Consider the following 288,358-nt stretch of genomic DNA (forward strand, 5'->3'; position numbering starts at 1 on the left):
CCTGCCTACAGAATTAGCATTTACTTGTGTGTCCTACATCATAAAGAAACATTCTGTGTCTGTCAGGGACTAATTCAATGAAGTTGCTACTGATGGCCTTTACATGAATCTTGCAGTAATAAATTTTCCCATTCAACAGGAATATCCTGTCTTAAAACTTTTACAAATGAAAAGGGCAGGATGAATTTAGCAACTTAAACCCAGTTGGAGAAAGGAGAAATGACCTCACAAAGTGGAAAAAAAAGGCAGGCAGGGACCAGAGGAATTGGCAGTAGACATTATGTGTGCCTGCATACGACTGTAAATGAAAGAAATTAAACTACATTTTAGCCATCAAAATATGTAGCTACATGGATTGTACATATAAAGACAGTAAAAGATCAAATTTTTGAAAAAGAGAATTATGTTTTCCATCATAATTCAAATAAAGTGAAATATATTTGTTCCAATATTCCATAATAACAACTGCTTTTCTGGAAACATAAGGGAAATAAAAAGCAGTAACATAATAGATATATTATTTTAAAGTTATGGTCAATAAACCAGGAGAAATCCTCCCCCACCAGTGGAGTAGAACCGAATACGACAAAACCATGGTGAATTATCTGATGTTCGAATTGAGGCTGTGGCGAATATCAGGTATATGGTCAATTACTTATTTTTCATGTGGTTTGTTGCATCTGATTGTCCGTAGTTATGAACTGAAAACCTGCTGTGTACCTCTTCTCTTAGTGAATATGTGTAAAAAGCTGAAATACAGGGAAATAGATGACCACATTACAAGGTCCTAGACCGTACTTAAGGCAAACATTTTCATTAGTATCTGATGTCCATTAAATTTTACAGCAATCAGCTTGCATTAATTTTAACCTGGACAGTTGCACTTGCTTTGGTCTTCTGAGACTGTCCAAGACCATGATAGTTTCTTCACTGTTATAACAGCAAGTACTTTTAATGACACGTTTTGGAGATGCTAATATTAAAACAAAAGTCTTCTTTATGAAGCACTGAAACTGTACTTTTTTATGAGGTGAAAATTTCCATTGATCTCAATTTTTAGAGACTACAGAGAAGATAATTTCACCACATGAAGACTCTCTGACAGACATGGACAAGGTTTAAAGTATAAAAAGGCCACAGTTTTGCCCTATATCATAAATCCTTCTGTAATCCATAGGCAGAGTATCAGCCATATCAGAAACCGAGTCTTACAAGCAGGGACACCAACAACATATGTTCACAGTGTACTCTTAGATGACCTTGTGTTTTAGTACTCCTCTTTTGATTCTTCATATATCATGAAGATTTCTCTATAAGTACATGTAACAGAGTATATTCTCATTAAAGGCCAATCCGGCCACATGCATAATAGCATTCTTCAATTAAAAAGAAGACTTAACAAACTAATTGACAGGACAAAGCTTTTAAAGCCTACATACAATCTCTTAGCACATTTAGGAAGATTATGGTTTAATGCACAACTCTTTGGCTTTTCTGACATATCTTCAGTGCCTTGCTGAAACCTTCCCCCCCCTCCCACCCTGCACCTGGATTGGAGCTCATTGTGCTTTAAGGAGGGTTATTTTGGCTTGAAGAGAAGAGGACTTTCATGACTTCAAACATGGACATTAGATCAAGTTTTTATCTTCTCACATAATCCTGTCTTTGATGTCACCAGGCTGAGGCCTCTCAGAATAGAAAGAGAAAGCTGTGAAAAGAGGCCCATTTAATTTATACATTTAAGTGATGCTGTTCTAATTCACGAGACTAGCATTTTCATTGTTTTCTGCTTTGCATCCTAAAGGCAGGCTTACACCAGGCAATTATGAATGGCTGTTCTGAACAAATAATTGGAATTCGCTAGTTGTGTGACATGGTTAAACAATGCCAGAATTGGAGATGAGAGGTCAAATATATTCCCATTGGCACCACTGAAGTTACAGGCTACTCTTTTCACTTGCCTTGAAGGAGGAGTATTTGTAATCATTTGTTTTAACACCAGTTAATCAGGTAAGCTGCATGATACAATGAACAAACACGAAAATAATATTTTGTATTTGCCTTCAATCCAGAACAATTGTCTTGAGTGAAAATAACAAAACCTGAGAAGGTGGTATGGAAGAATGCTTTGCAGCATCTCTCTATCTGATGAGAATTAAGCTGGTAAAGATACACAACATTTACAGAAACCTCCTCCTGAAACTCTGGTAAGGAGATAGCTGTAAAAACAGCAATTGATTCTATGTGCAAACACGACCGTTGAATAATTCCACCAAGTTATTGGTGGAGCAATGGCTCTGTAATTGAATATTTTTCCTTTACATAAAAAAGAAATTGAAACACCAGAGGGATTGATATATAATTTCAGCATTGTTTACCTTGTAAAGCCAATAATTTAGTCTTTCATGAAACAACTAGCCCCAAATTATCCACAAAGAAATTACCCACATTATTTTCTAGTGAATTTTGTTATGTAGGAATTTTGTGCCAAAGTTCATCAAAACAGTAGAATTTTGTACATATCCTAAGAAAATCAAAACTCCATGTGTGTGTGTGTGTGTGTGTGTGTGGGCATGTGGACAATGGAATTGTACTGCAGAAATAAAAATAATGAGATAAAACACTTTATCACGGTGAAAGTTGAATAGAAAAGTGTTTTTGTTTCAAGGATTCACTAAAGAAATGGACTGACTGGAAGAAAAACAGGATAATGCAGAAGTAAAATATCCCTACCTTCCCAATTCAGAGATATTTATGCATAGTGATCATTGCCATGAACCAAAACCAGAGCAATTTGTTTTTCCACTTTCACCAAAATACAATATACAGGATAAAATTTACATATTGTTTGTCACCTTACCTAAGGCATTGTGCCTGTTTCACAAAATACACTTGGTCCAAAGCAAAGTACTGCTAATTCAAGCCATTCAAAACTCAAAACTCTCGTGTCTGCCACAACCCCCAAATATTTTTATTTGCCTTTTGAAAGTATGAAGTCAAAACTCTCGTGTCTGCCACAACCCCCAAATATTTTTATTTGCCTTTTGAAAGTATGAAGTACCAAAGTTTAGTTCTTCTTTACAACAACAAAGCTAAAACTTATTTCTCTTTGAAACACAATCTGATATGGATCATATTTATAATCACATTAATTAGAGAGAATAGAGTTCATAAATGTACCTATTAAAATTATTGGAATTTTATACTACTGCTCCCATTACCACTTCTCACCACTGCAGTCCCCAAACTCTATTTTAATTACATGTTTAAACATCATGTAGACTTAAGCTATTACACATTATTCCCCATTTTACCATGCCTTTTATGATTATTAAAGTTTATTTCAAGAGATATGTCCTTTTTTTTCCTGCTTTCTAGTGTGAGGTTAACATGAGTTATACTCTAATTTATGTTTATTAGTGGGTTATAATCCTGACTGCGTCTCCATGAGAAACACTACATACTTCCACAACTACCTTCCTGATGATCATAAAATACTGAACAATGAGAAAAACCTAAAAAAAATCCGCACACCCCTGCAACCAAATAACAAAAACCCCAAAACAAAAAAAACCAACCAACCACCCAACCAACCAACCAACCAACCAACCAACCAACCAACCAACCAAACACCCCCCACCTCCACTCTAAAACTGAGGAATGGCTGTCTAAATACAACCTAGATTCTACACTGTGTCACTTTCTGTAATTTTTTTGCTGCTGTGGTTTGATATTGGAGCACTATCCCATCTGTGCCAGTCTAAGCCAGTGACTTTTGGAACAGAAGGTTAAAAATAATCCCTACAATAGTCAGAATAAATTAAGCTCTGGGCAAGGTAATGTCACATCTCTGCTGTTGTTACCATCAACATTAGTCCCAGTGACCTCACCTGGAGCTGGATCAGTCTCTTGTTTTGGTGAAAAACTGTAGACCTGCCAGTTCTATATGCAGAGTTGCTCATATGTTCTGCATTTCTGGAGCACAGTCACAATTGCCTACGGATTGACCATAGAACTATTCTTTCTCAGGAGGTACAGAAAAACATTAGCATCAGCATTATACTAGTTCATTAGACTATCCAACACAATGTTAAGAAAACAATATAAATATAGTATATAGTGATGTGGTTTATTTAATTGTAATTTATGTGATTTCATGAGAGAATTTGATCAGATATAGTAGAATCAGAATTTCTGCAGGTACCATAACACTACAATACCTTGTGCTACTAGTGACTGGAAACCACTTCACAGTGGTTTAAAGTCAGCACTCTGTCACACATGGATGGCAGTCCAGGGAATGGTAGAGTGGATGGCTGACAATTTCCTGTCTGCTGAATTTTCCTCTAAATAGAGCAGCAAAACTGGGAACTGCCAGTGCCTCCACAGACTGCCTCCTTTCCCTCCTAATGGGTAAAACTGCCACTTTTCTCTTGGCCTCAACAAGGTTGTTTGTTTCTGTCCCATACCCTGGCTGCTAGGAGATGTTGTTAACAATACAATCCAGTTTGGATATCTTTTGTCTAGTGGGGAAAAGGTTTTGGGCTGCAGTTTCTGTGCACAATAAAATAAGAGTCCTTAAAGATGGAAAGTGTTAGGACTGAGCACTTTGCCATGTCCCTTCATCTGGCTGGCTTAGCTCCTGGCCAACAGTATTTTAGTCACCTAGGGAACATCCACTGCCATATGTAGCAGGGGACAGCTAATTAATAGCATACGCCATGAAGAAGAGATATTTCACTCACCTTAAACAGGAATGAAACTATGTCTCATGCAGCCTGAGTGAATGCTGTATTATGGAGCCTCTGGAAACCACGATGCACAACCTTCTAGCCACAGAATAAAGAAATTGAGTTTGACACACAGTCAAACTGGCTATGTTAGGTATCTTACTGAAGGACTTTGATGTATCCCATTAAAAATCAAGTATTTTCTGTGGGAATTCCACATAGCTAAATCAGGAGCTCTGGATTCTGCCACCTGACCCAGGCATACACATTTTCCTGTGAAGCTAATCCTACCTATGTATATTTAAATAATACTGAAATACTAGTACCTTGTCATACTTCACTCCATGCTCTTTTTCTTTCAGCATACACAGAATTAAATAAAGAGATGTAGAGATAAGTCATAATATCAGTAAATACTTGAGCAGAAAATCAGTAGCCCTATTTGGGTCAGTATTGAAAAGTTAGGCTGCAGTTTTTCAGTATTTTTCATATTTTTCTCCCTTTGTGCTACTTATTTATGACATGAAAAATCATCGCCATCCAAGTCTAAGTATACCAGTGGAGCACAGAGGAATTATCACTTCCAACAGTTCTACCAATACAACAACGCTCACCTCTGCAGCTATAGCTGCTGGAATCTCCTTTTGGACTCATTTATTTTATTCTATTCTGTTACACAGCAGGTCCATACTAGGTCAGTAAGGGTACTCTAGACTTTTCACAACATTGATTCATGATCTTTTAAAGCCATTTATTTGAAAACAAAATATGGTACACAGTGTCAATTATGAAAATGAACACAGATCTTTACTTAGACGGCAGCTTATGCCTATCTTACACAGTTGTAAGTAGTTAAAGTAAATGTTGTCAGGGAAAATTTGAACCCAGGAAAATTATTTCTGACTTGCAATCATCCTTAGGATTGCATATCTTCTGAACTGCCCATGACTAACATTACAGTCAGCATTTTTTTAAATATAATTTATTACAAAGGAGAGATCAGGCATCTTAGAAACAAAATAAAGGTGCATGCACTAATGATATTTGTTTATCTGTTGAAAATGCTTCTTAGTGTAATGTTCATCATATTTCCATAAAAGCAGAGTGGTGATGATGTGATTAGATAGTTAAGTTATTTTGTCTTAGAAGAAAAAAGAAAGGAAAAGGAAGGAAAGAAAGAAAAAGAGAGATGGACACTGAAAATACTGTGATAGAGAATGACAAGAGTTAGACAAGATCTGGAAAGGAGTTTCAAAGCGAGCAAAACACAGAAATCATTGGTCAAACCGAGGTTGTCCTCATGGGTTTAACTGCTGGGACAGTCATAGCTATACAATCAAGCCTTCAGTAGACTTAGATCAGTACCCATTTTAAGACATCATAAATTTGATAGAGGGTGCTTTTCAAAAGGGCAGACTCATGAAGTCAGTAGTGGAGACTACTGAAAGACGTAATGTTCAGGTACATCACAAGCTCTTAAACATATGACCCCAAATACCTATGGGAAGTCATAATTAAAAATTTAATTATTATTATAATTATATTATAATTATGTAATCTTTCAAATTGTTCACTCATACAGACTACTTTGGCTTCACAGATTTATACATTGATGAGATACTCATGTTTCTAGTTATAGTAGGGATCAGAAGTGGAACAAGATAGTTTTCAAATGGCCCCTTTTAAAAGGGAAATTCTTCCCTTTTAGGAAAAAAAACAGAGCAGAGAATGATTCAAAGGACTTCAGAAGATTTTGGTCCCAAACACAGTTCAGACATGTTGAACTGAACTCACAACATTTTGGTGTTGAAGAGCGCATCACAAAACCAACAAAGCACAGCACAAATACTTGTGACTAAGAAAGTTTTCCCAATGTAGATAAATTTAGGTAATTTTCAATTGGATAGATCAAATCCCTATTTTCAAATACTGATATGAAAAGGACATTCAGTTAAAGAGAATGTACAGTATCAACTCACTGTTTAATGACATCTTAAGAATTATTAGAAGCTACATAAAAAAGAAGTTGCAGATCCCAATTCCCCTTAGTGTTAGAGTATGGGTCTTACAGAGGTTCTACAAGACCATGTTTTAATTTTCATATTGCTGTTGGCTTATATAAATACATTGGGGAAGTAGATGAAACTTTTTTGTTTTTTGTTTTCAAATCATCCCATATGTTGATTTTTATAGGAATAGCAAAACAATTTGTTTTGATACTCTACAGGAGAAAAGAAAGTTTTGTGTGAGCAATGGAAGCACTAAAGCTGGGACACTATAGATTTGCTTCCTACATTCTCTAGAGCCCATGACTCATATGTGTACTCAAACCATGCAGTTCTTTCAGTTTCGTGTTTAATGAAAGCCAAAGAAATTCATTTTTTTTTAGACTTATGATTCTCTGGAAAGGTAGAGGCTTGAAGGGAAGAGGAATTACAGATGTAGAGTCTGATTGCACAATTTTTTAAGGTATTTTATGAAGGAAATTAGAGAATAAAATGATAACATTAATGTAACCAGTACCATACAGCCAAAGACAGCATGGGAACTATTTTAGATTGAACTACTAGGTCATAAGTGGATGAGAATTTATTGATTCCATATATAGTTAAATACTGGAAATTGTGGACCAATTATTACTGACAGGCTCTTAGAAACACAAACTAATTAAAAAATACTCCCCATTCATCAATTCATGGACACACACATACAGAGAAAAAAACCCCACAGAACTGAGAGATTAAAACTTGATTACAGTTGAAGTACAATTTTCACTGATGTTTATGAGTTCTTTGGCTAAATAAAATCAATTTGAATTAGACAATCTAGTAAGTCTTACTTGGAGTAAATCTTAGAGACAAAGAGGAGATTATCTTTCTTTAAATTGATAACAAATAGTAGCTACTGAATTTGAGAAAAAAGAGCTGTTGAGACATTTAATCTTGAACGTAGGATCCTGCTTCTAAGAAGAACAAGAGATTGTATAACATACCATGAATAAATGCATTTTTAAAAACTGTTGAAAGATTGACAGTAGTTCTTATAAAAACTGATAAATATGAATGTGAAAATGAATAAAATATAAGGTCATCAGCAGCTTACCCTATTTTATGAACTTTGATCATGTAATAGGGTTCGCATTTGTTTCTCAGATCTGAATGGAGATGGAATTCAAGATAAGATATTAATCATAATTAAACTGACTATAACAGGTCTATGCCAGCAAATTCTTAACGACAACAAAGAATGCTTAGCCATAATGAACTGCTTCATTCATTAATTTCCTCATTAAGGAGGCCTACACTTAATAAGTTCAGTAAAAAGTTGATATAATATTGTATTTGTATTCTCTTTTTTATCAATTTCCACTTCGGTGGTTTATTATTTGTAAAATGAAATAAATAATTTAAAACATGTAATTGCTTGTATATATTCATATAGTAATTCCCTAAGCAATGCTGTGTTTATAAGTTGTCAGTGTGCATATTAATTTGTCATACCCACCAATCTCATGTTCATTTATTTACTACTATTCATTGAGAAACAGATTAAAAAGGACATGCTGCCCCTTCTTCGAAAGTTTTAATAAGGCCAAGTAGGCCAAACAGCATATTTCTATCGAATCCTGCTGGTTGCCAGGACTTGAAAATTACTCATTACTCTTCTCCATGATTTAATATGTTTGTATGCATGATTATTTATGAATATATATTAAGTGACAGATAAAATAACACTTTCTCATTTGGATATTAGAATGTATTAATTGTTCAGTATGTAGAGGCTCATAGAAACTTGTTGAATACCATTAACTAACTGAAATGTGTGTCATATTGATAAAAATTGGTGATAGCCCTGTGTAGAATAAGCAAAGAATGAACTTTTCCTTATTCTTCTCCTTTTCCTTATTCTTTTCCTCTTCCCCCCTTCCTACCACCAAACCAGGCCCTCATAAACACCTATATGACCACTACTCAGAGAATTCAGGAGCTAAGCTTCTGTTTTCCAGAAAAATAGCAGCACACAAACTGCACATAAGCAAGTGAAAAAGCATACTGTTCTCATCTCCACCAAAACCTAGCAGAATCAAAGAATCATTAAGGCAGAGAAGGACTTCTTAAGGTCATCTCTTGGAACCCACTGCTCAGCTAGCGCTACCAAACTGGGGTTTGAATATCTTCACTGAAGAAAATTCCACAGCCTCTCAGGGCAAACTCTGCTGGTGTTTGGCCATCCTCACAATATAAAAATATTTTTATGTTAGCAAAAATGTAATGGTTTTTTAATTTGTGCCTATAGTCTTTGTTTTGCATCACGCAGCAGTAAAAGGAGCCTATCTCCTTCTTTTTTCATTCTCTCTCATATGCCATTTATACACGTGTTTCAGATCTCCCTGAGCCAATATCTCCAGGGTGGTCATTTCTAGCTCTCTCACTCTCTCCTCACAAGACAGATGCTTCAGTCCCTTTATCACCTTCTGCACCAGGCTTACCCCAGTATGTTTGTATCTCTTTACCCAGAACTCCAGATGTACCTCACCAGTGCTTACCAGAGAGGAAGGGTGACTTCAGTCTGCTGACAACAATTGGCATATTGCAGCTCCAGGGGCTGTTTGATCATCTTCAACGCAGTGTCCACTGTCCCTCAAGTTGTTCTCTGCAACGACACTTTGCAGCTGAACAGCCCCCAGAATGTCCTGGTTCATCTTTCTCAAGAGACAAATCTGTCTCTTACCCCCTTTTGCACATTAGGAGATGATTCCCAGCCCAATTCTCCAGCATGGCAAAGTCCCTCTGATGTTTATGCTAATTGTCCCAGTTTTGCTTCCTCTGCAAACTTCCTGAAGGTGCACTCTGTCTCAATGTCCAGGCCACGGATGACATGTGAAACAGTACTGGCCCCAGTGTTTACCACTGTATAAACCACTAGAGATCACAATATTTTGGGCCTGGCCATTCACCCTGTTTCCAATCTGTTTCACTCTCCCTTCATTTACCAAGGTAGTCGCCTCATTGCAGAAGTATTACAGGTTTCACCAGACCTTGAAAGGGTAGCCAAGATGTGAGATAACTCTCTGCTTCTTTTACCACTAGCAGCAGGAAAAAAATGATAGCAAAAAAATGGTGTCATTGCAATCCTTGCATATGTCTTTTGTTTACAATTTCTCTGTCTAAGACTAGGGAAGAAGAATTGAGGATTTAGTTGCAAAATCGTGTAATTTAATAAGGCTAAGTATCAAAATATAAGATGTCATGCAACAGATTTTCTCTGACAATATGAAATCCTAGGCCTAAATCCATATGCTCACGGAAATATGATTCTAGTGTACAGTGGAATGTGAAGAAAACTGTCTCCTGGATCCATTCAAGACCTTCATGACTAGCTCTCATGCTGATGAACCATTAATAGTAAAAGATCTAACTGCATTTTCTTTCTTTGGCCAAAAGTCCTGCTGCTGGGAAGGATGCATTTCTGGGAACTGAAGAGGAAGATGGTGTATATCTAGGAGCTGCTTCAAAGTGGAAAATACTATAAAGCAGTGGACATTAAGTAGTTTATGCAGTTAAAAGAAAAATATATGGAACCGACATTTGAATCTGAAATGCCTTTAAACTTTTCAGTGCTTTATTATGTGCTTTATAACTATATAAATATATAGAAGTAATTATATGTTTAAATATTTTAATTTCATTTTCCAAATACTGTATCACTGAAATGGAAATTGATAAAAAAGAATTAAAAATACTATTAATTGCACTGTACTTTGAAAGAGCAAAGTGAAGGAGTTTCTACCCAGCACAGACTCTGATGAATCAACCTTAATGCAGCCAATTACTTTAATATTTTACCGAATTCAAGAATTGAGTTTCATGATAATTCTGTATGAAAGTCCTTTTGTCCTTATGTACTAAGCAACTGTTTCCTGCACTTCTTTTTTATAATAGGACATGAAACAAATAACAGTAACAATATTTATAAAGCAAGGTTTTCTATGAAGGGAAAACTGTCTCAAAACACAACCTTTGCAGAGATTAGTGGGTTTGTTGCCCTGAAGATAAATTAACAGTCTGAACTGCTTGTGAAAGAACATACTTGACTGGGATTCCTATTCAAATTCATAATTGCTTTCACATACCTGAAAGAGGAACCTAGCAAACTGATTCTACCATCTTTAACTGACAACTAGATAAAAAGTAACATCGTCCTGCAGTTACAAATAAAAACACACAGATTATAAATATTTTGTGGTTTTTCTCTAAATTGCAGGTCACTGCAAAAAGATGTTGAGATAATAAATCTACCGAATAAACATATTCTCCTGGCACTCAGCAGAGGCTGGCTTGGGCTCATTTGTCTCCAGTTCATTATCTTGTCTGCATTATTCAGTAGTCTGGTTCATGCTCAATGGGCTTCAAACAACTTTTAACAGCTAAAGTCTTCTTCAGTTTTGACTCACTCTTTCACTTTATAAAACAAATTTGAAAGTTGCTCAGATTGCTACGGTGAATTAATGTCATGAATGCTGTAACTGAATGTTACTTATTCACGTGGTATTGTGAATGTTCAACTTGGAATTAGCTAACATATGTGGCAAATTTCCAAAGTTTACATTTAAGCATTGTTACATTCAATTTCATATATGAATAGCAGTTGCTAATTCAAAAGACTTGCGCTGCATCCTTTATACATATATATATGACTATTATTGTTTTAAAAATATAAAATATATATTACCTTATTTTATAAATAATTATTTTATATACAAAGATCAACAACACATTGAAATAAAACTCTGAACAGCTAAATACTTATTTGCATATATTTATGATTTATTGACATGTAGCAGTACTAAATATCCCCAGAATTATGTATTCTCAAAATATGACTCGGACATATTTCAATTTTAGGGAGCAAAAGATATTTTTAATACTGTTTATTGGGTTTGCATGGCAAGGTTTTGATATCAGGGTGACAAAAGGCATGAGTGAAGGTGCTAGAATGTTCCTCCATTCTTCCATGTCTGACTGAGCCAATGCCAGCTACAATACCTGACACAAGCCAAGGCAGAGACAATCAATGATGGTGCTAGTGCCTTTGAAATTACTTATTTAAGAATTGAGAAAAAAAACCTGCTGCACAAAAGCAGCTGAAAGAGAGGAGTGAGAACATGTGAGAGAACAGCTCTGAAGACAACAAAGTCAGTGGAGAAGGAAGGGAAGGAGGAGCTGGGATTCTCCTGAAGCTTGTTATGAAAGCCAGGGTGAGGGATACTTGAAGAAGATACTTGAAGAAGATACAAAGAAAATGGAGGAAAATCTTGGGGAGCCAGTAGCTGTGTGAGGACGTGAATTTTTGTACAGTAAATGTAAATGACTGATGCTTTACAACAAAGCTTTGTTGGGATGTGGGCAACTGAAATGTATGCCAAATGAAAAGTACGTGTTATTAAACAGATGAAAAAAATAACACCAGGTTTTAACAAACATATGGGCTGCAGACTAGAGATTTTTTCTTGCAATTGAAAAAAGCACAAAAAAATGTACCTATAATGGTACTATTTATTAAAGTATACCTCTTCACTGAGATTAACTTTGTACCAAGAAAATACAGGACAGTTTTAATACTGGCCAAAATGGCCTTCTAGGTTTTTGGCACTTTATGCTCTGTGAAGACAAAAATCTATTATAGTCTTTTCCAGTAGGGCAGCTAGAGATGATAGATGTGCTTCAATGTCACCAGGATACATTTAATGGAACATCTGCACCTTAAAACATTTTTAAAATTTATTTTCAATGTATCATATCCTCAGGTGGTAAAACCTGTTTTCTGTGTAGATTTGAATAAGAGAAGCTGGGGTGCATTTGCTTATATCATTATTGCCCTACTGGTTAAGTAATCCAAAAAGCAATTGTCTTACCACAAAAGTGAATCACCCTCCAGAGGCTTTATATTCCACTGAGTACTAAGAAATTAATTTGGATGGGAATAGGAAAGACTGTGTAGGAGAGTAATAATGGAAATGATCGATAAGGTAAACCAAAAATAGAAGAGGCAGAACAATTAAACATTACTAGACATCAGAATTTATCATACATATAGTTAAAGAATCAAATGAGATGTCCTCATGCTTCACTGATTTGAATTAATTATTTGGTTAGGGTTTTTTTCTTATTAGAAAAAATATGCCTTCAAAATCAAGGTCTAACTTGTTTTAATTTCTGCAAATTTGTAGTTGCCCAGAAGCAAAACAGTGCTAGTATAGATGTGGTATTTGTTGAGTAATACATGTTCTTATTTTAAAGGTTTGTAGAGAGGGAGACCAGAAACCATATCAGCTGTAAAGGGACTAATGTAATCACACAAAGAGTTATCAACTTTATGAACTAGGAATCTTGACACTACTTGACACTCATTCTCAATTACCTATCTCTTATTCCACCAATTGATTGAACAGCACTAGAAAATATCTAAAGTAAATGAATGGATCCTACGAACCCAGCATGGCACAAGACGCATGGTTCAAGAAATTGACCCTTTTCACCACCAAGGTGCTCAGAGTCCCACCCAATCTGGCCTTGAACACTGCCAGGGATTCGGCATTCACAGCTTTTCTGCACTACCTGTTCCAGTGCCTCCCCATCCTCACAGAAAAAGAATTTCTTCCAATGTCTAACATAAACCTCCTTCATCCCAAAGCTTTTTTCTCTTGTCCTACTATTACATGCCCTTGTACAGAATCCCTCTCCTTCTTTCTTGCAGGCCCTCTTCAGGGACTGTAAGGCTGCTATAAAGTCTCCTTGGAGTCTTCTCTTTGCCAGACTGAACAACCCCAGCTCTCTCCGCTTGTGGTCATGGGAGAGGCGTTCCAGCCCTGAGATCAATTTAATCGTCCTCCCCTGGACTTGTTCCAGCAGATCCATGTCTTCCCCAAGCTGGAGGCCCCAGAGCTGGATGCAGCACTGCAGGTGGGGTCTCACCAGAGCAGAGCAGAGCAGAGCAGAGCAGAGCAGAGCAGAGCAGAGCAGAGCAAAGGGACAGACTCCACTCTTATCCTGCTGGCCACACTGCCTTTGATGCAGCCCAGGATACAATTTGCTTTCTGGGCTGTAGGCACACAATGAACTGCAAGTCCACAAACACCCCCAAGTTTTTCTTCTCAGAGGTGCCCTCAATCCATTTCTCACTCAGACTGTACTTATGCTTGGGATTGCACCAACTCTGCTGCAAGACCTTGCACTTTACTTTGTTGAACTTAATGAGATTCGCATGGGCCCATCTCTGAAGCCTGTCACAGTCCCTCTGGATGGCGTTCCTTCCCTCCAGCATGTCAACCATACCACACAGCTTGGTGCTGTTGACAAACTTGTTGAGGGTGCAATTCATCACCCTATCTGTGTTGCCAAGAACAGTGCTGGTCACAATATGTGTTATGAAAGAACATATTCTAAGACCTATTTATTTAATGGGGCCTGCATATTTAATGGGGATAGTGGATTTATTTTAGAATTGTTGTTACAGCATTGTTATATTAGGAAGTGAGAGAAGTTTCTCACAGTTTCACCAATCACACAGTGAACCAAAGAATCAAACTGACTAATTCAATTGACAAACCAATTAACTAGCGGAAAAAAAGTGTAATTACTTCCTGTCTAAATCTGATAACTTGTCTCTAAACCAGAAAGGTCTTGAAGGACCAAATAAAAAGGTTGTGGTACTTCCTCTACTGCATTTAATTTTGGAAATAAATCGTACCTACTTTACAGCATGACCTATCTTTTATATCAGATAGGTGTAATAACCTTTATTCTTTTTCAATCTTATAATATTGATGGGTGATACTGTCATTTAAGACATTTGAATATTTACATTTTTCAAACCACTATTTTTAAAATGTTTTTCTACCAGCTGGATGGGCATTCTGATCCATCAACAATTCTTGCTAACATTCCCCCATTCCCCTAACCAGTGCAACACAGAATCTTTTTTACAGACATCTGTCCAACAAATATGGTCTTTTTTTTTTTTTTTTATTCCTATAATTTTAGTATGGCCACTTAGTTTACCTTGGAGTTCACAAGTTTCATCCATTTTCCCCCCACTATTCTACTTACTCGACAAAGAAAAAATAAAAAAAGATTTCACAGCTGTTCTATTTAGAAGTGAAATTAATTCCTGAACATACTGATACTGCAATGTGCAAAAATACTACTTTTTTTCAGTTGAATTGCATTTTGCTTTTATTTCCTTCCCTCACTGTATGCCTGTTGGACTACCAGCAGACACAGAAAACCAAGTCAAATGTCATGATTTAATAGGAAAAGAATATCAGGCAGCATCACTAAGTCACTGAATAAACATCAATATCACTATTCACTCATGGCTCATGTGTATCTTGAACAGGAAAAGTGGAAAAACAAATTTAAGACATGGGCATAATCAAAGTTATGGGATGGTTTGTCTGAGGAGAAAATAGATGAAGATTCTTCACACTTAGGAAGGCCTAGATGAGACAAGATATGCAGCAGGTTTTTCAAACTGTAAGTGGCTTCCAGGTCACTCTTGATAGTACTTAAACCTTACATCAAAATAGTTACACGCAATTCATCAAATTTAAGCACTTTGAAGGATGCTTATATGACAGAACTACTGTTTAATTACCTGTGAGGTTCATAGTATTTCTCTCCCAACTCCTCTCTGATCCATGGTCATTTATATTAAGTCGGGAGCATTCTTCTCATCTGAACTTTACCAAGATCTGTTGAGCTATCTATCAAAGCTAGCCTTAACATGTGGTCCAGGAGATAATTTCCAGAAAGTATTTAAAATTATTCCATTGAGTTCTGATTAAACTGTGCAGAGGGTTCATGTTTCTTCCTACCTTTCCACAAACTAACATTATACAAAGTACTCAAAATCCAGAAAGAAAACATTAAACCTCCTGCATCTCTGTCTGCTGGTTCAATCCTATCTACCCTGCCAAATTAGAAACAGACTGATGCACTGAGAAGAATTAGACCTCAGAATCAGACCACCAAGATCCATGGAAGCACTTCCTTCATTCTGAGCTATCCTGAAATCAACATAAAAGGTTATCTTCCATCACCATGAATACTTTCAACCATTGATATGCCTGCCTATTCAGAAACGCATCTATCCTGAAAATGCATGCTGCAAAAAGCTCCAGAGATGGAAGTACTAATAGAAAAAGTCACTATACACGTGGGTTTGTATTCATGTGCTCAGCAATTATTGCCTAATTTCTTTGGCATGTGCACACTGATAGCCCCTCACAGTATTAGTCTTTTCAAATGGATAAATCTGTTTGAAATGGATTAGCCCTCTTACTTCCCTGTGCAAGAATAATGGTACTGATACAAATGTAAATTAGCTCTTTTCTGCTACACATCACATTCAAAGCAAATAATTGCATTACAAAGGATATTGATTTGCTCTGAAGGTGTGAAAAGTTTCAGTGGCACAAAATTCTGATCAACACTTGCTGCCATCTTCTGGTTTCCTAAAAACCCACAAAAAGTACTGCTCTTCAAACCCAAATACTTCTTTGGTACAAACACAAAATTAAATGCTACTAATCTACTTTGCAATTTCCTGAAAACATTCATATCTCACAGGTTCAATTCTACAAAAAACATACATTAAGTTTTGACAACAGCAACAAAAAAGGAATTAGGGAAAATACTGATAATGCATATTTTGCATATATGCATAGATGCAACAGATGTTGCATAGATGCAATGTTGCATAGACGTTAAAAAGAATACATTTGGTAAGCTTTCAGTAACAGATATGCTTTACTATATAATGCCATTTATGATACACATGTATAGTCTTTCTATATGTATGGGTAATTTAAATTTATATAAGTTATAAAAACCAGTATAAAAACTAGATTCAGCAACAAAACCACCAAAACAAAGTAAAACACACTTTGGGTTTAAGCACTTTTGATATGCAGAGCACAGCATACTTTTGGACACTGAAGGTCAACCTTAATGCAGTACTAGGACCAGTGGAAGGGGAAATTTGAAGAATTCTAAAGCAGCTTCCAAGGGCCAAATCAACTAGAATTGAGCAGGGGCATGAAATGGGAGACAAGGCCCTAAATTCTAAATGACAAGGCCCTAAATTGAGGTTCAAAACATCAGAAAACATGGCATGGGAGTACCAAACAATGACACAAGGGCCTACCAGCTAATTATAAATAAGTTAGACCTGCAAATAGACTAGGATCTTTATTTCTAGAAAACAGATTAATTAATGTGCATATACAACAAAGTTAGTGGTCTGGTAATCCAAAATGCATGCATGATAACATACCATTATTAATGAGCATATAATTTTCTTTAGCATTGTGACCCCTTAAAGCCTACCCTATTCAGTTTTAGAACAATGTTTTCAATAAATCACCTTTGTGATGGGATAGGAGTGTCGTATTGGATGGTTACAGGCAGGACAGAAGAGGCTGGGAGGTGGCATTCTACATAATGACAATAATAGAATCGATGAAGCTTACAGATGGCAAAGATGAGAGACATTAGGTAAGATCAAAGGATTAACAAATAATGTGGATGTCATTGTGGGTGTCTGCTACTGACTTCCCAGCCAGGACAATAATGCTGACAAATTATTCTTTGAGGAACTAAAGGACACTCTGAAGTCAACTGCCCTTGTCCTTATGGTGGACCTCAACTTACCAGAAATCAACTGGGAACATCACACAGATGGTACAATCCGGGACAGAAGATTCATAAAAAACCTGTGCGACAGCTTTACGAAAGAGGTTCTGAGCCACCTGACCCAGTATCAGAGAATCACAGAATCAGAGAATATGCTGGATTGGAAGGCACCCATCAGGATCATCAAGACCAGCTCCTAGCACAACACCCCAAGAATCACACCATGTGCCTGAGAGCTTAGTACAAACACTTCTTGACACAGAGAGGCTTGGTGCTGTGATCACTACACTGGGGAGCCTGCTCCAGTGCTCAAGCACCCTCTGGGTGGAGAGCCTTTTCCTAATATCCAACCTAAACTCCCCCAATTCAGCTTTGTGACGTTTCCTTGAGTCCTGTCATTAGTCATAGAGGGAAGAGATCTATGTCTGCACCTCCTCTTCCCCTCATGGGGCAGTTGCAGGCTACAATGAGGTCTGTCCTCAATCTCCTCTGGGCTGAACAGACCAAGTGACCTCAACCACTCCTCATACTGGCTCCCCCTCAAGGTCCTTCGCCATCTTTGGTCCTTCTTTGGATGCTCTCTAACAGTTTAACATCTTTCTTATATTGCAGTGCCAAACCAGTCCCCAGCACGGGAGGTGAGGCTGCCCCAGCTCAGAGCAGGGCAGGACAATCCCCTCCCTTGCCCAGCTGTGATGCTGTGCCTGATGCACCCCCAGACGGGGTTGTCCCTCCTGGCTGCCAGGGCACTGCTGACCCATGTTCAAATTTCTTTCAAATAGGACCCCCAGGTCCCTTACTGCAGGGCTGCTGTCTCATTCCCCACTCTCCTGTACATCCAGGGTTGCCCCATCCCAGATGCAGAATCTGTCCTTTTCCCTTGCTGAACTTCATATGGCTGGTGATCACCCAGCCCTCTAATTTGTCAAGGTCTCTCTGAAGGGCCATTGGCGTACAAGAGCCCATACAACCATTTTTTACGAAAAAGCTCATACAGAGGAACTACAGGACTGAGATTTGCCATTTGAGCCGAGCAGTCCAACTATCTTCATTTAGAACCATGGTCCACATTCAGATATTACTTTGAAGAATGGTTTTGCAAGGGCTTGTCTTCAGGGACTCTCCAGAGACTACAATATCCATGATTTTTGAAAAGGGGACACAAATGTGGCATTAGTCCCTAGGATGTCTAGAAATTATTTTTAGTATCTACATTGTGTTATGCTGTAGACAGAGATATACATGCAAGAATGTCTTTGCAGTAAGTTCTGTTTTCTCTTTTACATGTCGTACCTAAGAATAAACAACATGGGAAAATCATACAGTCTTTATCTAATTCCTTATAGATGACACCCATTCAATGCTAGATGATTGCTGTGCTGCTGAGGGTGCTTTCCAAGTACCAATTCCACTGCAACAATCCAAGGCCAACTCCAAATGCAACTACCTTTGTATTGTGAGAATTCACATTTTCCATGTGCACCTCATTTAAAAAGTGACATAATTTAAAATTATTAACTGTAACTCTTTTTGAACATAAACTATCATAAAATCCTTGAGCCTATCAATCCAACATTATGTGTGTGGAAAACAACACAGAAATCTGTGTACAGCCACCAGATGGTGCCATCTCCACTCCAAGTGTCCTTCACAGAACCAGTAAAATGAATAATTTGCTCTGTCTCCTGCAATCATTTTGTAAAAAACAAAATGCCAACTTCAAGATCCAGAGTCTCCATTATGGCTAAGACTTCTCACTAGCATTTAAGTTTTGCCACTCTCTTTTCTGCAAAACAGTCCCAGCAATGCACACTTCATAATAAAGAGTCATATTTCTGGTTTGGTGAGATGGTTTTGGCTGAGATAATTTTCTTCACAGTAGCTAGTGTAGGGTTATGTTTTAGATTTGTGCTGGAAACATTGTTGCTAACTCTGGGATGTTTACTGCCAAGCAGTGCTTACACAGTGTCAAGACCTTTTCTGCTCCTCATAGCAGACCAGGAGTGTGAGGGCTGGGGACGCAGAAGGATCTGGGAGAGGACACAGCCAGGACAACTAACCCAACAGAGCAAAGGGATATTCCAGACCATATGCTGTTGGGGAAGAAGGAAGAAGGGGGGACTTTCAGAGCGGTATCATTTGTCTTCCCATGCCACAGTTACATGTGATGGAGCCCTGCCTTCCTGGAGGTGGCTGAACACCTGCCTGTCCATGGGTAGTGATGAATTAATTCCTTGTTTCGCTTTGCTTGTGTGTGTGGTTTGTGCTTTACCTATTAAACTGTCTTTACCTCAGCTCATTAGTTTTCTCACCTGCGATTCTCTCCTTCATCCTGCGGCAGGGCAGTGACTGAGCAGGTGGGTGGTGCTTAATTGCCAACTGGGATTAAACCTTGATGTTTGGTCAACTGAAAGACATGAAAAATATTTAGCCATATGCTGGCCTTCAGATCTGACACCACACACCTCCTCTCTTGTTTCTCTTCCTATTTTCCCACATTAAGAATGCATTTAGCAGACTCAAGAGTGTTATAGATCAAAACTAGCATGCAGACTACTGGTTGACTACTGCTACCACCAACCCTGATCATCACCAGTGTGCAGCTGCATTAGCACAATGGTATCACCTAACTGAGGTTCAGTAGCACAACAGAAGTGGGAGTGCAGTATAGAAGCGCAGGCTTCATTGAAGAGCAGTGCTTAGTGTCTAATTAAAACACAAATGAGATGTTCAATAATTATATATCATGTATGAACAGAGGCAAAGTTCCACACGTTGAGCAGGATATGCAGCATGTTGTGGGTAATAATGCAGCATATTATGGGTATTTGTCTGTGTAGCACAACAGGAATGTACACTGGGGTTGAATACATGGAGCTGTATAAAAAAATAAGAAGATAAGGATGGCCAGTAAGCTCTACAAACTGATTTCTCAAAACTAAGGAAATAACATATACCTTCCCTTTGTGTCAAAAAGAGGTCTGTGTCATGCAAAATACCAAGTAGCATGTCCTGAGCAGTTCTGTCAATTGCATCTGTATCCTCTGAGTAATTTTATTTACACATCCTCTTGTGCAAATTTGTCATGTCAAATACAGATTACTTGTATTTTTAGTACTCAGAGTTGCCCTATTGGGGTCCTAATGCCATTTCTATTGGAATAAGTGGTAACATATCTGTTTACTTTGCTAATAAGGGGATCACTTGGAATGACACCTAATGCCACTCTTTCAAAAACAGACAATGCTGCAAAACTTGACTGTTTGGGAACTTCAGAGTATGTGTGATGGAGGTGCCAGGGAAGTGCCACTTTTAAGGTGAATTGCTAAAGCTGCTGCCTTCTTTTCTATGTTTCTTTTTTTCAATTGGAACTCTTTAGAGTTGTTCTTTCCCTATATTTTATCTACACTGGAAAAGTAAGAATCAGGATAGAGCTCTCAAAATCCTGTGAGAAACCAGTAGGAATAGGTTTGACATGGGTCTAACAATTCAAAGGATGAAAGGTCTCAACATTTCAAGTGCTCTAATACTGAAGCAATTGCTGTACTATGTGTGTTCAAACTGAGTAGTTGTTTCACTCATTCCCTTTTCACTGTCAACTCCAATTATTTTAAGAGTTAGGCTTCAGTGAAACTGCATACTTAAAAAGAGTAAAAGATGCTTTGATAGGCTTCAGTAATCAAAGATCTAGAAAAGTAGTGGAGCAAGAACTAAGGGTGGAGACATAATCTCTCAAATGATATAAAACAAAAAAGGGATCCTTTATCTGTGAATTTTTTTAGATAGAATAATGGTTTTCTTTACATATAAATATATAAAGCTGTAAATCCTTTTAAACCAATTTGATGGAAAAAATTAATGCTGTTACTAAAACAGCATCAAAAGTTTTTGTCTGTCTGAAACCATAATCCATAGATTTGGAATTGTACATCAGCATGGTTTTTTAATTAATGGAAAAAAACCAAAACAGTCCAACTGTATGTCTGCAGGACATCTCCATACTGTCTCTGTCTCCATTCAGATTTTTTTCTCCCTTTTGCAGGCTCTTAATTTACAACAATTCTACATAATTCTCTCAAACAAAAACATCTTTCCTTCCCTCACTTGCCTACTCTGAGAAGGATTGATAAACTGCAAAATCTATGAATACTGCTTATGTGGGAAGATGATGGGGTAAAAAGATAATGGTATGGAAAGTACAGGGGAAAATACAGTTGCTATTCCCAGGATGGAATGTGACCTCCCCCACACAACACAGTCTCAGGGGAACTAAAGGAAGGGTGGAGTGGGACACCATGACCAGGCTCTGTTGACACCCTTGCAGAGGAGGGAGGAACTTGGTGGTACTTTCTAGCTGATAAGCTGCTCAGCAGCTGAAAACTAAGTGAGATAAAGAAACATGTCCTGCTGTTGAATCAGCAACTGTGGTGAATTCACTCTCCTTGGACTGACACATGGTCCTTGTTCCAAGGTTATATCTTGTACTATACTGAGATATCTGCACCCGAGGTACAGCCTGTTTTGTCTACTGCCATGTTAGACTACAATGTTGAACAAAGCTTGATGATCAGGGTCTTCTCAGTGACAGTGTAAACAAGGCTACTGGACTTCTAGAGTTTCTATTTTACCAAATGACTGAATGCACTCCTTTGATGATGACAAGAAGAATATAATTACTCTCTAGTTTGTTCCTTGAACTGCAGAAACTGGCTTTAAAATTTGGCTAAAGTGTTTTATTGATAAGAAGACCCTGGAGGTTTTATTGCATAGCACGAGCAGGAAAAAAATTCTGGTTTTGTCTTTGGGTTTCAATTTAAGCAGTTCATGCTCAGTAAGACTGACTTACTAAGATTACTACATGCTTCAGCAGTAACTACATTGCTGCATGTGTAATTGAAGGATTGTACGACTTACACATTTCACCTTGTCTTGAGGAAAAGTTTGTGTAAGCAGAGCAAACATTCCATCATGATTCAGCTGATTCTGAAGGAGATTCAAAACCAGGTGACTCTGAAAGATTTAGGAAATAAGGCACCACTGTAGTGTGTGGTTTTGCTGCAGTTATATCTAAAATTCTCCAAGAAATAGCTCAAAAATTTTGAAAGCCCTGTAAGATTAGACTTTTGGGTTTTTGGGGACACAATAAGGAGGTTCACAGTTCCTCCTGCTCTATTCACTGCATTTTGTGCTTCTTTTAATTAAAATCATTTTGAAAGCATTATCTGCAACATGGAAGAAACAAGGATAAGAACACTTATATTTATGAACATGAAAATGCATAGAATCATGGCAGTATGCCCAAAATTATGTAACTTCATTAGATACTGGAAATGAGAAGGTTTTGAGGAGAGTAAAACCAAGGAGAAACATCTTTTACACTGGGTTCTATTTGTTTTTTTGTTGTTGTTTGTTTTTTTTTTTTGTTTTTTTTTTTTTTTTTTATTTTTTAATGAGCAAATCTACTTTCCTGAATTCTAATACGTGGCTGAGAAGGACGTTTGTGAGACTGTTCTGAAGCGAGAACAATATGTATTCTGAAGATGACCTGTTATCCTGGCAGACCTGTGAGGTTCTGAGTCACCTCAGTAGAAGTCTTAGCAGCCTTCACACAGAGGACAACAGAAAGCTGAGAAGGAATCCCTCACTGTCTAAGAGAGATCTGTGGCCACCAGACCCAGCTTGCAGAAACTCTGTGAGCAGGGAACCCAGAAACTTGGTTGCTAATATCTAGTCACATGTTAAACAGCTTTGTTACAGGTGTAAAGTGCCATCTAGCACTTCAGCAGCTTTGGTTACAAAAATGGGAAAAGCAGAGTGATTACAAATTGATTTCAATGGAAACTGTAGGAATTTACAGGATAAGAGTTCAAGTGGAAAAACTGCTGTCCAGGTGCCTCTGATTGACATGTTGGCTCTGATTGTGTCGTGTATGTAGACAGAGTTCCCAAATTTTGTGAAAATGCCAAAGTCAAACCCTGGCTCATGGGACTGGATGGATACTCCCCAGATGGCCCACTATTTGATGCATTCTGTTCCTTACTTCTCAGATGCTTCTCCAGCCTAGGCTTGAAATTACACTGCTCCTGCCAGTGCTAGTGAGGTGTGGGACATGAAGAGGAATGAAGGGGAAAAAGATGGAACCCTGTGCCTTGATGAGTCTGCAAATGTGAAGGATTTCAAAGTAGGTAAGAGTCAGCAGTAGTCACAAAATAAAGCCTTGTATTCACCCTTTTCTCTAGAGATAGCTTATAAGAAATATGTCTGGCTTTGTGTAAGAAATTTATAGAAAGTCAGGTAGAGATTCTATAGAGATTCTCATGTATGTGTATTAGTGCATAGAAACAGTTACATTTGGTGTGCACAAGCTGCTGATCACATTCTGGTCCAATTAATTATTCCAAGTAATCTCTTTTTAATGTAGTTGTGGGAGAATGTGTTTGCTGTTGTGTGTGTCTGTGAGGTTTTTTGTGTTTGTTTTTTTTATTTTTTTTTGGCATTACTGCTGTTTTTCAATATAAAAAGATACTAAACCCAAGAACTGGAAATGCTGGGATTGTAATTTTTCCAAACAATACAAACTAACTTCAGAGGAACCTAAACCTGAAGAAGACTGTGCATTTTACATTTTCTGTTATCAATCTTCAGTATCTCTCTTCCCCCTACCTTGTGTTAATAAAGAACAATATAATCCCTGATAAAAAAGTATTTCTTTATATCAGGATACTTCTTAACAAATTATTTTATTCTGCATATTGGGTGGATGCAAGGCATTGCTGACACGGCAGGTTGTGGTAAGCAGGCTTATTAATCCCATAGTGAAAGGAAAGGTCAGAAGTGCTAGGCAGTATTCTTTTATTTCTGTAAAAGAGAATGAAAAAGTGTATAATATCTGGCAGCTTTCTCATTCCTTTCCCTCAATGGTTTAATTTTTTATATTGAATACAAAGGTTCAGAAACACTGACAGAAGGTGTGTAAGAAGTCCAGCCGCTCACTTCAGTGAAGCCACCTGCTGTCAAGACCCTTCGGTCCTAGCAGCGAAAGTCTCTGGCATCGGGAGTGCGACTGTCAGGGAGTCTTGTGAATGGTCAGACAGGAGAGTTTCCTTAAAAAACCTTGTGACTGCAGGGTCCTCAGCACAGCCACTCAGGGCAAACATGGCCTGGTTATTTCCAGTCAATTCAGCTGACACCCACGCCAGAAAACCCCCTGGGAGTCAAGCTCTTTGCAGAGATAAATTCAATTCAGTTTGTTTTAGTCATTTTGCCAGTAATAGCTTAGCCATTTTTGAACAGCTCAAGACATGCAGTAATTTGTATACTTGCTTAGCCTGGGGAAGAGAAAAATACTCAAAAAACTCTTATGGCTATGCCACACTTAAATCCCTTGGATAAACTAATGGAGAGCATTAGTTTGCTCTCAGTGGAGAGCAAAAAGATGATTACGGGATCGAAGTACCTCTCTTAGGTTGAGGGAGTCGGGCCTGCTCAGCCTCGAGAAGAACTGAGAGGAGACCTTATCAAGGTCTGTGAGTATCTGAAGAAAGGGTGTCTAGAGGGCGGATCCAGACTCTGCTCAGCAGTGCCGAGCACTAGCACAAGAGTCAACATGCAGAAACGGATGTACAGGAGGCTCCACCCACATATGAGGAATAGCTCCTTTACTGTGCAGTGACCGAGCATTGAGCAGGTTCCCCAAAGAGGTTGTTGAGTCTCCCTAACTGGCGATATTCAAGAACAACCTGGTTGCAATCCTGTATCATTTGCTCTGGGGTGACCCTGCTTGAGCAGGCAGATTGGACCAGATGATCCCCTGCGGTCCCTTCCAACCTGACCCATTCCGTGACAACTCGTCCCTTTACGAGAGCGGGCAGACAGCGTGCGTAAGGAGCGGCCCAGGGAGGGGAAGGCCCGCGGCAGGCGAAGCTGCGCAGCCCCCGCCGGCTGCCGTAGCCTCGGACAAGCCGCGCCCCTTCCTCGCCGCTCCCGCAGCCGGGAGGGGCGGGGGGGCACGGCTGCACCGCCCCCTCGAGCCGCGGGGCGGGGCGGACCGGCGGGGAGCGGCCGGAGCCGGGGCGGCGGCGCTGCTGCCGTGCGGCGGCGGCCGGGGGGCAGGATGGTGTTCGAGTCCCTGGTCGTGGACGTCCTGAACCGTTTCCTTGGCGACTACGTGGTGAACCTGGACAGCTCCCAGCTGAAGCTGGGCATCTGGGGAGGTACGGGCCTGGCGCGCCGCGGGGGAGCCGCAAGCCTGCCCTCATGCCGCCGCGTGCCTTCCTGCCCGGCCGGCTCGCCCTGCCGCCCGCTCAAGGGAGGAGGCCGGGGCGGTGTCCCCTGGGCGCTGCTGGGCTGGACTGGGCCGGGCCGGGCCGGGCCAGGCCGCCTGCGCAGCCGACAACTCTGCCGCCTCTCCACCTGCCCGGCTGCTTAAAAATAGCCGCGGAGGTGGTCAGGCGGGCGGGCTGGGAGGTGGTGTCCGCGGAGCTGCCGGCTGCGGCAGCGGGGGGCGGCGGCAGCGGAGCGGGGGGAGCTGCAGAACGGGGGCAAGAGAAACCAAGCGAAGTGCTGGAGGCGAAGTGCAAAACCGACGCTTCTGTTTTGTTTTTCCATATGGAGCCGCCCGTGCTGTCTCCTAAACGGGGATGGACCTTGACTGGCCGCGGTGTCTGTGGTGCTTGCAGAAAGTTTGGGAGTTGGCGGGCGGGCAGGTTGGAGGCGGGAGCCTGACCTGGTTCTGGGAATGCGAAACTGAACTGGTTTATGGGCGTTTTCCACGCCCGGAAATAAACCGTGCATAAACGCCAAGGGCTCTGGCGGCGTTTTAGTGCTTGTGGGGGTGAGTGGCCTCTCCCCGAATGACAGTGGCATCCCTTGCGTTCTTGGCGCTGCCATCTGTAGGTCTGGAATACTTTTTATTTATAGCCTTAAAGAACCAGCAGTAGGTACTGCCTTAGGTGTTAGCAAAGGCAGTGCCTAGCTGTACTAGGCGGGGTAAGCAGTGGTCTGTAGAATTAAATGAACATGCTAGTTCTGAAAGCAGTGAAGTGTTCTGTTTGAATGCGCACTCCTGAGTTACCCTTAGTAAGGTACCTACAAGAAAGCTGCACCAAAGGTCTGTCAGGCGCAGACTATGGACGGATGCCTGTGATCAGTGCTGGCTCAGTTTTGCATGTGCATCCCAGGTGTCTGCAGCATCAGCAAAAGCAAACACAGAGGTTCAGGGTTTTTTTACAGGTGCATTCATACAGTAGGTGTGAAACATCCTCGAGGTATTTGCCTACCTGCAGTTCCATTCCTAGGTACTCATACACATTAACCAGATTTTGTTCTGGAGCTTCTCCTGGAGCTTTTTGCATCATTTTTGTTGCATTTTGCAACATTTTGTTTTTATCCTTGCTTTCTGTCCTTATTTAGTTTCCTCTTTGTGGTTATTTTCCTTTAGTTAGTCAAGGCGTTCATGCCATCTTTGTGAAGTTCAGTCTCTGTAAGGAGTCTTAACACAGCAACAGCACATGTAACTGCTGGAGACAATGTATTTGTCATTCATCTGTAGCAGTGAGGCTTAATATCGCATGTCTCTTACTGGTTAGGTGAGCCTTACTTGCAAGGTTTAACTAATTGCAGCTTTCTGCAGAACTGTGTCAAGCTAATTGCTTTATGTGTGTACTGAAGTTACCAAGTTTCTTCTTTCTGTTCAATGAAGACAGAACATTTAATGAAAAATATGAAACATTGTAAATGTTTTGGGCAATGTTTGTACATTGCAAAAAAGGTAAAGGCTTCTTTTTTCCAGTTCTCTAAGTTGCTGATGGTTAGTTATAGCAGCTTATGCCTCTGTGAAGCAACTATTAACAGATTAGATGCACATTGTCTCAATTAAAAAAAAACCCCAAACAAAACAATCCAACCCGAAAAGCAAACTAAAAAAACCTCCTCAATTTTACTATGAAGTTTTGATATTCAGCTGTCATATTTTTCTGTGGAACTTAATTTTATTTTTTATTACTTCATCTTCAAGAGGTTCTCATATTTTAGAGGCTTTAGTATATTTTTATTTAAACTGAATATCTCACTTCTCTAGTGCATATATATTAGAATAAAATTGTTTTTTCTCTACATGTTGACTTGTTTATAGTGTATACTGATACATGGAGCTACCAATGTCTTGCTATAAGAGGCTCAGAAATGCTGTGTTTTGTTGGTGAGGCATTACCTGTGGAGTTTTTTCCTGGTCTTCCACATGATGCTATTTTTTGACTTAAATTGTGTTTGATGGTCTGTACATCTGCAATATTTCTTTTAATTCAAATATCTCAAAGGACCTATATATTGCATTCAGCTATGTGAAAGGCAGCAACTATTAGTAGTAACTGCGGTAGAAAAAGTAGAATACGTTAATATGGAGGGCATCATTGATTAGCAGATCCCTAGACTCACAGTATACCTAAAGTCTATGGATAATCTTTTTAGCTTGCTAATTACTAAAATTTTGTAACTAAGGTATTTTTTAAAAAAGTACTATTTTGGCTTTCATATCTTGTGTAAACTTAATAGCTTTTCGTGCTTGTCTGTGTGCTCTGGAAGCATTTCCATTACAGCTATGTGTTTTCTTACAGTGTTTGCCTTTGTGTCTTGATAAGATTGCTAAATTTTACATAGTTCATGTACTATTGAAATTTATTTTAATATTATTTTTATTAATTTTAATCCATCAAATTAAAAGAAAGAAAGAAAAAAAAAAGGAAAGTTGTTTGGGTTTTTTTTCCCCTGTAACAAATCACCAGTGCTTTTTGGATGCTGGAGCATTGCGCAAACTATATATATATATATATATATATATATATAGTCTTTTATTTTAAAAGGCATGTTTTTTTTTTTTTTTGTCTCTGAATGATTAAAAACCAGAGTAGTTTATATTAAAAGGCTGTAGAGAGCAAATTGTGGCCTTGTGGTTTTTTATAGCTAGCCTGTTTGAATTAAGGCTAGTAACCTGTTCATAAATTGAATCTATGTATAAAACCCAATTTTACATCGTTTCAGCCTCGGTAAATTTGGAGCTTTATTATTGACTTTTAATGATCATGCTTAATATTAACCTTGGTTTTGATAAATGAGAGAATTCATCCTGCACTATTAAATCTATTCCATGTTCAATCTGTGTAGTAAAGTTGTTTGATGATGCTGCTCCAGTAAATACATGAACACATTGATAATTACAGTAATGATTTTATTTTTTTTTTCTTGTTAAAACCCCTTCAGATTGAAGGGTAAAAAAATGTAGACTATCCCAGTATTGGAAAAAGATGTTCTATCTGAAAACAATAATGGCTGAGAATGTTGCAAGAGCTGAATGACCTGAAATATAAAAGGCAGTGCAGAAAGTTTAAGGTAGCTCAGCCTACACAGGTATAAAAGCTAATTTGAACGTGTAAAGCCAATACTGTAAAGCCAAGGTTTGGAAGAAAGTGTAAAGGGAGAAAATCATATGCCTAAGGAACTCCATTAATATGAAGCAAGGTAAAAGACTACTGTGTTAGGCAGCCATCAGAGAAAGCTATTGGATAGCTGATAGTGGGAAGGACAGTGTTCTTGAACCTCTCTTTTTGATGTTCACTAAGAAAGATAGTTTCAATGAACTGTGCTAACGAGTGTGCACATACTAGGCTTAGATAAACACGTTGGATAAGTATTTAGGTGAGTTAGATATTTTTGAATGCTCTAGACCTGGTCAAGTTAAGATACTTGAAAAGATGCTTGCAGCAATGTGAGATGTATGCAGTTATCAGTTACCTTTGACAAGAAGTGAAATGCCAGTGACATATCCAGTACTGAAAGACCAGACAATTGTTTAATGACAGTTCATGATGCTATTTTTCAGTGTGTTGGTCAGATCCTCTGTACTGCCCTTTAAAAAACTTAAATCTTGGTTGACTTGGCACACTTGCGTGTTAGGTAATTTCTCAAGCATGTCTTACTTAACACAACTTATTATTTGAGTAGCTGGTGTCTCTTTTTGGGGTACCTGTGTTAGTAAGATGATATAGGCAGATAATTGGCATGTTTGTGAGCACACAGACACTTTGGGTTTTTTTGGCTACAACTATTATTACAGTGAAAGACTACTACTTTTTTTTTTTATTTTGCCCTGTCTCGGTAGAGCAGGCGCAACCTCCTCCCCTCCCCTTACATAACAGCAATTTGAATTCACTTGAGGGATACATAATGTCTAGTAGTTTTTACTGTCTTTCACGATCCATTTTACAATAGATGTCAATAGATGAGGTATTTGGCAGACCCTGATCCTCAAAGGCTTGCAGCTTGTCTCTAGAGGGTATGCTTAAACAGAAATAATTAACAGCACAAAGAAGTGGGAAATGACTAGCAAAAGCAGATGTTTGTGTTAAGTCATCAGAGATATTCACAAGCTGACAATGTTGTTGTAAAAAAGCAGAAATTTTGTTGAAATATTTGAACAGGAATGTTGGATACTGATCACATACTAGCTAAGGTATTTGCATTTTCTGTTCTTTCCTCTCTCTCTTGTCTGCTTTCCTTCCCCTGCCCTTTTATTTAAAGACAGCAGAGAGTGATCAATTAGGTAAAATCTCCAGGATTTTTATGTAGATTAACTTTCTTCCCCCCCTTTATCTTTTGTTTACAACCATAACAAAATTTCTGTTAGGCCTCTGGTAAAGTAGTTTACTCTTAGATCTCTTTTTGCAAGCTGAATTCTTGGTAGTAGATGTTAGTTCATGCATTTAAATTAATGAAGTTATTTTGAATATCTAAAATTAAAATGATAAAGCAATTTTTCTAGAATTTTGACAGCTGTTTTATTTTGTTGAATTACTCACATTGTCCAGAGATCAGTAAATCTAAAAGTTTGCTTTATAAAGTAGTCTAAATAAATTCTAGACTTTTCTGTAGATATTTATAACTGTTCTGGCTTTTATTATTGTTTTGGCTTGCAGCCTGCATGTTTAACCCTAGGTATTTATACAACTCCAACTACTTGTACATACAGTTTCTGAGGTTGCTTAGTTGGGTAATTTTTAATCATGCACTGGATGCATTTCTGACATCAAAACATTTAGTTGCTCCCAGCAGGGGGACATCAGCCCTGCCAAAAAAACCCATCCAACCATCACCAAAACTGATAATCAAATCTTGATGTATTTTCTGATTTTTACAATTAAAATCTACTGTCAATAATCCAAGGCTAATTCATTAACTGTTTTACATCCTGTGACTAGGGTTTATTCCCTGGTTTTCCTGCTTCTGTTTGTGGAGGCTTTTGGTTTTTTTGCCTCCAATCCCCAACAGAATGGTAAGGATTTATGGTAATGTACGTAGATGTACATTTCATTGCAAGAGAAATGGCTACATGTGGTAGAGACTAAATTTTGGTAATGAAGGAGAATACTGGCATGGTCAATAACTACATTTCAAATCCTGAGCATCAGAGTTGGTTGCAAGCTTTGCAAGTGTGGTGACTTTGGAAATATTTCCTATTTACTGCAGGAATATTTAGTCGGTGTCTTGGGCTCTCTCTCAAGTATAGGAAAAAGAAAGATTATATCAATACACAAAAGCTAGTGCCTCTTTAGTAGACTTTTGTATGCTTTGATACTCCATTTGCTGTGATCAGACCATAACAAGGTTCTTGTAAGCAAACTTATATTTTAGTGAACATGTTTCAGTAATTTTATATTGAAATTCAGATGCCTGGAGTTCTACTAATTTCTTATAGCAATTCTTAAGTAAAATATCAAACTTTTTGATTGTAAAACCAAGTGATTGTTTTAAAATTGTAAAATCATAAGCAAAACCAGTGAAGAATTATGTACCTCACTTCGAAATCCTAGCATTTAATGTAGAAATTTCAAAAGCTTCCTATTTGAAACATTATTGATTCTTTGTTTATTGTCTGCCATTATTATGTGCTCAAATAAAATGAGAAATAGTTCTGCCATCACAAAACATTGTTTGTAAATGTTTAAGATAATCCTTACTCACTTTGCAGTATTTTGTTTTTGGAAGCATCTGGGCGGCCAGATTATTGTAGCTTGAGTTATTGTGCCTCTGCGGAACTGTGGCATGTGTCGGACTCTGGATAGATGAGAGAGAATGTTTACACAGCCATCAGTGAAAATGAAGAAACTCAACCCACTTAAACTGTTTCATGTGCCATGTAACCTTACAGTTTCCTTCTGAATGTTTTAACGTGACGCAACTGACCTGAGGAAGTTGCACCTCATGCCTGGTAACTTGGTTACGAACCTGAACCTTTGCTCTGGATACCATTAGAATTACTTGCCATGAATACAATTACAATTAATGATATCTTCTTGAAGAAGCAATGTGGGGGTTTTTTGTGTGTTAAAATGGTCTCTGCAGAGTAAACTTTATCAGGGAATAAATTTAGAATGGAATTGAACCAATGGTATATAAAACTATCACCTTGTTATCGCTTTCAAAAACTATATAGTTCTAATTCCTAGAGTAGTTAACAGACTACTTTTGGAAATGCTCTCTTTGTTTTTTGGTTTTTTTTTTTCCCCTTTTCTGTTGTTCCTGGCAATGTGTGTGTGTTTTAAGGCTTAACAGCAGTGGCATCAGCTGTCAAAAGCCATCCTTCTGCATGTAGTATTTCTCTGGAGAGGGTGATGTTAGCACATGTCAGATGTATACACTTCTACTGGAAAGTGATTATAAATTACTGCAATGAATAAATTAAAACATTAAAACCTACATAGTATTTTGTGGGTGCTATGAGATGGATGGATTAGTTTACGTGATCAGCTCTTCCATATCAGTTCAACAACTTGAGCCAATTCTTCTAGTGTGTACGCTTTTGAGATTTGGGTCCAGTTTCCCAAAATTGGTGGTACTTTGAACAGTTGTTGATTGCCATTAGTGCTATATAACTGCAAGAATATTCTTGCAATTGGAGCTCCTATTTCCCCATACATTTTGCTGTTTCTAACATGCATCCCGAAAGAAAAGCATTTTTGGTCAATTCAATCTTTGTTTGCAGCCTCAAGTTGTATTCCTTTCCAGGCCTGTAATCTGCTTCTGGTTTCTGGAATCTCATTTCTGTCCCTGCTCAGCTGTATCAGATGTCTGTTCCATGTGCATGTGTTAATGCTATACAACTAGTTTGAACGTAACCATCACAGAAGCTCCATTCTTCTTGTAGATTTTGCAGAAGACATTTCATTGGACTGTGTGCATGTTTAAGTTATGAGTTTTCTGGTGCAAGTATTCCTTTTGTTCTGGCAAGTGTTTAATGTAAAGTATATTATAAAACTGATCTTGCAATTTAAATTTTCTGTGTTCACAGAATACTGAATTTCTCTCCTTAAAAATTAGATTACTGAAATACTCCCTGTGAATTTTTGTAGGCCTATAAATAAAACTGGCAAGAATAAGATCTTTTGTGGGCTAAAATTCCACTCACATTTACTGTTGCTAGATTTCTACAAGGATAGGAAACAGATGGTTGAGGAAAAAGAGGCTAACTTTAGATTTAAAAATGGGTTCTTACAAAATTGAGACAAGATTTTCCAGCATCTTTACTTTGAGTAATTTTAGTTTATTTTCATGGACATGCAAGTGCCATGAGACAATCTCGGATATTATTTTGTGGAATGATTAATCGTCTTTCATGGTCTTAATCATCTTTCATGGATATTTGATATGTAGGCTGTGAATCTCTCCACAGTAGAAGTTTTGGGAACCATAGGTCATGGACCACTGGGGTGCCCCACTGTGAAGGGGAAGGGAGCACCCAAAATTTGTAGATACCTGTGGTCAAAAAGGAACCCCAGAAGTTAGTGTGTCTGTAAAAACTTAAGAAGTTTTGCTAATAAATTATATACACAGTGTGGAAGTTGGTGTAAATTAGTCTCTTATAGTGTAAACACATGGTAGTAAGTCTTGGATAAGGGATGGGTGAAAGAGAGGAGAGACACACAGAGACTAAAGGGTGGTACAGAGAAAGAAAGGAAGGAACATCGGCAGTCCTGACTCCAGCATCATTGCAGTGGATGGAGTGTCCATGGTCGTGGGGCACATGTGTGTTCAGGTTTGATTCTGGGTACCTTTACACAGTTAAGATTTCTGTGCTATGGGGCTAATTTGCTTGTTTACTGTGCAAGTGAGTTATCACTTGCAGTTTGTTCTTCTAGACCTTTCTGGAAATGGGTCAGAGGTCTTCCCTCCATACTGGATTGACTTTAGGTTGACAGTCTATGCCTACTTCTTGACCTCATTCCTTGATTTATGCTCTATTTCAGGAGCCAGAACATAGACCTTTGTCCAAGAAAAGTTCTGGCTTATGTCTGTATGGCCACCTTTTCCTGCCACATCCTATTCTTTCTCATGACGTGTTCTTACCAACTGATCTTTGTTGACTCCACTGCTGTCCTCCATTTGTGTTTGAGACATTAGGCCCCTTGTCTTCTAGGCTTCTGTAACCCACTGATTCAGACTCTGGGACTTGCAGTGTCTACCAGTTGCTTATTGCTTATTTGCTTATTCCAGTTTTTCTTGTTGGCTTCTTTTCTTTTAGGAGCTGTAGCACTGAAAAATCTGGAAATAAAAGAAAATGCACTGGTAAGCTAGTGAAAATAACAATAATACTTGCAAAAATTATTCCTGAGCTATGTTTTATGTGTTTAATGGGCTTAATGGGTTTATTGTGCATTTTTTGATTCTTATTTTAGAACACACTTTCTTTTAAGTGGAAGCTTACTGACTTGCTTTCTCTGCACCTATATAGATTATTTGATTAATTTGAGATTAAATTTAAAGGGCAAAGTGTATACATTTTTTTCCCCCTAAGAGAGCTCTCAGCGATTACTAAAGGAATGTGCTTAGGCAAGAGCAGTATTGGAAGACCTTTTTTTTGCTATAGCTCATGAAGCTAAAACTTTGTTTTTGGGAATGTATTTAGCCTAACATAGCATAACAGTCTAAATTGGTAACCAAATGCTTGCCTATCCATTATACTGACTTCTTTTTTTCTGTGGTTGACAGGTAAGCTTGTTAAGGTTATCATGATACCTTTTCCTGCATTGGAACATATCACAGGTTGCTGAATTGAACTTAAATTTTCTAAACCTCTTTCTTTCAGAGTCAGTTGGATGTGCCATTTAAAGTTAAAGCAGGACATATTAGTAAGTTGCATTTTATCTTGTACACATACAGGAGTTTCTGTAAGTGCTACCTTTCCTTGCAAGTGGCTTTAGGCATCCTAAGCAAGTAATTTCCATATGTTTGTTGATTTGTATACTTTGTGAACTCTAAAGTTGTCTCTTCTGAAAAGAAACTTTGAGGAAACTCCTTTCAATAAAGTATACTGGAGTCTTGTTTAATCATCTCAATATTAATGAGAAAATAGCCCAACACTGCAAAGATGAGCAATTGGCAGGACTGGATCTTGTTCCTTGTCTTTACAAGACTCCACAACTGATTTTTACCTTTCACTTGCCTTTTCTTCTCCTTCCTTCCTTGTTTTTGTGAAAATAAAAAGTTTTCTTTTTGCAAGTTGATTGTCTTGTAAAAGTTTTTTCTTAAAGTAAACTAAGTCTAAAGCCATATACTTCCTTTAAATTGACCCTGGAATAATGTGTTTTCTGTGACTGATTTAGTATTTTATTAAGATTTGCACTTGGGAGGCACTTAACCTCAAGATCCCTGTGTTCACAAAACCTAGTATTTAGCTGACTGATGATGTGTGAGCTTCCCATGTGCTTTTCTTTCTCTGAAGATGCTGCAGTGGATTTTCAAGGAGGGAGACATTGCTGTTAAGAGGGAGGAATGTATTTCAAAGAAATAAAGAAAGACTGTAGACTTGATAGTTCTAATCATGGAAAAACATCTCATGTTGTCTGTGTATTGTGTAAGAAAATACAACTCAGCTGAGGCATCTTTTGCCTCAGGTGCACTGGGGTAATTTCTGTCCAGTATAATAATTGTTAAAGAGATTTTGTGTTTAATATCAATTATCTTTGCATTTCTTTTCCAGCCAGCTATTTAATTGTATACTTCAACCTTTTCTTTTGTGTTTGTAGGTCAGCTTAACCTACAGATTCCATGGCAAAACCTTTATACTCAACCTGTTGAGGCAGTCCTTGATGGAGTTTATTTGCTTATTGTGCCCACAGCCAGTAAGTTAATGTATAGGAAGAAGTGACTGTGGATTGGTGGGGTTTCAGAATTATCAGGAATGGATTGATACTGTTTTTGTGAGCTTTATTCTTAGTAGATACTTTTAGCAATTACAGTTAAATAATGGGGTGGAAGTCTTTCAGTAACTGAGGTTTCATCATCTAATTTTTTTGCTATGTAACTTGTTACAAAAACATAAAAATTACCGCTCTTGAAACAGTATCTTTAAAAAATATATAAGGCTTTTTGATATTATGCATTTTTGCTTTATGTGTTTAGCCATAAAATATGATGCTGAAAAAGAAGCCAAGCACTTCCTGGAAGCAAGACAAAGGGAATTGCAGAGAATAGAAGAAGCAAAGCAGAAGATAGCTGACCAAGGTAAAGGTGGGAAAAGCTAATGAAAGTGATGCTGCGTCTTTCTTTACTTTAATCCAGAAAGATGCAAATTTTGTCAATGTCTTCTACATTCTTGTTTTTTCCTTGTTACTTAAAAACCTATGAGTTATGATTTTTTAGGTATAATTGCCATCAGTATTGCAGAACCAGCATTCATTCTGAACATAAAAAGTTTTGAGCGTTGATGTGATCTGATATAAATTAGACTTTTGAAATACTGCTTTTTTTATCACATGTTATCTGACAGTTTCTTTCCTCTTTCATAAGAAAGAGTTTGTTTCCAGTGTCAAAGCATTTTTACCAGTATAGCTTTTTAAAGGTTTGTTACAATTTCTTCTTCATTACATGCGGATTGTAATCTTTTTAAATTCAACTTCTGGTACTTCCAAGAAGTATGATTTGCTCTCTTAGAGTATTGGTGGGTGCTGGTCATACTTTGGAACTATCTGATTCTTCACTCTGCAGGTAGTAAAGCTAGGAAACCTTCTAATCTGAGAGTGTAAATTTTGTGGATTATACAGAGCAAACATGTATCTATGCAACTGGAGTATAATGTAATAGAAAACACTTAAGCTAAATGTATTGTGTTATTGTTTTGTTTAATTAAGAAAATATTGGAATGTAAACAAAATATTAAGTTGTTTTCCTTTAACATAGATAAAGTAAAAGAAGAGAAACAAGACACTTTTGTAGAAAAGCTAGTTACTCAGGTCATCAAAAATCTTCAGCTGAAAATTTCCAACATCCATATTCGCTATGAAGACGATGTAAGTGCTTTTGTATATCTTACCGTAAGGGACTGTGCACTGTAACATAAAATTGGGAACCTGTCTGATTTTTTCTAGTTGCTTTTTATGCTGAGAGAATATTAGTAAAGTTGTGAACTTTTATTAATTTGATAAAAAAAACCCAAACAAACTGAAAAAAAGCTTGGACAAAAATGTAAAGATACTTAAATTCTTAGCCAAATATATGCTTGTAGAGTATGAAATAATTATTTTTTTGTCTTTTCCTGTGTTCTGTTAGATCACAAATCGTGATAACCCCTTGTCATTTGGGATTTCACTTCAGAATCTAAGTATGCAGGTAATTTTATTTCTCACTTTTTATCTGAAAAACTTGTTAATATATACCAATAGGTGAAGTTGTGCTTTTGTGTGTTGTGCTTTCTGGTAGCATACTGTCTAATGGAAAATACACCTGTAATTATCTGCAATGTACAATGGTATGGTTTCCAATACACTTTCCTATATTTAGGCTGTTCATTCTGAATATTTTACTGAAACTGACTTGAGCTCCAAAAAAAAATGTTACTGGCTGATAACAGGAAGTGGTGGGAATGGAAAAAGAAAAAAAAAAGATGACATTTTTTTCAACTGGAGCTAATTTTTTTTTTTGATCTGTGAACTGCACTTTAAGGTGCTTAGAGTAGTAATCACAAGATGGTCTGAAGTTTTTTTCTGGAAGACTATGTAGTAGGATCAGTATGTTGGTTGCTGAGTTGCACTGATTCAGTAGTTTTTGCTGTCTTAACTGCTGGTTTTATAGAAAATATGTCCTAAGTAAATGTTACTTTCTTGAATGAAATGGTGGTTTTGTGAATGCTTTTTCCTAGCACATTAAAGGGTCTTCTTTAGGCTCAAACTAAAATTGCTTGCTTCCAGAATTATAAATTAATTCTTTCCCTTGTTTATCTCTGTCCAAAGAGCCTGTCCAAAAATATTATTGGTGTAAAGGAAAACATTTTACAATAATGAAAGCAGAATCTTAGAGTACCTTTGGTTCTTATGTACAGCCTGTCAGAGTACATACATGTACATGTTTTTGGAGGAAGTAGCCTTTTCAAGCTTTCACTTAAAGTAATGCATTAATCATCTTAAATCAGAAGATTGTATTCCATTATTTTCCATGGCATTTAATTACAATGATGTAACTGTCATTTTCTGTAGTTTGTTTCAGTTATAACATGTTGGTGGATTATAGATACTGGAGTATTTTTGTTTAATTCTCATTTCAGACCTCAGATAAGAATTGGAATCCTTGTTTACATGATGAAACTGCCAAGTTGTTCCACAAGGTACAGTATAGCCAGTACGCTAAAGAGAGACTTGCTAATAAAACAAGCTGCATTAGAGTTTCAGAAAGTAAGATCAAGAAAACATGTAACTGTGTAGACTCTATAGCAAAAGTAACATTCTGAATATTTTTATTCATCAGACTTTGTGAAATCCAAATTATTAATGTAAAATTTGTGGATAACAATACATATGTTCTCTTGTATTTTCAGCTTGTGCGACTGGATAACCTTTTTGCTTATTGGAATGTGAAATCAGAAATGTTTTACCATGGTGGCTGGGATGAATCATTGGTAAGATAGTGTATCTAGTCTTCTAGTTGAAACTGGGAAGCAGAGAACATGCTTCACATTCAGGCCTGCTTCTTTTTATGTCAGTGTCCTGGGTAATTGTTTGTAACTAAAAGGTTTTTTTGGGAAAAAACAGTGTATGTTAAGGCTTTTATGTGATGAAAGTATAATTCTCATCTGAGAAAGTTAAAAAAATCAGTTTTGTGCCAGTAACAGAATTTAGACAATTGACGGTCATCTTACCACTGTTCAGTGATTTTTATTAGCTAAGTATAGACATACCATTCTGTTAAAAACATAGATGAGTATTTTGAATTTTACTTTGAGCCAGAGGGATTATCTGAGAGCTGTTTAAAAATGCTAACATTTTGTACTTTAAAAACTTTATCTGGAAATAGAAGTGCAACTTACTGTTCACTCCATTGCGTGTATAGGTTAACTTAAAACAGGGAGTTGCCAGCCACAACATGATTCCAGATGGTTATGATTTTGGTAAGTGTTATTTAATTGTAGTATTAATTTTTAATTGTAATTTTTACTTCATCTCAGTGGTTGTCACTTTGGCTGTTCCTCAAAGATTTTACTAAGGAGTGCAGTTTAAACCTGGAAGAGTAACTGTCTTTGTGACAGTGAATACTGTATTGTTTAGGTATATAAAAAAAGTCCTGATAAAAGTGAGTCTTGAGTCATGTATTATTCTAATGGAATGTTGTACATAGATTCTCATTGTTAACATCTTTTGATTAATTCCTTTATTTAAGAAGTTTAGCAACAACATACGCACTGTGTAAGTTTGGTGAATTCAGATTAGCTTGAGTATGTTTTTGAGGTCACCTGCTTTATGCAAACTATCTTTCTTCCATGAGAGGTAGAAATAGTAATCACACAACTTTGAAACATTAATTCCTTTTTTTTTTGGTGGAAATATTGCAAGTTATATTGCTTTGAGTATTACTTTCTAAGTCTGAAAATCAAAATCACATTGGCATCACTCAAATATGGTGATAGTTTGCTTTCCATTGCATGGAATCATGTGTATCTGTGTGACTGTTTAGAAAATGTTCACAAGTCTGAATGGCCTTGGGAGTGGCTTGTTCTCCAGCAGGAAAGTCCTCAGTTCTCTATAGCCGGGGTTAAAAAAGGCACTGTCAGTTTTATGCTGCTACCTTCCCCGAAAAGAGTCTCTATGTTGACTGACAGAGAACTATCTAGTAATTTCTTCTGATTCCTTACCTCTCTTTTTTGGTTGCTGGATTTGATTATTTTTGCAAGAAAACAAGTATTAAAACATTGTCAGTTGTTTAAGTCTTTATGTGGTAAGTTCAAAATGGGTGTATGTAAAGCTTAGGATTCAAGATTTACTCTCTTAAAATTCAGCAGTGCCATCAGAGATGCTAACTATGATAGTGTACTGTGGTAAATGAAAATTTGGTCCCATTTGAGACAAGTCTTTAAAAGTCTAAAACTTTGATAGGAAGGTAATAAGCATGAAGTCCAATTTTATCACTTAATGTAAATAAACAAATAATATACTTAAATAAACAAACAAACAAATATTATACTTATGTATAAGAATCATAAAAAAATGAACTTTAGGAAGCTAAATATAGGGAGAAAATTAATTGAAATGCTACTGTATAGAGGTGTAGCTAAAAGTTTCATGGTTTTTTCTTGCAAAACTGCATGTTTCCACTACTATGAACCTTTCAGAGAATTTGGAATATTGTATCTGTAGGTAACGTATCAGTATTTTTGCTGAGATGAAAGAAGTAATATTTGAAAAAAATGATTTACACGAATTCAGATAATATAAAAATTCTTACTGTTGGATCAATTGCTGAAACAGATGAAAATATTGAACTAAACAGGGCTTCAAAAGCCTGATATTTCCAAACTGGAACAGATAAAATAGTTCTGCTCTGGATCTTTTTTCTTGTGATATACCTCACTTTTATGTAGAATGCATATTGATTTTGTTCCATGCTTACTTGGGCTTGAAATTAGAAATATGAAGTGTTTGGTTTTAACCATTGTTGTGAGTATAATTTATCAAAGAGTAAAGCATTTGTAACAGCAACAACAACAACCAAATTTTAAGAAGTAAGAGTTCCTATAGTGAAATAAATGCTGTATTTGTAACTGTCTTGTATTATAAGTGTATCAGAACCAAAATGATCCCATTTGTTACAAATGTAAACTATTTATTGAAACATCTGTATGTAATTCAGTGTACAGGAAAGTTTGTGGTGGTGCTCTGCAAAATTTGGTAAATGTTGCCAGAGTGAAACTGAAAATTGAGATTGTGTTCTATTTTAAGTTGTGTTGGTGCAGTTCGTGTTTTTCAAGCCTAGCATTCTAAAACGAATAGTCTGGCATAATTTAAGATAAATATACGTGTAATTTATTGCAGTCTGAAATAATTTAATTGCACTTTTTATATCAACTTGTATTTTTTAGTATTCCGCCCCATTTCAGCTAAAGCCAAGCTCCTTATGAATCCTCGATCCGATGTTGACTTTTCATCACCGAAAATAGATCTAGATGTAAACTTACAGGATATAACTGTTGAATTCAATAAGCCACAGGTACCAGTTATTTTTCTGAAGTTATATGTAACATAGTAAAAAAGTTAGTTTGCAAGAATTAAGAAAGGTGGTCTGAAATTTTATAGTGTACATGTGGAATCCATTAACTTAGTCTTGGTTTTTTTTGAAACTGATTTTCACTTCAAAGAGAAGCTTGATAGCTGTTGTTCTCAGAAAGATAATAATGCTCAGTTTGAATTTGTTTGCCTAGTACTTCAGTGTTATGGAGCTTCTTGAGTCTATTGATATGATGACTCGAAATCTGCCATATAGGAAGTACAGACCTGATGTTCCAGTGCACAACAATGCCAAGACATGGTAGGTAACCTTAGACTTTGAAAATAATTTGTTAGTTATTAACCTGAAATAATTACCAAGGAATTGCTTCTTTCTTAAGGAGGTTAGAACTCATTTCATTCTGAAAGGAGGTATTTTGTTTTTACAATTCTTTTTAAGCTAGCATTGTAGGAGGTTGAGGAGGACCTCATCATACCAAACCTGTAGATACAGTATTTGAAAACCTGTGATTGCACTCTTAAAGACCATTATCAGGAACTTAAGTCTCAGAGTATTTTTGTGTCATAAATTTGTTTAAGTGAAATCCCCCCCTGTTACATGTTAAGTAGCTCTACAAGAACATAGCTATTGCCTAAAAACAGGCAAACCTTTGCAACACAGATGGCAAGGATTTGATTTCTTTTCAGAAGATTCCTTAAAAATATATTTTTATTACTCTCACATATGCATGCATAGATTTGACAGCAATCTGTCAACTTTGTATGGGGAAAAGAGAGTAAAATTCTTAGATTTCTCAGCTCAGAAGTATGCTATTAGTCTGGAGATTTCACTCTTGACAACTTGAATTTGTATTAAGTGAGAGTCTGAAAGCTATAGGAGTCTTTTCAATATATGAAAAGAAAGATAAGCTATACATTTGTGTTTGCTTTTAGGTGGAAATATGTTATTGATGGCATCCTTAAAGTAAATGTTCAACCTAAACTCCAAATGTGGTCATGGGAACATATTTCACATCATAGAAAGCAAGTGAAGAACTATAAAGAGTTGTATAAAACAAAGATAACATCAAAAAAACCTAATGAAGAAATCTTGAAGTTGTTGGAGGTTAGTAACTTTCTGTTGAAGGCTTAAATATTGTTCATCTTGATACTTGTTTAAACTTAAATGTTAAAATGTTCCTCAATCACTTCTAAGTTAAAATAAAATTTTCAGTGGTCATATTTGCAACTTGTCATTACCTTTCTTTGTTAGTAGTATTAACAAATATATGAGGTGTATCTTTAAATTAGAAACTGCAAGAAAAACAGCTTAAGCTGGTGTGCTGTTCTTTTCCAGGTTTGTTTTAAGTTTTCAGATTGAGTGAATTAACTTGGATTGCACAAATTGAAGTGCTTGCTGTTGTTTCCTGTAAACTGAGCTGTGGAATGTAACAATTGTTGAATTGTCAAAAATAATGTCTTATCTCTCTTCTAGGAATTTGAAAAGACCTTGGATATTTTTAACATCACTTTAGCAAGGCAGCAAGCAGAAGTTGAGGTAAAATTGCATCATTTGAATGAGTGTATGAATAACTGAAACATAAGGTTGTGGAGATTTTAGGCAGACGCCTTTGAGCTATGGTGATTGAATTGTGTACAATCCAGTCTTTCAATTTTCCTTGTTCATGGTTTTTTATTATAAGGCATAGTTAGTTTTTCAGCTTGTAATTAAACAAAAATTAAATAACTCCATATGCTCTTCCTTCAAAATGAACTGAGCTTGGATAAATCCCTTTCTATTTCTGGTGGGAAAGATCTGTGTGGAGAATGTGGCCAAAGGATAATGGAAGTTAAATGGAAACACACCCAAAGCAGTCCCTCGTCACAGCAGCCTAGACTATTAGTTTATTCCTTTTTTTCATGAAACTGTGTTACATTGAGCAATCACCTGTACTATGTTGACTCTTTGAGAGGAGATGCAGTGTTTCTCTTTGCAAATGTTACTCAGAGTACAGCAAATGCAGAATACATTTAAGAAGATTAGTGCAATTAGGCAAGATAATGTGACTTGTGTAGTTCAACTAATTTGTTAGCCTTGGTTTTCCTAGGTTAATGTACTGCTTAGTTATACATACAGTGTCTGAGTGTTTTTCTAGGTCACTGAAGTGACATATTTGTAGTTTTTCTGAAATCTGTGATATTTCTCCATTAATAATTAAGGCACCTAAAAGTAAGCAGAAGGTGTAGTTTACAATCTGAAAGAAAGCAGTCATTAATAAACTTTATAAAGCTCAGTTACTGCTTGTGGCAGTGCTTGAAAGCAATTTGATTTTTTTTGTTGTTGTTTTAGTATGTGAAGCATATTTAATATAGTATAAATGCAATTGCTTCAGTCACAGATATTGTGCTGCTAACCTAAAACTCTGAAGAGGAATCTGTAAATTTGATTTTTCCTTCTATTTGTCTGTATGTACACCCCCATTTGAACGCTTGTGTTCCCATTATTCAGGCTCTAACAGAACCAGAAGAAACATTCATGACTGTTCGCCTTCAGTTTATCCAAACTGGAGTGCTTTTCAAGGGGTGGTGGAAGGTTTTGTTCTGGTTTAGTTCTCATTTGATTTTGTAGTGTATAGTTTGTCTTGGTTTTATCTTTTTCCTTCAACTTCCTTCCTTCCCCTGGTGTGATCATGCTGCTTACAAAGGTAAGGTCATATTGCATTCCTGAGTACCTTCAAATCCTGAGTTTTAAGATACATGTCTGTGACATTTAGAAGTAGGTTGCAAGAAAATGAATTTTCAGTTGTTTGGGCTTTTAGTTTTGCATTTGAAAAATGTTAGAAGTACATCTTGAAAGACGTGCTGGCTGATTATCTGAATATATTTAATAGTATTGAAAATCAGGTCACAGTGATTTTAAGTTGTGTTCTGTCTCCATCTATCTGTCAGGTTGCATCTGTTTTGTTGTTATCAGGTCATACCTTTGAAAAAGATTCAAAGGATTTAGAAGAGAAAAATCTACTACTGCTTCGGTATCCTGACAGTTAGCCTTAGGTCTGCCAGGTATTTAAAGGACCACCCATTAGATGTGGGCTTAGTAAAGCCAGGCCAATGATCCTGCTGTTTGTGAAGCTTCTCTGTTTCTTAAAAGCATACCCTAAGAGTTGACTTTCAAGGGCTTACTTTATCTAGACCTTGAAATCAAGCTCCTCAGAAATCACTTTCGTGATCACAGTGCTGATTTTCGGACAACTTTGTAACCAGAACTTTATATTCCAAACCTCAGACCTCTTCTGGATTAGGATTTACTTCAGTGAGAACGCAGGATAGAGTCATGGCATCATTAGGTTGGAAATGACCTGGAAGACCAAGTTCAACTATTAACAGAAAATTGCTATGTCTACCAGTAAACCATGTTCCAGAGCACCACATCTACATGCCTTTTAAATACTTCCAGGGGTACAGACTCCTCCACATCCCTGGGCAGCTTGTTGCTTTGCTTGGCAACCTTTCAGTGAAGATCCTTTTCCTTTTCCTAACAGCCAATATAAACCTTCCCTGGCACAACTTGAGGCTATTTCTGCATGTTCAGTTTGCTTGTTACTTGAGAGAAGTAACAAGAGGCTGACCTACCTGGCTACACCCATTTTTCAGGTAGTTCTCTCTTCTAGTCAAAATAGTTACCTTGCTGATTAAGCTTTAAGTCTATGACTGCATTGGTTACTTAACCAATGTAAATGGAGGAGAGGGAAAGTTCAAGAAGATTCTTCAGCAAATCTTTGTAGTTCCTATACTACACAGATTATTTTTTTTTCTTCATCGTTGCAGAAGTGGCTTTTGTCTGCAGTCTCTCTTTGCCTGGGCTCTGGTGCCTGTTTCTGCCTCAGACATGTGAAAGAGTCATAGCTTTAAACATCACTTATTCTCCATGGCAGTTGTCCTTCAGCACCAACCCCTCAGTATCCCAGAAATCTGTGATCTCACAGATTTAACCTTATTTTTTCTAAGGCCTGTCCATTTTTTATTTGGGTCATTCACTTTGTAACATCTGCTTGCTGATATGGTAGCCTTTATAAAGGTTAACCTTTATAAGCTTATAACCTTTATAAAGAGGACTTTTGAGGACTTCTTCAAGCTTCTTGTAGCTTTGTGTTGTTAGACTGACATTCTGCATCATCTCTCTGAGGTGAATCAATAGTATAAATCCAGAAGCCTTTACATTTTTGTGGTGAGTTCTGCCTTCCTTTGTCCAATAGGTGTGTAGGTATGACAAGTCCCTACAGAGGAGTGATTTATAGTCAGCTGTTTTTTTTCCTAATTGTGTTGCAGAATGCTGAGAAGGGATTCCTGTCTCACTTCCACTACAGTATCTTTAAATGTAGGGCTTATTTGCAAATGATTGTATTTTTTTGGATTGTATTAGTCACAAAGAAAGTTAGTTTGTGTGGATCACTATAGTTCTGAGAGCAAATTTGTCTCTTGGACTCACTTGATGTTTGTTTGCCATCCCCACGACAGACTTTCAGTGATCAATTTTGGATGTAGTCTACAATTCATTTGAGGACCCAGTGTTGGAATCATCACTGGCATCAGATAGGGCATCCACTAGTTGTGGAAATAATGAATGTGGGAGGAGGGAGGGCTTCCTTGCTATTTTAACTATATGTATCACATGCAGGAATAGTTAGAGTAAATACTGTATTATGAGAATAAATACTTTTTAAATTGCTTTGGGTATCCATCTTGGAATGAAAAATACAGGGCTAATGTAAAATTTGGCCTGTGATGGCTATTTAATTGCTTATATATGTATTTTAAATTATTTATAAAACCATTGCATATAACTTTGTGGTATTTTTTGATGAAAGCTGGAGAGAAAATCTGCTATGTAAGAAATGTTTATTGACCTTTTATATGCTCTGTTCTTTCTTAAAGGTGGTTGTTATTATGCAAATTAAAATTGGCCCAATAATGCACTGTGTACTTGAAAAAGTGACTAGAAGGGAAACTAAATAGAAACATTTTGTCTTTTTAATGCTTGTCTAATGATCTTTTGATATGTTAGAGTTGCTCTGGGTCTATATTTTTCTTAGGAAAATGAATAAAAAAGCATTAAGAAAATTACTTACCTGAGTATTTTTTAAATTTAAGGCAGCCAAGGCTGGATTGAAAATCTACAGACCAGGAGTAAAACAGGATGATGAAAATTCTGGTGGCTGGTTTAGCTGGATATGGAGCTGGTCGGGTGGAAAAAAGGATGAAAAAAGCCAAGAAGTAAAGGGTTCAAGTATGATAATTTACTGGTACTCTTTTTGTTACTAGGAATCTATTAGAGTCCTAGGTACTAGCAGTGGAACTTGTAATCAATTTATTACTGTATGCATTTTCTCTTAGCCTTTTCTTTTGCTTATATACTTATTAATTGCATGTAACAGAGGTTATACAATTGTACAACTCCTTCATAGTTCCTTCTGAGCTGTGTTTAATACAGTGGAAATTAATGGAATGTAAACAATTTTACTTGCATTCATTTTAAAATTTGCGTATTTCGTGAAATGTATGTTTGATATATGAGGCACCTAGTAAAGATTATGGAACATAGAAAGTTAATCACAAAGGCTGCTTCTGTTGTTAGCAAGATAAGAAATAGAATAGGTAAGGAAAAAATTATAAGAGCATTTTAAAGCATGCTTTAGATTTGCAAGACTTGGCTTTAAACCCAAGGGTATTTTCTTTCGCTAATTCAGGACAGTAATGTTGACAGTATCTACTCTGTATTGTAGAGCTACCAAGCACAGAAAAGTGTAGAACACTATTTGCATTTTTCAGATCTCTATACTCAGTTTAACTAACCTCTTGAATTGTGACAGGTCTTGAACAGCTGATGACACAGGAAGAGAAGGCTAAACTTTATGCAGCAATTGGATATAGTGAAACAGCTGTGGATCCAACCCTTCCGAAATCAGTAAGTCATAGCTGGCTGTATGGTATAGCTTCATCTACTAAAAAAATCTCCAAAGATGATAGGAAATCACTTTTAAATTACTTGAAGCTTTGTCTCTATATTTGAATATTGTTCTGATACCTTTTAATGAAATTACTGCATGCCAGTTTTCTGCATCCTTAGATGCAGTTTTAATATAGTGGTTACAAAGCTTACTTTTGGATATTCTTAAATAGTAAAGAATGAATTTTTACTTGCTCTAACAAGAATAGGATAATAAATGTAGTGTATTGTAGTTTAAATATTGAAGTATATTAATATATCATCTTACAATATTCAAAAGCTTTTTAAGAAAATGCAGTAGGGAATCTTAATAAAGGATCAGGAAGTGCACTGTAATCTAAAATATGAGTGATAGTAGATGAGGTAGAATAAGTGATTATATATTATATAAAGAAAGAGATGATTCAAGGATTGTACTGGGAAAGAGGAACATTTTGAACCATTCGGAAATGGTCTGATAAATCTTCTTATTGTGTGATACCAAGGATGATATGATGAGCTGCTTTCTTCCTCTGCATCAGAGGGTCTTTTTCACAAAATTTGGTAAAGATATAAAAGACTCATATTTGTGAGGATACTCTGCCTCTTTGTAGACTTTTACACCAGCTATGATACGAGCTATGCGCGAAAGCAGTAGTTTCAAACTTAGTTGCAGCTTTCATCTCTTCATAAATTGTATCAAGATGGATATTAATGTATTTTATACTCCTATGTTGTTTTTTTTGGCATGTCTAGTATGAAGCCATGAAGTTCTCTGTGAACTTATTAAGCATGTCGATATCAATAAGAGAAAACACGCAAGCTCCTCAGCTAATAGAATTTGCATTAACTGACTTGAGTACGGTATTTACCCAACGACCAGGTGCACAAGCAATAAGGTGAGCTTTCTCTATCAAACTGGTTTCGCCTCTCATGAAATGATGGTGATGACAACTAGTAGGCATTTTAAGACTGTGTTATGATATTTAAGTGTCATTCCTTTTGCAGTCTGGAGTGAAGTTGTTCTGCGGCTGAGGGATAAATCATGGATACTCTTCCCATGATTGAATTCTCTGCATCTCCAGAGCTTTTGGTTCCAATATGGATATGCTCCTTTTTTTTTATTTTCAGTTTGTCATTGTTATGTGCAAACAATTCAGTTACAAACTTGTTATTTGCTTTGAAAAGTGACTGTTAAGTTTCCTTTTGAAACTTAACCTGAGCAGGGTGATCTTGTAACCACTTCTTTGTGGGCATTTAACATGATGGAAAAGTTCTTGTGTTCCCAGTTCACTTTTGGATTTGTGGAAGAAAGATGTAACTGATGATTTTTCCTTTGTTTTATGCTCTCAGTAGGTGAGTGAAAAGCATCTAGTGAAATATTTCCATTTTATTTCAAATGCACTTAAAAATTCTGGGAGAAGGTAACCCTCCTCTTTTAAACCTTGTTCCCTCTACTTTGAGATGAGTATAATATATGTATAATATTAAGATACTATTGATCTTGATTAGCTGTATGTTGAATTTTTTCTAAGGTTTTGCATCTGTGTTTTCTGCTGGTACTCTCGTGCATCTAAATGGCCCTGACAATCCTATTGTACTAAGAAAAAGAGAAAAAATAATACATTTTTTACAGTAAAATATTTTTCTTAGAGTGTTGGGAGATAAAAAAATCTTCAACTGAGAGCTCTTGCAGAGGCGGATAGCATTTTGGTGGAAAAAAAAAATCCAAGATCCAAAAATTACTCTTGGAGTAATTAGGCGATTTATCTTTGTTTTTTTCATTTCTCTGTGCCAGAACCATTTTGTCTCTTCTGTATGTCTGTCTCCCACTATAAATACACCTTCTAATTCCTGAAGTCACACTAAAGTATTCTCATTTGAATTTTGCAACTTTGCAGAATCTCTTACCTGCCCTGACACCTGCCCTCATGAAAAGTGTATGAAGGAAATAAGTTAGATGCCCTATTGTATTTAGACAGGGGCAGCTAATAGACACAAAAGATAATGAAATGGAAAACAGATAACACAGGGATGTATGTATTAAATCCTTAGAATAAGCTGTTTATAGTTAAGGTAGGGTAGAAACATATTGTACTGGTTTATGTTTTATTTTTTTTTCCATCTAATTTTTTATACTCTTTCCATGTAATTGTACTTAGCCAGATGGATATTGCATCTGAACAGTCTGCTTACATTTCTGTACAGGTTTGAAACAAAAATTGCCTCACTTGAAGTTACAGGCGTGTCTCAAGAAAAGTGTACACCCCGTCTCCTGTCTTCTCGAACAGCCTATTCAGATGACAATACCTCACTTTTAAGCATAATGTTTGAGACTAATCCTTTGGATGAGAAAGCAGATCAGAGGATTAGAATAGAATCACAACCACTGGAAATAGTATATGATGCAGTAAGTAAATATTTGAATAAGTTATAAATTGTCAAAAATCCTACTTAATAGTAAATTTACTTTATTTTTTTAACAGATGACAGTAAATAACTTAGTGGATTTCTTTAGACCTCCAAAAGATGTACATTTAGAGCAATTGACATCGGCAACTCTGATGAAGCTTGAAGAATTCAGGGAAAAAACATCAACAGGCAAGTGCTGCATGCTCTTCTCACAGCACACTCATACAAATTTTAGTTTGTAGGAGTGCTGAGTGTATCTTTCTCTATGGAGATGTGTGCATCCAAGTCATAGCTTTCTAACACCTAAATAAGGTGTTTACCACCTGCTCAGTTAGCACTATTTGCTATCATAATTTCATCTACATGATGCTTCTTTAAGGAGTGTCTATAGCGGTTCAGAAGAAATATGAAGAGCATATGTACTTAGCATATGTACTTTTAGCATATGTACCTTCCTAACACACCACCTAAATAGTTGAATTATTCTATCTTATTGCAGTATGTTTATTCTAGGTATTGGATAATTTAATGTTTATATCTCTTTTAACTTTAACTATTTTTACTTGTAAAAATATTTGTAAAATATGCTCCAAAGCCATAGATAATCTTTCAGTATTTTTCACTCCATACAGAGTTAAAAGAGTTTGTTACATCTTCTGTTTTGTTCGTCTGGTATGTAGAAGGCCTTAGTTATTTAATACTCCTGAAATACTGATTCTGAGATATTAATCTTCTAAGTTAACCTCTGAAACCTTTTCAGATTTCTTGTTTCTCAGGAAATTATGCCTTTGTATAGATATTTTTGATTTGCTGACTTCCTTGATGAATACTGGTTTTGATTTGGATTGACTCAGTTCAAGGTCTATAAACTGTATTTATCTGCTTTCCAGCTCATCAGTTTTATAGCCGTTACACTAGTTTTAATTTCATCCTGCTTATCTCTAGAGATCTTGTATTTTAAGACAGGAATGTAAGTCCTGAGTACTGTGAAGACTGACACTGAGATCTGTGGACTTAATTTGTTCCAGTAAGGATGTCTGAGGCTTTGTAAATCAGAGATGTATCCAGCACAGTGTCCTGTTTCTGTGGATGGGAGTGGATGCAGAGGGGAGATATTATATATAAATTATTTTTAAAAGGAAAAAACAAGCAATGGATGTTTTCTTAAACCTCTTATAATTTCATAACCTATTAATAATTAAATTGTAAATATAAAAAAATCTGCATACTGAAGTGGTAAAGATTTTAAGAAAACTCAAGCAAAAAGTTTATTTGATTACTTCTATCAGGCTAGTATTGGGAGGGAAATCAAGCATCAATAGTATTTTTATTCATTAGTTCTTCTTTGAGTGAACTGTTTAATTAAGGACTAATATCAGATTAACTAGAATTATCGGCTTCCTTGTCTTTTCTTTCAGAAATTTCTTGAGCAATATTGACTATATTGATACAACAGTTCATTGTTGATTTCCGAGATGAAATTTTAAATTTGTTTTATATATAATATGCTTGGTTCTCTGCTCATTATCAGCAAAAATAGTGGTGTTGATCATAATTAATATTTTGTGAAAATACGAAATTGTCCTCTGTGTTTATTCCAGTTGAGCATATCATTACTGTAGAAGTATATCCAATACTGTTTATACCCTCACAAGAATGCCATGTTGTCCAGAGTAACCTAAAACCTTGTTCCAGTCACAAATGAAAAATTTGATGATAATGTCTCAAAATATGCAGTACACTGCTTGTAAAATCTTGTCTGAGTTTCAGAGAATTTCCAGTGAAAAAAGATTTCATCTGCAGAATATTCTGATGCAGGAGACTATGCTAAGCTCAGAGGTAGAATAAGAAAAGTAGAAACATAGAAGTATAATTAATATGTTCAGACCTACAGTCCTCAAGAATGAGTTCTTAACACTTTTCTTTGAAGCAATAGAAGGTAGCTGGAAAATATAGGGGAACTGTGAACTGCAAAATTGAAGGAACTTGGCACACTGGATTTTCAGCATTAAAAACATTAAAAAAGCTTGGTTTGCCAGAGCTCAGTTTATGGATTCTACTACATTTTTTCCCAAATAAAAGAAACGAGAAAATATTCACTTGACCTTTCTACATTACTCAAATTCAGCTAGCCAGTGCAAACTGATAAAATCCTGCTCTTCTTGTTACTCCAAGTTGTTTTGTCTTGCAAATCCTGAAATGTAGTTGTCATCCAGTGTTTTACTGACTAGCCTAGCTCTCCTCTGACAGGGCAACCTTTGATAATGTAGCAGATTTAATTGTTTTCTTACCAGTGGATGTGTTTACTGTCATGTTGTTATCTTCATAATTCATTGTCTCTACTTCTGTGGTCATCAGCTTGTTGTAAACAGTAGATATTTAATGAGTTGTGGCTACATCATAAGGCAATTTCCAGATCTAACTTGGAGCAATACCATTCACTCTTCAGCTGAGCGAAAAAGCAGAATTTGATCACAAATCTTATGAATGTCTGATTTTCCTAACTATTTGTATGATTTTTGAACTTAATTTTTGTAAGATCATATATTTGCATATCTTTGGTGTCTCAAGGAGGAGATGTTTGTCAGCATTTAGTGTAAACCTGTGTATCTCAGTATCAAAAAACACTAACAGTTTGGTTAGTGTAGCTGGATACTCAAAAATAAGAAATTCTAGAGCAATTAGATTTCTGAATCTATGGAACATAGTGGGTTAATGCAGTAATTTCAAAGTTGCAGTTCACATTCCAGTTCTTCTCTGATTTCATCTCTGCTCAGTGGGAAGTACTTTTGAGTTTGCGTATGTCACGTTGTTGTCTATACTTGCCAGCACTATTTCCTATCATCGTTTCATCTACTTGATGCTTCTTTAAGCACTGTCTATAATGAATGAAAGAAGAAATATGAAGAGCATATGTACCTCAGTTATTTAGCATATAGAGTTTGTTTAAAATTAGATCTGATTTTCTTTTTGTCACTTTCTCTTAATCCTACAGGTTCTGTATGAATTTCTTTTGTTTGTTTGTATTTAATAATTGTACTGTTTTTTCAGGATTGTTGTATATTATTGAAACCCAGAAAATTCTTGACCTCAAAATAAACCTCATGGCTTCATACATCATTGTTCCACAAAAAGGATTCTATGACCATACATCAAATTTACTACTGCTGGATCTTGGTAGCTTTAAAGTATGTATTTACGTAATAACGTAATTTACTGTAAATAATAATAATTCAGCTTTTTACCTGATTTACAGTTTCTTAATTTGAGTTTCATGGTCATGAACAGTACCATAGTACTTACTCTTACTCTTACAAGAGTAAGAGCACCTCTTGCAGTGTATTTATTAAGTATTTATTTTAAAGTGCTTTGTAGTCAAGGCAAAAGTTACTGAACTCTTCTCAGTGGATTTGTTCAGCGCAAAAGAATTGCTAGAAAATACCCCTTCCCTAGCCAGAAACTACTGTTGATACTTTGGACTGTTATGTGCAAAATGTCTAGTAATTTTTTACATTGCCTTACAATATAAAATAGTGAACTTCTTTGTTACATGATTAAAGGGTATTCTTGTTTTTCATATTATTATTACTTACCCTTTAATCACTGAATTTACTTTAAAATGAGGAAAGTAAACATACTGGCAATTTTTAATAATTTGGATGAGATTGGGGGTGTGTTTGAGATAATGATTTATTTTTTTGACTTTTCCCTTGCATGAGGTATGTAAAATTATAATTTACCACTATAAAAAAGGAATAGACTTTGAAATAAAATAGAAGAGACTTTATTATTAGCGGTCTTCTTCTTACTCAGTGATGAAGTTGTGTACTTCAGGATAAGTGATCTTACATGCATATAGGCAATTTACTTTTTATTTACTTGTATTTTGGGTAAAATTGGTTCTGCCACTTAGTATGTGTTAAGATTGCTGTCTGCTTTTTAGCAAAAATTTATTTCAAATCCTAAGATCTTGCTAATGAGAATAAGTTTTCTATGTAATTTCCACATAATTACTTCTGAACGTGTGATTTCAGCTTGAATTATAGAACAGTTTGGCTTGGAAGAGACCTTTAAAGGTCATTGAGTTTAACCTCGCTGCAATGAGCAGAGACATCTTTAACTAGATCAGGTTCCTCAGCCACCTGTCCATCCTGACCTTGAATGTTCCTGGGGTGGGCGTACACCTCCTCTCTGGACAAGTCGTGCCAGTGTCATACCACTTTCATTTTAAGAAAATTCCTTATATCTAGTCTATATCTACTCTTAGTTTTAAGGTGTTACCCCTTGAATTGTCAGACCAAGTCCTGGTAAAGTCTGTTACCATCTTTCTTTTTGGCCCACTCTAAATACTGAAAGGCTGCTGAAAAGTCTCCCCAGAGCCTTCTCTTCTTCAGGCTGAACAGCAACAGCTCTCTCTGCCTTTTTCTTAGAGGAGATGTGTTCTGCTCCCTTGGCTACAGGACTTGTGCTCCAGATCCCTTCCTAGCCCTTTTGCCCTTCTCAGGACATATTCCAGCACCCTAATGTCTGTGTTGCTGTGCGGAACCCCAAATAAAGTATAGTATTCAAGCTGCAGCCTCACCAGTGCCAAGTACAGGGGAACGAACAATCCCTCCCCTTGTTCTGCTGGCCACACTATTGCTTTTGGCCACCTGGGTACTCACTGGCTCTCATTCAGATGGCTGTCAGTCAGCCTGACCTGCTGCTCTCCTCCCTGTGCTATGTCACTAAGCAGAGGGATTCTCTGCTTAGGCACACCTCCCACAGGTGTGCACACTGCTGCTGTCTGGTGTTGGCATAAGAGTCAGACACATCCTGCAGCCTGGCACCTGGGTGGCAGCATGTTCCCACCAGAGCTCTGATTAGGTGCATCAGTCGTGCTAATGATTTGGTAATGGGCTGCTGCAGTCCAACTGCGGGTCTGTGCAATAGGTCATGTTTAAATAGAATGTGTTGGATTGCTTCAGAAAGTAGAATTAGTGAAGAAGCTTACTCTGTGGATTCAGTGACAGATAATTTCACTAGCTCTTCTGAGTATTAGTCATTTGTAGGCAGTTTGTAGGGTTGGTGCTTTGTAGTTGTTTGTGTGCTTGAAACAGCCTCCTAATGGCCTACTTCCTTTCCACCCCATACAAGATTACTCTTGGAAGTGTTACATAGAAGAACACATTTCAAATGTAGACTTCAGTGTGTGTGGCATTTTTTTCCTGAAGTGGATGAAATTTTTGTAGTGAATGTGACTCCTAGGTTGGTTCCTCTGATTTAATAGAATTTAGAAATACCATGAGAAAATACCAGAGAAAATTTAGTTGCCTCTCAGGATATGATTAGTAGTTCTGTATTCACTTCTACTGACATATGCTTAAGTGAGAGGTAGGTCGTTTGTTGCATGAGAATGTTTAACACAAAACAAACAATCTTTTCCCTCAGTTGCATACTGGAAAAGATCAAGCCCCAGGAGGAAAAATGGCATGTAAAATTAAAACTGTGCCTCAGTAGATAAATAGGGTTATTAATTTAGTAATTCTGAATTTGCATCTCCAAGTTATTTTTAACGTAAAAGTTACAATGGACTTAGAGTCCAGCAGTACTGAAAAATAAATTCTGTGTCTTAGATGCTAGTTTTTCAACCTCTTTTAGTTCCTTTGAATATTGCCTGGGTTTGACAAAACCAAATATGAATACAAAATTATTAGACGTGTAAGGATGAGGACAGACACATTTCATCAGAGATGAACATCAGGGAGGATACATACAAATGTGAAATACCAGAGAAGTATGGGTGTCCCAGAGCTGAATCAAAGGACTATTGACTGATACTAAAGGAAAGACATTGATGATGAACAGTCCAAATCATCTTTTCCTCTCTAATGTGTCACAGCTGGATTCAACAGAGTTCAGAAATACCTTTCACGTGTCTGAGTTGCTTAATGCAGTAATATTTTATATATAAAAATTCTGAATGATTATTCTACTGATTAAAAAGGGTTTGAGATTTTATACTTTGGAGTATAAGTCACTTATTGAAGAAAATTATTCTGTACATAGTATATAATATATTTTAATTTGCTTTTTGTTCCTTTCTTTGTGGAAGAAATGGTGTTAATACTCTGATTTTTGTTTTGGTGCAGTCTAGAAATTTTAGATATTTGCTGTGCTGTGACAGTTGTAAGACTGTGGTCTACAGTGAGGACTGATTCATTTGTTATGGTAGGAACAAGTATTTGTAGAATTAGTGCCCTGAATATTTCTGAAATTGATTTATACTTTTTTTTTTACGTTTTTAAAGATGGCAAGCAAAAGTCGTTCTGATTTATCAAAAATCAAAGCAGGGAAAACCTCAATTGAAGATATAATGTCCAGAGCTTATGACAGTTTTGATGTCCAGCTCAGTAGCATGCAGTTACTGTACAGCAAACATGGTAAGTATTCATGAAAGTAATCTTGCTTTATATGACTGAATGTCATATAAATGTGATAGTGGTTGTGCCTCATATTTGTAGCTGAAGCAGTGGAGAATCTTTTGGAATGTACTTCTCCAAACGTAAGTGTTCTAAATTCAGTACTATCAACATACGATGAATTTCCAAAACATACCTTTAGGACTTCAGTTCCAATTTTAGCAAATTCATAATAAAATTCCTTTTGTTGAATACAGCTCATTTGATTTGTTGCATAGTGAGTGTAAGACTGTAATTACTTTGTTTATGGTATTTTCCTTCAGTGCCTTTGCTTTTCTCCAGACTTAAAGCAGAATCCACAAGTAGTTGTAGGTTTGATCATTGTTTTGAGGGTAAGGAAAGAATGTGAATTGAACTACTTCAATAAGGTATCAAAGGAAACTTTAGTATTTTGGGAACTAGCAACATAGAGTCAATCATAGACTTTTTAATAATTTAATTCCTAATCTTTTGGGTTTAATTCAATTTAATGATTTAACTCTCCAGGGTAGAATACAGAGCCTAAACTCCCAGTACTACACATGTTAAGAATTGGGTCCTGGGAAGTCTACCCCATGGATGCTGTAGCTGTGAAGATGAGAGTAGGAGAAATTATTAATTAGTCTTGTATGTCCGAAGTTCAGGTGTATAAATACATCTGTTGATAGAACTATAAAAGAGATCGTGGCACCTGAATTTTTAGGAATATGTACTAATATCAGATACTTGAATTCTGTGATGTGTACTGAGAAGGAATCTCTTTCAGTATTTAAAGTAGGTTTTCTCTGCTTTTGTAGATGAGAACTGGCGAGAAGCTCGGAAACTGAAAAACTCATCTCAGTGTATCTTGCAGCCCTTGGATGTAAACCTGGAATTTAGCAGGGCTATGGTTGTTACAGATGCAAGAATGCCCAGGTATGTATTTTCCAAATTTTGAAATTTTATGGTAAACTACTTTTATGAGGGGAAAAAGAGGAAAAAATAAGGATCTGGTTATACCTGTGCACTTTCGCATTGGCTGTATTTAAATATTGAAAGTAAAATACGTTTATCTAGAAAAATAGAAAATAAATTAAAATAAGTTTTCAGATACCAAAGAGGTGATAGAATATTGCAGTAGTATGCTTAAAATATTTAAAGATTTTTATTAAAGATAATTAAGATATTACTACCTCTTCTAATTCAGTCTTCCTAATAGCTGCATTTCAGTTCTCATTGAAAATACCAAGGAGCTAAAAATCTGAATTTAAAATCAGTTCTATAAATACCAAAAATATTTTGAAAAATAATGGGCTGTCATACTCCCTCTCTTGTAACTTGGCTTAGTGTTCTAGTTAGTTTACCTGCTGTGGAAACAGTTCTTAATGCCTTGCATTTCCACTTAGGGTTGTTTAGTGAAATCTTTTTAGTTATAGAAATTGTACCAATCAGAAGAAAATAATTAGTATTGTTTATAACGATCAGTGATTGCATGATATACTGCTGCCACCTTCTGGAAACCTGGGAGGCCAGATTTTGAATTTTGATGCTTACAAAACATCTTAATGTTTTCCCTCCTTACTTTTTCTCTGTTGAAGACAGTCAAATAAGGGGAATGCAATTCACAGGAATCTTCTTATGTTAGAAAATGAGATTTCATTTCTATGGTCATATAACAGAATGACATAATTTTAATGTAGGTTTGCAATTCACATCTCTCAAAAATTACACTGGTGTAACTTGGATTAAGGAGAGTCTTCTCTTAATGTGTACATGTCCTGCAGTATTGCAGTACTACCTGTCTGACTGTCTTGGCTACCTTATGTACTTTGGCAGTTCATGTGTCAAACAGATTCTGGAAAATTCCTGCGTAATTTTTCTCTATGTCACATTGGGCACAAATGATGAATGTTAAATGTAGCTTTTGTGTCAGCAAGAATCCCCTAAACTTTACTAAAAATTTTAGCATAGTTGAATAGGGTTAAGTATATAGTTTAGTTGAATATTATGCTCACATCAGTTACATATATATGTATATATAAAAATATATTTTGAATGTACATGTATCTGTTCCTTTATATTTCAGTTTTTATAAGCATACTGTCATGTAAACCCAATATTATATTTTTCCGGAGTTTTTAAATTAATATTTGGAACTGCCTGCATAGAACAGCATAGTTCTGTTGAGAAAAATGAGTGGAAAGATGTTGCTTTTACAGCAAAACCTTGCACCAGAATTGTTGTTTAACGTAGTAGATGTTTACAAATTAGTTCTTAGTTTGGAAGCCCCCTGCTTTATATTTAGTCATCTGAAAAGCAAATGATTGGGTGTCTCTATTTTTGATTCTTTGATTTTATGTCTTTCAATGACCATTAAACTCATTTGAATTCCTTGCAATTTTCTTGTTCAAAACAGTAATGAATTTACTAGGCTTTGTCCTGACTTTGTTTAGAAAGGCACATTTCTATATTGCTGCCTTGAGGAGAATACTAATTTAGGTAATTTTGGTAATGACTGCTGTATCAAAGGACTTTCGATGTTCATCTCTGTTATCATCTACTTATACTTCCTAATCATTAAAATAGACTTTCATTCTGGTTGGATGTGAATATCTGCATTTGTTTCATTTCTGGTAATAGGATGCTCCTTATTAAATATCTAGACTACTGCTGTAGTGGGCTTAACTATACATGAGTTCTAGGAAGTATTCTGTATTCTTTTTTTGATCTTTTGAGCCCTAAACATTCACATGCAAAAAACATCTCCGCCTTCTCTGTTCTGTAAAAGCTCAGTTATGTGATTTATTGTAAGTAATTAAATTAAATGCATGAACATGAGGGGGCAATTTCTGATTGTAAGGAAACTGTGCTTTACGTAACCAAACTGGAAGTGGTTAACAGTAGTATTTGTAGTCCTGATCCACAAGACTTTGTAGCAAATGGAATATCAATGACACTACTAAGTGGATAGTTGCTGATTAAGTAACTTTTCTGTGTGCAACAGAAGAGTTGCATATATATATATATATATATATATATATATATATATATATATAAAAATATATCTATGTATAAACACATAATACATGCAATGGTTAGATGAAGAATTTTTGGACCCAGAGGACTTCAGTGTTTTTCAGAAGAAAAATAATGTGAAGTTTGATTGAAATAATTTTAAGATTAATTAACTGTGAAACTTTTGATGTTGTTCTTCAAAAAATAGGTTCAAACTGTCAGGACAGTTGCCTTTACTGTCTATCCAAATATCAGACCAGAAGGTGACAAGTATCTTGGAGCTAATTGATAGCATTCCTAAGCCAGAAAGTGTGCCTGCTACCAGTTCTCCTCCAAAAATGACTGAGGTAAGATTTTTAAGAGATTTCATTAAAAACTATCAGAAAACTGTAAAAAAAAAAAAAAACCAGAAAAAAACCTTCTTGATATTAGCATTCCAGTTTTGAAAGGTTCACAAAAAAGTGATGAACAAATGTTGACTTCATGCCTCTTGAAAAATTTAGCTTTTTCTCTAAAGCTGTAGAAAATTTTCTTGCTGTTGAGTTAGTTTATTGTCAGAGTTTTACTATTATGGGAATTAATTAGTAGTTCATAATAATCTTGACTAATAAGCATACTCAGTTTTGTTGAGGATTCGTTTAATTGTACCTTCAAATGTATCATAATGCTGCAGAATTTAGATTCAGCTATTTTGTTTAGTGAAGAAAACATTAAAATGCTGGAATTTTTGAAGTTCAAGTATTATGTCATGTTATATGAGAGTTTCAAAAGCCAAACAATAAATACTCACTATCTGTTTTATAAACAATGCATGCCTGGTAAAAGTAGTAGTTTTTTTTCAGCTGATCTCAATGCTTTTCCCGTTTCAAGTCCTTTACACAGTATAGCTCAGGGGTGGAAGTTTTCCCTTGCACTTGTATCAGTTAGGAGTTTGGAGAGTGGTTCTTGCTCTTTCGCCACCCCCTTTCCTTGGTGAAAATGGTTTGGCTCACTGTTTTATAAATTCTTCTAAACAGAAGTTTGTCCCCTTCTTATTTTTCCTGAAAAATATATTTCACCTTTTGAGCTGTTCTTAACAAAACTAGGAGATTAACTCATAGTTACTAATTTTTGACATGACTAGTCTTTGTGATCTGGCTATGTTTAATGTATGTGTAATGCAGTCCTATTATTAGAATGTATGTAAACTCTTTTAAAAGTCAAAACCAAAATTTTCCTCTCTGTTTTTCTGTCATTTGTAAATACTTCTAACAATGTTATTTAGTACCTCATGAACTTGATCCTACAGAAATAGTGGTCATCTTCGTATTTGGGTTTTTTTTTTAGATTATTTGATAATTATCTTTCCATCTTTGTACAAATTATTCTGCACTGTTCTGGAAGGCTGTTACTGCAGTTTGGTATTTTCTGTGGGCTATATTAGCGTAATATTTATTAACAGTTAATGCAGCAATTTGACATGCATACCTATTGAAAGTATGTATACAGTGAAGAGCACTTTTCTTCATGTGGTTCTTGCCATCTCTTTAGTGATGCCATTTAAATTTTAGCTAATTCTGACTTAATGGTATACTAATAGTATACCCAGCCAAAGCCACCTTAGTCTCTGTTGTTTTGTGCAACAAATCACAAACTAACTTTTTTTGAGGGTAGATATTGGGACTTTACTTTTACAAGAATAGAATTTGCATGTATAAGATGCACATTGTCCTCTGCTTTATAGCACTGACTATACTTGAATTTAATTATAGAATTTAACTGTTAAGTCTCAAGTATTTTAAGTGACCTCGAAGTAATTAGTATTGCCTGTATATTAGTTGTGATATACAGTAGATGAGGTGAGGAAAGACTGTGGACCAAGTATAAATATGTTTGTGTTATATGTGAATCCAGATCAAAACTTAGGCTTAGACCTGTTTGCTCAAGCTTCTATTTACTTCAGAACATGACAGACTTTAATTGCTGGTAATTCAGTTAATTTGAGTGGATTTTGGGCTTTGATGGTGGCAGATATACTGCCATGCTTTCATCCTTACAACTGTAATTCTTCTGGACTTTGTTAACATCCCATAATTTCTGAACTGAAAATAACGTGAAATCCTTTGTCAGAGGGCTGTTTTCTTTGTTACATTCTGAGTTAGTGGTGGAAGTGATCTTGAGCTGTGAAAACAGAAGACATTTTGGAACAGATCCTTCTACATTTTTGCACTCAGCATTTTAGTCCAAGAATACACTTCAGTGTATAAGTTCATTTTTCAAGATTTGTACTATGAAGTCAAATTTCATTTCTTTGTCCTTGTTTTCATAGAATGTGGAAGTGTTACGGATGAGACATTTTCACGTATTTCTTAAATACTTAGTCTATTTATTACATGTATATCTCCAGCTGGGGGTTTATGTGCAAATCGCAAACAGGACGGGACTGCTGAGGAACGTGCCTTGAGCTGTTTTGTTTTTCAGCATCAGTCTCATTACATGGTTATGACAATGGGAAGATGCCATCAGCTCACATCCCAGGCAACAGACCAAGAACTTAATTTACAACATACTTCATAAGTTTTTTGACCAATCACTCAAAGCAAAAGCACATTGACAGTAGTTCTATCCAACCACTGTAAGCACACGTACCTTTGGTTAAATCAATGCCTGCTTGTTTTGAATACAATACCTGCTTGTAAGGCTTAAAACACAATGCAAGAGCTCCATTATTAAGCTTAAAACTTCCTAATATCTTGCTAGATAAACTTTTCTGTAGCTTAGGGAGTTATTCTAGACAGGGGTTAATGCACAGACCATTGTTCTATTTGTCTTTGCTTTTCTACTTTGTAAATAATTTTTCTGCTGATCTATCTCATGGCTACTGCTTAGCTCCAGTCACATTTCTGCTGTCTCTGAGGCCTGCCTTTTGCAGCTTTCCCCAAACCCTCTGATTTTGTGGATTTCCACACTTGTAGACATGAATATATTCAAAAAAATCAGATTATATAGGCTGGAGACAGAGATGTGGGAATGTTGAGCGTGAAATGAAAAATGTAGCCTTGGAAACAATATTCAAGATGTTTCTTGTTGCCATAATGTATCGATTTGATACTGTGGTGTTGTGAATAATTGTCTGAGCCTGAACTTTGAAAATTGCAGTAACAAGGGAGAGGAGAAGATGTGGTGGTGCAGGGAAAGACCTGTTTTAAACTGTGCAGTCCAGAGCCAAAGGCACTCAAGAAGAAAGGGCACACAGTGCACAGTGCTCTTACTTTGATACTCTGTGCAAGGCACATCTATAATACATGTGCATGCGGAACTTGCAGGTGAGAATTCCTTACAAACTCAGATTGCTGAGATTGCTTTCTGAGACTTGATGATAACTAAATCATTTGGATATTTTTACTAAGAGCATTTAATTCTATCATATATGAAACCACGTAGAGTGGAAGATTCCTGTTCTAGAGTGCACTCTAGTGGCATTTCACATATTTTCAGTTACTACTCTGAGTTGTGCCTAACTGCATTTCACAGTTGAAGACTCAGAATCATAGATTATCCTGATGTGGAAAGGACCCACAAGGATCGTCGAAGTCTGATTCCTGGCCCTGCACAGGACCATCCCTAGGACTCAACACCATATACTGCAGAGCATTGTCTAAACACTTTTTGAACTCTGTCCAGCTGGTGCTGTGACCACTTCCCTGAGGAGCTGTTCCAGTGCTCAACCACTTTCTTGGAAAGAGACCTTTTCGTAGTGTAAACCTCCCTGACACCGCTTCATGCTGTTCCCTCGAGTCCTGTCACTGGTTCCCAGAGGGAAGGGATCAGTTTCAGCCCCTCTGCTTCCTCTTGTCAGAAAGTTGAAGAGTACTGTGAGGCCTCCTCTCAGTATTTTACTGGTTGTTTTTTTCCCCTTATGTCTGAAGCAGTGCAATTCAATGAGGCGAAGTGCTAGATTCCACACTTGGGTCACAACAACCCCAAGCAGTGCTACAGGCTGGGGACGGAGTTCCTGGAAAGCTGTCCAGCAGATAAGGAGCTGGGGGTGCTGGTTGACTGGCAGCTGAACGTGAGGCAGTGTGTGCCCAGGTGGCCAATAATGCCAAGGACATCCTGGCCTGTACCAGCAATATTGTGGCCAGCAGGACCAAGGCAGTGATTATCCCCCTGTCCCTTGACACTGGTGGGCCCTCACCTTGAATCCTGTGCTCAGTTTTGGGCTCCTCATGAGCCTCCTCATGAGAAAGGCTGAGGTGCTGGTCTTTTCTCCCAAGCAGAAAGTGCCAGGATAAGAGTAAATGGCCTCAGATTGCTTCAGAGGAGGTTTAGATAGGATATTAGGAAAATTTTTTCACCAAAATGATTGTCAATCATTGGAACAGGCTGCCCGGTGGATGAGTCACCATCCCTGCAGCTATTTAAAAGGCTTGTAGATGTGGCTTGCCACAAAACTACATCTCTTGCAGTGCTAGGTTTATAGTTGGACTTGGTGATCTGAAGGGTCTTTTCTAACCAAAATGTTTCTATGTTTCTGTGAAATAGAAAGCAGTCCTGTCTGCTCTAATGTTTTGTGTATCTCTTTTTTCCCCACCCAGCACTTGTGTTAGTTTTGTAAAGAGCTGTTGATCTTTATTGTTCTCTGAAGTTGCTGTATTGTAGTCCTTTGAGGGACTAGGTTTTGTCTTTTATAATTTTTCATATCATGTGCCATTTCTAACCATCTTTTGGTCTGTGAAGTTGAATGTTTGAACCTCCTGTGTTTTGTAGTGTGTTCTCTCTAGTTAGATGGAAGTGCAAAAGTTGCTGCTTCTACCTATTTTAGGCCTCGTTTCTCCTCATCCTTATAATTTTAGTAATGTGTTTAATTTTATTGAATTGCACTTAAGCTAAGTTGTAAATTGCACTTTCCCTAAGTTGTAAAACTTGGATGCAGTATATATGCATGCAGTAACATGACCAATAAATACAAGACAAATTTTTAAATCTCCTGTTTCAGGCTACACTGTCCCCTGTGCTTCCAGCACCACATTCGTCTCAAGGCGTGTATTCTGTTTTGGATCTTCATTCATTTCCTGAGTCAGGTAGTATAATCTGTTTTAAGGTCTTGCTTAAGAAGTGGGTCAAGCCAAGAAGTTTTTGAGTTCTTTGAATTAATTTATTATTCTTACTGTAAGCAAGGATATGGGGCTTTGTTTCAAGTTCTTGAGGACTGAGTAGTGTTATATTCTGTTTAGCTTATAATTGATGCTGTACAAACTACTTGTAGCAATGTACTACATATAGCAATATATATGTATATACTGCTATATACAGCAGTAAAATTCTGTATTCTTGTTTTTGTCATTCCCTTCCTGAGGGTATAGCAAGAAAATTTTGTTTGGTATGGTGGGTTTATTTTTGTCGGCATAAGTTATTATTGCAAATCTGTATTCAGGGCATTTGAAGTAATATGAACTTTTTAGCTTTAGCATGTACTTAGTCCTCTGATGATGGTTTTAGTTATTTTCTTGTGGTGAAGGATTTCTCTCTTATTTAGGTGGATTTGTTTAAATTACAAGGTAGGGAAATGATAACCATTAGAAACTGCTTTGTTTTTATAAACAAACATTTTGGTTTGTATTGGATAAAGCAGAAGATTGGCTGTGGGAGAACCAGTTGTGTTCAACACTTCCTTGCTGTTCAAAACAGCTTAGCTAGATCCTAATATTTCACCTAGTAGTTACATTAGAAAAATAATCAAACATATCAGTATTATTTCAGTATCAGTTATGTTTGTGATGCCAAAACACTCAACTGGAGAAACAGACGACTACTACTTTCTCAAGTTAATGTTTTTTGTGGTTAGCAAACACTAGCAAAATTATCGGCGAAGTTACTATGTCTGTTTCATAGCTTTAAATTCAGTGTGTATGCAGTATGTGTAAAAATATGTGTTTGTGCATCTTCATCTGTTTTAATATAAACTCCTTTAAGAGTCATGTCTTTCAGTTCTTAAAAACTAGGCTGAAGTGAGAATGCATGCTGGTAACAAGTAATTTGAGAAAGTAATAGCTAGATTAAATTGGAATCAAGTCTGATTTTTAATCGAGTCCATACTATACATACAGTTATACAGTCCTTTTAAGTGATTTATGTTAATTCTCTATCTTTACTCTCTAAAATCTCAGAGCTGTTTTTAAGCTTTACAAAATACTTCATGTTATTTGTTGAGTTTTTTTAGAAGGATATTTCTTCCACAATTAACTTATACTTGAGTGTTTATGTTTTTAGATGAAGACGACCTTCACAAGACAGTGTAATCTATTTATCCTGGTTATATTTCTGCACTAATGTAAAGTGAATTAAAAGCTTGATAGTTCTTAGGAGTCTCTCTGAAATGGGAGATCTACAGCAGCAAGAAATCCCAAGTAGTGTGGCTGATACTGAGGCCATGGCTCCTGTACTGTCAACAGCAGTCTGATCAGCAGATGAGTTAAGCTGTTAGGTCACACCAAGGCAAGACAAAGCATCGATTGTGCTGTCTTTTGCAAAGCCAGAAGTAAGAGAATGCTGAAAGGAATTAGCTAATGAGATCTGAAGTTTATGATGACATAATGGAGGCAGCTGTAGGTTTGGTGTAAAGTTGTGGAGGCTGGAATACGGATGGTTATGGAAACAGATTTTATTGCTAGTTGTCAGCTAGTTACTTGTATATTTAAGCTTTTATGGATGTAGATGTAAAAACTCTAGGTTACAATACTGTAAAATATTGGTTGTGTAAACTGCATATGTAATGATGTTGTGAATTAATCCTTAGAATCAGAAGAAGAATTTTATGATGCACTAAGCAGTCCTGTGGAAGATGTGCCATTTTTTGAAGTCTCATCTAGCCCCCTCAAGCAGACTGTCAGTACAAGGCGAAAAAATCTACACAAACAAGAATCTCTGAAAAATATGACAGATTTCCAACTAAAGTTTGAAGTAGCTCAGGTAAAATTACTTTTAAAAATTTCCCTGAAGCACAGCAGGACTGTATTTTTTTTCCATGTCTGTTGTGTTTATAATTTCCTATGCACAGAGATACTCATTCCCCATTTTTCCCTAAAACTATTATGCAGAGTTTTTTCCAGAAAAACTCTGGATATGGAATAATTGTGCTTCTGTATTCTTGTCATCACTGAAGTGCTTTGGTTTATCCACTTGATTTCCCAACTCACTTTGTCACTGAATTTTCTTTACCTATGTTTCAGAAATCACATTACATCTTTGTTTTAGCTAAATAGGCGCTTGTGGCTTTTTTTTCCAGATACTGCTGTGGTCAATGGGAAAACTTCATTAATGTTTTATGTTGTAACAAGCACCTTATTTTTCTGTCCTAGTTTTTCCCAGATGCTGTTGTCCACACATGTAAATCTATAACACTTTCATTATGAAGAGTTTTCTGTATTCTTGCTGTTTCAGGCTTAGGGGGGAAAAAAGAGTACTTTATCCAAATGCAAGAATCCCTGCTAACTGTATCAGTTCTAGTAAAAGAGGTGACTTATTAACACTATCATTAACTTTGTCATTAGATGATCATGGCTATGGGACTGTTATTCTTGAAACTCAGTGTATTTTACTTTACATTTATTTTAAAAATAAATCATACCAATCCAGTTAACTTTACAAATTTTGTTTTATGCTAGGGCTTACAGAATGTCTTCAACACCCCACAGCTAGCTTTTAGCATACTGTATATTACACCTTTACTTCTAATAAAGCTGAAATGTAGTGTTTACATGATGACATGACCTTATTTAGAACTGCTAGTATAAAACAAGGATGCTATGTTTTACCTTATTTAATAATAACAACTAAGTTACAATCTTTAAGAAAAATTAATTTGGGACTCTATTAGAAATCACTTCTGTTGTCCTCAAAGTTTAAAATCGCTTACTGGATTTTGTTTTGATTTTCCTTATTTGTAGTCAGCATTCCATGGAAAGGAAGAATACATATATTTGTTTGGTTGTCAAAATCAGATCCAACAGCCCAGCTACATATTTATTTAACAACACTATTGTCATGCATTGGTGAAAATGTAGTAAATCCTCTTGCCAGACATTCAGCTTGGGAATCTAACTCTTAAAAGAATTCAGAGAAATTCCAGTGAAAGTCGCACTTTGTGTTGACCGAAAATCTAGTTTTGACTGTATTGAATATTGCTGAGTGCTGTACAGATTTTTTTTTAATAATAGTTTTTGTGACTGTTACTTTGGTATTACATACATGCATGTTTGAAGTTTTTGTTACAATAGCAGCAACCGGTACTACTTGTTGAATTGTTTATTTCTATTCAAGGCATTTGCTGTATAGAGTTTAATTATCAATATAGAAATAGACATTAACCAATAAAATGTAAGTAAATATATTATATCCTGTATAAAAAACGAAGCAGTTATTATGCTTCTTATAATCCCTTAATGGTTTTGGGTGTGTGTTTTGGTTTTTTCTTTAGGTCTTAATTAAATTATGCCGTCTTACTGGTGATACTGAGATGCCTGTGCTTCAGCTTGATATTTTGGGCTTAGGCACTGAACTGAAAGTGAGAACATTTGACATGACTGGGAGTGCTTTCCTTCGTGAAGTTTGTCTTCTGTGCCCAGAGTATATTGGTAAGTATTTATAATCTGGTCAAGGAATTTTTCACAAATAACACTGTGAATTTGTCTTCAAAAGCTCGGTAGGACTTTTGTCAAATAAGGAAGATTTGCTTCCTAACTTAAATGTAGGGCTGAGGGCAAGTAAATCAGGAGCTCATCCACTCATTAGTGCTTTGGTAAATATGTTCTGGTGGTGATGATTGTAGAAATTGTAGATTGTGGACAGTTAATTACTTTACGTCTTCAAAAGAGGGTTTTTGATTAAGCAGCAATGACAGCTATAAGCCTACCTGGCAGTTTATAGATGAAGAAGATTTTAATTTTTTTTTTTCTTTTAAGTAATTTTCTGTATTCTTTTTTGGTTTTTTTTAGATGATAATGACAAGCCAGTTTACATAATTACTACATTGGATAATGTAGAAGATGATCTTCTCACTCTGGAATATACAAAGGTTAGGAAAGAGTAGGCTTTGCTTTTCAATTGTAAGCCCGTCATAAGCACCACATTAATATGCATCAGATGTTGAATGTTTTTTCCTTACTTATTGACATTTTTAACATCTTGATTGTCACGTGCAAGGTCTGTCTGCTCTTTCAGCAGAAAAACTTAAGTTGTAGTGGATTTGAAAATAAGTTTTTTTAATGGAATTTACAAACTTCTGATTTGTTTGTTTTATGTGCATTTTTGGTGGAATAGACTGATATTAAGGGACCAGAACTGAAAACTGTCTGTCAGAATGTTCTACAGAAAATAAAGGTATGATAATTTTTTTTTACATAATTTTCTCAATTTGAGAGGAGAGGCATACTGGATAAACAAAAATTTTTCTTTTAGGTGAACTTTTCTTCTCTAGATGTTCATTTGCATACTGAAGCTCTGCTGAATGCAATGAACTATCTGAGTAATCTTCTGCCTAAACAAGAAACTAAAGTTGTGGAAGAACCAGTCTATGAAAAAACAGAAGAGAAGAAGGATGTTCTAAAAAAATTTAGTAAGTTTCTTTATTATTTTTTCCTCCTTTCATTCCTTTCACTTAAGTAAGAAATAAAATGAAGGTACTTTCTATTTTTGTAAGCCTGTTAATGATGTTTGATAGGAGAAATTTTGCTTCAAATTATATGTATTTATATGGTATGCTTAGCCATGTGCAGTTTTCTGACACACAGATCAAGATTTACATTTGCTATGTATTGGAGGCACTAAGTGAATGTAAATAGAAAAGCCATAATTTTTTGTCAGGTTTTTATTGTTTTTTTCTTGGTATAAATCAAGGCCTTATGGCTGTTACCTTATACCTGAGGAGCATCAACCTCTTACTTGCTGTGCAGTTTAAAGAGATACTAAAACAGTACATGTCCTCATTGAAGAATGGTAACTTTTGTTATTTTTTTGTTTCTTATAGCATCAAAAAAATCAAAATATGAAGATATTATTGACCTCATTATCTGTGCAGATTTATCATGTTTGCGTATTTTTATCGGAGAGGAAAACCGTAGAATAGCTGAAATTCACATTGAAGGTAGGAACAAAACTTTATTCACAAAAGCACAAAACTTTGGAGGCACTATAGTGTATGGATTTTGTATGTCTTGTTTTTGAGGTCTGGATAGCCAAGTGATCATGAAGAAAGCAGCAACTGATGTGACTGCAAAATTGAAGAACATCACTATTGTGGATTCTGATGAGAAAGCACTGTATAAAAAGGTAGGCGTATGCATGTATTGTTGATTTTGTTTTTGAATGGATGCTAAATTAAACTTACTTTTTAGACTCCACTCTCTACTGTGACTTTTTTCAGTCATGTTTTATGTACTTGCTAGGAGTAGTATTCTCTATATGACAGAATAATTTTGCACTTACAACCAGTGTTTATTGGACTGACATTAATTTGTGTAACTATGATATTTAGCTGCTCATAGCCTCTTACTGTGTTGACTTTTGTGAAGAGAATTATTCAAGCTGAATGTCAACTTAATAGTTTCAGCTATTTCAATGGATTTTAAAAATTTGATTTTTTTTTCATACATTGTTGAGATTCTTGGAGTTTAAATGTCTTAGTGGTGTGAGGTGCTACATTTTGTTTTGAAGTTAAGTTTCTCCAATATGTAAGTTTTTACAGTTAAGATAATATTTTTTTTTCTTCTTAAGGCTCTTTACATCACAGAAAAAGAAGTCTTCAACTTCAGAATGGTATCATATGTGAATGCTACGGATGGCATTGCATATACAAATATGGATGTTGTTGACAATCGTATTTACCTAACTGTTGGGTGTATTCAAGTAGTTTTTGTCAACAAGTTTGTTACATCTGTTTTGGTAAGTTAAATTTTCCAGATACTGTTTCTTATCATCCAGGTGAAGTTGTCAGAGCAAGAAAGGGATAAGATGTTCCATATGGGGTGGTGTCCATTTGTATAAGAGCTTTTATATACTATTGTAAAAGAGTTTGCTGGGATTGGTGGTTGGGCTTGATGGCTTATTTTTCTTATATATATGTTTGTTACTGTGGAGCAGATGAGTTAGCAAAAATGTTTACTATTCTTAATAATAATGTTTGTCTTAAAACGTTTGTAACAGCTCTTAAATATACATACCTTTCATTATTTAGAACACTGAAATATAAGTAAGAAACCATGAAAATTAATGCCCTTTCCATAAATGCTGCTCATAAATTAATCTTCTGCTGCTCATATGATTAGATAAAAATATAGTTCCTACAAGTCATGTTACAAGGTCATTGCTCTTACCATCTAATTTTCCAAATATTTAGTATAGAAATTTTTTTTTTTATATGCATAATTTATCATACTTGAGGAAAGATTATCCTATTAAAGAATTTGGACAAAATGTATAGCAAAAATAACATTTTAGGATGGTTTGCTGTTTAAATAACTATCATTTACAGCATTTTTGAAGTACTGTAATTCTTAATAATTAATTCCTGATGTCTGTATTTCTTTCCTAGGCTTTTATAAATAACTTTCAAGCTGCCAAGGAAGCTTTTACTGAGGCAACTGTTCGAACAGCAGAGAAAGCAGCTACAGGTGTAAAAGGGTTAGCAGAGCGTAGTTCCCGTTTAGCGCTGGATATCAATATCAAGGCACCTGTTGTGATAATTCCACAGTCTGCAATGTCTGCAAATGTCCTGGTGGCTGATCTTGGTCTAATCACTGTGAAGAACCAGTTCTTTATTGCTAAAACAAAAATACGATGTACTCTTCCACCTGTTATTGACTCTATGACAGTGAAATTGAGTGAACTGAAGTTGTATAGGTAATGTAATGTCAATATTTTAGAGTTTATTTAATCCTTTTGGGATTCTTCAGGTAGAGAGCTTCAAGGAGTAGTTAAATAAGTAGTTAATGGTTGGTGAGTGACAGACTATTATCTTGGAATATAACAACAAATTAATATTTTTTTAAAGCAGTGAAAATGTATGGTTTAGGAAAAGGACCAATCTGCTCATCTTTAAATAGAAGCAAGTCATTGTTCAGAATAAATTGTGTAGTACTGTAGGGTTATGCATTATTCATTAATTTGGGACAGGCTATACCTATTTGTATTAGACTGTTTTGATGGGATTTTCAAGCTGTGCATAGCAGCAAAGATTCTCAGTTAGACAGCCATTAAGAACTGTTTAAAAATGGTCCTTGGTGCAGGGGGTTCATGGAGGGAATGGGAATGGAGGGGACTTTTCAAACACAGTTGGAGAGTACAGAAGAAAGAAGGAATTGCTCTCTACTGGAGAGCAGGTAAGAGGTCCTGACTTGCAAGAGTTTGTGTGTTGCATGCCCAGTATGTGCCTGATACCTCCTCCCTACAAAGGAAGGAGGTGCACTTCGTGGAGTAAGGCTTCAACTAGAGCTACTTGGAGTAATATAAAGGCAGTTTTATAGTATTATTTGAAAGGATGAGGGAGGAAAAGACAGAAATGTGTTTTTTAGAATGTGGAATATGTGAAAGTTGGGAGCATTTTGCTTCTTTTCACAGATCTTACTATGAGCAAGGTTCTTTGCAAACTGAAGTACAGTTGCTGCAGCCAATCAATCTGGAAGTAGCTGTTGAACGAAATTTAGCTGCTGCATGGTATCACGAAGTTCCCGATATTGAAATATCTGGCCGACTCAAGCCTATGAATGTAAGCACTTGTTTCTGAAAGCAACTGTTAAAATATTTCTGGGAAACAGATTCATTTTTCTCTATAAAAGTCCAAGCTCAGTAGTTAAAGTATTGTTTGATTTCAAGACATAGAGATAGAACAGCTTTTGTTGTTTCATAGGTGAAAAGGAAATGAATAGATTTTGGTTCTAATTTAAGGTCTGTATTTCATCTGTGATACTCCAGGCAGACTTAGTACTATAAATTACTGTTGCTAGTTAAAAATGCTTATTCTTTTATCTATCAGTGTCTTCCAGTGAAGTGTTGGAAAAGTTGGGGGTTATTGGTTTGTTCAAAAGCAGTGCTGAATTTGTACCTGTGACAAACCTGAAGAGTTATTAATGACCTGCTGTACCACATAGGCACTCACAGATCTGTGGGGCCAAATGGGATTCATCCTAGCATGATTTAATTTAGCATAAAAGAAAAATGAATTGAAATTTAAACAGAACACAGTTTAAATTTAACATTAAAAATAGAAAGGTTGTAGTGGGTGTGAGGAAAACCAATTTGCCAGATGTTGAAATAGAACTCATAAGTATTACTGTAAAGTAAGTATTACTGTAAAGTAAGTATTACTATAACGTGCCTTGTGACTAATTGCAGGTAAAAATTTTGGTCAACTGTAAGTCAATCTGTATGTGTACGTGTTCTTACATTCCAGTTTCTAAATTGTAACTTGGTAGGTAAAGTTTGTAGATGAAAACAAAATAATGTGTGACTGATTTCTAGAAATTACTGTAAGGAGTTGTGTGAATTTGAGAAAAATGTTCAGTGTCCTAAACAGAGACTCAGATGAGATTAATTTGATTTATCTGTTTACTTGTAAGCCCAGATTTTAGTTACCAAAAATTATGTGAACAAAGTTGTTCTGATGTCTGTTCCAATTTTTTTAAAGCTCATTCTCAGTCAGGAAGATATTACCACAATACTGAGGACACTAAATGAAAATGCAGGTGAAAGCTCTGGTGCATCAACAGCTTTGCCTGAATCAAAAGCATCAGCTAGTCGTTCTAGTGAAATGCACGGTACTTCTCAGCAGTCTGCAGGTAATATTTTCTAAAATTACATCATCTGGCATTTTTAGGTATTATTGTTAATATATAGCTTCTGTTGGAATTACATTTAAAAATGGATGCCAGATTCATCTGTGTGTACCAATACTGTAGAATCACAAAATAATAAAGGCTGCAGAAGACCTCCAAGACCATCAAATTCAACTTTTGACCAAATACCGCCATATCAGCTGAACCATAGCACTATGTGCCACGTCCAGGTCTTCTTGAATACTTCCAGGGATGGTCACTCCACCACCTTCCTGAGCAGAAACTCTTCCTGATGTCCAGTCTGAACCTCCCCTGTCTCATCTTGAGGCTGTATCATCTTACCCTGTCACTGACTAGGTGTCTGTGAAAATAGACCAGCTGCCCATCTTGCTACAACCTCCTTTTAAGTAGTTGTGGGGACCAATAGGGCTCTTCTGAGCTTCCTTTTCTCTAGCCTGAGCACCTCCATCTCCTTCAGCCAATCCTCATATAACTTGTGTTGCAGACTGTTCGGCAGTTCCATTGTCCTTCCCTGGACATGTTTCAGGACCTCAATGTCTTTGTTTTGTGAGGGGCCCAGAACTGGAAGCAGGATTCAAAGTGTGGCTTCACTTTCAGTATGGGCTGAGTAGGGGTGGGCAATTGCTGTCCTGGTCCTGCTGCCCACACTTGCTGATACAGGCCAGGATGACATTGGCCATCTGGGCACAGCTGGCTCATGTTCAGACACTACTGAGTAGCTCTCTCAGGTCCTTTTCCCCTGAGCAGCTTTCCAGACATTCTGTCCTCAGCCTGTAGCATTGCCAGGGGTTGTTGTGATCCAAGAGCAGGACTTGGCACTTCAACTCATACTATTGCCCTCAGCCCATTATCCAGCCTGTCCAGATTCCTCTGCAGAGCCTTCCAACCCTCCAGCATATCGAAACTCCTGCCCAACTTGGTATCATCTGTGAACTGACTGAAAGCTGCTTGGTCCCCTTATCCAAATCCCTAAAATTAAGTTGTTAAACAGAAGTGGTTCCAATATTGAGCTCTGGAGAACACCACTGGTGACTGTCTGCCAATTGGATATAATTCCATTCACTACCACTCTCTAGGTCCAGCCATCCAGCCAGTTTTTAACCTAGCGAAGAGTTTACTTGTCCAAGCTCTGGCCTGCCAGCTTCTCCAGGAATATCCTCAGGAGCTGTGGAGGGTCACCCTTTCCTTCTACATGCCCTGCCCACAGGAACTGCTGCAGCAAGTGCTGTGCCACATCCTTCTGATGTGCCATGTCCTGTTTGCCCGCATTTTCGCTGTGCTCCTACTTTTTATGCTCCCTGGAGTCGTTTAAATCTCCCTTGGTTGCTCTGGCAAGGCCCTCACCATGTAGGCCTCACTTAGGAGAGCTCCTGGGTCCTGCCAGGTCTCCCATCTCAGGTTTCCCTGACTCTGGGAGCCCCCTGCCAGGCTTTTTGATGTATTTTGCCCTGCCAGCTGTAGCCGCTGATGCTACTCTTGTTGCTGCTGTCACTAAATGCCTCCTTAGCTGATGAGGTTGGTTGACTTCTAGTGGACCTATTATCTTGACATTGTGGTTTGAGCACTATCTGACAGTAATAATAGTGAATAGGAGCAAGTGAGCCACTGAAGTAGGCTTTGGGGCGTGACATGTAATGTCAAGGTCTTGTTATCCTGGCCATAATGCAAGGCAGTACTTAAAAGTCTCTTGATTGCATTTTTTAACATCCCAACTTTGGAAAGCTACCATTTTACTCTTTTTCCTTTATATGGTGGTTTCCTTGCTGTCCAGATTTAGATCTGTTTGTCTGTTGTAATGATGGCACCCCTGAAAGTTGTTCTTATTTGATACATGTCACTGCCCATTGACTCAGCACACAGTAGAAGGAAAAGCGAGTAAAGAAAGCCGTCTTTTGTTGAACTCCTTTATTACACATGAAAACCAGCAACAATGTGGCAGATGAACAAATGAGGAGCAAAGTAAATTTGTATTTTTGTAGCACTCTTGCACACTGTAGTGTTAACCTGAAGTTGTACATTTGAGTTTTAAAGATGGTAAAAATCTCATGTTGAATATGTGATGGGCGAATATAAATTTTATATTCTTAAATGTGTGATTTTGCCAAAAGTAGTTACATAAAGTATGATAAACATATGCTAAGTGTGGGTGGATTTACATGTGGAGAAAAAGCTTAGTTGTTGTCTTTATGGTTGTAAGTGAGGATATTTTGTTTTGTTTTTTTTCCTTATTTGCAGTCAGGTAATTTTTTAAATATTAACCATTTTTTTTGATTCCTGAAAGGTGTAACTGTTGTGACATCAGCTGTGGTGGAATTGCATTCACCTATGAAAATAAAAACAACACTAAAACTGGACTTCAGATTTGACTCTCTGACTTTAGTGTTGTATAGTCCAAATTCAAAACAGGTAAGTATAATTTTGGTTACAAAGAGTAATCAGCAGCTCTAAGATTGCCTAGAGTCCTCGAAATTCGGAACAAGAATAGCTTAATTTATGACAGAGAAAGTGTGTTCTAGCAATAATAACGAATGTGATGGAAATGAGAGAACAGCTATTTTATCTAAATTGCTTGGCAGATACTACAGGAAATAGAATAGGCAGTGGTAGCACATAATACATGGCATCTTCTGTCATCTGACAAAAAATCTGATGAAAATTTCTATTAATTTAAAATACCGTTTGGGAAGAAAAATATGCAGAGGAATGAAATATATTAATTAATTACATGTAGAGATGGGTACATGGACACACACAAAATGGTGGAGAACAATTCTTAAATTTGTCAATAGGAATACATTTATATTCATCTTGGTTTAAACTTACAAAACCTGTCACTAGATTTCTGACTAAAAGTTTTTAAGTTATTGTAAACTTAGGTCTCTCACTTATGTTAACTTGCTTTAGAAAGATGGTAGAAGGACAAAGCTTTGCATTTTGAAAATTTTGTCTTGTATGTGGTTGTGGTTGTTTGTGGTTATCAAGCTAAAGATCCCAACATTTTGAATTATTAGTGGGTTTATTTAATTTATTATTTTTGAAAATATCATCAGTTAGAGTAAAACTGTATATCACACCTTTTTATTATTTTTGCTACCCATAATGAAATCTACAAATGTTTCATTTAAACAGGTTAACAGTTTGGATCAGAGAGATGACCTTTTGAAGCTTGCAGAGTTTAAATTAGTTCTCATGTCAGCTGCTCTAAAAATGTTATCAGATGGTTCCATGAATGCTTCAGTCAAACTCGCAAACTGTACATTAGATGATAAGAGACAGTCCATCCAGAAGGCTACACCAAGGTCTGTAATTTTACATAATTTACTGTTTATTGGAGTTAGACAAAGAGTTCATAATGTTTACATTTCATTAGTATTCTGTTAAAACCGCAATTGTTTTAGTGTAGGAGTTCTTAAAGTACTTATTTCTGTGCATGCATATGTTTCACATGCCTTTTGTTCCACGTCTTTGTGAGAGACCAGTGCTACATACAAAAAATGAAATAAACTGAACTTTAAATATAAATTTAACAAATGTGCATAGAAAACAATTTCACTTTCCACTTTAATGAAGTTTTAAGTAAGACTGAGATGATGTCTCATGAATAGTAACAAACTTCAGTAAAATGTAGTGCTTTTGATATGTAAACCTACATACATACATACATACTTACATACATACTTTTGATATGTAAAGGAAATATGATGGTTTGTCTTGTTAAATTATTAACGTCGTAAGTTACCAGTATGGGATTCCAGTTAGTTTTAAAGTTACAAAAATTTAGTGCTGCTGTTTTTATTAGTCATGTTCCAAAATTATTTGCACTGCTTTTTAAATTCAGTCTTCTTAATGTATTGCATCTGGAATGGGTATCTTGAGTGTTTTTCAGTATTTGTGGCTGGCTTTTTTTTGTTTCCTTAAATGCCTCCTTAATTGTGTTTCAGAATGGTGGAAATGAAACGTGGATTTGAAAAAAAAGTTATGGTGGATGTAAACTACAAACAGGGGAGAGATGGCACTGCTCTTGATGTTATTGTTCAAGAGATCTACCTTTGTGCAAGCATGGAGTTTCTACTTACTGTAGCAGATATATTTCTAAAGGCTAATGCAGAAAGTGCTGCACAAAGAAATCTCAAACAGCAGTCATTACCTGTAAAGGACCAAGGTATATACCAGTATACACCTTGAAATAGTTTAAAATCTGCATTTGAATATCAGCTCAGTTTTGATATTGTTATATGTAAAAAATACAGTACTCCTTTTATGCTATTTCCTATGTTTATTTGTATAGAATGGCTTGTAATCATTGATGTTTCTTTCTTTGCATCATGGAGATAGATTAATGACGTTTAGTATTTCTTTCCAAATGAAGTCTTGTCTTACTAGAGAAAGAGGATACCTAAAATGTATGTTTAAAATAAAATGGGATTAATAGAGGAGCATATTATATATATTGTGCTTACATGTGGAATTGGCCTGCCTGATATTGCTGCCTAGAAATGTCATTTCAGTTGTCCACTGATGTGCATTTCTTCCTACATCAGAAAACAGATTTTTAGCTTGAGTACCTGACAACAAAAATTGGTCCATTAGAGCATCAGAGCAGGAAATACTCTTTTTATGCTTCCAGGCCTCAGATAGTAGTCATCAGAGACCAAAGCAAGTCCCTGGTTTTTTGGTGGTGTTTTCCTGTTCTCTAAATATTGTAGTTGTGTTGCTGTCAGCTAGGCCTTTTGTGATTATTTGCAGATGCTCAAAGTCTGAACAGAAAGGAAGTCTTATATGAAAGTGTATTTTAATTGCAAATGTTTACATTAGTCATCAGTAATGCTGCATTATTCTCCCGTGGAAAAATGAGCTACTCCAGAGAGCAGAAAATGTGCCCAGCATTTTTGTAAAACTCTTATCAGAGTTGGCAGATGTAGGGTATGGAGTGAAGCTGATATATTTGTTAATGTCAGAGATAATAACAGTGGTGATACTTGTCATTTTCATTCAACAGTGGTTATCCTTTTCATTTTGACAGAGAAACTTTGTGGAGTCTTCTGTTGTATCTAAGAGTAATTAGATGTTAAGTGGTTTTGTGTCTGCAATGAAGAGGCTAGAAATGGCAGTTGCCCTGAATAGTCAGTGCCTCCCTATAAGTTACAAGAATTATATCATTATTGTAATTATTGTTATTAATTATAAAATTAATTATATTAATAATTAAATCAACAAGAAAATAATTGAGATTTAATCTTTGAACGAGTAAACTAATGTTATTTATATTTCTGAAGCATCTGTGCAGCCTGTATCTACAATGGAAATGAACATTGTTGTTAAAAATCCAGAGATTGTGTTTGTGGCTGATTTAACAAGAAGTGATGCTCCTGCATTGGTGGTTACAACACAGTGTGAGGTCTTCATTAAAAATAGCCCTGAAAGATACAACATGACAGCTGCTGTTAGAGAAATACAGATGAAAGCATGCCCATTTCTTCCGGAAGAAAGGAAAGGGAGCATTACTACGGTGAGTTTGCAACCATGCTGTGTGTTTAAAAGGTGCCATGTAACTTAAAAGGTGCTGTGTAACTAAAATACAGATAATTTCTGCAATGTTCATCGTTAAAATGTATACTACAATATAGTACTATAGATTTACAGTATGAGTAAAATTTTGTGGCTAACATTTTGTTGATTTTATTCTCTTTTGTCTGATACACACCTAAAGCGTTGTCTTGATCTATGGCATTGGGGTTTGCTTTGTATGACAAGCTACAATGCAGAGTCCCAAGGAGTATAATGTTATCTTTCATTTCATATGTAGGCCCAATAAATAGAAATTTGTAAACATATGCTATGTCAAATGCCATATAATAAATTTGGAGTCTAAAACTTTGTATTAAAGAGAATATCTAAGAGAATAACAGTGTCAGGAAAAAACCAGGGAAGTGCATATTCAGAATCCTGTACTTACTGTATGCTGTTCATAAATTCCTTTATGTTTAGGTCTATAGATCTGTTGTAGTAAAGCTGCCTATTTATATTTGGCAACAGAATAAGACTTGTTAGTTACTGACCAGGTGAAAGTCGCACTGACTCCTGGAGCTTCTTGCAGCTTTCCTGACTCTACAGCAGACTGTTCCTCAATTAACTCTGTGATGATATCATTGCATTAAAGAAAAAATTGAAATTGGCCGTATATACAACAGTTACCCGTGTTCTCAGACCACAGAGGAATTTTGAAGAGCAAAACTTTTCAGCTCTCTGTATTGCCTGCTTACTTATGGAGTGATGTAGGAAAGACCAAAGCTGTAAGCAGAAAGAACTGGATCTTCCTTTTCATCTGAGTTTCAGGTAGAATTCATAGCACCTCAGTTTACTCCTTGGGTTTACCCAGTCTTTAATTCCACTAAAATGCTGATGTAGTCATTTTGGAAGTGATGCACTAGCATTGATAGCCACAATGCAAAATTGTTCGACTTCTGGTTTTGTGGCAGGCAAATGTGGCATAAATGTTACTTTCTTTGTAGAAAGCTATTGGGCATGAAATTTTCCCTCTTACAGGAATATCTTCTGATAGAATCTCTTATCTCAGACTGTAGAAACAGGGAAAATGATCTGAATCTGACAGAATGCTTGTGTTATAGATAGGGAAAAATACTTCAGAGGACACTAGTTTCAGTGCTTAATACCTTCCTTGAAAGATTAAGAACGTTTTTGAGAAAAATCAAAAAAAAACACCCAAAAAAACCTAGGTAGGAGCATAACTGCTCGTTTTGAAAGTGTGTGTAAGCAAACCTCTGAACCCAGGCTTTTCTGTAAACAATCTAATTTTACTCTGGGAAAGTACACTAGTACACTGGAAGCAAACCACCGGGAGATCCTAAGTCAGAAATACAATTTAATAGGAGAATTAAAATACATTTAATAATGCAGAAACACTGATGGAGACAGAATATAACCTGACACCTGTTAGTCAGGGTATTGGTAGCAGTCTGATTAATTGGTGACTGCAATCCTGTTGATGTGTCACATGTGGTTCTGTTGAAGGCAGTGATCCTGTAGAAGGGTTTGATCTTCCTCTGAAGGTCCTGTGGTGGCTATGGAGCTCTTGGCCTCTGAGAATCCAGTAGCCATTTGTGATGTTCAAACCTCAGATTGCATCCAGGTAGAAATGCTTGGCTTCTCTCCCTGGGGACAGCATCTCGCAATGGGATGATGTAATTTTATCAGTCGTGCAATGAGGCTTGATGGCCCATTAGGAGAAGATATCTCTCTCCCCCTGTCCTCCACCCCAGAGAGATGAGTCGTGGAGGAGATAAAGAACACTGTCCCACCTGGTTTTAACAGCTTATGAAGATGGTGATAGAGTACATACTTTTGGATACATCTTACATTGTAACCTAAGACAGAAAGTAATTAGGTTGGATGAATTCATCCTTTTGATGACAAAATCATCAAAACTGAAAGAGACCTTCAGGATCATTTGATGGAGCTCTCAACCCAGCACTACCATAGTCACCTCCAAACCATATCCCTAAGTGTCATGTCTAAATGCCAAATAGGGAAACTAACCTCTAGATTTAAAATACCATGAATGATGAGGGTTTTTTTGTGTATTTCTCATATGTGTGTTGGTCTAAAGAGAAATCTGTTATTTTTCATGCCTGAATGTAATACAGAGAAAGAAAAAAAGGTAATTCGAGCAATAGGGTAAAAACAATATTATGGACAAAAACTTCTGTTAGATCAAACTTATTTGGGAAAAGTGTGGTTAGACTAATTCAGGGTATATCTATGCCTCCAGCATCTGATTCAGATATGGACAGAGATGTCAGAAAAGATTGCTGCATCAATATGGTTTGAAATTATAGTTTTTGAAAGACTGACCATCTCAGATGGGGATTTGAGAGCAAATTTTCCTGTCTGCACAGTGTCAGTATAGTCTAATTGCCTCTGCGTCCTCTATTAATAACATTGCATTGGTTTTGTTTATAGCATACCTCTAATTTGGTAAACTTTGGCAAGTGAAAATGTTCAGGGACTGATTGCAAAACAAAGTTGGAACTGAGTGATTGTGTTTCAAATGTCTGTATTGTTATTCAGGAAAGCTGTAACTGTGTCATTGCTGCATTGCAATTGAAAAATGGGTTTTCCTCAGAAGTCAGAGACATGATGATGCAGGGCATTGAAGGTATCAGAAGATTTTACCCTAAGAATGGGTTTACTGAAGTGTAATATATTTTATTGTAGTTGATGTTTCAGACTTTAATGATTGAGAATGTCTGAGGTGATGCTTCTGGATACTTGTTTTTTCTTTCATCATGTTACTAACGTTCAGATTTCTCTTAATTTTGAAAAACCAAATATGGGTAAGTTTTCTTTCAGTTAAAAGGAAGAAAATCTTTCATTAATATAAAAAACTTTTTTATGTGTATGATTTCAAAGCAAGTTTATAAAATATTTTTCTCTATATATGACATGTATTTTTACTTTATTGTATAGGTATTGCAGCCTTGTGACTTGTTCTTTGAAATGAAACAGTCAGGTACTAGTCCACAAACAGCTGATCTAACCATTAAATCTCTAACAATAGAAGTAAGTAGACTTGTGTTATGTTTTTAATTTTCTACTTCCCACTAAGCAGGCTATGAAGTTGCTTCAGGAATGACTGAAGTGGGGAATTGTTCCTGTACTTCATTGGGTCACTTACCTGTTGAGCATGTCAAAATGAATAAAATTGAAAATAAACAACTGTGTCACTATGCTTCAGTTTTGAATCAGTGTTTTATTAAATGCCTGGTGTGCAGAGATAAGTTTTGAAGTGTTCGGATAAATCATTGAATGAAGTAGTTTAGAAAGCCTCCATCTGGAAATAAGGCAGGGATAGCAAATGTGAAAAGATTGAACTATTGCTTGTGGAAGGGAAGTATGTTCAAATGAGAGCCCTGTAGAAAATGGAAGCGTTTTGTTATTGTAATTTACTTATATTTTTGTGTCTGAATCTAGCTATTTCTGTACTAGATTCTCATTTCCAGTTATTCCAATTTCTTATTTGCAGGTTTCACCAATAATCATAAACACAGTAATTACTATTACATCAGCCCTTTATCAAACTACGGAAACAACGAAAGAAGAGATTAGTCAAATTCCTCCTGACTTGTGGAATAAGAAAGATATAAAAAATCTGAAAATGTGGTTTCTTGAAGAGACTAATGAAAATGGAGATAAAAATCCTAAGACTGAACTAGTTCCCACAGGAGAGTCATTGAAACTTAATATAGAATCTGTTTTTATAACACTTGAAGCTGGGGTTGGGCACAGAACAGTGCCAATGCTTTTAGCCAAGTCCTCGTTTGCTGGAGAAGTCAAGAACTGGAGTACTCTAATCAACCTACATTCTCGCCTTGAGCTAGAGGTAAGGAATCCTACATAAAGAAACAGAAGTTTTCCTACGATGCTAAACCTTATTGTCTAAATCTTACATGCAATTTATTTAGACAATGAAAGAAAAATAACCCAAATATTTGGTGACTAAACTCCTGCAAATATGTGTTGTGGGAGCATGATGGGAATGAGGGGTTAAGATAGCTAAGTTAGAATGAAAATCTAATGCATTAGATGTAATGTTAATTAATGGCACAGTAATTGGTGTTATGCAGCCTCACATTTAGACTCCTTGCAAGTTCTTAAAGACCTGTTGCATCAGTGTTAAATGTTGGAATGGCAGTTGGCTAAAAGTCTCTAATAATCTTCGGTTAATGTTACAGTAGAATATATAATGTGTTGTTTCTGTAAAACGGTTTTGTTCATAAAACATCCAAATGGACTCATATTTGGAAATTAGTAACAAAATTCAGTGATTGTTTTAGGTAGATTCTTCCTTATTTGTAGTGTTTTTGAATTCCAGTGCACCTACCATTTAAGCCGAAATTGTATTTTAAGTGGCACAATTTTTATCACTTATTTGAAAGGACTTTGCAGTAGACACTTAGCTGTCTCATTTATTTTTCTAATGCATTTGTTTCATCTTAAGGTAGCTGCTGAAAGCGCAATCTGATTATGAATCTTTTAGATTACCAAAATAATTAATATACTGTAAATCAGAATTTTTTATTTAAGTTTTATGTAAATTCCTAACTGCTTTCTGGATTTTGATAGGTACATTATTTTAATGAGATGTTTGGTGTGTGGGAACCTTTGCTTGAACCACTAGAAGTTGAGAAGACTGACTTATTCAGGCCCTGGACTCTTGAAATCAAGGTATAGTTTACAGAGCTGAGCTCAGATATTGCATTATGATACCTTAAAAAAACCAAATCCTCTCCACCTTTCATTTCTGAGACTCATCTAACAATTTTATTCCTTGTTGGTTACTGGGAGTTTTTTCCCAAATAGTAAATGAAACCACTTCTTATATGAGGAAAGATCCAGACACTCAGATCTGTTAAATACTGTCTTTCAAGTGGCAAAATTTTATTCTAGTTGCATAAGGTAATCATAACAGCTTTATATCAGTTTTTCCTATTAGGCCATATGCTAACGATGCATTCAGTGATTTTGGAAAGACAAGCCACTGCTCTTGTTCCACAGTGGTAGTATAGCAAAATAGTATTGGAAAAACTGATAGCTGTTGATTAGCGCATAGAGTACTGTGGGAGTAGTGTTCTTACCACCTAATTTTCATCTTCCATAGAAACAGTCAAGATTCTGGTCTCAAACTAGATAAGGCTTTATCAAAGAATGGGAAGTACCTTTTATTTTCCTCCTTCTGTCTTAACTGTTTCATTTCATTGTTTCCTGAATTTTTCAAAATTGTTCAAGTATTTTTAACCTGAGAGGTTGCACAGAACTGAAGATCTACCCTTTTCCTAGGACTATCCTTATCAAAAACTTTCTACAGTGATAGCCTCAGAAGGATAATGACTATGGACTGAGATACTGCAGTTAAGAAACTGCTATTAGAAATACCCCCGACAATTTTCCAGAGAGGTACAAGACATAATACAGGAAAGAGGTAAAAGATAATGAGTCAAACCTCATGTCTTCTCACCTCACCCTGATATGAAATAAAACATTTGGAAATACATAATTTACAGAAGTGTTGAAGGCTAGAGAAACATATTCCATCAGAGCTTTTTATTTTTTCTTTCAATCAAATGAAAACAAATAGGTATTTGATTTACGGAAATACAAAAAGACTAAATTTGCAGACTGTTTTAACACTAGGAAGGCAATTATGTGTAACATTTTACACAGTGTTGCTCAAGAGGTTAAGATGAATGTTTTCAGTATTTACTGCATACATTAGTAGTTAGTATTATTTTCTTTACTTTGGAATAATCATAAATTTCGTTACTCTTACTTGAATTTCATTGACATCCTGAGTATATAATTTGTCTCTTGTCTTCTTCTCTCCCTCTTTGATTTTATTTGAGAATAAAAACATAAACAACGAAAAAGTAAAACTGTGGCAGGACATAGAAATGGGAAAGGAGACATAGAAAGTCTTGAGGTGAAACTTTCTTCTACAGAATGAGTGGTCAGATAAGAATTCTTTAAACATCTCCTTCCAGATGAAGAAGGCTAAAAAAGTGCTGTTTGAATCAGATGATGAAGAAGAAGAGAACTACAAAGTTCCAGAATATAAAACAGTAATAAATGTTTCCTCAAAAGACCAGCTCAACATTACACTGTCCAAGTTAGGACTGCAAATGTTGAGTAACTTGGGCACGGTAAGAAAGATTTCTTAACTATGTGGTGTTAGAGCTGCTAGATGAATACTTGCAGAGATCATCTTGGTGAAGTTTCACTCAGTGTGTTTATGTTTTGTATTGATTCTTTGCTTTCTAGGCATTTGCTGAAGCAGCCAGTCAAACTTCAGACGTCTTCAAAAAAGAACGAGCACCATTTGTAATAATAAATTCTTTAGGAGTTCCCATCACGGTCTTGCCTAGTGATTCCTTTAGTGTCCTTAATGTTGAATTTGGATCAAAAATATTTCATTTAGAAGACAAAGAGAGTTTAAATATGGATTTTGTCAGAAGTAGAAGTGAGAGTGACCAGTTCACAGCAATGACAACACTGAGTAGCAAGAGATTTTACATTCAGATATGTAAGTTCTAAAGTTCATACATTTTCTGTTTTTGTAAATGTTTATCATCCTTAATACAGTGTCTTGTACAGGTCAATAAATTTTGGAGGACAACATAACATGAAAGGAGTGTCTGTTTGAATTCTACATGCATGGCAGTATTTGAAATCCTGCTTTAGCCTTTACAGCTTAAAGTTATATATATAATCATACAAATTAATTTATGCAGGATAGGTTTTTTCTGCTGTGATAAATTATTTATGTAATAATATTTATTGAGTCAGATATTTGTTTGCATTTATATTTTATTGCAGGATTCCGCTGCTGAAAATAATTTTTGTTTTAAAATTGAGTTCTGTATATATGTGTGTTTATGGAAGTTACTCTTAAAATGGATGCTTTTAAAAAAAGATTGTTTTAAATAATTTTAAACACCCATTGCTAAAGCTAAAATTAAAATTCAGCTATTTTTAATGGTGAATTTGTTTAAAATTTAAATTGATTTATTGTAGCAATTGGCAATTTTTCAAACTTGACCATTTGATGAATTGTTTTTACAATATAATACCTGTACCTTTTTAATAAGCTATTACATCTTTTAAACATTTCCTGTGAGGCACTAATTTTATTTGCAGTAGCAAAACCCACTTAAATATTTGAGTGATGGACTCATTTACTCTTTTCCTAGTGGCAAGAAAAGAATCTTTGCTGTTTCCTTAGTAACACTGCAAGGGCAGTGTATTAAGAGTGCTGATTGTACTTTTTCATCAGGCAGGTGTTTTTTTTATTCTTTAGGTTGAATGACACAGAAAGTTCTATTGAATACACATTTTTGTCTTTCAGTTATTTCTTTATGCTCCTTTTGTGAATTTAATGTCTCTTCGTGGAAATTCTAGGTCCACATAATCATTCTGCTGTGGAAAAGATTCCATTGACTAAAGTGGGTCGATGTATTTACAAAGTGAGACACGAGGAATCAGGTGTTGAAAGGTCCATCGTCAGTCAAATTGACACTGTTGAAGGAAGCAAGATGATAACTATACGTTCCCCTATTCAGGTCATTATATATCCATCCATTTGATTTTTTAATGAATGAAAGGAATCCTGTAGTCAATAAAGAAACATTGAAAAGACATACTTTAAAACTTCTCTGAGTGGTCCATATAACTTTGCTTTTTGTTTGATTTTTCAAGAATAAAAACCATTTTTAAAGTGACAGATGGACTGGATGCAGGTAGACATCAATCAGACTTTGGATCAGGACATTAATTAATAATGTTAACTAATACTGACTGTAATTTTGGTCTTGAACTATTTGTTTTGTATGAACTAATCAAACTTCAAATTTCATCTCACCTTGGTTCCACAGGTTATCCTTCAGTCAGGTTATTTAATTTTCTTCATCCTGTACCATTGATATGGTATTTTCAAATTTAGTACAGTGTCAGTTGAAAAGTGAGATGAGACCTTTAGGTATATATGTCTTTAGATTGCATAGTAGTTTTTAAAGACATTATGTGGTTTATAGCTAGAGTGATAAATTAGATACTGCAGTTCTATAGAGATAGTGTACTTGTTACATTTCAGTTGCTTTTTTTCACTCAAAATGGTTCATGACTTGGTTAATAACAAAATTTACTATTATTTTCTAAATTATTTTTTTTCTAGGAGCTAATTAAATTAACCCTAAAATAAATAAAAATAAATAAATTGCAGGAAAGATAACTAAGTGTCCTAAGTGGAATGGACATTAAGGATTTAACCTGAAACTTCTAACTTCCCTTACACTTCCACTGTATGGATTTTTGAACCTTGTATCTATTATATTTTTAGGACACCACTGTTTGGAAAGTTACCATATAGCTGGGATTTACTTTCCTTTGGTTTTTCAGAGTCTTGTGTTTCTCCTTGAAAAGCTTTTTGCAGTTAACATATCTATTTAATAAATAAATATAGCATTGAACTGCACAGCCAGGTCATTTAAAAATATTTGCTGTTTTAGAGGCAGTTCTTCTGAAATACTGACCTTGAATGGTATATGGGTAAGATGAAAAACAAGACTTCCCAGACTTGCTTTGTTAAGCTCAAAATACTTTGTCTTTACAGTTTTTCCTAATGTGTGTTGCTGGATTTTTATTTTACACAGATAAGGAATCACTTTTCAATCCCTTTAAATGTTTTTGAAGAAGGAAGATGTTTAGGGACTGCTTCGCCAGCAAATGAATTCAACATACCCTTTTCTTCTTACAGGTATTTTATTGTATTTTTCTCTTATTGTAGAATATGTCTCTACATTTTTGATTATTGTATCTGTACAATTATGCTAAAAAATTTGTTTACCCTTGCTACCTAATACTGAAATAATACTGTGCTGTCATTGTTAGGTAGGATCTTTTCAGGGCATGTAGTATAAGTTAAACAGAGTACTATTTCATTGTTGAATCGGAAGGATTTTGAAATAAAATTTTATGAATAAGTTAAATTAGCTAAGCTACTTTAAAAATCTGAGCTCGTGTACTTTTGGAACACAGTGATTGCAGTCTTAGTGGGTGATGTTTGGTGATTAATGCAGCTTTTTTGTTTTTTTCTGAAAAGGCTTCTTTTAATTTTTTTGATATTTTCTTGATAATTCTTCTTCTTGATAATCTCTTACTCTGACGTAAGAGATTAAAAGCTATACATTTAGACTCTATCAAAGATGTAAAAAAGATACATCAACCTTAGAAAAACTTAGCATATAGCATAACTATGTTATTATCACAAGCTAATAACAAAATTGCAACGAGTTTGAATGTAAACTTTAGTTGAACTGTAACAAAGTTTTATGTAGGTAGGTTTGCTTTGATGGATTTTTTTTATGGTTGCAGAGACTTTTCCCTTCTGTTTTCTCCCAAACACTCTCCTTGTTTTTAATAGTGAAAGCTATATATCTCCTTTATTACTATGTTGTACTGTAGATTCATTAATTCTTTGATATTTCTAACCATCTGTATGAGATTTAGTGATGTTCTGATTCCTTGCAGAGATGAGTTCCACTAGGCAGTCAGGAAATGTGTTAAAACTGTTCAGAGCAGCTATATTAAATTAAAGCCATTGCCTTATAAAAGCCATGTGTGTAAATAATCCATGAACTAACTTGGTGCTTTATATGACTGAAAAGAAGGGCACTTTCTGTGCCTTGGTTTTAGGAGTAAGTTGTTGATCCAGGTCTTTAGCTTGGAACAGGAACAGAACAGCACCTGTAAGGAAATTCAGTAGTCTCTTCATAAGAATCTCCAATTACCCTTTCTTTGTAAGGGAAGCATGTGGAGGTATGGAACAAAAAACCCAACTGTTAAAATAATGTGAGATTTTGGGATCCAGTCCATCATTTGATTCCTCCTTTAATCAAGATAGAGGCAGGCAATGAACTACTGCTAGAAATCTTAAATACAAATAATACTAGAATGTCCCTGTTGCATAGTACTTTTTTATAATTGAAACATTCAGTCACATGTTAAGTGTTTAAAAATGTTTTCATTTACAGATCCGTACTGAGTTTGCAACCACTAGCCAATGAAAATGGAGTGGGTGCAGAATTTGATATGTGTGAAGGAATTACTTTTGATGAAATTATGAAAAATGTTGACAGTTTGTTACAAAGGAAATGCCAATCTGTGAAGTCAACTAACCACTCACTTATCATCAATATTGTTCCTGTAAAAGATGCATTGACCACTTCATTAGGTGCAGAAGATGAATGGGATTTTCCATATGTTGTTCATTTATGGCCTTCCGTTCTTCTCCGCAATCTTCTTCCTTACCAAATAACTTACTCTGTAGAGGTAATTGTATAATGCTTGAATTTTAGTGATGTTTCCCACTTAAAATGTGAAAGCTGTTTGAAATGGAGATTAGAACAAAGGGGTTCTGATGGAGTATTTTTTAAGCAAAATCTTATAAAGGCAAGACTTATATAGTCTAATAAAGTCTGTATTTCCAGAATTGAAATATCACAGAATGTGAAATGTGGTGTTATTAAGCCATACTTTAGATATATATGCAAAAGAAAACTTAACACTGTACAAGTTGAGCCCTGTGAGAGTCGCTCAAGTGCAACTTCAGCCTAATTAAATAGTGCAGCTTTTTCTGTGAAAAATGTCTTGGGTGAATCACCCTATGTTAGCATTTTATGTGCAGTCAGTGTTTCAGCAGTAGCATACTTTTCTCAGGCCTGCCTTTTTGCCAGGTTTTGGCTTGAACTGCAGCTTACTGCTGGACTTCAAATTGTTTCCAGGTGAAATTAAACAATTCGGTGCACTTAGACTGTTAATAGACATTCTTTCCAGTGCCAGATGAGAGACAGACAAACTTGACTAAAATACCTAAAACATGCAGTGTGCATGCATTCCTCAACAGTGTAGGTTTCATTGTATGGATCTGGATTGTGCCCCACTCCTTATTGATGTTGCTTAGGATAATGGAAATACAATTGGGAGACAGATTTTTTTTTTTTAGATGATCTTAATATTTAGTATTTGAACTCAAGTAGTAATGGTAAAACACTAATAGTAATACTTCACCACAAGTAAATAATAATTTAATTTAAAAAAAAAATTACTAGGACTGGAGCCTGTAGCTTATACCATATGTGTGGAAGTAGCAAGCTCTGTATGTCTTTTACAAATTTAAATTTACTGAAGAAAATACTGTGTTGAGGAAATTTGTCATGTAAGAATATTTGTGTGTTTGAATTTGATGACAGATGGGCTTTTTGATGTTGAATATTGATGACCATGCATTAAGGTTCTCTTTGCAAAGTACTGTTTTAAGGTAGATGTTCAGGAAAGTAGCATAGTTAAGTAGTGCAAAAGGTATTTAAAAATTGTGCCTAAATAGCTTGCATCCTAATTTTTAAAGCTAATTAAAAACTAAAAGTTTCTATTAATTTTGTGTATGATTCATGAAAATGTATCCTGTTTGGTATCTGATTGTCTTTTTAAGGGAAATGGGAACAAATATGACACTCTACAAGAAGGATGTTCTGCCCAGATTCATAATGCAGTCTTGGACCAAACAAAACTAGGTTTGCAGTTGCTTAACTATCTTGATCAAGACTGGAGAAGCGAGTATCTTATAAAAAGCAATCTACCTGATATCAGCTTCACAACATTTCAGTGTGTCACAGAGCTGGATAAGACTGAGCTGGATATTGCTGTTCACGTGACCTACACAACTGGGCAGATGGTAATAGAAATTCACAGTCCCTACTGGATGGTGAATAAAACTGGTCGAATGTTACAATACAAAGCGGATGGTATTCACCGCAAGCATCCTCCAGATTACAAAAAGCCCCTCCTTTTTTCTTTCCAGCCTAAAAACTTCCTTCAAAATAACAAGGTATTGTATTTTGCAAACTTGACAGCTGTATACTCCCTTATGTTGCTGTATGAAAGCATTTTTACACTTTAAAATGTGTTTACTCTATCCTGTGCTCTGTAAAAGGCATGAAACCTATAATATCTCTGTCTAAAAACAGTGTTCTAAATAAGCATGTAGTCAAATATGCTTGAGATAGGAAATTTGCATTATCAGAGGTATTGTTAAGGAAGAGATCCTCACTTTGAAAGAAGTAGTTCACAGAGAAGTTGTTTTCTAAATAAAACAAATTCCTTTTACATTTAAACTGCATCAATAAAGGTTCTTATTCCAAATAAGTCAGAGAAATTGTGTAGGAAATGTAAAGCTGCGGTACTGGAGCAATGAATGCTACGTGGAAAATTAATACTTGCAGTGGTGGTTGGTAGATTGGTTCTGGGTATGTAGAATGCTAAGGTTACGTTCACCATTTGAGTTTCCCTAATTTTTGAATCATGAATATTACTGATGGATGAATGATATGAAAGAGATTACAAGAGTGCATTGATTTTCCTTTGAAATTTTAATTATGATGATTTTTAAACAATCCTTATCTGATTACTTCCTCTGAATTGTATTATACTTAGAACACTTCTTCCACATGGGTTATAACTAAGCATGGTAGAAAATACATCTATGAGATGATACTGGCAGTTGTTATGTCTTGATTTTTTAATAGAAACACCAGTATTTCCATTTATCTTTATGCATAATTTATATATGTAATTTTAAATGTTGTCAGTGACTTGTAAACTGAAAATTAATTCAGGGTGCTTCTTCACAGGCGCAGCTTCGGGTAACTGACAGTGAACTGTCTGATCCATTTTCACTGGACACTGTTGGAAGTCATGGTTCTGTGAAATGCAAGAGTCATAAAAAGGAATATCAAGTGAGTTAAATTTATCTTCCAAATTAATGATTTTCAGGAGATACAAAGGGGGTTTAAAAAGTGTACTTAAAATAATGTCCTTCTGTTCACAGGTTGGTATCACCATAAACAATAGCAGTTTCAATATTACCAGAATTGTAACCTTCACTCCATTTTTTATGATTTCAAACAGAAGTAATTACACTTTGGAAGTAGCTGAAGAGGGCAAGGAAAAGTGGATTCCCATTGTTTTGCAACAGGTAAACTTATAATGGAACCTATTCCAAGTTGTTTCACTTAGGGGAAAAAGCTGGTTTGGACACTCTCTCTCTCTCTAATGGAAAATATGAGCCATATATAGTGTTCCATGACAATGCTTGACTATACCATACCTTTTCAATAAATTATCTGTATCCTTTACCATTTCTCAGTATTCAATTAGGACATACTGTAAAGCTGGTTTACCTTGTAATTGGAATTTTTTTATTCAGTCACTTTGTATCATAAATAGTCTGAGAAAAAGACCTCTGCTATATTATATTATTACTGTATTATCTCTCTGCAGTGGCACCGGAGCTTCTGTTCAGTTTAGCAGTGGTATGTGGTAGAATATTTTGGTTGACCTGGTATGCATGAAGCCACTTAGGTATGGGGAGAAATTCCCTCATGTGATTCAGTTCAGAGTGATCCAAATGGTTCTTCTGGGTTGAGTCTCACTTCTGCTACTAAGTGCTCAATGCATACTTCCTAGAAAGAGATCCCTGACCCTCAGGCCAGGTGGTGTGAAAATGGGTTTAGGGTTCTTGTCTGTGCTGCAGAGACTTTGCAGACTTCGTGTGCATCTTGGTGGTTTGCACTGCAGTATCACACAATTTGTTTTATGTGTTTTTGGGTCTTGGGGCCATCATGCCTTCCTGCAGGACTTGTAGGAAAAGCAGTGCTTGTTTGGGATAGTGTTGGACGTTTCTTAAAGCTGTAAGTGATCTGTAGTGCCTTCTGGGAAGAGTGAATCCTTCCCCTTCCCTAGAGCCTAATCTGAAACAGTTTAGCCTAAAAAATAGTGTGGTTGAAGGCCCAGTTAATTTCCTTTAGAATCCTAGAAGTACAGGATTGTTAGGCTTGGAAAAGATTTCTTAAGATAATGTATCAAGTCCACCCACAAACCTCGCACTACCATAAAAAAATCACCACAAAAATAAATCCCCAAATGCCACATCCACAATTTTTTTAACGCTTCCAGTAATGGTGATTCCACCACTTCCCTAGGCAGCCTATTCTAATGCCAGACTTTCCTTTTAGTGAAGAAATTTTTCCTTATAGTCACTTTAAATGTCCTCTGGTGCCATCTGAGGCTGTTTCCTTTGGTCCTGATGCTTGGAGATCAGCTCCCCCTTTGCCACATCCTCCTTTCAGGCTAGTTGTACAGCGTTATAAGGTGGCCTCTGAGCCTCCTTTTGTCCAGACAGAACAATCCCAGCTCCCTCAGCCACTCCTCCTAAGACTTGTGCTCTAGACCTTTCAGCAGCTCCATTGCCATTCTTTGGACACACTCCATCACCTCAATATCAGCATTGTAAATACTCCAAGTGGTTACTAAAATGCTTGCAAACCAAATTGCAAAAGTTAAAAAAATATGTTCAATGAGATTCCTAACCAAATCTTTCTGTTATTTTTTTGGTACCTTCAGTACATGCTCCTCAGCTGTGCATATTATCTTAAATGATACAGTCAATAAAGATGTGCCATTTAAATAGCATTATTTCAGTTAATGAAATTGATGTGTTGTTCCATTGTGATTTTTATTAAGTGTGCATAAAGGTTTAGCTCTTTATATGTTGAAGTCGCTTCAGCTTCCCATTATGCTTATCATTTTCAAAATAAGTTTCTTTGCTTTTACTCAACAATGGACTGTTTGTCATATGCCTGCCTGTTCGTTCTATTTCTTAATATTCTTATGTTCCTCTGAATCAAGGTTTTTTGCTTGGCCTTACATAGTTTTTGAGTTCTTTGTATGTATGATTCCTCCTCTAGTTTATTGATAAAGGTCTGAAATGACTGCATCACTATAGCATTGTATGTGTAGTAGTATGGGCAACTTCATATCTAATTTCTTACTCTTGGGAAATATAGTCAGATGGTATTACTTCTTGTTTTGTGGTTTATATTTGATATATCTTTGCTATTAGAATGAGCTAAAATATTTACAAAAAGTTCTGAAATTTCTGCAAAAACTACTCAAAGGTAGTAGTTTTGGTAGTTGAAATACCTTCTGCGTGTATCATCCCTAGGTTTCCATGTTGGCTGTTTTATTTGTATGCTTACAGGATTTTCTCGCTTGTCCCATAAATGTCAGTGTTTCTTAGGTGTTTCATAATTGTACTGATTAAATCTTAGTCTTCTTTCAGTAATAAAGTATCCAGGGAAGACTAAGATCCTGAGTGATCTTAGGATCACTCCTAAAAACTTCTGAAAAGTTAGATATGGCAGTTTACCAAATAGAGGTGTACGAGTCAACAGAAGAATTTGTATCCCCTTCTAAACCTGTTTTTGCATTGTGTCGATATTTTTCCCTTTGATAGGAGGTCTCTAAAAATCCATGTTGTGACAACCTTGGTCTGCCAGGGTTGTTCTTTTGTAATTCAGTTGCCTCATACAATATCCAATAGTTCATCTCTTCTAAATGTAGGTAGTATCAAGCCTCTGTTCGTCTGTCTTTAATCTGTCTCTGTTCTTAATCCAGAACAATTTCCAGGAGCAAGTTTACATCTGATGCTGTTGCTAAGATGGTTAGCTCTACTATTCTGATAGTCTAGATTTTTAAATTTATATTTAATTTATAATTTTTAATTATAATTTATAATATATTTTATATATATATATATATATAATATATTATAATTTAATAATAATTTTAATTTAATCTATAATTTTTGGAGTATTTCTCACATTACTCTCATACATTAGGTAAGAGGTCTTCAAAAATGAAGCAGCTTATTGAAATGTTAATGCATATTTTGGCTTGCTCCTTTCTCCCACTATTCTATTTTTTTGTCATTTTAAGTTGAGCAGAGACTTTCCTGCTGATTTTTTTAAAATTCACTCTTCTTTCTTAGTGATAGATAGCTTGTCTTTTCAGGAAAGAAAGCAGTTCTTAAGTAGAATTGATCTTCTCTGAGACGTCTTCCATGTCCCATCTTTCCCTGTGGAAAGTACTATATATATCAGAAACCTTAATCACTGTTTCTAGAAAAATGCATTGTTTGTCAGAGATTGCAATAGAGTTTATTGGACAGTGATTAGTGTGCAGTGGTTTGCTAAGGACAGTCCTTTGAATTATGTGTAGTGCAAGGCAGTTGATCAACAATTATCCTTATAGAAAGAAGACATTGCTGAAGACTGTTCATAAGACCAGTGCTAAATATAAAATAAAGATCCCACTGTGGAAGCAAAACTGTTGTATAAATATAACATCTGGTGAAGCACTTAACAAGTGTGTGGTAAAAGGCTTGAAAATTTCATCATTATGTGACACAATCTCTGGCTAAAGTCTACTACAAAAATTTTTCAGTTCTCATAGTTGATTCTGTAATGTCTTGTTTAGCCAGTCTTTTTTACTTACTTGGTTTGGATTTTAAAGTTCCATTTACTATTGACTGATTCTTCTTGAATTTCTTCTGGGCTCAGTTAATTCCATGTTGAGACTTACATGCTGAGTTTTATTATAGTTTACAGCTCAATTTAAATTTCCTTTGTCTGTGGGATACATGTTGATGTAAATTACGCCTTCAATCTTACCGTTTAACTATATTTTTTTCCCTTGTCTTCCTGCTTCCTGTGGTGTGAGAAACAATGGGAAAGGGAACTTAGTGGCATGGTAAGTTGGTGAACTAGTCTTTCACCACCGAAGAATTAATTCTAGGATTCAGATGCAGTTAAATATGGACATCTCATTTCTTAAACTATGTTAGAAAAAAATGGTTTTAAAATTTTGGATGCTGCATGTCAACAATTTGAAATATGGGAAAGATGGTCTATCTAAAAAGACTTTGACTCTTGATAGCTGAGAGTTACTATTAGTAATAGCTTGTTATTGTGGCAGGATTCATTTAAGAGACTTCATTTGTTACCATTAAAACTTTTGTCTTCTCTGTCTCCTGGTTGTTTCCATTTAGCAAGCAAACTATTGAAGAGAGATTGCCTTTGATATTTTTAAATCCACAATGGTTATTATTTCAGCTGTGAATATGAATAGCAGAAGGTGCTTTCTGATTTAGCTGCCTAATGCTTCATACTGTGTGTTTTATACTCATATGTTTATATGTACTTTTACATATGAAACACTTCTAGAAGGACTGGTAGTAGCTGACGTCCTGTGTACTCAAGTTACCCTGGGGTGGCATTTATGCTAATGTCCCATTTTGTTGTCATTCATCATCACTGTCAAATTGATTTGAAATTTATATTTTTTTTTGGAAAAGGTCTGCTAATAGAAGAAAATTTTAATCTTTTTCATTTTATCAGCTTGGCATTTTCAATGTTCTAGTTATTTTATACTCTGGATTTTATGAACTTTTTCCATTTTAAATGTACTTCTTGTTGTAAATATGAAGTCCTACTTTTTCCACTTTAGTTCCTTACTCCTTACTTTCTTCACTGTAGTCAAAATTATTTCTTGACTTCCTTTCAATGACTTCGTTTCAATTTACTGTATTCAGGTAAGTGATAACTTTCAGGGTTTTTAAATAGGGTTTCTGATCCTAATTGATACACTTTTTGATAGACTTCATTAGATGAATTTTGGGCTAATGTGAATGGCATTTAAAGCCTGGTTTGTATTTTGACTTTGAAATTTCTGATTTTTTTAGTGCATTCCTTTTTGGCCTGAAAGTGATGCCAACAAACTGCTTGTTAGAGTTGAAAATTCTGATCTCCCTCCAAAGAAGATAAATTTTGATCAGCAAGAAAACTGTCTTTTACTGCATTTGGACAATAAGGTAACATATTGCCTTCCATGTTTACATGTTAAGTAAAATAGGATAAATCACTTTTTAATTTTCATTCTCAAATTGTTTTCCCATGCTATCAATTATTGCAAAACCTTACCTGAAGAAAATATTACGTTTATGCAAATGCATTCTCATGCTCTCTCTTTTGTGTGTGTACAAACAGATGTACGTAGGTATTCTGTTTTAAGCGCTTCTCTGGAGAGCAGTTCTACAGGAGCTAAAATACAGATTGTTTTGCAAATATTCTTTGTGAGAAGTATTAATATTAGTTCTAAAGTAACACTGAATAACTTTGACTTCACTAAATTTACTTGTATGTTGCAGATAGTCTCTTCTAGGGGTAGTTTTTAAGTAGGTGAGTGGTGTTTGTAGTATAATGTTCTTGAGGCCATGAATGTGTAAGCTTGTAACAAGGAAGGTAACTCTACTACCAGTCTAACTTTTTACGGTACAGAACTCTCCTGCATAGTATTAATTACAAATTGTAATACCTGCTACCTAGTATTTAGATAAGGAAATATTTTGAAGGTATGATAAAACAGCTGGTTTTACTACATGATAGTTTTATCTTATGATGAGAAGTTCTTCAAAATATTACATTACATTTGCTTTGCATTTACATTGACTTCGGAAATCCATTCCACTGTTATTTACTTTAAAATTTTTACAACTGATAGCTTGGAGGAATTGCAGTGGATGTTAATCTGACTGAACATTCTACGGTGATTACCTTTTCTAATTACTATGCTGGTGCAGCTCCATTTCTGTTGATAAACCATACCAAAGAGGAAATTATTGAGTATGGACAAAGGTATGTATGAAGAGGTTTAGTGTGGATGTTTGTATGAGACATATGAACTGTATTGTATATTGTATATTATTGAACAGTTTTGTATATTGTAAGCATGCATTCTCTAAAGAAGCCTGTTTTGAGGAAATGGCTGTCAAATTTTGTCAGAGCACCCAGAAATCTTTTGCTTGGTAAATTGAAGGCAATGAATTGTTAGCAATGTTAAATACTGCTAGGCAGTTTTACGAGTGAGGTGTTTTGTGGTGTCTTTTTATATGAATTTTGTGGCCTTGTGACATCTACATTCCTGGTGGGGGGGCAAAGGATGTGCTTTTCTGCAGCTGTGCAGAATAAGTAGTGAAGAAAATTTAGCTGAAAGAATGGGTTCAAATTATGTGAGATAGGGGATGAGAAGTAGTTACATAAATTTTGCCAAGGCAGAACAAAACTAAGGTAATTGTAATGAATATTAGTCTTCTGCAGTGAGTGAATATTTACTTCTGCACCTGTACACAGTGACACTCTTCTCTACCAGTAATGTTTTTGTAATGCTTTGCCACTGTATGCAGATACTGAGCAATGCTGAGAAGTGTATACTTGCATCATTCTTGAATTATTTATTTCTAAAAGCGAAACAGCCTATTGTTTTCTCCATTCAGTCAGTCAGAGCAGTGTTGTTTAAAGATTTTTACTTGGAAGGCAGAAGAGTTGTTAGTCAAATCCTGTTTGCTTCCTTTTTGCCTGAAGAATGATTGTTTGGCTTGTTTTTTCTTTGTAAAGATTAGTAATTTTTATCTTTTTAGATAAACTGTGGGAATCCCTATTGTCAATTTAATTAGAACAGAGTTCAATGTTTCATATGTGGAAGGGCCTACATTTTGTCCCAACTGCCTGACCACTTTAGGTCTGATAAAAAGTTAAAGCATGTTATTAAGGGTGTTGTCCAAGTCAAGGGCTTGTGGCAACTCGTGCCTCTCATGAAAACCTGTTCTTCCAGTGTTTTGAGAGAAAGTCTTCCTAATGTTCAATCTAAACCTCCCCTGGCACAGCTTGGATGTGAGGGAATGGTTCAAATAACTGGATCCTAGCAAGCAGAGATGAGCATCTCTCCACTTCCTCTCCTGGGGTAGAATCCTTTCACAGAGCTGTAGAGGACGATTCTGCAAGTTTTTAAGTATATGTGAGAGGGAATGGAGTTTAAAGCACATTTCTGAAAATCACAAAGGGGGAAGAAAATAAGTATATAAAATCTACTGTATATACTTCATTTTTAAAGTATATATATGTATATTAAAGTACAAATCCTCATTCTTATTGCTGTTGTGAGAATGTTTTTGTGTGTGTTTTTTCATGCATAATGTTAATTTTGTTCTGTTCTCATTACTTGAAAATATTATTAGTGCTCTTTTTGAAATGCTAGAATGCAAAGGTCACTAATACAAAATATTCATTGACATTTGAATTTAAAATTACTTTGTTCTAGCTCCCTCAGTGAATTGGAAGACTGCCTTCAGCCAAATAAGGCAGTGTTGTATACTTGGGCAGACCCAACAGGATCTAAGAAATTAAAATGGAGATGTGGAAATAGAACCGAGGAAATTGCTGCAAAAGAGGTGTATTCTTTTTATCAAAATCTTCTTTTAATGGTGTCTAATCTTATATTTATATGTCCATTATCAGTGTATGCATGAAACTTGTATTTAATGAGCATGATCAGCAGTCTCATACATGAATTCCAAATGCAGAACAGTAACAACACTTTGTTTGCTGGAGCTTGCTCAAGTAAGCAGTCTTCAGTTGAAAAGTGTCAGTGTGTGTGTGGTGAGAGGTTGTCATAAAACTTTGTAATTACTTTTTTCCTGTAGCTTAAAAAAAATTGTTCCTTTGTTGTGTTGCTAAGACTGTGGCTTTGTTTTGCTTTTTTTTTTGTGAAGTAGAATGATAATAGCATTGTAAAAACTTTTCCTCTCATTTGTAGGACAAAATGGAAGTACTCAATGTGGATTCTAGAAAAGTGGTCTACTTAATGTCGTTTTATGAAGGTTTGCAACGTATTGTCCTGTTCACTGAAGATGAGAATGTATTTAAATTGACATATGAAAGTGTAAAAGCAGAACTAGCAGAACAAGAAATTGTTCTGTCTTTGCAAGATGTTGGAATTTCATTGGTTAATAATTATACAAAACAAGAGGTGTCCTACATTGGAATTACAAGGTAACTTACTTTGTGTACAACAGTATAAAATGTTTAACTTCAGGTATTTTCACTCTATGTATTTCATTTTGGCTTGTGCTGAAAGAGCAAATAGAAGTCTGGGTTAATAGTGTTCAAACCTAATGACTACATTTTCCTGCTGCCAAGAGAAATGCTTTCACTGTGTTTTGTTCTAATGCATATGCTAACTGTATTTAGATGTATGTGGTTTTGGAACATGTATTTGTAATTCTGTGTAGAAGACTTCCCAGTACACTGGACAGAAAATATTTCCTGTCCAGGTAGTTTGAGAAGTGATAATAGAGTTTTAAGGAGCAAGGTCTGCAAATAGTTTGTGTCAGTGGGTTTTATCTTCACTACACAAGCAGCTGAATTCTGCATTGGAAATTTTGATGCAAAAGCTTGTAGGTCCCTTTAGTTTTGGTTGATTAATTATAGTGGTCCATGGCTCTACTGCTTGAGTTTCCTACTATAATTATACATTTCAGATGGAAGCAGAAAGAAATTATGTAATGCTTGGAAATGTGTACTATCATATATTTGAGCAGGGGCTCTTTCTAATCATTAAGGGACACTTGAATATAATTGCCATAAGCCACACACTTCTTTTTATTCAGTTATGAGGTTGACAGAGTGAGAGTTGTTTTTTCTTGATTAATTCTTTGCACTTTATTGGAAAACAAACAAGCGTGAACTTCTCATACACATAGGCTTCACATAATCTTATCCATCATTTTCTAAGAAAATTCCAGTCCTTGCCCTCACCTGAGAAGTTGTGCTCTGATATTTAGGCAGTGGAAACACTTCATTAGAAGTGGCAGCTGATTGCTGAGATTCACAATAGTGTTGAGATTTCACTAAATTTGTTTTTCTTTGAAAGCAGTCATCCATAGTAATTTGTCTAGTGCTTATAGTTAGTTTTGTTTCCTTGTCAAACCCAGATGAGATGTCAGATTTCTTGAAAATGGATGGCAGTAGTGTTGAAATTGGCTTCATTTTTTTAGGAGCAAGAAAAAAAACCCAAAACCCAAAAACATAACCAAAAAAGGTGGAAAGAAAAAAAAGGAGGAAACTTTCAACAATCAATATAGTACTCTTTTTTAGTTGTTGTTTTGAACTTAGCTCACCTTTGTTTTTTCTGCCATTGATGTGTCTCAATATAGACACGGATATAGATAAAAGAGGTTAGGTGGCTGTGTCTGGAAAGTTACATATTTTTATAGTCTAGAGAGTAAATTGCGGAAAGAAGTATCTTCTACCTGCCTGATAGTGTTGGTTTGTTCCCTATTTTATGCTTTAAGTTTGACTGTAAGATGAAGTCAAGCACAGAGCTTTTCACAGAAGCAGTGGGAAAAACATCTAATGCCCTTTAAGATTGTTTAATTATTTGCATTAATAAAACTGAGAGACAGAAGAAAGGATAGCATTTTTAAAAAACAAACAAAAAACAAACTCAAAATTCCCACCATGAAATCAGTAGAAGAAACATGTAAAACAAAACCACCTCTTGATTTTAGATGGAAAGACTAAATAAAGAAGATGTCAAAAATAAGGCACAGTGCAGGAGGCATTTTATCTTGACTTGAACTTTTCAATTAGTAGTAAATTTAAAATGCCAAAGTAAATGCAGGACTATAAGCAGAAAACTACATTGAGATTGTAGGACAATGGATGGCAGTACTGCTTCTTTGATGGAGCTTCCTTAGTGTCACTACATACCCATCTTCATCAAAGTGGGGAGTTAAACAGACTTGTTAACTTTTTTTTCCCATTATAGTGGAGAGACTGGCTTCTCTTTAGTTCCAAGAAGGCAGTGCATGATTTGGATCACTTCTATTTGCTACAGTAGTTCTTTATGTTGTGCTTTCTCATTCCTTAGTTACAACATATTAAAAGTCACACTGAAGTAGGTGTGTTCTTTGTGTTCTTGAAAATTTGTTTTCAATAAGCTAATCCTTCTCTTTTGCTTCTTTGTTTTGTTTTCAAAGTTCTGATGTGGTGTGGGAGACAAAACCCAAGAAGAAGTCGAGATGGAGACCAATGAGTGTCAAGCAAATTGATAAATTAGAACAAGAATTCAGAGATTACAGTGAGCTAAGCCCTTCAGAAAATAAGATTATTGAGTTGGAATCGAATGTTTTGGTAATACCGATAGTTCTCTAATTCTGTTGCTTATATGTATGCACAAGAAAAAAGATAATATATCAATTTTGCTGTCTTTGATAAAACTTACGGTAAAATTTGAGATGATTGATTTACCTACTCCCTCTGAAAACACTTATTTATCTGTGTATTAAAAAGTGCAGGAAATATTCCACAAACTTGATATATTGCTACAGACTTTTTGTTGTTACTGCCTGACTTTGAAATTGAGGTGTACCATTTTTGGAGGTTGTAGTACTAAATATGTATAAAACTACAGTGAAGAAGGTTTGCATTTGGTTTATGTGTTATACCAGTAAATATATTTGTTTGGGGTTGATTTGTTTGTTTGCTTTACCCTGAAATCCTGTACTTTTAAAATGGCTTGTTGTGGAACGATTTAGCTGTCATTCAACCACATAAAATTGAAAAAGAAATTTCAGAAATTATTCTGGAATGTAGAAGCACATTATGCTCCAAATGCTCAGTCCTTGCGTATGGATGAGTTCTAGGCACTCATTAGAAACGTGCTGTAGGAAGATAAACACTGGATAGATAAATGATTCAATGTTTATGCCAGTCATAGTCCATTACACTGTTCAGTTTTTCTTCTAGATAGCTATGTGGTAAATGATAGTAACCCCCAAATAATGCATTACTTTGTAGTTTTATTTCTATTTTTAATTTATGGCAAAATTTGTTTGCTTTAAATAGATGGAAATTATGACATCTAACTTAAAAGGTTCAGAACTTCTACTGCTAAGGTTTACAATATTGTAAATTTTTAAGTATATGAAGTAGGATTTTAAAACACATTGCATACTAAATTTTCTTTAATAATAATACAATAGGTATGTTTAACTCCTAATGGAATGAACATGACAATTCAACAGCCAAATGAGATTCCTATCAGAAGAAATTATCTGCCAGCTTTAAAAGTGGAATACAGCTCCTCTGCACATCAGAAGTCTTTCCGAATTCAAATTTACAGGATACAAGTAAGTCATGTCAAAAAGTAGTTGTTACTTATTCTAAAGAACAACTTTTATGAAAGCTTGGGTTCATTTCTAGAATTGTTTGGATTTCTCATGTTTTCAGTTTAATAGTAATCTTTGGCTTTTACATCAGTGCTCCTCAGTCTTTGAAAATACTACTTAAGTGCTTCTTGGAAAAAAAGGAAGACAAATATGACTCTTCAGAAAAAAAAAATGGCATTCATCTTACTTGCTTTTTCTTGGAGCATTTCTGTATAACAAGCAAAAAGAGAGGTGAAATTTCTAGTCTTATTATGCTCAATATTTTAAGAACAAAACCTTTGCAAAGCTTTTGTGGACCATTTATTACTACCAATTTGAAGAAGTTTTTCTAAATTATTAGAATTTGATTGTTGTATTTTGAAAATAGATATATTTTAAGAACAGTAGTGTCTTTTTTCTGCATTTGGATTGGTGGAAGGCCACAGGTATCTCTAGAGTTTGTCCTCGTCTTAAAATATTTCAGTATTGAAAAGCTAATGTGATGCACCTTGTCCTGTCCTTACCCCTACTAGATACAAAACCAGATTCCTGGAGCCATATTTCCCTTTGTGTTCTATCCTATTAAACCTCCAAAGTCCATCACCTTGGATTCAGGTTTGTTCTAGTTTAACATAATCCTTCCTTTTAAAACAAAAAATAACTTGCTTGTACTGAAGTTAATAATTTTATCAGATTTTTCACTTTTATCAGGTGAAGTCTGCATGAGCTTTCTGACTATAGATAATACAAATAATAATAGTAGAAGTAAGGAAGCAGTTACCTAAAAAGAAGATACACAGAACACTGTTTCAACAGTTAAAAATTAACAGAAAAAAAGAAAATGTCTTTTATTTGTCATTATCATGTCTTTTAGGAGCATCTTTATGGCACATTACTTAATTAATTGTGGAGAACATATGACATGAAAGTTACTTATAAATTTAAAAGGAGGTTTTCAGTTCAGACCACCAGTAAAATTTAATGCTGACTAATATATGAGAAAACTTGTCTGTTTATAAGTTTTGGTAGTTTTGATGGTAGTGAATCTGTTGCACTGTCTCTGTGCCACTTAGATTAGGAGTTTTGGGGCAGTGAGGATTCACTTGTCATCCTTAGTCTTCCACTATTTTCCTACTGCTCTAGTATCATGCAGTGCGTATCCTAGTAATCTATCTGAAGTAATCTTAGCTACCAAGAAAAGAAGTGTGCCTAAGCTCAGACTTGTTAAGTGAGGCTTATAAGCTCTCCAGTTGGCAAATTATATTTCATATGGTTTTTGGGTAGATTTCTCCAATGCTTGGAGCATAGAGCATAGAGCTCAATGTTGCTATACTACGTGATGAACTGGAGTCTTTCATTAATTTTTTTCACACTGAAGTCACTTGGAAAACCTAGTATCAGTAATATCAAAGTAATAAACAAAGTAATATCAAAAGGGATTCTGGACAGAGACAAAGAATACTGCTTGCAATTTTGTTCAGAAGCTAGTGGGATGTTAGTTGCTCATTCTGAATATGATTGGTTTTAAGCTACACTGCATGAATCTGCAGAATTCATTTTTGTTTACATTTTTGTATCAGCCATTGGAAAATCTTATTCCATGACTAAAGAAATTACTTAAATCTAATATTATATCAATATTAATTTGCTTTTAAATGAAAATGGTGCATTTTCAGTGAAATAGCATTTTGATGTTCCATTCCATCCTTGTGTTCCTATTACTTTCTGTTCCTGCTCTTTTCCCTGTCTCAATTGTTTACCAGTCATATCCATTATGTAATCCTGCTGTGCAGGATTGGAAAAACCATGAATGTATATGACATTTTCATAAAAAAACTTAGGAAGTTATGTATGTCATATAAGAATCTGTACTGATCTCTTTTTATTTGACAACTTTATAGCACCTAAACCATTTACTGATGTCAGTATTGTCATGAGAACTGCAGGACACTCAGAAATAACACATATTAAGTAAGTATTTTGACATGTTCCATCTCTATTGCTATTGGATGTGTTATGAAGCTTTAAAATTAAAAATATTACAGAGGCAAACATAATGAAAAGTAATTTTAACACAAACTCAGTCTTGGAATCTCAGAGCATTTTAACAGAGGTGAAAGCTCAGTGTCATTTATGATCTACATAACTGAAGAATAAATCAAGGATTTTTAGATGTCTTTTTAATGCGTATTTTTAGTCATCTTTATTTAGAAAGAAAATCTGTGTATAGTTGTGCTATATACAGTGTTAAATGCTGCTCTGTGTTTAAAATGATTCTGGTTATTTGGAGATGTGTTTATATTACACCTAAGTGGGAAGCCTTCTTTTCACCAGCAATGATGAATCACTCAAAAAACCCTCAAAACAAATAAAAAAAGAAAACCAACAACAAATACATGCACAAAAAACCAACACCCCAAAACAAAAATCCACACCAAAATAACCCACCAAAACCAGTACCTGAAGTTGTGTAAGTGGTCTAACCTGTACTAAACTTTAAGTGTTACATGTTTTTGTAGAACACCTTAATAATTATTTTTTGTTTCTTGTGCAGGTACTTTAAGGTTCTGATTCAAGAGATGGATCTCAGATTAGATCTTGGCTTCCTGTATGCAGTAGGTGAATTCTTTACACAGACTGATGTACCAAGTGACCAAGAGGTAGAAACCTTTTGTTGTTTGAAGATAAATAGATTTTAAATCTGTGACAATTCAACTTGTATTAAAAAAAAAAAAAAAATTCTGTGTCCATATCAATGGTTGATATAATAATATGGAGCTACGAGGCTTGAATTTACTGTTACCTGAGTCAGATAGTAGACTCCTTCCTTCATGCTCATCATGTATGCTATGGAAAGAAGGCTTTGAATGTTGTAGTACAGGGACTATGAGACATGAGAGTATAAGTAGCATTAGTCAATGTATTGTCATCAGTGAAAAATGGCTAGTAGTTTTATATACTCCAAATTTTGAAGAAATATCTTTTTCAAATGCATTTACAGCTACAACTTTTCGAAAAGGATGTTGAATCTCTTCAAGAAGAGCTAATGAGCGTGTCGTCAATGGATACATCACAAATCAGCTTGTACGAATACTTCCACATCTCTCCAATTAAGGTATTCCTTTTTCATGTTATAGACTGAGTTTGCTCTCTGAGAATTTTTTGTCTTGTCCAGGATAGTAGGCAGGATAGTAGTAGTTGAAATAAAGATCGAAACGTGCTGATTAAAAAAAAATGGCCAAGAAAGTATTTTCATTGTAACCACTAACTTACTATTGCATTCTTATGGCTTACTTTATGAGTAATTTTTTTTCATTTTATTACTTATGAGTTCCTTGCAAAATGCTCATTTGTGTACACACAGGATAGTATGGATTGGAAAATGATGTAATTTCTAAAAAACATGTACAGCAAGGATGGGAGATCAGTGTGCAGCTAACATTATTACAACTGTGATAGGACCTTATAGGCTCTGTTACAGTTGTTAAGAGAGTCTCCCATCTATCCATGGGAAGTAGATCAAAGAATGATTTGAGTTGCACCTCTTCACAGTATCTTGTGAGATGTTAGAAATTATATTTGACAAGAAAAAATGCAGGGAGGAAATGGGATGGGATAAATGGGCTTGAATTTTTACTAGAGCCTAAGTCTTTAGTGATGATGGATTGAGTGACAACCATTCTGTAAGGTAAACTGTGTATCACTGAAATGAGCTACAGTTAAGCTCTGTTGTAACATAATGAATGTTGCATGATATTGTCTTCAGAGAGTCAGAAACAGGAATAACTTCCTTTAATCTGATTTTGAAAATGACTGAATAGATTTCTACCATTTTGTGCCTGAAAGCCATTTGAGCAGTTTTCCTGAATGTGGTTCTTTTCTGATTTCTTTGAAACAAATGCTTTAGTTATTTCAGGTGTGCACAGGTAGGATTTTTCCTGTATGCATATTCCAGTAATTATTTGGTACCTGCAAAACTTGTGTTAGTAATTATTTGTTCTCAAGGTTTTATTTTACATTCTTGCTTGGACTCTATGCTGTGTTGTCATTTTCTGTCTGCTTTGATTTTGGGTATAACTTAAACAAATGAAATGTTTTAAAAATGAGTTAATAATCTAAATTATATTTGAAAGAATCCAGAGACCATCTCTGAAATCAGAAGTAAGCAGTTTCAAGTTCTTGTTTTCTGAAAGGTAGTTTAAATTCTTCACTTCGACTTTATATGTGAGTGGGCTTTTTTTGGCCTACATTATATATTTGTGTACTCTGTTACAAAGTCAGAGTGGTTTCGGCCAGACTAGAAATGTGCTAACTAAATTTTTAAATAATCTAAAAGATTATAAAGATAGAAATATCATACAGCTAACAACTAACCCTGTTATTTCCCAATCTCATTTTTATCCTTCAGTTACACCTGAGCTTTTCACTCAGCGAGGGTGGAGAAGATAGTAACAAAGAAGAAAGAAAGAATGAATTGATACCATTTCAGTCCTTGAATCTCCTGCTGAAGAGTATAGGGGCCACCCTTACAGATGTACAAGATATTGTCTTTAAGTAGGTTAAAAATATGAATGTAAAAATCACTCACAAAGATTGTACCAATATTACATATGTTGAGCTTTATTTTGTTCTGTGCAGTAAGGATTTACTTTTTCTCTTGTCTCTTTTTTTAGGTTGGCATTCTTTGAGCTCAGGTATGACTTCTGTACTACGCAGCAGCTTCAATCATCAGTTATAAGGCATTATTCAAAACAGGTAAGAATAAGAGAATGTCAACATTCCAATAATTTTTTATTTTGAAACTGCTACTGTGCACTTTCATTCTATTAAACAAAATAAAATTTACTTTCATCCTTTTATGTACAAAGGTTAAATAAATGCATACCAGCCAATTACTCATTAACAGGGTTTTATTGCCTTGCTAGGTGGCATGGATAACAAAACAGCTTACTGGAATAGACAGGGGAAGCAAACACGATAGGGCTCTGATAGAACATGATTGGCATTAAATGCAAATGTAATTTCTTAGACATTAGTACCATTCAAATCATAGTACCTTTTTTTGTGTACTGTTGAAAGTCCTGTCATCCAGTGGAGAGAATCCAACAAAAATACTTTTGCATAAAAGAATTAGTCCTCTCCATCCATTATTAATAATGAGGGGCTACTGCAATGCTTTTAAGTAATGTCGTTTCTTGGCTGACATAATATGGTTTATTCACTGATTTTCTCATCTTTTTATTGCAACTACTTCTATGTTTCTGGACAATTTTGAGGTTTTTATATTGAACTCATGTTTCTTTCCCTGTTTTAATCTGAGATACTACACTGTTTGCCTTTGCTTAAGTATAATTTAGGAAATATTTTCTCTAATACCTATTTTCATTTTAGGCTATTAAACAGATGTATATTCTTATTCTTGGCCTTGATGTGTTGGGTAATCCATTTGGATTCATAAGAGGCTTGTCTGAAGGGGTAGAAGCTTTTTTCTATGAACCATATCAGGTAAAATTCTCTGCTGTCCTTTTACAAGTAGATAGATAGACATTGTATTGAAAAGCTATATTAACACTTTTTTGGTTTTAAATTTAGATGTAGAATTGAAAATTTCAAGTGAAAATGCCTGGAAAACTCAAGTGAGAGTAAAAAGGACAGAGGTGTCAACTTAACTACCAAAAGGCTATTTCTTACGGTTCACACCTTAAAATAAATATTTTGCTTCTCCTTAAAATAAGGAAACTTCATGGAATTCATTATTATTCTAAAATGGTCTGTCTTTCACAGGGGCTTTTGTGGGTGCTTTCACACTCTATCACTCAGTGTCATCCAGTTTTCCTCTTTGTTACATATAATTCCCAATAAAAATGTACGATTTAAAAATATATAAGGCATACTATTCAAAGCTAATTATGAGTGTGTCCTTTTTTCTCATAGGGAGCCATCCAGGGTCCTGAGGAATTTATAGAGGGAATGGCACTAGGATTTAAAGCGCTGGTGGGGGGAGCTGTTGGTAAGTTTCAGTGCTGTGATGGTAGTTCCCCTAACAGTAAACAATAGAGATGAGTATTTGTAAATTGAATTAGTTTTAATTTGGTTTATATTCCAATAGGTGGATTAGCAGGAGCTGCCTCAAGAATCACAGGTGCTATGGCAAAAGGAGTAGCTGCAATAACTATGGATGAAGATTACCAGCAAAAAAGGAGAGAAGCCATGAACAAACAACCCACTGGTCTGAGAGAGGGTATCACTCGAGGTGGAAAAGGACTGGTTTCTGTAAGGAGGAAAACAAAAATTAATTAGTTTTATGCAGGCAGGAGTACCAGGCACTTGTTATGTTGCCCAGAGAGTTGTTGGTTTTCAATTTTTTTGAGTTAGTTTCTTGTTAGTTTCTTAATTTTAATTTTAGTTTTGCAAGTGTATAGCTACAGTTAAATGATAGTTTTATAGAAAAATGCAATAGGATAGAAAAGAAGGTAGAAACTGTGAAGCAGGTGCCTCTAATTCTCTTGGCTTATAGTGAATTCTAGAATACTCCCAACACATGTACTTTTAGGTTATTCAGCAATGAAGGAAGAAGAAAAATGTTAAAAATGAAAAATATTATATGGAATCATATTTGTAATGTCTGTTTTGTTTATCCTGGTAGGGTTTTGTCAGTGGCATAACAGGAATAGTTACAAAACCAATAAGAGGTAAGTCTGGTCTTGATGCATTAACTGTTCACACAACAGTGAATTCTTGATTTTTGATGAGCTGTTGTAAATCAGAGTTATAAAACTTTTTGTCAAGATTTTATATTTCTACTGACTTACAGTTTAAATGTTGTTTACATGAACTTTGTGTGGAGACTGTGTAGTTGTGTATCAAATAAGATTTGAAATGAAATGGTAATAAAACTTGTTAAGATTTTAAGAGAAACTCTGTGGTTTATAATGATTTACTTTTAATGCTTTTAGGAGCTCAGGAAGAAGGAGCAGCCGGTTTTTTCAAAGGTGTTGGAAAAGGCTTAGTTGGAGCAGTAGCCAGGCCCACTGGTGGAATCATAGATATGGCAAGCAGCACATTTCAGGGTATTAAAAAGTAAGTAAAATACGTGTACAGAATATCATATGGCATGAAAGAGACAATAGTCATACTAGTAGTACCTTGTGTCTTCATATCACTTCTATGTTATTTACATAATAAATAGGTGGCTCTTTACAAAATACACACTTGATATAATTAAAAAACCACAGACACCAATCTCATCTATTTCTAGCATTACTGAAAAAAACTAGTCTCAGCAATCAGACTTCCTTCAGCTGATGATTTTTAACTTTTACCCCAAATAAGCAGGAAAAAAAGGACTTCTCAGATATGTTCAAAGTTACTTTATATATTATTACTCCTTTATGAAATTAGTTCCAAGATCACTAGATGATGCCGGTGTCAGAAGTATATTAAGACTACATTTAAATATTGTGACAGACTACATTTAAATATTGTGACAGTCTCACGTTAATAAATTAATTGATGAAGATTATTTGACACTGTTATGTGCAATAAAGGAGGAGACACTTTTGAAGAGGCACTTGGTATCTTTAAATAAAATTGTTCAGTGGCCCTGTTCTTAGTGAGTTGGATCACTTCTGTTACCATAAGAATGCCAGTCTTTTTTTTCCTGTTCAAGTTTTTTGGCAGAGAAATTCAAGAAGCATATCAGAGAAATAGGGTACAGTTCTATTCCATGTGGTACAGTGGTCTTTACTTTTGAAGTTTAGAAGTGCAGTAGTTAGACACTAATTAGGTATTTACAGATATGTGCTGCTCTGTGCCATCTAATTTGATAATTGTTATTCTTGAAAATAGATTTCTGTAATGTCTGTAATTATGCCAAAGTGCATAGACAACAATAGTTGTTACATGAGTACTTGAATTTAATTTGTATACAAAATATTTTCATTCCTTAGCTAAATAGTACAGTTGAGTAGAGATATTGATATGTATCTTAAATTTTCTGCTTTGTCAGGGTTGCAGATTCATCAGAAGATGTGATAAGCCTGCGACCACCTCGCTTTTTTAATGAAGATGGAGTTATTAGACCTTACAGATTAAGAGATGGAACTGGAAGTCAAATGTTACAGGTGAAGAAAATGAAAGATAAATTTTTGACATAAATTTAAACTCATCTTATATAGAAATAAATACTTTAGAATTTCTCTCTTCCTAAATTCCCATTCACTTCTTACCTAGTAACTCAGTAGCCAAGAATTTCATTTCTTATGCACGTAACCACACTGGGGATTTGGCTGCTGTGGTACAATTTTTGAGGGAGACACCATAACGTGGATCAGTATATCTATAAAAGTTTATGCACAGAGCATTCTGAACAAAGAAAAAGGTCTATATGTGCAAATGAAAATTTTATCTTTTGTGAAAATTGTTGATAAATACACATAGTTTTTTGAGTAATTTTATATTATGTAGCTTAAACAGTGACTTTTAAGTCTCAGTTTTGTGTAAAACAGCATTTTAAAGACTCTTTTAAGACACTGGAAATAGTTGTATTTATGTCATACTGAAGTCTTTGAAAGAACATAAACAGTTCTGAAATTGAATATTGTTTGTAGGAAGTATATGCAGAACAGCCGTTAGTTTTTAATGATTCATCTGCCATTTAAGCGAATTTGACTCAAAAATTCCCCTCAGAAAGGAAAGTAATTTCAGTTGTGACACACACAGCTTACTGAGTTTCTGTTTTTTCTTTTTTGTTAGAAATAAAACTTTTTTCTAGAAATGTTAAACCATAACAAATAAAGTAGCAATTAGTGATTGCATAAATTTAAACAGAATTTTAAAAGTACGCATGAAAGGATTCACAGTGCTACAGAAATATTGTACCAGAATAACCTTTCTGGAGAAGTAAATGAGAAGGTAGTAGCCTTTGGAGAGCATTTTATGACAAATTTTGATTATTGCTACAGCTGTTTGTTCCATGTTGAGTTCCACTCTTGTTTTGGTTTCTCCTGCATTTCATTAGTTTGTCATTCATTTTCTGGTATAACAGGATTGTTCTGTTGGGGATACCTTAGCTTTGTTCATTGTTCCATTCACTGGTCATGTAGTTAAGCCAACTGTGAAAGTGCTTTGATAACAAATACTATACTTGTGCCTTTCTTGTAAATGAGATGGCTTTAACCTGTGCTCTCCAATTTATAATTGGTGTCATTAAGCCTTAACTACCCTCTGCCCTCTGGTAGTTAGATGCGACTATTGATGGATAACATAAATTTGTTACTAATCCTTATCCTCTTCTTGTTAAGAAAATAAATTTTCAAACATCTCCTTGTCTGTTTTAAAGTATATTGCTAAAACAAATGTTAGCAAACAGTCAGCTCTAGTGAGCTGAATTTACATTGCTTTTACTTCTTAAATTTGTACGTTTTTATATTTTGGTTTTTTTTCTGAGAAACCTTTACAAAAATCTGCCAGGTAACTTCTAATTTCAATTTTTCTGTATTGTATGGCCGAGTACAGTACCTTCCATTATAGAACTTAAAATACATTAAGGCGTGGCCTTGTGTAATGCCTTTGATATTTTGTGATGGGAGCCACCATTTGAAAACTGAAGGATTGGTAGCTTCTTATTATTTTTTGCTATTGATGATTCTAAGGCATAATTGCTCTTGAAGAAATATTTTCAGAGCTCCAAGCACAGTAGACAGGTTTTCCTATAGGTAGTCAAATAAGAAAGTAGAGATTTGCATTTTTTCCCCAGTCATTAAATTCTGCTATAGGGTATTTGGTCTTAATTTAACCCTTAAGTATAGTAATGGTTTTGGTTCTTAGTGTTTGTGGTTCTAGAGCTGTTACTTTGTTTTGCATGAGACTCAGTGTATTGCATGTCCACTATTTCAAAGAGTTTGAATAGAATAATATTTTCTTATGGATAAAAAGATTTCTCTCCCCTTTTCAATTGCTTCTTTGCATACAGGTCTGGTGACTGGTCACACTGTGGCCACTGTATTGTAGCTTTTCAACATATTGCAGGATTAGGTTGAAATAAAACTTCTTTTGGTGATTTAGAGATTGTATATGCTTATCAAAGGAAATAGGATATTTTGTGTGCTCATACTGTGCCCTAAACTTAGGCTGTCACATCTGAATTTCTGTTTTCTGTGGTTTTATTTTGCTTTAATTAACAAACTTGCCAGGCATACTAGTACTTTTACACTAATACTTCTGCTTTCTTCTTCTCTTACCATGCTTTCAGAAAAGGCAGGCCTACAAAGAGTGGACTATGGCTCACAGTAGTAGTGATGATGATGACAGTTAGGATAATGTGAATTGTAACAAATACACATGGCCTTTGTCATATTCTTTTGACCTTTGAGTTTTAAATGTTGCTGCTATAATTCCCGCTGAGAAATCGGGGTTTTGTGATACTAAATTCTTGCTTTTTAAACTGTGAAAAAATGTGGGGATAATAAAATGTGTGATGATGACTGCTAGGCAAACAAGCAAATAATATAATAAAGATAGTCTTACAGATAAACCCAGGCATTAGGTAAAATAGTATTGAATAATATGAAAAAAATAAGTGATACCATGACTTAGAGTTTATTTCCAGATGTATTTTTATCAGCTGTGTTTAATGTTTTTTGCATTTATATAAGTGTTTAACAGGGTTTATTTACTATTGCTTTAAATGTGTTTGGTAAAACTTTACTGGTTTGTACAGTCCTTATTGGTGTTAAAATGCTGTTTGACTGTTTTATTCAATTACTCCTTCAAAAGTATTTTGTTGCTTTTCTTCTTAACAATAAACATGTCTAAAGTATATCTAAAATGGATTCATCTGTTCTGTTCCAACATTATTTCTCATGTTTCCTGGAACTAGATAGTGTAAGACCACTAAACAGCTTATAAAGTTATTTAACATATAAAATATATACATTTTTCAAGAAATATTATCATAAACTTTTCGTTTCTCATTTATCATTTGTTTTACCATAATTTTTAATACTTAAATTGTGTAACTTTTGGTATCCTTAAACATGTGAAATAACAGTTTATTTTGGTTTTTATTTTGACTACAAATTATTTGTTTCATAAGTCAATATTTTTATTTTCATACAACAAAAAAAAGTAAAAAATCTGGCCCAGAACTAAACTCCGTGTAGAAACCACAGACAGATGTGAAAAACATACCAGAAATTCTGCAAGACATTGTGTAATAAAGCATACATAATATGCAAAAGTGTTTAATTTTTTATTTACCTAGGCATTGGGGGGTGAGGGGAAAGTGTGAACACTGATCAACTACAATTTGGTATTATAAATTCTACCAAATACCTTTACAAGTTTCTGGTTTCTTTAAAAGGTACTTATTCTGTATTCATGGAAATGCACAGTTTTCTTGTTCTTTTTTTTGTGGTTTGTTACTAAATTCAGATTTTTGTGTTGCACTTTAAAGATATCTTGTAATAGATAATTCTGAACCTGTATTATAATGCAAATTAATTCTTCTGCCACTATCTGGGCAGTTGGCATTGCTCTGAAACAGGAAGAGCTTCTGAAATGTTTGCATATTCAATGTGGTAATGTTATGTCTCTCATTGTCTGTTGGCTTCCATTTATCAAAATTCTGGGGGAAGAACCATTAAAATTGTTAAGATTGCTTATTCTGGTACTGTGCATTCAAAAACTGCTATATAGGGTGATCTCTTGGGCAGTTACCCTTTGCCCTTAATGTCACAGAGAAAAAGGGGGACAAACTAAGTTTGGGACATGGTTTTAGCTGAAATTGCTGATGCTTATGATTGCTACAGGTCATGTGTTCCTATTTGTTTTGTAATGCTGTCACCTCAAAAGGATGCCTTGCAGAAACAAATGAAAGGCTCTACTGCAGTGTGTTACTGCCTGAAACATTGTGGGAAGGATTTTGAATATTTCAGGTACAAATGGATCTGCTGTATTTCTTTGAAGAAGGAAATAATTTTGCTCTTCAGTTCTGAAAAAAGACACATGATGTCAAAAAGTTGAGAAAATTGTTAGGTGTAACATAATGGAAAGGTTACTGTGACATTTAATTAACTTTATTAGGTTTTGAAAATTTGGAATAATGTTACTTAACGTTATCTTTTTCCTTAGTGCTGCTTTACTGCGATTTTGTTTTTTATTCTATAAAATTATTTTTCTTTTGTAATGGCCAATCTTACTAGAAAATACATTAGAAATGTCATAATTTTTGCCTCAAAATTGACCTAGGTTTTAATTTTTTTTCACTTAAAATCCTACAAGTTTATGCAGAACATGGAGGTAAAATTAGTACATGAATGGTAGTATATCTGGGTCAGATATTACTAATTCAAGTTACAGTGCAGTATAAATGATAAGAATTTGTTCTTTACATGCTAGATTAAAAGGTTGTAGAATGCTAAGTAAAAAACAAAAAAGCCCAGCAAAACTAACAACTCCAGTTGGAGCTGGCAAATATGATTATATACCCTAGAATATTTTGTCTCTGTGGTATAGTTTTATTTTTCTATTTTTGAAGTTTTTGTGTTAATAGAAAATATAGTAATTTTGTGCAAGTATTTTACTTGTTTCTCCCTTGAGTCTAGGCTTCTCTGAACGTACATTAAAAAAGAAATAAATCGGATCTGTGGATATGGGGATTTGGGATAACAAGAAATTTTACCGTCTGGGATATTAATACTCTCTTTAGGTCATGGGACAAAAAGCTGTGAAAAATTATAGCAGAAACTGATGTTCTTTCAGGATGGAAGAATCCCCAGAACTAAAACGAAAACACTGAAACATTTAGAGGAGATTTAAAATATCATAGCAAAAAAGAGCAACCACATTTTCAATTTTTTTTTGTCTTTAATTTTATCAGTTGAACTTTTGGCTGCATAATTCCACCATCCCATTCCTTTTAACTGCTGAACTGAATTTGAAGTCCACACATTTCAGTGTGTCCCTGAAAATTCCAAGTCCAAGTGTCCTCCTTTTATCTCAGATTGCTGAATTTTGTGCTGTTTACAAATTGACAATGCAGCTTTTCCCAAGAGTTGAGTTTTACTCTTACAGTGACTTGTATAACTTCCTTGTGGAGGTGAATAACTGGCTGTGCTCTTTACCTTTAATGTCATCCAGTATATCCCTTTTGTTCAGACCTCTCTACTGGTCTGGTTTTCTCAAGATATTCTGTAGACATAGGTCAGTGCCCACTTTAGACTGTTTTGGGGATCATTTAATAGACTGTTTATGCATAAATTGTTATTAGTTATTTCCAGAAACAACAGGTGTGTGAGGTTTTGGCCTGCCAGGAAATTAAGCTGAAAGAATGGTTTTGTGCTTTTGAAGCTGAGTCATTAGCAGTTGCACTGTGCAGTCAGTGGTTCTCTGTGTCAATGTCTACCCAACTTCAAAACATGCAAAATATTTTTATTCTTACTATTTTAAATTTTCTTTTATAACTAGTGAGTTTGTGATGATGCTTATACTGTGTTGTATAACGTTGCACAATTATGTTGCTTCAGAGAAGACAGTCCTTCAAAGCTGTGCTTCATTACCATATCCTCTTGTATTGGAGGTGTTCAGCTTTTGGTTTAGTGATTCTTTTTGGTCTTGAGCTTTGTATCAGGTAGGATGTTGAAATGATTTGAGCAGCCCCTTGTTCTTTAGCATTCACCGCCAGGAAGAACATCTGAGGAGTCAGAAAAGTATGTCATGCTAATTCTTGCTGTCTTTCCCTCACTGTTCTTGGGCTTGATTTCAAATCAAAACATAAACATCCATGTCCTGAGGTACCCTAAAACTGAGGTTTCACTTTGCAAAATTACATTCTTTATGAAGTTCAAAATAACTTCATTTTTAATTGACATTGTCCAGACTCTTACTTGCTGGTTCCTTTATTGACTCATAGATGTCATGATCTGTCCTGCTTTGGAAAACTTTGTCTGTCTAGGTTAAAGGAAAAGCAGGATCCTTACCACTTAAATATGCAATGTTTGGGTACTATTTCATAGCCATTGCCCAATCCCAGATAGAAGACAGTTATGGGAAGCTGTCTGAAACCAGTTGACACTGATTGTTCCAGAGGAATATGGAAGCCTGCATTACTCAATTTTATTTTACTCGATTGTGAGTGAAGTGTAAAGACAATATTCTTTAATTTCCCTGCTGATGAATCATACTTCAAACGGTATGAATCCAAGAGTTTTGGTTGTATTGGCAGGAAACAGAACATCTAGATGTGGCCATTATGATGAAAGTGTAGATCAGTATGGTTTCTCCATTTCAGCTACTCAAACAAATTCTCCTGTGTATTCAGATCAAAAATTTATTAAGATAATTCTGCCAGTCATCATAGGCAATTTGTACTTCTGCTGTGAAATAGAAGTTTTGCATTCTGAAAAGAAGCTGCTGTCCTAATTTTTATTTTCTTGCTGTGGCCTTAGATTTAAACGTTAACTATGACCACAGATTCCCACCGATTTAATAAAACCAGGTGGATTTCGGAGTTACTGTTCAGCATGGCTAAATGGAATGTGAATACAGATACTAACACATCATGGACATTGCACATTGCTTTGTGTTTTGTATAATGACATTGCACATTAGGATAATTGAAAGAGGAAGTAGGTAATAAAGGATTATTGGTGGTTATTATTCCTAAATGATGAAGGAATTTTGCATGGTGAAAAATGAATATTTTACATGTTACTTTTTATTTAACAGTTTTTTCCCTTTTTTCACACTCATTCAAGCTACATCTACAAAGTCACTTAGGAACTGGTTAGAACTTTTAAATGTTTCTTTGAGGAAGACTGGATAGGTAATGATACCAGGTTAGCCTGCTGAAATTAGCAATTCTACAGCTTTTGAAAAAGTTACCTTGTAATTTGCGCTGAAAGAGACATTCATGGTTGGAGTTTCTAGCAACTCCGTGGATTGCCTTCAGAATTCACACATTTGGACAGTAACCAGTTCATTGGGAAATATGCTGGTAGTCCAGATGAAAGTTAATTTGAACATCAAAAGAGAATAGATTTCCAACCACTTTCTAAGCAGTAACAGCCTTTTCAGTATTTTTTTATATACTATTTCATCTGAGTGAGTTCAAGAAGGTTGTCAAACATTCTGACTTAAGCATTACACATACTACTAGTATTTTTTAGAACTATTACCAGGGGATTCACAGATTTTAATTTTTGTCTCCAATACTTAATTTTGCTCTGGATAATTTCTAACTTTATCAAAGGCTTCTTGGCTTGCTTCTCATTACATTAAGAAGGTGTGGTGTGATTAGGAATCTCTCCAGGTGCAGAGATACCACTTTTAAGACATTGAGCATATTTGCATATATATGCGTAACTGATCACTTTTACTGTTAGATTATTGCAGATTATTACATTTGAATAATTGTACTGCAGGTAAGAATTGCAAAGGAGGGGATTTCTTATTGTGTTACTTCATGCTTTACAGCTTCTGGAGTGACATTTTTTAAATAGATTTGCACAAACTTAATCAGGTGATTAAAATGTTTTTAATTTGAGATACAGGCATTGCATTTTAAAGATTTGTATGTGTTTTCTTTCACTGTTGAAAGTAACATTGAACAAAGAATGCTTGGTTAATGTTACTTTTCATAGTTTTCCATCACCAAACAGTGGTCCAAGTTGCTGTCTTTCTCCAAACAATAGCTACATACCATAAAAGTTTTAAGAGCTATTTATGCATCTGTATTGAGTGATCAATTATATATAGTTTTATGTTTGAGTGGTATAAGGCACTTTGGTAGCAGAGTGCAGTAGTGAGCTTGTTGCAAGAATTGTCAGCAGTCTCCCTCTATGATGTATTCCCAATGAATAGGTAAAAGTCTAATGCTAAAAAGGATGAAGATTGGAAATAAAAGGTAGAAAAATACAAAGGCAGAAAATTTAAAAGTCATTACTGCTTAGCATTAGCAAGTCTTTGTTCCCTTTATAAATAGTCTGTGCAGCATTTCCTTGTGTTTTATTTTGCAATTAACTCCTGTTGTCTACAAAACTATAAACAGAGTTTATGATTTTTGACTCATAGCTAACAATGAGAACTAGTTATCTCAGTGTGTGCCACATGGCAACGATGTTTTTGTTCTCCACAAGTCGCATGTTTGGAAATCTTATAGAATGAAACACTTTTTGAAGAATTTGGTATATGTTTAAATAACTTTTGTTTAAGGTTGTCGCCTGTGCAATAATTAAGTACTGTACTTGCGTAATAATTTTCACAATTCCCAATCTGTTACCTGTAAGCTGAGAAAATTACATCGGGGGACATGACTAGTTGAAAATTAGCTAGCAATCTAATCAGAAAATATAAAGAGGTAACTCTCCTTTCCTAAGTCCCACGTAAAGGCGATTAATATTTTGATTGAGAGCCTTACTTCTATGCTGTGCAAAGCATAAGGTTACTTTCTCCAACATGGGAAATCTTCTTCATCCTAATAAGGCTAAATTGCTAAATGCTTTTATGTACACTTTGAATACAGAAATACTGGTTATTCTGTGTGATATTTATATGTTTGGTCAGTAAGAGTAATATGTGTCATTGTCAGAGTGTCTTGCAGTTAAGTGAAGTGTATTTTATACATATTCTGAACCACCCTTGCTCTTCCCACATGTTTCTTTAAGTTCTTGTCAGTCCTCTCTTCCATTTCCCTGACATTCTTTTTAGGCCACTAATGAAAGGCCATCAGTGTACAGACCTAGACCAGTAGCCTGAACTGTGGATCATATATCCTATTCATGGTCCATACAGCCTCCTTTGTCTTCTAACCGTCCAGCGTGTTATGTGCTGGAACGTAGTAGGGGCTACCTTTCACAGAGGTTTTTTCAGTTATTTATTTATGTCCAAGCTTCTGATACAAGAGGCAGGGAGAGATTCATTTCAGAGGCAGAGCAACACCTTGATAAAACTTGAATAAGATGTTTCCAAAAATTAAAAAAAAAAAAAAAAGCTTATTTTCCAAGCCCTTAGTTCCTCATTTTTTATGCCATTCTTCTTGTGGAATTTGTCCTGCTGCTGACACTAGCTCTTGAAGCATAAATGCAAGCAGTGACTTCTATAAGTAAGCGTGTGACCAATAGCTGTGATTTTGTAGCCTGAAAGAGATGGGAGAAGAGGAATAACTGGAAATTTCTGAGAGCTTTTTCAAAAACTTTCCTTAGGGTAACCTGCTACTCAAATATTCATGCTTTTTAGTCACGAAAGAATCAGTATCTTTGTGGAAGAGGTAATTCTTAAAAAGTCTGTGCAAGTGGAATTATCCACACAGTAAAATTTGAAGTTTTTTACACTAATTAAATGTCTTCATCATTTTACTGTGTTGGGGAACACGTATTAAAGGGCTTTGCTTTCTTAACTGTTTTAAGAACTAATCTAGATATTTTTAAAACTTTTGCATATGTGTCTGAAGCTTTATATTTGTAGTTAAGACTTTATTGAATCATATTAGTTTGTTCTAATCTGGTGTTGCTTCCAAGTTGTAACAGCTGGGAAGCATGCAAGCAATTATGTTGCTATTCCCAGCTAAGATGCAGCAATATTAATTTGACCACTAGTTTAATTGCTTGCTGCTCAGGAAGTCAGAAATCCAATGATTGCCAAGTCATGTGAGAGGTACAGGGCTTCTGTTTTTAAAAAAATACTTATCTGCTGTCATCAATATTTTAAATATATTGCTCATTAAAAGTATTCTGCTACAGCATTCACATTAATTGTAGGAAATGGTTTAGTTAATGAGTATACAAAAGAATGTAGAGGAATGCTAAGTACTACCTCAAGTGCATTATTATTAGTCCCACTGTCTACATGGTAATTAATGGTGCTTATATACAGCTAGGTATAGATTTATCCTCAGAGTTAATTAGTCAGTGTTTTGGAGGCAATGCGATAAAGTAGGAAAGAAATCTTTATTTTGTTTACTGTCTCAGAAATGTATTAGTTAGCACAAGTTCAGTGTATATAAAAAGTATGTAGAAGACAGAGTCCTGACACTTTTAGAGAAGTTATATTATTCCTTGTCAGTTTTGGTTAGGATTGATTTTTATTTACATAGGTGTATTAACTGCAACAAAGTAGTTATGAACATTAGCTATTACAGATGTTAGTTATATTTTGACTTAATGAAAGAAGCCTTTTATTTAAAAGTCTATGCTTTGTGCTTTGTTGCAGTTTATATTTTTGGAGCATAAATAATGTTTATGCATAAAATTAGTACATGATTAGCATATTCAAAGCTATAAAACTTCTATCTCTTTTAGAAAATTGAAAATGGAAGATTTGCAAAACTCAGATATATTGCACATGCTATGGTCAACAGTACAGATCTGTTAATGGTAACAAAAAGGTAAACAGTTTTGACTCTGAATAATATGTACTTAAAACAATCATTAAAATGTGCATGCCTTGATGATTGCTGATCAGTAACTGCACTGTCACCATATATGTAGACAAAATAATGGGGAAGGCATGCCTAGTGTTCTGGTTATAATGGTAATAATCTTCAACAATGTCATTGTTTGTAGTAGGAGAGTGTTCAGGGTTATTTCTCTCCTATTTAAGAAGGGAAAGAAGTACTGATTTTAAGATGCTTTAGCTGAGAAGGATTTGTTATAAACTGGGTTAGGCTAAAATTACCTGAACTGTGGGATTCACTTACAAAGGTGTATTGAAGGAAATAAAGGATAATATAGGAACAGTCAATATCTAGCAGTGGAGTATGGGGCATCCTTCTCAAATACAGCTTGAAGTAGTGTCACAGTTTTGCTATGAAACACTGAGTATTTTGATATGAGTATTTTAAATGTAAGAGGGAGTTTCAAAATTCACTCTTTTGGAAAGTGTGCTGTATAGTTAGAGATCATGAGATGAAACCTATTTTGCAATGACAAATTAATTCACTAGAGAAAGGGTAATATGACAACCTCTAAGGTTTTTTACATTGATTTTTAAAACTACTTTTATTTTCTGGTACCTAGTGGTGTGTTATTTGTGACAAAGGGGGCATTTGGACAGCTGACATGTGAATGGCAATACACTTATGATGAATTTACCAAAGAACCATTCATCGTTGATGGTCGAAGATTGCGCATTGAAGCCAAGGTACATTACTCTTACTGTGTTTTGTTGTCTTTTTTTGTTACTGTTTATGAAATTGAACTTTGAATTTCTGCTCACTCTCCTCTGAGTTCTTGATCTCCTTTGTATTTGAGATGTACTCAGAGAAAGGAGTTGAAATTGCCATGAGCGAACTCCTCAGATAACTAGTCTCTGACTGTTTCAAGCAGCATAGTAACTTGGTCTTTGCAGATGAGATTTTTCCTTGAGCTGTAGGAATTTTTTGTTTGTATGCCCCAGTTGATGGTGTATTCATAGTCTGAAAAATGCTGATTCAACACAAGGCTCAGAACATTGCAGAATATTTTTATTATGCTCTCTGGGGCATATAATAAGGTTTATTGTCTTCAAACTGACCATAATGACATGTATATTTTCCCTCTCTGTACAAATTGAAGAATGTTGCTCTTAGTTGCAATTTTTCCTTAAAAAAAATCCTTAAAATTCTTTTCCCTGGTAAGCTGACAAAGGACATAAGGAGAAAGGTGACCACTAATGGCTATTTACAGAGGCACTTTTCTTAACAAAAAGTCTTAAATTCCTACTGATCTGTTAACTGAACTTAGTTAACTGAACTTCATTCAGTAAGTTTGTCTGCCAGTATTTTGTTTCTGTTTTTTATAAACTGCACATGTGTAATTACACATATTGGTTATCAGGACAGTCTTGATGGTGCAAAACGTCATTCAGTTTTTCACTCAGATTATTTGTTTCTATTGCAGAGAGCATGAAAGGCAGAGCCATATTGGTTTGGAATCCTCCAAACTGGATTTCTGACTGCAAGTGAACTTTTCCAGGATGAAATAATTCTTAGCGTTTCTGCCATTTCAGACAATGCTGAATAACATATCCATCTTTACCCCTACACAGCAGTCATTTCAGAATCCATTAACATGTCTGCAGTATGCTCTGTATTGAAATCGATGATTGAAAACTGTATTTTGGAAATAACTCCATACGTTTTTCTTTCTGAAGCTTAAGTCGTTGTTTTTACTACCTATCTCCACTACTTGCAAGTCAGTATTGGTGGAATGTCCACTCAAGTAATGACTTGAAGGAGAATTGCAAATTAAAACCTTGGGGAGTAATGGATTTTGTTACCACATGTACATGATCTGCCTTCCATTCCTACACACGTTTATAGGGCCTTATCCAGGGACTCCATGGTAAAAAGCAGAGCCTGTTACTGCTGGAGTGTTCACCCTACTGAGCTTTCATGCAGAAAATGGTCTCTCTCAGGGTATGTGCATGTGATGCCAACATACTCAGATGACCTTTCTTGGTACACTTGGCTGTTTGAACCATTATAGCTGCCTTGATAGTAAATAGCATCGTGGTCTTAAAGCCTGAAGTAGCTAACTTCAATTTTGAATTAATGTTTTGGTTTTGTGGGTTTTTTTTTAGGAACGAGTTAAGTCTGTCTTCCATGCCAAAGAATTTGGAAAAATTATTAATTTTAGAAGTCCAGAGGATGCTAAGGTAAAGTCAAAATGCAATTAAAGATATAGTGGTAAAAAGTGTAACAGAAATACTCTTAACCTGAAACTGTGTATAGTTATGTATAACTACATATAGTTGAAATTCAGTATTTCCACATATCCGTTAGACATGGAAATAGCAATAATCTACTCAGTACTGAATTTAAAAAATAGTCAATTCCAACACCAGACTTTTCTCTACATAAATCTTCTGAATTACAGCAGTCTGAAAAAAGATTGAGTAAACAGTTATGCTAACAAAAACTAAACAATCTAGAATATGAATTAGAATAGTACATTTTAATAGACCAAAATTATTTGTAAATTACTCCTAGGTGGTGGGCAGGGATGGGGTGTTACTGCTCTGTTCGTTAAAATACAGGTTTTTTTGAAGAATTAAGAAAATCCTTAATAAAATTACCAGTAGTTTATGTGGTATATGATATTGCAGCTATTGTTATACACATTTTTGGTATAACATCTTCATTTTGACATCATTAGTTTTGACTGCAACAGACAGTAGGAGCAGTTCAGATCTGCTACCAGAAGGTAGCTACTTGTCAAAGTTCCGCCTTGTATTTAACTAGTGTAGCTACTAATTTTCACCAAAAAAATGCATGAGTCTTGAGTGTATTTCAGAGGGATGTGGTTGCATTCTCTTATTAGTTTAAGTTGCTTTTGCATCTTCTCATCAGTTTAGGTTCTCATCAGCTTTTCTCTTTCTGAGGGTAGTTTCTAGTTACAGGTAAATGGTAGCAGTTAACTCTTACCTCAGAAAGGTAAGGGCCCTGTGCTGAATTTCACTTGCCTCTAATCTTTGAAAGTGTTGAGGTTTGAGTTTTTTCTTTTTGGCTGTGTGGAACAGGGGTGGGCAGTGCTGAGATCCATTAGTCTCTCTGGGAGAGGAATCCCATCTACGCCCCAGCTAAATCAGGAACTATTCCAAAAGTGAAATTAGTACATCATATTATATTGGAATAAATATCCCAATATAACCAGTTAGATGGTGCCTAGGCCAGTTCTGACCTTCGCTGCTTGGCCAGAGGCAGCACTGTGGTGTTTAACCCCAGAGATACCTTGGCTGGCGGCAGAGTGCAGCGGGGCACAAGACAGGACTCCGTTCTCCTCAGGAGAGAGCTTCTGGCGATGGTGGAGAGAAAGGGAATGGATTCTGCTAGAAGGTAGCCAGATGTTTATTCCATGAGTACAGATACGTCTGCACTGGGCCACTGCTGGTAACAGAATAGGGCCGCATGGTCTCATTCACATTTTAAGCTCAGGACAGGGGAAGGGGAGGGGACAGGTGAGTCACCAACCAGGTGAAGGGGCAGGGTCTCCAGGTACTAGGGTCACCTATCACACGACGCCTTGCTGGTATGTTAGCCTGATTGACAGGGCACACTCAGCGAGGGGCGAGGGGGAAGGGAGAAGGTAAAACAGGATATTGCAACACACCACAACATCTCCCCCTAGTTTTGTTTAAAAAGAAGAGGACTGTGTTTATGGTGCAGAATGATTCTACTGAGGCTTCTAGGTCATCCACTGGAGCACTGAGGGCTTCCAAATGGTAGACCTCAGGAGGGGGAGATGAGCTTGAGATTAACTTGAGAACCATGCGTCTGATTACTCCAAAAACAATGCTAAAAACTACAATAACTACAACTAAAATAAACAGCACTAAAATTACAGTTTTCAGAATAGATCCCAACCAGCCCAAGAGTCCCCAGCCATTGAAAAGTCCATTCAGCTCGTTGTCAGTTTCTCTGTTGATGTCTGAGAACCTTTATCGAGGTAGTCCATATGTGGTTTGGGCTGCGGTACTATGTAGGAGATTGCAGGTGGGATGATCACGAGTAGGACGAGAAGCAGGCTCGGTCTCATGACGTCTCGAGGCTACACACGAACAGTGGGATCTAAACTGGTACAAAAACTTGAGACAAACATATATTACAAACTATTCCAGATAGGAGGCTTAAATGGAATTTCCTCCAGAGAACGTGCGCGGCGTTTTCTTCTCCAGGCAGCGTGAGCAACCTGGGGTGCTTCTGCAGATTTCTCTGAGACTTTGGGAACATAGGGCTTTACCCATTTGGAAGGAACCCACCTTAAACCAGAGGGGGTGGACACACAGGCGTATCCACGTCCCCAAGTAACCAATTTGTAAGGTCCCACCATTTTCCAAGTCTCAGGGTCCTTTACTAAAACTGGAGGTTTTTCTTTCATCAACCTGTGACTGTTCCCCCCAAAGTGGCGTAGGATGGGTGGGTTCAGGCTGTCAAAAGAACAATTCAGAAAATTGATTGTGAATAGTGCCCTGGATAACCGGATGTGGGGAGGTTCTACCTTCAGAACCTGTTGTTGCTGGTCCAGGACCCTTTTAATATCACGGTGAGTTCTTTCTACAATGGCTTGACCTGTAGGGAGTAGGGGATGCCAGTTTTGTGCTCTACTCCCCATTGTTGCAGGAAGCTCCCGAATTCCTTGGATTTATAAGCAGGCCCATTATCAGTTTTCAGCTCCTTGGGGATGCCCATGAAAGAAAAAGCCTGTAAGAGGTGCTTAATAGCATCAATAGATGATTCTCCTGTGTGGGCAGAAGCATAGACCACTCCAGAAAAGGTATCTACACTAACATGAACATATTTCTGCCGTCTAAAAGCCTGTATGTGTGTTACATCTGTTTGCCACAGTTCACAACTGTTCACTCCCCTTGGGTTTGCTCCCGTACTCACTGTAGGGAGTGCATGTTGTTGGCAATTTGGGCACGTGGCCACAATCGCTTTGGCCTGTTCTCGAGTGATGTTAAACTGGCGAACCAGGCCAGGTGCATTTTGGTGGAAAAGCTGGTGGCTGATTTTTGCCTGTTCAAAAACATTTGGGAGAGTGGCCATCACTGCAGGCGCAGCAAGAGCATCTGCCCTTCTGTTGCCTTCAGCAACAAACCCTGGCAAGTCAGTGTGTGACCTGACATGCATCACATAAAAGGGTTGCTCTCGGTGAGTGACTAACTTTACCAGTTTGGAAAGCAATTCAAAAAGTGCAATGTTAGATACATCTTGCAGTATTGCTTGATCTGCTCTGGATACTACTCCTGCCACGTATGCAGAGTCTGTAATCAGATTAAATGGTTCTGAGAACCTTTCAAAAGCCCTAACAACTGCAGCCAATTCAGCAACCTGAGGTGAACCTTCCACCTCAGCAATGTCCGTCTCCCACTGCTGGGTTTGAGGATCTTTCCAAGTCATAACAGACTTGTGGGACCTCCCGGACGCATCTGTAAAGACAGTCAGAGCCCTTTTTAAAGGTCTCCTACTTAGAGCAGTTCTTAATTTTAAAGTAAATTGAACATCTTGTTCAAACAATTTGCAAGCGGGCCGTGCTACCGAAAATTGTCCTGAGTAGGAATCCAGAGCAAACTGCAACACTTCATTTTCTTGAAACAATTGTTCCAGTATTTTCATAGTATTTTGACCTGATTTTAACTCAACTGGAATGTGAATGCACTTAAAATCACATCCTGCTAACTCCCTGATCCGGGTCCTTGCTTTCCGGATCAGTTCTGCTATCAGCTCTTGAGGCTTTGTCAGCCTCTTGGACCTTTTGTGACTGAGGAAAACCCATTCTATGATCAAGAGAGAGTCCCTCTGGTCCCGGACCTTTTTTGGTGTGTCCTTTGCCTTAGGTGTTTGTTTTTCCTCCCACTGGAAAATAATTCCATGGAGGTGTGGCAACTTACCTAGGATGATAAATTTGAATGGCAGGTCAGGCCGGCATCGGTGGGCCTGTCTTGTGGACATTGCAATCTGAACCTTTTCTAGAGCTTTCCGTGCCTCTGGGGTAATAGACCTAGGAGCCCTGGGTCCTCTCCCCCTTTCAATAAATTGAAAAGAGGGCAAGGTCTTCATTAGTCAGACCAAGCCATGGTCTTACCCAGTTCAAAGACCCACACAACTTGTGGACATCCGCAAGGGTCTTGATCCTTGGATTGATTTCTAGTTTTTGAGGAACAATGGTCCTATTTCCAATTTCTAAGCCCAAATACTTCCAAGGTGGCATCTTTTGAATTTTCTGTTCCTGGAGCTCGAACCCTGCAACAATCAATGCATCGATCGTTAGGTCAAGCGCATGTGTTAGTAAATCATCATTGGGGGCACACACAAGGATATCATCTATGTAATGATAGATGATGGCCTTCTCTGCAGCTGCACGCACTGGGGAAAGCAGGGAAGAGACATACCACTGGCAGATAGCTGGAGATACTTTCAGGCCCTGAGGAAGAACAGTCCAATGGTACCTTTTCATAGGAGCTTCTGAATTGATAGAAAGGACTGAGAATGCCAAACGCGGTGCATCGTCAGGGTGCAATGGGATTTGGAAAAAACAATCTTTAATATCAATAACAGCTAATTTCCAATCTTGAGGAAGCATTGTTGGGGATGGCATACCAGGCTGGGAGAACCCATATCTTCAATTACATTATTAATTTGTCGGAGGTCACAGAGAAGTCGCCACCTCTTTTTGTCAGCTTTTTGGATGACAAACACTGGAGAGTTCCATGGGGACATGGTCTCCACAATGTGGCCCTTTCTTAGTTGCTCTTGTACTAGTTCTTCAAGCACTTTTATTTTTTGTTTACTGAGTGGCCACTGTTTCACATCAACTGGTTCGTCTGTTTTCCACTTAAGTTTTTGAGTGGGGCGCTGTTGTTTAATGACTGCTGCACAAAAATGCTGTGGAGAGTCTGGAATATTAATTGTGACACCCCACTGGGCCATTAAATCTCTCCCTAACAAAGGTTCTGAATAATCTAACACAAATGGACGGATATTTGCTAATTGTCCGTTTGGACCCTCGAATTGAATAATGCTTTTGGATTGTTTTGCCAATTGCAGACCTCCTACACCTCGAAGGTGACCAGCAACATTTTGTAAAGGCCAGTGAGCTGGCCAGTCTTGTACTGGAATCACTGTGCAGTCTGCACCTGTGTCTACAAGCATCTCAATGCGTTTAGACTCCCCACCCCCACTGACATTGCACCACAATTTGGGTTTATCTGTCCCAATAACTTGGACTCGGGCGACTGTGGGCCCTTGTTTATCGACATTTTCAGGTAAAGATGGCACAGGGATAGCTTGAGCAACAATTTGTCCCTTGGGAAGAAACAGGGGTGGGTGGAAACAGTGCAGGCTGAGAACAAATTGCTTGGGATCTGATGTTGTTATTCCTGGAGCAATTTCGATCTCTTGTGGTGTGTTTTTGTCCCCAGTGATGATGTACTTACAACGAATTTGGTTCCAAGTACCTTTCTGTTCAGGATTTACAGAGACAATATGCCAGTCAGTGTCCTTCAGGTGGAGTGACTCTGTCAGCTGCAACCTGTAAGGCTCATTGACAGAAGATGCGGTTAATACAGAATCACTTAAATCATAACAAAGGTTATTTTGTTTCACTTTCAACAGTGGACTAGCAGACTTGGTCTTTGAAGCACCTGCTTCACTTACACAAATGTTAATATTATTGCGCGCTTGATTTATTTTGCTACCCTTATTCTCTTGGCCTGCTCCTTTTATGTCTGCACGCCTGGCAGGCTGGCGCTTTATTCTTCGTTTTTTTGTTGTTGACCCCAGGGAGGGCTTGCAGTTCTCCTCCCCTGCTATTTTTAAATTCATCAAATTCCCTTTTCAGGGGGCACTGGTTACTCCAGTGCCCTAGCTTATTACAAAGCAGGCATGATTTAGTGGGCTCAACTATTGCTGGTCTCCGCTGCTGCCCAGGGTACTGCTGAGCTGAAAGAGAAGGTGCAGGGCTGGCAACAGCAACGCGCTGAGGTGGTCTTGGCAGCAGCCTTGGTCTGGTGTCTTCAGCTACAGTCATCAGAGGCACTTTCCTGTTACAGACTAGAAGCATATCTTTTAATGTAGGGGAAGGTTCCATAGGAAGGCTCAGGATTGCTGCTCGACACTGTTCATTTGCATTTGTAAACGCTATTTCTTCTAAAATTGCTTCCCTTGCATTTTCCTTTTTAACTTGTATTTCAATGGCTCTAGTTAGCCTTTCTACAGATTTCACAAAAGGCTCTGATGGTAGTTGTTTGATTTTACTATAGGGCTCAAAAGGCCCCTCAGGTTGGAGGGAAAAGAATGCCTTTTCAGCTGCTTCCTTTACTTTCTCAAGTGTTTCTGCAGGAATTGCAGCAGCTTGGACTGAGGGAGAAGACCATTGACCCTCACCACAGAGGTGGTCAATAGTAATAAGGTTACCATTGTTGTCTTTTGCTGTGTTTGGATCAGCCTGTAAGCTTGGGAGAGCATCTTTTAGCAGTTGTTTCAATGCTGATTCCCATAATTTGAATTCCGTGGATGTCATGAGACATGAAAACAGTTGTTTTAAATCATGTGGAACTACAATAGTCCTACTTAATTCAGAATTTAAAAGGCCACGGAAATATGGACTGTGTGGACCATATTCTTTATGAGATTTACAGATCTCTTTAATCAATTGTCGTCCAAAAGAACTCCAATTAGCAGTTGGGGCTGCTCCTGCTTGAGCTGCAGGCTGAAACGTAACAGGAGCCAGTGACAACATGGGACTATGCATTGGGTCTGCTGTCCCCTGCTCTGTATCCCTTGAATCAGAAGCATTGGGATCACAGCTACAGGTTTGGGGACAGGCAGTGGGTGTGTCCCCACCGTGGGAACCCGGGGAGGGGGCGGGGAAAGGGAGCCGGCAAGGGGCGGGGAAACCGTGGGAACAAGGGGCGGGGTCAAGGGGCTGGCAGGGGGCGGGGATACCGTGGGAACAGAGGGCGGGGTCACCTGGTGACATCACGTCAGCAGCCGCCCCCTGGCAGGAGTAGAGGGGCGGAGCTGAGGGTACTGCAGGAAAGGCGGGGGGAGGGGGGAAGGTGTCACGAGGAACAGGAGGAGAGGGGGATGGGGCAGGAATTTTGGGATGCTTAAGAGGATTTTGGGAAGAAGAAGACCAGGTTTGGGAAGATGCCACGTGGCACCCACCATCTTGTGCACCCCCTAGGGACTGGGGGCCATTTTGGACATCACTGCTCTCCGAAAAGCTAACACGTGCTCGGGATTTTTTTGGGGAAAGAGGTTTAGGGGTTTTAGAGGGAGAGGGAGGAACAGGGAGAGCAGAGGCACATGGCTTTACATTTGGCTTTTTCTCCATTTCCTTTTGTTTGAGCAATGCTGTTCGAATTTGCAAACTCCAGAACACAAATTTAGCTGAGGGTAATTTGCCAGATTGTCCTAAGGTTATCAATTCATTCCCAACTTTATCCCAGAATTGAATATTGTGGATTTCTTCAGGGGAAATGTTTGGGAACTGCAGAAAAAGCCATCTTATAAACTGTTTCAATTTTCCTTTAGAGAATTTCACATTACTCTTGATTAGAATGCTAACAATATCATAATACACTCCCCTTTGTACAATGCTAAGTTTGGAACCCATGATAGATGTAAAAAAGCAGAGTACTTAATCCCGCCTGACCAAAAACAAAGCTAAAATCAGCTACCAATTTCTAAAAAAAACCACAGATAGAAAGCGATAACGAGCAGACAAAAGCTTCACAATGCAGCTGTATATAATGCTTTTAAAATTCCCGGGCAGCAGCAGCAGCAGGGCACGCCCTGCCGAGCCGAGGCAGAAACAAAGCCTCCCCCGCGGTGGAATGCAGCCCCCCCGCGGAGCAGAGGGAGCAGCCACTCCACGTGGCAGCCGAAACCGGGACGCCCCCCCCCCCCCCCCCCCCCGCAAAGAGAAAGAAAATCTCCTAACACGTGTCTGAACACGCTGCTGAGCCGGGGGGGGAAGGGCAGAGAGCGATCCCGCTCCGGCGCGAATTCTAAAAAACAGTGAAACACGCAGCAGGAAAGCTAAACTAGAACGCTATGAATTCTCGTCTGTGGGGCTGCGCAGCCAAAATGCAAAGGCAAAAAAGGAACAGAACTCGCGGCAGAGTCTGTTTTTGAGCTTCTGCTCTACCGAAAGCAGAGATACTCACGTGAAATGGAAGCTGTAGGCTGGGTACAGGCAGGCAGGTCTCCACCGGAAAAGGACCTCTCTCTGGGTGTAAGAGAAGCTACCCTTTTCTTCCTCTGGAAAATCTGTTCACCACAATGAAGCAGGGCTTTCCAAAGGCGCCGAACAGTCCACGAAACTTTTTCTGGGAGTATTCCCAAAGTCTCTAGCTGGGAGTCTTGAAGCCAGGCTCCTTTCAGCTGGATGCACGGCTGGCAGAAGCTTTTCTGAGGAACTGCGAGTCCGTTTTTGGGCTCAGGGTCGCTTGCCCACCCACAGGGACGCCAATATATTGGAATAGGTATCCCAATATAACCAGTTAGATGGTGCCTAGGCCAGTTCTGACCTTCGCTGCTTGGCCAGAGGCAGCACTGTGGTGTTTAACCCCAGAGATACCTTGGCTGGCGGCAGAGTGCAGCGGGGCACAAGACAGGACTCCGTTCTCCTCAGGAGAGAGCTTCTGGCGATGGTGGAGAGAAAGGGAATGGATTCTGCTAGAAGGTAGCCAGATGTTTATTCCATGAGTACAGATACGTCTGCACTGGGCCACTGCTGGTAACAGAATAGGGCCGCATGGTCTCATTCACATTTTAAGCTCAGGACAGGGGAAGGGGAGGGGACAGGTGAGTCACCAACCAGGTGAAGGGGCAGGGTCTCCAGGTACTAGGGTCACCTATCACACGACGCCTTGCTGGTATGTTAGCCTGATTGACAGGGCACACTCAGCGAGGGGCGAGGGGGAAGGGAGAAGGTAAAACAGGATATTGCAACACACCACAACAATATTACATATACCACAAGTATTAAGTAAGGGAAGGATATGTAAAAAAAATGAATACACCTTTCACAAAGATATTGGGGTGTTTATTTACCTAGAGAGGTAAATAAAACAACAAAACCAAGACAAATGTTCATATGAGGAGATAGAACCTGATACAGTAAGAGGTTCTGATCTAAAGTAATCCAATCATCTTTCTTCAAAGTGGTATGCACACCTTTTATAATATATAACCAATGTAACTTCATGTCCTACTCTAGACTTCCATCTCACTGCCCTTTCCCCCAAACCTCCTTTTTTTTTTTTCAATACTCTTGGGAAACTAATTTCCCTTTTATATCCACATTCCTTAAAATAAACAAGATACAGTTAAAGAAAGCTTTTTTCCTAAGTAACCTATCACACTGCTGCAACCTGTTATTGTCTTTGGTCTGTGGTGATCCTTGCTTCTCTGTTGTCATCTGTGATTTGTCTAGAGCTGTAGACAAAAACAGAGCCAGGATGGGCGTTAAATGTTGTCTTCTTTTTTTTTCTTTTTCAAATCTTACTCTTTGAAGTTCAGACCAGGAAACAAGTTTAAAGTGACATGGTATCAAATGTTGAATATTGGTCCTTAAATGGCTCCATTCTCATGTTAGAAAGACAGGGGTTTATACTCTACAGAAGGATTTTTAACACTGTGTTAAAACTTGGTTAGGAAAAGAGCAGGTAGTAAAGACAATGACAAAAACCAGTCCAATTTTCAGCTGCTTTGTCTGTTTTGTACCACAGAATGATTTTGATTTTTTCTTTACACAGTGGATCCTTTCCAAACTAGAAGAAGTACGAGAGAATCAGCCAAAATTGTAATGAATGGAGAAGCACCAAGATGAAGAACACTGACAGCTACCTTTTAATTCCTCTTTCACAAATAGAACTGTTTGAATATCATCAACAGAAGCAAAAACAGGAAGGAGGGAAGATTTATCCAATTATTTATTATGATCAGAACAGTCCATATCAGAAAGGTAGATGATGTTAGATTAAAAATTATGTAATGATAAAAAATCTGCCAAGTTTTGTCTTGGTTTGCTTGGTTTTTTAATGTAAGAATTTCAGATTTCATTTTTTATATAAGCAGTGTAAAGTGAGTTTGTCTTAACCTTTGATACTGAAACTGAACTCTGGAATAATTCTTATGATAGTATTTGGAGCAAGTCTTGCAGTTTTGATTTGATTGTGATAATCAGTAGTTACTTTATGTTTTGGTTTTAATGTGACTTGAGGCTGTGTTGAAATACAAATTTCTCTGTCAAAGGAAATGTTAACCTAATCACTAATGTTGAAACTCAGAATATAAGAAGGAGGATACTGGTCAGAGAATTTGAATTGAAGTCACAAGTGGCTGCTTAATTGACAATACTAGGGCAATAAATGAAAGGACCAGATCACAATTAATTTATACAGTACAGTATGGCTTCTGGTGTAAACTTTTTTTTATATCCTACTCAAGGAAATGTTGCAGCACCTCTATCAATTATTAAAATTTAACAGTTTACAGAAATGCGTATTGGGGAGAATTAACTCTGCACTAAAAATATTAATAAAAGCCTACTATTAGATAGTAAGTTAGTAACAGTCTTGCAACTCAAGAAGGAGTTTATGGGGTTATAAGTGCACTGTTGCATACCAAATATAAATGCCTTGAATTACACACAATTAGCAATTGTGTGCTAAGCAAAAGACTAGTGGAGTCAAATTTATATTAAATAATTAATATGTCACACTTACTTTTATTAACTTTTCTTACCCAATGAAACTTCTTTGTTTGATACCCAGACAGCAGCATTTTATTTTATTGCAGCTTGAATGTCTGCAATTCTGTTTATTTCTTAGATGTAGTAGTCGTAGTATTGATGAGTGGCTGTTTACTGCAGGTGATACAAAAAGTACATGAAACAACACAGTGTTACATGAAGGTTTCCATAAATTCCCATATCAAAGTCTTCAAAATATCTTGTACATATAGAAAGCACCTACTGCCAAAATGTTATTTCCAAACAATACTTTGGAATATTTATAGCTACAGGATAAAATTCTAACATTGCTGGTGATGCTTGAAGTATCCAAATTGTTCCATTATTATAAATCTAAACCAACTACCATGTAACTTGTATTTGCAGATGTTTAATTTACCATGAGTCTTGCCATTGGGGTTGAGTAACCATTTAGCAGGTTACAAAATACAGGTAATCTTGAAATTTTCCCTATAAATTGTAAATGGAATCAAAATACTATAAGGGGATTCAAAGCTATTACAATGGTGGTGTTACTCCAATCATTTTGTACACCAAGTACATACCAAGAGTATTAACTCAGGTTATATCACGCCAAACTTCCATACCTTGCCTTAGATAAGTAGTGGTTTTAGGTGCACTGAGTACCATTCTTTATGTCTCTTGTTTTTCATCTGTCATTTCTGTCTTAGGCATGATAGTTCATTCAATAGCCTCATAATGTTCTTGACAAAGTGTGTGGTCTCCTCTGCATTCCCAGAATTTACAGACTACCTGCTGCAAATTTCACTTGAAATGCATTGTTTGTGTACTTTGTACATTCCCATTTGTGTGTAGCTTTTCCATTTACCTGATTCAAAATATCTTCTCTCCACAGAGCCTCTATTTTAATTATTTCTTACATTTATTTTGCCAACAAACTCTGGTTCTCAAATCTCAGCTGGCTCTTTGGTAATGCTAAAGCAATTTAACTCTTAATGTTGAAGAATTTATTTTAAATGTGCATATTTGTGATTAAACAGCTGATGTTTTGGAAAACATAACAATTCCCCCAGAATGGCATTTTTCTTATAGACTATAAAATGTTTTGATCTTCTTCTAACTAAAAGCCTTAAGACAGGATCTGAAATGTCCACAAGTCAGTGTGGGACTTCTCTTCCATATCCCTTAGTTTCCACTTGTAATGAAAATATGATTTTCTATAGGTCCCTTTTCTAGTCCATAATTTTTGTCTTTTGACTTTGTTTTTTTAATAAACCTTTCTCCATACAGTCATGAAAGAATTTTGCCATTTCTTGGCAAACATCAGTTTTCTCCTTTAACTATGTATCACCCCAGACTGAAGGGAGAAGTATTTAGACTTGTGCCATCGTGTAATTTTCTGGATTACTGCAGGTTGTATGAGATGTCTACTCTGCTGTGCCTCATTCCTTATTGCAATATGCATATTTTTTTCAACAAGAAGGCTGAATAGGTATGTTAAGTTTTACTGAAAGTGTATATGCAACTAGAAAAGGGGATCTTGATAAACATTAAAATGTAGGCATTTGGTTCTGCCCACTGTGGTGTTTAAAAGTGTATCTTGACCTTTACTGAAATGCTGAAGAACTGCTCTCTTCTACATGACTGTTATGTAAACTTAAAACATTTGAGAAATGTCGTTTGGGTTCTCAGTTTGCTAAGGGTTACAATTACCTCTAAGAAATTCATGAAACATTTGTAAGTCTGATTGTTGCGCTTCCTTTTTGTTCAGCTGCATGGCTTTCATAGCATGGCTGTCTTGGTTTCCACCCCCACTCTACCCCCACCTTCTTAATCTTGAATAAAGTGAAACTGAATTCTATTTGACTGAAATGTGATTATTACTTGTTTTCTTTATGTTCTGCTTTAATTAAAAGATAATACCATTCATTACTCAGAATTTCATAGGTCAAGTCAAATCCTGTCTCTGAGGACACATGGTCAAACTTCTTTTGCAGCCACCCTAGGAAAAGAGAATTATGAATTTTAGAATTTACCTTTGGTTTATTTTTTTAAGACAAGTTTTTAGTAACTGGATTAACACATATCAGTTCCTTTTTAAATTTTTTTTGAGATGTGGGGTGGTTTTGGCTCTTGATTTTGTTGGGTTTTTTTCTCTGTGTTGCTGTATTGAAAAAGACATAATGATGTTGCCAGACAGTAGAATCATGGAATGATTTGAGTTGAAAGAGACATTACAGATGACCTAGTTCCAGTCCCCCTGCTCTGGGCAGAGCCACTTTCAGCTAGACCAGGTTGCTCAGAGCCCCATCTAACCTGGCCTTGAACAGCTTCAGGGATGAGGCAAGCACAACTTCCTGGGCAACCTATTGCAGTGATTCACCATCCTCACAGGAAAGAATTTCCTCCTGATATCTTAATCTAAACCTACTCCTCTCTTAGTCTGAAGCTGTTCCCTCTTGTCCTATCACTACATGCTCTTGTCAATAGTTCTTCCTGAGCTTTCTTGTAGGCCCCCTTTAGGTTCATGAGGCTGCTACATCATCTTCGCAGAATCTTCCCCTCTGAGACTTAATCTCCTGAACTCTGCCTTCATAAAAGAGCTGCTCTAGCCCTCAGACCATCTTCCTGGCCTTCCTCTGGACCATCTCCAACAGGTCTGTGTCTTCTATTGAAAGCCACAGAGCTGGCACAGCACTCCAGGTGCGCTCTATGAAACTGGAATAGAGGGGCAGAATCCTCTCCTCACCCTGCTGGCCACACTGCTTTGGATGCAGCCCAGGATACATTTGGATTTCTGGCCTGCAAGTGCAGTTGGCTGGGTCTTCTTCCGTCTTCTCATTCAACAGCACCCCCAAGACTTGTTCAGGGGTGCTCTCAATGCATTCTCCACTGAGCCTGTACTTGCACTTAGAATAACTCAATTCTTGTGAAATCCTGTTTTCAATTTTTTTTTCTCATTATAAAGATTGTGTATGTATGCCATTAGCTACTTTTTATCTTTAGCGTTTTACGTAATTACTCTTATTGGCAGACTTGGGAATTTTCTGCCCAGTATATGCAAGTACATCTATGCATCACCTAAGAGATGAAGCTTTATCTAATCTGTGCAACGATGATCTTGGTCACAATTTTTGTTTTTGTGGCTGCAAGAATCTAAAGTTCACTGATCATGCACCCAAGATGTTGTAATTTGGGTTTGATTGTCTTCACAGCAAATCTGGAACAAGAACTCTAAATATTCTTGTTATACCTCAAGGGAAGAGTAGGTTTATTTTAAGTCTGCTCCAACAATAAGTAAAAGAATGTCTTATGTAATTTTTTGTTTTAACTTGTCATGGTACAGCAAAGGCTGAAACATAGGGCTGCCAGAACAGGCATGATGATATAATATGCAAAAAGGGGAGAAAATGAAATTCTCTTTTTGCCGGCTGTCTCCGAATGTTTTTCTTATGTTTGTGCATGTTCACTTCTAGTTGAAACAAGCAGATTGAGAACTATGTGCAGAGGTTTGTCTTGGTAAGCACTTTCATGTATGCTTTTGATTGTTGGTTGTGAAGTGTGACAACAAAGCAAACTTGTGCTGATGAGTCCTGCAATGGTAACAGTCTCAACATGTGCAAAACTCATACTCCAGCAAAGCCAGGCTCCCACATTCATGGTGCAAACGTCCTACTCACATACACAGCAAATCTTGACTCTCAGAGGAAACCTCTAAGAGTTTAAACGTATTTTTCTGGAAGTCCCAGGGGGCTCAAAATTAGATCAAGCAGTCAAGGCATTTGGGCATTTTATATGCCTTCATCTAATAAATCTGCTGCCCTAGAAAAGTATTACATTGATGTCTTTTCATGTGACTGGAATTTTTAAGGTAAAACTCCATTGTCTATAGATCTTATGACAAGACTTGCTTTTGAATTATTCTCTGAGCAACAATGGTTAATTTATGACAGTAGGTTTAAGTACTTCTTTCAGTACTTCTAAAGGAGGGTTCAGATGACATGTTGGATGATATGGATGTAACATGGATGATACACAGATGGGCTGTTGCATGGTGTGCTTTCCACCACCCCCCTTTGGCTGCCTCTCCTTCAGCAAGTGGCTCTGTGTCCTGTGCCTCAGGACACAGAGTGAAGAGCCTCATCCTCAGGTGCTCTTCACTGTTCAACCTCATCCTCAGAGGCTCTTCACTATTCCCACAGCATAGAGAACTGCCATTCACTAGTATGGACACAGTGTTACAGGTCAGTGTCCTTCACTTCCTTAAAAACATAAAAGCATCGTTAAGAAGGGGCTTCTCCTGATTTTTCGACACTAAAGAAAAAGTAGATTAGTCAAACATTACAGACTGTTTTCTTCTGGAAACACTACTTTTTCTGTATTTCAGGAAAAAAAAGGAACTGTGTTGTTTAATATGTCAAACTGCAAACATCTTTTATGAGCAGGGAAAGGTCAGGCTGTGCTTTTCCCAGGACTGAGCTGTGAGAGCTATCCCCTGGCGGCATACACAAGTGCACTAGCTACTCAAACTGAAAATTCAGTAGAATTTTTTTATTTTTATGTGCCACACAGAAACTGTTATTTTATGCCAAAAGTAAAAGCTATTGCTGTATTACTTTCCCTTAGAAAAATGGCATTTTGATGTATTTAATTATAGGAGAAACTTGGCACATCTTTTGAGGTTAATTACTGCTATTATAAGGCTCTTCTACTAACATGCTGTACTCACCAGTGTTGCTGGTGACCTGATAAATGCCAGTAACTTCTGCAAGTTTTGCATGGTAAGAACAGCCTTCAAAATTGCCCTCATGTCCTTTATTATTTTATCTGAGAATTGTTGCCACAGTGAAGGAGAACTGAATGTGCTATTAGAGGTGTTGCCGTTTTTAGTGGAGGGGTTTGTACTTGGGCAGAAAATATGGGAGGTAGGAAAATGGCTGGAAATCTTCTAAAGAATGGCCATTACAGCTCTCTAAACCATGGAAAACTACCCATGAAGCTTAATAGCAAGGGGAATGCAACGTGCAAAACCAGGTTATATGAGTGACTTGGAGGAATTTAAGGCCTAGTTAATTACAAGTACCTGTGGATAATCTTTCAGCTCTCATGGCAGTGAATGCTGGGAACATTTAAGTGCCTTGCTCTGCAAGAAAAGTGTTGTAAAGCATTTGAACAAAAATGTAGTGATATGCAAGAGTCACCAGTAATTAGTAGTTTGTAATTGCTATTAGAACATCCAAGGACTTGGCCTATCAAGAGTACAGAGAGCTACTTCTGTAAAACATAATAGGCTTACCCTAGTCTTTCAATTACATTGCTTAGAACAAGAATATAAAAATATCTAGCACCCTAAAAAACTCTAACTTGTTATTTTTAAGGCAATACTGTTTCAAATTTTATAAGCTATGATTGTAAATACTAAATTTTAAAAAATCTGAAGAAAATACCAACTGGACAGCAATGTAGCTATGTACATCCTTCTAAATACACCTGATTATATAGCTGTCAAAAAATAACTCACAGGCAAAAATGAGATGGGAAATATGAACACAATATTTTAAATGTACAACCTGTGAAATCTAATTCTTTAAAACTATTTTAATGCATATTTCTTCAGTAAATATAAATCCCTCTTCCACTTCCCTAAATAGTATTTCAAAAGACGCCCTTTTTAAAATGAACACAGCCTGTATTATGAGCAAGCCACACTTTGTGGCTGCAACTATACTTTTCTTTAAAACAGAACAAACTCCCTCAGGTTTAGTGGACTTGACAACAGCAAAGACAAAATGAGTATTTTCTGTCTGAGGCACAAGCAGGAAAGATTGTCTTCTTGTCTGGATACTGATCCTGATAGAGCTCCAAAATTAAGTCTCTGACAGCTTTGACTTCTTGTTTAAATCATAGTTCAAAGCACAATTTTTGGTTTTGAACAGTTAAAAGCTATGGGTTAAGGAAGAAAAATGTGGGCAGTATCAAAACGGGCTAATTTTGTATTTAAATATCAAATTACTATAAAGACATAGTCCCCTGTTAGGTTTTTTTCATTCATCTGTTAGTGGAATAAAAGCTGTTTGCAACACTACTTTCTGAAATGTGTGGAGTATGCTTTTTTCAAAGGTAAGCATTACAGGTCAACAAAATTTTTTCCAAAAGTCTACTGAAATTATGCAGCATATATTAATAGTTCAGCACACTGTTGTAGTTTGTCAATGATCATGAAAGAAATTAAGTTTTCTAAAACACACGGAGTAAATAGGATTCTCTTTGGCTAAGAAGGGAACATGTGTTTTCTCTATTGCTAATAAATTAATATAATATTTCTAATTTCTGATAGTAGGATTTGGCATAGAATCCAAGGAATCACTTAGGTTAGAAAAGACCTCCAAGATCATCAAATTCAACCATCAAATCCATTGCCAACTAGAACATGCCACATCCAGTTGTTTTTGAGTACACCTCCAGGGATGCTGACTCCCCCCACCACATCCTTGGGCACCCTGTTCCTGAAGCTCCCCTGGTGTAGGTTGAATTTTGATACATGTCTTGCAGAATATAAGCCTGTACTATGTAATAGGATACCTCATCTTTTTGGTGATGTAAAGCATCAGTAGCGTTTGTTGAGGAAAGTTATTCAGACTATTTTTATAATTTGGACTTTTTTCTCTCAAATCCATAGAACAAAATTTTTCTTCTAATTATGTCTATTACATGGATGGAAGAACAGAAGCATCTACTGCTGTGACCATTTGCTTTTTTTGTTCCCTGTCCTCTTTCTCTCAGTGTCTCCAGCTTGCTTCGATAACTTTATCTAACTGGAAGTTGTAAACGTACTTTAGGGCTTTAGCATATCTACTAGGGCCCTCTCTTCCAAACAGCTACAGTCAGGAGACAAACTGTTAGCTTTAAATGGAATTAAACTACATTCCAATAGGAGGACTCCAGTTACTACAAACACCTTTTCTCTGCACTATCCCTCTCCCCCATCCAAAACTTAATTAGATAATAGTTCAGCAGGAACAGTAATTGGGCTGCTTGAATTGGAAAGCTTTTTTCATGTAATGTAAATCTTCTAAAACCATGTTTTGAAACACCATTCACATTACTGTGCTAACTTTGGAAAATAAAAGGAATGGAAACACATACATCCAACACTCATTGAATGGGAAAGCTTAAAGGACCATAGAAGGAAAGCTGCAGCAGTTACTTTCACAATTGTATCCTGAATAATTTGGCAGGTCATGTTACCTAAATACAATATTTTCAAATAAAAGGACACTCAATAATTCCTGTAGTTGACACCAGTATTCCAAGAATATCTTGACAAGTTGGCACAAATGAGGACATAACAATATGACCAAGGTCACCCACAAAAAACAAGATGAAGGCATTATCATAAATGAATCACACAGACTCAAACACAGAGTAGTAATCAGCAATCATGAAAGTGTTCCCACAGAAGCAGCTAAATAGAATCCATTTGTACATGGCCTTAGCCCGGTTGTTGCTGACATAAAACAATAAAAGCCTTTAACTTTTGTTTGAATAATATTTGCTATTATCCCAAAATAAACATAAGGATTAAGATCTGAAGACAAATATAAATATCAGTCTAGTTATAATGTTTACCAACACTGGTCTCTTAATCTGTGGTGTTTATATAGCACAGTAAAACAAAAGGTTGTAAACAAGACTTCAGACTTAAACATGAGAGTTAAAGACGAGGCATTTAGTTTCTCGTCTGACTGTGCAGTTATTCTTAACCTTATTTTTCCTAGCTCCACAAGTCTTATAGTTTTAATGTCTGGGTTTAAATTTTAGGATGACATTTCCTGTGCCTTGGTAAAATGTGTGTGTGTGTGAGCAGGGCAGGATAGCTCTCTGCAATCTACCTTCCCACCACTAGACGTCAACGTTAGATCATCCAAAACCCTGAAAAGGGTAGAGGTCCTAGGAGGGTTAGAACAAAAGACTGGAGGTGTATTCCAAATCCTACATCATGGTTGTAGCACAAACCTTCCTTTATTTAAGCACCAATTTCTCTCTCTCTTTTCCTTTCATGGAAAAGCAAGGACTTTTATGTATTCTTCCCTTGGTGCTCCAGCATCCCTCACATTTGGACTTCAGAATAAAAAATACTTACAATGTAACCACTTGTTCAGAGGATGAATTCTTTTATTCTCTTAAGAATAAGAAAACTCATCCTCTTCAGTGAGGTAACAAACTACTGTTGAGATTTCATCTGTAAGTAACAACAATAAAATTGAAAATAAGACTAATTACTGATTGTGACTGATTTCTTAGAAAATGAGTCTATAGTACACTGTTAAATGACATCCTTTTTCTTCAGTGTAAGATTATTTAAGGAAAATGCAGACAAACATATGACAAGAAGGGTATTGCTTGACACACAGAAGCAGATTGCCTATGTGTAACTGTTCTGAGTTAAATTTTAACATAAATGCATAATCTAAATATTCCTTGCTGAAATTTAACCCTATTACTTCTCAGCCTTGGCAGAAATAGAGATGTAATTCTTCTGTTATCAGAATAAAGCTCCCCCTGCTCCATCTCCTCCCCTCACCAATTAAATTATTTCAAAACTGGGGGAGAAACTTATCTTCATTCTTATTTATATGCAAAACATTTCATATAACTGAACTCTCTGACCTGTCTGCTTGTTGTTAATATATTTTGTACAGCTGTTTTTCATGATTTTCCCCAAGGGAAATTCAGATATGTACAAGCTGTGTTGACCTCAGAATTGGGAGGAACAATGTTTAGAATGCCTAAAATTAGTTAGTTTCATCTCTCCAGCTTAAAATTTGTTGTATACCATTGAGAGGTACCTCAGCATAGAGACGAGACAGGTATAACTAATAAAGTCAGAGGGAAACCATCTCTTCTTTTTGAGCCAGCATGTGCCCAGGTCGCCAAGGCCAGTGGCACTCTGGCCTGTAGTGTGGATGACAGGGCCAGGAAAGGGATTGGCAGCGTGCTCGACATTGTGAAGGCCACACCTTGAATCCCGTGCTCAGTTTTGGGCCCCTCACTTGGTACAGGAAGGACAGTGAGCGTGTCCAGAGGAGGGGAACAGAGCAGGTGAAGGGTCTGAGCACAAATCCAGCTTTCTACCAGGCTGTCTAGCCTGGAAGAAAGGAGGCTCAGGAGATATCTTCCTTATTGCACTCTACATCCCTTTGAATGGAGGCTGTAGTGAGGTGGGGGTTGGCCTCTTCTTCCAAGTAAAAAGTGACAGGACGAGACAAAATTGCCTTAATTTGTACCCAGGAACATAAACATTGGATATAAGGAAAAAAATATTAACTGAAAGTGTTTTCAGAGCACAGGCTGCCCAGAGCAGTTGTTGAGTCACCATCCCTGCAGGTGTTTGAATGTTACGCAGAAGTGGCACCTTGAGGCATGGTTTAGTGGTGGACTTGGTAGTGTTAGGTTAAAGGTTAGATGTGATGATGTTAAGGGTATTTTCAAAATGAAAAAATTCTATTATTAACTTCTCTAAGTCATATTTGTTGCTGTAATTAGGCATGGTCATTACTGCTTACATGAGTCTAAGAGATGCTATTCCCTCTGTTTCTTGTAGAATTCCTGAATTCACTGAATCATAAAAAATGTTTGGGAATTTAAAGATGTGTTAGCTTCAACACCCCTACCATGGGCAGGAACATCTTCCAACCGACCCAGCTGCTCAGACATCCTCCATCCTGTCCTTGAAGACCACGTATAGGAGTTCCACAAACTACTCAGCAATTTCTTTTTGTTATCAAGTCTAAACCTACTTTCTTTAAAGCTGTTTAAAGAAAGTTCAAAGCTGCTTCCCCCATCCTAGTCCAACTTCGTGAATCTTTCCAGAATTCTTTGATTGCCTCAACTTGTCTTTCCAGCAATGTCACTTTATTCTTTCATCTTCTAGTCAATTAAATTATTGCACAACTGTAAGAAAGGATTGCTATTGGCACACAGTGCAGCACATTTCCCCCCTTCTTATTATATTCTTCCCATCAATGAGGCTAGGCATCACAAAGGAACCTAGGAGAAATCAAGCCGTTTCAATCCTTGAATGCATTTAGTTTTCAAGTAAATAACTGCTATTGAATGTGGCAGTGTGTTTTTTGATTGCAATGCATTTCTAGCAGTCAGTTTTATAATCTTTCCTATTTCGTACTGTCACAGCATATTTTATTACTGATGGATTGTTCCTTTCCCCCTAGTGTTGTTGGTTTTGCCCTAGCTGTCCATCTCCCCAAAGACCTGTCCCTCTGTTCCCTGTTCCTCCCCCTATTGAATGTCAATCCCTCCCCGAGCCTGCCCCTTTCTCTGGAAACTTCCCTATCAATTTTGTATCCTTCAAAACCCCATTGGTTTGTTTAAGTTATTCTCCTCCCTATTGGTTTAAATATTGTATTCCCCGCCTTGTGTTCCACCCCCAATTTCTCCCAATTGGTCAAAGATTGTAGCCTCCCCTGGGACCTCCTCCCCCTTATAAGTTGGTGTGTGATACTTAGTTTCTCTTTACTGTTCCTGAGCCTTCGGGAATAAACTTCAATGGCAACCATACAGAGGGCGTCTCCCTGATCCTTGTCCCTACCCTTGGCGCAGTCTGCAGTCCACCTGTGCCGTAGAGCTGCCGTACCCTGCAGCTGCACCCTGGACTGGACAGCTTTCTGGGGGCAGCCTGCCCGTGCTGTCAGTGCTGGGAGTCGGTCGGGCAGAAGAAATCCGGCACCGCAGCAATTGAATGTTTGAACCTCTCAAATTTAAACAATGGCAAGTGCGAGGCCCTGTGCCTGGGTCGGAGCAGTCCCCTACATTAATATAGACCAGGGGACAAAACACAGAGAGGGCTGTCCTGAGGAGAGGACTGCTGGGGATACTGGAGGATGACAAACTACATATGAGCCAGGAGCGTGTGCTTGCAGCCCAGAAAGACAACTGCATCCAGCTGACCAGTGTGGGCAACAGATTTAGAGAGATCTCTTGAGCTCCCGTCCTGGTATACTCCATACAGCTCTGGAATCCCCAGTACAAGAAAGACCTGCTGGAGTGAGTCCAGTGAACAGGCTTTTTCAGGGGTCTGTAGAGAAAGGACAAGGACCAATGGCTTTATGCTGAAAGTGGGTAGATTTAGCTTGGACATAAGGGAGGAATGTTTTATGTTGAGGGTGGTGAGACACTGGAACATGTTGCCCAGAGAATCTGGGGATACCTTGTCGCTGGAAGTGTTTGAGGTCATGCTGGATGAAGCTCTGAGTAACCTGGTCTAGTAGAAAGTGCCGCCATAGTAGGATGTTGAACTAGAAGATCTTTTAAGGCCCTTCCAAACCAAACCATTCTGTGATTGGAAGCATTGTCGTCTGTAACTGTTGAACTGTAAATACTGATGTTTGCCAATACCCCCAGGGATCAGCAAAGGAATTGTTCTAAAATTAATTCATATTTTAAAAAATTATTTAGCAGGTGGAATATAAATTGGTTACAGTAAATTCAACTGGCCTCCACTTTTCTCAGTACACTGGTAGATATAAAAACCTTTTAACTTAGATCCAATGTAAAAATTAAATAAGCTTTCTTGCGTACCTCTTAATGGAGAACTCAAATGGTAGTGCTGCATACAGATTTGGTCTGGATCTGGAGCAGTGAATTCCTGGGTCTGTGGAGGACTGGGCATAACCATGTTGTTTCTCAAGCATTCTGACTGTTGTAACAGGACAGTTGTGCTTAGAAGAGAGTGTCCTGCAGAGCTGGGATGGCACTGTGCTGAGCCAACTTATTTTTCTGCCTTGAGACTCCTGCTCAATCCATCCCCTCTGCCAACAACTTACCTCCTAGAGGAGAGTCCCAAAGGGCCGGCTGTGCATGTGTGAACAAAATGGTGTGAATACCTAATTTACATAAGAAATGCGCACCATACAACCACTCACTCACTTCCCCACCAGGGAGACTGGGGAGAAAATTGGAAAGGTAAAAAGTAGAAAACTTACAGGTTGAGAGAAAGACACATTAATAGGAAAAGCAAAATCCATGCACGCAAGAAAAGCAAACCAAGGAGTTAATTCTCTGCTTCCTGTGGGCAGACAGAGGTTCAGCCATCCCCAGGAGGGCAGAGTCCTACGTTACAGTGACCTGGGAAGATCAATGCCATCACTCCAAGCAACTGCCCCTTCCTCCTTTCCCCCCCACATTCAGATACTGACATGGCATTGTATGTTTGGAACATCCCCTTGGTCAGCTGGGGCCTCCTGTCCTGGCTGTGTCTTCTCCCAGCCTCCCAACTGCCCTGCCAGTGTGAGGGTATGGAAAGCAGAAAAGGCCCCGGCACTGTGTAAAACCTGCTCAGCAGTAACAAACGCATCTCTTATATCAGCACTGATTAGAAAGGCTAGAGACCCTGTGTCCTGACCGTACACTTTCTCTGTATTTTCAGCCTTACTAGTGGAAAGATGTGCAAAATAATTTTGTTTATGAATTACTGTTCCTTCAATTTACTGAAGACACAGAACAGACATCATTTTGTAGAGAACATAAAGGGCAATGTCATGGAAAGGCACATGCACAGCATTTTGAATGGGGTTTATTCTGACTTCATTGTAATTGCAGCTGCAAATCTAGCTTTGTTATCAGGGTCTTGTGAGAAGAATTATTTCATAAGCATCTACATCTGCAAACCTCAGTCACCTTATGTGGCCAAGTACCACATAACATCAGGATTAACCATCAGTTTGACAGAATATAACAAAAGGAATTTGACACAGACAGCTAGTCTCATGCTATAATTCAAAGAAAAGCAGAGTCTTACAATGAAGTGAAGCATTACTTAAGGCACAAAGTGATTGTAGTATAAAGCTGTGGGCATATCTTCCTCATTCTCAGTAAACAGGCATGTTACTAATAGAAAATGCTTATGGTGTGGATTATAGTAGATAACATGATATGAAAGCAAGATACAGGAATTTTTATGTTCCTTAAAATGCAGTTCTCAGGATAAATGAGTATGCCTAACACTAGGAGACAGCCTACAATAACCCAGCCAGGATCTGATAGAAGAGGGGATTAACATGAAACACATTCTAAAGTGTTCTTAGAAGCAGCAGAAAGTCCTTCAAACTGGACAGGCGGAGAGTCCTGTGGTTTTTTTATACTGGGAAATATCAGCATTTTAACCAACAGGCAGGTGTCACAGGGCTTTCTATGAGTACTTGTGTTTGTGTTCTTGTGTTTGTGATTATTTACTACTAACAAGAAGCATTCATTGCAAGACCAGTGCAATACCAGCTGTTTCAGCCTGACTACTGCAATGATTGAAAGAAATTCTTTTTCTAGAAAATTGTGTTGGCAGGCTAGAAGAGATCAGTGTAAAATAGGATTATGACTGGAAATTGATTGATTGTTTTAGATCTAGTTTTTTTAAAAAAATTGATTATTAGTCTTTGATAAAAGTTACACCTAAGTTACAGATTTTCTGTATTGCATTCATGGTCAAGACAAATAATTGCAACTGAACTGAAAATCTCTAAACCATTGGAGAATTAAACACCTGAGCTGTATTCACAGCTCCTGCAGTATATAAGAACCAATTCTGTTAACCAATTCTTTTTTTTACATTGTTGTATCTCTCCCACTGAAGGGTTTTTGAGGATTATTGCGAGTAGGTGGACTTTGAATCAATAACTCTAGCTATTACTGTAGCTATAGCTCTAGCTCTTTAGGCTAGTCTGATAAAATGCTTAAATGTCCCTTCCCCCTCCCCCCTTGTCAAATACTCTAAAGGGTTCTGAATGAGATAAGATATCCCTCAAGGCTTGCAGGCTTTTTGCTATTTTGCTAGTTTTGTAGAATCTCAAAACTAAGAAGTCTAGAAAAGGGTTATTAAATCTTGTCAGCACTTCGTAATAACACAAATTTACATTTAACAAATATCTTTTGGCATTTCCAGCTGTGTATCATGAAAGGAGTGAAAACATCCTGAAAATTTACATCAAGATTGGAATTTTATAGGAGTCTCTCCACTAAGAAGTTGGCCCAAGAGACACAATGGAAATATGCAACTGTAAACACATGAGCAGTAGCTGCTCTACAGAAAGAACAGAGAGGGTTCCAAGTAAATCCATAATCGTTAGAGAGCAAACCAAGGAACAAAGAGGGAAAATACAAAACAAGCACATGTTAGTGTCGCTTCTTGGCAGAAATTTTTGTTAATGAAATACAACTCACAAATTAATTCCAGAATTCACTCTTAATTGAAATACGTAGAATATAACATGTTCTCTGTAAAAAGAGTATAAGCAGGAACAGCAAGAGTTACATGTAACATGCTGTAAGATTTTGATACTCCATGTATCCATGCCAAAGTTGCCTTGCTTCAGGCTCATTTTATTTTTTTGTAGACCTCTACTTTTCCATGACATGGTGCATGGAGCAGAAGACAAAATAAGGGTAAATAGTTTTGAATATACAGAAGCGGGAGAATATACTTGTCCCGTTAAAAATAAAAAGCATGTGAGAAACCAAACTAGACTAAAATCCTCAAAAGCTATGGTCCTGGAAAGAAAACTGATCATGTGTAATAAAGATAGTGGCAAAATCATTTAACAGAAAAACCTCAAAACCTCTAACTAATCCGCTAACTTCAATTGAATACTAAAATTCTGTTACTCTTGTTAAAATGTGTTACATTACTGTCCAGTGGGAATCCAATTTATTTCTGTAATAAAAGGGCAATTGATGATGAATAAGAGGCGCCACTGCAAGGACCTGTTCTTAATCTGTTTTCATAAAAAATGATATAAAAAAGAAAAAAAAATAATCAGGAGACGTCTTGAGTATTTCTTTTTCACTTCAATCAGTAATACCACTAGGTAAAAGCAGCCTTCCCCTGTTTTGTGAAAGTGACAAGAAAAAGGGAGAAACGCCAGGTTAATGAATATATTGAATACAACTCATTGTAAAAACAAATATTTGTCAGGCAACAAATGGATAACACTGTAAGTGAAAAATAATTTTTTGAAGATATATGAATACATTTTATCTCCAGCTGTTACATGTAATGCTATTGTTTCAATAAAGCGTCTCTTTTGGAGGGTTTGAATCTCCATGCTTGGGAATACATTGTATCTGGTTTGATACTTTGCACCTCTATCCTATTTCCTAGGAAACAAAATATTAAATAGAACATCAAGCAGTGCTAAAGGCTGGAGGCAGAGTGGCTGGAAAGCTGTCCAGAAGAAAAGGACCTGGGATGCTTGTTGACAGTGGCCGAATATGAGCCATTGTGTGCCCAGCTGGCCAAGAAGTCCAGTGGCATCCTGGCCTGCACCAGGAACAGTGTGGCCAGCAGGGCCAGGGAAGGCATCATTGCCCTGTACCTGGCACTGACAATGCCACACCTCAAATCCTGTGCTCAGCTCTGGACCCCTCACTTGCAGGACTGAGGAGGTAGAGAGTGTCCAGAGAAGGGCAGCAGAGCTGGGGAAGTGTCTGACACACAAATCCTGTGAGGAATGGCTGAAGGAGCTGGGGGTTGTTTATCCTGGAGAGGCTCAGGAGAGAGCCCTTCGTCTTTACAGCTGTTGAATGGAGGGTGTAAAAGGGTAGCACAGCATCAGCCACGTCTGTACCCTGTGCCCCATCAGCAGGCTGGGGTGCTCCAGGCAGGGGACACAACTCGGCCCAAACTGACCAAAGGGAACTCCATACCATGTGATGTCTCTCAGATATAAAACTAAGGGAAGGAGGAGAAAGGGAGATATTTGTTATTTACAATATTTGCCTTCTGGAGCAACCTCTACTCATGCTGGAGCCCTGCATCATGGGAAGGGGCTGAACACTGAACATAACTTCCTGATGGCAAATAATGGAAAATAATTATTTTTTTGCTTTGATTATGTGCAAGCAAACTTCGCTTTTCCTTTAATAAACTGCCTTATCTCAACTTATGAGTTGTTTTTCATCTGATTTTCCCTCCCCTGTTCAGCTGTGGAACAATAGAGAGGCTTGGTGGTCACCTGGTATCCTGCCAAGATCAACCCTCCACACCTGTCTAGTCAGCAATAGTACTGAAAAAGCACAAAAAAGATGTTTCCTATCATTGACCAATGCCAAACACTGGCATTCTTACAGGATATTCTACTTGAATTAGGTTAGTTTTTACTCTGCTGCCACTGTGTTTTTGCAATAGTGGAAATGTGGAGGTATCAAGTGTTACTCTGACTACACATCAGTTAATACTATTTCAACTGCTAAATAACTCATATTAAAAAAAAAAAAAAAGACTCCTTCTTTAGTACAGATCTGCTCAGAAGTAAGGAATTTAGCAGATTATCATAGAAATGGATAAAAGACAGAATCATGGAATATCCTGAGTCAGAAAGGATCCACAAGGATCATTGAAGTCCAGCTCCTAGTTCTGCAAAGGACAGCCTGCGGACTTACACCATGAGCCTGATGACATTGTCCAAACACTTCCTGAGCTCTGTCAGGCTGATGCTGTGACCATTTCTCCAGGGACCTGTTCCAGTGCCCAACCACCCTCTGGGGAATTCCTAATAGCCAATGTAAACCTCCCCTTCAGGCCATTGTCACAACTTCAGGCCATTCCCTGGTCACCATAGAGGAGAGATGAGTGTCTGCCACTCCTCTTCCCCTCCCACGGAAGTTGTAACTACAGTAAGATCTGTCCTCAGTCTCCTCCAGGCTGAACAGACCAAGTGACCTCAGTTGCTCCTCACACAGCTTCCCTCAAGGCCCTTCACCATCCTTGTCGCCCTCCTGTAAATGCCCTCTAACAGTTTAATGTGTTGTATTGTGGCCCCCAAACTGCCCCCAGCACTGGAGGTGATGCTGCCCCAGCTCAGAGCAGGGCAGGACAATCCCCTCCCTTGCCCAGCTGTGATGCTGTGCCTGATGCCCCCCAGGACAGGGTTGGCCCTCCTGGCTGCCAGGGCACTGCTGACCCATGTTCAACTTAAACTGAGCAGAACCCCCAGGTTTGTTTCCATAGCACTGCTTTCCAGATTCTCCTTCCACAGTCTGTCCATCCAGGGTTGCCCCATCCCAGGTTCAGAATCTGATAGATGTCAGATGCTGTCATAATGCCACATCTTTTCTCAAGAGCATGCAGTTTTCACAAGGAGAGAAAAAGTGTTTTATTGACAGGTCACGATATATTACTTGCGCCATTTTACATTAATACTATCTATTCATGTTGTGCATAAATTTGAGGAATATTTATTTTGTTCCATAGTCTTTACCCTCAGAAACATCTCTGACATTGCCAGATAGTCTGTTCCCTGATTCCAGTTGAGCCCATTTCAGCAGTTTCAAGTAGTGATATTGCGGCGAGGTGTACCTGGCCTGGATGGTCAGTGTCCGGCTAGCAGAGGGCAGGCCGACACCCCGCTGCAATCCAAAGCGAGCACCCCTCGGAGTCTGAGGGCCTCGGGCTGTGCTCGCCTGCAGACCGATCTCACCGCCAACACGGCTGGAATAAGGAGCTGGACTCTCAATGGGGTCAAGGCAGGTTTAATGTGAAGCCCCAGATGACAACCACGGAGAGACCCCAGGGAGAGACCAGGAATGGAAGGTGGAACAAGGTTATAAAGGGGGTGGGTGAACACAGGAGGGGTTTACAGAGAACCAATAGGGAAGAGTGAAGGGATGAACTTAACATAACTGACATAAGGGAGAAGCCAATGGATACAAAGTAAGGGAGGGGCCCCGGGACCACCGCCAACCACAACCCCCAGAGAGAAGAAGATTCTGGAAACCTGGGAGGAGGGGGGGGGGTGATTGACTCGGCCCAGGGAGGAGAAAAAGTTCACATATAAGGGAATAAGAGGGAGGAGGAATTATATAACTTAACGAACAGTCAGTACAAGTGGCGGGAAAACTGGGAAGGGCAGAACCATTTACATAAAATGGAGGGAACAATACAAAAATGGGGGAGTAATACAGTAAACTTAACAAACACACTACAACATGATATGTCAAGAAGATGTTAAGTACTTGAGAAGGTTCTATTCAGGAATATTTGTGTCTGTGATGCCAAAGTCCATAATTGAATTTGATCACTTATATTAGACAATGATGATAAAATAATCAATTTCATATGTCTATATCCTATTTTTATTAAAGCTTTCTAGAGATATAACTTTATCTTCCATTCCTTTTGCATTTGCTCTTTACGGATGGCTTCCAGAAAATCAGAAGAAAGACATGTTAAAAAGTTACACATTCTGATAATCCTTATTCTTACTTTTGTTCTAGTTAGAATGGCCCTAGCAAAGTTCAGCAGTAGTACCGACTTCAATCCATGCTCTTTCAAAACCTAGCAAAAAATAACAGCATAGGAATAACCATATATATAAGCAGTGCAGTAACAGTGCATTGCTGAGTCAACAGACATGAAAAATTAAAGGGATTATTTTTCTATCTTTTTGTTTTCTAGCAGTGCTTTAAAAAATGAATTAAATGGAATTTTCATACTCTTATAACATATTAGTACATATCCATAACAGTAACTGTCTCTTTCCCTGAATAAATTATTCTAATTATCTAACCCTGGAATGGAGACTGATTTCTAGTCACAGAATTTAATCCAGCTAATTCTCTGCCTAGCTTCTGGTTTTCTTACAGTATACTATGAGAAAATGGAACCAAGTTTAGTGGAGATGGGAATTAATGTCTATAATTTTTTCAAAAGTTAAATCAGAGAAATAGGTGTAGGCATGTGTCCGGTTTATCTCGGCTGTTTGAGGGGCCTGAAAAGGCCCGGGGTGGCCTTGGGGCAGCCCGCGTATCGAAGGACGAGAAGAGGCTTCAGTTCTTCTTTCGGTTTTTATGTTTATTAATTGTTTATCTAAAAGATGTCCTTTCGGCCGAACAGAGATCTGCTCAGCAGTCAGCCATGGGCACACTGTCTGCCCTCCCGGGCAGCCACGTATCTTTATACCCTTTGTTACGTGTACAATATTTATCATTTTTCCCCAATACCATCTATTCTTATAACTCGGTGTACTCTCAGTAATAACCAATCCAAAGGTGCCACCGTGGCCAAAGAAGATGGAGGAGAGGAGGAAGAAGAAGGAGGGCAGGACACACCCCAATTCCTCCATCTTACTCCTCTAAACCCCTCTGTACATAAATCCTAAACCCTGTTTCTCACCCTCTAATTAGCTAATCTCTTCACCATTCACCCTGTGAAGCCCTCATCCTTGTCGTCTCCTGTGTAGGGTTAAAGTCCAGCTACCAGACACTTCTGGCAACATTCCAGGACTCCCGAGCCCCCCAAGGTGGTCTCGGAGGCTCAGCATCTCAGGACTGAGATCTTGAGATCCGACATCTCCCCTTTCTGTTTGCACCAAGAGACCCTCTTTTACAATCTGATTCATGGCATCTGGGACGACATGGATGAGGACTAGGAGAACTATTACAACATAAAATCCTAAACTATTAAAACATAAAATCCTACCCTTAAAATTCTTCTCCAAATGGGAGAAATGTCAAAGAAATCTGCCCTTAAAATTCCTCTCCAAATGGGAGAGATGTCAAAGAAATCTACCAGCTGATCAATATATGATCCTTTGTCAGTTTCCCCTGTAATAGGTAAATTTACCCCATTGCCTATTGCAATTCAAGACCCCAAGGAGAAAACCCCCCAGAGTCTTTCGTCCTTATACAGAAATATTCAAGACCCCAAAGAGAAAACCCCCCAGAGTCTTTCCGTTCCTCTTGTTTCTCTTCTGAGTTATCCTTTGCAGTCTGAGTCCCGACTTTTGTCTGAGTATTCGTTTCTTCTTATATCTTGTTGAGGAAAATCGCTGCATAGTTGCAGACTCGTTACGAAATGATGCTGTAGCTCTGCTGAACCGATTCGGCATGTCGTGCACTTCGGTCATTTCCCCACGAGGTGGCGCTGTCACCGGCCTCCCTGGCTGGGAGCCATGAACACAGCTTCCTCCTTGTTCAGCGATTGTCGCTGTTTGCAGGCTTACTTGAGACCGGGGTTACCTAGTTTTTGATTCAACTGACAATAGGGTTAAAAAACACACGCCTCCCCGGGAGGGGAGAGGCTTGGGACTCCGAGGGTTTTTACCAAAGGCACCAAGTCTGGAGAGGGCCCCTCCTCGCCCGAGACGTTACCGTGGGTCTGGCCCGCCCCCGCCCGCGCTCTTTACTCTGCGCATGCGTGCTTTCCGAGCCGCCCTCTGTCTCTCCCGAGGTAATTTTTCCCTCTCCCTTTTTGTTCCGCCTCTGAATTTTCCCCCCTCGGTCTGCCCCTGACTCTGTCTCCTCCTCCTCCGACGCTGTGTGTGTGTGGCCCTTTGTCGGTGTGTGCGGCCGCCCCCGCCGGCACCCGCGTCCGCCGCGACTCGCACCGGGTTTTTTGCATCACAACCGCGCGCCTCCTGCGTCTCCCGCAGCTTTTCTGGGACTGCGCAATTTCCCCTAATTTCGCTGCATGGGTCAGACGTCCCGGCTTTGGTTTGTGGCTTCTGCCCCGGGTTCTTGCGAGTTTTGTCCGCCGCGCCCGTTTCTGCTACCTTGCCGGCCCCCGGGGCGGCTGCCGCCCCTGGCCCTGAGTCAAGCAAAGCCGCGCGAAAACACGTATCCTCTGTTTTTTCTTCACCTGCGCTCCCCGCCTGCTCCGCTGCAGCCTGGCTTCCTTGCTCCGTTGCCGCGGCATCGCGAGAAAGCGCACCCCCCGGTCCCCTCTCCCCCCCCTGTTCTCTTCCCCCTTCTGTTTCTGAGTCCTCCATGCTCTCTGGGGTTTTTGGACGTTTTGGGGTTTTCTGGGGTTTCTGGGTTTTGGGACCGGGTGTTTTAATAATATTTCTCGTTCTCTTTCCTCGAGAGCCCTTCCCCCTGGCTTCTTAAGGCCAGAGCTAATCTTTTCTTGGAGCCTTGCTCCCCCCCTCTCTCAGAGAGTCCCCCCCCGGACGTCTGCTGCGTCTCGGGGTCTTCCTTCCTGGCCTTTTAAGGCCAGAGCTAATTTTTTTTTCCGGAGTCTTGCTCCCCCCCTTTTAAGGGCCCCCCCCCCCCAGATGTCTGCTGCATCTGTTGGGTTATTTCTTCCTGGCCTTTTAAGGCCAGAGCTAATTAATTATTTTTCTGGAGTCATGCTCCTCCCCCCCCTAGATGTCTGCTGCGTCTGGAGGTCTTCCTTCCTGGCCTTTTAAGGCCAGAGCTAATTTTTTTTTTTTTTTTGTGTATGTTTGTGTCACACCTTACAAGGCGGACAAAATTTCCCGTTGTTCCTGGGAAGGTGTGCCCCCCATGTTCTTATTTTCAGGCTTTTTTACCAAATCTCTTGTCAGAGCAGTCTGGACGTCTCGGTCTCTGTCCAGCAGATCACGAGAGGTGGTCCCAGGGCACCTTTTGGTTCCAGTCCGGGCTGTTCTGCTACGAATTGTCTTCGGCAGAAACTGAGAGATGGATTCCTCAGTGACTGCTGTTTTTTTGCAGTCTCTGTTGGCTTTTTGTTTTCTTCTTCTCTCTGATCTTCAGGGCTTTGAGGGTGCCCCCCCCCGAAAGGTTTTGTGGTGGTTCGAGCTCACCCAGTGGAAGCCAAATGTCCGGTTTATCTCGGCTGTTTGAGGGGCCTGAAAAGGCCCGGGGTGGCCTTGGGGCAGCCCGCGTATCGAAGGACGAGAAGAGGCTTCAGTTCTTCTTTCGGTTTTTATGTTTATTAATTGTTTATCTAAAAGATGTTCTTTCAGCCGAACAGAGATCTGCTCAGCAGTCAGCCATGGGCACACTGTCTGCCCTCCCGGGCAGCCACGTATCTTTATACCCTTTGTTACGTGTACAATATTTATCATTTTTCCCCAATACCATCTATTCTTATAACTCGGTGTACTCTCAGTAATAACCAATCCAAAGGTGCCACCGTGGCCAAAGAAGATGGAGGAGAGGAGGAAGAAGAAGGAGGGCAGGACACACCCCAATTCCTCCATCTTACTCCTCTAAACCCCCCTGTACATAAATCCTAAACCCTGTTTCTCACCCTCTAATTAGCTAATCTCTTCACCATTCACCCTGTGAAGCCCTCATCCTTGTCGTCTCCTGTGTAGGGTTAAAGTCCAGCTACCAGACACTTCTGGCAACATTCCAGGACTCCCGAGCCCCCCAAGGTGGTCTCGGAGGCTCAGCATCTCAGGACTGAGATCTTGAGATCCGACAGGCATGCAAAAACTATGTCTGTTTCGTTCTTGTCACTTCCTTTTCCTTCACCAGTACACTTGCAATAATTTTATCACAAAATCTGCCAGAACTTAATTACCTTTGACATGTCTCTCCTTTGTAACTTTGGCTGATATATGTCAATGCCTTTAAAACCTACAAGGAATGAAGGAAGGCAGTCATGCACAGTGTGATCACAGAATATTTCTTGTTTAAGAAACTAGACTTAATACTTATTACATTTATTCTGGCCTTACGTAACAATAGAAAAGCCTCATTTTAATTAGTCACAGTCCATTACAGAAAAATTGTATGAAGAAAAGAAAACATGTTTCCAAGTAACAATATTCGCTAAGTATGTGCTCAAATCAGGGAGAAATTTACTAGTGGTTTTTTGACTTGGTTTGTACTTGTATCCCACCACTGGCTGTAATGGAATTCTTTCAGATTCATAGTGAATCAGGAAAAACTTGAATAGGTCTCTGAAGGTACAATATGTGTAGATTCCTGAAAGGAAGGAAGCAAATTCAGGGAGAAAAAACCCCTGTGATTAGATAACATTCATATCAAATTGAAACCAACCCCAAAAATGCAGCTGGCTGAGTAGGAAATTCGTCCATGCCTTGATTTCCTTCCTTGAAAGTAACAAGGTTCACAGGTCCAAAAGCCTGCATGTGCAGCCCTGTGTATGGAGCAAACTTTTCAAGTGGGAGAACAGGGGCACTCTGGGCACTCCACTATTGGAAATTTCCTAGGCTGAGGAAGAGATTCAATTAGTGAATTCAGAGTCAGGAAAGGAAAATAAAACAAAATGCAAGAATTAAGACAAAAAAGAATGATCTTCTGGCAAGGCAACAAATTAAAATATTATTTAGAAAAAACAAAGAGTTGGACAGAGCTTGCATAAAATTTCATACTTCTGGGTGTAATTTTCACAGTGGAAACTAGCTGGTGTAGGACAAAAGTGACATTAAGAAGCTTTTAAATATGTGATTATTATATAAGTAAGAGCTACTGAAGTCATAAAGAGGTTCTTTAGCCAGGTGAAGCCATGCATACACACATACACAAAAAAAGGAAAAAGAAATAGAAAAGGACAAAAATGTAGATGAGTGTGGATGTCTAACTTCTACAGTTTGGTGCAAATTCTCTAGATTTCCTCTTTTCTGTCAAAACCACAGACCTTTCCACCTATTAACATATCAAATTTCTGCAGGAGTCAACACTGATACTGCAAGATTAACTTCCTCTCAATTATTTCTGTAGTTCCATCAGCAAATACCTCAACCTCTTGGAAAGAGAAAAATTTTCAACTGTAGAGAATAAGAATACATTGTGAAAAGGAGTTATGCAGTCAATAATTGCAAATAACTATTTCAGATATTTACATCGAAATTTCAGGAATTCATTAATGCATTCTATCTCCATCTTCTTAAATTACTGTGTAGAGGTTCTGCATTACAGGCAGTTGGAGACATTCAAATGATTTAGACTGTACCATGGAACCAGGAGAAACTTGAAAGATAAACATCTCTCTTTCCCAGGACTGTGTCATAGAAAGAAAATGTACATGGGAAACCAAGAGCTATTGGTTATCTATTCTCAAACAGCTCTAGACAGAGGAGCAGTTTTGTCTCTGCACCGTTGAAGGACTAAGAATGTCAATAAAAGGAGCCCTCCTTGAAAACTAATTACTGTCCTGGAATGAAATTGTCTCAGTTGGTCTCTATACAGGGTTTCCCATCCCTAGTGATTTTTACTTCTGTCTTCATTACTTCTGACACAAGCAATCCTGATCTGAACAAAGAAAATACGTGACATCTCTTGCCATCAGCAGCCATATGACATGACATTACATACTGTCTCATTTTTAAGACACTTACGAACATAAAAATTGAAAATAACAAGAAATACACCATATCCTTGGAGAATCCATGTTCAGAGTATCTGAAGAAAATTAAATTTCTGGCCACCTTAAGCTTTTGCAATATACCACAGGAGAAAAAGAGGCAAATATAATAGAGTTCCACTGATTCCTTTCAAGACAAAATGCTGCATCTTCATTATCACCCAGTACTTTAAAACAGCATAACGTTTACCTAACACTTTCTGCAAAGTTTTTGGCATTTTTTTTAGAATAGAGATGGACATGTCAAAGGTATTTCACAGGTCACACCACCTCTCAAGAATTAACTCTCTTGCAGCCTTGCTAGTGTACTTACAGTAAAAAACTTATTGCAGAGAAGGTTTTGGATTATGGACATTGTTTTTGAGTGTGTGCATTAAGATGTATAACAGCTTCATCAAGTAGAGATCATCCAGAATTTTCCCCTGCTTTCTTCAGCCAGGGATACCTGTGGGCTGACCAGTGAAGACTGATGCAAAGAAAGGCATTTCAGGGGTATCTCAGCCTTCTCAGTGCCTTCTACTGCAGGTGTACATGTTCTGTTCAGTAGAATGCCTAGACACCCGTTGACATCAGCAGTTTGTATACAGACGCGAACGAGACGGGGCTGCTGTGAAAAGCGTCCTGAGCTATTTATTTTTCAGCATGAGTCTCATTACATGGTTATGACAATAGAGCTATGCAAACAGCTCACTATCCAGGAAGCAGGCCAAAAAACTTAATGTTACAGCATCTCATGTAGCCGTCTTAGCCAATTGCACAAAGCAAAAGCATATTGACAGTAATTCTATCCAATCACCATAAGCACACATAAGCAAAACAATAATTGCTTATTCTCGAATACAATGCCTGTTTATAAGAGACAATGAATAGAATCCTATCCATAAACTTAACCTTAATATCTGCTAGATAAACTTATTGCAACTTAGAAAGCCAAACTACACATCTCTATTGTTCTATTTCTTATGTCTTCTCTACAGCTTAGATATTTTTTCTAATGTTTTAGCACTGTTCACAATTCCACTGTATCTGAGGCCTGTCTTTTTACCACCTTCCTAAAACCCTCTGATCTTATGGATTCCCACAATTCCCCCTCTCTGTTGACCCAAAAAGATACCTTCATAACCGTGTCGTTTATTACTTGCGTTTCATAGCCCTACTGTAATATTTTTTGCTTACTATCTGCTTAAGGCCTGTCTTTGCTGACACTAAGCATTGCTATATTACAACACAGCAACTTAATGCTATGAAGGCCTAGTCAGTGGAAAGGGTATGAATCACGTCTGACAATAGTTACAAGTCATTGTTCAGAAAACTCTTGTCGATTCCAGGGTCCTAATCCAAAACCCTCCTCCCTTTCTGTACCTTCATCCCCCATCTCCATGAGACTTCGAGCGCTTTATGTGATTCCACTTCCTAATTCTCTCTCTTGTATGACAAAAAATTCTTTGACCGTTTTGTTCATCATTCGCCTTACACACTGAAGTATGCAGGGCAATACTATCGTTATCACTACCAAAACACCCAATACACAGAGACCTATCTTGCAAAGTTCCCTTAGCCAAGGAGCAAAGCTCCATTCTTGGAACAAATATCCAACCAAGACCCACCATCTTCTTTAATTTGGGTTATCAAATCTTTCAGCTTTTGTATGCTTTTGTGGATGGATTCAGAATGATCTGACAGGTTCATACAGCACAATCCTTCAAATTCCTCACAACCATGCCCTTGTGCCAGTAAAAGAAAATCAATGGCTACTCTGTTTTGAAGGGTAGCATGTCTAACACTATCAACATCAGTCAACATATCACTAATTGCAGAGGATGTGGCATTAGTTTGTTTACTCAGCCAATGTCCAACCCGATCTAATTGTTTCAATACCATTGCTGAAGCCAGTTGGGGTAAAAACAAACCTGCTGAAACACTTTTTGCAGCCTTCCAAGGCATGAAATCACTTCTACAGTTCTCCTCATAAGGATGAGAAGATCTTCTTCTCCTTTGTTTCTTTTTAATGACCTCTTTGGCTGTGGGTGCAATTACAGTGAGCATCCCAATGCTACATGGGCCACCTTCAAGGTGTGCTGGAATGCCTTGCCAAGCTCTTTCTCCACAAATGAACCAATATCCCTCGTGCAATTGTTGTGGATATTGGTCAGCCTCAGAAAGCACATCCCAACTGTTTGAAAAATTACACCAAAAACTTAAATTTCTGTATGCAAAATAATGGGGAGTAACATTGCACTTTGGAGAGTCACCTTCTCACCAGCCACTAGCTGTGAAGGTAAAGCAAAAGTCCATTGTTAAAGAATCAAGGATTTCCAATTCTTGGGGTTCAGATACTGCTCTAGGAAGTTTTTGGCACAAACGTTCCAATTCAATGCGGGATCGTTCCCACTGTCAATTTCACCTGGCTTTCAACTGAATTGCTTTTTGACCAAAGGCAACTCTTTTACTGGCACACCAACCAGACAGGTTGAGAAAGGTTTTTCTGGTTCCAAATTAGACAAACATATAGTATCCGAGCCGGCTGCCTTGGCTAAGGTCACCCAAACATTTGTTTTTGGTTGTTCCACAGGCAAATCTGCACAAAAAAAAAAACAATTAAAACCCACCAACACCAACACCAACATACAATTTGATTTTGCTCCATTCTGTTCATGAGCTAAGTTTTGGCAAAATCCTCACTTATATACCAATTTTAAAACTTTGCTTTAAGCCTTAAGATAAAATTTGACTTTAAAAATCCAACAGATGGTATCTAGAACTTAACAAAAACAAAACCACAAACTTTTGCCCAAAAATCAGCTCTACGAAACAAACATTTGACATACAATTGATACACTTATAAATAACATTAGCACAAAATCAGAGTTTGCAGGTTCCACCGATGCACAAGGAACATCAGGCATGACCCAGGATCCCTCTGCTTGGCTCACGTCTGCGTACTTGCTTCCTCAGTTCTGAGCTCGTCAGCACATTCTGGGGTGTGGTATGGTTTGACGTTTTTGGCTGGAACCCACTTAATTCCTGCACCTGTAGAGACCCTTCTACTATTTGAATGTCTAACTCCCAAGCATTAGCTTTTTGGTTCAACCAAGTTATGACTGATTTGTGACTTTTGCCAGAGCCATCAGTGAAGAGAGTTACTGCATTTAAAGGTTTTTCACTGAACTTAGGTTTCTCTCTAAAACTCAATTTTGCTTGCAATAATTTGTGAGCTGGGTAATGAACAGAACAAATACCTGGGAAGTCCAACAATGCATACTGTAAATCATCAGAATTTTGCATTGCCCAATTAAGACAATCTTTTCACAATGGCAAATAGATAATTGCAAATTCTTGACCTGCTAAAGTTAGCATTCTGGTTCTGGCCTTAATTACAATTTGTGCTATCATTTCTAAACTATGAAAATAGTCTTTGGAAACCTGTAGGGAAGAAAAGTCCATTCTATTATCAACAAAGGGTCTGTCTCAGAAGGGTCCCACTGGAAAATGAGACCACAAAGTTGCATTTTTTCTCCTAAAATTGCAAAAAAGAAAGGCTTTTCCGGAATACAGTGATGAGCTTGTCTTCTTTGAAGAGCTTCCATGATCTTGTCGAGGGCTGCACAAGCTTCAGGTGTTAGGTTCTTGGAGAGGTGATGTTGCAGCTTCCTCTCAGTAAATTGAAAAGTGGACGCAGTTCATCAGTGGTGACTCCGAAAACAGGTCTGACCCAATTGATTTCTCCCAAAAGTTGTTGTAGGTCTTGCAGATTGTTGACACTGGTCCGTAGCTGTATCTTCTGCGGTGTTATTGTCTCCTCAGTCATCTTCCATCCCAGATACTTTCAGGGTGGAACCTCTTGGATTTTTATTGCAGAAATTTCAAGTCCAGCATTTTGGATTTCAGCGACAACACTAGCACGGGTATTCCCACAACCAGCTATTAAATACTTCTGTTAATTCAGTGTACAAAGATATGTGAAAATACACCTTCAAGAATATTTAGGCCTCAACTGAAAATAATCTGAATGGATGTTAGATGATTCCCCAAAATATATCTTAGTTTATGAGATTAACATTTCACACTTGAGTGTTAACAGTTATACTGCACTGCATGTTAAACTGATTCTTCCAAACTTTCCCCATCTTCCTTTCAAAAATAATAAATTTTCCATCACTTTAAAGTAACTAATGACTTTAATTTCTAAAATGGTTTGAGCACAGAAAATTCTGTATATCTAACAATATCTAACAATCTGCTTTGCCATATTTCCAATTTGTATCTGTAGACATAATTTAGATAGCTGTCATTGCTATCTAAACTAAAATGAACTCCAAGTTTTTTGATGTTCATCCATTAATAAGGACTGGTTTTAAGGATAATGTCCTTGAAAGTGGATGCTTTCCCAGTGTGCCAAGCTACTCAACTGTCTAATTTCCTTGATAAGTGAATTCCTTGGATGTTATCTTATGTAGGATTGTAAGGGTATATCATGTTGCACAGAAAGTGAATGCTGCCAAATATAGCCTGACCCTGCCCTGAGAGACTACATTCTAAACACACTTCATATACCTCACAGCACAGCTCAAGTAAATATGGCTTTGGATATGAGTCAGAAATAATTTCTCCTTTTGCCTTCAACCTATGTAGGGTACCAGATATGCTATTTGTTTCAGTACCCAGAAGAAAAGAAAGTGACGATGAATGTAAAACACAAATGTCACTATTATCTTTCTATATTAAAAAATATCTGTATTCTCAAACATGGATAAGAAGAATCCTTTGCTAGACTTCTGTTGAAACATCTCTCCTCAAGCTCTGAATATTTTGCATTATCAGCTTCTGTTTAATTCACTAATTTATCAGTTTAAGTACTGAATAGACCCAAAGAATTTTACTTAAGAAGTTAGCTTCACATTTTCATGAAGCAATTTCCATATTTCCTCTTCATTACTCTGAGCTTCTTAAAATCCACAGGCCTTTTCTCTCATATGTTGAAACATGGGGAAGCAGAACACTCTGCATTTTGGTTTTAACCACTGAAAGACCAAAGGAAAGAAATTATATAAACTGTTATTGGCTTGCTAAGTAGTGACAATCTCTAAGCAAATCGTAGAATCACAGAATCATAGAAACACAGAGCCATGCAATAACCTGCATTGGAAGGGACCTTAAATATGACCTGGTTCCAGCTTTTCTGTGATGGGCAAGGACACCTTCCACCAGACCAGGTTGCTCAGAGCCCTATCCAACCTTGCCTTGAACACTGCCAGGAGTGGGACAATCACAGATTCCTTGGACAACCTGTGCCATGACATGCCTTATCATGCTCACAATAAAGAATTTCTTCCTAAAATCTAAATATAAAATATAATCCCACCCTTTTCCAGTATGAAGCCATGCCCCATTGTCCTAAACCTATATGACATTGCCAGAAGTCTTTGGCCATGTCCTAGGCTGACTATGTGATGCTTTTATCCTCAACTATGTGATGCTTTTATCCTCAGTCGTCTTGTTTGTTTATGCTGAATGTGATAAATAAGTATGATTCGTGCTAATAAAAATTGAAACAGTAATTAGTATTGATACAGTAAGTAATATTTGAGAATAATAAATAGTTTAAAAGTTGTAATGCCAAAGAAGAGAGGGAGAGGAGAGGCTCCACCCCCCCTTCCCAGATGTTTTCAAAGACCACAAGAAAGAAGCTGAAGATACAGTTACTAAAAATGATCAAGAACCTGGTTGGGTCCCAGAAAATGCTAATTATAAGAGATTTATTGCCTTGATATGTAGATGCAGTGATACGTTAGTCTTAGCTTACATTGTACTAGCTTAGTGCGCATGTGTAACCCAAAAGTGAATTAAAAGACAACGAAGAAGACTACAGGGCCTTCATCAGTGACGGCCCCCAAAGACTTGTGCAACCACCAAACCGAGTAGTAGCGCATGCGTAATAAAAGTAGTAATGAGGGCGGAGACAGAAAAGTGACGAACTGAAAATAGGAGGAGATGGCATTGACACATGGCATATAAGGGGTGACTTTCACTTAGCAAGACTATACATGGAGTAGCAAGAGTCAAGAACCCTGCCCTCCGTACCCCACAGTTGTTTTTGCTTATGCGCTATTATTTGAACCAAATTATCCCTCATTTATATATTTTCTAAACTATTCAATTAAAATTGCTGCTACCTTAAATACTGCTTAGGGGTTTTTTTTATAAAATAACTAAGCAAACATAACACTGAATAATTAGTTTTCCAACTTTAAGACTTGTTACAGAGAGTGAAGGGGGGAGACAAAAAGCATGCAGCTTGTTTTCAGACACTGCAGTCACTCCTTCACATTCTGGCTCCTGGATTGTGTTGTCTGTGGATCGACAGGCAGTGGGACAGAGCTCTCCTTTGCTTTTCGTTAGTTTAGCTAGCTGAGGCAAAGAAGTTCCCTGGACTGTGGGTTTTTTTTTCCCTTTTCTTTAGACCTGTTTAAACCTGCTCTGGACTCTACGCCCAGCAGAGCACCGGCAGCTGCACCTGCGGCCCACCAGGCCGGGCCTGGGCCGCGGCATTTCCAGCGCCTGAGGGACTGACCAGAGACTGAGTGAGCTGAGCTGCAGCCCAGGGAGGGACTTTCTCAATTTGTCATCTCTTTGGGAGCAGCAAGGGGTTTTATTGTTTAATATTGTTTAGGTTTTATTGTTTAATAAACAGGTTTTTCCCCCTTTTCTCTAAGGAGTTATTTTGTCCCAGACCCGTTGGGGGGAGGGGGCAATTGAATCTGCTCTCCTAGAGGAGCCCCTTTGGGAGGCTGTCTCCAAAATTTGCCCTGAACCAGGACAGTCCAGTCTTCCTGTAGAGACTCTTTAGGTAGTGCTCTAATGTCTCCCTTTAGCCTTCTTTTCTTCAGGCTGAACAACTGCAGCTGTCTAAGCCTGTCTTCTGAGGAGAGCTGCTCCAGCTCTTGAATCATCTTCCTGCCCTCTGCTTAACAGGTTGAAGTCTTCCTTATGGAGGGGACCCTAGAGCTGGGGCAGCCCTGCAGGTGGGGTCTCAGCAGAGCAGAGGGGCAGAATCCCCTCCCTGGCCCTGCTGCCCACGCTGCTCTGGATGCAGACCAGGACACGTTTGGCTCTCTGGGTCGTGAGTGCCCATGGCTGGGTCATGTCCAGCCTCTCATCCAGCAGCACTCCCAAGTCCTTCTTGGCAGGACTGCTCTCCATTATTCACCTTCCAGCCTGTGTTTGTGCTTGGGATTGCCCTGACATGACCAATATGCCAAGATAGAAGATGCATCTTAAATGCATCTTAAATGCCTGCCCAGTACTGAATTTTGTCAACAAGGAATGTAAGAAAACCCATTTGCCTCTACCCTGTAAATAACTGTTACTTTTAAAGTGATAAAAACCAAATGGAAAAAAACAACTCCCCAAAATTTTAGCTTGTAAGTTCTGATATATTCCTGTTGGCATTTTTTCCCAAACATTCCATATACACTGGGACAGGAGATGGAGAGTGAATGAATAGTTATTTGTCATGCAAATCAGTTTTGTCAAAGGCATTACAAATACTAGATGTGGGTTTTCTAATTTTGTTATGACTCAGCTGTGTGAAAGAAATGAGCCTGTGTTCTGATGCTGCATACCTTTCCAGAAAAATGGTTAAAAAACATTTCACAAGGAACATACATGACAACTTTTTATGTTTTCTATGCTGAACTTTTTATGTTTTCTATGCTGTTCTCTGCGTTCACATAGTAAACTTTACCTCTTTCGTTTTGCATACTAGTGTGAATAATATTGCTTGTGATAGAGGTCATTGCTTACAATTTATTGCTTAAAAACATGTATTTACATAGTAATGTATGATACATTTTTTCTTTTAAAATTACTTACTACAGATGTCATCAAAATGAATGACATCCAATTTTAAACCAAAAAGTTGATTCCATTTATGAGAACAGTACCATATTTGAATAGCAGAATACCATGTTGATCAGTATTTTTAGAGTATATAATTTTATTTTCAATCTGTGAATACTGTGCACCTGTAAGATTTGATATCTACAGTCCAGACCCTCTTTGTATCCTCTTTGTCTCTACTACCTTAGATATGAAAAGAAAAAAATGGTGAATGCTGCTAAAAATGAAATGAAATTTTATGAAATGCATTTCATAAAAATGAAAATGCCATACAAATGCCTTCTAAAGAATTCTGCAGGACAGTTGGCTGTGTTTCATGGTTCATTTATTACTTATCAGTGATTCAATTTTGCTTTAAGAATGAGAAGACGCCATCATAGAACTTTTCAACTGAGAGCTGTGGTAGTAGTAAAATAGAAAAATCCACAGCCTTCTAACAAATACGGTTTACACAACCTGCCTAAGATAGAACTTTTCCTTGATAGAAAGGTGTGAGCAGTGGCCAGAGAGCCGTGCTGCCCTTCAGAAGGGCCTTGACAGGGTAGAGAGAGGGACACAGAAGAACTGTCTGAAATTCAGCAAAGGCAAATGCAGTGTCCTGCGCTGGGGAGGAAGAACCCCAGGCACCAGCATAGGCTGGGAGCTGATCTGCTGGGAAGCAGCTCTGAGGAGAAGGGCCTGGGGTTCCTGGTGGACAGCGAGCTGTCCATGAGCCAGCAGTGTGTCCTGGTGGCCAGGAAGGGCAATGGTGCCCTGGGGTGCATTGGGAAGAGCAGTGGCAGCAGGCTGGGGGAGGTGATCCTGCCCCTCTACTCAGCCCTGGTGAGGCACAACGGGAGTGCTGTGTCCAGTTCTGGCTCCTCAGAACCAGAGAGACACAGAGCTGCTGGAGTTGGTCCAGTGGAGGTGACAAAGATGATGGGGGGACAGGAACATCTCTCCTGGGAGGAAAGGCTGAGGGAGCTGGGCCTACTCAGCCTCGAGCAGAGATGGCTGAGAGGGGACCTCATCAGTATCTGAATGGAGAGTGTCAAGAGGATGGAGCCAGGCTCGGCTTGGTGTTGCCAATGGAAATTGGGAAAAAGCTAGTTTAGCTAGTCTGTCTCTTGATTTTTATCCTTCACCATGAAGCTTGGAACTGATCCTGTCTAAAGGGCTGGAGCTATGCCTGATGTATGTCTTCATGAGAACTGAAACTTTTAAGGGATCAAAGAGAATAAGCATGAGTAACTTAATCACACAAAGTGTAGAACAGAAAGTAACAGATGACTTCTCAAGATAACCAACAAATATGTAACAATTTCCACACATCAAAAGTGGAACCTTGGCATGGAACAGAAGAAGCAAACTTTCCACCCATTCCTATGCGAATAACCTATCACTGGAATATTTTACCAGGAGCAGAAATGAATTTACTATTATAGCGACTCTCATTTTATTTTTAATTGGAGCATAGCTTTTAGAAAAACAGACAAGCTGGGATGAAACGAAGTCCTATGGTCTGTGTTGTACAGGAAATTAGACCAGAAATTTGCAGCAACATCTCTCCAGTCCTTATGTTAAATTATAATGTATTTTTGTGCCAGGCAATCTTGGGGCTTATTGACATGGCATAACAAAAGAATTGCTGTCAGCTTTTGAGAGACTTCTAAGAAATGTTATCTCTTGAAATTCAGAGTAATGTGTGCTACGTTCCATTTATTTAATTTGATTTGTTGCTAACAGGAACATAGAGCAGAAGCCAGCTGGGCAGGGAAATTGCATGCATATATCCAGCATCAAAGCGTGGTGGTAAGAATGTCAAGGTTACAGGTTCCATGCCTGTACAGGCCATTCACTGCAGAATTGGACTCAATGATACTGGTGAGTTCCTTCCAACTCACAATATTTTGAAATTTTGTGAAAAGGAAATAAATATGAATTTAACAGAGGACAACTGGGAATAAAATACTAACTCATACAATACTAACTTTTACTTAAAGAGTTTCTACTCCACTTTCCAGCTCACTATTTGTCCCTGTTCCATTTGAGCTTCCTACGGCTTTATATTTTGGTTTCTGATCCCTTATCCCAAATACGTTTTTTTTTTTCACAAGAATGCTGTAATGTATCCTGTGGTCAAAGGAGGTATAATTGAAAAATCCCTTAGTTCCTCTACTGTGACTTTGGGGGAAAAAAGAAAATAAAGAATGCTGTAACTCTAGTCTTTCTACTAATAATCAGTTTTATTTTTCTACAGGTAAAGCAGAAAGAAGCTCTTAACTTTCAGTTTTCTTTTTATGCTGTGTTATACCACAGCATCTGTAGCCCTTAATTACCTAGGTTCTGCTCATCAGACAAAAATTGTCCCTTTAAGTAGAAGGAAAAGAAATGAAAGAAAGCAAGGGAAAAGCCTGGTGTTTTGGCAAATCTCTGTAAAGTCTCTTTCAGACTAACGAACTCAATGCTAGATATTCCTAGCTTTGCTGTGCTCTTAATTAACACAGGCCTCATGATCTCATGGCTCACAGCTATGAAGAGGGTCAGGACTCCAGCTACCAAAAAGACCTCTCAGATATTTGCTCAAAAACTCACTAAAGCTGTAGATATGGGCGTTTTTTTCCCACTGTCTACCTCCCAGACTATATCTTCCCACGCTGCCCCAGGGACTGTGCCCTCTCTGTGGTCTGTCTATCACCATCCCTCTAGGGATCACTGAGCTACAGAATGGTTGAGGTTGGAAGAGATCTGTGGAGGCCACCCAGATTAAGGAAGCTCACTTTCTTTTCATTTATTCCATTAGCAATCAACTGCTTATCCCATATATGTGTGGGGTGGTTTTGTTTTTTGTCTTCTCGTGGTTTTGTGTTTTTTCAGTTTTTTGTCTTTTTGTTGTTGTTGTTGTTTTTGGTTTTGTTTTGTTTTGTTTTGTTTTTGGGGGGGTATTTTTTGTTCGGTTTTTGTTGTTTTGTTGTTGTTGTTGCTTTGGTTTGGTTTTTCTCTTTTCTTTATTTTTTTTCCAGAGCATAGCTTGAACTCATGGTAGTGCAAATGGTTTGAGCACATAAGTGAAGTGCTGAAGTACCTCAGACAGTGGTGGGCCAGTACAAGTGTTTATGTGGAATTCTGACAGGATAGCTGCCCTCTAGCACATGTGGCAGAAGGCTTGGAAGATGGTCAGCGTGTTTACACTGCCACAATGTGAATGAATCAGTAGCATGAGTGTGAAGTTTGCATCTGTTCTCTTCCACTAATAATGCCATAATGTTTAATATTACTTGAGCTTCTCTCCCAAGAAAGTCTTGACAATGTAGTTCTTTCTTTGGACACTTACACTTATATTTCTGTTTTAAAAGAGTGCTTGTCAATATCCAAGAAATTTCACACAAGGTATCTTAGGCAACCTATTCAGAAACTTGCAAATTACAAAAATTGTCTAAGACATTAAAATTTTCAGATTTGCTTAATTTTTTTTTCATCAACTAAGCAATAGAAGAATAAAAGAAGAAAAAGCAACAGCACAAACCCATAAAAAACAGAGCAGGAGAGAAACATACCAGACATAAAACATACAATTACTCTGCTTTTTACTGTAATGCCTATCATTAATTCTCAGAAATTTCTGTGTAAATTAATACTGACTTCCTTCAGAATAATGTATCTGCCACTCAGATACACTTATGTTCCAAGACAGAGAATAAAACTGAGAGAGGAATTCAGAGGGACAGACCTGTTTATTAAAGAAACAAAATAACCAAGTGGAAAAAAACCCCAGCAAAATTATTTTAATTACCAAGTAAAGATGAATTTTCTTCCAAATTTCTAGTATAAAGCTAGAAGTTTTGTTTTACCAAACCTGTTCAAAGTAGTACATTACAGAGACAAAATCTGACCTGAAGGCAGTTCCTGAAAGCCTATGTTATTACAGCTTTTCACAGGGTTGGATGGGGCCCTGGGCACCTGCTACAGGGGTGGCAGGGAGGCAACTCCATGACACAGAGGGTGGAACTGGGTGCTAGATTTTAAGGCAGATTCCAACCCAAGATACTGTGTGTTTCTGTGGTTTTATGATGTGATCTTTTTCCTCTTTGATGTGAATTGCCTATCTTTAGTTTATTCTGTTTCTTCAAATTAACAATTAAATCTCTTGTACATGCTAGTCTAGGGGCAAATTAGAGCACTTTTCCTATCCGTTTTAAAATAGCATTATATAAATACGTGAAAACTGTAAGATATACTCTTTAATGTCACAATATACTAATTTAATGTTGTGTGTATAACATACTATTTCTTTTTACTTCTAAGAAATACAGTTTTTCACGGTACGACAAGAATTGAAAAAATTAATTCAGGATTTCTTCACTGTATTTTGCATCCAGATAGAATGTGTTCTATCTGGAAATACCAGAGCAAATTATCAGTAAAGGTGTTAAGAATCAAGAGACAGAAGGGAAGGTCTTTTGTTTAAAGCATACAAAATTTCGTTGAAGTTTCTTTTTCCTGTGATGAGGTGCTGCTCTCAGCTCTGCAGGTTTTTTCCCTACATGTCTACCACACATTCTCCTCAAAGCCAATATTCACCAGTGAGTGCTACCAATACAATTTGATGAAGCACAGTGAATAAGGTTTGCACATCAAATTCTGTCTTTCCTCACTCTATTCTTGCTTACTTACTCTATTCTTGCTGATCTATAGATGACTTGATAAACACTGCTGTAAATGTCAAAGCCATTGAAATCCATTTTTTTTTTGCAAGCAAACAAGGCCTTTGTAGACTCTATTTGACAGCTACTGACCACAGCACCTACTCAGAGCCCTTGCAAATAGCACCATGATCACTGCTAGAGTAGAGGGATTTCCTTTCTGTGTTGGCAGTGTGGCCTCTAGGCAGCAAGCAGGCATGTCTTCATGCCTCTGAATTAATCTCCCAGTCAAACAAGATGTGGAAATGGCTTGCAAAAAAATCCCCAAACAAACAAACAAACAAACAAGAACCAAACAAAAACAAACGAACAAAAATCCACACAAAGATACCCCATCACAAACAAAACCCACAGCAAACTAAACAAACAAAAAAACCTCCAAATGAGGCAAAAAAAACCCCACAAAATGCAAAGAGAAATTCAGTGTGAGAGTTTCACTTTTTTGCCCTGGAAAATGCTCTGCATCCTTCCAAGACAGATGCTCAGATTTGCTGACCAACATCAATATAATGGCCTTTAGAGTCTCTTCACACGTTTTAAGAATATCTAAATCAAATACATGAAAAGAATGGTGTACATCATGTTTGAATACACATACAGGAGTGGAAAACCATGGCATTTGACAGGAAATAGACTAACACTAAAAACACTTTCTGAATTTTTTCTGAACACTGTCTGAATTTGCCGGATATTTTTTACTTCGTTGTGGAAAATTCACTTCAGATAATAATTTTGTTGGCAGATCATAAATCCATAAAATGTGTCACAGGCTCTAGCACTAAGGAAAGAGCAGGCCTAGAGGAGCTTTCCAGCTGGTTCTCTTTCTGAAGTGGCCTTTTCATTTTTAACATGACACCAGATGCTAATATAAATGATTTTGGCTGAGTTGCTACTAATTGGTCTTTTCATATGCAATTAATTTCTTTGTTTCTTATTCACTAAGGGATTTAATTGCTGCAAAATAGAAATTTGCCAATTTTCCTTTAGAGAAATGCCCATTAAACTTTCCATTAAAATAAAATCCTCAGATCTTCCATTGGAAGGAGTTGTTCACATATTACTATAAATGTCTGTAAAATAGTATGTTTCTCTTCTAAGAAAAAAGATTTTTCAACTGAAATATTCACTTATTTCTATCTTAAAGCCGAAGTATGCAAGCAAGACTGTGCAAGAAAACCTAATGACCTGGAAAAAATTGTCAGTGATAGCAGTCACATGGCTTTCACACAGAGAGCATGTGTTTAATACAGCCAATTGTGTACAGGTATCAAAACTCTCCAGCTGCAACACACATTTACGAGTATCTTCCTCTCAGGACTTATTAAACCTCTGACTCCTCATGCCAAATCTAAAAACACAGACTTTTGTCTTTTGTTGTTTTAAACTTTATTTTCTTAGAGTCTTTGATGAATCATTTTTAAATCATATTTTGAATTTTTTTTCTTGCCTTCTGATTAGATTTTTTTTCTTATTCTGCTGACAAAGGTCTCTGAGAGATGTACTCTGGTTGATTTTATTGTGACTACTAGGTGTGAATTTGCCAGATTGAACCCAGGCAAAAGAACCAGGGGCATATGCTTCCATCCAGATTCTGATGCGGAAGCATCAAGTTCCGATAGAGAAGTTGGGTGAAAAAATATATTCAGCCACAGCTGTCTCTGTACAGTGTATTTATTTTATATTTTAGTCTCTATAGCAAAGCTTTGACACTTTAAATCTCCTCAAGCCACAGCTCAGAGAATAATTGGACTCTGCTCCATCTATAGGAGGGTTAACTCTGTTAACTCTGTTTCTAGTAAGCTAAACCGTCTCCCCTAGTGCAAAAGAACCAAAGCAAAATGAAAATGTATGTAACATAATATTTTACTTAAAGAGCAGTATAAAGCCCAAAGAACCAAAAAAACTCCACAAAATGAAGCAAAACAGCCTATCCCTTGAACAAAATAACATGAAGATGACACAAAACTTGGAATTAATTCGTAAGTGAGGAGGGAAACTGTAACATTTTTAGTAGCTCTGATATTTTATAAGGCAGAGAAATACCTACAGGTTTCTAACCAACAGTCACATGTTTTGAAGAACAAATTAATTCAGCAATTCCACTAGAAAACAAGTAAATGGGTGTTTGGAACTTAGATGCTAAGAAAACAAGAAAACTCCTGTTACTATTGCTTTTGCATCTGGGTGTATCCAGAAACTATTTAGGAAGGAGGACCGCTAGAAGCCCATTACTCTGAATTTACCAAAGAAGAAGTAAAAAGCAACTCTAAATCCAGCCTGTCAAATTTATTTAAATTCAGTGGAGTAATGCAAACAGTGACGCAAACAACCTCTCCAGTATTGGCAGCAATAAGATGAAATAGATCCCAGTACTCAGTCTTGTCAACAACATGGCATAGTACAGAAACTTGAAGTCTTTAAAGTAAAAGGAAATGGTCCATGTATTTACAAAACTGTACAGACTCCTACAGGTCTCTTAATAATAATTACTAACTAGTATTATGTCTTATAAACACACAATTTTACTATGACATGCCAGAAAAGAACTTCTTCATTTGAAGCAGTGGCATTACTGGAAACAGTGTCATTAAGAGTCTGGTAAGTTTTAAATACAATAAAGCAATCTGGTGAACAGGACCATTAAAAAAAAAACCCTAACCAAAACAAAATCAACATAAAATCAGCAAAAAAAGACTCCCAACACATCCTTAACAAGTCCCACATATTTTAATACCAACAAACATGTCCCAGCTGGGCACATGCGTGTTGCTTGTGTGGCAGGGAAGGTTGCCATTTAAGAAGTGGAAAATTTCCTTCCTGACTTCCATGTAGAGTCCTATTAACTCATTTGCACGGCATTTTATACTTGGTCATGTAAAGCAGCAAACAAACTTAAGCCACCAAAGTGGATACTGAATCACTTTGCTCTGGAAGGAGACCAATGTTCTCCCTCAAAATAAGAGCTTATAAAACAAAAAAAGAACAAGAAAAACTATGCCCTTCCTGGAGGAAGCAGAAGATCTGATGTTGTGTGCCCAAGTCTCTAAGGATATGGTGCTACATGCTACAAGTCGTGACTGAATGAACACAGCTCTTTCTTCTGGTGCTTTGAAAGGAGCCTCTCCTCTGCTGACTCTTTGCTTTTATTGCAATTTGAGAAGCTTTCTCCTTTCTCTTATTTATAACCATCCAGCAGCACTAAATTCTCTGAAGTGAAGAATTTCAGGTTTTTACCTTCAACCTCTTTGTGGAGATCAGCTAAAATCACACAAAAGGTCCAAAGACAGATACAGTTAGTCTGTTCACATGAGTCTCATTTCCTTGGAAAATCAAGTTGAGACCTCTGTTTAGGAGTGCCTAAACCCATACTTTGTGCATTGGCCAATAACTAAACGTTTATTATGAAGCAGGGTATAATATATTTTGGAATGCTTTGAATTACAGTCTCTATAAAACAAATTTCTAAGATACATCTAGACTGTCCATAAATTCCATCCCTTTATCACCTGAATTAGTGCCAGCCCTATGAAAATCACTTTTAAAAGCATTGTGTCTTTTAGCTAAATTTAATTGCAAGTAAAAATGCTTTTTAAAGCACAAAATAAAATTGTTACCATCAGATTACTTTTAAAATAAAGCATCTGCTTTAAGAAATTGTTTCTCTCCTAAGGTTTAAAATAATGAAGAGAAGAAATGACTGTGTTATATAATTTTCCAAAACTTCAAATGCCTACATGCAAGGAAATCCACCAATGCCTCTTTGCTATGTTTTCCATTTGTCCACACTACATGGGTTTCCTGTGTAGTTCGCAAATTTGATCTTGCTATACTTGTCTTTTTTGCATTCCCCTTTTCTGACATAAGCTGTTTACCTATCCCATAATATTAATTTGGCATTACAGTACTTTCTTAAAGGAAAAAAAAATTAGTTCTGCTGACACAGTCATGCTGGTGCAACTTTGCAAGACTGAAGGACACTAGATTATCATTTACTGAAAGTCAGAAAAATTTTGGAGAAATGCATTTTTCACAGTATTCTGTTTTAATCCCTAGCAATTGTTCAGACTGCTGAAAAGAATTGTTAATTGCAGACATATGCCCTGTCATTTCCCATGTGCATTTATAAACCAAACCAACCCACAACAACAGGGCTGAATTCCTTTTCTATGATCCCCATCCCAGACAGTTATATAAAAACCTCTTCATAGCTGGCGAAATGTACACATTTAGAATTTTAGATTTCTTTTCTTCAATGCAAGTAAATTGAAATTTCTAATGTCACCTAAAGCAGAGAGGGAAAAGAGTGATTTTCCTGCAATATAGGCTATATTTTAGTTTGGAAGATGAGGGAAAAGTTTTGTTGAACTAGTGTTTTAAAATCTCTGTTGCATCCCTAGTATCTTTATATGAGTAGCAACAGCAAAAACTAATGTAATTCAACAAGCTGTGACTGGCTGGCAGAAACAAACACCCAAGAATATATCTGAAAATGATCCTTTTAAGATTGACATATACAAGCAGAATGGTATAGTTTAACTTCCTCCATCATCAACTGATTTTTTTGTCTACGATGTTTGAAATTTAATTTCCTACAAGTTGACTTTGATAAAAAAATCCAGTACAGTGAGAACGGGCTTTCACTATTTCACTTGTCAATGACTTGCTGTCAAATGATTTTTCATTTCTCTGTGCCTCACTTGTACAGTTCATCTTTCATTTACTTTTATTAGTAGTCACAGTTACTCAAGCACTGTTTCTCAAAGAAGCCATTAACTTTCAACTTGCTTTTTAGAAATCTGTATTCTCACAAGAAGTGTTTGTAAAAGTAGTTAATACAAGCTGTCACGCAAAAGCACTATCCTCAGATTCTAAATTATGTTGTACTGTAAAGGGCTATTCAACCAACACTCAATTTACCAATTCCTATTCTATGGTACTGAAAAAATGTAGAATATATAGAATATTAATAATAATTCCTCCACCAAACCCCCTCAATGAGTTCACATCTAGCAGGAAATTTTGGAGTGGTTATAACAAGAAAACAAACAAACAATCAAATGCAAATGACAAAAAAAAAAAAAGGAGGAAAAAACCCCAATCAAACAGCCTTTCCAGAACTGTAGAGTTTAGAAGGTAGTATAATCATGCCTTATATTATTTATGAACTGTAAATTCCTAAACATCTGCAGGATTTTCACTAAAATGTACCCAAAACATGCTATGACACCTTTTAATTTTAAGTTGAGGTCTAGAAAAAATATCCCAAAGAACACACAACCTGAAATTAAGTAAAATTGCTTTCTCAGTTAAAGGTCAAGCATGACTATAGTACATAACTACTTCATCCAAGAAAAAACCCTCTTACCCTCTCATTTCAGCATCTATTGTGGAAAATAAATAACTACAGCTGAAAACAGCAATAAGAAACCTCATTCAATACCTTCTGTAAATTGCTTTTATTTCTGAAGGTTAACAAGTCCTTTTTATATTCTACCCATACAGGAGTTACAGATTTTCAGATATGTTACACTCACAAAGAGACAGAGCATAGAACAATCTGTTCTCTGCTACAAAAGCTCTAAAGGCAGATATTCAGCAGCCAGAGAATTCATGGGCGCTGACTTGGTCAAAGCACAAACCTGAATACAAGAAAAATAAAACTGCAAACAGATAAACAAAATTGATAAAGTGCCATAGGAAAACAAATACTTCAGAGAAAACAAGTCATGCCATGGAAAAGGCAGGCACGGTGTAAAGTGGGGGACCACTCATGGTGATTTCTTCCTTGTCACATTATGACAGCAGGATCACAATTGCTCTGTTCATTACTGTTGTTGACAACTGTTTTTCATTACAGGCCTAAGATCCATTAATGTACGACAAGTACAAGGCTAACAGTACTTTGCATTATATTCAGTACCTAATGAAAGATCAAAATGCAGTAGTCTTCTGCAAAGTGGTTGGAGTGATGCCTGGATATTTTCATGTTGTCTCTCAGGGTTTCTCTGTGTGTAAGCAAAAGGGATTTTGCTTTCTCCATGTCACTGAAGCTGGCCTTGCCAAACTCTTCTTATCACTTAGTGCTTCGTTACCTCTGATAAAGAGCCAGAACACTACATTTTGCTTCTCTCCAACAAGCGTAAAATAGCATTATAATCTCCAGAATCAGAAGACACTGCCAGCACAGCTATCATCAAGAACAACATTTTGGCAGAATAATGTGTTATGGAAATGCATCCAGCTCAGTTCTCAGTTCTCAGAATAAGAAAAACTTTGTTGTTTATTAAGTCTTCGTATATTTTTTTAATGAGAAGAAGAAAACCCAAATTCAAACATGAAATTCAGTAAGAGAGAGTGCAAAATAGACTCCCTCAAATAGATTCTGATGGTCATAGCTTTTCATCAAAGTATACACATCTGAATCAAGATGAAGTGTATTCTCAATCATATTAGCTGCTTCTGTAGCTGTTGCCTTCTTGAGGACCCAAAGGTGTTTTACAAATTATTAACTAACCCTCAAAATAGTTTCTTATGTGTGAAAGAATAATCCTAGTTCCTCCAGTCTATGAAGTCCAAAACTCATTTTTGTTGACACCATGTGTTCTGTGACAAAAAATAAAAGAATTTTAATTTACCAGTTTTTTATACTTCTTCTCTATAATCCTAATGATAAAAAAGAACATTAACCAATGTAAATAATGAGAAGTCTGATAATTATTTTTGTATTCATATCAGTCATATGCAATCATATTTTTTGAATGAAAAGTAAGCTATCGACTGTATTTTGTTCATATAATGCTTCAGTGAACAAATTTATAAATTCTACAGATTTTTTTTTTTCTGTCTTGATTCTCCCTACAGGGTATCCCAATTGAGTGGCAATTAATCTCCCAAAGTCAGCTCCTTTTTTGCCCATAATGGTAATGGGTAAGTGTCTTTATCTTGATCCATGAATTTTTTTCACCATGTTTCCTTCTCGGCCCTGTTAAGAAGATGTGCTGGTTTTGGCTGGGAAGGAGTTAATTTTCTTCAGAGTAGCTACTGTGGGTCTGCACTTTGGATTTGAGCTGGAAACAGTCCTGATAACACAGGGTGGTTTATTCAAGGCAAGACCTTTTCTGCTCCTCACTCCAGCCCACCAGCAAGAAGGCTGGGAATGCACAAGGATTTGGGAGGAGACAGAGCCAAAACAGGTCCCCCTAAGTGACAAAAGAGATATCCCAGATCGTATGGCACCATGGTCAGCCTGTGGAGATGAGGGAAGTAGAAATGATCGTGCTTGTCTTTCAAAGTCACTGTTATGTTTGATTGTGCCCTGCATTCCTGGGCATGTCTGAACACCTGCCTGTCCTTGGCAAGTGGAAAATTAATTTCTTGTTTTGCTTTGCTTATGTGGACAGGTTTTGCTTTACCTATTAAACTACCCTTAGCTCAACTCATGAGTTTTCCAGCTGTTACTCTGCTGGTTCACGTCATCCTGCTGCAGGGGAGTGAGTGAGCAGCTGGGTGAGGCTTGGTTAAACCATGATGGGAGGGGAAAGGACAGAGAAGCGTGGTGAGCTCAATAAAGTCAACAAAGGACAACACGTATTTACCTTCTGCTGTATTTTCCTCTACTGATGATTTCTAACCAGGTAATTTCAGTTCTCAGGTGGAAAACACTCCAAAACTTGATCATGCCTTAGGCTCATATTGAAGTTTTATCAGTTCTGTTTTCCTCTGAGATATACTTGAGGTATCAAAATGTCAAAAACGTGCTGACAAAACTTAGATTTATGAAGTGACATCATTGTCTTATCTGCACTGTAAGCAATTGAAAGAAAGAGGGAGCGCATGTGCTATATGTTTATTCTCCGTCTGCATGATTTTATACTGATCTACAAATTAACTTTACCTGCTATTTCACTGTTTACTCTCACAATATCCTTCTGAAACTTTCAGTCATCCTTACCAATTTCATTAATACTCAACAGAAAAATTTCTTGTGGCTGCACAGCCTCTTTCCCACAATACCTTTCAGTTTCTCTATATTCCTGTTATTCAACATCAGTGTGATGTGGCTGAATTAATCCATTCCTGTCCCAGAGAGCTTTAAAATAAGAGGGACATGGACAGCCTTTTCTTGCTCCTCCCCAACTGGAGGATGGTACAGGAGCAAAATAATACCTGTTATAATTTCTTTTTAAAACGTTGACTGTAATTTTTTTTTAAGTTTAACAATTGACTCTGTTCCGTCTGAGTTTACTATTTGCTTAATTTCTTTACTAAGCAGTTACTGCTGGTAAAGTAGTATTCCCATTAATAAACCTTCAGTAATTTATACTTTGTACCACTAGGTGTCAAAAATATGTCAACACAAAGAGGGAAGATTTTCTCTGAATGTCATATCTTCAGATGTAGCAAAGCAAGAAAACACTGTGACTGAGCACCTCATCACGCTGTATGTCACTACTGTAGCACACCATACCATCACATTAATGAACAATGACCCAGCTGCAGGGCTCTCCTAATATTACCAGTAAGAGCAAGCAAAACCCAGGTAACTTAGGAAAGTGCAGTATGGTACCCATTATTTTATATCATGGGCATTTTTCTAAAATTTTTATTACTGTCATCAATTGCTCTATGACTTTTTTTTTTTGTATTTGCATCATCCTTTGGGGATTTCCTTTCAAAGCTGCCATCAGTCCCTTGTTCAAGCCTGTACTGTTCAACAGCCCCTCTCGAGGACATTGCTGGCACAGCTCTGCTTTCCAGGTAATATGACCATCAGAAGAAGACTGAAGCAGTTTATTAGACAAGGAATAAGTAATATTTCCTATTTTTGTATGTCAAAAAGATAATACAGACATTCTTTCAACTTTTTTTTTTTTAATTTCTCTTATTTTGGTGTTGTATTGCTTTACTGGAAAGAAATATGAAATATGATAAAAAAATATGATGGAACATATGCCAAACAAATTTTGGGAGGAATTTGTTCTAGCAAAATGCTGATGTTACAAGGTACACCATGACCATCAGGAAGGCAGTTCTGATGTGTCTTTCAGAAGTCAATAAAAGCACAATGCAGATACAATTCAGTTTTAAAAACCCATCCAAAAATCCCACCACTAACTTTTTTCACTGCCAGTGGAACCCTTATATTTCAGAGGAAGATTACCTAACCTACATTTAATTTCTGGCCAAAATTTTATAAATTCAAAATAAACAGCCCTATCACATAACAGCAGCACCCTCTAGCTCGAATTAAAGAAAAAACACCATGTGACTGTCAGAATTATGAAACAATGCTGTGAAATAAACAGCCCCTCATCACCCCCACGCCCCCCCCCCCCCCCCCATTGCAGTTTTTAAAGGAAGGTATTTTTTCCTAAGTCCCACAAGCACCAAGGGCAGATGGAGCTAAGTTTGAAGAGGTCATAATCTATAATGTAAGCTGGAATTGACAGAATCACAGAATGAACCGGGTCAGAAAAGACTTTAAGATCATAGGGTTCAACCTATTACGTAGCACCTCTTAATCAACTAAACCACAGCACTGAATGCCACATCCAGCCTTTTTTAAACATGTGCAGGGATGGTGACTCCACCATCTCCCTGAGCATACTATTCCACTGCCCAATCATGCTTTCAGTGAAGAATCTTTTTTTACATCCAATCTAAACTTGGCACGGCTTAAGACTGTGACCTCTCATTCTGTCAGTGGCTGCCTGGGAGAAAAAGACCAACCCCACCTGGCTACAGCCACCTTTCAGGAGATTGTAGAAAGTGAAAAGGTCACCTGTGAGTCTCCTTTTCTCCAGGCTGAGCCACCCCAGCTCCCTCAGCCGTTCCTCACAGGGTTTGTGTTCCCAGCCCCTCTCCAGCCTCGCTGCCTCCTCTGGATGCGCTCAAGCGTCTCAAGGTCCTTCCCAAACTGACGGATCAGAGCTGGACACAGCACTCGAGGTGAGGCCTCACCAGTGCAGTACAGGGGCAAGGGTGACCTCCCTGCTCCTGCTGGCCACACTGTTCCTGACACAGGCCAGGAGCCATTGGCCTTCTTGGCACCAGGGCACACTGCTGGCTCGTGTCCAGCCGGCTGTCACCAGCACCCCCAGGTCCTTTCTGGGCCCTGTCCAGCCACACTATCCCCAGCCTGTAATGCTGCAGGGGGTTATTGTGCCCAAAACGCAGGACTCAGCACTTGGACTTATTAAACGTCATCTTATTGGACTTGGCCCATCTATCCACCCTGTCCAGGTCTCTCTGCAGAGCCCTCCTACCCTCCACAACAGATTGACACACACTCCCAGCTTAGTGTCATCTGCAAATTTACTAATGAAAGACTCAATCCCATCATCCATGTCATCAATAAAAATATTGAACAGAACTGGCCCCAGCACCGACCCCTGAGGGACACCCCTGCTGACTGGCCCCAGCTGGATGCAGCACTGCTCACCATCCCTCTCTGGGCCGGCCATGCAGCCAGTTCCTAACCCAGCACAGAGTGCTCCTGCTAGCCATGGGCTGCCAGCTTTCCCAGGAGTGTGCAGTGGGACACAGTGTCAAGGCCTTGCTGAAATCCAGGTACACAACACCCACAGCCTTTCCTGCATCCACCAAGGGGGTACCTGGTCATAAAAAAGTGTGGTCAAACACGACCTTCCTCTCCTAAACCCTAAAACCTAAAACAAATGGGTGTCACATTGGCCAGCTTCCAGTCATTTGGAATCTCCCCAGTGAGCCAGGGCTGATGGAGAGTGGCTTCTCAAGTTCATCTGCTAGCTACCTCATCACCCTGGGATGGATCCCATCTGGTCACATGGATTTATGAACATCCAAGCAGCTCAGTAGTTCTCTGACTGCCTCCTCCTGGATAACAGAGGGACCATTCTGCTCCCTGACACATCCATCAACCCAGGAGGACAGTTGTCCTGAATCTTTCTGTTGAAAACTGAGGCAAAGAAAGTGTTCAGTACCTCTGCATTTTTCTCATCTTTAGGTACTAAGTTGCCTCCTGCATCTAATAGAGAATGGAGGTTGTCCTTACCATTAATGGAGATTGTTCTTTTGCCATTAATGTATTTATAAAAGTATTTTTTATTGTCTTTCACAGAAGTTGGGACTGGGCTTTTGCCTCTCTAACTTTTTTTCACATGCCCTAGCATCTGCCCTAAACATTTCCTGAGACACCTGACCCTACTTTCAAAGGTGATACACACCTTTTTTTCCTTAGTTCCTACAAAGCTCCTTGCCTATCCAGGCTGGACATTTGCCTGATCAGTTCATTTTCTGGTACATCAGGCCTGTCTGCTCCTATGCCCTCAAGATTTCTGTTTTGAAGCACACCCACCTTTCCTGGACTCCTTTGTTCTTAAGGACTGCTTCCCAAGGATATCTTCAAACAAGTCTCTTGAATAGGCTAAAATCTGCCCTCTGGAAGTCCAGTGCATAAGTTCTATTGATGCCCATTCTTTTCTTGCCAAATATTGCAGACTTCTGTTTCATAATCACTATGACTCAAACAGCCTGCAGCCATCACATCTCCTACCAGCCCATCTCTGTTTACAACAGCAGGTCAAGTGTAGTCCCTCCCCTGGTGGGCTCGCTCACCAGCTGTGTCAAGAAGTTGCTCTTCCACACGCTCTAAGAACCTCCTAGACTGCCCCTCCTCTGCTATGTTGACTTCTCAGGGGATGTCTGGTAGGTTAAAGTCACCTACAAGAACAAGGGTTGGTGATCCTGAAACATCCTTCATCTGCTTGTAGAATAAGTTATCCACCTCTTCTTCCTGGTTGGGTGGACAATAACAGACTCCCAGTAGGATGCCAGCCTTGTTTTGTTGCCTTCCCCTTAATTCTTACCCATAGGCACTCAACCTCATTGTCATTAGTTTCAATGCCCATGCCATCAAGAGCCTCCCTAATATAAAGGGCCACCTCTCCACCTCTTCTCCTTTCCTGTCTCTTCTGAAGAGCTTGCAGCCACCAGTGCAGTGTTCCAGCCATGTGAGTCCTCCCACCACGTTTCTGTCATGGTGACTACATCAGAGCTTTGCTGTTTCACCATGGCCTCCAGCTCTTCTTGCTCGTTGCCCATGCTGTATGTATTAGTGCACATGCCCCTCAGCTGGGCTGCTGATCTCACCCCTAACTCGGGCTTACCACCCTTGGACCTGCTTCCAGACAGCCCAACTGCATGCCCTTCCCCCTTCAAACCTAGTTTAGAGCCCTCTCAATGAGCTCTGCCAGTTCATGAGCTAAAATCCTTCTGCCCTTAACAGAGAGATGAAGCCCATCCAGTTCCAGTAGGCCAGGTGCCGTGAAAGTTGCCCCACGATCAAAGAATCCAAAATTCTGCCAATGGCACCAGCCTTTGAGCCGCTTGATACTTTTGAGTTCTCCTGTTCCTTTCATTCATGCAGTTTATCACTGAATGTAACCAATTCAATTTTTAAAGAATTGTTAGGTTAGTATTTTATTAATATTCAAGTTATCTATTCTATGTCAACCTATATCAAAAGAAAATGGGCTATTGATATGATTCACAAGGTAGTATGAAATACATAGGAAAAAACCAGAGCCATCCTGCTTTACCCCATGGCCTTTTATAACCCTGAATACAAGAGATTTACAAGTTTTGTGCTTCCCATCTGATGTTAAGTAGAGTACACAGTCTTCCTCTTGTATTTTTCCTTCCAGCAGCTCCTTATGTGCCTTGCTGTGCCTCTTGACATAAACCCTGAATACTGGGTCTGTGCAAATCCCACAATACACAGTGCTTTGTTACTCCATTCCCATAAAACTCTCCAGGGCTCATTAGCTAAAATGAAACTAGGCTTTTGAAGCACATCTTGACAGAGCACCATTTAAAAGCATGTTAAGAAGAGGCTAGGCTTTCAAAAAAGAGCTTGAATATGGAGTATTCCAGTCAATATGCATACTTCTGAGATATTAAACTAAAGATAATTGAAATTCAGGATGGAACAGCATATGCAGTCAGACTTGGACTGAGTATCTTTCTAATTAAAATGGCTGGAAAATAAATGGACACACAAATTGGAATGTACCTTTTAAGACCCGGTGCATCTTTAGAAAACAAAGTATAGTTGTTACATTAGGAATAACAGAAAGTGCTAAAAAGGTAATAAAAAGATGGTAATACAGAAAGTATAGATAATAGAACAGATAAATAGTGATGCATTATATATCTAGAAATATATAATCATATTTTAAAGCTGTCCATTCTAGCATCATGGGAGAACAGGAGTCTTTGAAAAATGGCTATATACCAGCAAGTTCTTGGGATTCTGTTATTACTAGCAAGTTTAAAAACATTATTTGTGCTTAAAAAAAATTTAAAACATACCCCCCAAAACATAGGCAAATTGTATTTTACTCTTCAGTGACATTTCTGATAAGCATTTTCTCAGAATGCATTTAATGGATGTAATTTCAGGAAATTATCTGTTGAATCATTGCTGCCACAATATGGCATTATGTATTCTGCCGAGCAGGTCACAGACAAAAGGTGGCATGCAAATACTTCCGTGGATGCCATACAATTATCCTCCTCCCAGCCACTTCAAGCATTCATTTTTTAACTCTGCCTCCAAATACTGACTGCCACATGGGTAAGTATAACCTGTTCCTCCAGTTAGGCATGGCCACTGGAAAAGGGTCCTGAAAAGGATCACGTTTGAGCTTTAGGAGACTTACCAGCTCTGCAAAACTCAATACCCTCAAGCCTCTGCTTAAGCCTCTGACAGGCCACATTTCTGACTCTCTACAGAAAAAAAAAGGGCAGAAATATTTAGGAGAATAAAGATAGCAACATTTAGTGATTAAATCAGGAGATTCACTGTTGTATGAACAACTAAACCACCTTGACACAGGATCTGCAGTAGTTTGTACTGTAGCTGGTAGGCTTGTACCACTGAAAGAAGAAAACATATTTCTGTAATTGTAGGAATAAGAGTTTGATATGCAGAACTAAATGCAGCGAGTGTGCAAATGTGGATATAACAAAAATGGCTTTCAAATAAATAAACCTGAATTACTGAAAATACATAAGGTTATAAAAAAACCATAGGGTTTTAATTACAAGAAACAGAAAAAATTTCAGAATTTTCTCTTGAAAGAAGAGAAAAGCAGCAGAAAGGGATTTTTCATGGGTTGTCAGGAAGAAAATCTTTATGATAATTCAGTACTTTTGGAGGACTACCATGCTCATTCTGTTAACCACTTCTATGGAGGTAGTATAATAAATGCTGAAAATAGCTTCACAACCTAATGCACATAGCTACATGAAAACAAATCTATGACCATTTCCACTACTACAAGGCAGTGACAAGAGCTGTGGAAAAACCAAAGAAGATTTAATCTCTATTACTCATAAGAAGTATTGTTTTCCAGTAGGGATGCAATCCAAAAATAAAATGTGTTTTCACTTCTCTTGTTCATTTACCAATAAGCAAGCATTCTTAATATCTGTGCCAGGCAATGTTTTGAAGTGTTATCTGTGACTTTTTACTAATCAACAAGAAAAAAGCTATCTTTCCACAGATATATAAAGAAACAAATTTGGCCTGGAAGATGAGGTTGGGGAGCAAAAACTGAAAAAACATCCCCGTTAAACCCAGCAGCTATTCCAGATATGCCATTCATATTCTGTAGGATTCAGAACCATCTTCCACACTGGTTACCAGGGAAACAGGTCTCATGCATTCTAAAATCACACATGTTAAAAGCATATTCTGGAGAATTTTTCCCTGCTGATGACAGGGAATATGATTCAGAATATGAGATTCTCCATTCCCAAAGTTAAATTAACAGAGGGAGAGGCTCCAAACATATTTAATAATAACTATCAAAAATGCTGTAGAGAAGAAAAAATACTTTAAAAATTATTTATAAGTTCATATGGACTATTGTTATGCATATATCTGAATGTCTGCTTCTGACATGACACCTACATAACTTGCTACTTCAATGATATTTTTGCTACTAAGTGTAAAGTGGAAATGACAATATATCTTCAAATAAGCCTTTAAATTATAAGTCTTATCAAAAAATATAATACAGAATTCTTTAGTGAGAACAGTTTAATAAAGTTCCATGTCTCATTCAAGTCTTTCATCCTATAGAAGAGCAGGACAAAGTTAGTCTTAATTCCATCATTCTAAGTAATTCCAAACATCCTGAAGGAAAGCATGGGAGCAAAATCAGCATTGTCACCAAAAGTTACAACCTCTGATCAAATCCCCTAAAGCTTCCTCATGTAGGAATGTATGAGGCTTTGTAAAGCATTTCACATGCTTAATGAGCAAAAGCTACTATCCTCCCTCCCCGAAGAGACTGCTACTGTTTAAAATATCAGTGCTAAAAGTATTTCTTTAATAATTTTATTAAAAACCAGAAAAGGTAGGTCACAGCCCAGACACGTGTGTACATGTGCACTTGGGTAGGCTCTAAATAGAAACAAAACCAAAAACTTTTCAGGAACAACTTCCTTTAATAATTCTGTCAGGAACACTGGAACAAGCATGTGGAGGGTAGGTAGGCCAGGGTACATGTTTGTTAAAGCACAGCAATGCTCCTCCACGTTGTGACAGTTTTGTTTATTTCAAAATTATCCTTCATGTTTAAAATTTAAACTTTTTGTCATTGTTTTTATTTATTTTGGCAAAGTCACGTCAGTAATTGTTGATTACAAAAGAAAGAGAGAAATTTGATCTATACAGAGGTACAGAGCCCATTGTATAGAGGCAAGATTGGAGTTGCAGCAGTGAGGACAGACTGGGGAATGAGTGGCTGGAGTGAAATCCCACAGAAATGAACCTGGGGGTCCTATCAAGTTGAACATGGGTCAGCAGTGCCCTGGCAGCCAGGAGGGCCAACCCTGTCCTAGGGTGCATCAGGCACAGCATCACAGCTGGGCAAGGGAGGGAATTGTCCTGCCCTGCTCTGAGCTGGGGCAGCCTCACCTCCAGTGCTGGGGGCTGGTCTGGGGGCCACAATACAAGAAATATATTAAGCTGTTAGAAAGTGTCCAAGCGAGAACTATGAAGATGGTGAAGGGCCTTGAGGGAAGCTGTGTGAGGAGCAGATAAGGTCACTTGGTCTGTTCTGTCTGGAGGACACTGAGGGGAGACCTCACTGCAACCCTGGTGACACAACTCCCCCAGCCGAGGCTGCTGGGGATGCAGACAGCCCTTGGCCAGGGAAGTGCAGCCAGTCGGGACCAGCCACGCTGGCTCTCTCTCTCACCCTGGATAAAGGTGATTCCCATTCCATTGGAATGGGCTGTGGCCATGTGAACCTCCAATGTCCTGTCCTCAGCTGCAACAGCTCATGAGCCCATGATACACGGGACAAAAACAAACCCCAAGGTATACTATCAAGATGCAGATCAGCAGCACTCAGTATTAACATACTTTGAGCTCTATTAAAAGATCATTTCAGGGACTAGTCTGAATACTAATCTATCAACACTTGCTCAAAACTGCTTAAAAATTTTCTTGTGTTGCATTATAGACATAGATACATTAATAGAGCAAGCACTCAATTAAAAATTGAAGGTTGCCAGCACAATGTTTTTTCCTTTTTTTTTTTTTATTTCCTTTCTTTCATGGAGGCTGGAGCCTATGTGCTTCTGGAGGACCTGAGCAATTTACCACCCCAAGTTCTCTCATCTTTGCAAAACTTAGACTCTTAACTGAAATTACAAAAACAAAAGAAAAATCTGCCATGCATTACTCATGATTTACCTCTGAACTACAAGTAGTCTGAGACTATCCTTCATTAGTTGGATCTTATATTAGCATTTTGTGCTGCTGACCACAGGGAGGATAATTTACCATAGTTCTGTTTACTTCTTCTTACAAATCAATAATATCAGTGTGCCTAAATATCTGATAGTGAGTACAAATAAGACAGGGTTAAAGTCCTCTACTGTTGTCCACTGAAAGGACAGAAGGCAATGGACGTACACTGGAATAAGAGATTAAACATAAAAACCCCCTCATTATTTAACATGAAGGTGACTTAATACACAACTATTCTGTCCAGGGAGGTGTTTTTTATCTTTGGAGGATGCTCAAAACCCAACAGGACTCAGTTCTGAGTAGCCTGCTCCAGGTGACCCTTCTTTGAGAAGGGGCATAGCTGTTGCAATCCCCAAGGTTCCTTCCTACCTCAATGACTGCTATTCTATGACTGGGTGAATAAAAACACTGCCCAAAATAACACAGCAGTGCAGCAGCAAGAATCTGGAAGCTGACTGAAACCCTCTCTTCAGAGGGAGGGACACCTCATATAAAACTTCCATTGAGCCAAAATATTACTGAGCTTGAAAAGGTTAAAAAAGGTCAAAAGAGGACAAGAGAAGGACCCAAACATCACCAGTCATGCACAGCTCTGGGAGATGAACCAAACAGGATCTTATGTAGAGAAAGAGTGGTGAGTACATGAAGACAGTCTCCTAAGAGGCTGAGTGGGATCAAGGCACAACTGCTATGCCTTCATACTGCATACATCCAATTTTCATGTAGACATTTGGACAACAGACCACAGATTTTCTATTATTCTCCAACAATTTTTTTTCCTAGCAGTATTACTTAGTTCTGCTCAAAAAAGGCTAAAGTGCAGACTTTATATCAGAAAAGACAGCAGGCAAAGAGTTTGAAGTCTAACAGTAAGGTTACGGATTGCCAGAAAAAAAATCAGGGCTATTTAGAAAAAAAAACATAAATACCCCCTAACCCCCCACATAATAATCTTAACTACCTATTATTAAGACTGACCTCATCCTCCTTTCTTCTTTTTCTCCCTGAATCAGCAACTTCTCAGCTGCTGATTAAATACTAATATTAGCTAAAATTTAGCTACTTTTAAATACTAATGAATATTAATAGTAAATACTAATATTCTTCCTCTGTCTAAAGTTTTCTCTGACAGATTTGCACTACTACAAACAAATAAAACTTTTTAAAGAAGGAGAAGCTGAATAGAATGCAAGAAGACAAATAGTGGACAAACAGTGGACAAACCCAGAGAGTAGTCAAACAGTCTGGCCCTTTAAAGTCGTAGCATTACAGTTGTTTAAAATTTAAACTTGGTCCCAAACATTGCAATGGAGAGGTTCACTCTCAAAACAAACCAGTTCTCATTTTACATCACAGGTAACAGGGACACAGGATTTCACCCTAACTACTCCATCAGATCTGAGTCTTAAGGTAACCAAATTTTTTCCCAATAGTTGTGTGTGGTTGACCTTTGCTGGATGCTTATCAAGCAGGTGCTTATCAAGATGACCTATCACTTCCCCTTCTCAGCTGGGTAGGGGAGGGAAAATCCGATGGAAAATTACTTGTAGGTTGAAAAAAGGCAGTTTGCTAAAACAGAAGTGAAAACTGTGTGATTACAAGTGAAGGGGGAAAAAATTATTCCTTACTTTCCATCAGTGAGTGATGTCTGGCCACCTCCTGGGGAGCAGAGCACCAGCACATACAGAGGTTTCTCCAGAAGGCAAAGACTGTAAATAAAAAACATCCCCCTTTCTCCTCCTTGCCTTAGTTTTATATCTGAGAGACATCACATGGTATGGAGTTCCCTTTGGTCAGTTTGGGCCGAGTTGTGTTCCCTGCCAGGAGCACCCCAGCCTGCTGATGGGGCACAGGGTACAGACGTGGCTGATGCTGTGCCTGTGCTGCTCAGCAGTAGCCAAAGCACTGCTGTGTTATCAACACCTTTCCAGACACCAATGCAAAGCACTGTGAGAGCTGCTGTGGGAAAATTAACTCCAGCTCAGCCAGAACTAGTAGACTCTGAAAAATATTTTCCTCTAAATAACTCTAGGGTGGGCAAAATCCACACTCCAAAGCCAAGACTCTCCAGGTTGCTCAATCTGGGGCTCACCCCACCATGGCTCAGTGGTGTTAACCAAGCTGTACACAGGAAGGCAGCAGTTTCCTAAGGACACCATCCCCAGTCAAAATTTTTATCTCATCTCTTATGAAGCTATACACAGTTTCTAGCAGCTCCTTATGACTTGCCTACTAGATTCTGTCTTTTCCATTTGCTTTCTATATCTTTTACTAAAATCACACTGAGATTCTGTTATTTCTTGTTCAAAAATCTACAAAATTAAGCTTGGCCTGAAGCTGCAAGTATTATTTGTAACTTCTGCTTTCTGTTCAAACAGCGAACAGTTCAACATAACAATTTCTCCAATTAAGCACAACATACACTGCGGCATGTAGCTGGAGAAAGTGTGTTTCACAGCTATTTCAGCAAGAAAAAATAGAAACAGAACACAAAACAAGAAGTTTTGTAATCCAACACTGAGAGAAGCTTGTTTAAACTTAGTTCCCAATCTACAGTTTTGTTCAGTCTTCCTGACAACTTTCTGTCAGAAGCCTGGTTGGTTATTTGGTGAGGTGTGTCATTCATGACGCCAAGCCTTGAGCCCCATGGGCGTCAGAGCTGAAGGCAGAGTCTGTAGCAAAGGAGTGTGAGCACTAGCACAGAGTCCTGCCAGCTCACTGTGCTTACAGACTTCTCTGGTGCTGCTTAGAGCAGAGAAGCAGCTCCAAACTGGGAGTTTTGACTCCTGAGACCTTTTGCATCAAGCTGTGGGGGCACAGGCAGCTGCCACAGAAAAGCAAACCTTTCCTGACTGAGGCTGCTTTCCCCCTAGTTTAGGATTTTGTATCAGATAGTTCCAAGTATCTAGTTTTCTTTCAGCCACTGCTGTGGGCTTCGTCTCCACCCACACTCTGTTCCAGAGCAGCAGAAATTCTACTGGATGTGTGTTTGGCATCTGTGCGGAGTTTTATAGTGGTGGCTAGAAAGGCTTAAAGCTGTCAGCTTCATCTGCACTGGAGCCCTCACCGACACCTCGCCGGGACGAGCGGCAGTGGAGCAGAGCTGGCGGCAGAAGGCGCGGGCTGGGTGCGGGATGCGGGAGGGACCAGGCCTACAGACACGGCTGCTAGGCCTCAGCACAACCACCCCTGACACCGCGGCGTCCTCGGAGCGCCCTGGCACTGCGGGCTGGCCTTTGGCTCCTCTCAGGAAAACCACCCAGGCACCAGGGAAGGGAAGGGGAGGAGGGATGGGCGGGTGCCTGTCCCAGCAGGGCTCTGGGTCCCCAAGCTGTCTGCAAGCTGAAAGGCGGGGCATGTGCCTGCCGATGGTGTCGGCCAGTTTTCATGTTGAAGGGCTTTGCTGGACTTAGCTGTATTTCATTCCTTGCTGATATAGCTGAATCTAGCACTGAGCTTACTGTTTTGTGGTTTTTAAGGCATACAGTCTGGGAATTTTGCTCACACCCAGGTCTTGCCTGCAGCTGTAGCAAAGCAGCATTCAGGGCAGATGCAGTGAAGTGACAGGGGCTCCTCAGGTGTCCAGCAATTAGCAGCAGCATTACAAAAGGCAGGTTTGATGTTCCTTAATACATAAATCACTGATTTAGAACAATTACTATTTGTACAACTATATGTCTCCTTTGAGGACATGGTACTTCAAGCAAGCTGCTTAACTACTGTAGCCACAGAGATCTGCATGGTGACTGGTGCTTCAATTGGAAATATACGAACTCCTTCAGGTTAAAGATTTCTTGGCTTCAGTAATTTATTTCAGGTTTAGCCCTTTCTGTTCTCAGGCTAGAATGAATTCCATTGCTCTTTAAGGCCACACTTGCTAATGTAGCAGTGATACTCCATGTTCCAGAGTCTGAGGCTCATTTACAGGCTTGCAAACAGTGGAGAATACAGTCTTTATGACCTTCTAAATGTACTGAAGTTCAGTAAAATAAAAACATAATTTTAAAATAGCTTTTCAATGTTATTTCAGGTGCAGAAAATATTTTATTATTTTTTCTCTTTTTTTTAATTTTTTTTTTTTTTTGTGATGGGGAGAAACATTTATTGCATAGAAGCTAGATACTCAGGTTTGTAATTACACTGTATGCATTAAAAATTAAACTGTTATAGGTTTTTTTCCCCTCAATTTTTCTTTTCTCCATGTATGCATTCAAAGTTTCCTTAGAGATTGTTACTTTACTTTGTCTTCCCTCATCGAGTTTTTCTCTACTGGTTTATTCTAAAGAAAACAAACCTTCTAATGGTACTTGAACTTTTGAACTTCTAGAGTTTTGAGCACTTTTGATAATAAGGAACAAGCTTTTGATTTGTGCAACAGGGATAGGTGAAACCATTAGAAAATAGAAATATGAACAAATATTTGAACAAGCATAAGGTGATTTTTTTCCCCATAGGTGTTTGTGTTTATATCCTGAATATAAAATATCTTTTAAAATCTAAGCTTAGTATTTCTAGGTTGATGGAAAACAACTGTTTCCAACTTTGCAAATATGGAGTAAGTAATTATATAATGGTTGCTTCAAAATTTAAAAGTGAAATATTTTTGTAGTTTTTATCATAGTAAGTTTTTAAAACATTTTCCTAACATAATGACATGGCAGGTTTTAAAGAAGACAGGATCTCTGAGTTTGCTGATCATGGAATTTCATACAAATGTGACTGTTCTCTGAATGACATTACTCATTGCTACTGCAAGTAAATATTTGCCTTGTTTAATAGCATTTGATGACCTGTGCACACAGTTTGAGATACGTGTCAGAATTAGGTTTTTTGTTGGATCAACAGAAAGATGTACACAGCAGTACAGTTCCCACTATGCTAATCACTTGGAAAATTTACATCATATATCTGTTCCCACATTAGGGTTGGTTCTCCAAGGAAAGGAATCAAGATCTAAATTTATTTTTCTGTATATGTCCTACCTTTATCAGCTTTATTCATAGCACCTTTTAACAGGCTGGATAACTTTCACAGACTCATAGAACTGTAAATGGAAACTGGTGGAGAAGGCCTCTAATGGAAGCAAGTCTAACCATTTAACCCAGCATTTCCATGCTCACCACTAAAACAGATCTCCAAATGTTATATCCACACACTTGTTTAACACTTTCAGGCAATATTTCCCAACATATCACACTCTGGTTCATGTATTTCTTTATCTAAGAGCAGGTCAGTACAATGTAGGTAATCCTCTGGGCAATTTATTCTTGGAGCAAATATTTATGTGATATGCTTAAACTTTCTTCCAATCACTAATTGTCTTTTTTTCCAGCTTACTTATTCTTTCTTCAATGAGCTTGCACTATTTACAGTTTGGTTATTCTGTAGATGAGTAATATAATTGTGCAGACTATAATTCCGTCAATATTTTCTCCTGTGAGGTTTTTCAAGTCCAAATTCTGCTCCATCTCTCTTGATGCATGACATGGTTTAACACCAGCCAGAAGCCAAGCCCCTCACTCCCCCACCAGTAGGACTGGGAGAGAATTGGGAGGGTAAAAGTCAGAAAATTCACAGGTTGAGATGAAAACAGTTAACAGGGAGAGTGAAAGCTGTGCACACAAGCAAAGCAAAACAAGAAATTAATTCACTGCATCCCATGGGCAGGCAGGTGTTCAGCCATCTCCAGGAGAGCAGGGCCCCATCACACATAATGGTGACTTGGGAAAATAAATGCCATCACTCCAAATGTCCTTCCATTTCTCCTTCTTTCCCCGCTTTATGCACTGAGCATGATGTCAAGTGGTCTGGAATATCCCTTTGGTCATTTCGGGCCACCTGTCCCTGATATGTCTCCTCCCAGCCTCCCATGCACTTCCAGTCTCCTCCCCTGTGTGGCAGCATGAAAAGCAGAAAAGGCTGTGGGTAAGCCCTGCTCAGCATAACAAAAACATCTCTATATAATCAACCTGTGTTCAGCACAAATCTAAAACATAGCCCCATACCAGCCATTGTGAAGATAATTGACCCTGTCCCAGACAAAACCAGCACACTGCAGCTGAAGAGAAATACTGCCACCCAAAATATCCGTCAGCCAGTCGTATTTCTTAGACCAGATATAAGCGTCAAGCTCTTTTCCTTTTAACTCCTCTGGCTGATCCACCATTAGTGAGTCATGCCCACTCTCAGACATTCAGGCATATGAACTCACAACAATCTTGGTAAGACTGCCAAAAACAAAGGAGTAGGTTAATGATTGATGTCAGTACAGTTTTTGTTGAGAGCTAATTACAGTATAAAATTTTATTATACTGTCACGGATGAAAATTCTACTGTCAGCTAAAATGAAAAAATTATGCTTTTATAGGGGTAGATTTGAAATTTTTAAAAATCTGATATGATGTAAAAATCCTTATAACTCAAACATCTCACTGTCTCACATGCCTATATTGCTGAAAACTAGCTCAAAAGCTGTGCCCACATGCAGTTGGGAAAAGTTGTAAATCAATCACCTCTTTTTGTTAAGCTAAGTGAGAGTTAGTTTGGCCTCATGGAGAATGGTCAGAAGTAATTTTCAGTGAATATCTTGTAACAAAATCATAAAACAGCTACAGGTAGTCCCCTCCTTCTTCTGCTTGCGTATTGTTGCTCAAGGGCAGAGGCATACACAATAATTTACTGCTCTCTTCTTCTTGTCAGGTTTTCATTGTTGTTATGTTTCCTTGAAGATGAACATCTTTAAATCAGGAGGGTACCAAACAAAAGGGCCATGAAGCAGCGCTCTGTAGCAACTGCTAGGAAGAGAAGTGATATTTTGAGTAGAGGTAGGAAGCAGAAGGAAATGTTTATATGCTTCATAGGCTTGTAATCATGATGTGCTTTACATGGAAGTAGCTAGTTGATTAAAAAAGGTAATGAGTATAGGATTGGGGAAGGTGATGTTTTAGAAAAAATCATGAGCAAAAATGTGTTAATGTAGGTTCAATGGGGAAGTAACCAGTTTTTCTATTGTAAAATGTTTGGGGTTTTTTGGTGGCTCACAGCAGCTTTCTGGGTATTGTTGATATGGAGAAGGGACTTCAAGGCAGAATACTTGATACCAATAATATTTTTGTTTTACTCCTAAATTACAGATACATTTTCCTATTTCTACGTTCTATATATATTTTCATACCTACTATGAATGAGAGTAGTGGTAGAAGAGCATAAAAAATCCTCCTGTCATTCACTCAAGAAGTACTGAAAAATGAGAAAACTCTTATTTTTTCTGAGCCTTCATAGAGCATGGTCATTTTAACCTGTGAAAAATGGATGCACTTTTTTATTTTTTTTGCAATGCTTTCTGTCCACTTTTCTTAGGAACAAAGAGTTATGTAGGACACAGACATTCAGACAGAAACAGATTTCAATTGTTATATATTTTCCAAAACTGGGAGATTAAAATAAACTTAATTTAGCTTTAACGCCATGTGTGGCTTTCTCTTTAGGGTGGTGGTTTATTTTCTATTTGTTTTGCTATTCTATTGTTTTGCTATTTTACACTTTGATAAAGTTTTACTTCAACTGACTTTTTTATTTTCTTTCTCACTTTGTGCACTTTGTGCATGTCATTGCTTAGTAACTCACAGTAGCTGTACTCCATAAAAGGAGGATTCAGAGAAACTTTCTTACTGGCCCAAACTATTTTGACAGGTTCAATGACCCCAAATACTGGTGCAGGGAAGAAATATCCCAGATTCAACCACCTTCCAAGTGCACACATATATTAACATATTCTTACCCTTCAACAGAAATACCTGGGTTAAAGGATATGAATTAAAGTAGCACTTAGAATGTGAGTAATGAATTGTATAAAAATCAGAAGGCAGTCTAATTCTCAAAGGCAAAACTTGTAGTAGGAATACTTTGAAAACAACCAGCTGCAGCTTAAGCTTCTTTCTACCAGATGTCTGAGACTTATCATGGCCAGATTTTGCTGGTCTAATTCACGGTAGGTTAATCTCATCTGGCAATGTGAAGTTTTCCACTATCCTAATGCTGCAAACAAACAAGAAATTATGAGAGCAAAATAAAACTGCTGGCGTACCTTATCTCTCCTGAGAGAAGTAAAAAAGACATTATGGATGACCAAATGAGGAAGCATTTTTCACATAATTATTCTTGTGAGAGGATAAGTCCAGGACCTCTCCTAAATGTTTGATCTCATAGGATAGAAATCCTAAATGGTCAAATGTTTGGTCACATAGGTTAGAAATCCTAAATGTTTGCTCACATAGGATAATTTTCCCAAGTAAATCCAATACGTGCATGCTGATGTTAATATTTACTCGTGTTTTGTTTTGTAAAGATTTATGGTGTTGGGGAATAAAGCAGTTTATTGCACAATAATTATAAGTCTGCAATCCTGAGGTATAAGGAAAGAGTTCCATCATTTTATTATTAAAACCACTGATTAAAATTAATGTTGCATAAATGGTTCTGTATCTGCAGAGTTTAAACCCACCATCTCCTGTTAGAGTGATGCCTTAGCAGCAGTCTTCTATGAGATTTAAGTATTTTATAATGCTTGTAAAAATATATTAGTAACGGCAGGTTCAGAGGAGCTTAGAAACATATTGGATTAAATATTATCTGGGGAATAATGTGTTTTTTCTGCTGGCAAATATAATGAAGTTTTGCATTTTTATATTTTCTTTTCAGTAGTTTAAACTTCACCAAAAATAACTGCATTGCCTCCCACAAAAGTCTGTTTGGCTGGACTGGTTTTACTCCCTGAAGTCCACTGACTGTACATAGAAAGCAGGAGAGCAATTCCACAGGATCGCATCACAAACATGACAGAGCTGGAACAGGAAGCTTGAGTATAATCACTGTTGTTCAGTTTATCATAAAGCACTCAATAAACATTCAAGCAAATATATTTGAAAATTTATCAGGGTGTTTACTTATGCTCATTGTTGGCAGTGTTTAATTAGTTAAACTACATCTCATTGTAGCACAACAGCACCATGGTTCCACCATTCTGGGGTTTCTCTTGGAGTTCCTAATTTATTAAAATTTTATATTAAATGAAACAATAACTTTTTTGAATTTTTGGCTGCCGGTTATCTGGGCCTGTTTTAATTTCTACTCAATATTCTTCACAATTATCCTTAGTGACAAATGTATTAGAAAGTATTCAGTCATACTCACTTGACAGCACCTTGTTATATTCCCTTCAGATATATACCAGACATAGGCATATGGAATGCCTGCTTCCTAATTTCTTCATATTTATGTTTTACCATTTGGGTAAAACCAAGAAGGACCTATGGCATTGCTAATATTATTCTAATGTACTTAAAATATCTGTCATTTTGGTGCTACCTCATCCTTTGGTATTTAAACTTCCCTTTAACTGTTGTACTCCCTGCCTTTGAATTCTGATTATTTATGACTGAATTTTTTTTCTGTGTTGTACTGCCTATCACTTCCCTTTGCTACTGAGTAAAAATGATCATACAGCAGTATCTGTCTTATTACTGAATCTTCATTATTAATCTAGTAACTGTCTTAAAAGTTGTGATTTTTCTTTGCAGAACACTGTGCTTTTTTATTCCATACATCACTTAAAATTTTCCCAAACTATTGTAAACTGGCTTCTTCAAGGTATCAGGTACATAAATTACTTCCAGGAACTCTCCTTTCTCGCCAGTAATAAATACCAGGTATTGGGATTTTTCAGTCTGAAGAGGAGGCTCAGGAGAGACCTTATGGCTCTCTACAGCTGCCTGACAGAAGGCTGTGGTGCAGTGGGGTCAGTCTCCCACGTAATAAGCAGCAGGACAAGAGGAAATGATCTCAAGTTGTGCCATGGGAGATTAAGACTGAGTGTTAGGAAAACTTCTTCACTTCAAGGGTTGTCAGGCACTGGAACAGTCTGCCCCATAAAGTGGCTGAGTCACCATCCCTGGAGAAATTTAAAAGCTGAGTAGATCTGGCTAGTTAGGGAGACATGGGTTAGTGGTCAACATGGCAGCTGCGCTCACTGGTTGGACTTGGTGATCTAAAGGGTTTTACCAACCTAAATGATCCTGATTCTAAATTGTATGAACTTTCTGAAGAGATACATACATAAATACACACACACAAGCATGCGTACATACATACACAGGTACATAGATAGGTGGTTGATATTATCTATCTGCTGTGCAAGTATGAGTAAGCGACCCCAGCTTCTTGCAAGGAGAGGGACAATTCCCATCCAGGGAAATAAAGGACACCCTTGGACTGATGAGAGGATGCCAACAGTAAGATGATGACCCCAGCACCTGCAGCAGCTCTTCCAAGCCCTGCTACCACCTTGTGTCCAGGGCAGTACCTGCAGCCAGACGGACTCCGCGGATGTTTCAGTGGAGACAGCAGCGCACGGATGGTGGCAGCTCCCCAGAGGCGGGAGTCGCTTTGCAGAGCAGCGGGGTGTGTGTGCCCGCCTGCGGGGGACACGAGCTGGTGTGAATTGCTGGTGATGCTGCGCGACGCCCGGCCGGGAGGGGCGGAGGCAGCGCGGGGCTGCGGCGCTCCCGCCCGGCCCAGACGGGGCTGGGGCCGCTGGTGCAGTGCGAGGGGCGAGCGGCGGGCTGCCGTGCGGGAGCAGCGCGGGCGGGGAGGGCGGTCGGGGCGCAGAGCCCGGCTCCGGTGCCCGGCGTGCCCGGGATGCCCTCGCAGAGCCGCCGGTGCCTCCGGCCGGCCGCGCTCCCCGCGGGCGGCCCCGCATGGGGCGGCTCTGGCTTTGCCCCTCTGCCTGGCACCGGCCCCAGCCAGGAAGCTTCTGGCCCACTTTCTCTTGGCTCCCGTCCCCCTGGGGACAGGGCAAGGAGGCAGAGTCAGGAGAGTCCCCTGGCTCTCACAAGGTACTTTTGGTCTCTCGACCACAGCATGCATAATTTCCCCATTATCATTGTAGTTTGTGAAACCGAATCCTCTTCAGCCAGCGGCAAAACCATAGCTATGCTTTGATGTAAAATATCGAGAAAGTAGGTTCTTGTAGAAAACACCTTTAAAATAAACTTGTTTAATTTAACACAAAAAAAAATCAAAATACAACTTTTAGTTTTCATTGACAACTATGAAATTACAATGGTTTTACAATAACTTCTTGAAAATTCTTTACATAGGTAAGCATTATCTGTAAGACTGTGGCACTCTCAGACATCACAAAATGCCTGGATATGCTTGCTATGCCAATAGAAATGTGCATGTACAAATAGAAAAATGTACTTAAAAGCATTTGTATTTGTCTATGATGAGAGAAGTAAAGTTGTGCGGCCTGCCATTGGCTTAGTGTTGCATTCTTTATGTCATTTATATATGCCATTTTCCAAATGTCACAGCTCCCGAATTTACTGCTAGGTAGTATATGCACAGATATATTCTCAACTTGTGTTTTATTTAATGACAGCCCTGAAGTCTTGGCAAAATACCTCAGACTTTACAATTTTTATTTTCAAAGGAACTTTTATTAAGTGGTATGACATATGCCATGCTGCTGTTTTCCCAGTGCATTTTTGGTCCAAGTGTAATAGTTTTCTGCCATAAGAAAGTCACCTCCTTTACCAGTAACTTTGGTCTGTGACATTCTTCACATTCCAGTGTCTTGCCTGTTCTCGCCATAGATCTTAGTACATGGTCGATGGCCATCTGTGATTACCTATTACTTCTCTTGCCACTTGGGAAAGGCATCTTCTTACAGAACAGTAGCCACATATTTCATACCACATATCAAACCCTGCCTGACGTTACAGGCTTGATGTAGTTACAGGCTCCACATCAACAGCCAGTGGTCGTATTTGTAGACCTGGGCACTCAGAGGCTCAAACAACATGGCTGAAAACTGCTGTCTGGAATGTGTGTGTGTCATAAGCCTTCCCAGCTCCTTTGAGAGGTTTTGTTTGTTAGGGTTGGTTTTTGTGATTGGGTGTGGTGGTTTTGGTTTTTTTGTTGTTGTTTGGTTGGTTTTTTATGTATAGAAATGATAGGGAGAAGGAAGAAAACAGGTATCTCTGTTGTAGAGAAAGTTTGCTCCACAAAAGCAGCAGCACATCTACTCTTGCTTTGAACACAGGAACATCTGACACCATGACTTTCTGCTATGACTTTTCTTTAGGGCCCTGGATTCACAGGTGACACAGCAGGCCAAGGTGATCGCTGTGCACTGAATAGCAATTTCCATGTACCCATAAGCATTTTAAATAATGCTTCTCAGCCTAAGTGAGGGAAATACACTTTCTTTTAATGCTTCACCCTCTATCACTTACAGACCTCCAATTACCAAGTTAATGTTTGGAAATATCAGATAATCAGCTGTAAAAGAATCCTCTTCTGAGAAGCAGATTTCTTTTCCATGTATATATGTGAGTGGAATCAAAGTTTTACTCAAAATACCTCCAGGCAGACAAGGGAAACTATTTTCTCCTAAACTGTGTTGGTGACAGAATTATTAAATGCAAAGGCTAAGCCAGTATGAATAGATTGCAGAAAATGAATCTGCAGCAGCTAAATTTGTCTGCCCTTTCATTAATTTATTGTGGTTAGGACCTGTCTTTTTGCCTGTGTGCAACAGAAGGCTAAATAAAGGTCATACTGTGGCTCTCCAAGACAGCAAATCAAACATTGAATGACCAAGAGTTCAGGAAAGGTGTGAAGCTGTTTTTGTAGCCTAGGGTAAGACAACAATTGTCTCTGTTTCCATTAGAAAAAACTGAACAGTTGTTAATTAAGAACTCTTCAGTTAGAATTAAAATGACTGCTAGGGTACTGAAGCCACAATATTTTCTACTGAGAAGACAAATGAAATAATTAAATTATGTGTATTTTGCAGATCAACTGGCAAAATCATTTTCATCTGCATGACTGGGGACATAAGGTTTGCCTTCCATGCCTTGCAGCATTTCACTATCCCCCTCTGCTGCAATTCAGAGGCATCGATTTAAACATCCCGAAATGTATGTATTGTGAGTGTGAGTGTGTATTTCTCAACTCTAGAACATCAGAGTAAGGGAGACTAAGCTTTTAACCCACTTTGCTTTGACCTGCAAAATGTTTAAAGAAGAGAGATGCTAGTAAAGTATCTCAAATGCAGATTGCTTTTTCTATTAAGCTTGAACAAGTGAACAGTCAACTAAAGAACTCACAAATTATTTCTCAGTTTACATAAACTTTTCTCTGCTTAGGAAATGTGATGTGCTCATTTACATTGCCCACTATCATCTAGATTAAGCCTGTATTTACCTTCTAGCTATGTAATACTTTGCCCTTCTGGTTTTCAACTGAGGACTATGTTTTGCTATCTAGAGTGGAGTTGCTTTTATTTCATATTAGCAGAAATAAAATCAGCATGTATAAGTGTGAATATGTATCAAAAGAGAATTATTTAATCCATAACTACAGAAATCTTTCACTTGTAGCACCAGTTCTATAACTTCTTACAAGAGATTCCAACAATTTCTAGACCGTTAAATAATACTGAAAAATCAGTTAAGTTGTTTTTACATGTATTAGTCATAATATTATTTGAACTCTTCCAACATCTCATAAAGAATCCAAATATTATGATTATGTATATAAGATAAGGACAACTGATTTCTTTTTAGTACCACCACAGCTCATTGCAATTCAAGAGGAATAGCTCCATCAGCTAAATTATAGTAATGTAATTGATTTGTACATTAGAAGATTATTACGCAAGGGAAGTATCAAATTTGACTACATTTATATCTAGCTTTTGGCCTCTCAATTACACTCAGGTTGCTTAACTTCAGCAAAGTGAGATGAAAGAGTGAAGTTCTAAATAAAATTTTTATTCAAAGTTTTTTGAATAAAAAACTTTGATAATAATAGTAAATCAGTTAATTTCTTGAGCTAAAATAAATCAGGTCTTATTAGCAACTGTGAATGTTCTTCTAAAAACATGAGAAAAGTAGTCACCAAGATACTAATAAAAACATTACTTGGCTTTTCCAAAATCAGCATTTGAAATAAACCAAGTATTCTGCAGCATGTGACAACAGATTATTTAACCTCTAGTATACAATAATCACACTTGTGTGCACACGTAATTGACAGTTGTTAAGAGACTCCAGATACTTCATTGTGAGATAAATGGAATTTTATTTTTAGGGAGAGAGTGATTCCTCTTCAAAATAAATGTATAAAAGTGCAATATCTTAAATATTTACTGCATGCATGCAAGTATCTTTTTTGTTGTTGTTAGCATCATATAAAGTAATCTTATGCCATAGTGTCTGCAAGAATACATTTGAACTTATTGTCGAATTAATGCATCTCTTCAGTTGAGTGCCAGCCTGATCATTGCATTAACCACCTCATACAGGACTGCAGGAAAAAAGGCAAATTTTCAGCAACATCTTAGCAAACAGCTCTCTACTGACAATGCAAAATGACATATTAAAATGGCAAAATTTGGGCCATGTTTGCCAACTACATTGTTCAAATGATTGTATTCCAACTATGGTGTTACAGTTTTCTGAAATACATGTCCAAAAGGCTAATTGTATCTTCCCCTGATTGCAGGAACCTTCTGAAGCTGTTCTTACTCACGATTTGTCTTTTAATTCAGCCAGTATGATCAACTCTGTAATGGCTACCAGAATTGAATCTGGTATGTCAAGAAACCCTCTCTTTGTGGCAAACAGGATAAAGGAAAGATATCAAAAAATAATCAAAACAAAATGGCAGGAGGAAGAAGATTAGGCAGAAAGTGTGTTCCTCTTCAGCTGTGTGTTCCACATCAGCAGTTGTTGAATTTTACCAGACCAATTTACATTTAATTCACAAGGATCAGAAAGTATTCCAGAGTGCGCATACATAAAGCAATACTGTATTTTCTTTAGATGGTAATTAATGAGTGTAGAAGAGGAAGCAATTAATGTGTGATATTAAATAAATGTGGATGGAGAAAGAAGTGCCTTGGACAAGACACAGTAAACCTTGAATATCATGCCCAGCAACAGAGCATTTTAAATAAGATAGAAAACATCTTTTTTGAGCTTACTGGAAAAGAACAAGTTTTGGTTTGTTTGGGTTTTTTTTTGTTTTGTTTTGTTTAGCCGTTTTGAGGGTTTTTTTGGCGGTATGAATAAAAGTCCAATTTTTGTATTTTTCTATCCTTAACACTAAGTTTGATTTCTTGGCATCAGTCAGCAGTCTGACTAGTTTCATTTAGTCTATGTACACAGAAATTTGTGATTCTTAAAGGGGAACAAGAAAGAGTTTTCCATGTTTGGCAGTTTCCTTTTTTTTCTTTTTTTTAAGAATAAGGATGCAATCAAGGCCTTTAAAAATGAAAAGTGCAACACTTCCAAGCCAGAATAGCTAATAGTGCATAAAATGAAGGGTTTAGAAACTACAGCACTAGGATGAGGTTTTCAGGGAGGAATGTGTTACTCCTTTTTTTCCTCATTTCTAAGCCTTTGGGCCACACAATTCTACCCCTTCCACTTGGTCAACTTAGCACTTCTTGGAACTTCTTGGTCAGCCAAACTGGCTGACACCCCTGAAAATTAGACTAATACAGCAGCCAAGCAAGAAGATCAAAAATAAGGTGGTTGTTTTTCCACCCAGTTCATTGACAAAGCAGCAGGGCTGACATAAGGGTGAGAGAAAGCTCTGAGCAGAAGAAAACCAGGATCAGAGGTATTGGAGGGTAGCTCCTTTTAAAAGTAATGAGCTGTGAGAGGGGGTCTGGTGCCTTCGTATCAGATACTGATACCAGATGTGCTCCTGAGGATCTGACAGTTGTGCATTTGTGGCATTTTTAAAATATTCTGTAACTCCTAGATGTTTGGAACAGTATCCTACAAAGTGCCTGGTAATTGGGTGAATGATCACAGCATCTGATGTAAGACTTTAATCGCAAGTATGCACAACTTATCACACAGATACAGCTTCTACATCTATTTCACATATCTAAGGGCCACAATGACACTGTAGTATGTTGACGTTATCTTCACTGAGACACAGACATAAAATAAATTCTTTCCTAGTGACTGATCCTTCTGCCATACATTCTGCAACTGGAAAGAAAAACGAGGAACCATTCACTCTTGTCTTTGCTTAGGCAAACAGTTTGCACTCTGTTGGAGGTAAGGATTCTTACCTCAACTGTTTTGTTCACTTAACAGAGAACCAACTAATTTTTGCAACTTGCCTGAAATACTATTTCTTCAGTAATGATGATCTCAGATCCACTGATTGTTGACCAGGTATGAGTCAAACTCCTGAAAAGTAGCACATGGGCCTCTTTCTGTTACAGCTGTCATGACATATTTGAACAAAAAGATCTAAGAAACACACTACTCTTGCAGTAGTACTGCAATCATCCAAAATGCCTTAAAAAAATTTCCTGTCTGCAAAGCATGAGCTTTCTTTTCTTAAGACATAGGTTTTATTTCTTTTCTCCCATGCTTCTGAGTTTCCATTGTACACAAGCCAAAAAACACTCCAAAACTTTTATAATACTGTCGAATTACCTTCTCCGTTGTAACAAACACTAAATGTTTTGAACATCTGGCTGTAACAAAGATACTCTGGAAATTTAGTATTTAGACACTGATGATGGAGCATGTATAATTAAAAAGTAATTTTGGAGTAATACATGTCTCCAGCATTTACCAAATAAGAATCATTTTGGGAGAACAATAAGTCCAAATATTCCAGAAAAACTAAATTTCAAGGAATGAAGATGCTATAGTATGAAGATATGGCAAAAAATACTGTCTTTTTAACCATCAACATTTTTGAGGGGCAGAAACTGTACAATATTAGTTTTTCAAAAAAACCTATTTCCATCCCTCAAGCAACACACAATACATGCATTTATGTGACACTTTAAGAACAGCAAATATTATTTTAAATACTCTTAAGTTTAAAAATGCATCTGACATCCCTTCCTTAAAAGAAAAAAATTATTAAGAACTGGTCAAATAAGGATTTCCTGCAGCATGGTAAACGAGGAAACCAGTTTAAACTGTATTCTGAGAGAAAAAAAACCTTCAAATAATTTACATAAAACTTAATATATCTTTTGACACTGTTTTCAAAATCTCTCTTCCTTTCTTACCTGCAGTATGACTACTGTGAAAAAGCTCAAGATAAACCTACAGTAAAGTTCTTTTATCATCTAAATTGTGACCCCAATGTATTGACTAGATAGAAAAATTTCTTGTTTGACTGACAGAACTCAAAATGCTACAGATAACCAGAAGGCAAAACAAAGGAAATATCAGTAGCTCCACTTCTCAAACTAAAGCTATTGTTTTGCAAGACTTCTACTAAACTAACAAACTGGTAAGGCTTTAGTTGTTTAATGTCTATTAAATGCTAGAACTTATGGTTTATGTCAAAAGAGGGACCGCATTTGTAAAAGCATCAATTTCTAAAATACCATGGTTAATTAAATACCAGGACATTTAAATTTTCTAAATTACTTATGTCAATCTCTCCAAAACATAGCTACTTTACTAATCTCTTAACTAGAGGTAGGTCATGTGTAGGCCTTGCTAATATGCTGTGAACACTTCATTAGTTCACTAATGTAATAGTCTGCAGGATAACTATGCACAGATCTCCAAGAATAGCAGCACATGTAATAAATTAAATGTCTAAATTTTATTTTTTTCATGTGGGTTAACATGTACTTGTTTTCTCCTAATATTTCATTCTTTTGTGAAGACTGTTTAACAAGGAAAGGGTCATGAGGTTGAGTAATCTGAAAGTCTTCTGCACCTTACAACTCAAGGCTGGGAGTCTAGCAAAATCTATATGCAGCCCTTTTCCCCCATATAGAGTTTTTGCAAATCATGCAGTCAATTCTGACTGTTATCCAGCATTAAAAGTCTCTTCTCCATTTTCAAACTTTAAAAAGTGATTCACAATCATGTGGCAGTATGATTAAAAAGTACAGTCCATACACCTTGACAATCAAAAGAGACTGAATTATAAAAAGTAAACTGCCCTTATAGCTGCATCATCCTACATCTGTAAGGACAGTGACAGTTAATTTGTGAAAAAGGCAAGTTCCAGGTTTCTGTAAAACACATATTACAGCTTTCTTGTGCTAGTGAACATTTAGAATACACAGGTTCCCAAGACATTTTCCTTCCCTCCTCCCCCATTTATAACATTCAAAGAAAACACATCATTTTGGCAAAGTTAAAAGGGTTTCTGTCTTGATGTTTTTGCCTTCAGCTTCATGTTAGAGGCACAAACTTCTGGACTTAAGCACTATAAGGCATAGTAGAAACCACCAATTAAAACAACAGCAACACCACCACCACCACCACCACAATGGAATATACTACAAGTGGGAACAGCTGTGTTATTTTAAAAGAAAATGTTTTGTAAACTGTCATACTGCAATGCTGTGTTAGGTGATTCATGTAAAGCTTGCCTTGGCATGCCGAATATTTTTTTTTTTCCCAGAACATGCTCAAATGATCTAAACATTGCCACAGGTTCAACTTACCTAAAAAAAATACCAGGAAATAGCCCAGTGGCACACACGCTTGAAAACTTCTGCAATCACAATATAACTATAAAGCATGAGTAAACTTTTGTTTCGTTTTTATACAAAACTTGGAACCACATTTCCTTCTCCCCCACCCAATATCCCCGTAAGAAAAAAAACCAAGCAAATTTAAAAACCCCAAACTTTTGTTAGACACCACTGTCTAAGCTTTTTGTTTGGTTGTGTTTGTATTTTTTTTCTTTTGGTTTTTTTTTCTTTTCCCCTCTTTTTTTTTTTTGCCCCTTCCTTTTTTGGCTGCAGTTCTATTTATAGCACTGAACCCAGTGTGGGCAATGTATTCCCAGGTTAAAAAAAGGGATATTATCAACAGTGGAACTGTGAAAACAGAAGCTCTGTTGCATTTATAGCATGATCAGGACCAATTTTGTTAAGCTGTATGTAAGAAAGAATCACTGTTCTGATCCCCTATTCAGAATGTCAGTGTCACTTTTTATAATCTACATCTACTTGCTTTAGCTTCATTAAATAAAACACTTTAACTCCCTAAAATCGTTAACAATAGTGACTTTTTGGTTGTTGTTTTTATACCTAAGGTTTCCACAGTTTCTGAAAGACTGATCTGATGTTTTGAATTTTGTCATGGTATTTGTAGGGCAACAGCATATATGCATTAGTACTTATGGTACAATGGTTTGAAATATCTCTGAATTTACTTTTCCAATACAACTATCAGAAAAGTGAAAATAACCTAATGCGATTCAGTCAAATAAAACCTGAAATTTCTATTTAAAGTTTATGTTCCAATATGAGATATAATAGCATAAGTTCTTGTAATAGGATTGTTTGCTACAGCTGTATAAAGCCCTGATAAGATTTGAGCATTGTTTTGAATGTGAATCATCTCTGTCTCGGTGTCTCCAATTTACTTCTATTCAGGAATGTGCAAATGATTTTATACAGCACGATTCTAGTACCGCTCTGTACTATAGTATTTTGTTTTGTAAATAAAAACAACAACGAATCCCTAGTCAGAAATAAACTGACAAAATTTACATTCTTCTCTCTTAAAAAAAGTAAATAAAATAACATTATTTAAAATGTGAATTAGCTATAAGACATACAATACAATTACATAGATACATATCAATACAGCACATTCAATTTGCCAAAAAAATTAATGATTACAAAGCCAATATGGATGCTGCCATATATATATATATATATATATGTATGTACAATGATTATAGCATTCATAATTGCACTATACCTACAACCAGTTTTAAATTACAAGGTGTTTTAAGAGGGAGCAAAAATAGTAACTGTTCTTATTATCGTTCTTTTGAATTTGGGAGGGTTAAGGATGAAAAATATCTCATTGTTAACTTTGGAAATCAACTAATAAACCATTCTTTTTTCCACCTCCCATCTGCTGCTAGGTGGCAGCCATTTTTGTGTTAAGTGCACTCCAGTGCCAGCTGGCATCATAGATAATCAATCCAATTACAGGTCTGAAGTCTGTGCAGAGCTTTCTTGCTAGAAATCACGCACCTGGTCAAAAAACCTTCAACCTAAGCTGCGGAATAAAGGCTCATCAATATGTGCTGCACTTTTGTTTGTTAAAAATTGCACATTTAAATTTCAAGAATGATTTTGTCACTGCTTCATTTACATTTATAAATCTCTTCTAAAGAACATTGAGAAAGGCTATTTTGCATGAAAGCCTATCAAATGCCTGTGAATCAATTAACAATCAACCTTATCAGAAAAAGTTCCTGAATGTGATCTCTCATCAATAACTTCTTGTAATACAACTGAAGGTGCCTTGACATTATTACAGAAAACAATCTCATGTCATAACTTACAAAATGAGAGATCTAAATTGTCTTTAAATTACTAGACTACATGCGGGTGCATGGTACACCTTATAGAATATTCACTTACATGTTGGTTTTGGCATTAGAAAATGGTACACTTTCTAAAAAAGGGAACACATGAGCTGAAACTGTGTGTGTTAATCATTTGGCAGTTGATTCAATCAGGTCAGTTCCCAACCCATCCATTTGGCATTTCAATCAGTATCTTATATTTCAAGCGCATTGCTTTTATAAAAAGCCAGATTTGGCAACATGAATTTTGTACAATAAAAATAATTTTTCTACTGTGGAAAGAAAACACTTAAAAAAGCTCTAACATAAGAGAAAACACCCCACACAACTGAGAAAAACATTGTTTCAGGCTGCAGCCACTGAGGAAAATGTAGTGTCTACGACTTTTCTATTTGGCATTTGTGAATAAAAGAAGAGAGAAAAAAATGGCACATGGCAATTAAAAAGACGTTCTAACATATTCCATGTACATCCCAGATTGTGTCTAATTACTTCATTACTGTCTTCTGTGCACCTTTCTTAACTGTAAAACTATGGTTACATTTATTATCCTTAGACAACTGTAATTCTGTTTTGCAATCCAAATATTCTAGTCTCAGAAGTGAAGACAGAATGAAGACACCCATGTAAAGAATTTAAAAATCACAGTATCAATACTTTTTGATCCTTCAAAGTACATACTGTAAAATTTAAGTCATACTGATGACTTAAACAGTGATGATAGTGTTTTCCCGACCAAATCATTCAACAGAAAATATTTCACCCAGGAATGCAACTGGGGGGGAAAAAAAAGGCCATTGTACCTTTTAAAAGGTAAGTGGAGTAGGAAAGAAGGGGAAGAGAAAGGGTTAGGCAAAGAGGAAATCAGCTTGATTTTGCTTCAATAGCAAAAAACTGCTATCCTTTGTAAATGTACGACTGAGAATTTGAAACACATTGAGTCACATGGTTTTACCTAAAAAATGAGGAAATGTGCTGTGAATGTACTTCAGCATCTTTTGTTTTTCCTCCATATACTTTAAATAAAATCATAATATTAACTACAAACTCTGTGGACATTCACAGAGTCCAGGCCGGCAATAAATTAGTATTATGCAAATTGTTTTCACAGATTATAATACAGTCCCCTCTTGTGTATCTTCAATCACGGAAAATTGGTTTTGAAGGATGCCCCAGGTACAGTTAGACCAGGTTGTACTCTTTCAGGTTTAACTGTAGGATTGTGTCCTTGACAGCAGCAAAGACGAAGCGGATGTTCTCTGTGTCTGTAGCACATGTGAAGTGAGAGTAGATAATTTTGTCACTGTCTGGATTCAGGTCTACGAACATCTTCAGGATGAACTCTCGTGCTGCCTGTGCATCCCGCTGTGGTCCTGGAAGAGAAGTTCAGTTTTCAGTCAACTTTGTATTCCACTTCTTTAAAAGAAAATAAGGAAGGCTTAGTCTGTGATCTCCACCTAAAAGAAGATGGGGAACCTTTCACTAATCAGTATTATCATATACTGGCTGCATTCCTTGTGGTAGGAACTATTAAAAATAAAGATGGAAAGAAATTTTAGATGTTCACCAAGTCAGAGCTGGTCTTTCACTGCTGACTATCTTCTTTTTTTACCAAGATAAGTCACCTGTTTTAGAACAGGTGATTTATAAATGCATAGAATGAAAATTTAAAAAAATTAGCTATATAATTAAATCTTTTAAAAGTTAGTAGAAATGGTGAATGTTCAGTCTAAACCTACTATATTTAAATTTTACTTCAGTTATTTTAGCACTGCAAGTTTACTAGTTTTATATGGATTTGAGTAGGAAGCATTGAGAAATCATATCCTGACCTGGATCTGACATTGTCATCAATAGACCTTAATTTGCTTTAAGTGATAATAAAATACACAGCTGCTCTCCAGCTGAAACTGTTGCCTGTAAAAGGCTCATGTTCTAACAATTTAAAGTATCTAGTATTTTTGTTGGTATCTAAATTATGTATGCTAATGATCCTATCATATCTAAATTAAAGTTGTAACTCTCAGAAGGACAGAGTCAATCTAACCAAACTACATTTTCAGTTTAAAAGATCTCAGAAGGTAAAGTAATTACTTCCAGCCTGCAACAGTAAGGATTCATTCAAGTTCACAGGCAAAAGAGCAGCGCAGAAGCAAGAACATAAGCCACAAGCTGGTGAATCCTGTTCAATTATTCTAGTGCTGCCACCAAGTCATTGTACCTTTGCTCTTGGGTTTCTGAAATGTGGGTTTCTACAGAACACAGATTTTCTGTGCTGTTTCCTCCTGTTCTCTTCATTAGTTTGTTGTAATGCAGAATACAAATACCAGCATCCAGCTGTTATTTGTAGCTCCATCCTTCAGTAATCATAAAATCTATAGTTTGGTGCCCAACACATGTCCACACATTTCACCAACTGGGTAACAGACATTATTTTAATACTTCAAGCTTAAAATTTGCACTACTTCCAATTTGTCCAACTAAAATTTAGGACGAGAATGTATAAAAGAGAAAGCACATACTTTCTGGTGTGCTGCAAATCTATGTGGAGGAAGAGTAAGCTTTGGCAGTAAACGGCTGTATGCACGTGAACAGATGTACAAATATGCACATACATACATAGATGACATATTTTCTGAGATTTAGGAATATAAACAGATAATAAGTTTTCTGAGGCAGGACAGAGGACACTGGACAGTTGGACAGTGTCCAACACCTCTACAGCTTCTAAAACACAACTGGCTCCAGCCTTTAGCTTGGACACCAGACTCTATCATAGACAAAGAGCAGCAATATTAAGTCTCACAATAGCACACATATATGTGAGTATTTATGAAGAAAATTCTTGGGCTTCCAAAGACAATGATTTCATCAAAATAAATCACTTAGTTTTCTAGACAGTTTCTAACAGAATTTTGTTAAACAGTTTCACAGTAGTTACACACACTGTTTTCTCAAGACCTATTGGCCTATTCAGAGATATACCCAAATCTGCACCTCTAATCTTACGTTATTTAAACTTTTAGCTGACTTCAAGCATAGAGAAGTATGTGTAAGACCTCAGGAACGTAAAAAAACTGAATGAGTTAATGTCAAATTTAGATGACAAAGTGGTTCTGGTCTAAGAAACCTAAAAAAGAACTATCATATGAGTTAGTAGCTTTCTTGCTCACTGCTCTCCCTAATCAGCAGTTTTCAATGACTGGCTCTATATGATACCATGAAGATCTATATAACAAGTGCTACAACAGTATTTTTCTCTTCTTTTTCTACCAACTACAGCCTCTTTTTGTGTTTGCCCTTTCTCCCTCTCCCAGCCTGAGAGTTAGTTGTCAAGCACTAGCATAGAAAGTGTGTCTTCATATGACATACCAACCTAGCAGCATGGCTCGGCCTCCCTTTCAAAGCTCTTACTAATGCACTGTGCAGCAGAACTCCTTAATTTAATCTGTCCAATTTGCCACCCTGGCCAGCAGTTCTCATCCCTAGGCTACTTTCTCCCTTCTGAAGATGAGAGAGGCAATCCAACTAAAAATACCTATTTCTGAAACCTTCCTCAGATCTCCCGCTCCCCACATCCCCAATACACTGGGATAGAAGAGGGGACCACCTCTGCAGCCACAGACTCCGCCCTGCCATAAGAAGTAAACACATCAAATTGTAATCACATCAAATTTTCTCTGGAGTTAGGTCTTGCAAGACCTACAGAATTAGGATACAAAAGATTCTCAAAGACTTGCAGGTCTTCACTCCCACATCCTTGATAGTCCAAAAAGGTTTTTCTCCCCCTCATCAATGAAAAAGGAGAAGAGAAACAAAGTTTTTACAAACTGTTTGAATTATTTTTTTTTTTCCCTGGAAAAGCATTTTACAAAGGCTTTGTCAACATTTGAGAGGAGGTAACAGAGTAGACTGTAGGGTCTACTCACCTTTGGGATGTTGTCTAGGGAACCTGTAACACAATGTAAATTCAAAAGAACAAACATATTTCTATTCAACTGCCAGTTCTCTTCTCTACATTACTATGAAACTAAATTTACACTGACTCATAAATAATATGATCTGATCCTACAGGCTTTTTCTGTTCTCTTCCTCTTTAACAGAAAATAAGAAGTACATTTTTCCCATTAGTACTTTCCATATTTGAACATGGGAGTTTTAATCTTCTTCTCAGCTTCCCAATCAGCTATTCCTTCCTGGTGGGACAAAATAGATTCTCTCTTTTAAAAAAAAGGAACATTTAGTTCTTTAAACCTCTTATTATATGAGTTTGATTTTTCTCTGTTACCAAGGCCTCCTCCACTCAGCTACCTCAAAATACGTAGCTTTTCCCCTCATAAGAACTTCCTGAAAGTACAGCTTTAATAGAAACACTTATACAGCCCACAATTTTTTTTATGGACACACACATTAACTCCACATAATCAATGTAAAATTAAAGAACAATTTTAAAAAAGTACAATAAAAGGGCGGAAGGGGTGGTTGCTTGTTTCTCTGAATGTTACAGAGAGCTCACAACACTTCCCCTTCAGTATTCAATCTTATATAAAAGCAAACCTCAAAGCACCAAAAATATAAAACCAATATGTACAATTAAGGAATCTGTTTCTATTTATTTTTAACTCTTGTATTTCAATTTAAACTCTCAGCCTAACTTTTGAAAAATGACAAAAAGTGGTTTACTACTAATATGACAATATCATCTAAAGTCAACAGTTTCTCAATAGAGGTTCTGCCATCCTACCCACAAGTCATTACAGTACCAATCAAAATCTTAGCAGCCTAAAAATTCCACAAAACTTCAATCACTTTTTACAATTTTTTAGTATTTTTAAAGGAATATATCAAAGTATCTATCTATCTAGTATTTGGTCAAGCTAGCACAATTTGCCAGTACTATAGTGTAAACACAGCATGTCATTATACTTACCGTCATACTCTGGAAAATAATCAACTAGATGGGAGTACATAATTTTCTCCTCTAGTAGATCTTTTTTATTTAAGAACAGAATAACTGAAGAGTTCTGGAACCATGGATATGTGATAATTGTCCTAAAGAGTGCTTTGCTTTCTTCCATTCGATTCTGGAATAAAAAAGAGAGCAGAATTTTGGTGGTCATGAGATTATTTTTTTTCAAAATAAATTCATGCATTTTCACTCCATTTGGCAAAAGAATCCATTTCTTGCTTTGCACTTTCCTATGATCCAATTAATTAAATTAAAAGTAAAGAGAAAACAGTAAATGAAACCTTCAGGCATCTTCCTTTTGCAAATTCAGCTAGTTAAGCCATAAGTATTCTTTAAAACACTAGTCACAAACTTGAAAGTTGTAACAAGAACATTTGCTAAACCTGAATATGCACAATTACAATCAGCCAACACACTGGTGGTTATTGAAATACAAGTCATTCATGCTAGAGACATATATAACAACACAAGACAGCCAATTCAAAGTTTAAGAACATGATTTATTTTACTTGCCTTTCCCAAATTTTGAATACAGAGTTCAGCAATTCTTAGAGATCAGGTTAAAATAATTGCAAGTAAATTTAAAACCTGACAATATATTATGTCAACATCAAAGGTTTATGACATTGAATTTTAAAAAATTGTAAATTATTACCTTTGTTTCTAGCATTGTTGCCAGATGAAGAATTACTGGCACCTGGACTTAATACAATGCTTATTGTTCAGAACCCACTAGCCTATGGAAGAACACAATGCTTATTCTGTAGGAAGAAAAATTAGAAAGCAACCAGCCAGCCCAGTTATGTTAACTTTTACCAGTTCATCAGGCAGTCAGGTATGACTTTGGGGTTGCTGGCCAGCAGGTACCATCAAAGAGAACCACAGACAAAAGAATGCATGCAAAGAGGGAAGGGACCACATGTCAAGGATTTTGGGGAAATTATGATTGTATGTATGTTTATTCTGGGAAAATTAATATGTATGTATGTAAAATACAGTATATAAAGAGAAAATGTTCTGTACTCAGCACACACAGTATTTGGAGGAGCTACCCCCTTGTGCATCTGACCAAATAAAGAATTTCTGCTTCTTAATGCTGCATTGGGGCTACATTAATTTTTACTGATTTTTGGTAACAATGCCATTGGATTAGCCTTTAACTCTTTAGCTGCTCCTGAAACCACTTTGCATTATAACTGAAATACCAGAAAAGCCTACAGTTATTTCTATTTGTAAAACTTTTGTCATTGTAAAATAATGCTACAATTTGATTAGTTCTGAATTGTTAGGCTGACTCGATGTGGTTAATACAGAGCCACAGCAAATATGGTTTGTAAGACAGGAACTAACTTACTCCTTTTACTACTATTATAATTTAAAGCTGCAGCCCCCGGAAAAGGTTGTTTCACCACCAAATGGGCCTCCAGAGGATGATAAGAACATGAATCCTGCAGATTCTGCTGTTACTGAGCCATACAACAATCTGTTAGATAACTCAGAAAGTTTTGCCATAAGTGTATATTTACTTCCACTAATTTGCATTTTAGAGAGGACAACATAAACAAGAATGGGAACATGAAAAACCCAAACCAAACATAAAACAAAAAAACAAATAATAAGCTAATTCAATGTTGTACTAAAAGCTGATGATTTGGTCTGTTAAACTTTATTACATGTTGCTGTAGTGCATGAAAATAAATAGCTGAATTTATATATTGAGAAACTAATGCAGACTAATAAAACATTTGCTTTCATGCAGTCAGATCTCATGACTCATATTGATTTCAACACTGCCAGGATTTCACTCTGAAAGGAAAGAACCTCTAATGTCAACACAGCTGAGCATAAAACATAACTCTTTAGACAAACTGTTAATAAGATGCTATTTTCTTCTCAACATTATATGCAGAATTCTTCTCTTAACAAGACCTTAAGAAAAGGCAATGGGAACTACCTAGTATAGTTATATCTGTTATATAGTCCACCTCAAAAAGTTTAGCTCCATGTAACTCCAGAAATACTTGTTGGCAAGTACTTGTGTCTTCTTCACTAGACTAAACAAGCTCAGATCCTCACAGGACATTGGCTGTGGGCCCTTCATGCTTTTCCCAGCAGATTAGGTGACCATGAAATTAGAATAGAATAGAATAGAATAGAATAGAATAGAATAGAATAGAATAGAATAGAATAGAATAGAATAGAATAGAATAGAATAGAATAGAATAGAATAGAATAGAATAGAATAGAATAGAATAGAATAGAATAGAATAGAATAGAATAGAATGCAAATTATTTCAAAGGGACATCGAAGCAAACTGTGTTACGGACAGACAGTCTGACATTTTGATATGTTGTCATTTATATCTGTAGTCTGCAGATGTTTTGTGGGAATTGAAAAACGGCCTAGAGATTTTCAAGTAAATTTTATCTGCCCATATAGAGAAATGCAGTTTGCCATAACAGATTAAAATGCAATAATGGTTTCATTAATTTACTGTGATTGACTGATTAAGAAAAAATTTGAAGAGATTGATTTTTGACTTCTCAATCTCTGATTAACATTCTGCTGTCTTTCATCTCTCTGTTTATCCAATTACTAAGGACAATTCAACTTTTATGGTTGTCACAGCAGATAAAAACAATTTTTATGCCAGAGTAAATTCCTCCAATATTGGAGGAATTTATTATCCTCTAAAATTTGTCTTAAACTGGTTTTCTGTTTCTAATGACAGCTCACTCCTTTCAATGCTTACTCTTTTCCTTTATTGAATATATGTGCCATAATATTTTTTAGCAGTTTAATTAATCACAAGATCATATGGTTGAACTGGTTTCTGAAAAAACCTTTCTTTAACAGGATGCACTATTGCTTGTGTAAAAGATAGTTTTATGTTACAGTATTGTCCCTGATAGTAGGGATACGATTACAAGGAGTATGGAAAGAGACTAGCACTGGAGATATGACCTGTCAGATGCAACACGAAGGAAGCTTTGCCAAACCAAGCATTACAGTATGGCTCTTCAAAACCAAACCACACAAACAAACAAACAAAACTCCTAAAAAAAACCAAAACCACAACAAACAAAAAACCAAAAACCAGCAGCAATGTGGGGCAGGCAATATTTACTAGGTTGTCCAAGTACTTAATCTCCTTTTATGAGCAGCTCTATCTCACCAAATTGTTTCCAGAAAAATCTTATTTCAGCTTCAACAAAAAATGCTGCAGATAGAAATTAGAATAAGTAATGTACAGAAATGTGCAGCTGGATGTGGCTCAAGGCTTTTTCAGTAGCTGACAGCCAATGTCTGCAGTGAAGCCAACCTTCAACAGCAATCTCTGTTCAACAGCAGCAACAGCTCATCATGGCCTCTCTGGCTTGGCACATGGAAAATTCGCAGCAGGATTACTGTATTCACCATCCCTAAAGATCTGCTGGGCTGGGCAACTTCCCTGATCAGCTTTTGTCTGCTGTCAATCCCAAATTACATAAAACCATATTGATATCACCAACTGTTCCTCTATTTTTCTTGTAAGGATATAAAGATGCCAGTGTAAAATTCTCCATCTTCCATACAACCTGACGAAGTTGTCAGTCCAAGGTAAAAATATCATTATGAAACTGAGTAAGAAATACAGTAGACATACTCCAATAGTGAATTTGTTAACTATAAACAGGTTACATAATCTTGGACAAAGTTATCCTAATATTTAAATCAATATCAAGAAAAAACACTGCACTTACTAATGAGCTACATGACTGTCCAATATTATGACTAGAAATATGTTTCTATGAAAGAAAAATAAAATGGAATTTCTTTCTATCATGTACTTCTTATATAAAAGATTTTACGCTGGAAAATTTTTGTACAACCATTAAACATTAATACAAATACAAGCAGAAGTATAAACCATGTTTCCCCACATTTTTATCCAAATGCAAACCTACTCTTCCTTAAATTTTAATGGATTAAAAAGGAGTATACTTAATTCCAATTTTTTTTTTATATGTACACTTTCAATTTTCCTATTAAAATGATGGATTTCTTGTTTGGATGTCTCTTTGCTATCTGTTGCTCTGGAAAAATGCAATTACTCCTACAATTAGAGAAATAACAAAATGGATGTAATTTATAAGCAATCAACTGTCAGATCCTGAAGAATACCTGCAAGAGTGCTAAAACAGCATTTAAAAGCTGTATCAGCTAGTAGTCAGTGAAGGGAAAGCAGCATTTTCCAGCTAACAAGCAGTGCTTTGACAGAAAACACTTAGTAAAATATTAATCTGAAACAACAGAGAAGCACTAGTGGAGTTTCACCCATTATTGTCTTTATGACTATCTAGAGTGGCATTTAGTGGGCGTACTGTAATTCACACACTGAAAGAAAAACGTAGTAATTACTTTTCTCTTTAAAAAATGTTAGCAATTCAAACAGCGTCTGTTAGAAAAATTAGGATTTCACATATTCTGAGGAACTACATTTTCTTGGAATGCAGTGAGAGACAAGGTGGCAAGGAGGTAAACGAACAAGCATTGTTCAGTAAACTACTTGTTCTGTGTATGCAACTTCTGTATGCCGGCAAAAATGCTTATATGAATCAGAGGGCATTCAGAGATGATAAAGGTAGAAAACGAGATACTGACGCATGAGAGCTTCAGAAAAAGCAGAAGTTAGTATTTCTGAAGGTTATTGTCACTGTCATGGACTCTATTATTTTGGTTGACAAAAACTTGCATGGTTTTTATGTACAACTCTGTATTAACTTGGAATGTCTCTATTATCCAGCTAAGATCCCCAGCAATTATTTTCATAGAAGCAATGTTAAGCTCTACAGAAAGACCTACAGCATATTTCTTGGCTAAATATTTAATGAAACTGCTTTGCAAAACCTGGGAAATAGTAGAGGAAATGAGGAAGTGGGAGGTAAGTGCAGAGTCCTCCACTGTGTAAAAAAGTAAATACAGTATCAAAATTGGAAGTGCTTTGCATTTTTGCCACCAGTATGAAGTATAATCTCATAGCTCTACTGCTGTAACTAGTCATCTTAGTAAAAACTGCAACACAAATATTTTGATGAGTAACACAAATGCAGTCATAGGCCATTTCAAACAGAGCTCAGGAATAATTCCTTGATTTTGTTCACTGTCTTCAATATTTCTGTAAACTAGACTGAAAAAAACAGCTTCTGGTGGAGGACTGGAAAGAAGTCTCTGTAGATAAGAACGGTATTTTTAAATCACCTTGAAGAGGAACTCTCAACTCTCCCAAAAACTGAATATGCAACACTGCACTTGAAAGTACATGGCAATTTTATGTACCCAGCAGAGACCTAGATGAAGCAAATGACAGTTGAAATCTATTAAATCAACATGTTCAACAATCATCAAAAACCAAACATACTGTCCAAAGCAAAAACGGTCTATAAAGTACTCATAAAACATGCTTCAAGTATTGCTGTCAAGTATTTTTTAAATGCAAAGATGGCTCCTAAATTATTTTTCATCACAAAACAGTAATGCCAAAATTGGCTATTTTCATAATACCTACATATATTTGAGAAAAATAAGTAAAAGCATTTTAAAATCAAATTGTCCCCGAAAAAAAACCCCAAACAGTCACATCTTTGCCAGTAGCACCATTTACAAGCAATATTTCTGGCAGCCTCTGTATGCCGGTTCATGATCATCCAAGCTCCCAACTTCCATTATGAACCATCCACTTCAACAAGAGGGAGGCTCTGACTCTTCCTAATGAAAATCTTTCCCAGCACTGATAGTTTACATTCAAAAGGTTCTTTATCCACAAGCCAAAAATAAATATGTATTTGTGTGGACAGGTATTAAGAGATACAATACATGGAGCAATGGGGTTTGACACAGGTAGTTAATGTGCTATTTTCTCAAGTTTCCAAATAACCAATCAATTCTGGAGATTTGATTTCCCATGGGAAAAAATAAATAAGGTAGTATGAAAACTATTTGAGGATTTTAGTTCTAACTAAAGGAGTTTGTATTATCCCACTGCCACATTTTCAATTGTTCTGGATTGTTGGCTGTTGATGAAAAAACCAGCCAAATGAAGCATTACATTTATTTATGATGTAGAAAGACTGAAGTCCTCTGATCTCAGTATTGTTTTCTTTCAGCCTTCATGCCAAGCCATGTATGACTAACTGAGAATAAGTAACACAGTGCTGGAAGAGAAGCGGAAGCATGCTCAGATGCGAACAGCATAAGAGCTCTGATGAAAAAATGAAATACATTGTTCAGATAATTGCCTCTTTGAAGAGTAAACATACTCTGAACTGTGTAGTCTCATGCTATTTCTTATTTTTGCACACCTCAGAACAAAGTGTGACTGGAACATGGTAGCAATTTGTCACCTGTTAATGTATTACACAAATTAACGCTACACAAGTTCCATCTAGGCTCATCTGTTTTGCAGATGTACTTTTGTTCAGATTTAAAAGTTAAGCTGTAAGCCCTATGTTTCATGTCAATATTTTAATCAAAATTTAATAAATTTTAATAAATGAGATTTTAACTGCAATATTTTTTAACAAACCAAGCAATATTGATCCTTTCTCTGTGGAGCAATTTACAAACAACAAATTTTTGCATCAATCAAAAGAACAGAGCCTTTATTCAGTTACTTGGAGCACAAAAACTTTGCAGAAAACCCCTCTACAAAGTTCGTTCCATTTCAATTTGTAGTTGTGGTTGAGATACTGAAGCCCTAATTTTCGTAATATCCTGTTCTGCCTTCATGTGATAAAATTGCAAGACAGTTCTTCAGTGTAAATTAAGTATTGTGAAGGTAACTACATTAATGCAGATATCCTCTGTCAAATAAAGTAGGGTTCTTCAGGGGTATTAAAGAAAAACTTATGACATGACTACAAAGATGCTCGCCAAGGAAACAAAGAAAAAACTGCTCCTTTCACATGTCATACAAATTTTTTTCTAAAAATCAAAGAAGAAATTACATTGGAGTGGATCTGTACATGGAAGTCATCAGGTACAACTCCTTGCTTCCGCCAGGAAAAAATTTGTCATCGTTAAATTTTACTCATGGCTGTGTTCAGATAAGCTTTGAACATCTCTCTTTAGGATGGAGATACTACCTATCTAAACAAACAATTCTGCTTTCAGCCTTCATGATATAGGAACAACAAATCAGAAACAGTTTTACTGACGGCCACTGTATTTACAGACTATTAAGTCACTTCAATAATCCCCTGTTGGTAACATTTTGGACAAACATTTTTAAGAGAAACCTTCTTCCTGGAGTATTTAGCTCCATGCTGCTTCCATGAAAGACTCAGTCAGATGGTTCCTTCATATTCCAGAGATATAGATGTTTTAATTTGTCTGAGAGCCCCCTGAACTCCTGAAAGACATCTGCAATGGCTATTGGAAATGTTGCTCAAGCCACCTCCAGACCTACTGGTTCTGTTCACATCTCAAATTACAAAATTATGCCTTCTTACTGCTAATGCCACGTAAACATCTGGTATTGATAAATGAACCTGCTATTCTACCTTTCAGAAACCTGGATGACTTGACAGAGGATCACAGCTGCACTTTTTAAGTAACAGCCACTGCTTTGGAAGTCTGTAAGCTCAGGATAAAAAGCTGTAAAACAATGGCATGCTGATGACAGAATGAGAGAGCATAAAGTTACAGCAGCAGAATTCTCAACCAGTGCAAACAGTAGTCTTCACACACCTGGCTGCGACACCACTGTATGTCAGACTGCAGCACAACAGAGAAGGTTTAGACAAGTTTCTGAGGAACTCCTTCAGTTCTGAACGAATATAACTGTACCTCATGCAAAAATCTGTTAGAATATTTCAAAAGGGACTGATCAAGACTGGAACAAAAAAGATTCAATCTGGTTATGATACCAGGTTAGACAATGCAGGTCCTCAAAGTAGACAAACCACATTGTAAGAAAGTGAAAGCCCATGGACAAAAGATGGAGAAATTATCTTTATCGCATAATTTTTTGTCCACTGAACAATACATCATTTGCCAAGCTCTCAGAAGAGACAGATCCTAGAAAACACCTTAAGATGTGTGAAAGGAGAACGGGCAGGAAGTAATGGCAATATTAGACACAGCTTGAAGGCACAGAGTCATAGAATGGTTTTAGTTGGAAAAGACCTCTAGGATAATGTGACCTCTAGGATTTCTTAAGCTAAAAAATCAATTTTCCTATAATTTTAAAATCTCAGAACTCTTAAGCCATTCCTGCCTGCTACATACATTACAATCCTTTTCCACAAGAACTGTAATCTGAGATAAAATCTGTAAATACATGGATTATAATCAGATGGTACTTTTAATAAAACTTCAATGAAAACTGAGTGACAGTTTGATGATAAAAGGGAAGGGAAGGTGCTACTGTTTTAAGATAAATTCCATGGCATTATGATTTGGTCTTTAGCTAAATCAAATGTAATTTCTTAAGATGCAGTATAAACTTCAAAAAGGGCTTTAAAACAAAAGCTGTTTTTTAAAGGTAGAGTACTCTACTTAACAACAATTTCCTCTTAGCATGGAGATTCACAATTTCTCTCCAATCCTGCAAGAATTTCACATTTTTCAATTTAATCAAAATGTATTATCTCTGATGAGAATAATCTAAACTGGCATTTCCCCCGAATATATTTTGGGCAATGTTCAGAATACTCATAATGACTTACATTAAAAAATCATCTTTTATCAATGCATACTTCATGCTGTCCAATGCCTCTGTTGCTTTGCAACTTCTGAAAGTACCTCAGGAAAGACAGCATTTACTTTTTGATAGTTTAGAAAATTTCCAATTTTCACTTAGCCTATTAATTAATTAATTTATCTGAACAGAGGAAATTATATTCTGTCTTTTCTGGTTTTGATCTGAGAACCCTATAAAAATGTACACATAACTACCACAGAGCTATACAAACTATATGAAATCTTATATACCTGAAGACTTTTAGTGCACTAATAAATATCTACAAGCTTCAATAAACACTGTTCTCTATTTTGCTGTTTTAAAGTACTTAATTAGATGCGCAAAGATAATGAACTCACTTTTTTATAGAACTTCATTTTACAGATATACTGTTATGTCTCTAGTTCTTCCATAACTGCAAGTGGTTATGGTTGTCTTATGAAGCTGGAATTCATTTTTCTAATTATTGCACCGAGACTTGACATGTTGAAAGAAGCTATCTCTAACAAATATTCAAACGCAGCATATCCTGGAAATCTAAAAAAAACCCCACTTTATTCAAACAAATAAGTTGATTTTAAACATAAGAAAAAGTTCTAAACTGTGCCATTTGATAAAACGGCCAATTTCACCAAATTTGCTGGCATAATTCAGAGCTACAATGTGACCCATAAGACATAATAGATCATAAATCCATTTAATGGAGAGATTATTCCTTAATTTTTTATCTCACCATAAATCCCCTTGGAGTTTTCTGAAAAACTGAAAAGGTCAAACATCTAATAATTTATAACATGCTGTCCTTTGTCACATCACATCAGACTGATAAAATATTTACTTAATTTACAGTACTATTAATGTAATTAGCATATTATGTCCTCTGGTTCAAGTTTTGTTCATTTTCAGCTATGAGTCTAGACAGACTCTCTATTTTATTAAGGGCAGATTTTTGAACAGTTAGCTATCTCTCCTTTGTGTTTGTTAGAAATATTTCATGACTGTACATCAATTGAAATTTTTGAAGGATGTGTTAAAATATACCATCCTTACTGACTCTTCCTGTTTTGTATTTCATACCAAAATCAAGTTATCCACAATCTAGAAACACATTTAAAAGAGATGCGATTGGGTCTGAGTGTCACCTGTTAGAGACATCATACAAATACAGGTGGACAGCCAGGTGTGCTTGTCTTCAGGACTGAAGCTCACAACTCTTCAGGTATTTGTCAAGGGAGTGTAATTTCATGGGTGTGTCATTTAGAAGTCATCCTGCACCTCTCTGGATAACAGGCACTCTGCACTCTTGTCTTATTTTCTGTGTATGTCCACTTACACAAGAGTTACATTCCTCAGAACTTTTAATTCTAAATTTCAGCAAGGGCATGAAAATAGAAACATTTTCCAGCACTACCTCACATATATCCAGTGAAACACACTAACAAAGACTCCCAAGTAAGTGTAACCTCATCTGATTTATAATCCAAATGTATTTTTCTTGAATAAGATAAACAAGGAAACAAACAGATTTACAACTGACTATCCATCAGGCATTACATTTTCAAATAAAAATCAAGAGTCTTTATTTCCTAATGAGAAAGCTCATATAACCACCAACACCCCCTTCGCCCCCCCAAATAGAAAATAGTCCTTTTTAAATATTTCCATTTATTCATTAAAATTATATTAATAAAAAACTGTATTAACTAAAAAGGATGACATAAACGATTAAACACTACACTTTTCTCTGTAAAAGTGTACTACAGGAAATGAGACTTAAGGCAATATGCAGTGGACTAATTAGAAAAAGAAAGTAGGCCACCATACAAAAATCAGTTTAATCAGGCCATGAAAGCAATGAAAAGGAAATAGCAGAACACTGTAAATTGTCAAGTCAGATATTTTAATTTCAATATGAGCCACATAGACCAAAGAATGATTAGATTCCATTCTAGTATCGCACTGATGGCATACATATTAAGAAAGTAGAACATTCACACACACTCCCTCCACTTTGGTGCTAAAATTTCAGTACTGCTCCACAATTTAAAGCTAAGCGTGAAAAAGTATCTCTTGGCTGGTTACCAAAGTCTTCAAGTTAAATCACTGTCTTCCCTACTGAGGTTGTCACACCTCAGTGAAGAACAAAAATAGCTTTGTGGGTTGAATTTCCTAATTCAAGGTGTCAACAAACATTTAAAGCCATATTTCTGCCACACCCACATTCAGATAAACTATGCTTTGCTTTGTGGGGAATAAATAAACTCATTCTTCCATTAATTCTGGGACTGCAATGTTTAGAGATACAGAGGAGAGAAAAAGAAGGGAAGAAGGCAGTGTCCTGGCATACCAAGAAAATCTAGACAGACAGGTGACAAGTTTGCTGAAAGCCACATCTTGAGCTGCCCAGATTGGTGCTCAGCTCTAAGTCTGTCTAGATCCTTTCCAGAGTTAGAGTAACACAGGCCCAAGTGTGCTGGAAAGCCTACTAGGCTATGTATGTGTAACTTGAAAACAAAAACTGATTTGAATTAAAGACATGAATATATTTTAAACTTCAAGTCAAAAAGGTTCAGAAGTTTTCCTCTGTTGTTAAAAACAAATAGTTCAGTAGTGAGGTGTAAAAACCATCTGCAATAAAGTTTTGATTTCCATGAAGCTTATTTTGGGTAGTTAGAATAGTGTTTGAAAAGTATCATAACTAATTTTACATTATGCAATTTCCAATAAATTCTGCTTTGCTTTGTATAATTAAAATGCTTAGTATTGGTGTGTTGACTTTGTGGCTACAAAAGAATAATGCAAACAGAAGAAGATAGAACCAGACACTTCCAGTTTGACTTGAAACATACCAAGTCCGACAGTTTTCTCTTTTTTAACTACATGTGTCTACCTTCTATTTCCTATAAATTATAGGAAATGAAGCTGGTACAGACCACATCATAATTTCTGGAAATTCAGCCTTGAATGACACAGGTAATTATACACTTAATGTAAAACAGGGGTTTTTATGAAAACACTGCAAATGTAAAAATTTCCAGAGCTCTAAGGCTTTAAAAAAAAAAATCCTAAAGAAAGCTCAATATACAAAATGTGATTGTCCAGGGACACCTGTTTTACTTTATGTCAACAACTGTTTTAAACAGTGAAACTTGTATCCAGCCATGAAGAAGATATTGTCTGATGTTCTCCTTTTTTCATCTAACTTTTTAAAGTATGTGCTGAAAGATTTTCACAGAACAGTGCTAATTACTAAAATTTGTAAAAGTTCATTGAATAACTTTAAAAAGCCCTCAGGATAGAAAAATACCTTTAACATAAAAAATCATCCTTAGTCTTCATTCAAAACTGTATTCAAAATAACGGATAGTGTGCTTTGAATCGTCAGCACACCCATTTGCTTAATTCTCTCGGTTTTTTTAAAACAAAAATACAATATACACCTTGGGTTTTAAGTCAAAGGAATGGAGTTTGCTACCCTGGGGCTGTTCCTTAGGAATTTATAAATTTTGTCTTCATTTACACCACCTATTATTGTGCCTCTGCTCATAACAGTAACTGAACAAACACTTCTCTGTGTTCAACTGTATTCCTCTTCAACACAAAACAGAGACTTCTTTGAATCCTTCATGGAGCAGATCCACTTAGCCATACTTGAAGACTGAACCCTTCCTCCCCTTTGATCCCTGAAGTGCTTCTCCCCTGGGTGCCTTTTGTGTATGATTGCTTGTAGATGCATTTAGAAAACACCTGGGACTGGGCTAGTAAAACTATTTTTTTTTGAACTCATGGGTTTTGCTGACGGTTGCTTACCTCATTATCTGACTCCACAAGCACTTGATCATATTCACTAAGAGCTACTAGGAACATGATAGATGTGACATTTTCAAAGCAATGTATCCATTTTCTTCTTTCTGATCGTTGGCCTCCTACATCCACCATTCTGCAAAATTAACCACATCAAATCCATGAACACCTTAACAGACAAACACCCAACTGCAAACACAGCAAAATACAAGAATTTAGTTTAAAACACAGTTTGGCAAGGTTTTCTTAATGGCTTTTTTTCCACTGATATTTAATAGAATCTGTTATAAGCATGTTAATCATACTTGCTGATGGGTTTTCTGTATTTGAACTACTGTGAACCTCAAACCCCTCAGAATTATGAGATATAAAGGTCTCATGAGCAAAGATTTGGCAATGCATGCCCCATGTATTCAGCAACAAACACAAAACAGATGGTGGACCACCATTTTCTCCTCCCCATAACAGAATCAAAATCCACAACTTGTCAAAGCTACCCCATTTTAAGCAGACAAACAGAAAACAATACTTATCTAATAAAGGCTTTGACAAAACTCATGTTTGCTTGCAGTGTATTTCCATTTCATCCCATGTCTTAGTGTTGTAGACAGGTGTCTAACTCATTATTACAATTCCTTGGTTATTTTTAAACAATTGTACTTGCACTAAATTAGGGTGGTATCTCTCTAAAAATCAACTAACAAATGGTGACCTTTTATTCCATGATTTACATGAATGACAAGGGCACATGGTTGGACTTCCAGATTATTATGCATAGTGAAACTTCAATATATATTACTGAAAAGATTAATTACAGATTTTTTATCAGTAATAACAAACCGATTAGGTTTGTTATTTTTTATCAAAAATAACAAACCTAATTGGCTTTGATCCCTTTGACATTTTTAACATGAGCTACTGAATACATGTAGACAATTATATAAAAATAAACTCACCAAGCTCAAATTTTAATACCAGAATAATTGCTTTCTATGTAGTTTAAATAAATATCCTTACTTGACACTAATGTAAAAGGAAACAAAAGAAGCAAAGCAAGTGGGTGCCAAAACTTTTTTCCTACCTGAAAATGACGCTTTGTAAGTCGAATGGATATTCAATGATCCCTGTTGTTGGGACTCGAACTCTGAGCACATCCTGCTGGGTTGGCAGATAGGTGGAATCTGCTATGCGGTCCAAATCATTAAGATAGCTATAAACAGGGAGAAACAACAGGAATGCTAGACAGTGACACCATCATCCCACTGAGGATAAGAGAAAGGAAAGCTTGGGAAGGAAGTGGGGTGTGGGGTAGGGAGAAGTAAAACAGGAAAAAAAAAAAAGCATTATTGGCAGAAAAGAGGGGATAAACTATAAAAAGGTACTCCATCACCACTTGCAAGCTAATGCTACAAAGAAAGTTAGCAAAATTATTATGTTTTTTTCTTAATCTCATATAACTTTGCTTGGCTTTTACATGTAAATTCACCAAAGTTGTCAGTTACATCATTCTAGGAAATTCAGAGGCATAGTATTGTACAAAGTGTGAAAAACATAAAATTGCTTTGAATCTGTAACATATTTCTTGATATTCAGGCTGTATGAATATCAACTCCATAAGACTGAATGAACCGTCCAAAAAACAATAGGTATCTGCTATAGAATAGGTAGTGGTCTACAGGAGTCTGGTGTGACTGACTGGTAATAGATCATTACCAGATATAAAATGACAGGAAGATAAAGAGCACTGCTTTGAAACTAAATTAAAAATTGAAAAGACCAACCACTGACAATTAAAACACTCTCCAGATCTTGCTACCAGAAGGCAGCACAAACTAATTAGTGGGATCTTTGGCACCTGAACTTCTGCATTCACACTGAAACTTCTGATTAGGTTGATAAGTCTGCAGTACTTGAAACACACTCCAGCTGGCTAACAAATAACCCAAAATTGTATAAAATTGCTTGTAAATGTTCAGTAACTATAACATAGACCTATTCTGCTTATTGATTAATGATGAGTTTCCACCATAAAGCACTAGTTTACTGAAGGTTTTAATTAGCTGTCATGAAAAACATCCTCCAAAAAAGGAAGGTACCCATGTGTGTGTCCAGGAGCTAGACATCGAATGAAGTCAGTGCACCATGAAGCTTATTCCCTCCCCATGGTGGACATGTGGCAGAAGGACTGCTGCAGGAAACCAAGCTCTTTGACATTTGGCTAGTTCACAGCAGAACAGTAACCCTACAGTTAGTCACTAAGAAGATAAATTAATGTAGGGATCCCCTCATTCATTCTAGGGGATGAGAGCAATGGTTTTGTAATTTATTAAATGATGATGAAGTGTCACCAACTTCTGAACATGTTCTTTTCCTTGTAGTAACTAGTGAAGACACTCTTTTTAAATAAACCCACACAAGAAATAATCCGACTTCTTCTAGAGGTTCTGGATTACTTTTTAATAAAATAGTGAGATGTTATCCTGAACGATGACAGAAACAAACAAAAGTTTAATTTCTACCTTACAGTAAAAATACAGAAGAATTTGTTAGCTTTGGGAAGAGCCAAATTATTATTGGCTCAATTATAAAATTATCAAATTTCCTTCACTATGTTTTATTACTGGAGTATCAATTCAATAGTAAATACCAATGTGAGAAAGATAAACTGAACACTATCTCAGTTAATCCAGAAGGTACTAGTCTGAAAATATTTTCTGAGAATGCTAATTGGCTTCTGGCAGTGAGAAAAGGGCTTGAGAGTCCAAGCACTGGATCTGCCATCACGATTTTTTTACACAAAAAGCAGCAGGAACAAGCTCACCACCAATTTGTTGGCAGAAAAGGAAAAAAAAAAGTGAATGAAATCCATAACTATTACCATAAGAAAGTGACAGATTCAATTAGATTCTTATTCCCTCCCACCCACAGAATGATTAGTTTCATTTTGTGATGAAGTTTTGGAGGGAGATAAAGAAGCATTGCCAGTCATTACAGGCTACAGTGGTATTCGTAAGAGCAAGAGAATTTTAACTGAATAAATTGGCAGGTGGCCCATTGTGCCCATTTACACAACTTGTTGCTTTCCTTTGGCAAGCGGTCTCCGAGGTGAGCCTGGTTACTGCATCTTTGCACAGTGGACATGTTACTATCTGGTAATGCACATCTGGCTCATTTTAGAAAGGTAATAAATCAAAGGGATAGATACTATTAAATTGTAACATCTCATTCATGTTTCTAGAAATCAATAAACAAGCAGATGAGGTTTTTTGGGGATTTTTTGTCCAAAGTTTTAGAAACACTAACTTTTCCTTAAAAAACCTTTTCCTTGTCCTCATCCTTTATGCTCAAGTTCTGCTCACTCAGTAACCAAAACCAGGTCATTTCCTCTTTCACCTGTAGCCCCCTACAGAGTGTACACAGTCCACAGAAGAGTCCTTATGCATACTTACAGAGTCTTACTTAATATCTAGAGTCTTACTTAATATCCTGGATTGCTCCACTTAACAGAATAAAGAGTGTTGGGCTCTCTAAGAACTGTCCTGAATTATACACTCAAACCCAGAATCAAGGAATTAGTGTCAAAATCAGTAGGAGTATCTCACAGGAAAAAAAAAATTCAAAACAGAAGGGTGCACCAAAACTCTAAAAAAAGAAAATCTTTTTTACAATCATAAATAGAATATACAGGCTAACAAAAGCCATTTAGAAAACACCCTACTTTTGTTGTTGTTGTTTTCCAGTAATATTTAGCCCTTATCCCCTTTTCTTCTAACTTAAAACTTAATAAATTAATGTACCATTTTATCAATTTATTTAAATGAAAATATCACAGGTCTTAGTTTTACAAATTGAAGTCTTTTATTATTGCTATTTTAATGCTGTGACCATACTGCAAATTGTCAATTAAATTCTTCCCGGAGAGAAAAAAATGGATTTAGTTTTGATTTGCGGTTTTTCTGTTTGGTTTTTTGGTGGTTGTTGTTGTTTGTTTGCTCTGGTTTTGGTTTTGTTTGAGTTTTTTCTGTTTTTTTGGGAGATTCTTTACATTTTATTTTAACAGACTCTAAACTTATGCTGAAAAATTACTTGTACTGAAATTCAGATTTAAATTAAGTTTTGCACTGTTGCTCTGAAGCAAAGGAACCGGTATTTTCTGTTACTGATAGTTCTGCAGACAATTACACTTCGTGTTACCCCATGAAGATACGTAACTTGGTGTTCTGCTATCAACGTCAGGGGGATTTAAACATGAAAATCTGAAAATCAAACTGAAAGCTCTGCCAGCAGCAGCAACACAAAGTTGTCTTCAAGATCTTCTAAATTCACTAAAAATACGGCATGTCTCTTTTAAAATTTACATAACCTCTAAAATAAAGAAGGAATTTTAAAAAAACCACCTATTTTCTTTAAGCAAGAACATCTATCATTGGGATTGACATCAGGGTCTTTCTGTTCCCTTTTTTTCACTGTTTTATAACATTGTCTGGAGACTTCTGATATGACAGAAATAAAATGTCTCTTTTTAGTCAGGTGCAATCTTCCTCCAATACCAATGAGAGCATATCAACACACATAACCTCACTACATTATCATAACTTGTGCATTAATTGCAAAACACTACATCTCTACATCCACAGTACTACACAGAGAAAACCCAAGGCACTTTCTCTTTATGAAGCACAAAAATGGATTTTTGCATTTCATTAGAAGGGGTGGGGTGACAGTCTGATTATTCTGAACAACTAGTTGTTGAGCTGAGTCACTATTTCAAAATGCTGAGAGGAAATATGTAAGTGAATGCAGCTGACTACATAAAAAGAGAAGACAACTAGAATACAATTAATATTTAAAGACATACCAGCAGCAGATACATTTTCCACTTACTACTATTCTAACTGTTCCTGTAGCATTGAGATTTTATTATTTGGCTTATCATGGCTTATTTACTGTCACAATAAAGACTTTTACTTTTAAATCTTCTTTGTACCAAAAGAATTGATATTTGACATGTTTTTTTACCCTCATGAAAGCTGGGGCCTAAAGAAATTCCCTGATCACCAGGGAAGTGCAGCATTGCACACATAAGCTTTAAACATTCTACAGCTTATCAAACTAATGATTTATTTGTTTTTGAATTACTTTATGAGGCAGCAACTTTAAATTAAAACATCAAAAGTGCTAGCTAATGCCAATTGTCTTCTGCTTTCAACTCTGTTGGCTCCAGACCACCCTAGCTGCTCCTCTGCCCATCCCCAGCTGCCAGTTCTTTAACTTGTACAATAGCTTGATAACACATCTCTGTCAATATTATTTGGAACAGTGAAGAAACACTACTGTTCTGATTATGGTTTATTTGATGGATATGTCCTAGGATGTGGCAAGTCCATAAACTCCAGCAAGAAAGCAGGGTGGATTTATTTTCTTCACTGGTTTATCTGCAACCAGAAGAAAACTTGTGAAGCCACAGCCATGTGAACTGTGTTGAGTTTTTTAATGCAGATGGAGGAGGAGTAAATGAAAATTTGATGGGCTTTTGTATGTAGCTGCTTACTAATAAACTGATTCACTGTGGTTCTAAAGCACTTAGCTAATGCAGCCCTAAAGTACTGACAACTATATTGCCCTCCTGAGGAAACAAATCCTACATACGAACAAGAAATTTAAACAAGAGAAATGCACAGTGTGTTTTAGGGTAGATGCTCAATTAAAAATGGATTAACACATACTGCAAATCAGTCTTACCAATGCACTTAACTCTCCAATGTATACTTCAACTGACTTTACATGCACTCTAGCAAACAAACCACACGACTTGACATAGATACAATCTTACAAAAAAGGACAGTAGCCAGTAATTGCACAGACCAAGTATTTTTTCAGTTTACTGGCTTCAAACTTTAAAGTCATAATAACAATATGGTTATTGGAAACACTCTGGAAGCCATCCTGAGGTCTAGTTCAACACTGAGTAACCACCAGCATTACCACAGGAAATTCAGTTGTACAGGTAGTAGCAACTGTGCAAGACATTTAGGTCTCAGCTACATGGTACTCAGAGTTCATTTTCACAATCTACTGAGAAATCTTGTTTTGATGAGTCACACTGTAGCTATATGGCCTCTCACCCAAACAGCACCTACTCAGCTAGGCATTATAGAAAGGAGATAAAATGAGAAAATACATGGTTCTGAGTAAATTTACAATACAGACCAAGTTTCTAAAGTTAATTATATCTGTAATTAGTTTTAATAAACATGAATTTTAGTGGTGCTGAGGTAATTTTCCAGGGGTTGCTATAGTGACAGGCAGAAGGTGCATTATCGAGGCAATGAGTATGTAATGAGCTGCTGGCAGTGGACCTCCCTTGACGTCAGGACAAGCTGCCAGCATCTAGCAACATACCCGTGATCTGCATGCTGACTAGAAGCAGAGGAAGACTTTTGTTTCCCAGTCAGCACCAAGAGCTAAGCAATTCTTTTTAATGCACTTTACATCACCTATGACAAGGTCTAAGCCTGCAGCCAGCTTCAGCGAAGCTGCCAAGCTATGGACGTGCTAACAACGCTGTTGAAAGAAAGCACATATCAAAGGTACTGTGGGTCTACATTTCCAGGTAAACAGCAGGAATAGGATTATGGGAATAGACTGACTCTGTACTTTCCTACATGTATTTCCCATATGGAAATTGAGCAAGGAAGTGAGATTCCTAAGCTTAATAAGCAGACCACAGTTGTTTTAACCAGTAAAGTTCTTTAATAAACTGAGTATAACTCCAGTCACCATGAACAGGCAGCTCAATACTGAGCCTTACTTTCCTAGGGCTACACCACCTAATGAAGACAGACCATCAAAACTTACTTGAATTTACTTTCAGAAATCAAGATCTTGGAGCACCTTCAACATGGAGCAGACACTTCAAAGAAACATCCTCCTCTAGCTGTGAGCTACTACTTACCAGCATCTTTGAGGTCAGATTTTTCCAAGTAATCAGGTGATAAAGAAGCATTTTCTAAGGAATTCATAGGACGAATTCTGTAACATTAAACTTTGTTCTAGTTCTATACTAGTGTATAGCCTACTTGATCACATGCAGGCAGTAAGGCATGGGCAGACAAAGGTAGAAAGGATACAGCCTTCAATCCATCTCTAACATAATTTCCCTATCTGAGGTTAAAAATGAGACTGGTCTGCTCATCAGTACTGTCTAATAACTTTTCCTAAACTCAACAGGCAAAACTGATGTAGCAAGGTGCTGAATTAACACTCATTGGCACACTATCAAATCCTGGGCTTAGGAGTCTGAGAGACACTTTGAGCACAGAAGTCTCTGGAGAGCAGAATGCATCTGTAACACACTGCTGAGGAGAAAGGACCTGACTGGCACCATACCAGAACCATTATGTTATAAACCTCTAAATAAAACCAAACATTGAGATAGAAGTAATTATTGACACTGATAGGTCAGTATAAAACCAGTAAAGATGATTTGTTATCACCCAACCAGCCAACACATGTTTATGGTGAGAATGAGAGTACAGGGAAGAGTTTGTTGATGATTTCAGTATAATCAGAGTTATAAAAGCAAGCCTTACCAGAAACATTTCACATGCAAATGTTTTCTCATTGCATTCAATGACAAGAGAGATTTTGGTATGATAGTAACAATAGACATTTACATCTTTTCAACCCCAAAGTTCAGAGGTTTAATGCAAAAAACCATTTTTTTCCTTAATATTGAGAGAGTTCATGGGTATGACCCTCTTGAAACGCTGTATTTCATACACAGATAACAGCAATGCAAGAGAAAACAGAAACCTAACCGAAGTCTATGACAGTTGGGTAATTTGGCAAGATATTAAACAAGATTTGATATATCTCTGTCCTTTGGAGCCTGCCTGTTTTGGAGTGGGGTGGAGCTATACTATATACTATTGCTGGAGTTTGGTGTGGTTTTGGGGTGGGGTTGGATTTCTTTTAGTTTGTTCTGCAAAACTTTGAGTCAGTTGATGAGGCCACTCTCCTAAAACCCCTAGCACTAATTTGGACCATGTGCTGAAAAACAAAAGCCTTTCTTTTTTTGCTTCTTAGAGAAAACATACAACTGGCTTGACTTTCAACAGCAGATATGCAAAACGCTAAAGCTGCTGTAGCAGGATTTTTCCTGCATCACCAATGCCAGAATAATTGACACAAGTGTTCTCTATGCTGAGAGGCAGCAGTCCAGTAAATGGAATTGATTTTCAGTGTACAAAACTAAATGTAAACAAGTACTCGCTGTGTTCTCAGAATGTCTGTAGAGGTTTGTGTTTCTAAGACTCTACACCATTGATGAAAAGCTGAAGTAAATTGCCAGTTTCCAGAACTATCTTATCTTAATCTATAGTTTGAAGTGAGGTAGGAAGATGTTGGCACAGCAGTTTTTTAATCCATATTCCACCTAAGCCCTACCTAGTTGTCTTCCTCAATTTCCTACCTCACTAAAAGCCAACCTTAACAAAGGCTAAAAAGATTAGTCACAAAAGAAACAAATACTCATGCAAATTTTTCTTTTTATGAACTGTGGTGTAAAAATTATACAGTCATTAAGAACATGTTTGGTGCTGCATAAAAAAAACCATCCTGAAATAAACACATACTGTATACTGCTTTACATGGTCCCCCTTTCCTTTTTGAATTTCCCAAGCTGTGTTGTATAACCTGCAGTTTTTGTAGGGGAAGCAGAACTTTGGTATGCACACCCCATCTTTCTTCAGACATTACTTTTATTTTTAGGACTATATCTAAAGCATAAGATAGGATTATATCATAGTTCTGCTGCTAGTACTTGATCTTTGAATTCAAGACTTTCATTTTTATTTGCTGTTTCTACTTTACTCTAAACCGTACATAAGGCTGTGTAAACTCTGAATACACAAAAGCAGAATCTACAATTCTACAACACAAATTGCCCTCAAGTATAGGTTTAGGACCTTCAGGTAGATTTTTACAAATGAAAGTAAGCAAGTACTAATAAGCAGTTTATTAAATAATAATGTACTTATGCATCTTTTAAATTATCACTATATGACTATATTTGTCACTACAATCTAATGACTGCCACACAAATATCCCAGACAGTTGTTCAGAACTTGCTATCAGTTCAACTTCATAGTAGGTCCCAATTTCATACATTATTACTACTTCTGAGAGACCCATCATGCTCTGAGAGTGCCCTACACCTTTATGAAATTAAAAAATTATTGCTAAAGGCAATGCCAAGAAATGGAATAAACTGCATTAGTAAAAACTTAATATTCATGGACTGCTCTTGCCCCCCTGTGTACCCCAAAGCACGTTGTATTTAATGGAGGCTAGTTCCACTGAAATTTACCTGTTTCAGAAAAGTAACACAGAAGGAAGACTTTAGATGACAGATATAAATGAATTTTTTACCCAAAGTTTTGAAAATACTTCAAACCTAAATGGAGTACTGTCATAGAAAAATTACTAGATGACCAAAGCCTTCCACCTCCTGCAACAAGTTTTACAAAAGGTGTACTTTACTGAGCAGACATCACTAGGTTTCATATCTTTCTTTCCAGTTAAAAATCAATGATATGTGGTAAATTATCTCATATTCACACACTTGAGCTCTTATATTACACAGTAAAGTATGGGAATCTGCATTTCTATACTAACTGTCCAACTACCTGAGCTCACAGTATGTGCAACTGCAGGAACCAAGCTGTTAAAGGTGACAGCAAATGCAGAAACAAAAGCCTGAAAGACTATACATGTATGAGAATGCAATGGCATGCATGACTAAAGAAGCAGTACATTATATAATAACAAAATCTGCTATAGATATCCACTGGCATAGCTAACACACTAATGGGAAAATTATACTTAATTCTCTGAAGTGTTAGAAAACATAGCCACGGAAGGGAAACTAAACAGACTTTCTCAGTGCTTGTAGCAATTCGGAAGTCCTTAGCTGGAGGTACACAGCAGCCAAATACTTCAATTTCATGTGGCTAGAAAAAGATGAAATTAAAAATTTGAGCCAAGCAAGGCTCTGGGACACTTTCTAGGTCTTGACACTTCCTACATTTTGTTAATGAATGGTAAACCCTTAGTGCCATACTGGAGAAAAATGGTGAAGAATTTTCAAAAATTCCAATTGCAACCCCAATTCTCTAACACAGAAGACTATTGGCTCTCCTTTCCTTAGGCTTTGAAAAAGTATGATACAATCAAACTGTTTAATGGTAACCTTTTTACATTTGGATTAAGGTCTAGGCAGCTGGTACAGCATATTCTGAATTCTCTCATCTTATCTCACATAGCTACTACTAAAAGCAATTATCCATGTTAGTTTACATCTGTCTCACACTGTGAGGCAGCATCTTAAAGGGAACTAATTTCATGGTAATTAAGTGGTTAAGTCACCGGGTAATGCACATGGAAAGCAAATAACCTCTATATACCTCAGGTGCTCTTGACTTTACTACAGAGAAGTCTAAAAGTTTATTTTAAAACAACACAAATATCCAAGCTTTGGAGCATTCAATGGTCAGGAAAGAGAACAGAATTAATTTGTTAAGCCTCCAAGAAGTTCAAATCGACTCCCATAATGCAGAAAATTTTCTTTCTTAGATACTACCCTCACCTCTTCGAGTAAACATACACTGAATGTATTCTTCTAGAGTACATCAAAAATGAAGCTAACAATGACAAAGAATGACAAAACGGGTCAAAAGATGGCAGAAAGTGAAAGCAGTATGATATACAGGACATAATAGAAATCTGAAACGTAATTTAGAAACAGTAAAATAACAGGAAAAAGACTATGTGTAGTAAGAGAATAATTTAGATTGCAAAAGATCTCAAACATCATTAAGTCCAACACTTATCAATCACCACCTTGTCACTTAGACTATAGCACTAAGTACAACATCCAATTACTTCTTGAACAACTCTTCACCACTTCCTGAACAGTCTGTTTCAATACTTAACAATCTTTCCAAGACCAAATTATTCTTAATGCTCAGAAAAATGAACCTCAGCTGGTGCAACTTGAGGCTCTGTCCTCTTGTCCTATCTCTTGTTACCTGGAAAAGTGTCTGACTCCCAGATGGTTACCTCCTCCTTTCAAGGGAGTTGTAGAGGGTGGTAAGTTTACACCTGAGCCCCCTTTACTCCAGGCTAAAGACCCCCAGCTCCTTCAGCTGCTTCTCACAGGACTTGTGCTCCAGACCCTTCACCAGGTCTGTGCCCCTTCTCTGGACATGCTCCAGTCCCTCAGTGTCTGTCCTGCAGTAAGGGGGCCAGAACTGGGCACAGGATTTGAGGTGGATTTGAGGCCTCAGCAGTGCTGACTGCAGGGGGACAAACCCTTCCACAGTCCTTCTGATACAAGAAATGATGTGGTCCTGATGACCACACTATTTATGATTCAAGCCAGGATGCCATTGGCCTTCTCAGCCAGAAGATGGCTCATATTTATCTGCTGTCAAGCAGCACTCTGAGGTCATCTTCTGCTGGGCAGCTTTCCAGCTACTCTGGCCCTGCCTGTATCACTGTCTTGGCCTTCTGTGACCCAAGGGCAGCACTCAGCACTCAACCTTGTTGAAGACTGATGGCAGAAAAAAGCAATATAGGCAGCAGACTGAAAATACTATTACTACTACTACTGCTACTACTACAAAAACAGTGGAAAACTACTGAGAAGATGAGAGGCTTGTGCAAGGGATGAATGAAGAACGCATCTGACATTGACATATACATTTACCAGATACTGGCACATATGCTAACATGAGAGCTGGTGGACAACAAACTATTCTGGTTTATACATCGAGTCAGAAGACAATGAGCATCAAGTGCTTTTTTCTGTCTTACTGCCTTGTGAATCCCAGTAGTAGCTTTAAACCAATTTGTTTCCTTGCTTTGTGACATTTATAGTGTTAATGAATTTGTTTGGGTGTTTTAATGGTAAACACACATACTGTATTTTTGAAACAACATTTCTTTTGTGTCTGCTGATTTTTTATAGTGGACCTCCACACCCGGAAAAAATTCTACTTGCAAGCATAAGTATACATAGAGGCTTTTCTAAATAGTCATATACAATGATTAACAAGTCTAATTTAAAAGATTTTGCTGAAATCCATAGCATGAACTACAATAAAGTCACCAAATCTGCACAAACTCATGGTAGACTGCTAAACATGCCGAGCTTAAGAAATATCCAATCAACTAGTACATGTACCTTTCGCTGTATATGTACTAGAATGTACTAGAAGGTTTTTTTAATAGCTACTTAATGATTATTCCCTACTATTTTTAATGCTACCCAAAAGATCCACTACAGTGCCAATTTATTAACAGTAGATTGAAACTATGGTATTCAGCACAATCTGATCTGAAGTAGCATCAGATCATTGTTTCCTACTTAGCAGAGTAATCCTAGTTTTAGCCTCTAAGGTAGAGCACACAAAATACATACAGGTACAACTTTAAAACCAGTATCTCATCTGTTGTAGAAACAAGGTTAGGACCTACAAATACAAGAAATTCAAAATATGAGATGCTTCACCTTCTAGTTAACTCTGCCACTCATTTCAGTACAGAAACAACCTGAAAATATGTTGCTAGTAACGTGTCTCTAAAATTTTCTTATCACTGTTTATGCATCCTGAAATTTTTCTCTTTATGCAATATTATATTTGTTTCCTTACCACCTAAAACCAAAACACAGTATGGTATGTTTGGGGACAGTGAGAATCTGAACAATACAAGAGAGAGGCCACTGTGCTTTGCACCACTCTACACAAAAATGTATGTGCAAAAATGATGGGTTGGGAAGGTAACCAGGACAGAGAACTGCACAGGACAACAGAAGCCCTATGCTCAGGGCAAAGGGAAGTCATGGTGTGGTGATAACATTGCAATGGATCTGAGGAGACTTATGTCATGCATCCATAGTCTTCAGCTGCCTAAATTCTATCAGCAAGATCCTAGTAAGTTCATCTTGACTAATTCCCTTATAAAGTGTGGTACTAGATAGGGATGCTTAGACTACTATGCAGATAAATGTCATTCCACACCTGTCATGTCTAATGTCCTGCTACAATGAGCTTAATGGAAGTTTCATTGTGCTTTCCTAAGTGAGAGGCTTCCATTCACATACACATGCCAAATGGAGACTGGAATCATGCCACTGGAATAATTTTTTTTCATAGCTAATACAGAAATCAAGGTAGAACCCGTGGAGGTTTTTGCCATGGCTTTAACAACAAACCAAGCTGTGTTCTGTCGCCCAGGTCAACATCAAAAGGCCATCATCTGTTTCTGTGACAGCAAATAAGAAATTTCACCTGAGCTGTATGCCACATCATTAAAAAATAACTAAGATTCATGGAGTAAACCTTCTGGCAGACATCAGATTCAAATGACAAATTTCACGTGTTTTTCTAATCAGATCCCAGTCCCAAGAAAAGGGTAACATTTCAGATATTTTTTAGTCACATACGCATTTTTATTATTGTTGCTCTAGAACAAACAATTTAACTTGAAGTGCTTTCCTGATTTCTTCCTGGCAGCCATTTTAAAGTTTAGAATTTGTTTCCATAATAGAAAGACAGTTCTAAAAGACAGTATAAAACAAATCTCTTTGTTTAGTACTGTTTACCTCACCACTAAGACTGCAAATGCCAGAGAGGAATACCAGAAAATCTGGAAAATAGAAGTTATTGGATATTTCAATTTTTATGAATTGTATGGATGTCTACTTTGGCTGCACTTCCCAGTATTCACTACTGTCACACTACATTAAATTATTTTTGCATATCTTGCATTTGTGATTATATGTTGGAAGAGAGTAAGTTGACTAGGTTTAACAAAAATTCCCCCCAAATTAATCATCCCTAGTTTGAATGTTAATTTAAGACTTTGTATGATCACAGGCTATCATTTTGTAAAATAAGCACAGATATAACCCTAAAATAGATGTATACCACTCCTTAATTCAATTTATATTCAGCTATGCTTGTACTGCATATACATACAAACATGCACACAGACATACAGTACAACAAGCTAAAAAGTAAAAATTACTTTGTTAGAAACAGAAAATTATATATAGATGTTCATAACTCCCATGTACTTACTATTTAGTTGAATCTGATAATTGATATTCCCGTCGTCTATCGTAACACTCCTGAATTCCAGGGTCATTCCATAAGCTTCTTATTGCATCTACATATGGGTTCTCAAAACTTGACACCTTCTCTACATCAACTTCTCGAACTAATAGTGCATGAACCTAATTCAAAGCAAACAAAACAGTAAAAATGTACCTCATTTTCTATGTTTGCAGTCAGCTCATATACAATGAACAAGATTTATAATTCTTCACATTGGTTATATCACCAACAGGAATTTAAATTTGAAAAATCAAATATCATGAAGATGATTGTGAAGATGCAAAAAGGAGGTAACTTTTAAGCTAACATTACAGGGAGTGAAGTTGCTCTTGGGAAAATTGCATCTTCTTAGACTTCTTTCTTTTGGGACACCAGCAATTGTTACCACAACATTAAAACAAAGAAAAAAATAAAAATAACACACAAAACAGAAGGATTCTGTAAGTACCACCAAATTCAAACTGGTTATTAGGATCTGGCTACTCATAGTTCAACTCAGTTGTTTCACCAGCACCTAGATGGTGTAGATGGCTGTTCAGTTCACTACACTTTTGACAACAGCAGACAACATTTTCCACGGCCTTCTGGGAATATAAGAATTTCTCCTTTTATTTACCAGAAATCTTGTAAACACTTAATCAATTATTTTTGGAAAACTATGTCTCATACATTTAGGATCTTCTTCATGGGTTTCTACAAGTATTTAAAGCAAGATTTCAGAATATGGAAACTGGAATTTTGTAAACATGATATCACCACTTGAGAAGATACTGAAATAGCAACCATGTTTTCTCCCTCTTTATTCCCCTCAGAAAACTATGAGCAGGGTTAAACACTGATTCTGAGCTTCAACTGTATTACAGCTTTATGCTGGTTTTCCTGGCAATACTCCTTTTGCCACAATTCATTATATACTTACAGAAGTGTGGGGTTTTTTGTTTTTAGGCTTCATCACCTCAGTTTTCTACTTATCATCTTTATTATCATCTCTTATTTTTATAGTAATGGGAAAGTAATGGAAAATAATTTCCATTTTCCCAATGCAAAATAATTTCCAAGCCACTAGGAGATACCTGATCCTACAGAATCTACTTCAAAAGAGCTGAGAAAGTTCTAATAACTCAGCACTATTACTAAGAAAAACATTAATATTTTCTCTGTTCTTTGGTTTTTAGGACTACGTTAATGGTGGTTAGATTTGCATAAGACCAGTGAGTTGGCATTTCACTACTGTGAAGCACTTTTTTCATTTGGCAACTTGTGTGCATTTAAATTAAACTAGATTTTACCAAAATGCTGTATATATTTTCCTGAACTACCACAGTGGTTATGACAACAATAACAGTTAGCTGAATAAACTGAGTAAATAAAAATATTTAATGCCAAAAATGTATTTCACTTTTCCATCTATAGGAGGAACTAAATCAGTCATCTTTCTTTGGTTTGCCTTTTTTTTTTAAATCAGTGTAATCTTCAGAATATCCAGTGTAAAACTCCCGGGTTGCAGTTTCATGCCATTCCCTCAGGTCCTGTCACTGTCACCACAGAGAAGACCTCAGTGCCTTCCCCTCCTCTTCCTCTCACTAGGAGGTTGTACCTGCAATGAGGTCTCCCCTTAGTCTCTTGTTCTCCAGGCTGAACAGACCAAGCAACTACAGGCACTCCTCACACGGCTTCCCCTCAAGGCCCTTCACCATCCTCATGGCCCTCCTTTGGACACTCCCTAATAGTTGAATATTTGTGTATTCTGGCACTCAAAACCACACATTAGACTCAAAGGAAGGCCATTCAAAGGATAGTGCAGAGCAGAGCAGGATAATCACCACAGTCTAAAACCCCAGCTACAGAATAAAAATGGCACAGCAACTTTGGATGATCCCAACACTTTCTGGTAAATTAAACTTAAATGCAACTATGGATGTCTACTGTAACACTTAAAGACTGAGAATGCTGCAGCTGTCAGACAGTCAGTATGTGCTATATGGTAATTTACATATAAGGCTGCCAAACCCTCACAAAACCTGTTAGAGCAGCATCTTCCTCACCATGGCTCCACTTGCAACAAGAAGATATAAACAACAATGAAGGCACAAAGGGAGAAATAAGGGTGTATAACAGCTTCTTTATTTCCTTGTAGTAAAAGGATGACATCTCAGCTGGGTGAACTAAAATCATCAGAATTTCAAAGAAACATACATAGAGCCTGTGTAAACCAGCCTGGGACATGGATGTATGGTCACCTTAGGAAGCCCATTACAGGGCTACTCAAATGTTTAAAATACTACACAAACAGGGGAATGAAAACTGTGTATACAACTTGCACTCTAAGTATTACACAATTCTCATGACTTCTCATAATTAAATCATATTTTTATGACTCTATGACCAAATTTGTTATTTGCAAAACATCCCCAAGAATTAAGGTATGGAATAAGCAGATGTAAACTGTGCAGGTAAATAGTTCCATGAAGGAAGTAAACTCTTCCATGAAGGCAGGAAATTGTATGTCATTTCTGCGGAACAACCCAAAAATCTTACATCTGCAAAAATTACAAACATAATGTAGTATTGTGGGACATTTTTTCACCTCCAAGGAAATCTTAATTACCAAAGTATTTCCAATGTTTTGTCTGTGTCTGGTATATAAAGCAATTCACCAGGGATATAATACCATTTCGGATATATTGTCACTTCAGAGACTTGAGGCTTGATGTAAAACACAGATATAACTCTTGTTTTCAAAAGCAAAATGAAATTGAAACGTATTCTAATACTTGAAATTATTTGGCTACCTTTAATGAAAAACATTACAGTAATTTCTAGTCATCTTTTATTCCCTGTGCTGCTGGAATATGAAGAAAAAAAATCTGAAACAAAAACCACCTATTACTTGAAGAGAGGGGGAACATCTCACTTCCTCTCTCTGCTACACAAGACTTAAAACGCCACAGAGATAATGCAATAACCTCAACTGCAGTGATGACAGAGGCAAAAGAGAAATTTCACCTTCAGATTTTAAATATTAATCGTCCTTTTATATTTTTCACTCTCTCTAGTTGTTCCACCTATAAACAAAAATATGAAGATTTAATAAACAAAAATTAGAGGCACTTTTAACCTCTGTTTTAAAAGTTTCATACCTCTAACTCTCCAGACCTCCAATTCTCCAGATCCTCAAGACATCTGCCTACTTTCTTTCTTAGAAGGTGAGATCATTAAGCATTACAACTTTTAAATGCTGCAACTTTGCTTGCCAATGACTGCATAGGGTATTACACTCTTCAAATACTGGCATAACTATAGAGCTAAGCTGGAAGATGACATCAGTGCAAAACTGAACAGCAGGTTGCAAAAATCTATCACAAAAAAAATAATAACTAATATTTACATTTGTGTGTGTGGCATGTTACATTTGAAACAGGTTATAAATTAGGCACTTTTACCTCCTGCAGGTACTAAATGTAGCACCTTACATGAAATTTTCACACACTGGTCCTAAAGTTTTGCAGCTAGTGAATACTTTCCTGATGTGTGCTGTAAAAATGTGTCATTTTTGCTGTTGAGGATCCTAGAAAAAGAAACAGCTTTATTCTATGGAAAACACTTTTGCTTTGTAGAGCTGAGGAAATTCTACAGCTGACTTTCTGAAATATCTCTATGGATCAACCAACTGCCAAATCCTTTCCACTGCTTTAGTAATTCACCCCCAAAGAGCTGGTTTTGTGTTGGCAGGAGATGAGGTATTCTGCCCTGAAATTAGTCAAGTCTGCCTAAACATCCTACTTGTTTACATTCACTTCTAAAATGCTTTAAAAAACCCAAACAAACCCCACATGTGCAATTTTATTCTAATTGTAAACAATAGCTTCAATTACAGGTTTAATTTATATATATTTAACAACTTGATTAGGAGTCTATTTAGGAGACATTTATTCACAAGTTCAACTTATTCTCCAAGCTTTGCCAAATTCCTTTTTAAAGAAAACAGAGCAATGAGTAAAATACAGTCCATATAAGTAAAGAGAGATCCAAAACAACTAGCAAAAAGTTATTTTTGCTAAGTTATTACTGGGTTTAAATAGTAAACAGTCTCATTAAGTCACATTTTGACTTGTTTTCCAAGTATTACTTTCACTGACAATTTTTCAAAGGTTTTCAGCAGCTGATGAAATTTTGGGATTAACACTTTGGTTCAGATAAATCCTTAAGATTCCCAAGGATACCATGGAACACACCTGATAATGTTCTGACATTTTTAAAATTTAATTTTAGCATTTGAATTCTAACACTGATAATCTGAACATAAAACTAAATCAAATCTTTTTCTTTTAGACATAGTCACTAGCAATAAATTACAATCTCATCAAGTCCTCACAATTAATAACTGACAAGGAAAACAAGTAAAATAATCTTCTGGCAATGAAACCTATTTACAAATTTAATTCAAATCTTCAATGACAGAAACTAACAAAAACCGTTTCAGATTTGAACAAGCATAGGCAAGAACTGGAAACAAGCTCTCATCTCGCAACAATTTTTGTAGTTTAAAGGAATTATCTAAATTACTGCTCCATGTATAAAAAGATAGTATTATCACCAAGTAATCCTTGAATGTTTACAAAAACACATTCAAGCATGGAGCTCTAAGCAATCTGGTATAGTGGAAGATGTCCTCGTCCACAGCAGGGGGAAGTGAAACCAGATTATCTTTTCCAGGCTATTCTATATATCTACAATAATATTTTCAGAAAGATATCAATGTTATAAGTACTTTTTCCTATTTTTCTGGTGTGCTCTTTAACTTTTTTTTTTCCCAAGGACAATTTTTAAGCTGAGATCATCCAACAATTATTGTGCTATAATCCTACAAATAATTATTGTACACACAACATATAACAAAACATTTCTCCTACTTCATAAATATCTCAGTTGTTAGACTTTTATAATATGCTTCACTGTTTTTAAAGAACAGTGCTCGGTAAGTCTTGCAAATGGTACACTTTTCAGCCAGATTTTTGTATAGTGGTTCAGCTGAATTTATGGAAGAAAATGCAGTGGAAACATGGACATGCTGAAATTTTCTTTCCATCCGCAAGCAAAATAACAGGCTCTACTTCACAAGCCTCCAAGAATCTGCTACCTCAGTCAATCACTGCAGTATACAACTAAGTGCATTAAAAAGAAGTAAAATAGAAGGACAATGTTCCAGTACTAGAATTCTCACTTAACAAGTGTACCATTGCACAGATCTCCCACAAGCCTCACTCCTGTGCCTTGGTCCTGCACTACAGACTTTTTTTAAGAGTACAAGCAGTAACAGCCTTGCTTGGTCTCATGGATTCAAACACCTAGAACTGAGAAGACGATGCACCTCTTCACAGATATCATGGCCAGTTGATTCAGACAGTTAAGCATCTACTTGCTTACACAAAGAAACTGCAGGAATTGCACTGCATTTCAGACCTAGAGAAGAACTTATGGTGAACCTAGGGCACAGGGAAACAAACAGCAAGCTCCTTTTAAGGGAATGTCCGGGGTTTCGGCTGGTATAGTTTTCCTCTTAGCAGCTGGTACAGTTTTGGATTTATTATGACAATAAAGTTGATGACACAATGAGGTTTTACTTGCTGTTAAGTATGTTAACTCTAAGCCAAATTTCCCATACTCTGTCAGCCAGCAGGTGCACAAGAACCTAAGAGGCAGCACTGTCACGACAGGTGATCTGAGCTATCAAGGTGATATTCCATACCACAGAATGTCACGGTCAGTATATGAACCAAGGAAAGGCAGCTGAGAGGCACTGATCACTGCTGGGCAATGGGCTAGGCATCATTCAGCAGGTGCTGAGCAGTTGTTCTGGGCATGTCATGTTTCTCTTGGGTTTTGTTCCTCTCTTGCTCTCCTTTTCATTCCTATTATTATGATGTTTTATTTTAATTCAATTATTAAACTGCTCTCACCTCAGCCCATGAGGTTTAATATTTTTTTCTCTGAATCTTCCCCCCACCATGGATGTAGCAATCAAGTGCCTGTGTGGTATGTAGCGCTAGACTGGGATTAAACCAGGACAAGGAAATGTGCAATCGCATCTGAATTTCAATTCAGGAGAGAAAGTACTACGTGGAAAAATAATCCTCTATACAACTCATACTAATTAAAATTGTCAGATGTGATAAGTTAAAAAAAAAAACACACACAAAAGAAAAGCATTTTGCCTCCATAATTTTAAGTCACATTTTTTTATCTTCAGAGAAGCAGAGTGCCCTCTACTGACTAATACATAAGAGCAGAGGCAGTTATTTCAAACTGGTATTTCTAGAAATATCAGAGAACTGGGAGGGTCCCTTTCAAAATAATGAATGATTCCAGCAGGAATTTTCCTCTGTAAAAATTGCAACTAACTTAAATGATTGCATTTGTGTGCTGTCCAACCAAGAAGATTGTCCTTCGAAACAATTACCTCACTTCTTGGAAGTAAACTCTGAAAGTGAGCTTCAGACTTACTCTAGGCATGCAAAGATACATAACACGATATCACCTACTTATTTTGAGTGTGCTCATTAATCCCTAGATGTTTAGAACAATGAGTTGGCAAGACTGAAGTAAGGGGGCAAAATGAAATCTCAGATGAAAAGCTGTTGTTTAGAACAGGGTCATACAAGAATCAATTTAACCCCAAGATGTTAAAGATAGCAAGCCAACAATATTTTCTCTAGAGAAACCACAGACATATTATATCATTATGATGAGTAACTATTTGAAAAATGCCTTGAGGGAAAATTAAAATAAAGTTTTATGCCATGTGTGACCTAAAAAAGTGATAGCTTCCTTATAAATTAGGTACTATCTTCTCTGTTCCTAGAAATGGACTGTATTTGTGCTGGCTGGTATCAGATGCCAAGAAGAGCTTATTTAAAGGAGGACGGCAAAACACTGCTGACTCCTCTTTCAAGGCTTCAAGCAAACACCAGTCCCAAAATATGCTGCCAACTTATATCTTTGGGAAGGAGGAAGAAATAACCAATAAAACACATCTTTACAAGACTGAAAATATTGAAACAATTTTTCTATTTTTAAGAGCTTGAAAAGCTACTCACTTTGCTGCCTGGCGTGTGTAAAATTGATTCATATGTATTTTTCAATTATTAACTCAGCTTATTAACTATTTAATATTTACAGTGAGAGGTCACAGTGGCCTTTTAAACAACCATTTGGACAGGTTATTTATCCACCAAAGCACAATTGGAGGAGATTCTCAGGAGAAATAAGGCATGTTCTTTATAAAGGTACCATCAGTCATCACATGAGAGGAAATAGATTTTTGAAGGGTTATGTTAGTGTCCTAATAGTACATTTTTAATAACCTACATGGTTTATTTGAAAGCCTGTGCTTTCAATAACAATGACATCTATGTGAAGGTAAACAAAATTGAGGGCTTTTTTGAATTAATTTTGATTAAATTTCATCTGGAAGAAGTGAGGGGTGAATAACACAGGTGTGAAATCACAAACAGTCTATTGAGAAAAACTGTCCTCATTACTAGTATAGCAAGGTTTCTGAATTCAGTCACCTAAGCCTGCTCTTCAGTATACTCTGGAGATTCTCTAAGCAACGAGATGAAAATCTAAAAGTGAGCATGAATGATGAAGTAAACAGTCACATCCAGACATCACATCGCGTCTCCTGGAGTCAACAGGTTCTACTCAGCCACAAATATCTAAATGTACCCTCTTAATTCTGTCCGTTATTGTTGTTTGTTAGTTTCAGAAATGTCCAAGGCAATTTCCCAGAAAATTTTCAAAACAAATTAATCAAGTTAATTTAGGGAAGCTGTTGATGTAGAAAAGACATGCTGTTTGAGTTATATCCTGCTATCCAGAAAGAACGTTTATTAATAGGCCTTATCTACCCCGTTCACAAGTATTATCAGAGACAGGCAGCTACTTAGGAAATCAGTAGGCAACTACAACACACACACACAAAGAAACATTTCTAGTTGTAATTGCAGTATTAATTCAAATGCTGATAGTAAGACTGAACTGAATGGTTAACAAAAATAACCTGCAATTAGTCTTTAAAACAAAATAATTAATTCACCGTAAATAAAAAAGGCAGGATTTTGTTAAAAAGCTAGCAAAGCCCTCTTGCTTTAAGTTATTATCTGATGCTATCAATAAATTTTTTTTCTTCAGTGGCTTTAAACTATCAATATGAAAATAACCCTAATTACTTTTTAGACAGGGTAAATAAGTATTTTGTTTCAGACTTCTGCCATAAAATGAATCACAAATTGGATTAAATATTAATAACATTTACCTTCAGTGGATAATTATAGTACATTGATTTAATGCAATCCCCCACCTGCAGAACACATCTCCAGCTAGGAACACTTTTGCATTTTTGCAGGTAGGTCAGGACATTATTAATCAAATAAAAGAGAGCACTACTGGAGGGGAGGAATCAGAGTAAGCTTTGTGCTGGTTTTGCAGCAACCCAACATCATCTTCAGAAGTGTTGTTTACTAAACCTGCAAAGCACCACAGCCCCACAATCACTCAAATTTGCATTGATGGTGACTGACTTGACAGCCGATGTCACAGCACCTGGCAGTTTGCGCACCTAGGTATGTGACCATTGATGTCCTTCAACAATCTCTGCAATGATACATACAAAGCAGCAGGAGACGTGCGGAGGACAAAGCACTCTTCCACAATTGTCATCACAAATCCTAACATGGAAATGCTATCAGAGGAGGGTAAAAGTTTAAAAGGCTAGAAAACTGGAGAATACATGATAAGGAGATGGCTCTGCCACTTTCTTTGTACACTGGTGAGCTTTCCTTCACACTACTACTTTCACGCTCTTAATAATATATATTCAAATGATTTAAATTACAGATTTAGTTAAAAAGGTCAACACTGAATAGATATAGAGAGAACACTTCGTGATGCATGTTAACCTGGTAACCATGGAATGCAATATGGAATGCTCCTTGTAATAAAGTTTGAATTTTATGATCTAAATGCAGTTATATATTGGTTCAGGCATCAACATAACAATGTTAGAGCACCTCCTATTATATAAAAGTACTCTCAGTTGCAATCTGTCATACCATCAAAACTGGGTTTTAACCAAAATAGACTGGCTGTGGATTATAGTGGATTTACAGGAGATGAAGAATTCACTACAGTGGCGTCACACTGGTGGCTTTATGTCTAATCGTTTAAAAATCAATTGAAGGAAAGCTAGAAAATTCACACTACAATTCTAAGAAAATACAAAACTTTGTCTTATTTGTGTGATAGGACAAAGGAACCACAGAACTTATGTTTTCCAAAGATTTCAGCGCTGTTTCCCCTGCATCTTCATTTCAGTGACTTCCTTTGATAGCACATTCGTTGTTGTAGCTGTTAAATTGCTCCACATTGAATTCTTTTCAATTTTACAATGTGGCTTTAAAAACTGTCTTAGGTTGCAAGATGTACCCAGAAGCATGTATTCTATTACCATCTCTTAAAACCAGGTGGAGCAGTGTTCTTTCTCTCTTCCAGGACCCATCCTTTCTCCAGGAAGATATCTTCTGCCAATGGGCCATTGAGTCACTGCATGACTGATAAAATGACATCATCCCATTGGGAGATGCTCCACCCAGGGGGAGGAGCCAAGCATTCCTACCTGGATAAAAATCTGGTATTTGGAACATCACAGTCAGCCTTTTCCCACTGGATTCCCAGAGGAAGACCAGACTCATCTACACCACAACTGGACCTTCAGAGGAAGATGAGACCCTTCTAGAGGCACACTGCTTCAACAAAATCACATTTGTTACTCCAAAAGGACTGCAGCCACCATTTAATTGAACTTCTACCAGCACCCTGACTACCAGGGTGTCAGGCTGTATTTTGAATCTCTCAGTGTTTCTATATTATTGCATTTATTTTAATTTTCCTAATAAATTTTATTTCTGACTTGGGATCCCCCACTGGTTTGCTTTCAAACCAGCGCAAAACACAACAAAAAACACAACAAAAACCCCTTAGAAAACAGAATATCAAATTCTGTTGTAAGATTCTTTTCCATACAATAATCAGTCCACTTCTTTGATGAAAAATTCAGTCCTACTCTTTTTCAAAATTCAGCTTTTCAGAGTACAGAAAATACTTCCTAATTTAGGGGAGCTATGATAGAGAAAGTTACTAGTATATACAGAGGTCCCAGTAATTCACCACTAAGAGAAGTATTTATCCAAATGTAAATTTGGATCAGAATCACATTTACCTTTTCCTAAAACACTAATCACTGAACAGTAAAATCATTCCATACTATTAAGGAAAAAAGTCCGCATTGTGAGGTCAGCAATTCTTTTGCACTTGTTAGGCCACACTCTTTTCAGTTTAAGCAGCAGAAAGCTGCAAGTGTCCACAGTGTTTCCCCCAGAGGGTCAGCACATGAGTCAAGTTTAACAGAGGGAAAAAAACTCATAAAGGATAAAACAGTTTGGACAAGAACAAGAAGCTCTGCCTGTGCACCCTTCTGTGGCTGCTGGTCTGCAGAAGCCACTCCAGTCTCCTGCACCACAATTATTACAAGTATTGCATAGTGCTGAGAGGTCCCAAATACTGCCTCAGCTCTGACAACCCACTTGGAAAACACCTTAGCAAAGAAAAAAGTTAACTAGGTTTGTTAAAATACAGACTGTTGACAAGCAAACACAAGTCTAATTAGAATTCAACTCTGACCCAATAAAGACCAAGGATTTGATAAGCAGTATCATCAAACTGTGTTTTGGTGTTGGTTTGTGGTTGGTGTCTCAGTGCTTTCAGAGATGCATCACTACTTGTTTTTCTCCCACATAATTTACTGTCTAACAGGAATCTGCAAATTTTATTATGTCTCCTTGCAACTCCATTGCTGTAACTGTAAGCAAAGCCTTTAATCAAGGAAAAATAAATAAATGAAGTGCTCAATCATTATCAACCTTCAAATACACGCATCCTTCTTCACCTTTACAACTTACAGGATCAATGGCAACGTATTTGGTCTGACACTAATACTTCCATCTCAAGAAGAAAAGGATAACAGGGAGGCAGAAGAAAGGAAATAAACGTCAAGATATAGTTCTCTAACTTTTAAGCTGTTTTGCAGCTTCATCTTCTGTCCACTGAAATCTAAAGGCAAATAACTCCTGTAATTCTTAGTGAATAAGCACTGCAGAAATCACTACTCCTACAAGAACCCAATAAATTAGGCAAACTCCATCAGGGTCTTACAGAGATCTGTAAGTGGTGTATTTATCCCATTCCTTAACTTGTCTTGGATCAGACCATACTGGAAATACATCAACCATACATAGTAAGTAGTTTGAAAGGCTGTGTTGCCTAATGACAGGTTTGGTATGTTCAAAATGCCTGGCAATTTATCTGTGAGCATTACTGTGAATTCCATGGCCTTAATTTACAGCAAGTCTTACTTCTGTTCATACAAAGTACAGCTCCTGAGTGCATTTCCTGTTGCATGTGCCACAAAAAAAGCCCAAAAGAGCAAAATCAGCCAACTGATTAAACAAAAAAAGCCAACCCAAAATAATGGCAACAAAGAAGAAGAGACAGGAAAGGAAATGACATTTTTAAAGACGGTATCCTGTGGGCAGTGTCACCTCCTACTCTCAGAAGATCATAGAATTATAATTATAAAAGGAAGACTGTGTACCCTGCAGTCAGGGAAATATTAAAAATACTCCTAGAATATTTAAACTGATGCTGCTATACTGGTCTCCCCACTTTCATACAGAGATTCAGTGGGTGAGGTAAAGAATTTCTTATTTAATAAGAATACCAGAGAAACACAGCTCTAACCATATGGCTATAGATTTTTTACTATTATTTTCACGCTAAAGGCACCACATATTGCCTTCTTTCATGTTCAATCACCTAAAGCATCTTATTACACATAAGGACAGCCCAGTATTAAATGTTCAAGTGATGTATCAGCATTACCCACACCAACAGAAAAACAACTGTTGAACGTTAGACACACATCCCCCAAAAAACCTGAAGACAGGTGATGTAAGTAGCCTTTTTCATCAAGAGTCCTTGTCCACAATAACGCTGGTCTTTCCTCCCAACATGAATAAATAAATAAAGATGTTGGAACAAGTGACAACCAGAACAAGAACTCAGAGGAACACAATTACTCATCCAAGTGTCACAGTCACAGCCTGCCATGAGCTTGTGATCCATAGGCAAATGGCATCAAACAAAGCAGGAGCAGCTGTTCCTCCTAAACTGTGTAACAATGGAGATGCCTAACAGCTTCTAGAGAGTAGAAGAAGCTGGGCATGCCCAGTGATTCCATACTTTCATAATTAAATTCTGAATTGCATTTGCAATTACCAGGGACTGAATTCGACTGTGTACTATATTTGGTAATCCCTAAAGTATGTTGTCAGAGTCAGGCTGCAAAAGAAAAGCTGAAACTGAAGAATCTGGAGAGGGTTATAACCATAATTAAACCAAGAAGAAGGCTGATAGAAGAAAAGAAAATTTATGATCGAGAAGAAATCTCCCTTTTTTAATTCCTTCTTCCATTGCCCTTTGATCACATTTCAAAGAAGGCTGACGCCAATTCTAAACTCCAAAACAAGGCACCACTACAGTTTCCATCTCAACACCTAAACTTTGACAACAATACTTTGCATCCTAAATCTTTACTTTTCCTAATAACTAAACATGTATACTTAATTCTAAAAAAACTTACAAAACTGCTTGCCAGAGAGATGACAAACAGTCCATTCAGCTGATCCTTAGACATAAGCATCATCACTTTGGTTACAATCATATGCAAACACCACTGTAGCAGATAGGGCCTGGCGTTCGGAAGATCTTGTGATGTTATGGGAAGACAGGGCCCCTGTTCCCTTAGATAAGAAAATTAACATAGGAATGCAGCCCCCTGAACCAGATGCCAGTAATTTTCCATTTGCCCAGTAACTTTCCATCCCCTACTAACCACAGATGGTAAAGACAGACCCTCGCCTGACGTAGAAGCCCTTTAGACTATAAAACCCCACGAGAAGAGATAATAAAGGCCTTTGACCGTCCACCACGTTGGTGTCTGCGTGTTTCTTAGACCCGAGCGGCCCTGGAGAATGGGCCGCCGTGCTGTTTCCTGAAACCAAGTCGCCAGCCTTGTATCAGAAGGCAACACACCACACACATTAACATGACTGTGTGAGAAACCATTAAGGTCACTACAACCTAAAAGAAATTGCAGAAACCTTTTACACAAAAGTACTACAGGAACATATTTTACAAAAAGGTAATTCACATCTACAATCCTAACAAGTCACTGTGTTAGGTATACCACAGGAAATAAAACTTTCTGTTCAAGCTATAATATTGTAGTCTATTCTCCAAATTTAAAACAGACTGATCCTTCTGGGTTTGTACGAACCCTAATTTTTAATTTTCAGAAGTCACACACTTTTGAAATCAGTTACTCTGGACAACGTTTACCTGAATGAGCCTATCTGAATCCTAGGGGTTTTTTGGTACAATCTGTATCATCAGCAAAGCCAGTACTGCAACAGTACCTCTGGAAGAGAAAACAAGGCTTTGGGAATTGCTGAACACAGAGGATCAGAACAAACCTAAGGACAAGTAGAAGAGCAAGACTTGATAGTGTGAACAAATGCCAGACACAGCATATGTGCTTCACTACTTTCAAACGGTGCAGCTGGAAATAGTTCCAAATTCTTAGTGCAAATGAAAACATGGAACTACGTTAGAAAACAGTGACTAGAGGAAATAGCGTGAAAGAGGACCTGAGACTGACATTTCTCAACTCTGCACTGGAGTTTCTCCAAAAGGCAAAGAGAAAGCAGCTCCAGTGCCTTGAATCAAGACCTTACAGTGAACTGTATCTATTGACTTACCTGAAAAATGCATATTTATAAAGAGGGTGATTAGAAAAAAAAAAGATAAAAAAGAGCCAAGCAAAACTCTTTGATATAAAAATTGCTTTCACTGGTATCATGTGAGATGGGTTAAAGGGCCTTCTCATCTTCTAACTAAAATCTATGCTATCACTCTTCTGATCAATACAGAGAAAAAACCCATTGTCTTTAATTAAAACCTGAAATCACTCATTCAGAATAGATTACCTTGCCTGTATCATCCTAAAGATTAATGTCTCAGCTATCACTAACATGACTTAGCTGGCAAGAAGACTTTGACATAAAAAACTATCAAGCATATGCAATTGTGCTAATGCAATGGTATGCTGCTGGGGGAAGACAGACTTCTGACAGCTTTGGAACCAGACAGCAACCCTCTGAAATCAGGAACTATTAAGTAGACGAACCTGCAAAAGTGAAAGCTGTAGAGCAAAAATTCCAGCAAACCATGAACACACTCATGAACTTGTCACCACCGCATCCTCACCAGTACTGTTTACCTTCTTCACCCAAACCATGTTCCTCCTAATTGTTTCCTCAGATAACCTTCCACTAACCATTACTTTATTTTTATCCCATACTAAGCTCTTAAAACTTAACAGATATACACAAATAATTGTATATGAACAGCTCTGATTGACAGCTCTGTCTGCAATTTTTAACTCTTTTGTTTGATGAAGGCCTTGTAGATAAGCTAATAAACTAGCCCCCTTTGAGGAAACACCCAACAACAAATAACGCATTACTTGTTACTGCACTGCAAAACTAACACTCTTTTTCAACTTCTGCTGGAGCACAGCTCAGGAGACATTTATGCCTTAACTTCCTTTAAAGATGTTAAACTGTTCTGAGTCCTTTCAGAAAGCTTGAAAGTAAACTAGCTTTTACATTCCAGAACATCAGTTTATCACATAAAAGGAAAATCAAACAAACAAAAGAAGAGGTACTGTCTACTGAACCTAAAGGCAAATAACTCCTGTAATTCTGTACTAAATTCTATACTGTGGATGGGAACAGCCACTTTACTTTCTGGACATAAAAGCTAGATATTTAAATTGAATTCACTCTTTCAGCGGTATGAGAGCTGTCAATGAATCACATTTACTGGATTCCAATGCTGCATACATTTATCAAGCAGTTCTTGAGGAACTGAATTTAAAATAATTGTTTTGGGTTTCCTCTTTGATACATTATACAGATATATACATATATATATATATATATAGTTACATTGCAACTGTAATGTAACTGTATGTGCTAGGCTTGTTGCAGCTATACTCACTGATTAATTTTGAAATTAATTTAGGCTATTGCTTATGGAACATATTTTGTCCTTTTTTTAAAAATTTCTTTGCATACCTTTTTGAACAGTGAGAAATACAATACTGGACTCTAATTTTTCATAAATCTATTTTAAGAATAAGATAGGAGGCTCCTTCATTTTCCTTTCCTGCCTATGTAAACATGTAAACCCTGGTAAAAAATAAATGAAGTGTAGACATACTAATTCAGTAATCAGTCCCTCATTCAGATCAGGCTGATGACAGAAAAAAAAGAGGGAAGAATGAAGACTTGGTTTTTATATGGACCTCCTGCTCATCTGTGAGCTCTGCCCTAGTTCGAACCTAGGGTGTGGGACATTTGAGATGTTCACAGATAGCATGTGTTAATGGAGATTGTTAGTTATTATTTTCTTGGCCCAGGAATGAGATATTGGAAAAGACTTCTGAGTGATTTTGGTCTCTTGAGAATAAGGTGAGTATTGCAATTTTAAAGGCAGGTTTATTTCTCTAGACATCCACATTAAAATAAATGTTCATGAAATTGTAGCAAACTAGATCATTTTGATTTATCACTGATGGCACTGTACAAACTACTGAATTAATATTTTCTGCAAGAAGAATCCACCAGACAGGAAGAACCATGGAGGCAGTTTCCAAATACAGGTGGCAAATGACACAAAGCACCCTTAACTGTTTCACTGTGGAAAATTATGAGAGGAGTGGGTAACAAGGAACATCTGGTGTAATGCAGTTACCTCCATCACAGCAATCCTTGCCCACCCAAGAGCAACTGAGAAGGAAGATGCAAAAATGATTGTATGAAACATAAATGAGGTAAATACCAAGAAACTTCTGTGGTGTAGATATCCTCAGTTTGGATTTACTCTGAATGAAATGAATGAAATGAAATGCTGCCTTTTAAAGGGCAACAGCTAAAACCTAGAGTTTTTTAAGAAATGTAACTGCTCTGCTGACATAAAATATTTTACAGTATTTGAATACAGACTGAAATGTATTTGAACAGAAATGTATTCAAAATGCATAATCCTTTGCCAAATTTCTTAAGTGTTCTGATTTCTAACATGTATACTACAACAATATCTGAACGAAGATACTTATCACACATCCTTTCCTGTATGCCTAACATTAAACTTTTTCTAAAGCTGATGGAGGCTGAGACTTCCTGTATGTAAATAAATCTGTTATTGTCCTTGCAGCTCTTGAAGTGAGACCCAGAGTTATATCAATATTGCTCCTTTTTCACTAAACCAAGAACACTTACATATTTTTTCCACTTCTATAAAAATTTTTGAAAAACTGAAATCTTTAAATGGTGATTCATTGGTTCATTTTATTAAAAGATTAGAGCTTAAGTTCAATAGAATGGGTTTGACTAGAATCAAAACATAATGATTCAAGAAAAATTTTCCCCCTTTTTTTAATAATCAGTATGAGAAACTTAAAATTCTCATTCTTTCTTCCACGTTATTTATTGAAGAAAATTAAATACAAGTGTTCATAGTCAGACACTCTAACAAATTCTACAGCTGAAAGAGGTCCTGCTCCTATACACCTTTTATGCCATATACACCTTTTATGACACATTACACAATAAAGAAAGAAGGTGATTAAGTGATTTGGTGCTTTCTGTAACTATTCAGCAGTATTTAGATTTGACCACATATGTGTACCTTACTAAAATACAACTGAAAACATCTACCGCTGGATGACCTGAAGTTTCTCTTCACACTACTTGTTTTTCCAATACTGCTTCTTTCCTTACTAGATAACCCTATTTTGTGAGTTCTGAATATAGTAAAATCTTTTCAAGAGAGAACATTCTAGCCCTGCACCTAAACTGCAAAACAGAGGTTTAACTCTGGAACCACGTTGCTAGAAAGCAAGCCTTTGGTGGCAACAGTGACTTCTTTCACCACACTATGAATCACAAGGGGCATTTAAGTCACTCTTAGGCAGTTTGGATGAAATAAATACACAGTAGTGCTATACTGTTTATATGCATTACAACATCTGTTATGATGAAAACATTAGCATTATATATATTCTAACAATGAAAAAGAAATGCTAACTAGAAAAATACGTTTTTAAATGATAAGGTTTCTTTTCATTGAGAAGCTACAATTCTATTGAAACTTGAGACAATGAAAAGAATAATAGTTATCTGCAATTTTTGAGCATGGATTGCAATTGGTGTGAATCAGTGTAGACTCACTGAAACCACTGTGGCTTTGCCAGGATTTTCTGATCTTCACCAGCCTCTTACCCAACACCTTGTATTACATCATCAAACAAGCACCACCTTTTGATGAATATTACTTCAAGCCAATAAATGGGAGACATGCCATTGGTATGAATCCAGAATCTCTTCTGTCAAATGGATTCTACGGGTTCACAGTCATTCTGGATATATGAAGTAACTACCATGTATCTGAAGTTAAAGAGATGTCATTACATGTAATGTAAATATTTTCAGTTAAGGCAATCCATTCTGCTATTGACACCTAATTTCTCCTAGGTATGAAATATATGCCAAATAAGAGGCTGGTATTCAACACAGTTAATATTTATGGTATTTATGACTATTCATTTTAGGCTGAGAAAAAGTATATAAAGCAACGGATAAAAATGCATCTTGGATAACTTCATAAAATTATTAAACTGGAATGATGTGTAAAAATGCAGCTACTCTCAAATTTTCAGACTCTTCTTGGGTGGAATGCTAAGTAGAACACTAAGAAATTTCATAAAATAGCACGACTTCAGCAGAATATTGCATCACAAAGAAAAAACATTTTAGAGATATTAAAAAAATATTGTTTCCTTGAGAAAACATGAAATATATAGAAAGGAGCAAATACAGGAAACAATTTCCTAGTTGTATTAACCTCTTTAAAGTGTGAGGGCAGTGTTAAATATAACTGAAATTGTAAACAGGTAAAAATATATCTGCTTTGTTATAAAATATGATATTTCTTTTTAGAGCTAGAAAATAAGTGTAGTGTAAGTTTTGCTTCTCATCATTTATCTATAGCAAGAGAAATTAAAAAATGTTGACAAGAGATCATCACTACTTTTGGATCCATAAATTAAGAGGACAACAGCCACAGGCCTCAGAAACAGAAAATCAACAAAAAAATATATGTTCTACGCAAATAAGGAGAAAAGTGAATTTGTAGAAAATAATCTGGAAAGTGAACATGCTGTGTCCATATATATTGACTGTAATGTGCTTAATACAGCTATAACAACTAGCTAATTTGAACTATAAAGCCTGACATTACCTTAAAGCAAGTAAATCCATTCAAATTGCACATCAGTCATCTCCTGAAGGCTGCAATATGTAATAAGAATTTAAACCCACTGAAAAAGGCATGGATGGCATCATCTTAAGAGAACACTGAATTCAAAGTTTTTCACACACTTCAAGGCCTCCCATATAGAAACTCTTTTAAGCATAATTAGTCTGCAAGTTTGTGGGTAAGTGTTATTTTTACAGCCTCGTATTTAGTAACATGCATCTTGAAATCATTGGCAGAGGTGTGTCTGTCACACAGTGTCTGAGATAAAGATACTTCATCTTCAGTTTTCAGTATCATTAACAGTTGAATTTAAATTAGAATAATTAAGTTATCTAACCTGTCTACTATGTATTTTGAGTTATTTCACTAAGGGAACAATAAGAAATAGCATGCATATAGGTAGTTTTCTTAATTCTGGTCTGTTCTCCAGTTACATTTTTTCTCTCAAAAGGAGGCAGGAAGGCCCTTCACTACTTGAGAAAAAAAAAATTAAGAGGTGGATAATGAAAAATTTACAGAACTAAGTTTTCAAACAGACACAGCTTCTCCATAAGCAAGGACAGATATTCTCAGTGGGAAGCTAAAAGTAGTAATGTTAGCTTGGACTTCCTTACAGAACTCTTTGCACACTTCTCCGTTTACTCTTTCAGTAGCTTTGTATTCCTGCATAAGTAATGTAATCCCTTTGAAAAACTCTTAAATAGGAGATACAATTGAAGTGTGAAACATAAACAATCCAAGGCACTTTTGCTAGTCTAGACTACATACAACAGTATGGAGAAGCTCCACTAAAAACTCCCTTTTAAAGAGCAGAACTCCTCCCTACTTTCCTGCAAGCCAGTAAGAAAAGTGCTCCCAATTAACTATTTTCTGGCTCCAAGCTAGATAATCAGCAAGATCATCAGAAAAGAAAAATAATTTTGAGAGATCAAGTTCTATTCTGTCTTCCAAGTCTGCACGCTCCTGCATGCATGTCAAGCCTTGACTTGGAGGATGCAAGTCTGATAGACTAGAAACTAGAAAGTTTTTTGCTTAAGGAGAAAAAAAGAGGGCAGTGGGGGGATGCCATGAAAGAGGTGGCTTGAAAAAAAACTTCTCGAGAATTTTGAGCACAAAAAGATACCAGTTTTGGCTACCATTATACAAAATCAGGTGCATTTGACTTCCTTTTTGACTCATCTGTTGGGTCTGACACTCCCTCTCTCCCATGTCCCTGTCCTCACTCCAATCCTCACGCCCTAAGGTCTTCCCTCCAAATTTATTTGCAAATAACACAGAAGAATTTGTTAGCCTGGACAAGGAGCAGAATAAAACAAAAAAACACAAAACCCAATCAAAACCAGAAAAGATGCAAAACGGAACAAAGAAAAGAACCACACAAAGCAGCTTTTTCATAATTAAGACTGAAACAAACTTTCCACTAACTTCCTTCCAACACAAAGTTTCCTTTTAAGCTTTTTACTCACTGTTATCTGACAGATATTTCTTTGGGAGACAATGAGGGTTTCAGAAAAGATGAACTAATCACATGAACATTTGTTTTCTTGTAAATATTCAATGAATATTTGTAACAAGTTAAGAGTTAATGAGTTGTCTTTTGTTCTCCTTTGTCAAAAAACGTACTCAGCTAGTTTATGAAATCAGAATACAAAACTCCATGTGAAAAACAGGAAAAGAAATAACTAGAATTTTCTAGGATGCTGACGGGTTGCCTTCTAGCCTCTGATCTGTGAGAAAACAAAACCATTTCCATTCCTCCAGATCCTCCTGTCTAAAGAGTAAGAATAACCCATTCAATAATGCATTCCCCAAGAACTTTCAGGCATAAAACTCAAGGGCATTATGTAAAATTGTGAAGGAATATTTTTTTTCCTCTGAAATGCAGTTGCCACATAAATGATGATCCCCAAGGCTGTTTGTCAGGATAGGCATCCTATGGCTGACATTATATTGCCTCATCAGTCCCACAGATGATAATATGAATCCCATCCAGGCCCAGAAAAAAGGGTCTAAAGGGCAAATTGTAATCACATGTGAACTGAAAAAAACCAAGAAAGGTAAAACAAAGCAAAGTATAACCATAAAGCATTAGAGAGCTTCAAGGGAGGCAGGCAAGCAGGAAAACATCTGAGGCAGAAGGATAAATGGGACTTTTCTGGGAATTACAAGGTAAGTATAAAATTGTTCTCATGATCAATGAAGTTTGTTAAAGAAAATTTCTTAATAAATTAGGAGAAAGGAGCTTTAATGTATGAAACCACATGAAGCCTTCTAAAATACCGATTTTTCCAATACCTGCAAATTATCTAAAGGAAGGAGTATCTACGGTACAAGATATTTCTTTTTCTGAATAACAGAGAACTTGGGAATATGAATCCCTTCTTTTGTATGTTAAAAATATACATAAAAGAAGCATTAAAAATGCTCCAGTAAGAGTTATAATGAAATATATACAATGGACCTACTGCCCCAAGTAATGGCAGCAAACACAAAGGTATCTTTATCCAATCAAGATTCTGAAATTAGACAAATTATCTGAGAAAAAAATAAGTTTGCTCATCTGATCCTACAGCAGATCACTCCAAAGAATCTAACCCGGAAAAAAGAGATTATCTAAAGGTTCTCACCAAACAATTATCAAAACTGCCAAACAGACTCATTTCCCAGGTCTGTGAAGTTACAGAAGTATTGCTGATCCACTGCAAGTCTTCAAAACCAAAAGTAACTCCAAGTATTAGTACTCAGGAATGTGTACCGCACAGCGATAAAAACATGTTCAGCACCATGTAACAATTTTTGTAAGTATTGCTACAGAATCAGCTCACTTTCAGGAAAAAAAGGTGTAAATTTTGGATTTACTAGTGATGTTAATTTTTTCAAATCTAAGGAGAATAATGATTCATCATGTGGCATCCTGACCAATGTTCTGTTTCCTGAGAAAACAATACCAAAACCAGTAATAAGAGAATCAGTTTCCCTATTTATGGCTTTTTCTGTAAGTACTCAAAACGAAATTGAAGCTCAGCAAAAAGCAGTGTGTATGTATATATACTGAAGTAACATAAATGGGACAGGATTCAATGTTACAAATATTGCTACTTTTGTTTTCCTGCATTACATTTTTTGGCTGAACATGATCTGCTGTTGAAACTGCAAGTGTCTGCTGTTTCTTTACTATGAAATTTAGATTTCTCGGAAGAGATAAAACATGTTTGGTTTTTTTTCTGCTCCAAGCAATGACCATTTAAAGCATTGATTATTTCTAGTCATCTTCAAAATTTGCTTCAAATACTTCCCTATTTTCACATTCATGATAAAAACTGTATGGCTTTGCACTTGGAAATACATAGCCATTTCAGCAGTTATATTCAAAAACTGAAAATAAGTTAAATCAAAATGAAAAAACATATTACAAAGGGTACTGCTCCTTTGATGTTTGTTGCATTGTATCACAATTTCAGAAACACGGAAAAACTGCTATGCAACTTAGTGCTAATCAGTTTTGACAGAGCTTGACAGTTCCTAAATGTCAATAGTACACATTAGTCTTTCTGAACAGTACAAAATTAGGCAATCCTATGAAGACTTTCTTTTTACAGTTCCAGTTACTTGTTATTCCTGCTGAAAGCAGACACTAAACCTGCACAGTTAAATATAATACCATGAAGTGAAGCATGTATCATATTATATAACATTTTAGGTACGATCTAAAACTTCTGAGCGCTGAAAAGTTGCAAGTTTTACAATCCTAAAATAAACTGTGAGATTTAATTTTCTGAAGCATCAGTGGAAGAATAAAATCAGGTATACATTAATAATTAAAATTAAAACCCTCATATGGAAGGGCAGAAGGGCTAAACTGAATCTAAACTAAGCAAAACTAGTTTTGACAGGGAAAAAAGGGGCTGCAGGTAAGGAACAAAATCTAATGTAATTGATTGGTTTTGGTAATTCAGCACATGAAATGGGACAGAGGAACCTGTTACAACAACACAGTTTGGAATTATCTAATTCTGGCAGCAGGTGCAGAATTATTTTCTTAACAGAATCCTTCCTTACTGTCGAAGTATGTATTCTGCCATCAAAAGAAAAATGAGAGAAACGTCTTGATTCCAAAACTATGTACAGACTAACCATTCTTGTTTTGAAGTCTCTGGAAACACATTAAGTCTGCCATCAACAAAAGAGAAATATGCAATAGCAACACCTTGTCAGGTTGAAAGCAGAACATTAAAAGTCTCACAGAAGAACTAGGAGACCCTGGCAAAAACTCCAAAAAATACCCTCCCCTCCCAAACCGTGCGCCCTACCCAAAATGTAAAAAACAAAAAACACATCAAGAAAAAGGAAACAAAAAAAAAAAAGCAATCAACCAGCCCCCACCAAAAAGCCACACCAGAATCAAACACATCAAACAAAGAAATTTTGAGCCAAACGTGAGAATTACATTCTGTACCTGGTATTAACTTTTTTACTATCATTTTGAGAAGACTATCAGTGATAAATGGCAGGATCATATGTTGCTATACAATTAATAACTGTATATTTGTAATCTCTACTCTTCTCCTGTATGACTCCTTCCCTTCCATTCTTTTACATATTTTCCATTGCTCCAAGTATTTCCATCAAAGATCTTGTAAGGTGCCACCCTAAGAGCTTGTCTTAGATCCCATACTACCTATAAACACTCCAGCTTCCAAAAGTGTGTCCTGGGGACAGGACATGGGAGACAACTTCTAGTGACATGGATGTACAAAGTTACAGTACTGTACAGCACAAGCCCAAAAACTCCTATGGGATTTCTAATTATAGCTTTCATTCTCTCTTTCTGTTCTCAAGCAGCATTTCAAACACACTGAACTTATTTTCATAAGACTCTGAACTGAAGGAGTGAGTTCAGTGCACACAGCTTCTGAATTGTGCAGGAGTTAACAGTTTTGGAACTTTTCTCCCAAATATCATGCTTTTATTAACATCAACTAATGGGCTTTTTCCCTCTTATTTCCTGAATATTTACTAATAAGTTCCTAAGCACTACTACAAATGCCTAGACATACAGAGATTTTGGCAAGAAATTTTCCTGTGTAGCCAACACTGTTTTTTACATCAATCTGGTTCTAACCTTATTTTATTATTGTCTTTTTATACAGCCAATGGTGCTTCCTCTAAGCTTTTAACTGGTCATCATCCAGGATGTTAGATTTTTTTATTTAATAGTGAAATGAGTTAATATAAAGTTATTTTAGCACAGATAATTTAGGGTTGGCATGCTTTATCCAGCCTGTTTGAAAATTACTTCAATCAAAACAATTAAAGCAGCTCTGAAAAAAAATTCTCACAAAAATGTTTATCAGAGGACATATAGTCATTGATATAGAGCTTAAAACCAGTTTTTCGAATAGCTTGGAACTTTTTCTGAATGAACTAGAGTACAACATTCTCTTTTAAAATTGCACATGAATGTCTGTATAATAAAGCCAAACATCATAAAACTAAGAGCACTATTAATCAGTTAGCAAAACAAGGTAATTGAAGGACAGAACAGTTCTCCAGACCCACTGAGACAAACCTTATCCTAGCAGGAGATTACAAGACAAGCCATCTTATTTGTATAGTAACAAACACAGCTATGTTTCTATAGCCTAACAATTGCCTGGTCACCTGTATGGAACATTTTCTGACCTCTGCCTAATTGTTTGCCATGATTCATGTTGTTGTCAAGCTAAGAGGTAAAAAAAAAACCTGCAGCAGTGAAGCTGCTCAGTGCTGTGTCACACCTGATGCTCACACAGCTCACTGTGTTCTCCTCTTTAGGGCCTCTCACAACAGCATCACAAATACCAGAGCCTGAATTCAAAACACTGCTTCTGGTTCTACAGGGTTCCCCACTTCTCACTGAAATGAGAAGAACCTGGTGTCCAGAGGTTTATTTGAATCTTAAACACAGCACATGCAGAGCCTATAGAAAGGCAGATGGAGTTTATGAACTAAGGAGGTAATTGATAAAGCATCTGCCTACTGCATTTACAGAGGGGTAAGTATCAAGAAGCAGTTTCATTGACACTAGCAACATGTTAGGCAGACATAGCTGCACTGACTTGCTAAATTCTACAAGTAATTCAATCAGAGGAACAATGAAATGGCCCCTGCCTCCAACCCCTGAATGACATTATATCCCACAATTTATATAACTGCTCATGTAGCAAGGTGAAAACCTGCTTGCTTCATAACAACTATCAGCCACTTTCCTAACTCCCGTGATATGCTGGCTTTGCTTCAGTTTTCAAGCCTATTTCATTAATAACTTAAACTCTAAGTATTACTACTTTTCTTGCCCTCTCCTTTTGTATTTACAGAGGTAACAAGCATGACTCACATGCACATTAAAACAGTGCTGTCCTCATGAGTTACTGGCCAGAAAGCTAAATTGCTTGTGCTGCTGTTCATAACTTCAACAAGTTTATGATCAGCCTCCTCATTATTTTTTTCAGCATTAGTGACACAATTAAAATACTATGCCAATTTTGTTCTGCTACAAGGGCTTAAGGGCAGTTACAAAATGCAGAACTGTTGCTCTTCTAGACTCAAGCTCCTAAGGAGGAAGTAAACCTTAAATGCAGACTGAGGCAGTTATCAAGGGAAATATACACACAGAGGCTTTCATAAATAAAGGCTCCTCTTCCTTCTACCCTGAGCAGGAGTTAAAATGCCACCACCTTGTAATCAGTTTAACGCAAAAGGGAGCTCAAGAAATTCCAGTCTAGGACCTTCAAGATATACAAGAATAACTAAGAAAATACTACCTTCCCTTCCCCAGAAGATATTCAGTGTGTGTTACCAAAACTTTAAAACAAAAACTAATGCAAATTGTAGATTTGTGTTTGGTTGGTTGATGGAGGGGGGTTGTGTTTTGTTCTTTTTTTGTGTGTTTTTAATAATCTTCATTTTACTTAACTCTGGTACATTATGTTTAGTCTCCTTGGTAAGTGGAACAGGAATGAAAAGTCTCCAGAGAAAACAGTCAACTGACAGATGAATAACTACGACATGGTATTTACATAAACTACCAAAAAATGTGTGACTTTGCCAGGTAACCAGCAAATTCCTCCCAATTATTCAGCTACCACCTCAGGAGCAACAACAGAAAAAAACCTCAAACACAACAACATACTGAAATGAAAAAATTTACTCAGCATTATAGATTTACTTCACTCAAGGTCTACAATAAATATTTATTTCACAGTTAGGAGAGGGAAAAGTAATGAACAAAGCAGATTAAAAAGAACACAGTTAGCTGGACAGTGACTTATGAGTAACACAACCAACTCTGCATTAAGTAACATCATGTATTCCTAGTCTGCTTGCCATCAAGCATCCAAACCTAAACCCAAGGACTTGAGGGTTGCTCCAAACTCCAATGTACAATGTATTTCTGGAGAAGGATTGCCATAAAGAGTTGCTGTCTATATAGACTGAAAACACCTTCATCCCATTAGTAAGCACCTCCTTTTAATTTTTTTCTTAACCCCTTAGTTAAAAAGGAAACAGTATTTCAGCAGTTAGATCTTCAGAAGAGGTCTAAAATTAATTAGTTCAGGCAGTATGACTTGAGGTGTAATTTTTTTTCACCACCCCCACAGATAGCAGAGCTAAGCAGAAAGAGTGACTAAGGTAGCACAAGGACAATGCCATAAGATTTACATGACTAAGGGAAAACAGTATTAAATTTATCAAGTAAAAAAAACCCACAGAATATTCCACTAACAAAAACAATAGTAACTGAATTTCAGTTATTTACTATTGCAATCTTTCTCTGGATGTTTTCCCCATATTTTTCATTTCAACAAGGTATTCAGTAATATTAACATTTGTTTGTGAGGCTCCTAACAAAGAATCTTCAGAAAAAAGTAAAACTGTGTCTTACAAAAATTCTGCTCATGCTGCTCACCAAAATTTACTAAAGCACAGTCTAAAACTAAATTTTAACTGGGTCCTATATAATAAATACAAAGCATAGAAATAAATCTTTCATTTTCTTGACCAGGGATTTCACTACTGGCAGGACTCTGCATATCACATTTTGTAACTTAGCCTTTACGCCCAACATAGAAAAGATGCAGTAGCCCCCTGAGAAGGAATTTGTTAAGTCCCATACTTTGGAGAGGGACACAGTCAGCTAGAGACTTGCCTCTTGACATTGCAAATACACTGCAATGAACCTTTTATGAACCTTTGCAATGAACCAAATTATGAACCTTTGCTCATGTTTATGAAGCCTTCCATGAATAACCTGGTATTAGTCTGAGCAAGTACTTATCAACATGATTAAGAGGACAACCACTGGACTCATGACAATTAACACAAGTTATAAGTACCCTTGTAAAAGATAAATACTTCTGGGCCAGATCAAATGCATTTTTTACTAAAACATACAAAGATTTCTTTGAATACTTGTTTTTTTCCTACAGTTTTTACATGAATACTTCCACTAGACTTGTGAAACGTGCTTGGAAGGATATTTGATGCCAAGAGGGAATGCCGTGTAGAATAAATAAATGGAAAGAACATATTTTTGGTTATAATTTCAATTAGATCTTTAATCTTCATTACTTTGCTGAAGAAAGTTTGTGGGGAAGCTTTTTACCATCTCTATGTAATCTGAAACACAGGTACTGTGGCTCCTGAATAAAAGCCTAAATACTGTTTAACTGCCTAGAATAACTCCTTCTACTGACAATCTGTGTACAGAGGCAAATAGGTTTCCATGGGTAAACTACCCATATTCCTGCTAAATGCATGTAAAACACATGGCACTGGTTCAGCCTGCTGCTCTGCAGTGGCAGTGGGGTACTGGTCAAATAAATAACAAGAAAGTAACTGTAGATCAAAGCGCAGATCGAAGTGTAGATCCAAGTTGGTGTTTCCTGAGCCGAGGTTTGTTTTTTTGGTACTGGAAGGGGGGCTTCGTTAGCTTGCCGTGTGCACCCCAATGTCAGTACACCCAAATCAGCTGCCCTATGGACGACAGACAGGGATTGTTCAAGTGCACTATCTGTATGGCAGTCACATGCCCCACCAACAGTGAACTCACACTGACAAGACAGAGGGGGAGGAGGAAAACACTGCTTCGCTGAGTCAGACTCTGGAGTCTGAGGCTGGCAATGCAATTAAGAAGTATCTTTCAGAAATCTCAACTGTGCTTTCACTGTTCATCTACTAGGCAGGAATTACTTATGTTAACAGCATTTCACTAGAAGAGCTGGAAGAGAGGAAAATAAGCTTTGCCTTCCTAATTGTTATTTCCAACTTCTACTCAGTCGTAAATACCTATCCTTCTCTTTTCATGTAATTGAAACAGTGATAGTAGAAAGGTCAAAAAGCAAGTGTGTATTAGATTAAAAAGATCAGAGGTGGTAACGCAAGCAAAAACAGGGTGGTGACAGAAAGCATTAGAAAGCATTATTCACTACAAACTGACTATGCACAATCCTGCAATTTCCAATATTAGGATTAATTTTGTAACAACTTCTCACAGCAGAGGACAGATTCACTAACGCTAAAAAATAGTAAGTAAAAGGGAGTCAGTGAAAGCAGAATTAGCAGCTTAGATATCAAAAGCCCCTCCTTATGTTTAGACAATGCTAGTACAATTACTAACATATAAAAAAAATGCTTCAAAATGGTGCGAGACCTGTTTTAACAAGGAGTAGATTTTGGTTTTAACTGTTTTAAAAAACTGATGTGAGAAGAGGCAGCATTAGTTTTGTCCCATTAAAAGAAATGTACTGGAGCTCATCTTAAACTGTGCTTCTTGAAGCTAGATTGTCTTTTTCGTGCTTGTTACACAGCCAATATTAAAATTAAGAAAAAATTTGAAGGTAATTTCTTTATAAATTGCTTTACTTACAGGTTAAATGGTAGTTAAAGCACTGCTGTTTCATATCCACAATAGAGAATTTCACTTCTTAAAAGTAACCTTCCCACCATCAAAAATATGAACACTCAAAAGCAGAACAAAACCCCTGACAATGTGTGAAATTCACATTCAGAAACCAATGAAGGGAGAAAAATTTCTTGACAGGCAACAGTTCACACTTTTAATCTCAAAATAAAGATGAACACACATTTTTTTACCAGCAAAAATACTTTCCATCTTGATTTTTCTGATAAGTGAATAGTATCAACCTCTAAGTTAAAATGCAAATAAATCTTCAACAAACAAATCAGGTTGGCAAGAAATGAAACCTGACAGCAAAATCTGAGTTGCTTACTTTAGTTTCATGTAGATCACTTAGTTTAGCTCAGGGAGTTTCATGTTTTAATCAGTGGAAGACATTACCTGCATCAATTAACTGCATGATCATATAACCAGTATAAGCATATATTAAAAACTACCTCCAAAAGGATCTGGTATGAACTTTGTGACATTTTCTAGCATGTTCTATAATTGCACATGAGGTCTGAGGTCAAACTGAGAAAATCAGCCAAGCAATACTTAATTGAGAGTTTGGGGGAGGTGAGGTGTGGGGGGGAAGAGATTCAAAAGAAAGACTTAAGAATAAGATAGGGCTAAATCATCTTTATACCCTCCTGACAGTTGATGCTTTTAGTTTCAGGCACTACTCCTGCTGTTAGAGTTAAGCTAGAACATCCTCCATGCCGACCTAACTTTCAGCAGCAGCTAGTGGATCTGGCAGACAATGCTGTGCTTTCTCTACTTTAACAAATCACATCTCTATACACGAATACTGAACACTCTAGGGGAGCAGAGGTTAGTGTGCAGATCCTGAGGTTGGCCACGAGGAACAAGTATCCAAAACCACTGCAGTCCATTTTCTGAACCAGCTCTCAAGACTGTAGAGCATGTACTTCTGTATGTGTGTGCAGTTGCCCAAGACACTGAGCCACAAACATGATTCCAGCATTCAGTTCTGCAGTGATACAGGTTGTGAAGCAACCCAAAACTAGCAGTGACTAATACTTTGGTAAAATTATGTCATAAAGGGAGGAAAGAGTTTTGTTTCATTCAGAGGTCAGAAAGGCGAAGAAAAAATGTAAGAAAAACCTTACTCAAACTAGTTTGCTTGAAGTTTCCTATCTTTGAATTAACCAACATTAATGTTAATTTAAATGCTGTGGGATACCATCCAAGATCCATATTTAGACTCTTAGCTATGCTGCTTGTGGTAAGACTGACATTTTCAGGGCCATATAAGCCACTGAAAGTGACATGGACCGAAGAAAGGATCCCTACAGCTTACTGCAGGTCACCAGGTGTGTGAGAGAACTTCAAAGAAACTGACAGTTCATGGTGATTGAAGGCAAAGAAACTGACAGTTCATGGTGATTGAAGGCAGCACACGCTAAGCCTTCTTACTGCTGCTCTCCATTTATGAATCTGTGCTGCAAACTGGATGTGGGTTTGTCCTGGGACTGCTCAGAGCAAGACTGCTACTGCAAGCAGGGCGAAGGGCAGAGAATCTGGTACTGGACAGAACCACAGTTAATGCTGGAAAGGAGGGAGGAAAGCTCTGCCTTTGAAGAATCTCCCCACAATAGCTCTGAACACTTTTTCCAACACTGGTCTTCATTTTAGTGTCTAGCTATTAGTACTTCAGGCATAACCACTGATCTCTATTGAGTACAGGTCTCCATATAACAAGATGTTGTAAGACGGAAGACAGTAGAGACTAACACTCAGAATGGCAATATTACCACAGAACAGAAGTAGTATTTTAAGGGATATGAGCCTTTCCCCTATTCTATAATTGTTGTGCTGAAGAAAAAAAAAAAGTATGAAGTGCAGAGGAGAATAGTTAGCTCACGTATTGATTTTATTTATAAATGGTAACAGTGACGGCACTTGTAACACACTGTTACAGTGGAGATTTATCATTGCTTCTTTCATTAGACTCATCTGTTGATGGAGTGAAGCATAATTAGGAGATGGGCATGAATACATGCCTGGATTTTGCATGCAGTAGGGTTCTAGTTAAAAGTATTTTTACTCAGCCTTTCAAAACATCTATGAACTCCAATTTCTATTATAAAATTACTTCCTAGTGAAAGCATGCATTACATTTCTGCTCATTTTAAAGATGGGATAGTTACTGTCTCTTCTTTTCTTGTACTGTACAGAAGGGATGCTATGTATTTTGTGCAATGCTGCCAACTGCAGACCCAAAATTATGGCATTGTTTTTTGTTTGATTCCTCAGCCACTTGGGAATACTTATTTTTAACAAGAACTGTAGTAAAATTCCCTGGAACTCTGCAGCTGATATAGATCTGTATCTGCAAAGCAGGTGCTGGAAAATGCAACTATATCAGGAAGCCTGTGCTTCACTGTCATATCAACCATTTTTCCAACTGTGTTAAATACTGATTCATGTGATTACTTCCATTACTTGTGCTGCTAAAGAAAACTAAGACTGTCCTGAAAACTCACTGAATTCTAAGATGTCTGAAAGATCAAAAAGAATATGGGAACCAGGCACAAGGCATAGCAGTGTAAGAGTTCTCATTTAGTACTCTCCCTCACACTCTTCTGCCAAATACAATTGCATAAAATCTGAGAATATGCAAAGTGAAAGAAAAAAAAATCCCATACACCTTAACACAAGAAGATAGAAACAGTTGTCTAAGGAAATATCTTACTTGATAACCTGTTGAGAAATATTTATATCATGTTCAAAGATTAATGACTTAATGAGACCATCTGAACACTGGAAAAGCATTACTAAACAAACTCTCTTCAGGGACTAACTCTTTCTTTACAAAGCAGCATCCTGACTACTAGCCTACATATCAACTATACTCCTCCCTTTGCCCACGTCTCTACCAACCCCTCTCCCCAAGGCATATTTATTTAAATTTCCTTTCATTGTAGTAACTTCATATGAGAAATCTAATTTTCATCCCTTTCCAAAGAGGAAAGAACTCGTAAAATCTAATTCTTGTGTTTAGACCAGTAATGAAGGACACATTGCAAAATTGCATTAAAATCTAGCAAAGCCAGAATTTGATTGCATTTTATGTTGGCAAGGATTCTGTCTGTTTCAGTACATCCAGACATTTACTACACCTGCTTGGGATGCATTCATAAAAGGTTGTTTTCTACTGCATATCCTAGCCAGTAGATGATAAATCAAAAAAGACCTGCTGGATCACAGAAATCCATCCCAGTGTGCCCTAAGAAAGTAACTCCAGATAGTACTCACTTCAAAGTAGAAAAATTAAAACCATCACTGTTGGAGGTTCCTTATTTGTCAGACAGGCAAAACACTACCCACAATGCTGATTCATATGGTATTATCACACAGCAGTGCACAGGAAGCTCCACAGGAAGACCACAAAAGCTGACAAGTGTCCAAAAAGGGACAGATAGGCAGAAACATACCAGGAAGAACTTACACACCATACTGGAATCAGGAAACAACAAAGCTAGTGAGTGAGCAAGCTATAGCTCCTACCAATCATTAATCCTCAAAAAACTACTTCTTGAAAAGGTACACTTTTTTTCTGAAAGACATGAGGGAAATTTGAGTCGTTTTCTACAGCAAGGAGCTGCTATTTAAAACATTTTGCAATGCAGTGACAGAGTACACCACTATAGCAACAGCAGCCAATGCAAGTCATTGCTTATCACACAAGAAGGGCATGAGCTACAGGGCTTTACTGTCATGCTCCTCTCTGTTTAGGATGGTTTTGTTTATAAAAGCTGCCCCAGAAAAAGAACTTTTTTTTAAACAGGGCCTTTCACAATGAGTCTAATAATAATGTCACACAATTTCTTTTCCCTATCAGAAGTACTAGAATATCCCACAGTTGAAATTAAAAACTTCGGCAACTCAGCTTGGAAAAATGCTGACTGGTGTTAAGACATTTTTCATAGGACGGGATTTTCAAGAAGTGAACTATACACAACACAGTATCATTATGAAAATTCTGAAAAGAGCTTCAAAAATAACAAGTCTGCAAAAAGACGTATCGCCTCACCATCACAGAAGCGTCCTTAGAACCTTCCTGACCATACTTTAAATACCACCTGCATGGTCTGTGTTCTCCTTCAGGAAAGCTTCAGTTATCTCAGTGTGCAAGCTCCTCTGCAGCCTCTGAGGAGATGTGTCCATACAAGCATTACTCAATCTTTTCATACACAGTCTTAAACACCTTCCCTTATGAGCAAGCTTGAATCAGATATAAGCAACTCCAACTTTCTTCAATAAAAATCCATTTTATACTGCAAATGTAACTGTAGATACACGTCCTAGACATATTTTCATGTGTTTTACTGACGCCTCAGTTCAACACCAACAGCTCCTCTATGGCTCATTATCAAAGTGCCACTTAACTTGTTTTACTGCAAGAGTTTTTAAAAGCTCCTTGCAAAGTGGCAAGTGGTTGGAAAAAATTCCATCTTTTTCAAAACAAAGACTAAGTTTTAAGGTTATTTTCTCCCCCAAATTCCTACTACACAGCTAAATTAAAATATCTATACATTATTTTTGAAAAATGCCACTACATTTCATTTTCTCCTGTGCCTTTCTTATTTGTAGACTATTGGCTACAGCAAAACTTACAGTATCTGATATGTTTTTGTACTGTTTTGAATGGCTTAATTTTCAGTTGTTCATCATAACCCTTTCACCTTTTCAAAGATCAAGGATCAAAGTATATAAGTGTGACAGAGAAAGTAAAAGAAAGAAAAAAAGGAAAAAATAACTAAAGCAAATCTATTAAGTTCTAGGGTTATATTTCAGCTTTAAAGAAATTCCTTTCCAATCCAGACTTTGAATAAAAGCAGCTTTAAAAAATGCAAAGGGTCAAAGGAATATTAAAAACATATATTAGAAGTGTTTCAAAAATATTCTGTGCCAAAATCAGCTTTACTCAATTGCATGGCTTTACGATTGAGGGTAAAACCTATTAGTACACTGTATCTACAAATTGGCTTAGAAGATTAACAACTAAACAGTAAGCCAAATTTTTAACACTGGCTAGAAGGTCGTATTAAGAAAAATGCTAAGTTATCATCAGAAACAATTTCAACTACTACTTTAATTGTCTCAGCTTTTCCATAGTATCATTTGTCTCAGAAACTCATACGTATCTCAAGACTAATGAGGAGAGACATGACAGTTAGAGAAATGTTAGAAAGCAGCTCTTTGTAATTCCCATCCCTACAACCCAACATTTAGCCTTTCCTGTAATATTTGAAACTGTTCAGAGAAGTGCCTTGCTCATAATAAATTTCTTTCTTACCTAGCTAGTAATTTAGGTCCACCATAGCAATCTAAACATTAAACAATCTACAGTCAAGAGCTCTACACTTTCTTGACAAAGATGAAGCACACAACCATAGCCTTGTGATTGTCTGTTTGTTATGTAACTGTTAGGAAAAAATTAAAATGTAACATGACTAATGTCATGCTTTGATTTTCCTCTGCCAACCTACTCTTCCAGAAGCAAAACCCTGGATTCTTGTCTCATTACTCACCTTTATGCAATCACCCAAAGTGAATACAAAATCTAAGAGTGGAGCTACACGGGCCCATACCCTAAAAAACAGGTAGGCATGTGATTGGATTGATGAAGTGTAAATGTGTAATCACCTCTTCATGTGCAGACTTTAATCCTAATTTAACCAGGGAGAAAAAAAAAGCAAAATAATCTTTCAGAAAAAGTAGAGGTCAATGTGAATACTTTTACTAGGCAATACATCCAACAACACAAAACAAATTAAACTTCAGAAACATAAAGGGGGTTGGGGGGAGGAAAGAGGGAAGGGTGGGCTGTGTTTTGATTTTTTTGTGGATTTTTTTATCTACTCTTTTGTCAAGCCTGAATATTAAAAACCAGCTTGCAGGTTTTTACCTAATTTTTACCATAAAGGAAGAGCACATTGAACAAGGGACTAAGAAAATCTGGAGAAATAGATTGTCCATTTAATCTGAAGAACTATTAATTGATTGCAATAAACCTTATTTCAAGCATCTTGTGTGTTACTAGGAATAACAATGAAGAAACACGTAACTTTTAGTCATTCTACATAATAAAATCAGACCACCACAGGATCTGAATTCCCCCAAAAAAAGCTTATTGTGAGAAAGAAATACTCTTATAAATTTTCAGAGGAAAATATGACAAAAATACTTCCATCTGAAATTAATTTAGAGGTAAGTATTAGACAAGCTTAGCCTATCTCCTGTAGAAAAGTGAGGAGGTGCCAGAAAGAATGGCAAAGAATGAGAAAACCAAATGACTGACAGGAGACTGATAAAAAGATGAGAAAGGCAGCTGAGGAGAGGCTGCTATCTATTTAAGATCAGTGAAATCCTGACAAAGCTTCCTTACTACGCCCTCAGGAAGAAACTGCTTGTGGCTTTATTGGAAGCCCTGAAGTTCATGGATCAATATCCCCATGGGAGGAAACACAGCTATCAGGGAAATGGGCTTTCCCTCATATTACGGCTTCCAGTGAAAAAAAAGTAAGCTGTCTTCAGTTCCTTTCTCTGAATACATGTAGTTCAATGACCACGGTATTTTAAATCTTCTATACACTCTTGGACATTATCTGACTGCAGCTATCCAATTCTTGCTAAAGTAATGCCTATGGAGCCTCCTGGTCTTAGAAGCATTTAACTCTTCTGCAAGACTTGTTATTTATTGGGTAATTTTACTTTTTGGTTTTGAGTGCTTGGAGAAACACCTCAGAGAGCCTAAATACTAACCAAGCACTAAACATTGTTAAATACTAAACAAGAACCACACAGGTTTCTCCATCTGCTTGAGGAGGCATTTGATTATATCCATTCTAAAGCATTAAGCATTTTATGTCACTATCCCAAGAACATAATTCTTGCTTTTTTGTTAAATAAAACCCCCCTCTAAACTGAAAGACTTTCCTCCCAGTTTGCACACTACTGCTCTAGATTCAGTCCTTCACACCCTGTTTCAGGTGAGGTGTCTGCAGTAAGTCCTTTCCTCCAAACTATGTTTGTTCAACACCAAATTTTGCCATGGGATTTCACCACTTAACATTCAGAAATGTTGACCCAAGACAAAAACTTATGCAATGTCATTCCATTCCTGCTCCTATTGTCCCACTTCTGCCTGTAATTTTATTAGCTCTCTCCAGTGGATCTGTCTGACATGGAAAAAACCAAGCTAACAAAACAATTATGGACTTGAAGATAATGCTAATAAGATTTTGAACTTTGAAAGCATTTCCGATATCTGCTCATTTTGACTGCAAAACATTTCCCAAGGGAAACAGGCACAAATACAGACAAAAATTAATCAGAAAACACTCTTAAAAACTTAACAGCAAATGTCTACCACAAAACTTGCTTTTATGTTTCCAGCTTCTTGAAAAACTTTCCTGCAGCCTGTTCTTGAAGACTACAGCGACTCACATTAGTTTTAGTGTTATGAATATTTAAGAAGTCTCACAGGAAATTATGGGAATGGGATTCAAGTAAGGTTTCCTGCCTGTTTATCACCATGGAGTGACGCCTTCCTGATACTGTCTGCTGGAACAGAGTAACAATGTTTCTGTTGAAAGTTACATTAAAATGGAAAAGTATAGGACAACCACAGTATTTGGTGTTTACTATAGTAGTAGATGCATTTGTCTAAAAATACAAACTACAAAAAGCATAAGCCTGTATTTTTTTTAATATACATTTGAACCGCTGTGGTTGCTTGAGTTAGTTTGTACAAACAAAACTTTGCAAAAGACAGGCAATTTTCAGAAGTGCTTCTGAACATATACTCTAAAAACTAATACATTCCCTTATTTCATAAAATACTTCTTACCCTAAAATTCAAAAGCCATACAACAACTTCTAGTTGAAAAAGAATTAATGGAAGCACAGTAAAATTTACTCAAAGGGAAACTAAAAAAGTCTATAAGCAACTATTTCCCATGACAGACAAATTCCTAAAAGTGAAGATCACACTCACCCATTATCTTAAACCTCAGAAGAGCTCACATTCAGAAGTTTAAACACATAAAAATTAATGTCTTTCATGATATAATGCTATACCATCAGTACCAAGATATTAGCTTCTAAACACAATTATATTTCTCAATGTAATATAATATATTATATTGAGAGCCAATATAATAATATTGGCTTTACTCTGATAATAAATCTTTCAAAACAGTCTAGGTTATTATAATATAGGACAATGCATTTCACTCTCTGCCTGTTTAGTTACATTTTTGACTATGAAGACAAATATAATCTCACAAGAACTGACCTGTGAAATTTAGAACTCACCTATGGCTATGCTGATTATACTAAAATAGTCCAATGTAAATGCTGTGATGCTGTACACCACACAAAGAAAACAGCTGCCTACTTAACTGACTGCTAAGGACATTTCAAATTCCAGCAGCATTCAGAGATTCAAAATACTCCAAATTCAATAAATCACAGTTAAAGGTATGAAAATTGGTGCAGTAAGAGAAAACCATTTATACTGTAGCCCCAAAGTCTATTGCAGAGCATGAAGAACTTGACTCAAAAAAAGGGGAATTTTTTCTTCAGGCCCAACCACATCAATACCAACTTGACCTGCAATTTTCTAAACTACAGTGTACAACAGCTACTGTGCTAAAAATATTCTTTTACTCAAACTTCAAGATATTCTCTCCAGAGATGGGATTTCCTGATAGGAGATTCAAATTAATAGGAATTTGAATTTCCTGTGTTTTCCCTTCCTGTGTTTTCTAGATTGCTAGACTAATGAGTATGTTTTCAACAGCCTGTAAATAAATGAAGGAGCAGATTTATTTGTTCACTGGTATTCAGTGCTTTGAAGTGAAGAGACCTTGTATGCAAAGACAAAGCGTAGTAGACCATAATCATGTCTATTTAGGCACAATGCTGTAGCACATTTGGTTTTTCCTACATTCCTGAAGGAATTTGTACAGGAATTGCCTTGAGAGCCTGGTAACTGGTGACTTTTATTTTAGTCTGCAAGTAGCCCTATTAGAAACTGATGGAATGCTTGTGAAGTAGCTGAGCAGAGATGCCTACTTTAAGCAAAGTAATTTTTATCTAGAGAAAGTGAACAGCTCTGGCCATGTGTATACAGGTATGGCAAACCTACCTGACTCACTCAGCCATATATACACAGTAGAAAAAGTCAGCACATCTAAAAAATAATTACAGAACCCATACTCTGTAATATAATACAATGAAAAAGGAATCCTAATCTATCATTAGGATTTCCAGATATTAAGGCTAAGTGACAGTCAACACCAGTTTTGAAGAAAAAATGTGCTTTACAATCAACTAACTTTTCAGGCCAGTATGTTTCATGCTTTGCACACAGCAAAAACATGGAGCCAAAAGACTGAAATGAAAATGAAAACACAGTTTTAAAACTAATTAGACATTTGATTGTGATTTATAAAGGATGATGGGAAAACAGACAGCACCAGCAGGCAGCTAGACTATGAAATTTAACAGTCAGGAGTCTCACTAAATACAAATTTTTCAATCTTTTCCACGTGCATGAAAACCCCCACCCACCATTAAAGAAGGTTAACAATATTGATTCTGACAGATGGGATCCTCCTGACTTCCTACTGCATCAAGTCACCCTCCTGCAAGACTCTTGTTATTGCAACATTACATCACCAAAAAATGATGATCATATGTGATGACTTCAGGAAATGCAAATGAAAAAACAACTCATCATTAGCCTGCTAATAAGCTTTATCTTCCCTACTTATAAGTCAGCTGTTGTAAAACACATACAGCAGTTCAGTTCTAAAAATTAAACTTCATATATTTAGACACAAAAGGTTCTATTATTAACCCAAGTTTATCTCATTTTCTCTTTCCCAGTTAATGGATGCTTTTTTAAATTGTAAATGTTGCTGCTCTTTGATATTTTCTATTAATGAAAAAAAATAGAATAAAAGAACTTTTGAGTAATTTATCAAAGAAAATACTACTTTTATTCAGGACTACTAGATAATCATTAAATATTCTTTCACAAGATGGAAAGAAAGGTGAGCCATCCACTTTGTCATGGATCTTAAATTCTCCTTTTGACAAAGTTACTGATAATGGATCAACAGTAAAAATACAAAAAAGTTCTCAGGGAACTTATCAAACAGTGCCTGCTTGAGCAGGGAGAGATTGGACCAGATTATGCACAGTGGTCCCTTCCAATCTGACCTGTCTGTGACTTCGTGACGTTGGGAGATATAGACATGCAATTCTGTGGCTTACCATATATTTTAAGTAAATAGCAAGGATTTCATTCCTAGTCACAGACTGAGACAAACTACTGTAGTTACCATACTATTAAATCTGACTATTAAAGAAGAAATGTTAAAACCGTTAGAAAATGTTAAAAGGTAGTTAAGAGATGAACCTTAGAAACACTTTCAATGTATTTTGTCCTTTTAAACTGCAGTAATAGCATCAGTCTCAGAAGACTGACTGTTTTAAGGTCTTGCGCAGAAAATTTTAATTTAACAATCTATTCACACACAGATATCTTCACCTATTTGTCTAATAATTTGAATTTTTTCCACTTGTAATGCAATAGCAATCCTTAAGCAGTACATCACAAGAATGGTTTAACTGTGCTCTCATAGCAAAGGACAAGAGTTAGTGAAGTCAAATGGCAGCCTGTCATTAAACCTCTGTTCTGTGACAATGCCCCCCAGGCATCTTAAGAGAGATCTCTTGTTCAAAATCATATTTGTGTTGTAAAAGTAGACAAAAAGGCAGGACAGGAAATGCCCTTTTCTTCGGAGCTTTCAGTATCACTTCTCTGATGTGTCATTTTTCTGAGACCTTCAGTACATTTCCGAAAATAAAAAAGAGGAAAAACTTCAGCTACAGAAATAAACATAAATCTCACCTTGTTATTTTCACACTTGTATGGGATTTTGAGGGTATCCATGGCCTTGATCATGGCCTGCATTGCTGTAAATATATTCTGGTACACCAGTTTTGTAAAGCCCCTTTTGTCTTCATCAGAGTAACCTGATCCATGAATGATTCTCATCTGCTTGATAAATGTGCTTTTGCCACTCTCTCCTGTGCCTGCAAGACAAATAAGAAGGATATGCTTTACCCAGTGAACACAAACGCGACTTTTCTTGCACAATGCTAACAGCTTGCTTACTGCAGAGCTTAACAGGGTCAAGTGGTGCTTGGAAGGTAGCTACAAGGACCAGTTCAAGGTCAAACAGCAACATCAGTAGCTACTGAAGAACTGAATTAAAAGTTGCCCTTTAATTTAACAACTAAACTAATGAGCAGAATGGCACTCCAAAATATATAGATTATATATGACTTGGTATTTGAAAATATTTTGTTCTTAAAGATGTAACTGTACAAAACTCTAACTTCATGAGATATTTCATCACAAAAGTTCTGAAAGGAAGAAAAACAATCTTCCTAAGCTAACTCTCAGGACATTACAGTAATCTAGTATTACAAGCAACAGATATATGTGTTTTGATTTTTTGGTTTTTCTTTTCAGGGGTGTTGGTTTGTTTGGGTTTTCAGTTTCATTGTATTTGCTTGTTTGGTTTTTAATTTGTATGTTTGAGGGGATATGGTTGGGTTGCAGCTTTTTTTTGGTTTTAAGCTAGTATTGGAACAATCAGAGCCCAACAAACCTCAATCTCAGAACCATATGAAATCACTGTTAATTAAAATGTGATTCATATTTATCAATAAGCAGTCATTCCTTCCACTAAATCTTTTTCATGTCTTTTTATACTTTGTACTAAAAGTAATTTATTGATGAAATATGACTATTTGTTAACTTAAAGTTAAGATCTCTGTTGGAAACTTCACAAAGATTACAACACACAACATTTTTCCTTTTCTCCAATTCAACAAGCTCATCTATGACTACAAGAGCTTATCTATATTATCCCTGTGTTTGCTTAAGAGAAGGAGTTGAACCTGCACAGCTACATAAGCCCTGTGTTCACCCAGCTGCTCAGCTCTGCAGAAAACAAAATGCATTGCTCAGTGCTGTGGTTTTCAGACTTTCAGCCTCGTCTTTATTTTAATCATTTCTGTAAAGCTTTCATGCCTTGTGCCCTAATACTCATGTCCAGAACAAAGGTAACTTTATAGGCCTGTTAGATAATGTTTTTGGTGTCTTCTCAAAAAATTGTGTTTCACAGCAGTGGAGTTTATAGGAGTAACCCTTAACTATTTCTGAGATAGCACACACTGCAAAATCTAAGCCTCCAAAATCTTCTGCCCTTACCACAACCATAATTTTGAAACCATCACTCCAATTTCCTGCACACATATAACAAACTTCTAATGCAGGTTTTCTTTACGCACACATTCCCAGAAAATCAAACATGATGTTACCTACTACAGAATCAGAATGGTTTGAGTTAGAAAGGACCTTAGAGATCATCTAATCACAAGACCCCTTTGCCATAAGCAGGGACATCTTCCATTAGACCAGTTTACTCAGACCCCATCTAACTTAGCCTTGAATACTGCCAGGGATAGGGCATCAACAGGTTCTCTGAGCAACCTGTGCCAGTGCCCTACCACCTTCACATGTAAAGAATTTCTTCCAGTATCTCATGTAAATCTACTCTCTTTAAGTTTAAAGCCATTTCTCCTTCTCCAATCACTACATGCCCTCATAAAAGTCCCTCTTCCAGCTTTCTTGTAGGCTCCATTTAGGTAACAAAAGGCTGCTAGATCATCTCCCTAGACATCAAGACACTGACTGGTATCAACTTGTGCCTTTTACAGCCTCAACCATTCATTACAGAACAAGCTAAAAAATACATCATGGCAATACAGTCTAAAAATTTTACCATTTACCATAATAAACAAAAACAACATTGCGTAACCGCATGAACAGGACCCCTGAGTGGGCCTGTTTCACAGAGTGAAAAGAAAACCTGAAATTACATAAGAAAAAAATCTACATATTCTTCTGAGAGGATATGAATGCCTTATGGGCTCTGTTAGCCACTGCTTCTGCTACCATCATTCTACTTATACCTCCGGTGGATACAAGACAAGAGCAAAGGTGAAACAGCAGTGCAGTGGATCATAAGAATGGACCAATGGGGGATAAAACTATACTGAGACCAATTTTCTGCTGGCTACCACAGCACCTTTACATTGGTCAAGACAGTTCCCTGAAGCCAGATATACAGTACCTTCTCATCTGTCAGAAGACTGCTGAGGCCACACAATGTACCTAAAACTCAATCATAATCAGAATACCACCGCCACACACCCTCATCTTTTAAAAAACATTACTTTCAACCTTTTCCTCCCCATCCTCTCTCCAGTCCTAATATAACTCCTTGTGTAGTACTTAGGTGAGAATTGAATATTGTGACAGAGTAAAACCCCACATTCTTGACTCAAGCACACAGCCTGGTTTGTCATCTGACTTCTAAACTTCTTTTCAGATAAAATCAACCTAATGAATGAAAAAAGATTAACTGTCGTCTAAAAATAATAAAGAAATGTCTGTAATAGTGATGGACTCTTCAATCATGGCACAGAGAATTATCAAAATTTTTAAGAGCTTAGCACCTTAAAAACTGAAAGTTTCTGAAAACCTCTTTGGTTTTTTTTCTTGAATGTTAATAACTACAACAATTACTGTATCATCAAGAATTTTATAAGCAGAGATCTGAAAGTACTTCTAGCAATATTACATCCACAAGCAGAATCAGGAAAGAATCCAGATTGCTTAAATGCAGAGTAGATCCTTATGCATGCACTTGCACCCAGATATATACATATCACGTACAATTTATTTCTCCTGGCACACTTCCTGCAAAAATCAAGATACAGAATATTGAAATACAACATTTTTTGCTCTGCAAAACTTATGGAAAACCTTTAAACATAGGTGACAATGCAGCTACTGGCAGAGAGGTTTCAGAACTTGTGGTGACTGACAAAGAAAATACAGGAGACTAATTTAAAAGAAAAACAACTGTTGAAGCCTAGAATGACAAGCCTTTCCTTTGTATGGTTGTCCTGTATTTGTTTTTGCTTTCTCTGCATTGCAACTTTCAAAAAATCTTAGGTATAGTATCTTCAGATCAAATACAAGGCTGCTTTTTAACTAAAACAACAAACATACCATTCTCTAAGCAAAATTCACACTGACATCTCTTAAACAGAAAGACTGCTAAACTACACTTGATAGTGTTTTTTTCCCCAAGTTCGACCTATGAAAGGGCAAAAAAACCCTGCTATTTTACTGTTTGAAATTTTATATTAGATTAGAGAGAAGAGGACATTCTTAACATGTAAGGAAGAAGAACGCCATTGAAATCCACTACCCTGTTAGTCGCCATTGAAATCCACTACCCTGTTAGTCACTGTACACACACGCTTATTAGGAACTGTCAAAACAACAGTGTGTACATTTGCAGAAAACTGGCTTTCATCTTGGAGATTAGATGCAGAAAAAAAGCCTACAAGTACCTGGAAAGTGAACATTCATGGGTAAGGGTGAAATCAACATCCTACACAGATGAGCAGAACCATACCATAACCAAACTATACAGTTTCATCAAACTGTACTCAGACAAAGCAGTCGGTTGTACATTGCCTCAGAGATTTACAGAAAATGGGAGCAATAAACCTCATCAGATACTAAGCAGCAGAGTAATTCCTAGGATGAGTAAGAGCTAAAACAGTAATAGAGAGGCAATGCATGAAAAGAAAAATACTTGATTTCACTTAAAGTTGTACTTCACTTGGAAGAAAGTTTAATGTCCTCTATGTTACCACTAATTCAGCGTCAGAGAAAACAAAAAATATGGTTTGGTCTGTTGCTGCTCTAGCAGTGGAATGCAGTGGGATCACATTTCCACTGAAACCAAGTATGGGTAAATGAAAACATGAAACTGTGCAGAATTCAGGCCTTGGATCAGCTTGGCTTTGCAGGTGACAAATCAGTTAAAATGTAGTATGGAATGCATGAAGATCCTCCTGGGAACTGAGGCAGAGAAGCCAGTCTGTCCCACCACTCGGAAGAGCAGCTTTCAGGCTCACAGCTGGAGGCTGCTGCTGGGAGGGATATTCAGTTGGTAAGACTGTAGCAAAACTCCCTGAGGTAGAAGTGAAATTCCCCACCTCACTCTGCAACATGTATCTGTCCAAGCTCTGGGGCGGAACTAGAGTATCACTTCTCCATCAAAAGAAGGCAGCAAGGCTAGTGAAAGGAGGAGTCCCCCATACAAACAGCTCAGTCCACCTGACGTGGTCATGCGCCCAGGCAGCCTGCGCTCTCACCCTGACATCATATGAAGAGATCCTTGGCCATCACCTCTGTCAACAGTTGCCACAAATGAGTTGACCTGCTTCAAGCTGGTACAGCTACTGATCAGGCAGTCCTTTTTAAGTGAAGACTGCTAGTACTCTATGAACTTTTTTCTCTATTGCTTAAAAAGTATTACCTCAATGACACTGTATCACTGTATCATGCCTCTTGAAAGATACACAAGTACCAACCTACACCAACAACTAATTTATACTACTACAAGTTAATAACTGAAACTGACCATTTTCACCTTGGTCATAGAAATACCAAGGAATTTCAGTGACAACTCATCCAGAGACGTAAACAGAATTCTTGTAAGGAATTACCAGTGCTGATAATGGATACAGTAGGCATATTAATATTTTTCACAAAATGAAAAATAGAACCATTATATCTTCCTTGTATGATTATCCAACTTATTAACTGACATTAAGAGATTAAACCTCACAAGAGTTGCTTGATGCTAGGAAACATTTCAATGGCATTTCATTTAGAGTTACAGAAAAGCCTATGAAACAGGAAAACATCTCAAATTTCAGTCAAAAAAAAAAAAGCCAGAAAGAGAACTAATGATTCCTGAAGTCTGTTTCTATATCAATAGCACAATATTTTGCAGTTACGTTAAAAACTGAACAGAAAAACTACAAAAAGCCAAAAAAGGTGAGAATCCCAGTGATGGCATTTTGAGACTCAACAGCACACAGGTTTGACGTTAAGAACCACTTAGAAAAAATGGCAGAGGGGTACATATTATTCTATTGCCAAGTGTTTGCTCCACTGACAGAATATCTTTAATTTAAAATCACTACACAATCTTCTTACTTGTTTTGCTTAAAAGGCACATTTGCATATTCCACTTGCTTTTTAAAAAAGAGTAAGCATATAATCATTTCACTATTCACTGAATTATCTCCTCTGTATCATTTTCATTATTAATAAACATTTCATTAAGATTACTGTCAATATTCTACACAATATTATTTCATGAATTACTAATGGAACAACAAAAAAGAGCAAGGTGAGAAAATTTATTCCAAAAAAGGATGGATAGAATTTTATGAAGTACCCCATTCAAAAAAGGATGGATAGAATTTTATGAAGTACCTCATTAAGTACATAATTACTTCAAATAAGGAATATGAAACATCTAAATTCATGTAGAGCAATTTGTTTCAAGAATAATCTTGAATGTCTTAAATATTTATGAAAAACTAAGCAAATGTTATCCATTAAAATATTACTAAGTTGTTCCATCATTTTCTTACCTAGGTGATTGAAATTGTATTGACCATCTTCCTTAGAAAGGAAAAGAATACCTGCCATTATGTGGACAGCTAGTTTGAGTGCTTTCTACAGAAGAAAAATCCTCTTACAAATTTGATCTGGTTGTTTTTCAGACTGTAATAAAGTTAGTCATTCTAGTGCAGCCACAAACTTAGAGAAACAAAATACCCATCCTCATTGTACAAGTGATGCACTCAAAATAGTTCAAGTGACTACTACAATAAAGCCTAAGACAGATACTGAATTACTGAAGGAAATGGAAGATAGAATTGAAACATAAAATTCAGCTGATGTTCTGTAGCTTCTTAACTAATGTTAATTCAAGCTTTTGTGAACCAGAACCTCCAACTCTTTTACAGGAAATGCAGTTAATCAAATACAGCTTTGTGCCAGATAATCAAAATTACACAGCAAAACTACACTACTATTATGCAGCCAAAAGTCAGCATTCTCTTCTCCACACCTTCAATTCAGAAAAACCCCAAACCTACCCATCCAACCAAAAAAACCCAAACCAGCAAGACCCCCCCCACCAAAATCAGACAAATCAACAACAAAAAATACCACCAACACCTAAGCCCCCACCCAACAAAACACAACCTCATCCTTATCTTTTATAGCTACAAACAGATAATTGTCACCATTTTAGAGGTATCTTATTATGGTTCAGGTGTAATTCAGAGGTAAGTATGCAAGAGAAGAGATAAACTAGGTGCCTTCACAGAGGTCAAGTAATTCCTCAAGAATTTGCACAGCTTTGTAAATGGGTTCAAAGCAGGACAGGATCCCACCTTGTGTGACCTTCTCCTCCCTTCTCTTGAAAGGATCCCTCTGATAAACCACAGATTCCCTAAAGAGAATCAACTCTTTCCAGTCTGTGCTTATTTTCCATTTTATACAGTTTGGAGCAGCTTCGACAAATTCTGCCTAAAGAACTCTCTGTGCAGAAAAAGCATCACAAATCAAGTTTCTCAAAAAATATTTTCTTGATGCTACTCACAACTCAACTGAACAGCAAACTGTTTAAAGTCAGTCTGTTGGCTGCTGCTCTTTGATGGAAATGTTACGAACAAAACCAGAAGCAAACATCAGCATTCATAAAAGCAGGTATCATACAAACTCTTACCTCCCTAGCAGAGAGGAAAGGCAAAATCAGTGTTTGCAAACATGTGTGATTAATTTCAAATGAATGCTTATATGAGGGTGTTGGAAAGCAGACTCCAGTAGATTCCAAGGCACAAGCAAATCAAGATTGATCATTTATTATCTTCTTTGAGATCAGTACAATACGCAATTATTCATAAACCAACATGTATGTTTTCTGTAAGGTATTTATTAAAATGGTAATAATATGCTGAGCACCATCTGATTTTCTGTGAAAACTAGTTTAAGTACTAATTTGATAGAGACAGGTTTAGGGTTTAAACCTTTTATGTTTCCTTCACATTACACCTACAGTTCATCACCTCTACACCTAAGCTGGACTAAAAATGATGGAGGCTGAGAGAGGCCGTACAACACTACGTCCTGCAGGTCTCCAGGAGTATTCTCCAGGAATTTCAGTATGAGATTAAAATTTTCCTGCGTTCCAAGAAAAGTCTTGAGTTAGCTCTAAACTTTTATTAAGGAAGATACATAAAATTTATTTAATTAATAATTAAATCTTTCAAATTCGTTTCACATTCTGTTAGTCGGAGGGATTATGAACAGGTAAACACAACTCTGATTCCTACCAAGTCTGAGAGACTCTGTTTCAGGGACAGTATATTTATATGATTAATCAAAAGCAAGGATAAATACATAAATACTGGTAGCATTCTAAATTGCAATAGTTTTCCCTTAGTTTTATTATGGAAGGTAAATATCTTAACTACTTCAAACCCTATGTCTTCAGAAAAAGTGGTCTTCATGTCTAAGATAATGCAACAGAGTTTGGCCATCTGTTTCCCTCATGCCAAGGGCTACCATTCTTCCACCATACAGAAAACTGCAAAAGGTGAATATTTCTCTATTGGTATGTTCTATCTGGAAACATAATTATCATGTACAAGAACATATCAACAAAACAACAGCTGTATTTATCAAACACACAAAGCCCTATAGTTTGCATGTTCTGCTTTTGTAAGGTATAGCTAGAAATTCTGTGACCTGTTCTCTAGTGTGCATTTGCATCCATCTGAAATACCAATATAAAACAGCATATTATGTAATTTGTTTAACACTATGTTATGCTAACAATATGTTAGGACAACTAGGACAACCAAGTCCAAAAACATGAAAACACCCTTTCCAAAGGTTTTTTTTAAAAAATAATATTTACTCTATTCTATGCCTGTGAGCTCTATTTTGAAAGCCTGATATAAACTTTTGACCTACCCTTCATACAAAAAGGCTCCATCCCAGAGCTGAAAGTACACAATGCAGCATTTCTTTCTTACAAGTGGAAATGCATACAAGTAAATTGCTTTGCTATAACAAAACTAGTATAAATATAAATTTACTGAAAACAAGTCATATGAATAATAGCATATTTGTTATGATCCAATACTTAGGTAAAGTAACGCTGCTGAGGGCAAATCTTATTATCTGAAATCAGAAACTAAGAACAGCAACTGTTTTGTAGCATTTGGTACATTTTTCTTCAAGAATGGTTGGCCACTGCTTCCAACAATGATAGTCACCCCAGTTCCAAGCTTTAGTCTAGAGATCATGAAGCACTCCTTACAGAAGAAAACCACAAATGAATGAACAGAAAACCCCTTTGCTTTTCCACTTTTTTATATGTTCTTCATTCATGCCAAAGAAACAACATTTTCATATGGATTGAGATGATTTAAAAGAAAGAAAGAAAAGCTAATCCTGCTGGTTCTTCTTACACATGAAGAGAAGAACATTTTTCCCACAAAGCTATTTGGGGTCTTTCTGTGTTAGGTTATGTACTCCTGAGGAAGACATTTAAGCTGTTCTCTTAGTCTCCTCTGCTTCTGCTTTTTTGCTGCTCATGCTTCAGAGCTCTCAATGACCTCTGCGCTAGTATGATAACATGACAGCTGATGCTGAAGACCTCATTAGACAAGAGCCAGCTTACTGGTGTCACTATAAAACATACACTAGAAACATAAAGGAACTATGTATCAAATGTTGGTATGCGCATACCTGTCAGACAGCTTCCCTGGTCCATTCACAGGCAGTACTAGAGGAGAGACAGAGGTTTCTTTCAAGCCTCAAATATACCCCCAGCACTAAAATGATGAAGTAATTTTTTCTTTAGTTAAACTACAAACAAGTACAAACAAAGTGCAGGGTCTTGAAAGTACAGCCCTGAACTGACTGCAGTAAGGAATCAGCTGGGGTAATTAATAAGTTTTTTTAATAGTACACCTCACAAGTGTGTATTACACATTGTGTATCTTCCTGGTTTCCCCTGGAAACATATCTTGAGAGCATCATAAAGGAAACACTTAATGGTATAAGTGAAAGTTTTATGGCAAGTATCTCTCTCTAGCATTTACCCCTTTCTCTCATGCTACTGTGAAGGCGTTGCTCCTCCTTTCCCAGGGAGACTGAAGAGGTTGTGGTAACTGAAACCCACCCACACCCGGTTTCAGGCCCTCTCACTGAATGAGCACCCACTTCACTCCACATGCCACCAACTCAGTTACTCCATTTGGGATATCACTGTCATTACAGCTGATCCCAGCATTAAACTGGAAGGAGGGTGGGGTGGGGGGAGCTCAGGCCTTTTATAAGGAACAAAGAAACCTACTAACTGAAAACAGAATGGGCAGGCAGCTTCAGCAGGCATTGACTGCTGGGAGACCTAAGAAGGAGGTGAACTGGGGAGCACAAAGGCAAGTCCAGTGCAGAGACTGCTTCCAAATCAGGAGCTGTGAGTAGCCCTGGGAAGAACTTCTGCCATCCCCTACAAGGCAAAGCTCCTCCTGGCTGTCCTTCACCCCACTGACAAGGCCTTCGGAGCCCAGGGCTGTTCCTCTTGCCAGCCTCCTTCCATGTGCAAGTTTCTCAGAGGCTATTTAGCAGCCACTGGAAAGACTTCGTCCCCAGAAGACCTGTCCCTTACTACAGGCAGTGTTCCTTCATCTCTTCACCCTCAAGGTGCACACAGAGCCCAGCAAGGCTGACAACCATGATAAGAAGCTCTGGCACAGCAGCTATCCAAGTAAAAACATATGATTCCATTTTTATTTTCATCCCACAAATACTGTGAGAGGCTCAAATGTTGGGTTTGCGTTCTGCTTGTTCCTACATTCACAGTGTTGCTCCCAACTTCTACGTGTT

At 37.0% G+C, this 288,358-nt stretch overlaps 2 protein-coding genes across 6 annotated transcripts in view; one reads left to right on the forward strand and one right to left on the reverse strand.

Annotated features, from left to right (window-relative positions):
* The first annotated feature begins 25,490 nt into the window (after nucleotides 1-25,490).
* Nucleotides 25,491-135,171, forward strand: VPS13A (vacuolar protein sorting 13 homolog A). Of its 5 annotated transcripts, XM_064736813.1 has the most exons (73): nucleotides 25,491-25,638; nucleotides 33,996-34,039; nucleotides 34,560-34,602; nucleotides 35,500-35,595; nucleotides 35,876-35,977; nucleotides 36,653-36,762; nucleotides 37,022-37,081; nucleotides 38,013-38,072; nucleotides 38,283-38,363; nucleotides 38,795-38,852; nucleotides 40,818-40,945; nucleotides 41,157-41,263; nucleotides 41,896-42,067; nucleotides 42,437-42,499; nucleotides 46,093-46,228; nucleotides 46,812-46,906; nucleotides 47,684-47,826; nucleotides 49,136-49,337; nucleotides 49,414-49,528; nucleotides 52,391-52,527; nucleotides 55,629-55,761; nucleotides 56,577-56,694; nucleotides 58,982-59,120; nucleotides 63,752-63,836; nucleotides 65,552-65,724; nucleotides 67,232-67,388; nucleotides 67,749-67,828; nucleotides 68,074-68,133; nucleotides 68,212-68,368; nucleotides 68,780-68,896; nucleotides 68,978-69,081; nucleotides 69,526-69,693; nucleotides 70,343-70,650; nucleotides 71,368-71,515; nucleotides 72,434-72,584; nucleotides 74,884-75,008; nucleotides 75,732-75,901; nucleotides 76,544-76,764; nucleotides 77,879-78,111; nucleotides 81,090-81,182; nucleotides 81,646-82,002; nucleotides 82,746-82,847; nucleotides 84,161-84,319; nucleotides 84,438-84,699; nucleotides 85,575-85,735; nucleotides 86,825-86,928; nucleotides 88,205-88,502; nucleotides 89,662-90,057; nucleotides 90,860-90,964; nucleotides 91,057-91,202; nucleotides 94,778-94,817; nucleotides 95,809-95,937; nucleotides 96,627-96,760; nucleotides 98,223-98,352; nucleotides 98,718-98,953; nucleotides 100,942-101,095; nucleotides 101,947-102,093; nucleotides 102,645-102,726; nucleotides 104,013-104,082; nucleotides 104,666-104,771; nucleotides 105,113-105,226; nucleotides 106,520-106,665; nucleotides 106,785-106,866; nucleotides 107,503-107,616; nucleotides 108,046-108,121; nucleotides 108,221-108,384; nucleotides 108,758-108,803; nucleotides 109,068-109,191; nucleotides 110,120-110,234; nucleotides 120,408-120,493; nucleotides 121,125-121,248; nucleotides 122,668-122,742; nucleotides 132,352-135,171. In XM_064736813.1, exons 1-73 carry the CDS (start codon nucleotides 25,539-25,541, stop codon nucleotides 132,400-132,402), a joined length of 9,627 nt encoding a protein of 3,208 aa, XP_064592883.1. In that variant the 5' UTR covers nucleotides 25,491-25,538; the 3' UTR covers nucleotides 132,403-135,171. The 5 variants fall into 5 exon arrangements, with proteins under 5 accessions (XP_064592883.1, XP_064592884.1, XP_064592885.1 ...); XM_064736814.1 differs by lacking the exon at nucleotides 94,778-94,817 and having other exon boundaries at nucleotides 91,057-91,203; XM_064736815.1 differs by lacking the exons at nucleotides 122,668-122,742; nucleotides 132,352-135,171 and adding an exon at nucleotides 121,986-122,659.
* A 62,759-nt stretch (nucleotides 135,172-197,930) lies between these two features.
* LOC135459296 (guanine nucleotide-binding protein G(q) subunit alpha) overlaps nucleotides 197,931-288,358 on the reverse strand; it is a 120,955-nt gene continuing 30,527 nt past the window's right edge. Inside the window, exons 2-7 of the mRNA XM_064735128.1 lie at nucleotides 278,348-278,532; nucleotides 238,860-239,014; nucleotides 225,794-225,922; nucleotides 224,719-224,848; nucleotides 212,147-212,300; nucleotides 197,931-208,589 (exon numbers count right to left, since the gene is read on the reverse strand). Of these exons, the coding sequence (XP_064591198.1) occupies nucleotides 208,399-208,589; nucleotides 212,147-212,300; nucleotides 224,719-224,848; nucleotides 225,794-225,922; nucleotides 238,860-239,014; nucleotides 278,348-278,532 (944 nt within the window). The 3' untranslated portion in view covers nucleotides 197,931-208,398. The remainder of the gene's footprint in view (nucleotides 208,590-212,146; nucleotides 212,301-224,718; nucleotides 224,849-225,793; nucleotides 225,923-238,859; nucleotides 239,015-278,347; nucleotides 278,533-288,358) is intronic.

The sequence above is a fragment of the Zonotrichia leucophrys genome, chromosome Z (genome assembly GCF_028769735.1).
Source record: "Zonotrichia leucophrys gambelii isolate GWCS_2022_RI chromosome Z, RI_Zleu_2.0, whole genome shotgun sequence".
Classification (NCBI taxonomy): Eukaryota; Metazoa; Chordata; class Aves; order Passeriformes; family Passerellidae; genus Zonotrichia; species Zonotrichia leucophrys.

Coding starts and splice junctions, on each gene's coding strand:
- VPS13A (XM_064736813.1), top strand. CDS start 25,539: ATGGTGTTCGAGTCCCTGGTCGTGGACGTCCTGAACCGTTTCCTTGGC. Junction 102,094..102,644: donor TTCAAATTTACAGGATACAA/GTAAGTCATGTC, acceptor TACCCCTACTAG/ATACAAAACCAGATTCCTGG. Junction 109,192..110,119: donor ACATTTCAGGGTATTAAAAA/GTAAGTAAAATA, acceptor CTGCTTTGTCAG/GGTTGCAGATTCATCAGAAG.